Here is a 206,692-nt window from a genome sequence, read left to right as displayed (position 1 = left end):
ATAAATAATAAACAAAAGACAATTCCCGACCGACAAGGTCCATAAGCCTCTGGAAAGCCTGCGCCACGTTTTTCAAACCGAAAGACATACGCAACCATTCGAACAATCCGAACGGAGTGATCGTGGCAGTCTTCGGTACGTCTTCCGGATGCACAGGAATTTGGTGGTACCCCCGCACCAAATCAATTTTGGAAAACACCGTAGCACCTTCTAGACTAGACGAGAAGTCCTGGATGTGCGGTATGGGGTAGCGGTCGGCAGTGGTGACGGCGTTAAGACGCCGGTAATCTCCACATGGTCTCCACCCCCCAGATGCTTTGGAGACCATATGCAACGGAGAGGCCCATGGGCTGTCGGAATGACGGACAATGCCCAGGTGTTCCATTTTCAGGAATTCTTCACGCGCAACCATCAGTTTGTCCGGCGGCATTCTCCGGGCCCGAGCGAAAACGGGGGGACCCTCGGTGGGAAAAAAATGGACAACGCCGTGCTTTGCAGAGGGAGCATCAAAACGCTGAATGAGCAGCTCTGGAAACTCAGCCAGAACCGCAGCATACGGGCCGGAGGCCGCGACTACGGCCTGGACTGTCGGGCTGGGCGGGGTGGCAGGTGGTGGAGCAGCGGGCTCATCGCTGCTAGCGGAGGATCGAAGACCTTTACCTCGGACATCAGCCACTAGCGAAAAGGCCCAGAGAAAATCTGCGCCCAGGATCGCCTGACCGACTTCTGCGATGATAAACGACCATTCGTAAGTACAGGTACCGAAAGACAGAGACATTCCCCGCGTACCATACGTGCGGATGGTGCTACCGTTGACTGCGATGAGGGTAGGTCCTCTCTTACCCGATCGAGCTTTGAGATCGGTCGGCAGCACGATGCTTACTATGGCTCCTGTATCGACTAAGAACTCTGTGCCTGTGAATCGATCCACGACGTAGAGGCGGCGGTTTTGGCCAATCACAACTGCCTCTATGTACGATCGGCCGAGGCATTTCCCGAGAAAGTGTAAAGTGAGCGGCAGTTGCGGGCTTCTCCACCCCATCGCAGATGATAATAACACCAGCCGCGCTTGTGCGGCTCCTTTTTGCGGGGTTTTGGAGAAATGGCGGGAGTCGCGGCGCCATCTTGGTGTCGCGGCGGGCTGCCCGATGGAACCGAGACTCTGTTGATGCAACTGTATTTTCGCGATTTCGACGCCATGAGCGCATCGGCTTTCTCCGCGTATGCCACGGGATCCTCGAAAGAACAATCCGTGAGCATAAGCCTAACGTTTTCTGGGAGTTGCTCCCGGAATGCCTGCTCAAACATGAGGCAATCCTTGTGCCCGCCTGCCAGCGCCAACATTTTGGCCATGAGGACGGACGGCAGCCGATCTCCAAGGTCTGGCAGATGCATAAGCCTCTCGGCTCGATCGTGCCTACTAAACCCAAAGGTTCGAAGCATGATTACCTTCAGCGCTTCGTACTTGCCGTCTGCAGGAGGGGAGGTGATGAACTGCATCACACGCGCGGACGTCTCAAGCGGTAGGGCACTCACCAGGTAGTAATATTTCATCTCGTCCGCCGAGATGCTTCTCAGATGGAACTGCGCTTCAGCATGCGCAAACCAAAGGTGTGGTTGGTGCGCCCAAAACGGAGGAAGATGAACGCTGGCCGTGCTTAGCAGCGGTACGCCGGGCGGTAGCACCGGAACAGGAGCGACAGGTTCCTGCATGGTGGGTGATCAGCTAGATCACGTCGGGGTCACCAATACGGCGAGTCTGAAGACTTGTAACTTTGTCAAAGAAGTTTATTGCGGTAGCAATATTCAATTACAAAGATAACAATCGAGATCGCAGACAACCATTAATCTTAAACTATTCACATCGAAGTCCTCTTCCAACTGACTGGTTTTGGGCGCCAAAACAACCACGAGACCTTGCTGGCCAATCCGAGGGTTCGACTCTCAGGACCAATCCCTATGGTCGCTGCAGTGTGCCATCTAGTCAAATCACACCATGAGTACAATCATACACAAGTAAAGGTTTGAACGATTTTCGTGGATAATAGTCTGGGACATCATGCAAGAGTTGCAACGTTCTGGTGCCATCTTACTACTTTCAAGTCTCCAGTCTCTGAAATCAAGTCTGATCTTGGCCTCAGGAGATATGCATTTTTTTTTAATTTTAGAGATGCAGTGTGGAAACAGAGCTCTATAGCTCTATGATCGGAAATCCCAATGTAAGCTGGGTTTGTTTTTGATTGTATAAAACAAACTGCTGGAGGAAGTGAACCGGTCAGGCAGTATTTGTGAAAGAAAATGGACAGACAGTGTTTCATGTTGGGACTTATCTTCAGACTGAGGAAGCCGCACTTGCTTTTTTGCTCAAAGGTGGGGAGGTGGTTGGGGGAAACTTTTTAAATATCTCTTACCTCGACGGAGATGCCATTTTTTCCCGTATCGTATCTCCGTCCGCATTGCAGCCTAACATCGAGGAGTTGGAGGCCTTTGCTGGAGACTGACTTCGGGAGCTCCAACCATGGGACCCTGCGGACTTAACATAGTGGAGCTCGCATTGAAAAGAACAGTGCCTTAGTTTATGGAACTGTTCTTTACCCACATCTCTGGAGAACACGGATCAACAACATTTGGGGTCGGGGCCCTTCTTCAAACCGAAGGGCCTCGACCCAAAATGTCATCTATCCATGTTCTCCAGTGCTGCTGCCTGGCCTCTGAGTTACTCCAGCGTTTTGTGTATCTTTTGGTAAACCAGCATCTGCAGTTCCTTGTATTCTCCAAGGACTGATGCTCACTTGAAATCGAAACTGTTCTACAAATAAACAAATGGCTGGAAAGCAAAAAGGGAAACGAAACTGTTTTTTTTCGCTGCGACGTTTGGGTTGGGCCTTGTATCGTCTGCCCGATGGTAGAAGTTCGAACAGACTTCTATTATTCTATACATAACAATGATATATATATATAATTGGATATATATGCAATATTGTTTATATATATATATATATATATAAAATTGCAAGTGGATATCTGTAATAAAAACAGAAAACCCTGTTAAAAAAACCCTAGACAGCATCTGTAGACGAAGGACAGAAAAGATAATATGGGAGTCTCCTCTGAAAGGGGGGAAAAGGTGAGTAATAGCAGAGACACATGTGCTGGAATTTTGAGCAAAAAGCAAAGTGAGTTTGAACCAAGATTTCTTGATTGATCGATTGATTTAGCATGGAAGAACCACCGAGTTCAGGCTGGCCATCGTTCACACTATAGTTCCATGTTATCCCGAATGCAAATTGGAGGAACAACATCTCATATTTCGCTTGGGTAGCTTGCAGCCCAGTGGTATGAATATTGGTTTCTCTAACTTCAAGTAACCCCTGCATTCCCTCTCTCTCCCCTGCCCAAGTCATACCAGCTTCAAAATTGTCTTGTTGAGTGTCATTGTCTGTACTCGTTCTCACCTAACGAACAGAAGGGTCTCGACCCAAAACATCACCCATTCCTTCTCTCCCGAGATGCTGCCTGACCTGCTGAGTTACTCCAGCATTTTGTGAATAAACAGCTAACAATGGCCTGTTTTGTTTATCATGGTTACTTTTTTGCATTTCTTGCAATCATTTGTTCTATATCTCTCTACATCACCGTCTATATCTCTCGATTCCCTTTCCCCTGATTGATTCTCAGTCCGACAAAGGGTATCAACCCAAAATGTCACCTATTCCTTTTCTCCAGAGATGCTGTTTGACCCGTTGAGTTATTCCAGCTTGGAGGGGGCGCTAGTGTGCATATGATGTAATAGACGTGTTTTGCTAGAGCTCCCCTCCGATAAATCGAGATTAAGGAATAAAAGACTATTTATAGTACAACTCCCACTTTAAGTTGTGTCTACTGCTGTAATAACAGACCGACATAAAATGACAACGCAGAAGTCGTCCAGAAAGCAGCCAGCCGTCAGGAAATTTAATGAAAACCCAGCATCGTCACTGGATGAGGAGCGGCCTAGTGGTGGAGAGCCGGAGCTAATCACACTATCGGCAGAAGGAACTCCTGAAACAGCCATCATTCTTACAGCTATAAATGAAATGAGCAAGAAGATGGATGACCGATTTAATACCCTGGAGGTGTCCCTCCAAGTTACCCAAGCCACTCTGACTGAACATGGAGCACGGATATCTATGGTAGAAGATGCGAGCAGTGACCATGACACTCGACTAATTCAGTTGGAGCAGCAGTGGCTACGGCTAGAATATGCTAACAAGGCCCTCCAGGATAAAGTTATTGATCTGGAGGCGCGCTCCAGACGCCAGAACATAAAAGTGGTCGGACTACCAGAAAAGATTGAAGGCGGCCGCCCCATGGAGTTCATTGGTAACTTTATTCGGGACTTGTTGGGGGCAGAACATTTCTCGATGCCCATAGAAGTTGATAGGGCGTATAGGCTGGGAGGACAACCGGCTAACGATCTCGCGCGCCCCAGAGTCATGATAGTTAAGATCCACAGCGGCCATCAGAAAGAGCGGATAATGCGACTGTCACAACAACAATACCCGCTGAACTACAATGGGAAGCAAATTCACATTTTTCCTGATCTCCCGGCAGAGATAATGAAACAACGTCGTCTTTTCGAGGTCACGAGGAAGAAGCTCAAAGAGGCAGGCCTGCGAACCGGATATATCTACCCTGCTCGCCTCCGGGTTACCCAGGGTATCGACACGTCGATATTTAGCACCCCGGAGGAGGCCAAACTATTCGCGGATAACCTGCCGCCCAGCCCGGTGACAACGATGGGCTAATGTCGGCTAACAGACTAACACTGACTAGCTGGTCTCCAGACCAGCTGTTTCAGCCAATCTCAACGTGGGGGCATGGTCACCCTCTTGTCGAGTAAGCTTAAATCCTGAGGATACAAGCTTTTGTCCAAGTGCACTGACTCTCCCATGTCTATCCATGTTTAAGCCGCTGGCCCGGAGTGGACGGCGGGCGTCGGCTAACATGCGAACGAGTTAACTCTGAGCCATGGACATGGTCATTCACACGAAAGGTAGACGTTGGACTCAATAGATTTAACTTTAACTTTGTTTAATGTGCTTAATTCGTTTCAGGGATAGGATGATTTTACAGGATGGGTTCCTGCTAATTTTTCAAAGGGAAACGTTTTTTTTGTTGAACAGATCCGTAATTTTGTTTGTTCATCGGAGGGGATGCCGACTGAATTTGTAGTTAACTAGCTAGCGGTTTCACAATTTAGCCTTTAGCTAGCCTTTGGGCTTAACAGGCTAGATAGTTGAAGTAACCCCCGTTTACAGTATGTTAGGATATTTTCTCTCACTTTGTTTGGGAGAGTGGGGATGGGGGGAGGGAAAGTCCGAGTTTTGTGTGTGTTTTTGTGTTGGTGGTCTTCCTGTTTTTTTGTTTGAGGCAAATTATTATGTCGCTGCTTATGTAATACAATTTACACCTTCTGATGGTACCTGGGGATGATGATGTGCGTGGGAGGGTTACCATGGTGAGCTGGAATGTCCGCGGCATGGGCCACCCAATTAAACGAGCTAAGGTGTTTTCACATCTTAGGTCTTTATCTGCCGACCTTGTGTTCCTCCAAGAAACTCACATTAGAACATTGGGGCAGAGACAGTTGCGCTGCAGATGGGCAGATCAGATATTTCAATCCACATTTTCTAGCAAAGCCCGCGGGGTGGCAATTATGGTTAAGAAAAACATAGATTTCAGACATATTTCTACAGTAAGTGACCCGAATGGTCGATTTCTCATAGTAACTGGGTACCTTTACTCTGTTCATGTAACACTGCTTAACATTTATGGTCCGAATATTGATGATGCAGCTTTCTTTCGCAAAATCTTTGATAAGCTACCTGACCTTTCTAATACGAATGTGATTGTTGCAGGGGACCATAACACAATCCTTGACTGGCACCTGGATAGGTCATCAAATAAAATGTGTAGCCCTTCGAATGCATCCACGGTTTTGAAAAATCTCATCTCCTCCACCAATTTAGTTGACATTTGGAGGATACAGCATCCCACAGACAGAGATTACTCTTTTTTTTCTAAAATGCACAATTCATACTCTCGTATCGATTATTTTTTATTAGACTCGAAACTCATACCTAATGTAATAAATACCAAATATCATAACATTTTGATCTCAGATCACGCTCCAACCTCAATTATCTTTGACTTTACGCTGTCTAAACGATGTGCTAAATGGCGACTACGCCTTTCCTTGCTTAATGATGGAACTTTCTGTAAATACATGTCTGAAAAAATTACAGAATATTTGGAGACCAATGACACTTCTGATGTCTCGGACTCTACCTTGTGGGAAGCTTTCAAGGCAGTTATGAGGGGTCATATTATTTCGTATGAAGCGTCTTTAAAGAAATCCAGAGAGAGACGTCTACAAGAAATTGATTCGGAGCTTTCTCCAATGGAGACGTTGTATCGGAGCACAAACAACCCCCAAATGCTGCAAAATATGCTCAGTCTTAAATATGAGTATAACACGATTCTAACAAATCAAGTCAGTGACCAGCTACTGCGACTGAAACAGCGATATTTTGAATTAGGGGACAAACCGCATACATTGTTAGCCCGTCAGCTTAGAGGGCAACAAGCAAGTAGGGCCATACATATAATAAAATCAGGCAAGGGTGTTGCTTTAACCGATCCAAAATTAATAAATGAACGCTTTGAGGAGTATTATCAAGAGCTGTATAAATCCAAAGCTAACGGTGATATCAATGCATGGTTAAAAAAGTTGGACATACCAAAATTAGATAGTGCCTCTTGTGAGGCCTTAAACTCAGAACCCTCCTCTGTAGAAATCAAGGATGCAATTAGGTCGTTGCAAAACGGCAAGAGCCCTGGGCCAGACGGTTTTGGAGTCGAATTTTATAAGAAGTTTGCTGACCAGGTAACTCCGATTCTGCACAGGATGCTCTCCCACTCAATCGAGTTGAAAAAGCTCCCACCGTCATTGTACAATGCTAATATTTCTCTCTTATTGAAACAAGACAGGGATGAAACCAATCCCTCCTCATACCGACCAATTTCTATGCTTAATTTGGATTTCAAGATTTTTACTAAAATAATGGCGACTAGACTAAATAAGTGTATAGAATCCATTATCCATACGGATCAGACCGGGTTCATCCCCAATAGGTTCTCTTTCTTTAATGTTAGAAGAGTAATGAACATTATGTATCACAAATTCGATAGTTCTTCCAAACAAGCCATTCTGTGTTTAGACGCAGAAAAAGCTTTCGATCAGGTTGAGTGGGGATATTTACTCAGAGTGCTGGAAGAGTTTGGTCTTGGAGCCTCTTTTATTTCCTGGGTACGTCTTATATATGCTCATCCCACCGCTTCCATACTCACAAACCAGGATAGGTCACCCCCTTTTGCCCTTCAGAGGGGTACGCGACAGGGCTGCCCCCTCTCGCCGCTCCTCTTTGCGTTAGCCATTGAGCCGCTGGCAATCGGCATAAGAGGGCATGCGCTTATAAAACCGATAATACTGGGTGGGGTGGAACATAAGATTTCGCTTTATGCGGATGATATTGCCATCTTTTTATCTGACCCTGAACATTCTGTTCCTTACCTATTCCAGCTTATTAATTCCTTTGGCGAGGTCTCAGGTTACACTATAAACTGGCAGAAGAGTGAACTTATATCGATAACAGCAGAATTAGACCCTGTATTCTTAGCCAACATGCAGTTTAAAACAAATCCGGATAGTATAAAATATCTGGGCATTAAAATATCTAAAAACCCCAAGACCCTTTTTAAAATTAACTTTACCGAAAGGTTGAACAAGCTAAAGGAGAACATAGAGAAATGGAGAACGTTGCCTATTTCCTTGATTGGCCGCGTGAACGCAGTAAAGATGGTCTCCCTGCCGAGATTTCTGTATTTATTTCAGAATGTTCCTGTTTTTATCCCCAAATCCTACTTTAAGTTAATCGATTCTATCATTATGCCATTTATTTGGGGATATAAAGCACACAGGATCTCAAAAGCTTATCTTCAAAAAACGAGGGAACATGGGGGACTGGGGTTACCGTGCTTTTTATATTACTATTGGGCGGCCAATGTTAGAGTCATGGTATACTGGCAGTATGCATATGAACGGGGAGTTGGATATGACCTGCCACCTTGGCTGGCGATTGAAAAAAGCTTAACCCCAAAAACTTCTCTCCCTGCTCTCCTTTTTTCATTACCCAGATCTCTCACCTCTCTTAGAGAGGATCACTTCACTCTGTCCAATGCTCAGAGAATATGGCACCAAATTAGGAAAGCTTGTGAGCTTCCGAATACGTCAATGCACGCCCCAATCTGGCATAACCACGCTTTCCCCCCATCATTTACAGACACAGCATTCAAAGAATGGAGCTGTAAAGGGATAGTTACAATAAAAGATCTTTACATAAATAGACACTTTGCATCATTTGATCAGCTACAATCCAAGTTCTCATTGCCCAAAACTCAATTCTTCAGGTACTTACAGCTGAGAAATTATGTTCGACAAAACAATTCGCTTTTTGAGTCCCTGCCCGAAGACGACTTGTTGTCCAAAATTTTGCTGGGTCCCCCGGAAGCAAAGAACCTAATCTCATCGTTTGTAGGTATCTTTTTAAACAAACTAGATAAATCTACTTTAAAAATAAAACAAACCTGGGAAGAAGACCTTAACATTGAAATTGATGACGATGTCTGGAAGGAAGTACTGAAAAGTATAAAATCCTGTTCTATTAATTCTAGGCTACAACTGATTCAATTCAAGGTTATACACAGATTACACTACTCTAAGGTTAAGCTGCATAAAATCTTTCCTGATCTCTCACCTTTGTGTAATAGATGCAAGACCGCTGAGGGTACACTCGCTCACCACTTTTGGACTTGTCCAAAACTTCACAACTTTTGGTGTCTTTTATTTCAATGGTACTCCACTGTTTTAAACGTCACTTTAACTCCGGACCCTGAAACTGCTCTATTCGGGTATTCCACAATGCTTGAGAAGCTAGACCATAATGCTCGCACAATCTTGGTTTATGGTATGGTAATTGCCAACAGATGTATTTTGAAACTATGGAAATCAGACTCTGCTCCTCAGTTTGAGACTTGGTTAAGAGAATTAATGGGCATATTACACGTAGAGAGGTTGAGATATGAATTGTCTGGCAACCCTCAAAAGTTCTTCAACATATGGAACCCAGTGCTGCAGCATATTAAGGACAAGTAAAACTATCCCCTCAATGCCACATGCTTTTGTACCTTCTTTGAATCCAGCAGTGAAAATACTGAAATATTTGACTTGTGAAAATTACCTTGCCTCATGTTTTTGTGCTTTTGTCTTTTTTTGTTACATTGTAGTTATGTTTTTTTTGGATGTATTTTTATTTATTTATTTGTTTGTTTTTGTTTGTTTGTTTTCATGATTATGTAGGGAAGGGGAGGGATGGGGTTTACTGTTGTTGTTATATGCATTGTAATCAATTATAAAATTTAAAAAAATTAAGAGAGTTATTCCAGCTTTTTCTGTCCATCTTCGGCCAATCAACCTAGCAACCCACACATCATGGTGACGTGGGAGGAAAACAAAGCTTCTGGAGGAAACCCACATGGTCACACGGAGAACATGAAAACTGCATTGAGAGGACCCGAGGTCAGGATTGAACCTGGGTCACAGGAGGCGGGGGGTAGCAGCTCTAGCAGCAGAACCACTGTTGCTCTGAAACATTCCCACAACCCTCGTTGATAAAGGCAAGGGGACAAAATCTTCATCCCTTCACTTCAATAATCCTCTATCCCATCTGCTTCAAGGACATTTCCACCATTCAGTATTTCCTCAACAAAGTGACTCAATGACTACCGCCCAGTAGCTCTAGTATTGATCAAAACAAAGAGCTTTGAAAGATTGTTAATGCCCCACATCTGCCCCAGTCTCTCAGACAACTTGCATGCGGGTAAAATAAGTCGAAAATAACCTACTGAATAATGAAAGGTCGAGATATAGTGGATGTGGAATGGATGTTTCCAACAGGGGGAGAGTCTAGAACCAAAGGGCACAGCCCTTTGAATAAACAGACGTACCTTCAGAAAGGAGAGGAGGAATTTCTTTAGTCGGAGGCTGGTGAATCTGTGGAATTCATTGCCACAGACGGTTGTGAAGGTCAAGTCATTGAGTATGTTTAAAGCGGCAATTGACAGGTACATAGATGGGAAAGGTTTAGAGGGATAGGACCGAAGGGCACCTTGCTGTTCTGTTTTGTTCAACGTTCTATGTTTTATGTCCTATATGTGGGCCAAACGTGGGCAGGTGGGACTGGCGTAGATAGGGCACCTTGCATAGGGAAGCTGGGCTGAAGGACCTGTTTCTGTGCCGTATGACTATGTCTCTACCTATTTGATTAGAAAGGGCGTCAAAGGTTATGGGGAGAAGGCAGGAGAATGGGGCTGAGAGGGAAAAAATAGATCAGCCATGATCAAATGGCAGAATAGAATCGATGGGCCGAACGGCCTAATTATCTTCTTATGTGTTCTGGTTCTACACTGGGGACCCTCTCCCTTGCATTACATTCACCTCTGGATCACCTTAACAATAAGAACACCTGCATCAGGATGCTATTCATTGAGTACAACTCAGCATTCAGAACCATAATATCAAGTAAGCTCATCTTTTGTTTTAGAGATACAGCATGGAAACAGGCCCTTCGGTCAACCAAGTGCACACAGACCAGCGATCACTCGTGCACTAGTTCTATCTAGGAACAATTTACAGAAGCCGAATAACCTACAAACCTGCACGTCTGTGGAATGTGCGAGGAAACCGGAGCACCCTGAGAAAACCCACGCAGTCACAGGGAGAACACACAAACTCGGTACAGACAGCACCTGTAGTCAAGATCATACCAGAGTGTCCGGTGCTGTAAGGAAGCAACATCAGAAAGTTTATGATTGGTATATTGAACCACCAGACCCAGGAGCAGCTTCCTCCCCTCTGTTATCAGGCTTCTGAAAGGTCCTTCCTTCCATAAACTAAAGTACTGTCCGATTCACCTCTTCCTCAATGTTGGCAATGGGCTTTGTCTATGGAACTGATGTGCAGCAATGCTGAGAACTATATTCTGCACCCTGTATCTTTCCCTTTGCTCTACCTATTGTAGTTAAGTTTGCCTTGATTGTATTTATGTATAGTATTATCTAATTTAATTGAATAACGTTCAAAACAAAGCTTTTCACTGTACTTTGGAACACTTGGCAATAATAAATCTAAATGTAAATAAGGCAATAAAATCTGGACACACAAGAGGCTGCAGATGATGGAAATAAAATGCTCAGTTTACTTAAGAAACTCAATGGGTCAGGCAGCTTCTGTGGAGGGAAATGGACAGATGACTTTCTGTTAACTTACCTTCTACAGACAGATAGTTATTTGTATTAGCCAGCATCTGCAGTTATTAGTTTCTATCTCTGTTACTGCAGGTGTTCCTAAAAGAACCTCATAAAGCGCTGGAGTAACAGAGAGGGTTAGGCAGCGTCTCTGGAGAACACGGATAGGTAACATTTGGGGTCGGGGCCCTTCTTCAAACCGAAGGGTCTCGACCCGAAATGTCACCTATCCATGTTCTCCAATGCAGCTGCCTAGCCTCTGAGTTACTCCAGCGCTTTGTGTATCTTTGGTAAACCAGCACCTGCAGTTCCTTGTAATCGCCAAGGACTGATGCACGCTGGAAATCGAAACTGTTCTACAAATAAACAAATGGCTGGAGAGCAAAGAAGGGACACGAAACTGAGTTTTCAAGCCTCCTAGTGGAGGCTAGGACTTTATTCCTTGGAGAACAGGAGGCTAAGGGGCGATCTTATATCGGTGTATAAGATCATGAGGGGAATAGAGAGAGTAAATGCACACAGTCCTTTACCCAGAGTGGGAGGAATCAAGAACCAGAGAACATAGATTTAAGGTGAGAGGGGAAACATTTCACAGGAACCTGAGGGCTAACTTTGTCACACAATGGGTGGTGGGTATATGGAAAGATTCGCCAGAGCAGGTAGTTGAGGCAGGTACTATAACAACATTTGAAAGACATTTAGGCAAGTACATGGATTAGAAAGGTTTTGAGGGTGATGGGCCAAACGTAGGCTGGTGGGACTAAATGTAGATGGGGAATGTTGTAATTTGCCCAGCCAATTAACCTAGATACCTGTACATCTTTGGAGTGTATATCAGGCAAACAAAGATTTTCACTGTATCTCGGTGTACATGACAATAATAAATCAATACGAAATATTAATACCAAATGTTCCATCTCAGGCAACATCCTGGTTTATCTCCTCTTCACCCCCAACCTCTTGTGTGGTGATCAGAACCTGCAGATAATACAAGCTATAGCCTAACCAACATTTTAAACCTGAAGAAGGGTCTTGACCTGAAACGTCACCCATTCCTTCTCTCCAGAGATGCTGCCTGTCCCGCTAAGTTACTCCAGCTTTTTATGTCCATCAATATTTTATAAAGTTCAAATGTCAAGAATGCATGCTAACCAGTCAGCGCAAAGACAATACGTGATTACAATCGAGCCATCCACAATGTACAGATACAGGATAAAGTGAATAATATAATAATAATAATGCAGCCAGGGTGGTGTGGACCTTTGATGACATGAGCTGCCTTCTTGAGGGAGCCCTTCCTGTAGATCCCTTTGATTCTAGAAAGCCTAATACCTGGCATGGACTGGGCAATGTCCACCACTTTCTGCAGCTTCCAGCCGTAAACTTGCACGATAACATCAATGCTCTTACTTTCTATGTCCTGGTAAATAAAGGTTTTTTTTTGTATCCACTGGCAATGCATTGCTATTGTTCATTGAAGGTTTGTGCACATTACTTATAACAAAAGGCCGTCTTAACTCATTAAAGATCTGTTTTTCGATCTTCAAGGCAATGCGTGGGGGCGTGGCTGCGTTCTGCAGCTGCGGCTCACCGGCAGTCTCTGTCTTTTTTTTGTTTTTGTCTTTTGTTATCGTTTAAATGTATGTTTTGATTTATTTTTAGCTCTGTATATGTGGGGGTGGTGGGGGGGTGGGGGTGGGGGAAACCTTTTCTTCTAATCTCCTCCTCAACGGAGATGCGACCTTTATCGTGTCGTATCTCCATTTGTGCTACGGCCTAACACCGTGGAGTCGGCGGCCTCCAGCTGGGATCGACCTTGAAGACTCCGGTCGCAGGGCCTGGACTTACCATCTCGGAGGCTTCGGCCGTGGGTCCTGCAGACCGCAACATCTGGGGTTCGCAGGTCCCTGGCTGGTGACCGGCTTTCGGGAGCTCCAGCCGTAGCAGCTTCGACCACCCCGAAGCGCGAGGTTTGATCGACCCGCTCGCAGGCCCCACATCGCCCTGCGTGGCTCGGCCGCGGCACTTTCCATCGCCCGGTGGGGGCTCAGGACCTTCATCGGCCTGCTCGGCTCGGCCCTGGGACTTTCCATCGCCCGGTGGGGGCTTCAAAAGTCAGGAGCCTCGATCGCCTCGTGGCATCACGGGAGAAGGATGAGGAGGAGATAAGACTTTTCTTTGCCTTCCATCACAGTGAGGGTGTGCCTGGAGCAATCACTGTGATGGCTTTTTGTGTTAAAATTGTAATTGTGTGTCTTGTGTTTTTATTGTCTACTGCCGGACCCTGACGTGAGAGGACGATGGCGCTATTTGTTCGCCGCTTCTCCGTCAGGATAGTTCGTCTGTTTGTTTTTATGTCATGAGTTTTTGTAAAGCGTATTTGAGCACTTGGAAAATCGCTATATAAAATAAATGTTTATTATTATTATTATTATTATTGTTGAGATTGGGTTTGTGTTTCTTCAAGAGAATGTATTGCTTCTTGACGACACCCCCTCCCACCCAGCTTCGTGCCATCCCTTACTCTCAATTTCTCCATGTGCATCTGATCTGCACCCATGATGAGCCTTTTGCGTTCTGGGACATCCGAGATGTCCCAGTCTTTCAGTAAATGTGGCTTCCCGCCTACTCACCCATGTCTCCTCTGTCCCGCAGTCCTGCTTTCACAACCCCGTCCCTCCAATGATAGTGTCTTAAAACAGGCATAGTGTTCCCCTGGTCCTTTTCCATCCCAGCAGCCTCCGCATCCAACACATCACTCTCCGACATTTCCACCATCTTCAACGTGATCCCACTACGTGAAGTCGCATCTTCCCATTTCCACGCCTTCCGCTGAAGACCACTCTTTGCAACTTCTTAGTTCCTTCACTTCCTCATTCCTTCCCACCCAACCCACCCCTTACCCAGGCATTTCCCCCAGCAACCCAGAAGATCACACTTGGATCACCTGCCTGGATCGGCAACTTGAACACCCAGGAGGAAAGAAGACTGCAAAAAGTGATGAAAATTGCCCAGTCCACCACACCTCCCCACCATCGAAGAAACCTCAAAAAGGCAGCCAGCATCATCAGAGACCCACACCACCCTGGCCACACACTAATTTCACTACTGCAATCAGGAGGAAGATATACAGTAAGAGTATGAAAACTAATATTCAGAGACGGAAACAGTTTCTTCCCTACGGTCATCGGGCTATTAAACACTACAACCTCTAAATAAGCTCTGATTTACATAAGCTCCTCCACCCCGCCTCCCCCACTGTCTCCTCCCCTCCCCACCATCCCCCTTCCCACCAACACCACCCCCCTTCCCCCCACACCCCTCTCTCCTCTCCCTTTCACTCACTGCCCCCTCCCCCCCACTCTTCCCTGACCGTCACTGTCCCCCTCCCCACCACCCCTCCCACTGTCCCTCTCCCCAGTCCCACTCCCTCCGACCCCCCACTCTCTCCCTCCCCCCCATTCTCTCCTCCCCCCACACTCCCCGCCAATCTCTCCTCCACTCCCCTCTCCTCCCCCAGCCCCACTCTCCCCCAGCCCCACTCTCCCCCATCCCCCCTCTCTCCTCCAAACCTCCTCCCCACCCCGATCCCCACCCTCCCCTCCCCCACCTTCACCCCCATCCTCCCCTCCCCCATTCTCTCCTCCCGCAGCCTCTCACCCTCCCCCACCCACCCCACCTCTCTCCTCCCCCACCTTCAACCCCACGCACCCATCCACACTCGCCCCACCCCCATTCTCACTGTCCCCCTCCCCCCACCCACTGTCCCCGCTTCCCCACCCCCACTGTCCCCCTTCCCTCCCACCCCCACTCTCTTCCCCCCACCACCACCACCCCCTTCCCCCCACTCTCCTCCTCCTCCCCCCCTTTCACTCTCTGTCCCCTTCCCCCCACCCACCTTTTCCCCTTTCCCTCCCCCCACTCTTCCCTGACCCCCACTGTTCCCATTCCCCCCACCCCCACTCTCTCCCCAGTCCCACTCTCTGCTCCTCCTGCCCTCCCCTCCCCCCCAGTCTCCCCACTTCCCTGACCCCCACTGTTCCCCTTTCCCCCACCCCCACTCCCTTTTCCCCCAGCCACCCCCGCTGTCCCACTCTCTCCTCACCTACTCTCACTCTCACCCCCCTTTCCCCACCTCCCCCATTCCCCCACTCTCTCCTCCGCCCACCCTCACCCTCTCCTACCCCCACCCTTCCCTCCACCCACCCGACGTCAGATGCACAGCACTTGGAAAAAATGTGTTTAGAAATGAGTTTTAAAGTTTAAAATGACTGTAACTTAAAAGATATTCGACCAATTTAAGTAAAAACTTGTTATAAACAGTCGCGAGGACAGTGGTGATTAAGGTGGCGCTAACATTGTGGCGCTGTGGTTTACCGTTGTGAGCAAAAACACGTGTGAGCACCCATAGGAAATCCACTGAGATACTCTTGTTCAAACTATTCCCAAAGCTAATTCAATCCCATAAACATTTTTAGCACCCAATAACCATTTCTGGCACAATGAGGAATTCTTATTTTAAAAAAACAATTTATTTTAATTCAATATAAATACAGAAATAAATTCACAAATAATTTATTTATACTTAAAATTATATTACAATTCAAAAAGCATATTAATTGTGACAATGAAGAGGTTTACATGTGATACCATTGGAAGATGGTCTCAGAGATGAATGATTTTATTACAAAGTACAGAGAAACCTTTTAAATGGACAGGTAATTGGCAAATGAATCTCAGCACGGGTTAGTGCGAGATACAACATTTTCATGGGGTGGAGGAGCAAAAGGATTTAGGAGTACAAATAAAGCTAAATTACCTGGAAAATTAACCTTTTCTCTCTATAGATGCTGCCTGTTGTGAACTTTTATGATTTTCTGACAAAATGCTGGAGTAACTCAGCAGGACAGGCAATATCTCTGGAGAGAAGGAATTGGTGTTGTTTCAGGTCGAGACCCTTCAGTCTGAATGTCTCGACCTGAAACGTCACCCATGTCTTCTCTCCAGAGATGCTGCCTATCCCACTGAGTTACTCCAGCATTTTGTGTATCTTCAATTTAAACCAGCATCTGCAGTTCTTTCCAACACATTCATCATTTTCTGCTTTTGTTTCCACTGTCATTTTACTTTGCACACATTGAAATACTTGTTTTGCCAATAATAAGTCAACATATACTTCCCAAATGCAAATAATGTCGCCCCTCCACATTCATTTAGCAAAAGTAGCATAAATCGCTGAATAATGTCAGTGTACATTACTGGTTCGATTAGAGAAGATTTTAAAGGACTCCAGTAATATCACTGATATTTTCTGTGCTGTTATCAACAAGTGTTTTGCTTATTTTAATCAATTATGATCTCATTGTTTCACAACATCGTTTCCAACTGCAGATATCAGGGTGGCTCTGCACAGAATTCACTGCATTCAATAGCACGAAGTAGCCTCTCTCTCAGCAAATCTTTGCTGCTGTAATTGGGGAGTTCCAAGGTCTTGATGCATGTATATGCATGAGGATACGATAAATCTGGATCATACAAGTACTGGGGCCTACATATTCTTATTATGAATCTTCCAATCCCACCTGCTGGGATTCTCTCACTTCCTGAGAGAAAAGCTAAGAGATGGGAAAAGAACAAATATTAAAATGAAGATCAGTCAGAAATATGTAGGCCAGTTATAGTGGAATCATAAGTGGAAAAGGCTCGTTGGCCCATCGAGTCTACGCCGATATTCTACATTTTACATTCATCCAAAAATAATTAGAATTTATGTTCTCTATGCATTCTTTTCAACTTTCCCCAGATACTCCAATTCGCCTAAACGCTAGGGGTACTTTACAGTGGCCAATTCACCTACTAAACTGGAGCACCTGAAGGAAACCCGCACTGAGAACAAGCAGACCACACAGACAGCACTAGAAGTCAGATTGAAACCAGATCTTTGGCACTGTAACACAGTCGTACAACCAGGTGAGGTCATCTGCTATTGATCCTGATTTGCTCTGGCCTTTTCTCGCCTCCAGTCCCTCCTTCCCCCCAACTTCTAGCTTTCAGTCTGAAGAAGGGATCCGATCCAAATTGTAAACTATTCCTTTTCTCCAGAGATGCTGCCTGACTCGCTGAGTTACGCCAGCATTTTGTGTCCATCTCCAACTGTAATTTATTTATTTTTATATAAACATAGCACAAAAAGTAAGGAAATTTGTGTTTGGTAGATTATTTCTTTGTTGTAACAATGCTTCTTGGCAATAAATCTTATACCGTTGGAAAGCCTGTTTATTTCCCTTTTAAATGGTGCCACATTTGTAAGGAACATGCATTTGTGGGATGAGCAGCAGAGCTGAGTATGTGGGTTGCGCCCATGAAAAATCTGCCAAATCTTCTCTGCCAATGCCAAACAACTTATTCTGCCATTGACTCTTGTTCGGTGTTGTTTGGTGGATTGGATGATTGAAGTCTGAAGAAACAAGACATATTGGCAATTTAACAATTTATTCATTTAATAAACAGGAGCCTCAGTAGCGTGTGGAAGAACCATACACAGCCACAACAGCCTGGCACCTCCTCCTCATGCTGGTCACCAGCCTGGTCACACACTGTTGTGGGATGGCATCCCATTCTTCAACCAGCATTTGTCGCAAGTCAGCCAACGTGGTTGTGTTGGTCACTTTGGCACGAACAGCACGCCCAAGCTGATCCCACAAGTGTTCAATGGGGTTGAGGTCAGGACTGCTGGCAGGCCATTCCATCCTCTCCACTCCCAAATTCTGGAGGTAGTCTCTGAGAAACCCTGCTCTGTGGGGGCGAGCATTGTCATCTTGGAGGATAGAGTTCGGTCCCAGACTGTGGAGATATGGGATTGCCACTGGTTGCAGAATCTCATCTCGATATCTCTCTGCATTGAGATTGCCTCCAATGATGACAAGCCTCGTTTTTCCAGTGAGGGAGATGCCGCCCCACACCATCACACTGCCTCCACCAAAAGATGTTACTCTATCGGTGCAGCAATCAGCATAGCGTTCTCCGCGTCTTCTCCACACTTTGACCCTATGATCCAACTGCCGTAGGCAGAATCTGGACTCATCGCTGAACATAACGTTCCTCCACATGTTCAGGTTTCAGTGCACGTGTTGCCAACACCAGCGCAAACGGGCCTGACGGTGAAGGGCAGTCATGGCAGGCCTCCTGTCAGCCCTATGAGACCGGAGATCGGCTGCTTTCAGTCTGTTCCGAATTGTCTGGGCAGAGAGCCATCGGCCATATCGTCCTGCAAACCTTGACTGCAAATCTGTAGAAGACAGCCTACGGTTCCTAAGTGCTGACAGGGTGAGGAAACGGTCTTCTTCGGGTGTCGTCTTCTTGGGACGCCCACTTCGCGGCCTGTCTCTGACATCCCCCGTTATATGGAACTTGGCCTTCACTTTGGAGATGGTACTAGGGCTCACTCCAAATAATGCCGCAACTTGGTTTTGCGGAACACCAGCTTGAAGTTGCCCTATCGCACGGGCCCTATCCAGATCAGTCAAACGTGGCATGCCGATTCTTGGAGCAGACACCTACTGACCACTGTAGCAGGGCCCATGCTCACAGATGCTGCCAATCAGGTACCTGATTGTCAGCACCTGGGGGTACCAGAAGCTCAAAACAAGAGTCAATAGCAACAGCAGAATAAGCTGTTTGGCATTGGCAGAGAAGATTTGGCAAATTTTTCATGGGCGCAACCCATATACTCAGCTCTGCTGCTCATCCCACAAATGCATGTTCCTTACAAATGTGGCACCATTTAAAAGGGAAATAAACAGGCTTTTCAACGGTATAAGATTTATTGCCAAGAAGCATTGTTACAACAAAGAAATAATCTACCAAACACAAATTTCCTTACTTTTTGTGCTATGTTCATATAATAAATTTGTTGCTTATTGTACTAAAGGTTGTGAATAATCTTTATTGCTCAAATAGAGGTTGTGAGCAATAATTGTTTCTTTGAGGCTGATACCTCTTTCAGGATTGCCTCTGGGCCTCATGGAAAGTTCCAAAAGCAATCTATGAAGAACCTGAATAAACTGTGCACCCCGTGTTTGAGCTCCTCATATCTGTACACTATGGAATAACTTCATAAGTTCTAGGAGCAGAATTAGGTCGTTTGGTCCAGCAAATCGACTCCGCCATTCAATCATTGCTGATCTATCTTTCCCTCTCTATTCCATTCTCCTGCCTTCTCCCCATAACCTCTGACACCCTTACTAATCAACTTAGCTTGAGACTAACAGCTCACTGAGTACACATGATTTCTATGGTCATATGTGGTGTGCCAGGTTTGAACCTCCTTCCAGATTGCCTCACCAAATATGATCAACATTCCGTATTCCTGTTTCCATCGATACTTATCTTACTTTCTCTTAACTACTCTTTGTGGTGGCATTTTCTACACTTAGGCCACCATGAATTTGGCATCTAAAGAGCTGAAAAATGGTCGACTTGAAATACGACTGTTTCTCCTTCCATAGATTTTGCCTGATCTGAGTGCTTCCACCATTTTCTGTTGTATTTTTTCTTAAGATCTAATTTTGCTGCATAATTACAATATGTATCTAAGTTATATCTTGCTGCTGTGTTGGAATTGTTTCATGTTAACATGTTGTGCTATTAAAAGATTTGGATATATTTACCAATGAATTGCTTTTTCTCCTCTTCCAGTAGGCTCTCAAAAATTTCCCAAAAATATTGAATTATTCTGTCAGTTGGAAAATATCCAGAATACACGGCATTCTGTAGATGAAAAACAAAGATGGGATTGAGACTAGATAGTGAGATGTTTCAAATATTTAAAGAGTTTCTGTTTTCCCAAATGTAAGAATACAGTTTCATATTGAAGTAAAATGTGTACTGATAGACATATTTGGCAGTAAAAATGTGGATCTCCCTATCTGTCACAAGAAAATGGATCCTCATCAGTTGAATTTTTAAAACTACGCTGGGAGCCTGCAGACAGGCACGTTTACAATCCTTTGTGGAGATCAGGAACATGAAAAATCGTTGGTTGAAAGTGGATCCAGCAAAGCACGAAGAAATTGTGAACTCCAGCACATTTGGGAGAGTGAGGGAAGGAGCTGTGGAAAAGAAAGAGGGCCAAAACCTATCAGTACATGGCAGAGATGGTAGAGCATAGCACAGAAAAGACATAGTCTAGTTAAACAGTGAACACGAATGAGCAGATGAATGACCTGCTTATCTAACAGAGGCATACATACTCCTGCCTGATTGTGCTTTAGGAAGTTGATGAAGTGGATTAAATGGGCTAAATCAAGAAACACTCTGAAGGGTTAGAATAAAAGCTCAATGATGGTTTTGGACTATGCCCAATATTACTTCCTTACTATTACTTCCTGTAAACACAGAGGACTTGCCAGAGAAGACTGTGGAGGCCAAGTCAGTGGATATTTTTAAGGCAGATAGATTCTTGATTATTACAGGTGTCAGAGGTTATAGGGAGAATGCAGGAGAATGAGGTTAGGAGGGAAAGATAGATTAGCCATGATTGAATGAAGGAGTAGACGATGGGCCAAATGGCCTAATTCTACTCCTATCCCTTACGACGTTATTGAGGACAGGATTTGTTACAAGCATTGAATGGTAAATGTGGAATGCGAAGCATACCTTTTCCAGAAGTTCCCACTCGTAATTGGTGTTTCCATGGATAATGGCCATCAGTTCTTCTGGGAGGAATAAATCCACAATGGGCAGTGGGAAACCTCTCCTGAAACCCTCGAAAAAGGCACTGAATTGTTTCTCCACAGCAGTGTTCAACTTGTAATCCACATGGGCTTCCACAAACTGTTTCCTATTTTAAAAGAAAATAGATTTTCTTTAAAGTGAATAACTTAGGTTGGTTTGACGAAGTGCGTAATGTGTCAGACATGTTATGGAAGCCCACATTCAAGTATTGAACTCCTTTGTTATACTGCCATGGAAGAGTGGAACAAAATAAGGGAGGGATGTTGGGCCAATGCGAACAATGGAGGGAGGTGATTGGGGTCCCAGTCATAGAATTATGTGGAGCAGATGTGAAATGGATGAAAGGAGGAGGGGGTGGTTGGTGGTGGAAGAAAATGGGTAATAAGCAGTTGGAAAAAATGGGTTGTGACAACGGACTTGGGTTGATCAGAAAAATAGGGAGTAAGTTAACTGCAAAGGATAAATTCAATGTTCATGGTAACGGGGATTGTAAGCTATTCAGGTGGAATAGGAGGTGCTGTTCCTCTAGTTTGTATTTGGTCTCATCTTGGAAGTGGAGGTAGTCAAGGACAAGTCGTTTTGGGAACAGGAGGAAGAATCAAATGACTTGCAACCGAAAGCTCCTAGCACCCATGGCGACAGAGTAGGTGTTTGGTGAAACGATAGCTTTGTTCCATTCTGCTTTCCTTATCAGATTCCATGATCTGTAGCTCAATGTTGTGTCCACATCCCCTGCCAGCCTCTTTTGTAGTTGATTGCCAGTTCTTTGCCCCACCTGTTCCTGCCACTTTTTTTTATACTGCCACCACCCCTCCAGTCTCCAGGTCAGGGAGTTGTGAGGTGCCCACCCACCCTATTTTAGAGCCTGGGGTTGGGTGTGTGAGAGATTACTAGCCTAGTTCTCCATCAGTTCTGCTTATGACCTGAATAGTCTCCATTAATGAAGAACAGTTACCTGTTATGCTTTTGGACAAGTATGTTGGCACCATCAGCAATGAGTTCCTGTGCAACTATCGCACCGTCCTCTGTGCCTTTGATTACCTGCAAAATCATTCCAGAGTTACATGACAGTTTCATTGTTTTCCAGGTTTATCTGCAGCACTTAACACAATTCAAAAGCTTCACACTCATCTTTTCATAGTTATATGTTCATAGAGCATTGAAGCAGGCCCTTCAACCCAACTCATCCGTGCCCACCAAGATGCCCCGTCCAAGATAAGTCCCATTTGCCCATATTTGGCCCAAATCCCTCTGAACTCTTCCTATCCACGTACCTGTCCAAGTGTATTTTAAATGCTGTTATAGTACCTGCATCCTCTGGCAGCTTATTCCATTTACCCACCACCCACTGAGTAAACAAAATGCCCATCAGGTTCCTATTAAATCTTGCGGCTCTCACCTTAATCTTATGTCCTTTGGTTCTTGATTCCCCTACCCTGGGTAAAAGACTCTGTGCGTTCAGCCAATCTATCCCCCCTCAAGATTTTATGCACCTCTCTCTATAAGATGATCCCTCAGCATCCTACGCTCCAAGGAATGAATCCTAGCCAGACCAACCGTTTCCTACATCTCAGGCCCCCAAGGTCTTTTGTAACAAATTTAACATGAATCTGTTCAATGATGGAGCACTGAATTTCTCTTCCTGAATAGGTTTGCCTCTGGGAATCAGAAATGGTAGGTTTGTTATTTTAATCTTACCATGGCCCCTTCCTGGGCAAGAATTTATGGCAGTAACCCTACAATCCAAGTTACAGCTCACTTCTGTGAAGTACTGCAATGGAACAGGACTTCAGTAGAGGAGAGGTACACAGAAAAGATTGAAGGAAAATTATTCTTCACAAAAGTTCTACGTAGGTTAAGACCACTAGGAAGAAGCAACAGCAATCACCTCCTTCCTTACCAACAACATCGAGCACACCGAGGGCTCAAATAACCAGGGGTACTCTGAGAAGTCAGTCCTGCTGGTGGGACAGGAATGGACCCCAAGATCAAGATGAAGGAATCTGGCACACCTCTTAAGAAATGATTCTGTAAATATGACCATGTCAGGCTGTTGCTTTACCAGTCGGAGAGACAACTTTCCCAAACTAGACACCAGTTCTCAGTCATTTATGAAGAGGCTGTTTTCACATCTAAATTCAATGCCAGGGTTAATGATTGATGGTCCATTTGATTTCATTGAGATGAAGAGTTTCAATCCAAAATGTTAAGAGCCCATTTCCCTCCACAGATGCTTCTTGGCCCACTGGGTTCCTCCAGAAGTTTCTTGTACTTTATTCTAAGCTGGACAATTTCAGTGTCAATCATACTGCTGAGTGGAGTCACAAACAGGGTTAACCAGATATGGATGTCAAATTTACTCCCTATAGTACCTTCTGGGTTTCAGTACAGTCTTTCCATTATACTTAAATTTGTTAATAGTTTGAAATTAACGTGTTTGTTGGTGATATAAAAATGGAGTAAACCTACTGTAAATGTTTGGTCCAATTCTTCTTCAATGTCATCATACTCATAATCGAGGACATATTGGAGTGATCTGTAATTCAGAACAAAAATACAAACATTGAAAGCTAGTCACTGTGTTACTGGTTTTAATGCAAGACATGTACAAGATTATGGAAGCATCTTTTGTAAACTGATCATCCCTCATTGATCAGAGATTAATTGTTGAAATAGTCTGTAATCTTCATATCTTAAATTCCCATTTTTATGGACAATTCACTAATACTCTCTGTAAAATCATGGATGGGATGAATAGATTTGGAGTTTACTCACGCTCCTTCTGTTGGTGAGAATTCCTTCAGATCTTCCAGTGTTGGTTGAACATGGAGCAACTTTTTGTACAAAGCCAAAGGGAAGTGTAAGTTGGCAACATGACCATTGGATAGGGCAATTCCACAGAGAATTCCCACCAGGTGAAATACATCATCTGATCCGATTCCCTATGAATATTAAAACAATACAAAACTGTAATCGTATTGGGTCCAACACAACACTTATGTGATTGGATAGATAATCTTAGCACTAATTCATGATCAGAAGATGTGAATTCAAATCCCACCATAATGCCTCAGTAATGTACATTTTTATTAAAATAAATCTAAATTCAGATTTATTCTACACTGTTGGCATTTCATTCCCCTTGAGGAATTTAAACAGAGAACAATAACAGTATAGTTCCAGAGGATTGCTATTTTTTAAATTGCACGTATTGCAGTTTAAAATTTTTAATTTTCAGTCACAGGAAGTGGGCAAAGCTGGTAAAGATGAGACTTATTGTCTATCCCCACCTGCTATGTCTAAGAGAGGAAGCTGATGGTAAACGGGCTTGCTCAACCATCAAGTATCCTCTGTTAAAGTAGTCCTCTGGAAGAGTGACTTCCAGTCCGGTTTTGTAGATTCTGAGCTGGCTAACGAGGCCGATGTAGGAACAGCGGTCTGTTCCACAGATGGTGCAGCAGGTGGCTGGTGGATAGTATGTGAGATGGTGCACTCCATTATCCATATATTTGCTTCTAATACATAGCCTCATGGTTTTCAATATCATTCTGAAGGCTGCCGCTCCATTTTGAGCAGTCCCTCGGATTAAGAGATCCCCAAATATCAACAGGCACGATGTATTTCTTAGGCATGTACTTGAGTCTTTTCCTCTTCCATGGTAATTAAATCCCATGACAGAGCTCAAAATAGAGCAGTTGTTCAGGAATGCCCAATGTAACCCTCTGTTGGAAGGTATTATGGTGCAGAAAGAAGCAATTTCCTTCCACGTTCCAAAAACATGCAGGTCTGTAGGTTAATATGCTTCTGTAAATTGCCCCTAGTGTGTGGGATGCAAATGTTGGATAACATGGAGCTAGTGTGTGGGTGATCAATGGGCGGCGTGGACTTGGTGGGCCGAATCATGCTGTATCTCAAAAACTTCTTACCCAGTTGGGGAACCACAACAAGTCAGATTCAGAACAGTGCTCAAAAATCTTTGTATCATCCTGAAGTTCCTTGCTGAAAAGAGTCAAGAATTCTTGTGTCACCCCAGGACCATAACATGATTCATTGTTAAATGTAACCTGAAATAAAAGAATCAAGAATGATGCATTACCATTTTGAATCTTAACACTCTCCTCATTCACATTGTTCATTTTATATATATTTAAAATCCAACATAAATTCTCACATGTCCTTACTTTATTGCTAGTGACTTTGGCAAGTAGGAGTCAGGAGAAACCTAGAGTCTTTTAAGTGTATTAGATGCAAGAGTCTTTTAAATGTATCAGATGCGTAAGGAAAGAGTGGGAACCCTCAAAGACCATAAGGGGAATCTAAGGGATATGAGTGAGGTACAAAACGAATACTTCTCAACAGTATTTACTGTTGAAGGATCTAGAAGCTGATGTGTGAAGAGAGGGGGTACTGATATTCTGGAGTTTGTCCGTCTCAGGAGGGAGAGGTCTTGGAAATACTGTGTACCTTAGGGTGAATAAATCTTTAGCAACTATTCCAGGTTTTGCAGAAGAATACTTCCCAAGGTGCCACGGCCGAGGTGCCCAATCAGAAGGTTCGTCAGTCGGCGGGACCTTGCCCAAAAGCTCAGTGGTCGACAGGACAGGGAACCCGCCTGAAGGCTCGTCTGGGCCCGCACGATGGGTTGTCATCCAGTGGGACCCACCTGAAGGCTCATCAGTCAGTGGGACTGGTAACCTGTCCAAAGGCTCGTAGGACTGCGGGATCAGGAGCCCGACCAAAGGCGATGGAGGGAGATGGAGACATCAGGCGCAAGGAGTGGGCTGGTAGGAGGGGGAACCAGTAATGCCTCTAACGCCTTCAGGGTTGGCTGCAGGAGGCACCCTCGGGACACAGATGGCCGAATGAGAGGGATGTTGATTCGCGGGAACTGCTCCAGAACACCGAGAGCGTGGGCTGACCGGACTTTGCATAATGGAGCCAAAAATGGCGACGCCTGCATGTGAAATATATGCAAAAAGTACTTCACTGTGCAGTGGCATATGACAAATAAAGCACTATTGATCTATTGAGGATGCTAAGGGATGTAAGGAAGGAGATTGAGAAGATTCTTGTATCTTTGTTAGTGACGAGAGGGTTAACAGAAAACTGGAGGATAGCTAATATCCCTTTATTCAAGAAGGGCAGTCGGGATAAGCCTGGAAACTGCAGGCTGGTGAGCCCTACATCAATGGTAAGGAAGTTGTTGGAGAAGATTCTGAGACAAAGGAGGGAACTAAATAGTAGGCATCAGCATGGTTTTATAAAATGAATGTAATTCTCACATAACAGATTGAGTTATTTGAGGAGGTAACTAAGAAAAGGGATAGCTGTTGACCATAAGGAGTTAAGTAAACCTTTTGACAAAAGCCTACTTGGTAGGCTGGTCCTGAAGGTTAAACACAAGGGTCCTGAGGCATATCTGAAAAATGGATCCAAAATTGGTTTGGTGATAAAAGGCAGAGGTTAGTTCTAGATGGATATTTTTTTCTTCCCGACTGAAAATCTGTAACAATCTGCAATTCTATTTTAATGTGCTTGTGTGAACGTGACACATTGTAGGAAAAATGTGATTAAGCTAGAGTGTGCAGAAAAGATTCACAAGCATTTGGCCTGGATTGGACGGTTTGTCCTATAACAAGAGATTGGATAAACTGGGTCTGTTTTCCCTCAACCGAAGGAGACTGACAGGTGACACGATAGAGGTTTATAAAATAATGAGATTTTATCATTTTAGATAAAATGATAGGATAGATAGAATCTATTTTCTTTGGTAGAGGTGTCTAAAACTAGAGGGTGTAGGTTTGTGAGAAGGAGGAGGTTTAAAGGGAATCTGAGGGATACATTTTCACACAAAGAGTAGTTGGTCTGGAATGAGCTGCCAGAAGAGGTGGTGGAGGCAGGAACAATAACAACATTTAAGAGGCATCTAGACAGGTACTTGAATGAGCAAGGCCTAGAGGTATATGGAATTAATTAAAGCAAGTGGGATTAATACAGATAGGATTGATGTGTAGGAAAAAAAACTGCAGATGCTGGTTCAAATCGAAGGTAGACACAAAATACTGGAATAACTCAACGGGTTAGGCAGCATCTCGGGAGAGAAGGGATGGGTGACGTTTCAGCTCGACACCCTTCTTCAACTGAGATAGGACTGATGGTCAACATAGTCCTGGTGGGCAAATGAGCCTTTTTCTATGCTGTTGAACTCAATGATGTTTAGATTTTTTGACATATTTCTGAAGGGAAAACATGGGCTAATTTCATACCTGAAGTCCTGTAAAATCTGCAAGTCCATACTGAGATCTGTACCATTCTATTATGTCTTGAAGAACTGATGTTCTTGAAACAGTCACCTGTGGTCGAATAGTATTCTGAAGGAAATAAGTTCACTCATGACAAAAGGTTTGCAATTGCAGATAGTAAATGAGAGACAAAATAAACCAAGAAGCCTACCATGCAGTTATTAAAAACATTTTTGTTAAGTGAGGGAAAGACATTATTTTCCACTGCAATATTCTAATGGGACTAGCGGATGATAGAGCAGATCTCTATAAACCAGTTGGCTAAACAGGCCAATGCATGAAAAACCCTGCACCACCTAAAATGGGAGCAACAGGCAGGAGTGTGATCAGGACCGGTCCCAAGTGCCACTCAAGGCATGGGCTGCCCGTGCAGCGACATGCCAGACTGTGTCCAAGATAGGGGGGGACTTGAAGTGTGGTCAGGACTGATAGTTTAATTTAGCGATACAGCATAGAAACTGTCCCTTCGGTCCACCGAGTCCTCACCGACCATCGATCCCACACACCAACACTATACTAACACTAATTGATGTCAGCTTGAGGCCAGGAGCATGGAGCATGGCTACCTGACGGGCCGCAGCCGTGGCCTTGCCAAGATAACAGGCCTGGTTTGCTGCCACGGTAACAAGAACAAGTCCGGAGAGGGTGCTGCCGAGCCCGGCCTCTGCTCGCCCCGTGGATTGGGAATCGGAGAGGGGGTAGGAGGAGACAGTGACGGATGCTGGATAAAGAACCCGGTGAGAGGAACCGGTAGGTCTTACCTTCCTTGAGGAACAAGGACTAAAGAGGTCCAGGAGTGGAGAGGGACATCAGATGGCGGGACGACCGAAATGGAGGTGACGGCTAAAACGGGCTTTGGGGCCAGCTGCAGCTGGGACTGTAAAATGGTGCCAAAATGGCACCGCTTGCATATGGACTCAGTGAGCTGTTCTGTTCACATTGTACTGACCGGAACGATTGTGCTTATGTACGGGGATAGTTTTGCTGAATTGTATGCAAAATATGTATTTCACTGTACCTGGTAGATGTGACAATAAATGTACCATTGCAATGTACCCAGGATGGTGGGGCGGACGGTAGGGAACAAAAGTGAGGATCAATGGGAAGACGTCAGAAAACCAGGGAGGTAAAAGGGCATACACAAAGTCAGAAACGTGGTGCAGGTATTTCTTCTGGTTGGGACGATCACTTGTAATTTATACTTACGTTTTGCATTATTCGGGTTTCCAGCTTTAAATATTCAAGCTTTGTGTCGAAATTAAAGATACAAGGATAAGGAATTAATTGCCCGACGACCTGTAAAAGGCAAAATATATACATAATATTAACCTGATCATTGTACATTCGTAAAAGTTGTGCACATTATATATTTCAGGAAGGTAACAAATGCTCTCTATCTGACCTTTCTGTCCTGGGCCTCCTCCATTGTCAGAGCGCAAATTGGAGGAATAGCACCTCATATTTCGCTTGGGTAGCTTACACCCCAATGGTATGAACATTGACTTCTCTAACTTCTAATAGTCCTTGCTTTCCCTCTCTCTCCATCCCCTCCCCTTCCCAGTTCTCCCACCAGTCTTACTGTCTGACTACATTCTATCTCTGTCCTGCCCACTCCCCTGACATCAGTCTGAAGAAGGGTCTCGACCCGAAATGTCACCCATTCCTTCTCTCCAGAGATGCTGCCTGTCCCGCTGAGTTACTCCAGCATTTTGTGTCTACCTTCGATTTAAATCAGCATCTGCAGTTCTTTCCTACACATTTTGTCACATATTTAACATTATGCCATCCAATTGATGTTGTCTTCAAAACCATTTCAGTTTGTCCAAAAATGCAGTACGGTAACCCTCATTATAACGGACCATGGTGGGGGGGAGGATAGTGTCCATTATGGCCGATTATCCACTACAACCGAGTAAGGTATTATCATTGTATGTCATAAGTCAGAAGGAATACGAGTAGAATTAGGCCATTCGGTCCATCGTCTACTCCGCTATTCAATCATGGCTGATCTATCTCTCCATCCTAACCCCATTCTCCTGCCTTCTCCCCATAACCTCTGACACCTGTACAAATCAAGAATCTATCGATCTCTGCCTTAAAATATCCACTGACGACCTCCACAGCCTTCTATGGCAAAGAATTCCACAGATTCACCACCCTCTGACTAAATAAATGTCTCCTCATCTCCTTCCTAAAAGAACGTCCTTTAATTGGGAGAAGAATGAGGAGGAGATAAGACTTTTCTTTGCCTTCCATCACAGTGAGGGTGTGCCTGGAGCAATCACTGTGATGGCTGTTTGTGTTAAATTGTAATTGTGTGTCTTGTGTTTTTTATCGTCTACTGCCGGACCCTGACGTGAGAGGACGCTGGCGATATTTGTTCGCCGCTTCTCCGTCAGTTTGTCAGTTTTTATGTTTTGACTGTTTTGTAAAGCGTCTTTGAGCATTTGGAAAAGCGCTATATAAAATAAATGTTTATTATTATTATTATTATTATTTAATTCTGAAATGTGGTTGAAATAAAGAACTGCAGATGATGGGAAAGTACACAAAAGGACATAAAGTGCCAGCCTAACTCAGCCAGTCTGGCAGCATCTCTGGAGAACATGGATAGTTGACGTTGGAACTCTTCTTCGGATTGATTCAGTCTGCTGAGTTACTCCACCAATTTGTGTTGTTTCACGTTTAAGCTAGATACCGATGTCGCTGGCCAGTACCAGCGAGCCCTGCTTGACCAGCTATCACACGGTCCAGTTGAAGTGGTTGGTGTTGCGGCTCACATTGTAGCCCCTGGCAAGATGCGCTTAGTCAGCATGGAGCTCCCTGCCTCTCACCAGGTGCCACTTCTTCCTTCGCTTTGTCCACTCTCCACTCCACTGCCTCCTCCTCCCGTCGCTTGGTCCACTCTGCCGCTCCACCGCCACCTCCTCCTCCTTCTCCACCGCAGTCGCTGACATCTTCCAAGGTGGAGTATGTCAACGACTTTGGGGTAGAAGGAGGAGGAGGCAGGGGCTGAAAAAAGTGCTGTCCGATGGGGCTACAATGAGACGCAACAACAGCCATGTCAACCACACCATGCGTCCACCCGCTATAACCAAAATCTGTTATAAAGGAGTCCATTAAAATGAGGGTTTACTGTATAGAGTGGACTCAAACAAATATATGTTGAAATTCTGAAATAAATCAAAAAATGCTGGAAACACTCAGCAGTTCAGGTATCCGTGGAAAGAATAACAGGTAATATTTTAATCATTGATTTTTCGTTGACATGGACTCGATACTGATTAACTGCATTGCTTTTGAAGAGCTGGGAATTCTCTCCTGCAGGAACAACAGAAAAGCCACAAAATAAAGACAGTAGTTGGTGAGATTTAGGTTTGGACATTCGTCTCTATCTTTCCTCATGTACCGAGCTTGTTTTCTTTGTCTCAATGGGTGGCACTCTTGCCGACCCAAAAAGTAATTTGTCCATTCCCTCCACAGATGCTGCCTGACCTGCTGAGTTCCTGCAGTGCTCTATTTTTTCCCAAAATAGAGTTGCCAGTGTCACCAAATTATCTGTGCGAGGCAAGATTTGATGTCTCGTGACTGGAATGATTAACATTTTCAGAAGCAACAGGCAACAGAGATACTCTACCTTACGAAGTGCTGCAAAGTACAACCCCACCAGTTTTAACTGGTAAGGGTGAGGAGGTATTTGAAGGCCCCACATCACCTGTGAAGTAAACAAGATCTGTATCAGGTATCCAAATGTTGAATCAATTCCAAAGATATTAATTGCTTAGAGTTTAGAAATACAACCGTGAAACGGGCCCTTCCCCCCACCATGTCCATGCCGACTATCAACCTTCCATTTACACTTGTTCTATGATATCCCACTTTCTCATCCACTTCCTACACACAAGACAACTTAGAGACAGTCTGAAGAAGGGTCTTTACCCGAAACGTCACCCATTCCTTCTCTCCAGAGATTCTGCCTGTCCTCCAGCATTTTATGTCTATCTTCCTCGAATAACATGGTTTGCCAATCTTCCATCCAAGAACAACAGTGGTTATGTAACACCTTTAACACAGCAAAATGCCTCAGGCCATTTCACAGTAGTCAGACTTGTACTTCCCACTGAATAGTAGTTTACCCCTTGTTTGTATTTAATACAATTTAGGGTGACACAGTGGCACAGCTGGTAGAGCTGCCACCTCACAGTGCCAGAGACCAAAGTGCAAAAACATAAGAAAATAGGTTGACATCCAAAAGAAAGAAGTAGGGTTGAACTGTTGAAGACGAGGTGTGTCAAGGGATGAGTGTTCATTACTGTTTGAATGAATGAATGAATGAATGAATGAATGAACGAACGAATAAGTTTATTGGCCAAATATGTGCATGTACAAGGAATGTGCCTTGGTGCTCTGCTCACAAATGACAACACAAACATACAGTTAACAATTAAGAATAAAGCATAACCACTTCAAAACAATAAGGATACACCATTACGGTCTAAACATGTGGGTGAAAATAAACCAGAGCAAAAAAGAGACTACAGACTTTGGTTATTGAGTAGAACTACTACTCGTGGAAAAAAGCTGTTTTTATGTCTGGATGTGGCTGCTTTGACAGTCCGGAGTCACCTTCCAGAGGGAAGTGCTTCAAAGATTCTGTGGCCAGGGTGAGAGTGGTCAGAGATGATCTTGCCCGCTCGCTTCCTGGCCCTTGCAGTGTACAGTTCATCAATGGGGGGAAGGTTACAGTCAAAGAGAAAAATAATATAAAATATGGCCCTGAGAGAGGAAGCAATCACGACGGAAATTGGCAATCAACAGGACACAGAAGAGAACTTGTGATGCAGTCATTCAGAGGGCAAGCCGTGCAGGTTCCAAGTAACAGTGTGGTTACCTCCCATTTTAGGCAGCCCCTCAACCTCCCGTCCCTCTCCCGTTCTCCCCCAACCATGCACCCCTCTTTTCCCTCTCTCCTCGCTCCTTCCCCTTCTGTGTTATACCATGTGCTTCCTGGATACCCAATGTTTATAGTGGAGAATACACGTAGGATAGAGGAAATAGCTAAAGGTATTTGGAAACCTGTAGTTCCTCATGGCTCATCATGAGCAATGAGCAACAGTTTCAATCACTATAAAGATAAAATGAGAGAACCACTTCACGTATTTCATTCCTTACAGGAGCACAGTAACATTTGCCATTTCTACTTCTATTTTATTTTCAATATTCAAATACAAGTTAAATTAAGAGTCATGTTTAATGACTAAACTGCTATGAGTACAGATATATTAGTTTGAAGCACAGCAGATTTAAGTTAGTTGTAACCAATACTTGACAAAGACAATGGTCACACACTGTTGTAGAAACAAAGTAATGCAGATGCTGGCTGCTATTCCTTGATAATAAAGAATGAAATACATTATTTTGGAGAACATGTTTCATAATTCCATTCTTTTTTCACTTGATAATCTTAAACTATCAATGTGTAGGAAAGAACTGCAGATACTGGTTTAAATTTCACTTAAAGAGAATTAACAGTGACATTCAGCCTATATTCCATTCTGAATAAATTATGTACCTCATCTATGAATTGATCGAATTCTGTTTGAAGAATACCCGGAAACTTTGTGACAACAAATGCCTGTAAACAATAACAAAAAAGTTAGATGTGATAACAGAATTTGAGAGGCACTTGGTCAGATGCATGGGATGTGGCAGGGAATAGAGGGATACAGACCATGTACAGGTCATGGCCAGTGCAGATATGATGGGCCAATAGACAATAGGTGCAGGAGGAGGCCATTCGGCCCTTTGAGCCAGCACCCCCATTCAATGTGATCATGGCTGATCATTCTCAATCAGTACCCCGTTCCTGCCTTCTCCCCATACCCGAAGGGCCTGTTCCTTTGTTGCACTGTTCCATGATAATATTACAGAGTTGATTTACAAACTCTCTGCTTGGGCTTTATACAAGATATATGCCCAACTGCAGAGCAGGGGAAATGTGACCTTTAAAAAGAGAACAGCCTTGATTTTGATTTTATTCTTTTGACCAATAAACCAAGAAAGAATTAATTCTTCCAATGTAACATGAAGATGCTCTTCATTGTAAGTCAGATACATTAAAAATCACACCCGCTGTGCAGCAAATTGGTTTATTACATGGCATTTCTCCATATTATACAACTAGGAGTGAAACTAGACAGAAAATGAATAGGAAGGAAACAAAATTTACATTAATGGACATGGCAAAAGAACCAGAGGAATCTCGTTTTACATGGCAATTGTGAACTGGATTGTCCTATCTGAGATCATGGAAAAATCTTCCAAATAATTTTCAAAAAGGAATTGCTATTGTGCTGGGAAAATAAATACTTTCTAGACTGCTGGAGAAAAGAAAGAATTGGGACTATTGGCATTCTCAAAGAGGCAACAAACATATAATAGACTGAATGGCCTCCGGTGCTGTCAAAATTCTAACTTTCAGAAATATTGTTTTAAGCAACACTTTTTTTAATGAATAGATTGACAAACTCACAAGCTGAATATAAATGTTATTATAAATCATTGATGAATAATTTGTATTACCTTTTTAAATTCAATTTCTGCAAAAGCTCACTTTCTGTTGTTTGTTTTTTGCATTAAATGTTACATTATAAGTGACGGCATTTGGATTTTGTTTTGGGAATTTTGGCATGGTACCTCCCAACTCCACAACCTGCAGATAACTCCAGCGAACCACTTTTGTGGAATATACTTGACTTTCTTTTCCCTTTGGAAAACTCTCAATACAAAGATAGTAATAAAAAAACGGATTCTATTTTCATGTGTTGTATTTTCACCCTTTCACTGAAGAACTGATTCTATTTTCACCCTTTCACTGAAGGGTCTCGACCCAAAACATCGCCTATTTCTTTTGTCCAGAGATGCTGGACCACCCGCTGAGTTACTCCAGCGTTCTGTGTCTATCTCGAGTCTATTTTCATTTCTTTCAGCTGCAGTTGCAATGAGAAGCAGCCAGAGATGCTGGGAGATATTAGCACTTGATTTTAAACCGCACAGTGATCATTTTCAGCATAGCATTTAGGAGAAATATTTTATCACTTACCCCAAACAACTCTTTAAACATTTTCATTATAGGAATATTGAAGAGCCTCTCTACAATTCGATAATCTCTGGTAGAATTTACCTGCCAGTATATAATTAGACATCAGTTTGAAATACAAAACATAAGCAATATGAGAGGACGTTGTCGCATTTTTAAGATAAACTTACAAATTAAGTCCTAAGATAGACAAAGAGCTCGAGTCACTCAGTGGGTCAGGCAGCATTTCTGGAGAAAAACAATAGGTGAAGTTTCAGGTCGGGACCCTTGTTCAAACTCAGATCTGAAGAAGGGTTCTGATCTGAAACGTTACCTATCATTTTTGTCTGGAGATGCTGCCTGACCCGCTGAGTTACTCCAGCACTTTTGTGTCTATCTTTGATATAAAACAGCATCTGCAGTTCTTTGTTTCTACAAGTTAAGACTTGATGTTTACAAAATGATCCACCATTGATCTTGGTAAAATGTCAGAGTCCACTGTCATAGACTTATACAGACCCAAATCATTCACCATGTTTATTCGAGCTAGTCCCATTTGCCTGGATTTGGCTCATCCCTCTAAAGTAATTTCAATATTTGTAATTGTCTTCATCGAACAGCACAGCACAAGATCAAGGTCTTACGCCAACAATGTCTGCATCGAACATGACGCCAACTCTTGTCTACTTGCTCACAATCCATATCCCTTCATTCCCTGCCAATTCAAATGCAGATCCAAAACTCTCTTAAATGCCACTATCATATCTGCCTCAACCATCACCTCATGTTGTGCATTCCAGACACTCACTACCCTCTGGGTAAAAAAACTCTTCTGTTCATCTTTAAACTTTGGCCATCCCAATTTAGACATCATTCTGGTAAACCCGCTCTGCATCCTTTTCAAAAACTTCACATACATCCTGCAATGAAATGACCAGAACTGCATGTAAATACTCCAAATGATGCCTAACCAAAGTCCTATAAAGCTGCATCATGACTTCCTGACTGTGATACTCACTGCCCTGTCCTATGAAAGCAAGGATATCAGGCCTTCTTTACCACTCAATCCTACTTGTGTTGCCACTCTCAGGGAGTTATGGACATGGACCCTCAAGATCTCTCTGTATATCCATGTTGTTAAGGGTCATGCCATTGATTGTATATTTTTCTCTTACATTTGACCTCCTCAAGTACAACACCTCACATCTATTTGGATTAAAACCCTTCTGTCTCGACCCGAAACGTCACCCATTCCTTCTCTCCAGTGATGCTGCCTGTCCAGCTGAGTTGCTCCAGCATTTTGTGTCTCCCTTCGATTTAAACCAGCATCTCCAGTTCTTTCCTACACAAGCTACAGAAGTCATAGTTCTCTATCACTGTGGTAGCTCATTTTTGGGGAGGATTCTGAGGAAGATATATATGCATTTGGATAAACAGGAGCTGGTTCAGGATGGTCAGCATGGCTTTGTATGTGGGAGATCATATCTTATGAATCTGATTGAATTTTTTATAGAAGTAACCAAAAAAGTCGATGAGAGCAAAGCTATAGTCGTTGTCTATATGGACTTCAGCAAACCATTTGATAAGGTTCTGTATGGTAGGCTGCTCTGGAAAGTTAGATAACATCAGATCCAGGGAGAGCTAGCTGACTGAATAGAGAATTAGCATCATGGAAGAAAGCAGATCACAGGTAGACTTCTTATTTGAAGTATTGTTTTAGTCATCATGCTATAGGAAGGACTCAGCGGGACAGCCAGCATCTCTGGAGAGGAACAGACGATGTTTCGGGTCGAGGCCCTTCTTCAGACAGAGAGTCAGAGGAGATGTAAACCAGAGATTAGGGAGGGTAAGGTGTGCAAACAACAGATCAAAGCAGACGGAAATGTAGAATGGTTCATTGTTGGCTGAGTGGAAGGTGACAATGAGGCATACAAACAGTAACATTAATCAGGAGGACAGTGAACGTGGAGTGCTAGGGTGGGGGAGGGACAGAAAGAGGGAAAGCAAAGGTTACTTGAAGGTAGAGAAATCAATATTCATACCACTGGGTTGTAAGCTGCCCAAGTGAAATATGAGGTGCTGTTCCTCCAATTTGCATTTGGCTTCACTCTGATAGTGGCAGAGGCCCAGGGCAGAAAGGTCAATATGGGGGAGTGGGAGTTAACTTGCTTAGCAATGTTGGAGGATAATGGGCACCATTTTCGCCACAGAACATAATCCTCTGACATTTTTGCCACCTCCAACGGGATCCCACCACTGGCCACATCTTCCCATCTCCACCCCATTCTGCTTTCCGCAGAGATCGTTCCTACCGCTACTCCCTGGATAACTGTTGTAACTGTTGTAACAAAGGAAAATTTGAAGTAAATTTGGCCATAACCAGATCTCAACTTCAATGAGGTAATGGATGGAATATGTTTAATCATATTGGATAATAAATACATATTGATTAAGATAGTTGTGGACGCAGCCCATCACGCAAACCAAAGTTCCTTCCACTGGCATTATCTACACCTCATGCTGCCTCAGCAAGACCACCAGCATAATCAAGGATGAGTCTCACCCTTGTCACTCCCACTTTTCCCTTCTCCCATCAGGCAAAAGGTAAAGAAGTTTGGAAACGCATACCTCCAAATTCAGCGACAGTTTCTTCCCAGCTGTCTCGCCAACTAGAGGGAGACCCTGATCTCCCATCTACCTGATTGAAGTCCTTCAAACTATCTTTAATCTTACTTTATTTTGCACTTTTTAAAAAATGTTTTCCCCTTTATCCTGTTACTGTACACGGCTTAATTATAAACATTATGGTCCTTTTGTTAACTGGATAGCATGCAACAAAAAAGCTTTTCACTGTACCTTGGTACACGTGACATTAATAAACTAAATTAAATACTGTACAACAAGAAGAAATTTGCACCAACCTTATAAAGTATTTGTAAAATTTGTAATGAATTCTTAAGTTTAGAGATATCCTTTGAGATGTCAGTCATAGCGAGGTGAAGAAGTTGCTTGGATTCGTCATGATAAATTCTCACTAGACGCCTGAAGAAGTAGACAGGTATTGCCTTCCACCAACATTCTGATCAAGAAAGGGTGCAATAATCAAGAAAAATAAAGCACAATTGTTTGAAATTAAATCAAATAACAAAGAACCAGTAAAAAAAAAATCAAACTGAATATTGAACTTCAATACAGTGAAGTTGTGCTTTCAAAAAAAAAAATGCAAGAGGAATTTGGCAGATCAGGTTGGCTTCTGTATCTTTTGCAGAGATCTAAAAGGTCAAAGGAACCTTTTTGATACTACAAAATAAAAACGCAAGATGAGGGGAACATCTCTGGTGAAAAGTTAATAGGTAACGTTTCTTCAACCTGAAGGGTTCCAATCTTATAGGTCACCTCTTCCTTTTCTCCAGTGATGCTGCTTGACCTATTGAGTTACTCTAGCACTTTGTGTCCATCTTTCCCCAGCAGCTCCTTTCTACATAACAGCATTAATGTTTCAAGTTGTAGTCCTTTTGTCAGAAGTGGGAAAGGGTGTCAAAAAAGATGTTTTTATGTTGCAAAGATGGTAGTGAGGATGGATAGGGCTGAAGGCACACAAAGGGTGTCGCGGCCTTCAGGGCAGCCAAGACCAATAATATTCATGGGTACTTTTGTAACTTTGTCAGCGCCATGTGTATGCCAAAAAAAAACAGTTTCACTGTACTTTCACGGTACATGGGACAATATGTTGAACAATCCCTGTTCCAGGCGTACACTAGCCCTATCCCCGAACTCTATCTCCGTTATATTGACGACTGCATCGGTGCAACCTCCTGCACCCATGCAGAATTCATGGTCTTCATTAACTTCACCACCAATTTAAACCAGCATCTGCAGTTCCTTCTTACACATTGATATATCTACGAGCTGCTGTGAACCCGTTGGGTTTAAACATCTCCTGCATTGGTGTAGCACCCTTCCCACCCCCACTCCATCCCCCCATTATCAACACGCAAGGGGTTACGGTGGCGTTACGTTCCGAGAAACCCATCGGAAACCGAAAATATCGTAAGTCGAAATGCATTTAACCATCGCAAAGTCGAAATATTGCAAGTTGAAGCATCGTAAGTCGGGGAGCATCTGTATTAGATCAACGGGCCCCAACTATATTTAATATATATAGATATAGATGGAAGATCTGTCTCTGATAAACTGAAGCCAGGTTAATGGGAACAAGTTAGAGGGTGATCACGCTTCTTTGTGTGATGTTAATAGCAGGGCTATGAGACATGCCTAGCAAATCCTGCTGTATGAATGGTTTCATTATCATATTTTACCTAGCATCAACCTATCACAGATATTCTCCTTATCCTATCCATCTATCCCACAGCCTTCACTGCAACTCAAAAACACCTATTCAGCTCTGATGAAGATTCTTCAACTTGAGATAATAACTCTATTTCTCTTTTCATAGATCTTGCCAGATTTGCTGAATAATAACAGCATTTTCAATTCATATGCATGAGTCCAAGAAGTCCACTGAATGTGCACCTGGTCTATCTTGACCAAGCAAGATACTTGGACGTGGAAATAATTTATTTCATGAAAAGGGCAGTCTTTTATAATCAATGATATACTTACATATAATTATATGAGGAATGTATCACTGTTGTAACAAAGTAAAGTTGCCCTTAACCAGATTCCGTAACTCCCAATGAGGTCATGGATGGAATATGTTTTAATGATATTGGATGAAGAATACATACTGATTGAGATATCTGGAGAAAAATCCCATGTCAGTCTTTGAAAATGGGCTATAAGATCTGAGAGGTTAATGGGGGCTTAGGTTCACAACTCATCCTAAAGATGCCATTTCACCTGCTGCATTGCCTTAGTGCTGCATTAACATACCTGCCTAAATTATCTGCTCAATTCTTCAGACTGAAGATTGAAGACATTTCAACTTGATCGTTTTGATTTTCTAATGGGGTCTCCTGACACAAGACTCTCCTCTTCAGAAGTTTTAAGTCAGAAACTGAGCACCGTGCAACAATTCTTTGTTATTTGATTTAATTGTAAACAACGGAGATTTTGATAGCGTTTAAATGTTCAGAAAGAAATTCCGTACCAAGAACTTTGAAGTAACTTCCTTCGAGGGACAGAATGGCTGTGGTCAGCGATTCTGTCAGCTTGGAGCTTTTTGGCCCATCAAGTACAGCGATGAGCTCAGGCAGAACAAGGTAAACTCGCAGAGCTTCCAAACTTTCAGGAGAGCGAGGGAGTGAAGGGATCAGGTTTGTCAGGATTGCATTTGTCACCTGTAAAACAGTCCGCACCAGGAGTGGAACATCTTTTTATAATATTCAAACTCTATTCTGCACATTTAATTCAATATACAAGTTTAGTTTACTTTCGTTTATAGATACAGCATGGAAACAGGGCCCTTTGGCCCACCAAGTCCATAACGAGCAAAATCACCCGTTTACATTAGTTCTAAGTTATCCCACTTTCTCATGCACTCTCTGCACACTGAAGGCAATTTACAGGGACCAATTAACCTACGCCATACGCACGTCTTTGGGATGTGCGAGGAAACCGGAGCACCCAGAAGAAACCCATACGGTCACAGGGAGAACATGCAAACTCCACACAGACAGCACCTGAGGTCAGCATTGAACCTGGCTGTCTAGCGCTGTGAGGCAGCGGCTCTACAAGCTGCACCAAAGTGCCACCCTCTGCCCATTTGGGACATGGTAAGGCCGAGTGGAGATGACTAGATTAATTTTACCAATTAAACTTGGTGAGCATAAGTTTTCAAAACTAATTTTAAACAATCATTTTTTATCATTATTCTCCATGCACTGCATTTGTCTGATTACATATTCCAGCGTGAATTGGAGAACGTATTGTAGTTTTTGTTTTCTACACACTTTAAACAAATGCTGAGTAAATTGAACTTTTGTAATAGTTGATAGTTTGTAACGTCGCTTAGGCTTCACCCCACCATACATCAAAGCCCAACAAAGTATTGTCAATACTTTATCTATATCCTTCATTAATGACCTTGCAGTAAAAATAATTCTTATATCTCACAGATTATTTCCTTGTATAATCAGTGATTGCAGAGTTGATGTTAGTGTGTTGAAAGAGGTAGCATTATAGACGGCAGAAATACAAGGCAATACTGAGATTTCCTCAATCTTTTCTAAGTAATTGCAATATGAAAGTAAGTGAGTTTAGATTGTCATATAATGATGTTTCCACTATTGGGAGTCGAGGACTAGAGGTCTTGGCCTCAGAATTAAAGGATGTTCTTTTAGGAAGGAGATTAGGAGGAATTTCTTTAGTCAGAAGGTGAATCTGTGGAATTCTTTGCCACAGAAGCCTGTAGAGGCCAAGTCAGTGGATATTTTTAAGGCAGAGATTCTTGATTAGTACAGGTGTCAGAGGTTATGGGGAGAAGGCAGGAGAACAGGGCTAGGATGGAGAGATAGGTCAGCCATGATTGAATGGCGGAGTAGACTTGATGGGCCGAATGGACTAATTCTACTCCTATCATTTATGACCTTATGACACAACTCTCCCCAAAACATGTAAACAACCATGAATGTTAAAGCACATCTTCAACATCTGTCAATGTATATTATGTTTTATTGTGTGAGGCGTTCTCGGCATTATGGAATGTTTGGTCGATAAGATATTTGGACAGGTAAATGGATAGGAAATTTAGAGGGATATGTTAGAACACTTTTCTATGTTCTCTATGAGTCAAATGCAGGCAAATAGGAACTAACATAGATGGAGCATCTTGGCCGGCAAGAACGCGTTGGGCCGAAGGGCCCGTTTCCATGCTGTATAACTCTGTAACATTACCTGGGATAGCATTGAAGTGTCTTTTGCCAACTTCTCAAAGTTCAGTTGCACTAAGGACATATCCAGACCAGACAGCATTCTGCTTGTTTTGAAATGGTTATCCTTGCTGTTTTGAATGTATCAAGAAGAATGGTTAGTGCATTAAAGATGACTAAATTTACTGTCATTTTTAAAAGGCATTCATTTCAACACAGGGGTCTCAAAGATGACACAAATCTATATCTTGGTATGAAAAACAGCAATGTTGTGCGATGTGCTGGAGTTCACTCAAGGTGGTAAGGGGACACAGCAATATAATTGCTGCCTTACAGCACCAGAGACCTGGGCTCAACCCTGACTAAGGATGTTGTCTGTATGGAGTTTGTACTTTCTCCCTGTGACCACGTGTGTTTTCCCCGGGTGTTCTGGTTTCCTCCCACATTCCAAAGGCTTACAGGTTTGTAGGTTAATTGGCTTTGGTAAAAAAAATTGTAAACTGTCCCTAGTGCGTAGGATAGTGTAGGTGATTGCTGGTCGTCGCGGACTCGGTAAGCCGATTTCTGCCCTGTATCTGTAAAGTATCTAAAGTAAAGCATCTAAAAAGTAGAATGCAAGCTCATTGCATGCACTGAAGGTGGATATAGTAACATATGCATGTTGTACTCCAACCAAAAGTACATAAGTTGTACACAGTCAATGCATAGCTGACTTGTGGAAATGGTGCCAAAACATGGCAGTACCTGCATGTGTAAATGTGCAAAAGGTATTTCACTGTGCAGTTGCACATGTGACAAATAAAGCACGATTAAACCATTGAAGAAGCATACATCAACCCAGTTAACATGACTTCCTAAATTGTCACACTTAATACTGACAACGTCACACTGACTGAATTGGAGTCAGCTGGCAATTAATAAGGCACCACTGGACTTCATAAACATGGCTACAGTTCCACAATAAAATAATCAATGCTCAGGACCTAAGACCACCTATCCATTCAATGGCACAACTCTTGCCTGTGAAGTGCCTTGGGATCTTCAGCTTTGAACAGGTGTAGTATGTGGTTTATTCAAACATACCCAATATGCTGGAATAACTCAGAGTCAAGCAGCATCTCTGGAGAACATGGTGGTCGGGTCAGGACCCGACTTCAGACTGATTGTGGGGGCTTGGGGGAAGAAAGCTGGAAGAGAGGAGAGGCAGGACCAAGAATGACAGGTAATAGGAAGAGACAGATGAGGGGGTGGGGGGAATGATAGGCTGAGAGTGGGAAATTGTTGTTGTTGATATGTTCCAGTCCCAGGAAGTGAATTTGGAGCTAGGGATACAACTCGTGGATGTGCAGGCCCTGTCCTGTGGGATAGCTGGGCGATGGACACGACTTGTCCATTTGCAGACCGTCAGAAGAGAAGAGGAACATAGCTTGAAAATCCAATGTTTGTGGATGGATAATCACAATAACCAAACAAGTTCTTCAATTTCTTTTACCCCTTCACTGGACCTTGGTTAGTTGGAAATGAGTCACCTTAGGACAAACGAGTAAATCAAAAAACAGAGAATATAATTCCCTCTTGATCAAAAACAAACGGATTTAGTTTTGGTTAGGCCCCGTGGGTTTTCTCCGGGAGCTCCGGTTTCCTCCCGCACTCCAAAGACGTGCAGGTTTGTAGGCTAATTGGATTGGTATAATTGTAAATTGTCCCTAGTGTGTGGAGGGTAATGTTTGTGTGCGGGGATTGTTGGTCGGCGCGGACTAGATGGGCCGAAGGGCCCGTTTCCACGCTGTATCTCTAGACTAAACTGAAGTAGGATCTGCAGCAAGTCCAATTAGGATATTTTAATAGGAATTGCTAAGCAACAGCCCTTTGGTTTACCTCATGTCCAGGAAGCTTGCATTCATAATCGGTGAAGATGAAGACGCCTGAACGATTGCTCTGAGAATGAAATTAATACATATTTAATGCAGGGTGTTAAATTCACCTTATATAAACAAAACAATTACTTCCACCAGTTCGCAGACTGTTCAAATTCACAGAAACTTTACAGTAGGATATTCCATTAAAGATCGGTTTGCACAACCATTGAAGAAGAGCAAACTGGTACCATGCACTTGAAGCCTGTGCTATCTTTGGTATAAACCAGCATCTGCTGTTCCTTCCCACATATGTTTACATATCTCTCGTGGTGCTGCAAGTAAGAATGTCATTGTTCTGTTTCGGGACATATGACAATATAAATTCTTGAGTCTTGACTTGACTAATGAGTGACATTGTGAAGTCAATGTGTCCATCTGAGAGTTAGTATGGACTCAGTGCTGGTGGATGCTGGGCTGGGAGAGGACACTGACATCGGAGAGCTTTTATCCATGCTGTCAATTTGGAAGACTCTGAAACTAGCATCTTGGTCAGCATGAAAGAGTTGGGCCAAAGGGCCTGTTTCTATGCTGTATGACTCTATGACTCTAATCATCATAGCTGGTGGAAAACTGTTCAAACCACAGTGAAAATTGCTCCAGAATCTAGACCCACTCAAACCCAAGTGTTCAATCAATCATGTGCGGAACATACATGTCATTCTGAACACAGCCGAATTCCAAGATGTTGCCAACCTGCCAGCTGATGCCTGAAAGAGGGTGGGCCTGACACTCCACATCTACATTTACTCTGACCTCAATCTCAACACTTGTTCCTCAATACCATTGACTTCTCAGTATTCCAAAACTCTGACTCAGCCTTCTGGTGTACAGCGTTCCAAACATCCGCAATCTTCTAAGGAATACGTTCCTTCATTTTGAAGATGAATGCCGCCTTACTTTAAAACGATGCCCTGTGATTTTTCATTTTCCCTTTCATGCCCCTTCACAACACTCTGCGCATTAATAAAGTCACTTTTTATAAGTTCATAAGTCATAGGAGCAGAATTGGACCATTCAGCCCATCCAAACTTCTCCGGTGCTCAATCATGGCTGATCTATCTTTCCCTCTCAACCCCATATTCCAGCCTTCTCCCCGGATCATTTGACACCCTTACTGATCAAGAACCCATCAATGTCTGCTTTAAAAATACGCAAAGACTTGGCCTCCAGAGCCATCTGTGGCAATGAATTTCACAGATTCACCACCCTCTGACGAAAGAAATTCCTCATCTCCTTTCTAAAGGTACGGTTCTTTTATACTGAGGCTTTGCCCTCTGGTCCTAGACTTTCCCACTAATGGAAACATGCTCACCCCATCCACTCCATTCAGGCCTTTCAATATTCATTCATCTAAATGACGTATAGACTCAATCTGGTCAGTTTTTTCTAAATAATACGTTCACGTGACTGATGAGGGAAAAACTTAGATATGTAGATTTGGCAGCAGAAGTTAAGCAGCAAGGATAGAGAGCAAGATTACATCCGGTAGAGATGGATTGTAGAGGTTTCATACAGCGATCAACCACGTCACCATTTGGAGAACTAGGAATTCAGTCAGAGTTTGCGTCAGGCCGTAAAGGAGATGTCACAGGCAGCAGAGCAAGGTGGATTTGGTGAAGAAGAAATAGGGGCAGTTGGGGGCAGAAAGGAAATGTTTAATATGCGGTATGTGTATTTCTTTGTAAGTGTATTCTGTGTAAGTGTATCCCAGTTTTATATGCAAGGTTGATATTTGTGGTGCTACAACTGTTTATTGATGGGTCAGGATACGTGTGAGACAGGATGTGAATGTTTAGCATTCATTTGAATGAAATAATCGTCTGTAATCTCCTTTAGTTAGTAGATATTTACGTAGTTACTTATTATGATCAGAATCAGGTTACTTGGCCCATCTAATCCATACTAGTTTCCATAGGAACATTCACATCAGTCCCTTGTTTCGTTTTTATTTCCCTGCAACTTATTATTTTTTCACATGGCCATCAACGTTTCTTGAATTCTTTTGCTGCATATCTACTCCAGCGGGGTAACTTAGAGGAGCCAATTAACCCATCTGGGTTGTGAGAGAAATCTGAAGGCAACACACAAAGATGATGTGGAAGCTGCACACAGACTGCACCCGAGGTCAGGATCGAACCCAGGTCCCCGGAGTAGTTAGCTACTTAAGTAGTACATATTGGTAGCGTAGGTGGTGAGAGCAGGTATTGAGGGGGGTTGTTCTGGGACGCCAGAACTAACTGTTGAGCCATCCCGAGGTGTCGTGGGCCGAACTCAATGAAACACCAGTGAAGGGAGATGCCCACTTGATAACCCCAATGATATACAGGCATCTGCACAAACAGTTTTTACCTGTTTGTTAACATGTAGGTAGCTGATTATTGCATATGGAGTTAGTTATTGTCCTGAGCAAAAGTGTGTATGATATACAGGCATCTGCACAAACAGTTTTTACGTGTCTGTTAACATGTAGGTAGCTGATTATTGCATATAGAGTTAGTTATTGTCCTGAGCAAAAGTGTGTATATGCAGTTTAGATATTACTTTGGCTCTTGGTTGACCACTTATCCTGGTGTTATAGCACAAATTTTTGTGTTTTAATTGTAATTTTACTGTATGTGCATGAAAGGAGATCAGAATTGTGTAAAGTACTCGGCATCAACTGTGGCCTCACCTTTAACCCACTTTGAAATAAACATATCTGGCTTCAATCCAAGAGTAAAATGTAGTAATTTACCTTTCCAAGTGTTGGCTCAGAGACTGGTGAAAAGTTCTAATGACACACTTCTTGCAAATGAGAACACAAGACAGTACAGCACAGGAACATGCCCTTCAGCCCACGATGTCCGTGCTCAACATGATGCCACATTAAACTACTCTTCTCTGTGGGCACATGTGCTACTTTCCTCCATTCTCTGTATATCCATGTGCCAACCTAAAGGCCTCTTAAAAGCCACTGTCGTATCTCATTTCACCACCACCCCTGGTAGCGCGTTGCAGGCACCCACTACTGTGTAAAAAAAAACACCCCCACACATCGTCTTTGAACCTTTCCCCTCTGACCGTATAGCTATGCCCTCTAGTATTTCACATTTTCACCCCGAGAAAAAGGTCCTCACTGTCTATCTTACCAAGGCCTCTCATAATTTTATAACTTTCTATCATGTGCTATTATGAACATTAAGCTGGACTCTGGAGAAAGAAAATAGACACAAAATGCTGGAGTAATTCAGCGGGTCAGGCAGCATCTCCAGAGAAAAAGAATAGGCGAGTTTTTGGGTCAGAAACCTTCTTCAGGCCTCCTCTGTTTCTCCAGAGAAGCTGCCTGGGCTGACTCACTGAGTTACTCCAGCATTTTGTGTCTATCTTTGGTATAAACCAGCATCTGCAGTTCCTTCCTACACATTTTGTCTGCAGAAAGGAACTTACTTTTTTATTTTCTTGCACAGTTTCTTCTCCAATAAATTGTCCAGTGGCACAATTCTCTTCAAAGGAGTGAGCTGAGATTCTGCGTGAGATGATAGTAAATTCTGGAGGGAAATAAGAGCATTAAAATAACCACCATTACACGAAGAACAGCAAAAGGAAACATCAGGGTTTGACAGTAGAGACAAAGCCCCAGCACTAATCCCATTCTTCTGCCACTTTCCAACATTCCTTCAATTTCCTCTCCTGTAAGTTATTGCCGGTTCTGCCACCACCAGTCTTTAGAAACTCATGGAAAGGGAGCACTGAAAGGTGGTGCAGCAGTAAAGTTGCAACCTTACAGCGCCAGGGACCCGGGTTCGATCCTGACTACGGGTGCTGTCTGTAGGGAATTTGTACGTCCTCCCTGTGACTGCGTGGGTTTTTCCGGGTGCTCCGGTTTCCTATCACATTCCAAAGATGTGCAGGTTTGTAGGTTAATTGGCTTCAGTAAATTGTACATTATTCTTAATGTGTAGGATGGTGCTAGTGTACGGGTGATTGCTGGTCGGCGCGGACTCGGTGGGCCAAAGTGCCTGTTTCCGTGCTGTATCTCTAAAGTACAAATCGAGTCAAAACATTTTAAATATGGTTTTAAAAACGTCAGCACAATGAAATGTCACACAACTCAAATGAACTCCAATTCCCAATAGGAAATTACACCACCTCTATCCTCTCATTGTAATCCAGGTCAAACACCATATCCTGGTCCTAAAGTATAGTTGTGCTCTTACCTCTTCATCATGGCAGTCTGCAAAGCTGAGCTTTCCCCCAGCAAATATATTTCTGACGCCTCGTTTAATTGAACTGCCTGTGAAATAACATAGATACAGATTCAATGGACCACACTGTCAATTAGACTAACTCCCAACGTCCCTGTACAATCTATTCTTTGAGAGCTGTGCGCAATTCCTTCCAGTTTTCTGTGGCGTTTACAGAATGACACAGACAAGCAACTGTAGTCAGGATGGAACCCGGGTCTCTGGCGCAGGAAGGCTGTCGCCGCGCCACCAAATTGATAAGAAGCTGAGCGGCGACCTTCTCACACAAAAGGTGGAATGGTTGAGACAGATACTACTATAACAACTTTAAAAACACAATTGTACAGGTACGTGGGTGGGAAAGGTTTAAAAGGACATAGACAAAATGCAGGAAAATGGGACTAGCTTAGATGGGCATCTTAATCGGCATGGATGGACCTGTTTCCGTGTTGTATCACGATATGACTCTAAGTCCTGTTTTAATCGCTGGATGCTGCGGATTATCCACTAATCCTGAAATAGACACAAAATGCTGGAGTAACTCAGCGGGTCAGGCAACATCTCTGAGGGAAAGGAATAGGTGACGTTTCGGATCGAGACCCTTCTTCAGTCTGAGATTCAGAGGAGGAGTAAACTAGAGGTATGAAAAGGCACAACCCCAAAGCAAAAGATGGAGGTGTACGCAAGCACCGAGAAAACACACCGGGTTAAAAGGTGGCCATAGAGCCGTAGGAATCATAGAGGGGAAGCAGCGAGAGAGGGTGTTGTAGAACTCTCGTCGGAAAGAGGAGGAGAACTTCTTCAAAGTAGGCAAACCTTGAAGAAATTTTGCAGTGGAGTAGACAAAATGTGTAGGAAGGAACTGCAGACGTTTAAACCGAAGGTACAGAATGCTGGAGAAACTCAGTGGGTCAGGCAGCATCTCTGGAGAAAATGAATAAGTGATGGTTCGGGTCGAGACCCTTCTTCAGACTGAGAGTCAGGGGAGAGGAAACGTAGAGGTGTCAAGAGGTACAGTGGCCGAATGGGCTTTCTTCTGTGCCATTATGATTCTACACCTGGATTTGCAGGGAAACTGCAGATGTTGGAATCTACCCATGCAAACTTAACACTATCATTGAATGGGGAATTGTTAAATTGTGGCAAATTGACATTAGACATTGCCATTATAAAAAGAGAAAAAGCCAATGATCTCGGAAATTGAACAAAATGGCTAAATGGGCATTGTCTGCAGACAATATACATGTCTGCAGACCCTGTATATGTGAAGCCTATAATTCTACTTCAACTGAACATTAGAGATTTTGAATTGTCTGGTGATCATTTTTAATGACTGCTTTATTATCACATATTAGATGACTAAACATTATGAGCTTAATTTATCGTATTCACAAGTTAAACAGCATTGCAGTTCTAATTTTGCGCTCTGGTTTAAGGCTTTGTTGTGCTTACCATTGTCAGGTCCACAGTTGCTGGCAGTGTCCATTAGGTTGATGGGTAGAGGCACTGAATGTTCACTGGTTTGGCCATTTCGCAGCCTTACTATTTCTCCACAACCAAAGGAATAGATCGTGCCAGTGGATGAAACGAGGGCCAACGTGTGATAGCTGTTTGAAGTGGACAAACGGAGCTAATTTTAGATGCCTTTGCTAATTTTTTGACTGTTTAGTTTAGATACAGCATGGAAACAGGCTCTGAGGCCTGCCGAGCCCGCACCGACCAGCGAGCCCCACACATTAACACTATCTGACACACTAGGGACAATTTTTATATTTACCAAGCCAATTTACCTACATACCTGCACATCTTTAGAGTGTGGAGGAAACTGAAGATCTCAGAGAAAACCCACGCAGTCACGGGGAGAACGTACAAACTCCGTACAGACAGCGCTGTAAGGCAGCAACTTTACCGCTGTACCACTGTGCTGCCCGTACTATTGATAAAGACTAAACGGTCCAAAGGTCTTTTGTTCCCTAGTTATCTTGGACAGTAAGCTTGGATTAGCACCACGTCAGGAGAGAAAGAAATGTTAACTCTCTCTGATAAGTGGGAAAGCAGCAGTTAAAACTGAACAACTTTCAGCAAATTTCCACAATTTAGCAGCACAGGTTTAGGTTGTAGATTTACCTCTTTATGGGTGTAAACCAAGGCTCCACACCATAGACCCACATAGTATTAGTTTAGTTTATTATTGGCCCATGTACTGGACTTCATCTTGCACTAAACGTTATACCCTTTATCCTGGATCTGTACACTGTGGACGGATTGATTGTAATAATATATAACCTTTTCGTTGACTGGATAGCACGCACCAAAAAAAGCTTCTCACTATACTTTGGTACATGTGACAATAATAAACTAGACTAAAACTAAATAGACAATAGGTGCAGGAGTAGGCCATTCGGCCCTTTGAGCCAGCACCGCCATTCAATGTGATCATGGCTGATCATTCTCAATCAGTACCCCGTTCCTCCTTCCTCCCCATACCCCCTGACTCCGCTATCCTTAAGAGCTCTATCTAGCTCTCTCTTGAATGTATTCAGAGAATTGGCCTCCACTGTCCTCTGAGGCAGAGAATTCTACAGATTCACAACTCTCTGACTAAAAAGGTTTTTCCTCATCTCTGTTCTAAATGGCCTACCCCTTATTCTTAAACTGTGGCCCCTAGTTCTGGACTCCCCCAACATTGGGAACATGTTTCCTGCCTCTAACATGTCCAACCCCTTAATAATCTTATACGTTTCGATAAGATCCCCTCTCATCCTTCTAAATTCCAGTGTATACAAGCCTAGTCGCTCCAGTCTATCAACATATGATAGTCCCGCCATTCCGGGAATTAACCTAGTAAACCTACGCTGCACGCCCTCAATATCCTTCCTCAAATTTGGAGACCAAAACTGCACACAGTACTCCAGGTGCAGTCTCACTAGGGCCCTGTACAACTGCAGAAGGACCTCTTTGCTCCTATGCTCAACTCCTCTTGTTATGAAGGCCAACATTCCATTGGCTTTCTTCACTGCCTGCTGTACCTGCATCTTGCACTAAACATTATACCCTTTATCCTGGATCTGTACACTGTGGACGGCTTGATTGTAATAATATATAACCTTTTCGTTGACTGGATAGCACGCACCAAAAAAAGCTTCTCACTATACTTTGGTACATGTGACAATAATAAACTAGACTAAATCTAAATAATGAACTAAAGTAAACTATGTGCTTTGAGCATGAAGCGTTCATGAAATAAAGAGGCAGCAATTGTGCAGAACAGTGTACATTAAATCATGAAGATAAGAGTTAAATGAACACCATTACTACTGGTTCCTCAAGTAAAAAACAGGACATTTTCACACATTTCTCTGCATCTACACAACCCCAGTAGCCTCTTGCTTTTCCTGCTTCATGGTAACATGTCAAACAATAGAGTACTTCTTAGTGCGGTGACGAAAAACATTTTTTTAGACTTGATCAACACTTCTACAGATGATAAGATATTTGACCAAACAAACACTGTAAAATCATTATCAGCAGCTAGAGAGTTGCGCAAATATAAATCTTCCTCTGCTTGAAACACAACATGAACTGCTTAGGTTTATTATTGTCACATGCACCGAGGTACAGTGAAAAGCTGTGCTTTGCACACTATCCAATCAAATTAGACAAGACTTTACGTAAATACAATCAAGCCAAACTCAAGTACAATCGGGAGAGTGAAGGGGAAGATACAGAGTGCAGAGTATAGTTCTCAGCATTGTAGTGCATCAGTTCCAGAGACAGATTCCTGTGTCTGCATTGAGGTCGAGCAGAATTGGATTGTACCGTGGCATATGGAAGGACCGTTCAGAAGCCTCATAACAGAGGAAGAAGCTGTTCCCGAGACTGGTAGTGTGTGCTTTCAACCTTCTGCCCAACAGGAGCAGCGAGAAGAAGGAATGACCCGGGTGGGAAAAGGTTTTTGTTTATTTTGACTGTTTCCCCGAGGCAGCATGTAGCAGAAGTGGAGTCATTGGTGTAGAGTCTGGTCTGTGTGGTGGACTGGGCTACATCTCCAACTGTCTGCCACTTCTCGCGGCCTTGTGCAGAGCTGTTCCCAAACCAAGCTGGAATGCAACCTGACAGTGTGCTTTCTGTGGAGCATCTGCAAAAGTTTGTAAGAATTTGAAACTGACAGTATATTTTGCTTTATCGGGTGGCGCCATTGCTTTTTATTGGTATGACTGTATGGCAAATGAAATTCCTCGTATGTTGCAAAACATACTTGGCTAATAAAGTATGATTATGATTATTAAGATTTACAATGTATTACCAGCTCACCTCCCGCATGCGATCTGAGAAACCTTTTTTCCAAACAGTCCGCCAACCAGTCGAGGTTTGATCTCATCTCTTGTCGAGTTGTGTCCAAGCTGCCCATGCGCCCCAGCTCCAAAGGTCAAAACAAATCCATCCTAGAAAAGAAAATGTGATAACATAACAGTGTCTTCACTGAATCAAGTGAAGCCTTTGCACTTAGGTTACATTGCTCAAGAGCTCCATTTATCAAACCATTGCATGTAATAATGATTACCGAACATGACAATGGCATCTAGTAGCTAAGAATAATAACTTCATCTAGAACAGGGTGGCACAGTGACACAGCAATAGAGCTGGTCTCGCACAGCGCCAGTGATCCCGAATATGATTGCTGTCTGTGCAGAGTTTGCACGTTCTCGCTGTGATTCCGTGGACTTCCGCTGGGTGCTCCGGTTTCCCCCCACATCCCAATGCCGTGTGGGTTTGTAGATTAATTGGCCTCTGTAAATTGCCCCTAGTATGTAGGAAGCGGGTGAGAAAGTGAGATAAATTAGAAACAGTATGACTGGTTGATCGATGGTTGGGGTAGGCCCTGCAGAGGGCTGAAGGTCCTGTTTCCACGCTGTATCTCTAAACTTAATTAATCCTACCTTGAGTTAACCGACACATTTTGAAAACCTCAAAGATCAGTAATAAAATCACTATTTTCGCTCTGTGCCTGTGATAAATTCCAGCCATGCAGGGTCTACATTCTCATTGATTTAGCTTTAAGAATGCTTTTGAAACGTTGGTGAAGACTTCAGGCCAATCCCATTTGCTGTGGGTTGCGGGGTTAGCAACGTGACAGTGGTGTGGAAGGACAATTGCAATGATCTTTAATTGCAATTATTCATGATCTTGCTTTAGGTGCATTTTATAGAGCCTAAACATTTATGTATTAGGAATGCTCAGTGGACAGCTGCAGAGACCTAGGTTCAATCCTGACCTCATGTGGCTGACTGTGCAGAGTGCACATACTCCTCCTATGACTGTGTGTCTTTCCAGCGGATATTCCAGTTTCTTCCCACATCCCAATAGACATGTGGGTTGGCAAATGAATTGGCCACGGTAAGTTGTTCTAAGTGGGTAGGTGAGCAGTAGCATCGGGGGAGGAGCTGATGGGAATATGGGGCAAAAAACTGGGATTTGTGTAAATGGATGCTTGATGGTTAGTACTAACTCCGAGGGCAGAAAGGCCTGTTGATTTAGTTTAGTTTATTGTCACGTGTACCGCGATACAGTGAAAAGCTTTTGTTGTGTGCTAACAAGTCAGCAGCAAGACTATACATGATTACAATCAAGCCATCCAGAGTGAACCGATACATGATAAAGGGAATAATGTTTAGTGCAAGGTAAAGTCCTGCAAAGTCCGATTAAAGATCGTCCGAGGGTCGCCAATGAGGTAGATAGTAGCTCAGGACGGCTCTTTAGTGTTGATAGGGTGGTGCAGTTGCCTCTGACTTTCATGCAATCTTTTTTAATGACCAAAAATATCTGGCTTTGCTGAACATTGGTGGGCGGCATACTGGTGCAGCTGGTAGAGCGCCAGAGACTCAGGTTCGATCCTGACCCCAGGTGCTGTGTGGTGTTTGCATGCAACACCTTTGACTGCGTGAGTTTCCTCCAGGTGTTCCGGTTTCCTCCCACATCCCAAAGACATGCGAGTTTGCAGGTTATTTTCCCCCAGTCTGTAGGAGGTTGATGAAGAGAGCAGTCCTGAACTACTTTCTACCTCATTTGTGACCCTCGGACGATCTTTGATCGGACTTTGCTGGCTTTACCTTGCATTAAACGTTATTCCCTTATCATGTATCTGTGCACTGTGAATGGTTCGATTGTAATCATGTATTGTCTTTTCGCTGACTGGTTAGTACGCAACAAACGCTTTTCACTGTACCTCAGTGCACGCAACAATAGATTAAATTAAACTGAGAAAGTGGGATAATATAGAACATGTGTGAACGGGTGATCAATAGTTAATGTTGACTCAGTGAGCTGAAGGGCTGGTTTCCACACTGAATCTCTAAAACGAAAGTAATGAAGACTAGCAAACTGAACCAAAAGTAAAACATGATGTATTTAATCCAAGGTGTTCATCTATGTGCAAACCCATGGGATCTCCAATGTGATCTCACTTCCACAGGACTTAATCACACCTCACCCAAGAACATTAGTCAGTGGGTGGTAAATCTGTGGAATTCATTGCCACAGATTGTTGTGGAAGCCAAATCATCGGGTCTTTTTACGGCACAGATTGAGATTCTTGATTAGTAAGGGTAATCAGGGGTTATGGGGAGAAGGCAGGAGAATGGGGTTGAGAGGGAACGGTGGATCAGCCATGATTAAATGGTGGACTAGATGTGTTGGGCTGAATGGCCTCAATCTGCTCATACAACATGAACTTCCAGAGCCAATCACTTTAGAGGATACTAGTGGTTTCCCTTTGACTTCCGGAAGGATTTTTTATTAGGTCGCAACTTTAAACGCAAAGAGGAACTTTCTGTCACTTCTGTAATGCAGAGCAAACCATTAAGATTTAAAATTATTTGAGAACAAACCTTCGTCAGAACTGCAGTATGCTCCTCTCCACAAGAAATAAAGATGGTGCTCTTGCACGATAGGATTTGCACATGTTTGGGAGTAAGAGTATCTGCAAGAAGGAATGAAAGCAGTCAGCCCACATTCTTTTATTCACAAAATGCTGGAGTAACTCAGCAGGTCAGGCAGCATCTCGGGAGAGAAGGAATGGGTGACGTTTCGGGTCGAGACCCTTCTTCAGACTGATGTCAGGGGGGCGGGACAAAGGAAGGATATAGGTGGAGACAGGAAGATAGAGGGAGATCTGGGAAGGAGGAGGGGAAGGGAGGGACAGAGGAACTATCTAAAGTTTGAGAAGTCGATGTTCATACCGCTGGGCTGCAAACTGCCCAGGCGAAATATGAGGTGCTGTTCCTCCAATTTCCGGTGGGCCTCACTATGGCACTGGAGGAGGCCCATGACAGAAAGGTCAGAATGGGAATGGGAGGGGGAGTTGAAGTGCTCGGCCACCGGGAGTCAGTTTGGTTAATGCGGACCGAGCGCAGGTGTTCAGCAAAGCGATCGCCGAGCCTACGCTTGGTTTCACCGATGTAAATAAGTTGACATCTAGAGCAGCGGATGCAATAGATTCAGCCCATTCTTCTTCCTAATTGTTCTGTGATAGCCCTCTCTAATGTACTTTGACCAAATGGTAACTGACCATGAAAGTTCACAATAAAACCGATTTGAATAAATGAAAATAAAATGTTTCATCATCACTGAATACACTTGATGTTTTTGTAAACCTGTGTCCTGAAAATCTCTGAGCTCTTACAAAGGATGTTCAGGAGTGAGAAAATGCAAAACGAAGGGAGGCCCGTTGGCGATGGGAGGGGGTGTCACGTGCGACGCCAGGCAAGCAGTGGAGAGGACTGTTCAGTAAACTTTTGTAACTTTTTCACCGCCAGAAACGTGGTGACACTTATGTACTGCCCAGGTGAGGTCTGACTGCTCCAGCCAGCGGGGCAGTCAAGGGTTCTGCCCAAGTCGACTGCCCGCCACTCTTCCGGGTGCAGTGGTAGAGTTGCTACCCGGGTTCGATCCTGACTGCGGGTGCTTTCTGTATGGAGTCCCTGTGACCGCTTGGGTTTCCACCAGGTGCTCTGGTTTCCTACCACACCCCAAAGACGTGTAGGTTTGTAGGTTAATTGCAATCAGTAATAATTGTAAATTGTTCCTCGGGTGTAGGATAGTGCTAGTGATTGCTGGTCGGCGCGGACTCTTTGGGCTGAGGGGCCTGTTTCCGCACTGTTTCTCTAAAGTCTAAAGCTACGGAAAGGAAAAGAAAAGCTGATATTGTTTGGCAATGTCCTTACCCTCTGTGTCGTTGAGCCCCAGTTGTCCGTGATTATTTCTGCCCCATGCAAATACTGTCCCTGAGACAGTCAGAGCAAAGCTGTGCTCTCCTCCAGCTGTGATCTGAGCCACTGGGACCCCAGAGAAACTCCTCACAGTCTGAGGGTCGCAGGACAGGGGACCTCTTGTACCGAGGCCCAACTGGCCAAAGGTGTTCTGTCCCCAGGCAAAGACTTGGCCATCTTTCAAGAGAAGTCAAACAATGTTAAATATTACCTTTTGGGTACCAAAAAATGTAGTCTAAACATTGAGAAATGTTAATCTCACACAAGTGAATAGAGAATTAGGCAAACTATTTCTACTTCAATCTAATTTCTATAAAACATTCAGCATAAAATCTTGCTCAGAGCTTCAGACATTTTGTGAAAAATGATGAGAAAACCATTTCTCCCAGAAAACATAAGACCACACAATACACTGATCCATTAAGGTTTTCTATATGCTCCAAAATCATAGTATGAAGGACAACATTTTTAGTTTAGCTTAGTTTGTTGTCACGTGTACCGAGGTACAGTGAAAAGCTTTCTTGTGTGCTCTCCAGTCAGAAGAAAGACTGCACATGATTACAATCAAGCCATCCACAGTGTGCATTTTCAGGATGAAAGGATTACGGAATGTTGCTGTTGGAGTAGAGGTTTAAAAGAGTAGAGCGATTATAATTAATGAATGCAAACCCGCTTCTGGGACCAGCATGCCTGGCTTGGGTGCCCACTTGACAGTAGTAGTGATGGAGGATAGATTTCATCCACAAGACTTTGAAATATGACTGAGATATCCAGCAGGTTACTCACATCCAGATACAGTGACCAGTGGCTCAGAGGTGATATTCTTGCCTCCGAGTCAGTGGTTTGAGTATGGATTACTCTTCTAATTCGTACTCAAAATCCTAGCGAGTGCAGACACAACTCTGAATAATGGATTAACAAGGAAAGACACACATTGCTGGAGTAACTCAGCAGGTCAGGCAGCATCCCTGGAGAACATGGATAGGTGATGTTTCAGACCTGGACACTTCTTCAGTCCCAACCCAAAACGTCACCTATCCACATTCTCCAGTGATGTTGTCTGATCTGCTGAGTTACTCCATTATTTTATGTATTTCCTTGGTGAACTAGTATCTGTAGTTCCTTGTTTCTGCAACAATGGGTTGGCATACAATAGAAAGAAACTTGGGGTTGATGGTGGTGAATAATTCCCTCCATTACTAAAGGCAGGTGGAACCTTTTTATCCATTCAGAAGATACTGTCAACACTAAAATTGTAAAGAAGACAAAGGGAAAGTATGTCAGCTTCACTTCCAAAGTGAATAAAGACTCTCAAGTACAGTAAAGAGCTACAACAACCAGGCTGATGGTTGGGTAATGTTGTACTTCGTGGTCCGGTATCTTATACCGTTGTTATGACTCTGGAATGACCACAAGTACACGTATTTAAAGGTTTGAAAGCTGGGGCATAAATCCAGGCTCGGTTTATTTCACGGCCACCTGGAACCAGAGTGCCCGCCAATATGACGTCATTCTCATATATTCATGTTGCTATGCGGCCAAACAAAATAGTCCTTGTGATACAACAAAATAGTCCTTGCAATATCACAACAGGTAAAGTTTCTGACAAACAGCTCTTACATCATGTTGGCAGCAGCTTCAGTCCTAAATTAACCCCCAACAGTAATTTAAGGATTGAACTAAACAAAGCTTATCTGGCACAGAAGCAACGCATTAGGTCCAATAAGCTTCTTCCCTATCTAGTCTACCTGCATAGCCTTCTATTCCTTTATGCTCCACATACTTGAACAACCTTCCCCTAAATGCATCAAATATATGTTTGCCTTAACCACTCTCTATGGCACCGTTTCCACATTCCCAGCAAATCTTTCCAGCTGTTATCAGGCAACTGAATCATCCTACTTCAACCAGAGAACAGTCCTGAACTACTATCTACCACATTGGTGACCATCAGACTATCCTTGATCGGACTTTGCTGGCTTTACCATTCGCTAAACGTTTTTGCCTTATCATATATCTATACTGTAAATGGACTGATTGTAATCACGTATCGTCTTTCCACTGACTGGAAAGCACACAAAAAAAAGCTTTTCACTGTACCTCGGTACCGTGACAATAAACTAAACTGAAGCTTCTTGAATTCCCCTCTGGATTTCTTGCTGACTATCTTATACTGAAACTTATACTGAAGAAGAGTCCCGACCCAAATGTCACCTATCCATGTTCTCTAGAGATGCTGCCTGACCTGCTGATTTACTCCAGCACTTTGTATCTATTGTGTATTAACCAGCATTTGCAATTCTTTGTTTCCACACTTATACTGAAACTTCCAGTTATGCTCTTGCCCAATATTGGAAACATTCTCAATGCATCCATCCTGTCAAAAATATTTGTCCATATCTTTACATAAGAGAAAAGAGACCCTTTCCTTTTGTGTAATATACACACATCTCTGAGATCATCCTCGTAAACCTTCTCTGCATGCTCTATATCCCATTGGTATAATTGGGTGGCACTGTGGCCTAACAATTAGCTCCATTGTCATGCAGCATCCTGATCTTGAATGCTCTCAGTGTGCAGTTTGCATATTTTCACTGTGGCCACATGTGTTTGCCCTGGGTGTTCCACGCCAAAGTTAGTAGGTTAATTGCCCATTGTGCATTGCCCCTAGTGTGGGTGGGTGGCAGGACAATGGGGGAGTTGATGGGGATACAAGAGTAAAAATGGGATGAGTGCGGATGGGTGCTTGATAAGTCAGTATGGACATGGTGGGCTGAAGGGCCTGTATTGGTGCTGTATGTGTCGATGATTAACGTGGCAACTGGATTATACACGATGTTACAAGTGATATCTAAAGAAGCTCAGCATAGCTTTTTAATAACTTCCCTAGTTTTTATTTTTGTTCTTCCAGAAATAGGTCCCATCTATGCCTAATTTGCTTATCATTACTGGCACAATTTTAGTAAAATAATCATTGAAAACCTATAGAAACAAAATACTCTCTGTTACCTATCTTCTGCATCTTGGATCAGGTCATAAATTAGTTTAGTTTCCCCTCTCAACTTAAAGCTATGCCCTCTATATTTTGGCATTTCCATTTTGGGAAAAAGACTAACCATCTAACGTGTTTATGTCTCTCATAATTTCATACAATTCTATCAGCATGCCCCTCAGCTTCTGACACTACAGAGAAAACAGCCCAGGTTTGTCTAACCTCTCCTTATAGCTAATACTCTTTAATCCAGGCAACATCCTGGTTGCATCTTCTTCTGCACCTTCTCCAAAACATATCATCCTTCTTGTAAGATGTGCCATTTTAAACCCAAATTTGATTTGTTCATTCCTTTGGCAGTATGTACAGTTTAATCAGTATGTCAATATTTCTTATTAACTCACAGAGGCCATTTTATTTTATCATTTACCTTTGGAGAGCGCCAAAGAATGATTGTTTCCGCAGGTTACTTGTATTATATTACTTTCACTCAAACTCTTAACCAACCTAAACATTAAAAAAAAGAACATAATTATGTACACTCCCCACATTTATTAATACATCTGAGACTGTGCTTTAATGTATCTGTTCATATGATATTGAACAGCGCAGTAAAGCAGCAGGTAGTGCTGATGCTGTGCAGCTGCATGAGCCCAGGTTTATTCCTGACCACCAGTACTCTGTGTTGACCTTCCATATTCTCCCCGGTGCTCTGGCTAATATTCCAGCGGTGGACTATTTTCTCCAGTGCTTCGGAGTTTGAGGGGAGGCATATTAGAAGTAAATATAATTATGAGAGGCATAGGCAAGGTAGACAATCAGAACCTTTGACATCACAAATATCAAAGACTAGATGGTATGGCTTCAAGGGCAGAGAGGGAAAAGTTTTAAGGAAAGATGCGTTTTTTTTTTTAAGAGTCCAATGTGTGGCTGATGTGCGCTGCCAAAGGTTGTACTTAAAGACAGATACGATAGTGGCATTTAAGAGGCACATGGATGCAGGGAATGGAAGGATATGGTTAACATGGTGTGTAAATGAGTGATGGATGGCATGAACATGGTCGGACAAGGTATCTGTTGTGCCTTAAAACTAAACAAAACTAAGAGCTCCAACTTTGTTATGTCATAAGGAATAGGAGTAGAATTAGGCCATTAGGCCCATCAAGTCTACTCCACCATTCAATCATGGCTAATCTATCTCTCCCTCCGAACCCCATTCTCCTGTCTTTTCCCCGTAACCTATGACACCTGCACTAATCAAGAAGTGTTGGTGTGCTTTCCTTGTAAGCTCTTGGAGTATCAAGAGAGTTCACTTGAGCACAGGACTCATCGTCGGGGGGGGGGGGGGGGGGGGGGGGGGGGGGGAGAAGCGGCTCCCGGGTGAAATACCCCAGAGAGGGAGGAAGGATGTTGTTGTATCTCAAATCTTGTGGATGTGAATAGGATCATGCGAGGAATAGATAGGGTAAATGCAGAGACTTTTAACTACAGTAGGGGAATCAAAAACCAGGGGACATAGGTTTAAGGTGAGGGGGGAAAGATTTTAAAGGAAATTGAGGAATAACTTTTTTTTCTTCATAAAGAGTGGTAGGTGTATGGAACGAGCTGCCGGAAGAGGTAGTTGAAGAAGGTACTATCACAATGTTTAAGAAACATTTAGACAGGTACAAGGATAGGATAATCTTAGAGGGATATGGACTAAATGCAGGCATGTGGGACTAGTGTAGATGGGGCTTGTTGATTGGCATGCAAGTTGGGCCGAAGGGCTTGTTGATTGGCATGCAAGTTGGGCCGAAGGGCCTGTTTCCACACTATATGACTCTATGACGATCTAAAATCCTTCCATGGAAAGTTGAACATTTTAATCAAAGATTATATCTCATTAGGGTGCTGCACTGTCAACGGGTGCCGTCTGCTAGATGGAACTTGCAATCTTTAATAATCAGAATGTCCTCTAAATGTTTATTTCATTGAGAAGCAAATAAATCCAACATGTTTACATTTTTACCCCTTGCAAGTGTTGGTGACCTTTGACTCTGTTGGAGCAGATTACAACACAGCAGCATAGAGTTAACAGAAAACTTCAACTTTGTTCAGATTTGAAAGACTAAGAATAATGCAGCCTTACTGTGGTTTTGATAACGTGATCCCACTTGGATTATTTGCACGTCTCTTTGAATTGACTTGACTCTCAAAAATACTTCCCGTTTCCGAAACAAACAGAACTTGGGATGTCCCACAATCAGCAAAGTGAATCTTCTGTTCCTTGAAATAAGGGAACTGCCCTGCATGGGATGAAAACAAGTTATTAATGCTCAATGTGTAAATTGTGGTTCTGGAACTGGACTCATAATCGCACAAAGTCCTGGAGTTATAGAGAGATATACAGCATGGAAAGAGGCTCTTTGACCAACTAAATTAAATGATTCAATGATACTTTGTTGTCACATGTAGCTCAGTACAATGAAACTCTTTAACTGCATACAACCTGGTAAAATCACACAGCAGACCTCACCAAGGCAGTACACAAGAGTCGCCACGTTTCTGGCACTGGCAAAGTTACAAAAAGTTCATTGAACAGTCATAGTCATACAGTGTGGAAACAGGCCCATTGGCCCAACTTGCCCACACTGACCAACATGTCCCATCTACACTAGTCACTCCTGTCTGCATTTGGTTAATATTTGCATTTGCATTTCTCCAAATTTGAGGAAGGATATTCTTGCTATTGAGGGCGTGCAGTGTAGGTTTACTAGGTTAATTCCTGGAATGGCGGAACTGTCACATGTTGAAAGACTGGAGCGACTAGGCCCGCACACTGGAACCCAGAGGGATGAGAGGGGATCCTATCGAAACACACAAGATTATTAAGGGGTTGGACACGTCAGAGGCAGGAAACATGTTCCCAATGCCTAGACATTCAGACTGAAGAAGGATCTCGACCCGAAATGTCACCCATTCCTTCTCTCCAGAGATACTGCCTGTCCCGCTGTTACTCCAGCTTTTTGTGTCAATCTTCGATTTAAACCAGTATCAGCCGTTCCTTCCTTCACATTGAACAATCCTATCTTCCGCTCGAAGCGGTGAACATGGCTGCAGGCGGCCCCCCAGTGGGACCCCCCTTCATTCTCGGCGACCCCCTGCCCGGTCCCCCCTTCATTCCTAGCGGCCACACATCAACCATCAACCACACATTTACGCTAATCTTACATCAATCCCTTTTAAAAGATTTGCCTACATTCTCTTCAATGTCACACAGATTCTATCACGCATTTATACACCGGAGCAATGTACGGTGGCCAATTAACCCACATATGTAAAACTGGACTTCAAATCCTACCAACAAGGCAACTGAAAGGTAGCAAAACACAAGGTTTAACGGGCGGCACGGTAGCGCAGCGGTAGAGTTGCTGCTTTACAGCGAATGCAGCGCCGGAGACTCAGGTTCGATCCTGACTACGGGTGCTGTACTGTAAGGAGTTTGTACGTTCTCCCCGTGACCTGCGTGGGTTTTCTCCGAGATCTTCGGTTTCCTCCCACACTCCAAAGACGTACAGGTATGTAGGTTAATTGGCTGGGTAAATGTAAAAATTGTCCCTAGTGTGTGTAGGATAGTGTTAATCGCTATCAACAGAAACTTATCATTCCAAGGCGACAATATCCGTATTTTTAGAGATTATCCTGCTGAGGTGGTTAAGAAAAGAGCACTTTTTAATGAGAGAAGATCAATTCTGAGGAAGATCTCATCGCTCAGATTCGGAATGTTGTACCCGGCCAAACTGCGAGTCACCTACAAGCAGACAGAAACTTTTTATACTGATCACAATAAAGCATTCGAATTCGCCCGAGAGATTGAAAACTCGCTGAAGGGATGAATACCACTCCACGGCTGTAATCACTGGCAGAGAACTGATTGGGTTATAAGGCGTTATAATTTAAAGTTCCAAGACCAGTGAATAAGCTATATGACTATTAATTTTTATTAACTACTATTAATAAAAAATATTATTAATCACTACCAATAAGAAGTTCAAGTAACACTTGACTCATGTAAATTTTACTTTTAACATTTAACTAATACACCCTAGGGGGGAAAACTGGCCTATTTTGGATTAAATTTCTTTGGGCCTGTCCTGTTTATTTCCCCTTGCTTCTAAAAATATATATATATTTAAAACCGGAAAAAAAAAAAATAACTGTGTTAAAAAACGGAGCTAGTATTAATTTTTTTTTACATCTCACGGAAGTCCTTAGATTTTTTGCCACCTTAGGTTGGCTAACACTAACTGCACTAATTGTAGTTGTAGTTTTAGTTGTCTCTTCTTTTTTCCTGCACTCTTTTAACTTTTTATATATTGATTTTTTTTTTTAGATTTAACTTTTATTATTATGTCATTTTTCAGAAATTATATACTTTTGGGAGATATTTCCGGGAGGCACTCTACGCTGTACAAAAGATCATCCACCCCTCATTCAAGAAAAATGTTGTAGTCCGGGTGCCAGACCATTTGCTTTATTATAGACCATTTATCGGTTAAGATGCAAGATTCTATTAGGAAAACAGGGGTTAAAGGTATTACATTTTGTAGTTGGAATGTCAAGGGTGTTAATGAACCAATTAAAAGAGGTAAAGTACTTTCACATTTAAAATCTATTGATGCAGACATAATGTTCCTTCAGGAAACTCATCTAAAAAATGTAGCACATAATAGACTGAAAGGCAAATGGATTGATAAAGTATTTCACTCATCGTTTCCCTTTAAATCAAGAGGTGTTGCTATTTTAATTCGTAAGGGTATACCATTTATAAATACTTCCTCTATAGTCGACACTGAAGGTAGATATGTTATATTAGTGGGAGAACTATATTCTACAAAATTGATATTGGTGAATGTCTACGCACCAAATTTTGATAATCCGTTATTTTTTTAAAAAAATATTTAATACCATTCCAGAATTTGGACAATATAACTTGATAATTGGAGGAGATTTAAATTGTACATTAGATCCTTATTTGGATAGATCTTCAACTCAAAGGAAAACAAAATCCAAGTCGTGTGAATTATTAAACTCTTATATAAATAATGCAAATATAAAAGATGTTTGGAGGATTGATAATCCTTCAGGCCGAGAGTATTCATTTTATTCACCTGTGCATAAAACTTATTCAAGAATTGATTATTTCTTGGTGGACTCCAAACTTATTCCTTATACGTATAATTCAAAATATCATAATATTATTATATCCGATCATGCCCCTTTAACATTTAGGGTAAAACTCCAAGGAGTAACGGGGAAACAGACTAATTGGAGATTTAATCCGCAAATCTTAAATGAAAAAGCATGTTATGACTATCTTAAATCGCAATTTGAGATTTTTTTAACGCAAATGACCTTCCTGAAACACCTGCGTCCCTGCTTTGGGAAACATTTAAAGCGTTTGTGAGAGGATGTATTATTGCTTTTCAAGCGTCTCAAAACAAGAAGAACCGAGCTGAACAGAATGACTTGGAAAGTCAGATAAGACAGTTAGACATAACAAATGCCATCGCTCCCTCTATTGAAATACATAATAAAATTGCAGTGCTCAAATATAAGTTAAATTATATCCTTTCAGCTCATATTTTAAGGCTTTTTCAATATACTAAACAAAAACATTTTGAATTTGGAGATAAACCACAGAAATTGCTAGCACGTCAACTCCGTAAATTAGAAGATGATGCTACAATTCATAAAATTAGATCAGAAAATGGAGATTTGCTTAAACTACCTAAGGATATTAATCAGAGATTTTTGCAATTTTATCAGTCATTATATTCATCAAAAATAATAGATACTTCTGCGCAGATGCAAAAGTTTTTGCAGGAATGTAACCTTCCTGGTTTGAATGTGAGTGATAGAAATTTACTGGGCACAGAAATAACTATGAAAGACGTTGAAGAGACTATTAAATCCATGAAAAATGGGAAGACTCCTGGCCCTGATGGCTTAAATAATGAATTTTATAAAAAATTCAGTGGTTTGATCTCTCCACGTTTGCAAACTGTATATAGTCACGCCTTTAAACAACAGAGATTGCCACAAACTCTGACTGAATCAACAATAATCCTCATTCCTAAAAAAGATAAGGATTCTGAAGACCCTGGTTCGTATAGGGCGATAGCTCTTTTAAATACTGATCAGAAGATATTAGCGAAAATCTTAGCTCAGAGATTAAGTCTAGTTATAGACAAATTGATACACCCCGATCAATCAGGCTTTATAGCCAAACGATATTCATTTTTCAACTTGAGACGCTTGTTTAATATAATTTATTCAAATAGACTATTAAATGAAGATTTAGCAATCATCTCGCTAGATGCTGAAAAAGCATTTGATCAAGTAGAATGGCCCTATCTTTTCTCAGTGATGGAAAAATTTCAACTAGGTGAAAATTTTTGTGCATGGGTGAAACTTTTATATACATCCCCAACAGCTAGAATATTAACTAATCAAATGCTGTCATCTAAATTTCATTTAGCTAGGGGTTGTAGACAAGGATGTCCACTATCACCACTTTTATTTGCCCTTATTATAGAACCACTTGCTGAGAGTATTAGATCAAATTCAGATATTTATGGCTACAACACTAAACATACAACCAATAAAATTTCTTTATATGCGGATGATGTATTAATATATATTACAAAGCCAGAAATTAGCATTCCGAATTTATTAAATCTCATAACTCAATTTGGTTCATTTTCAGGTTATAGAATTAACTGGTATAAAAGTGAAATTATGCCAATAATGGAGCATAATCCGGCCATACTTCAACAATTTCCTTTCAAAATTGCCTATGAAAAGTTTAAATATCTTGGAATTTACGTGACTAGGAAATATACTTCTTTATTTAAATCAAATTTTCCTCCTTTACTTGCTAAATTACACAGAAATATCCAATTTTGGAAAACACTTCCTATATCATTAGTTGGTCGTAGTAATGCTATAAAGATGATCTTTCTTCCACAGCTACTATACTTATTTCAAGCAATTCCGATCTACCTTCCAAAAAAGTTTTTTTTTTAAATTGATTCAATTGTTACTAATTTTATTTGGGACTACAAGACTCATAGAATAAATAAAAGACACTTATGTAAGTCTAAAATTAATGGAGGAATTGCTTTACCTAACTTTTTATTTTATTATTGGGCGGTTAATATTAAAAATATAACCTGCTGGTTGGATGATTCTGATCAACAACCGGATTGGTTAAAGATGGAGAAAGAGGATTGTTTACCATTCGATATTGGTGCGATCCTCTTAGCTCCAATAAATTTAAATAAAAAAACATATGGAGGTAATCCCATTATACATAGTGTTATCCGTACCTGGAAACAATTAAAGCTTACGTTAAAATTGAGTAAATTATCTGTTTTCCTTCCTATTGCGAATAATCCTTCTTTTAAACCGTCTGTCTTAGATAGAGGCTTTGCTCAATGGAAAAGTTATGGAATCAAAAGGGTGGGAGATCTTTATCATAAGGGAACTTTTCTTTCGTTTCAGGAGTTACAGCAGAAGTACGGATTACATGTTAATAATTATTTTAGATATTTACAACTTAGAGATTATGTAAAATCACACATGCAAGAATATAAGTTTAGAGGTCCAGAAACACTTGATTCGACATTATAACTCAAATAAATTAATATCTTTTATTTACAATATTCTCCTTGACATTGACATTCCGTCATCAGAATCTTATAGACGAGCATGGGAGGACGAATTGAATCAATTTATAATGCAAGATATATGGGATGAAAGTTTACAACATATACATCAATGTTCATTGAATACTAGACATTCCTTAATACAATTTAAAATAATACATAGATTACATTATTCGAAGACGAAATTAAATAGGATTTTTCCTAGTATCTCTCCTATGTGTGATAAATGTCAATTTCAAGAAGCTAATTTAACTCATATTTTCGTAACTTGTATAAAAATGCAAAACTTCTGGTTGGAGATTTTTAAAATAGTTTCTAAAGTTATTAATAAAAAATTAGATATGGACCCAAAATTAATTATATTAGGATTATCAGAACATACTACAAATTTTACAGTAAGTCAGGTACATTTTCTTGATTACAGTCTAATAACTGCGAAAAAACTAATACTTAAATTTTGGAAAAAACCAATAACCCCCACAATTAAAATGTGGACTATGGAAATGACAGAGACCCTGCATTTGGAAAAAATAAGGTTTGCCTTAATCGACAAACCTGAGTTATTTTTAAAAATATGGTCTCCATTTATTGAATTTTTAGAAAAGTAAATGGGTTTGGCACAGGACTAAAATAAAAAAAAATTTAAATAAAAAGTTGAAACTTGAGTTGGGGGTTGGATGTACAGCTGTGGTTTTTGTCTCCCGGATCTACTCCCGTTAATTTTTATTGTTAGATCCTTTTTTTTAAATTTTTTTTTTTTTAACCCTCTTACTCTCTCTCCCCAAGTTTATAGTTTTATATTTTTATTTTTACTTTCTCTCTTCAAAAATTTAAAAATGGAAGCTATGTAAGAACTTTGTAACAAATGTGTTTTTTCTTATTTCGATTTGTACATATGCTTTTCAAAAATAAAATATTTTTTAAAAAAAAGGATAGTGTTAATGTACGGGGATCGCTGGGCGGCACGGACTTGGAGGGCCGAAAAGGCCTGTTTCCGGCTGTATATATATGATGATATGATAAGGTGCTGAAGGAACTCAGCAAGTCAAGCAACATCTGTGGAGGGAAATGACAGGCAACATTGGGTCAGAAATCTTCATCCCTGACTTGGTGAGTTGCATCCCAAGGCTTTGCAGAGATAGTGGATGCACCAGTTGGCATTTTCCATAATTCCATAGATTCTGGAATGGTTCCCACAAATTGGAGGGCAGCAAATGTAACCCCAGTATTACAGAAAGGAGCAAGTAAGAAAATAGACACAGAAATGCAGGAGTAACTCAGCGGGTCAAGCAGCATCTCTGGATAGAAGGAATGGGTGACGTTTCGGGTTTGGGTAAGAAGGGTCTCGACCCGAAACGTCACCCATTCCTTCTCTCCCGAGATGCTGCCTGACCCGCTGAGTCACTCCAGCATTTTGTGTCTACCTTCGATTTAAACCAGCATCTGCAGTTCTTTCCTATGCAAGAAACAAAATGTTGGGCTAGAGCCAGTAGTAGACACAATGTGCTGGAGTAACTCAACGGGTCAAGCAGCATCTCTGGAAAAAAGGAATAAGTGACGTTTTGGGTCGAAACCCTCTTCAGACTGAAAGTCAGCGGAGAAGGAAACTGGATGTGTGAGTTACAGAACAAATCACAGGCGGCACCAATGACTCAGGAAAGGTGGAGCCCACAATAGTACATGGTTGGCTGTGGAAGAATTGATAATGAAGGGATACGAACAATGAAAATAGCAAGATAACTCGGGTGGGGGAGGGACAGGGAGAGAGGGAATGCAAGGGATACTTGAAATTAGATAAATTAATATTCATACTATAACCAGAATCAGTAACTCTGATATAAGAGGTAGTAGGAAAAATTATGAAATTTATGATTAAGGAAGTGGGAAGATACACTTAAAAAATAATAGCAGGATAGCGCAGAGTTCATGTGGATTTCCGCCAAACACAATCAACCTGAAGAAGATTCCCCATCCGAAATATCACCTATCCATGTTCTCCAGAGATGCTGTCTGACCGCTGAATGATTCCAGCACTTTGTGCATTAACCGGCCTCTGTAGTTCTTTGCTTCCCACAGATGCTGCGTTTCCCGTTGAGGTTTTTTTCAGCGTTTTGTTTTTCAACCTTTTTATTTCAGATTTTCCAGCGTTTCCTTTTTAAATTATTATTTTGAAGCTTTATACCAATCCTCCAGAGATGCTGCCTGGCCCGCTGTTACTCCAGCACTGCGTGCCCTATTGTGCATTAATCAGCATCTGCAGGTTGACACAAAATGCTGGAGTAACTCAGCGGGGCAGGCAGCACCTCTGTCAAGAAGGAATGTGTGACGTTCCTTCCCTCCAGAGAAGCTGCCTGTCCCGCTGAGTTGCTGCAGCATTTTGTGTCTACCTTCGATTTAAACCAGCATCTGCAGTTCTTTCCTACACAATCAGCACCTGCAGTTTCTTGAAGTGTTTCAGCAATTTGCATACTCCTCACTGGATTGTCAATTCACTCTAATTTTACCATCCCATACAGTTTTATCCACCAAAACACCTCCCCTGGCTGCCGATCACAATAAAAGGCAAAGGCGGGGTTTGAGGGGAGAGTTTCGTTTTCACCGCTCAAACGGATAAAGTCGCTGTTCTCACAGCCTGCTGGTGACGCTGACACTGTGTGTGAGAAGAGAAACTGAAACTAACCAGCGATAAACAAACTAGAAACGTCAGTGCCCAGAGCACAGAGCCGGCCCTTTTCCCCAGGCACTAATACCAGTCATTACACAGATCGTTTTATTCACAAAATGCTGGAGTAACTCAGCAGGTCAGGCAGCATCTCGGGACAGAAGGGTCTGAAGAAAGGTCTCGACCCGAAACGTCACCCATTCCTTCTCTCCTGAGATGCTGCCTGACCTGCTGAGTTACTCCAGCATTCTGTGAATAAATCGATTTGTACCAGCATCTGCAGTTATTTTCTTATATTACTCAGATCGTAATCGACTCCCAAGGTGGAAGAGAAGTGGAGGGGGAATTGATTCAAGCATTATACTAATTTATACCGGGGTTTTTTGCATGAAATAAAAGCATTTTTTAAAAATCTGCAGTTCCTTATTTCTACATTAAGCGATGCTGCCTGACCCACTGAGTTACTCCGGCACTTTGTATCAAATGCATAGATTGCTGTACATCCTACATAAACGCTTTAATGACATTGTAGATTGCCTCAATATATAAAGAACTGCGTGTCCATTTGAGATACAACATCATCCTGCCTCCTGCAGCGTACAGTGGTTTTACCCGCATGTTCCCCCTTACCAGGTCGTTTTCCATCGACTTTCTTGAAAACCCTCCCGCTGGTCAGCACAAACACTGTGCAGCCGCCCCGGCAGCAAAGGTGCCGAATCTGCTCGGTGCCCAGAACATCGTCCAAGTCGGAACAGCGTTCGGGCTGCAAACCCGTCTCCCAGTTGTACAGCATCGCCCCTTCGTGTCACCGATCCGGGAAAAGTGTGAAATAAATGAGATGAAATGCCAGTGTCAGGTTATAAAGTTTCACTTTATCATCACGTGGAGTCAGGTCCCACCCCCAAACATCCCCGTCCACCAATGGCATCCCCAGGAGTCAGATAAGGGGGAATCCCCTCTCTGGGGTATTTCACCCGGGAGCCGCTTCTCACCTTCCTGACAACCAGTCCTGTCTGTGCTCAAGTGAACCCCAATGTTACTCAGCGAACTTACAAGGAAGGCAAACCCAACGCTTCTTGATTAGTGCAGAGGTTATGGGGAGAAGGCAGGAGAATGGGGTTCGGAGTAGGGGTGCCAACTTTCTCACTCCCAAATAAGGGACAAAAGGTGACATCAACGTCCCGTGCCCCACATGACCTCACCCAGCCAGCGGCCACGTGCTCCCGTTCCACCAATGGCGGCCCCTTGGGTCGCGAGGCGGGTTACTACGCAACCCCGTTAGGCGGCGCCCGGGCCTAATACGGGACAAGGGCGGTCCCATATGGGACAAACCAATTCAGCCCAATATACGGGATGTCCCGGCTAATACGGGACAGTTGGCAACCCTAGTTCGGAGGTAGAGGTTGATCAGCCATGATTGAATGGCGGAGTAGACTTGATGGGCCGAATATCATATCATATCATATCTATACAGCCGGAAACAGGCCTTTTCGGCCCTCCAAGTCCGTGCCGCCCAGCGATCCCCGCACATTAACACTATCCTACACCCACTAGGGACAATTTTTACATTTACCCAGCCAATTAACCTACATACCTGTACGTCTTTGGAGTGTGGGAGGAAACCGAAGATCTCGGAGAAAACCCACGCAGGTCACGGGGAGAATGTACAAACTCCTTACAGTGCAGCACCCGTAGTCAGGATCGAACCTGAGTCTCCGGCATTCCTTAGGACTTCCTTAGAAGGCTTAGGTAGTTTGGCATGTTCCCAGCAACTCTCACCAACTTCTACAGATGTGCCGTAGAAAACATTTTTTTCTGGATGCACCACAGCTTGGTTTGGATACAACTCCATCCAAGAGATTTCAGATAATAGTGGATGCAGCTCAGACCATCACACAAACCAACCTCCCTTCCATTGACTCAATTTATACCTCACTTTGCCTCAGCAAGGCCAGCAGCATAATCAAGAACAAGTCGAACTCCGGCCACTCCCTCTTCTCCCCTCTCCCATCAGGAAAAAGGTATAGAAGTGTGAAAACGCACACCTCCAGATTCAAGGACAGTTTCTTCCCTGCTGTTATCAGGCAACTGAACCATCCAACCACAACTAGAAAGCAGTCCTGAACTGCTACCTACCTCATTGGAGTCCCTCAATCTACCTCTGCTCGGACTTTACTGGCTTTATCTTGCACTAAATGTTATTCCCTTATCATGTATCTGTACGCTGTGAAACAAAAAAAAGCTTTTTGTTGAACTCGGTACACGTGAACTAAACTAAATTGTCCGTCTGAACAAAACTGAAAGGGAGAAACAAAGAGCCACAGATGCTGGTTTATATTAAAAAACACACAAAGTGCTGGAGTCACCCACCATCTCTGGAGAGCATGGGTGACCCCTGCATTGCCTCACTGATGCAGGTACTATCACAATATTTTAAAAACATCTAGACAGGTACATGGATAAGACAGGTTTAGAGGAATATGGGTCAAAAACGGGCAGCTAATATATATGGGACCAGTGTAGGTGGGACATGTTGGTCGGCATGGGCAGGTTGGGCCAATGGGCCTGTTTCCACAATGTACGACTATGATTCTATCTCTAATAGAGCAAAATATTAAACTTCAGTATTTCTTTTGTGAGTGTGACCTGCTCGGTAATTGTTTTGTTTCTGATTCCACCCAATGTTTTTCCCCATTCCTTTCATGCTTTTAGATTCAGTTTCCTTTCGTCGTTCTTGCTGAACTCCGCCCATAAGGATTGGAAATGGAAACCAAGCTGTCACATTGGAAAGGAAATGAGTCACAGATAAGGAACACCCTTGCCTCTGAGTCATAAGTCTTGTCAGTTCAAATCCCACTCTTGAATTCAAATTGAAATGACACCAGTGCAGTCCCGACAGAGCGCCACACACCCCGAAGGACCATCTTTTGGATAATGTTTAGGTTTAAGTTTACTATTGTCACATGCATCGGTGCAGTGATAAGCCTTTATTTGCAGCTGTACAAGTCATTGGCGAGACCACACTTGGAGTAGTTTACTATTAATTAATTTTATTATTCGCAGTGAAAAGTTTTGTTTTTTGTGCTATCCAGTCAAATCAAACCACGAGTACAATCATACACAAGTTAAGAGTTGCAATGTTCTGGTGCCATCTTACTACGTTCAAGTCCCAAGTCTCTGAAATCAAGTCTGATCTTGGTCTCCGGAGATATGCTTTTTTTTTAGACTTTAGAGATGGAGTGTGGAAAGAGTTCTATAGCTCGAAGATCGCAATGTAAGCTGGGTTTGTTTTCGGTTGCATAAAACAAATTGCTGGAAGAAGTGGACGGGTCAGGCAGTATTTGTGCAAGGAAATAGACGGACAATGTTTCATGTTGCGACCTTTTCTTCAGACTGAGGATGCAGTCTGACCCACTGAGTTCTTCCAGCACTTGGTCTTTTTCTCAAGATCTCAACATTTGCAGGTTCTTGCGTCTCCATTCCCTTTGAATACTTTGGTCTTAGCTACATGACCACCAAAAACGACTTACAGTATTCTCATAATTACAGTACAATAACCCATTTGGCCCTAATGCATTGGCCTACCCCTAAATTTGAACAGGTTATCAGCAGCTTTTAACATTCAATTGTACTTTCCCAGTTCTTACAAAAGGTTATCAACCTGAAATATGAATAATTTTATTCTCCACAGATGCTACAGATGCTGAGTATATGTACAGCATTTCATGTTTATACACCGGTGATAATTATCAATGATGATGATACTTTATTTTCACATTTACCTATGTACCTAACCACAGTGAAAATATTTGTTTTCCAGACAATCCAGTTAAATCATACTACAGATAAGCATAATCATATACAAGTACAAAGTGCAACAAATGAAGTGGAAAAGTAGACTTCACCGAGACAGAGTACAAAGAGTTGCCACGTTTCTGGCGTCATCAAAGTTTCAGAGTTCCTAAGAGCGCAGTCTTATCTTGGCCTTCAAGGCCCGTTGTCCTGGCAACACCGATCCTCTCCTCCGTCCACCGCCATCTTGAAAGCAGACCTCCGTCGCAGTCCCCCTCACCAGTTCCCGGTCTTCGGAGTTGAGTCTCGGATGACTCCAGGTGGGCTCCCAGTTGTGCGGGGGCGAGCCAGGCTTACTGTCGAAGCAGTACTGCTGCTGCTCGTTGGGTCATTCCTTTCTTTTAGTGTATTTATTCAGCATCTCTTTATGTGCCTCCATGAATTGGCAAGTCTCTGTCGCATAAAAATCCAATGGATGATCCAGCAAAACATTCCAAGGTTAGGCAGTACAACAGAGCCCACAGGCTGATACCAATGAGCCACGGCATTTTCCGATGGTACACAGCGGCTATTTTAACCACATTACCAACCATGTGAAGGCACAGCAGTCAGTGGAGCTGCCTCACAGCTCCTGGTTCGGTCCCGGCTCCAAACCTTGCATGTTCTTTCTGTGGGGTTTCCTAAGGGTGCTCCGGATTTGTCCCACACCCCGATGACGGGCTGTTAGTTTAATTGCCGATGGCAACTCATTGTAAAAGGAATCTAAGTAAGGGATGTTTCCGATGATCGGGGAGACCAGAACTAAGGGGGATAGTCTTAGAATAAGAGGGGGTTCTTTTAAAACTGAGATGAGGAGAAACTTCTTCACTCAGAGGGTGGTTAGTCTGTGGAATTCGCTGCCTCAGGGAGCTGTGGAAGCAGGAACGTTAAATAAATTTAAAACGGAAATAGATTGTTTTTTAATAGACAAGGGAATTAGGGGTTATGGTGAGTGGGCAGGGAAGTGGACATGAGCTATTGTTAGTATAAGTAAGACCTGAGTAATCTCCTGGACAAGTTTTGATCGCCTAGAGGAATTTCCCGGATTTTTCCTCCAAATTGGCCTGGGTTTTTATCCGGTTTTTCGCCTATCCCAGGAGATCACACGGTTCTTTTGGGTGGGAAGGGCGATAGTGGGAAGGGGGTTGGGGTAGGATCAGCCATGATCGTATTGAATGGCGGGCTCGAGGGGCCGGTTGGCCTACTCCTGCTCCTATTTTCTTGTGTTCTTGTGTTCAGCCTACCGAGTCCGCACCGACCCGCAATCACCCCATACGCTCACATCGTCCTACACACTAGCACAATTTACATTTGTACTGAAGCCAATTAACCTACAAACCTGTGTGAGGAAACCGAAGCACCCAGAGAAAACCAAAGCAGGTCACGGGGCTAACATGCAAACTCCGCAAAGACAGCACCCTTAGTCAGGAGCAACTCTACCGCTGCGCGACTGTGCCGTGCTGAGATAGAAAAAGCTGGGTACAGGGAAATGAGAAAGGTAATGAGACCAATGGGATTGTTCAAAGACACGACGGGCCAAAGAGCCTCCTTCTAAATGGTTGCAAAATAAACTTTCTTTCAGAGCACAGAAGGAATTACACATCAATTTGAAAATCAAGTTTGACAACACTTTGCTTTTGCTACATGAAAATAATAGAGGTTTCCAGTCTTGAAAATTTCCACTAGATTCAGGGGCAGTTTCTTCCCAGCTGTTCCTAGTGTTTGATATAAGTGCAGGCGTGGATCATTGGATAGGGTTTATTTGATAATGTTTCTTCCATGAAGAGCTGAAGTCTCTTTTGCTGATTAGCTTCATTCTCTATCAATATTTTTCTTAGATTTGATAGCTATCACCAGTTTTGTTCTCAGAGATTCTGGACTGGTGTACTCTGGAAGATGCAAGGTGTCGGAACAAGTGGTTGTCTCTGGATAATCATGTGCAGTCAACGCACATGAGGAGATCGTTATCTTCACACACTTCATTCCCATCACTGGAAGTTGGTCAGATCCGAACATAAATACTGAGAAAAGAACATTTGAAGTTATGCTACACGATTCACAAAAGTACATTCTACATATACATATATTTTGGCAGCACAGAGGTGCAGCTGGTAGACCCGCTACCTCACAGCACCCGAGACCCGCGTTTGATCCTGATCTTCGCAGAACGCACCATGGGAACTACACTCGTCCCCCTGCAGGACCTATACATCAGGAGGTGCAGATCCAGAGTAAGCAAGATTATGTGGGACCCCTGCCACCCCAGCAACGGACTGTTCCAGATGCTACGATCAGGCAAACGCCTCTGCTGTCACGCTTTGAAAATGGAGAGGATGAGACGGAGTTTCTTCCCACAGGCCATCAGAACTGTCAACTTTTATGACTCCAGAGACTAAATTTTTGTCTACACTATAGTAACTTATTAACTTTATTTATATCCTGTAACTGTAATTCTTTTTTGTGCACAATCCACAGGCATTGCCACTTTCATTTCACTGCACATCGTGTATGTGTATGTGACAAATAAATCTGACTTGACTCCTGTCTGTGAGGAGTTTGCACATTCTTTCATGCGACCGGGCGGTTTTCCCCGGGTGCTCTGGTTTCCTCCCACTTCCCAAAGGGTTGCGAGTTTGTAGGTTAACTGACTTCTGTAAATTGCCCCACATTGTTTAGAGTGGATGGGAAAGTGGGATAACGTAGAACTAGTGTGAATGGGCGATCGATGGTCAACGTGGACTTGGTGGGCCAAAGGGCCTGTTTCCATGCTGTATATTTCAATCATTCCACCAATCAATTGATCAATAATCAATCAATATTCTTACAAATCAGCATTTGAGAATGACAAGTAAGAAACAAAAAAGGTGAATGCTGCATTACAATCACTCTGTGTCTGACCATACTCCACAGGAACAGGCCCTTCGGCTCAACAAATCTGTGCTGACCCTCAAACACGTTAATCCCATTTTATTCTGCTCACACTCACAACTCCCCCCCCCCCACGCACTCGACTTCTGCCATTAGCTACATTCCAAGGACCCGACAGTCCTTTCAGGTTAGGCAGAGGTCTACCTGCACCTCCTTCAACCTCATCTACTGTATCCATTGTTCAAGGTGTGGACTCTCATACGTACGCGAGACCAAATGTAGACTGGGCGGTCGTTTCACTGAACAACTTCGCTCAGTCCGTCTGGATCTACCTGATCTCCCGGTTGCCAAGCACTTTAATTCCTCTACCCATTCCCACACAGGCCTTTCTGTCTGAAGCCTCCTCCATTGTCAAAGTGAGGCCAAACGCAAATTGGACGAACAGCATCTCCTATTTCGTTTGGCCAGCTTACAGCCCAGTGGTATGAATATTGATTTCTCTAACTTCCAAGTAACCCCTGCATTCCCTCTCTCTCCATCCCTCCCCCACCAAAATGTCGTCTTGTTGAGTCTCATTGTCTGTAGTCGTTCTCACCTAACAAACAGCTAACAATGGCCTGTTTCCTTTATCGTGGTTACTTTTTTGCATATCTTTCATTCATTCATTCCAATATCTCTCATTTCCCTTTCCCGTGACTCTCAGTCTGACAAAGGGTCTCGACCAAAAATGTTACCTAATTCTATTTCTATGTGTTCTGGTTCTACACTGGAGGTCCTCTCCCTTGCATTACATTCACCCCTGGATCACCTTAACAATAAGGACGCCTGCATCAGGATGCTATTCATTGAGTACAACTCAGCATTCAGAACCATAATATCAAGTAAGCTCATCTTTTGTTTTAGAGACACAGCATGGAAACAGGCCCTTCGGTCAACCAAGTGCACACAGACCAGCGATCACTCGTGCACTAGTTCTATCTAGGAACAATTTACAGAAGCCGAATAACCTACAAAACTGCATGTCTTTCGAATGTGCGAGGAAACCAGAGCACCCCGAGAAAACCCACACGGTCACAGGGAGAACGCACAAACTCGGCACAGATAGCACCTGTAGTCAGGATCAAACCTGGTGCAATAAGGAGGCAATTCTACCGCTGTGCCGTTCTGCCACCCTTTATCGCCCACTACTCCCACCAAGCTTCTGCACCTTGGCCTTGGGGCCTCCATCTGCAACAGACTTCTGGACCTCCAGACGTCAGTCAGTTAGAATTGGTCATAACATTTCCTCCAGCACTGGTGCTCTTCAATGTCTAGTGCTTAGTCCCCTGCTCTAGTCCCTGTACACCCATGGCTGTGCGGCCTAGTACAGCACCAACCTCATCATTACCCATGATACCACTATTGGCCTCATAGCAGAAGCATCCACGTCGCAGGGCTAGAAACTGGAAGTGTCCTGAGCTAATTCTGCTACTACCATCGTCTACCTTACGTGAGGCTTCCACTGATTGTCGCCGGAAGCTTGCGCCCTTTTCAAGACGGACGTTGACAGTGATGTAACATTTGAATGATGGACACGAAAGAAGAAGAAGCTACCACTATTGTCTGCCTGACAGAGAATAACAATGAGATGGGGTCCAGGAAATGGATCAAGAACCTTGTGGCATGATGTCTGAACAACAACCTAACCTTGAACACCTGCATGTCAAAAGAGTTGGTTATTGACCTAGGGAAGTGAGGGGGTGAACACAACTCTATTTTCATCAATAGAACTGCCACAGAGATGGTCTACAGCTATATGTTCCTATGCATCCATATCAACCTAATCTTGTCCAACCTGACACAGACTATTTGATCATTTCAGGAATTCAAAAACATTTCATTGATTATAAAGAACATCCTTAAAGGAATGCGAAATATGTTATCTTGATTGAAGTATACAGCATGGAAACTGAGTCCATGCTGAACATCAATCACCCGTTAACACTAGTTGTATGTTATCCCATTTGCACATCAATGCATAGGGGGCAACTTGGAAAGGCCAATTAACCTACAAACCCGCATAGAAACAGGCCCCTTGGTTCACGGAGTCTGCGCTGACCAACAATCACCCATACACTAGTTCTATCCTACACACTAGGGACAAGTTACAGAAGCCAATTAACCTACAAACCTGCACGTCTTTGAAATGTGGGTGGAAACCGAAGAACCCGGAGAAAACCGACGCGTCACAAGGAGAATGTACAAACTCTGGAGGAAACGTGGTCACCGGGAGTGCATGCAAACTCTACACAGACAGTGCCCAAGGTCAGAATCAAAGTTGGATCTCTAAATGCACATCTTTCTGTTTGTAAGGACAAGGTGTTGGAGATTTCACCCTAGTACAGCCAGCCTAGATTTAGTTTTTAATAATGAACCACTAAAATAATTAGTTCCACATAACCTGTTGAATTACTCTATGTAAGATCACATGTAGTTAATCTGGATTGAACAAGTGGATGAGGTGGTGGGTTGGGTCATGTTTTGAAAACCAGAAGAGCAGACAAGCCCTTCGAGTGATGTTCACAATGGAGCTTCACACCTTTTTGGAAGTAGTTGAATCCATCTTAACTCAGATATTTTCAGAGCTCAGGGAGGTACTTACAGAGGAATAGTTTCTTCTCATCCAAAGTCAGTTGATGGAAAACTTCCCAGAACATCTTGATGGTTGGGTGTAATTTGTCGTACGTTCCTACATAGGCTGTATTCTGTGTGGAAAATATCATTAATGTTTATAGATCCACACAGGGGAGAGAGATTAATGGCAAAAGCCTTCAATTTAGCAAAGTGCTGCAAACAGGCAAAGTGGGAGACTACCAAATGAAAGATTGACACTGAGCCAAGGGGTAATTTATTCAGATGTTCAATGATTTGAACAGAGGCATTAAAAACAGGAGGGCATAGGCTTAAGGTGAGAGGAAGGAGTTTTAAAAGGAATCTGAGACGCAAGTTTTTTTCCGCACAGATAGAGGTTGATATCTGGAATGTGCTGCCAGAGGAGGTGGCGGAACTACAAACTATAACGTTAGGATATGTCTATGTTGCCAGCTTTGTCGGGGCTTGTGTACAGTAACATTTATAAATTACAATGGTGATAATCCCACGAAAATATTTCAACAGGTGTAAATTGTCCTGAGATGTTCCAAGCATAATATAAAACTACAGATCTTATTAACTTTCAGTTCCTACGGTTGCAATGTTAATTTTCTTACAGTATTCAGTACCATGATTCTATAAACATCACAGATATGAATATTGATTTCTCAAACTTCAAGTAACCCGTGCATTCCCTCTCTCTCTGCCCCTCCCCTACCTGAGTCGACCTACTAGTTTCACCGTCGTCCTACTTCGTTTAATTTTTTATCCATTCGTTAGCACCTCCACGGCCAACAATGGACCATTGTGGGCTCCACCTTTCCTTGATAATCTGGCTGGCCTTTAATTGTCCTTTTGCATAACTTTCATTCATTTGCTCGTTCTACTCTTTTATATCTCTTGTCCCTCTCTCCCCTGACTCTCAGTCTGAGGAAGGGTCTCGACCCAAAAGGTCACCTATTCCTTTTCTCAAGAGTTGCTGCTTGACCCGATGAGTTACTCCAGCATTTTGTGTCTATCTTAGATGATCCACGGCATAGTATTAGTGGAAGCTCTACTGTGTTTATGGAATTAAACGATATTGAAGACCACGTTTGGTGTGTAAATTGTTCAGAGTGCATTGAGAGAGGTTTCTCTAAGCTAAATGCATTCTATCAGCATTGTTATCACAGTGCCATTCATGGGAACATGATGTGTACAAGATAGATGCCATTTTTCCCAATGCAACAATACTGAATAGCAATAAAAAAAATTCAAACCTGCTCCAGCATTTGCCAGTCATAGTCATTACTTCCGATCAACATGTCCCTCAGCTCTTGAGGCTGGAAGTGTTTAATCAATTGTTCATCCAAAATCTGATAGAATCCTCTTCTAAATTCGTCAAAGGGTTTTTTGATTGAAGTTTTGAATATGTAATTCAAGGAGGCTTCTACAAATCTCTCCCTTTGATTACAAAGATGACAACATTTCTCCTTTCGATTACAAAGATTACAAAATTTAACATGCGACGAGAATGTTCAATGCAAAGACACTTAGCAATAAAGAGCTGCATATGCTAGTTTACAAATTTAACTGAATTAAATAAATCTGGAAATAATACTAGTTTTAGCAGTGGTTGAAGCACAAAAGTGTATTGGCATAAAATTCTATCTGGTTCACTAATGTCCTGCCAGACCTATAACATGCTTGATTCTTAATTGCAACCCCCTTCCCCCCAAACCTCCCTAATTCAGAAGTGTTTCTGAATTGTGTCCACATCTAGTGAATAAGAAAATAAAGTGAAGACACAAAGTGCTGAAGCAACTCAGCGGGTCAGGCAGCATCTCTGGAGTACATGGACAGGCAACATTTTGGGTTAGCCTGAATAAGGATCCTGACCCAAAACGTCACCCATCCACGTTCTCCCGAGATGCTGCCTGTCCCGCTGAGTTGCTTCAGCACTTTGTGTCTTCACTTTATTTTCTTATTCACTAGATGTGGACACAATTCAGAACCACTTCTGAATTAGGGAGGTTGGAATTAAGAACCAAGCATGTTGTAGGTCTGACAGGCCATTAGTGAGCCAGATGGAAATTTATGTCAATGCAACTTTGTGTTTCAACCACGGCTAAGACTAGTATTAAATCCAGATTTATTTAATTCAGTTAAATTTCTCCAGTGGCATAGCAGGATTCATGCTTGTGTCTTGGAGCTCTAGCTATTGGTCACTAACCTGACCAACACACTATGGTACCAATGCAAATCCTCAATTGAGATCAGTGTAGATGAGTGGTCCTTATTGCGACCACTCCCCACGTACATGAGCCATGTAACTACAAGAAACCCCCTGCTTTTCAGAAATACCACATATTTCTGCGAGTGTCGAAGAACTCCCAGCACTATGGCGCAGTTGGTAGAGCTGATGTCTGACAGCACCAGAGACCTGGGTTCGATCCTGACCTCGGGTGTTGTCTGGGTGGAGTTTGCATGATCTCCCTGGAATTTCTTCAGGTGCTCCGGTTTCCTCCCACATCCCAGAGATATGCGGGTTTGTAGGTTAATTGTAAATGAACCCTAGTGTGTAGGGAGTCGATGAGAAAGCGAGATAACATAGAACTAGTATGAATGAGTGATCAATGGTCAGCATAGACAGGGAGGGCCGAAGGGCCGGTTTCCATGCTGTATCTTTCAGTCAATTAAATGAACTCCCAGGACTGAGGCAGACAGTAAAGTCTGTGGATTTGTCCCTCCAAAGCCTACTAAGACTAATTCATCAGATCACAAAATGGCGCAAAGCTGAATGGACAACTTTGGAAGTGGCGAGAGATGAATGACAAAAGCATTTAAGTTGGGGATCAACAAGACCCGAAATAGAGTCTTGGTGATCATGGATCTTGGTGGCTTGGAGGAAATAACAACAGTAAAGAGGGGTGAGCCAGAAAGGCTATGATGGTTTGGAAAGTAAGGCTAAAGCCAGCGTAGATAAGCAAACCAAGGGTGGATCATGTTTGGAGTTGGGTCACAGCAGTACAGTCCAGGGTGATGTTTGCTTTGAGAAGAACAATGGATGTCAGCAGGAGACATTAGGAACAGTTCGCTGCGGACAAACATGGACATGGACGAGGGTTTCAGGAGCAGATGAGCTAAGGCTTGGCATAGAGCCAGGAGATTGTCTGGAGATGGGAATGGGAATTTGTAGAGGAACTATTCACAGGGGTGGCACAGTGACAGCAGCAGAGTTCGACACAGCACTTTGGGTTTGATCTTGACTACAGATGCTGTGCGTATGAAGTTTGTATGTTCTCCCTGTGACCATGTGGGGTTTCTCTGGATGCTCCAGATTCCTCCCCCACTCCAAAGACATGTAGGTTTTGTAGGGTAATTGGCTTCTGTAAATTGCCCTGAGTGTATTAGATAGAACTAGCGTACGGGTGATCGCTGGTCAGTGTGATCTCAGTGGGCCAATGGGCCTGTTTCCACTCTGTATCTCCAAAACTAAAAACTGAAACAAAAGATCTAAGACTCTAAAAACCAGTTGACTGTTGCTTCAGTGTTGAATTATAACTCACCGGTTCTTCTTAGTCAAAGGTTGGGTTTTGCCATTTGGAATGACATCATCACACTGCTTGTCCCAGGGCAACTACAAAACAAAAGATCCTGTTACTAATTGTGTTAGCTTTTGGGATTAAGTTTACTTAATACTAATAGCAAACAGTAAGTGATTCCAAAAGTGTAAAGGAAACATTTTAAGGATGTTTAAAATTTAAGTTAGGGACAGGAACAGTACTTGAGGATATGCGTCCATAAACAATGATTAGGATGTGGCTTGATGTCATTCAGGGTGACAAAGCCTTGAGGGCTCACTGGGCAGCCACATTGGCACAGTGGTAGAGCTGCTGTCTCACAAACCCAGAGACCCGGTGCTTGTCTGTGCAGAGTTTGTTCATTCTCCCTGTGACCTGCTTGGGTTTTCTCCAAGATCTTCGGTTTCCTCCTCCATTGGTGGAGCGGGAGTGGGGGGGGGTGGAGAGAAGGACGAGTCCTGTCCCGTCCCAGTGCGGGGATGTTCAGTGCGGTGGGTAGACAGCGGCGGCACTCCCACTGATGGCCCTCGGGAGGCCAGAGCATGTTGCTGCGCCGATGCCACTGGACTCTGGGTTGCGTGGGGAAGCGCTAAGCCGGCCGGGGAGAGGAGGGGGGGGGATGGGGGAGCCCAGGGTAGGCCTAGGCCTCGACCTCTGCCAATGCCCAGCCTCACTGCCGCTGCTGCTGTTGCCTTTCCCCCTGGCCCACATCAGGCTCACGGTTACCTGCTCATGTCAAGGCCCAGGCCCTGGCTCCGGCTGCTTCCCCCGGCACCAGGCCTGGCTCTCCCACCACTACAGAGCCGTCAAACCCGCCCCCAAGAGACAAGCGCTTCATGGAGGTCCATCAGGGGTAGGCCATTTAGAACTGAGATGAGGAAAAACTTTTTCAGTCACAGAGTTGTGAATCTGTGGAATTCTCTGCCTCAGAAGGCAGTGGAGGCCAATTCTCTGAATGCATTCAAGAGAGAGCTGGATAGAGCTCTTAAGGATAGCGGAGTCAGGGGGTATGGGGAGAAGGCAAGAACGGGGTACTGATTGAGAATGATCAGCCATGATCACATTGAATGGCGGTGCTGGCTCGTAGGGCCGAATGGCCTCCTCCTGCACCTATTGTCTATTGTCTATAGCAGAAGATGGATAACGTTTCAGGTCGAGACCCTTCGGAAGGGTAGGAAAATAAAACTGCAGGTGCTGGTTTAAATCGAAGGAAGACACAAAATGCTGGAGTAACTCAGCGGGTCAGGCAGCATCTCTGGAGGGAAGGAATGGGTGAAGTTTCGGGTTGAGACCTTCTGCCTTTGGAAGGGTCTCGACCCGAAACGTCACCCATTCCATCTCACCCGAGATGCTGCCTGACCCGCTGCGTTACTCCAGCATTTTCTGTCTACTTCCGGACACTGTAGGACCAGGCGCCACCTTACGGAGGTTGCATAGCAACCCGCCTCCCGGCCGCCGCCATTGGTGGTGCGGGAGCACATGACCGCTGACTGGGTGAGGTCACGTGGGGAGCTGGCGGTGACGTCACCTCACCTTGTCCCGTATTTAAGACCCCTTTATAACATATGCTACGGGGCCCCGCACTAGCTTAATCCGGCCCTGTATACAAGTCCAGTCGCTCCATTCTTTCATCATATGACAGTCCCGCCATCCTGGGAATTAACCTCGTGAACCTATGCTGCACTCCCTCAATAGCAAGAATGTCCTTCCTCAAATTAGGAGACCAAAACTGCACACGATATTCTAGGTCTCATGAGGGCCCTGTACAACTGCAGAAGGACCTCTTTGCTCCTGTATTCATTCCTTCATCTAAATCATGAATGTATATTGTAATAGCTGCGATCCCAGCACCAAGCCTTGCGATACCCCACCAGTCACTGCCTGCCATTCTGAAAGGGACCCATTAATCCCTAGTCTTTGTGTCCAGTATGCCAAACAATTTTCTATCCCTGTCAATACCTTACCCCCAATACCATGTGCTCTAATTTTGCCCACTAATCTCCTGCGTGGGACCTTATCAAAGGCTTTTTGAAAGTCCAGGTACACTATATCCACTGGCTCTCCCTTGTCCATTTTACTTGTTACATCCTCAAAAAAATTTCAGAAGATTAGTCAAGCATGATTTCCCCTTCATAAATCCATGCTGACTTGGACCGATCCTGTTGCTGCTATCCAAATCCGCCGCTAGTACATCTGTAATAATCGACTCCAGCATCTTCCCCACCATCAGGCTAACTGGTCTATAATTCCCTGCTTTCTCTCTCCCTCCTTTCTTAAAAAGTGGGATAACATTAGCGACCCGCCAATCCACAGGTTGGCGTGAACTTCCTGGCAGAAAGGCCTGTTTCCATGCTGTGCCTTACTTAGTGTAAGTAACAGGGCGAGAGTAAGTAAGGAGGAACTATGCTCCATGGCAGATAGGTCTATAACCAGAGAACACAATTTTGCAGAATGACCAGTCAACATTAATAAAAATATGCACAATTATTATTATTATTAGTAGTGCTGGCAGAAAGGATGATTTGGAAAGTCCTCTTCTGAACATTTAGAACAGGAAAAGCATATGAAGAGGAAAGGGCAGAATTAAAGTTTCCATCAAAGAACCACCAATGATGGATAAAATGGCCTTGTTCTTAATTGTATTGTTTTATGACTGTGTTGCAAACTTTGGGAAAGGAATTCACTGGGAAGGGTATACATATTAAAAAAACACAAAGCGCTGGAGTAATTCAGCAGATCAGGCAGCATTACTGGGATTGAGATCCTTCTTCAGACTGATGAGGGGGGGGGGGGGGGGATAAAGCTGAAAACGGGTTGGAGGTGGAACCAGATCTTGGCAAGTGATAGGTGGATACCAGTGAGGGGGATTGGGAGGAGTTATTACCTAAAATTGGACAATTCAATGTACATATCCCAATTCCTACGTCTACGTCGCATCTGCGCCCTACATGAGGTGTTCCATACCAGGACTTCCGAGATGTCCTCATTCTTTAGGGAACGGGGGCTCCCCTCTTTGTAGACGAGGCCCTCACTAGGGTCTCCGCGATATCCCGCAACTCCGCTCTTGCTCCTCCACCCCCCAGTCACAACACGGACAGAGCCCCCTTGTCCTCACCTTCTACCCCTTCAGCCGTCGCATAGAGCACATAATCCTCTGACATTTTTGCCACATCCAACTGGATCCCATCACTAGCCACATCTTTCCATCCCCACCCCTTTCCCCAGAGACCGTTCCCTCCGTAACTCCCTGGTCAACTCGTTCCTTCACACCCAAACCACCCCCTCCCCAGGTACTTTCCCCTGCAACCGCAGGAGATGCAACACCTGTCCCTATACATCCACCCTCAACTCTGTCTAAGGACCACAACAGTCTAATCAGGTGAGGCAGAGGTTCACTTGCACCTCCTCAAACATCACCTACTATATTCGCTGTTCCAGGTGTGGACTCCTATATATCGGTGAGACCAAGCGCAGGCTCGGCGATCGTTTTACTGAACACCTCTGCGCAGTCCGCCTGAACCTACCTGAAATCCCAGTTGCTGGACACTTTAACTCCCCCTCCCATTCCCACACTGACCTATCTATCCTGGACCTCCTCCATTGTCAGAGTGAGGCCCAGTGCAAATTGGAGGAATAGCACCTCTTATTTGGCTTGGGTAGCGGTATGAACACTGACTTCTCGAACTTCAAGTAACCTTTGTTTTCCCTCTCTCTCCATCCCTCCCCCTTCCCAGTTCTCCAACCAGTCTTACTGTCTCCGACTACATTTTATCTCTGTTTGCTTTGTTGTTACCTTCTCCCAGCTTACAATGATCTATTCTACATTTTCCTTGATCTCCATTCCCTTTGCCCTGTTTTCACACCTTCACTCTTCCTTATCTATCTATCTCCCTCCCCCCTGACGTCAGTCAGAAGGTCTTGATCTAAAATGTCACCCATTCCTTCTCTACAGAGATGCTACCTGTCCCGTGGCGTTACTCCAGCATTTTGTGTCAATCTTCAATGTACATATCGTTGGGTTCTAAGCTTCCCAAGTGGAATACGAGGTGCTGTTCCTACAGTTTACGTGTGGCCTCACTCTGGCAATGGAGGAGCCCCAGGACAGAAAGATTGATATGGGAATGAGGAGAATTAAAATGGTTAACAGCCGGGAGATCCATCAGGCCTAGGTGGGCCGAGCGCAAGTGCTCTACGAAATGGTCTCCTAGTCTAATCTCCATCTGGCTGATACACTGGAGATATTTGTATAAAAGTATATATGTAAATATTTGTCAGAAAGGAAAAGAAAAAGTATTTGGAATGCTCAACAAGTCAGGCAGCATCTGTGGAGAGAGACGAACAAGTCAATGTTTCATATCAATGACCCTTTGTCAGATTAGATCATTGCTCTGAAACATTGTGTATTTCCCCTGACCTGCTGAATATTCTCAACACTTTCTCTTTTTGTTTGTGATTTTCAAAACCTGTACTTCTTTTAGTTTAATCTAGTTTAGAGATACAGTGCGGAAACAGGCCCTTCGGCCCACCGAGTCTGCACCGACCAGCGATCCCCACACACTAACACTATCCTGCACACCCCAGGGACAATTTACATTTTCACCTCGCCAATTAGCCTGTACATCTTTGGAGAGCATGAGAAAACCGGTGAACCCTGGAGAAAACCGGTGAACCCTGGAGAAAACCTACGGAGGACAGTCTATTGTAAGAGGAGTTGAGTATAGGAGCAAAGAGGTCCTTCTGCAGTTGTATAGGGCCCTAGTGAGACTGCACCTGGAGTACTGTGTGCAGTTTTGGTCTCCAAATTTGAGGAAGGATATTCTTGCTATTGAGGGTGTGCAGCGTAGGTTTACTAGGTTAATTCCCGGAATGGCGGGACTGTCGTATGTTGAAAGACTGGAGCGGCTAGGCTTGTATACACTGGAATTTAGAAGAATGAGAAGGGATCTTATCGAAACATATAAGATTATTAAGGGGTTGGACACGTTTGAGGTAGGAAACATGTTCCCAATGTTGGGGGAGTCCAGAACCAGGGGCCACATTTTAAGAATAAGGGGTAGGCCATTTAGAACGGAGATGAGGAAAACCTTTTTCAGTCAGAGAGTTGTAAATCTATGGAATTCACTGCCTCAGAAGGCAGTGGAGGCCAAGTCTCTGAATGCATTCAAGAGAGAGCTAGATAGAGCTCTTAAGGATAGCGGAGTCAGGGGGTATGGGGAGAAGCCAGGAACAGGGTACTGATTGAGAATGATCAGCCATGATCACATTGAATGGTGGTGCTGGCTCGAAGGGCCGAATGGCCTACTCCTGCACCCATTGTCTATTGACAGGGGAGATGGGACAAACTCCGTACAGCCAATACCCGCAGTCAGGATCAAACCCGGGTCTCTGGTGCTGTAGGGCAGCAACTCTACCGCTTCACCACCGTGCTGCCCTTTTGCTTTAAGTATTTACCTATCTAAACATCATCTATGAATTATGAACAGAGTCCTAAATTGCTTGAGTTAAAAGTACAGAGTTGCTTTCACCGTGCACCTTAAGCACTTCTTGATTATCTAGAGTATGTCAAGGGTTATGGGGAGAAGGCAGGAGAGTGGGGTTGAGAGGGAAAGATAAATTAGCCATGATTGAATAGCGGAGTAGACTCGATGGGCCAAATGGTCCACATCTGTTCCTAAGACTTATGAACTTAATGGCTGAAATAAGATTTCATTGACGTCAAATGAGCCTCATTCTTCAACCCAAACACGTGGCATTGATGTCTGCACAGCATATGGAAACAATTCTTTCACAATTGTGCATAAGCATTGTAGATCTGCTCCAATACACCATGGCTAAAATACATTATCTTTTACTCACCGTACAGCAAAGGTTAAGCTCATCAACATTGTCATAGTCCAAAATACTTTTCAGATATCTGGAAACAACCAAGAAGAGAAAGAAAAACACTTAGTAAATTCAGAGGACCTGAGCTACAGGGGCAGGAAAGGATTTTGTTCCTTGAAGCGCAGGAGGCTGCTCTTATAGAGATGCACAAAATCATGAGAGGAATAGATATGGTGAATGCACAGGGTCTATTACCCAGGGTAGGCAAATCAGCATCAAAGGAGATACGTTTAGGATGAGAGGGAAAAGATTGAATAAGAATCTGCAAGGCAAGTTTTTTCACACAGAGGGATGGTGGGTGTATAGAAAAAGCGGCCCGAGGAGATTGTTGAGGCAAATACTGTTGCACAATCTAAGACATCAGGAGAGGTACGTGAATAGGAAAGGTAGAGAAGTATATGGGCTAAACGCGGGCAATTGGAACCAGTTTAGTTGGGACATCTTGGTTGGCATGGACGAGTTGGGTCAAAGGTTCAGTTTCCCTGCTGTATGACTCGATGACTATGTTACACAAATTGGAAGTTGCAGTGGAACTGTAGAAGTGGAGTCTCGTTTAGTTCAGTTGATTATTGTCACGTGTACTGAGATACAATGGAAATATTCTTGTTGTATGCCATCCAGCAGACCTCCCAACATTTGATTTTACAAATTCAGAATTTTGATGTGCAAAATTCAGAATTTTACATCAAAATTCATAATATGGCGCGCAATGCAACTTTTCGGCAAAAAAAATATACACGCCAAATGCGCATACGTGTTGCGCTACATTCACGGTATTATTTCCAACAGTCTGTAGTTCTTGGACTACATGTACAATGTCAGGCCTATCATGACTATATCCTAATATTCTACTATTCTACTATTATAGAAAGGTTATTGAACAGAAATACTTTTTACAACAAAGAAAAAATTGTTTTGTTTTGTTTTTTCTATTTTGCTTTTTCCTTACACATCCCAATTCTCTTGGTATTTAATAAAAGAACAACGGTCATAAAATGTATGACTAAGTTATGAAGAAAGAGTTTCATTTAAAAAACTGCACATATCTAATTTAATTGAAGACATGCTTACTCCCATGGTCTTCAACAGCAAATCACAACGGTCCATGTCCCCCCCAACCCTACTCCCCCCAACCCCCACCTCCCCTACCCCTCCCCTCCACATCCACTCCCCCACTCCCCAAAATTCGGAAGGGTTGGGAGGTCTGCATCCAGTCAAAGAAAATACTATACATGTTTACAATCAAGCCGTCCACATTGTACATATACAGGATAAAGGGTACAACATTAGTGTAAGGTAAGGTCTGATACAAGATAGTTCAAAGGTCTCCAATGAGGTAGATGCGAGGTCAGGTCTTCCCTCTAGCTGGTGAGAGGGAGGTTCAGTTGCCTGATAACAGCTGGGGAAAGAAACTGTCTCTGAATCTAGAGGTGTGCATCTTCAAACTTCTGTACCCCTTGCCTGATGGGAGAGGGGAGAAGAGGGAGTGAACGGAACTCAAGTTTACAAGTGCCGGAGTAGCTCAGTGGGTCAGGCAGCATCTCTGGAGGACATGGCTGTACATTTCCTCCACTGATGCTGCGGTGATGTTGTGAGTTACTGGTTGCTGCCGAGTCACAGCCGGACGATGCTGAGGCAGTGAGCTTTAGCACAACTATAATGACTTGCGTTTGAGAAAGAGAGACAAGGATTTGGCGAGCATGCCGAGTGCGATTTCTGCTGGATTACAATTGATACTCTCAGAGTTATTTTGGGCAGGGGATGGAAGCGGACACAGTGTAGGTGATTCCTACTCACGTAAAATCTGACGTACGTTAGAGTTCACGGGACGTAACCCTTACACAAGTCAGGGAGTGCCTGTGCAAATACCCACTGATGCATGAACGTACTTGTAAGAATCAGGATTCATTTCCATTAGATTCTTCAGAGATGGCTTGACCATCATTAGCTTCATAAACATTGCGAGTGGTAAAGGGATATAAGCCACGCACTCGTTGTACACAACAAGACCACACAATATTCCAAGCAGGAAGTAGTTCTTCATGGGGACTTCGACCTAAAATGAAGATGGCAAACAGAACCAAAACACATAACAGCTGATCGCCAATGACACAACGTGGAAAATATTTGACTCTTTAAACACGTATTGGTGAGTTTGCATTTTTATAAGGCTATTCTCACGTTACAATCTTCAACCCAGTTTGCTGCTTAAAGCAAATCCAAGGTAGCACATCAAAGACATTCCAACGTAGAAAATTAACAACATTGCTGGGGTTATCCTAGAATGTGGAAGATGGGCATTGTTTGAAAGGTTTTTAGATCTAGTCTCTTTACGCTTCGGAGGTTCCATGGAGGTATTTGAGGCAGATAGCAACATAGAAAAATAGGTGCAGGAGGCCATTCGGCCTTTCGAGCCAACACCGCCATTCATTGTTATCATCACTGATCATCCACAATCAGTAACCTGTGCCCAACCTCTCCCCATATCCCTTGATTCCACTAGCAATGTTTAAGAAACATTTAGACAGATACATGGATAGGATAGGTTTAGAGGGATATGGGTCAAATGCAGGTAGGTGGGACTATTGTAGATGGGACATGTTGGTCGGCCTGGGTCGAAGGGCCTGCTTCCACGCTGTATGACTCTATTCTGCATGATGTTCAGTTTTTGACTTACAACTTCTGATGAGGTGATGTTTGTGTCAGGAGTCCCCATTAGAAAATCAGGATGATCAGGTTGCTATGCCTTCAATCTTCAGAATCTATAACTCCATGTGAAGTCATCTAATGAATGGTTTAGCGAGTGGAGCCATAGACAAAGACAATATATTTTGACAAGGTCTAGGTTTGGGCTTAAATTCAGAGATACAGCATGGAAACAGGCCCTTTGGCTCACCGAGTCCATGCCAACCAGCGATTACCCATACACTAGGGGCAATTATTTACAGAAGCCAATTAACTGACAAACCTCCATGTCGTTGGAATGTGGGAGGAACATGGAGCACCCAGAGAAAACCCACAGGGTCACAGGGAGAACGTACAAACATTGTACAGACATGGGCCTCTGACCCTGTGAGACAACAACTCTACTGCTGAGCCAGTGTTGCCCAAAGTTTCTTACTTATCCATGATTTAAGCTGATTGACAGTTTAGAAACACCACAGAAGTTATGGAGGTGTTGGCAATGTGATCTTATGGAATGTAATACGATCTTTGATGGTGCTGAGGAGAGATTGTTGGTTGTGTAAGATCTATCAGTGTGAACTGTTGCACTGTTTTACTTCATAAATTAACATACTCACCCGAGAAGGAAACCAAATAGTTCTGAAATCCTGAAAATAAATAAACATCTTTGAATCTGGCTGTATCAGCTCTTGAAAAACAAATTTGAAGAATTCCTTTCTCATAGCTCTCGGATGCACGGCAGGCTCCCCTTCAAATGTCACCTAAAGAAATGAACCAAATGCATGTGTAGAAAAATTATTACAAAGATACTTTGGTTTAGTTTTATTTTGTTTAGAGATACAGCGTGGAAACAGGCCCTTCAGTCCACCGAGTCCACGCTGACCAGCGATCACCCAGTGCACTAACAAATCCCAGACACGCTAGGGACAATTTACAATTTTTAACGAAGCCAATTAGCCTACAAACCTGTACGTCTTTGGAGGGTGGGAGGAAACTGTAGCACCCGGAGAAAACCCACACAGGTCACAGGGAGAGTGTACAAACTCCATACAGACAGAATCTCTGAAGAATCAAGGGTGTTTCACCTAAAATAAAATCTTTCCAAGGATGCTGCTTGATTTGCTTAGTAGTTTGTCAGTAGTCACCTGATAGTTTGTCTTTTACTGGCACCACAGTATTCACAGACGTTTTAAAATTAATTCAAATTCTGATGGTGGCTCTGTGACTTCATAGTTAATGATTTCTCCTTTTGATCGATTGATTGAAAGATGCAGAATGGAAACATGTCCTTCAGCCCACTGAGTCCACACCGACCATCGATCAAAAGTTATCCCACTTTCTTATCCACTCCCTACACATTAGGGGCAGTTCTACAGAAGCCAACTAACCTACAAACCCTCCTTCTGAAAAAGGGACACAACCCAAAACGTGCATGGGCTTAACGGAGCAAAATCGTGGTCTTTGCAATGTGGGAAGAAACTGGAGCACCCAAAGGAAATCCACACGGTCACACGGAGAACATGGAAACTCCACACACAGCACCCAAAGTTAGGATCAAACCCGGGTCTCTGGCGCTGTGAAGCAGCAACTCTTTGCCAACTGTGCCGCCTGTGTTTTTGTTCAGTAACATAACAATGCTAGTGGTTCAGCCAAAACAATTCATGATTCTTTGTGTATTAAATAGACTTTGTTTACCCAAAGTTCTTTATGTAGATCGGCCTTCTCCACCTTGCTCAATATTGCAAATGTATCAGCAACTAAGTTTTCGCGCTTAACCATCAATGCGAGCACGGTATCTCTGGGTGATTCTGGGTTTCCGGCCAGCATGTTGCGTTGTGTGAAGCGAATAACTTCCAAAGCTTTTATCTAAGCATCAGAGGTGGAAAAGGAGATAGACAGCACACATTATCATAACATTAAATAAAGCATTGAACATACTAATACTGAAGCTACAATCATCAATCCGTGCAATAAAGGGATTAAAAATATTAAGGGCAGGAATTGATGGTAAATGATTGAGAAGTGACGTACTTCAGGGTCAGTACTGGATCCTCCACTTTTATAAACATAATAGTGACTTAGCTCTGGACCTGCAACGCAGAAACCTATGTATGGATTGTATAGGAGGGATTAACACCATAGACACAAAAAGCTGGAGTAACTCAGTGGGTCAGGCAACATCTCTGGAGAAAAGGGAAATGTGACGTTTCAGAAGAAGGGTATTGACCCTGGTTGTTGTGAACTCGATGGGCTGAAGGGCATGTTTGCATGCTGTATCTCTAAACTAATCTAAAGTATGCCCTCTTGTCTTTAACATTTCCACCCTGGGGGAAAAAGGTTCTGACTGTCTATCCTATCTACGCCTCTCATAATTTCATCCACTTCTAGCAAGATGCCCCTCAGCCTCTGACGCTGCAGAGGAAACAATCCAAATGTGTCCAAGCCTCTCCTTGTAGTTAATATTCTCTAATCCAAGCAGGTCTGAAGAAGGGTTTCAACCTGAAACGTCACCCATTCCTTTTCCCCAAAGATGCTGTTTGACCCGCTGAGTTACTCCAGCATTCTGTGCCATTTTAAAATCGTTCGCAACAAAGCTTGCAATAAGAGGTTGGGCAGCCTTGGATTGGTCAGGGCATGGAGTACAAGAGTCAGGAAGACACGTTACAGGTTGATAGGACTTTGGTTAAGTCGCATTTGGAGTATTTTGGGCAGTTCTGGTCATCCCATTACAGGAAGGATGTGAGGCTTTGGAAAGGGAGCAAAAGTGGTTTGCCAGAATGTTGCCTGGAAGAGAGGGCATTAACTGCAATAAGTGCTTGGGCAGCCTTGGATTGTTTTTTCTGGAGCATTGGAGGCTGAGGTGAGAACTGATATACAAGTATGAGAGGCATAGACAGTTAGAATCTTATCCCCAGGGTGGAAATATCTAAGACCAGCAGACATAATTTTAAGATGAATGGGGTAAAGCTTAAAGGAGATGTGCGGGGTAAGATTTTCCACACAGATGGTGACAAGTGCCTGGAAAGCGCTGCTAAGGTTGTTAGTGAAGGCAGGTACGATAGTGGCATTTATGAGACTTTTAAGATGGGCACATGGATGTGCAGGGTATGGAAGAGTACGGGTTATGTGCAGGCAGGGAAGATTGGTTTAACTTGACATCATGTTCGGCACAGACACTGTGGGCTGAAGGGCCTATACTCTTCCATTTCCTATGTTCTATAAACTAGGGAGGAGGACAGTTGTCGGCAAGAATATACGGCTGGTTGAAAAAGTGGATGGAATTTTAATGCATTTAGATACCATATAGGATCAATAGCAAAATTCTAGACATGCAGGAACAAAGGGTTCATGTGTGTATAAATCCGTGAAACAGGCATGACAAGAGAATTATGATTAAAGCATTTAAGATCCTCTGCTACATAAATTGAGTTGAATAAACACCGAGGTGTGGATGTGAAACAGCGGGAAGATAGTGTGCAGGGCAACGAGCAAGACAATGTGCATGCACTGACGATTATTCACCAGGACAGGAAGGGGCAGTGATTAGTGCAATGTGTAGGCATTGATGGGATAGTGCGCAGGACAACAAGGAACATTGATGGGGCAGTGACTGGGGCAATAAAGACTGGGCTCCCCCAATTACCTATCTTCCTGCATGACTGCTTTAGGGAGATTGGCGAGTGCAAGGAGCAAAGGGAAGTAATTTTGTGGTGGTAAACAACATTTGTTTCTGTAATTAAATGACCCTTCACACTTCATCGGAGTATTATCAAACCAAATTTGGCACTAATATTTAGGACTGGCGGCATCATTCAGAGGGTGGTAGGTTTATGAAATGAGCTGCCAGAGAAGGAATTTAAGGAAGGAACAATAACAACATATAAAAGACAACTTGGGCAAAGACATGGAGAAGAAAGGTTTAGAAAGATATATAGACCAAATGGGACTAGCTTAGATGCACATTTTGGTCGGCATGGATGTGCTGGGCCAAACGGCCTGTTTCTGTGCGGTATAACTCTATGACTGTACCAGTGCTGGTGACCACAATCTTGGACAAAGAGACTGGTTTTGAGGAGCACCTTTGAGGAAGACAGGGAGGCAGAGAATCTTAAAATCACTTTGAAATCATAGATTTTGCCCCATACCCATCGAGTTCTTTACCTGCATCCTCATATTTGAATCTTGGTAAAGTATCCGAGTCTTGGTAGATAGATCAAGGATGAATGAATAGGGGAGAAAAAACCGTGCAATAGTGGGCTTTTCCAGGTGATTGCCATGTAAGATAAAACAAAAAGCAGAAGTGTTATTGTGATATTCGCAGGTGGCACATCCCTGCAAAATGGTAGCAAGCCATTTGGCCCATTGAAAGTGTGCTGTGAGGGAGATGCTGTCAGATGGATCTTAACAGAGAGTCCATGCCATCTCAGAAAAATCCCACCAAACCCGTTTACCTGAGTATTTCACTGTAATTGATCCCCCTCGCGTGCCTGTCAATTGCCAGCACGAGGGGCACTTGACAGTGTTTAACTGACTTGTGAACTAACATGTTTTCTGGATGTGGGAAGGAAGTGCCTGGTGGAAACCCACATGCTCCCAGGGAGAACCTGCCAACTGCACACCGACTGCACCAGAGGTCAGGATCAAACTTGAGCAGCTTCAGCAGTGAGGTTTAGGTTTAACATTGTCACGCGTACCATCAGGCAGGAGGTGCAGAAGTCTGAAGGAGCGGTCCAGGCTTCTGCGGCCTCTGCCCGTTAGTATCAGTGAGAAGAAGGCATGAGTTTGCCTCTTCTCATAAGGGCGAACATTTCAGTGTCTTAAGTTGCAGGAACAACTACTTTCCTGCAACTATTAGGTTCTTGTACTGACCCACATAGCCCTAATCCAGTCTTGAAAAGAGAACACTTTGGAACATCTCTTGCACGGCTAGAGAGTTGTGTTTTTTCTTCTAATTATGTTTGTTTTTGCATGACTTGTCTTTTTAGTCTTCTTTCGTCGAGATATTTTCTGTGTATTATATGCACATTGTGTTTTTGTGGGTTTACCCGAGTCTATGTGCCTGTTACCGCTCCAAGCAAGATTATATGCACATTGTGTTTTTGTGGGTTTACCCGAGTCTATGTGCCTGTTACCGCTCCAAGCAAGATTTTTCATTGCACCTGTACCTCAGGGTACTGGTTTGCATGACAACTAAAACATCAGAAGTAAGACCGCAGCATGGTAGTACCGCAGCACAGCGGCAGAGAAATTGCCAGCAATAACTATTAAGCAAGTACAAACTTCGGTCTTAATTCAGAAGCGAGCAGTTCAGAGGATGTTGTTCGAAACTTACCAGTGGGCCTCCTACAAATGGAAACAGGGCCTCTAGATTGATGTAGAATTTGCTTACTGGAATGCCATTTTCGGACTTGTTATTTGCCTAAGGTGAAATACAGACAAAAAAAATTTGCGACACCTGTTTTATGCTTTAGCTGATGTCTAACATGATACTTCTGCTTCATTTAGGGATGGCACAGTGGTGCAGCGGTAGATTTGCACCTTTACAGCTCCAGAAACCCACCTTCAATCCTGACTGTGGTCCTGGTGCTGTCTGTACGAGTTATTACGTTTCCTGCAGGTGCTCCAGTTTCCTCCCACTCTCCAAAAATGCTCAAGTTTGTAGGTGAATTGGCTTTGGTAAAGATTATAAATTGTCCCTAGTGTGTAGGATAGTGCTAGTGTGCGGGGGTGATCGCTGGTCGGTGCGGACTCGGTGGGCTGAAGGGCCTGTTTCCACATTGTTTCTCTAAAGTCTAAAGTTTTTCTCCATTTATGACACTTACTTTGTAAACCAACTCCAGTACGTCCAGAACCTCTTTTAGAACAATTGGACATTCTTGAAACTGGCGGTGCTGGGTTAGCAGTTGGAATTCAAGAAGTTGAACCAAGTTGGTCATCTGGACCAGTACGTTCATGATCATCTGGACCAGTATGTTCAGGTTGGACGGTTTCAGGGTCGACCAGTATTTTCCTAATGGTTAAAAAGAAAACACATAATTGGCGACTCTCAAATTAATAAGGCAGGGAACATTCACGGAATATGTATACAATAATTATTATTAGAATCGTTGACAGGAACATCCTTCTTTACCACTCCTGCAAGAGTTGAATCTAGAACTTTCAATAATTAAATACTTCTTCAGGGCATCACTGGTGGGCCAGCATTTAATACCCATTTCTTCAGGAAGAGATAGTGATCCACATCATTGACTTCTCCAATTTTAACAACCCTCCTCCCACCTCTCTTTCCTGTTCCCCCATCCCGTGCAAAACGTTACCACCACTCTTTCTTCCTCTTTCTCCCCACCGTCCCGTTTCATTGTGCAAGTCCCAAAACTGTTGAAGGTGCTTTATTTATTAAATACATTTAATAAAGTCACCAGCGAGCGCCTTCCACGTCACAAGACCATTTCCAACAGTGCTACGCCCTCTGCTGTGTATCTTGGGTTCTGTCAGGAGTTCCAATACCCATCGCTATTTCCACTGATGCACATACCATTAACACATTGTTCCCTCACCTTTGTTCCGTTACGTGCGAAACGCCAAAGATGCTCGCTAATACCGGTCAGTTACCATACTCATTGTCCTTACCTTAGCTCATTGTGGCCCTCAGAAACCGCCAGCCGGAAACCACTATTGAACACAATCACAATTATCCATTTATCCTGTTGGGCCAGATTGCGATCTAGTGTCGGTATTATTAACATATTAATTATCCTTACCCTTTGTACCCGGTTAAGTGCAGAGCCAAGAAGTCTCGACCTTTGTGTAATGTAAAGGTATAGAGTATAGGTCCGGTAATTAACATATCGATCTACCTCACCCGTGTACTTCCTTAGTAATCATCTTTTTGGTGTATAAATGCTCTGTTATACTGACTCAATTTTAGAGTTGTGATCGCAGCCTTTGACTGTGACACTCTGTCCTTGTGCAAGTAAAATAAACTCACTGCTGATGGTAAGTCCACATGTCTTATTGAAGAGTTTGACTTTGACACCATCTATAACCCACCCTCTGGCTCTATATCCTCTGCTTATACAACATCCTTTTGCCTCCTTTTCATTTCCAGCCCAAGTCCTCCCAAATGCCAATCAACACCCCCCCCCCCCCCCCCCCACCCGCACTAACCTGTTTCCACCTATCACTTGCCAGATTTTATTCCACCCCACCTCTTTTCCAGCTTTTTCCCCCTACTACAATCAGTCTGAGGAAGGATCCTGACTTGAAACGTCACCTAGACCATCCACAGATGCTGCCTGACCTGTTGAGTTGCTCCATCATTGTGTATTTTGCTCAAGATTCCAGCATTGGCAGTTTCTTGTGTCTCCTTGGACTGCTACAATTCTCGTTGGAAAAGATATTCTTTACAAAGCTATAAAGTCGCACCTGCAATGATGTAGCTACGGCAAACGATTAACTACCACAGAGAGCTGATTGATCGTTGAATTTGAGATTCAGATGGGTGGTAACACAACTGAAATCAGACTTGACTGGCAAGCAAAGCAAAGCTCATTTAGAAGATAGTCCTTGGTCACCAGAACCGAATTCTAGAAGCAGAGTCCAGTAGAAGATATCTGGTACAAATATCAATGATTGGAAAAGATCCAAAACCCAAACTTCATGAAACAAATGACTCTTCAAGAAATACTTAGGTATGTGAAGAAATCTAATAAATATGTATATGAAAAACATTTTGTACCATTTCAGATTATACGTAAATAATTTAAAATATATATATTTAAATTTTACCTTGGGTAATACATAATCATCCCTGACCTATAAAGAATTTGGCTTGATTGTATTTCTGTGCAGTATTATCTGATTTGTTTCCATAACATGCAAAGATTTTCACAGTATCTCAATACACATGACTACAATAAACCTGAACCCAAACTTAAAATCCATGCCTGCTTGTGGCAGCCAAGCGATCATAACATAATTTTTTACTACTTCGATGTGAGTTCTTCCTATTATTATGAAAAAGCATTCACCAAGCATGGGATTGTTCATTCACTAATAGGGAACGCGACCTGTGTCTAGACTGTCGTGAGATGTGAGCTGGGTCAGAAGGGTCTCGACCAGAAACATCACCTATTCCTTTTCTCACGAGATGCTGTCTGACCTGCTGAGTTACTCCAGCTTTTTATGTCTATCTGTCGTGAGCTTTACCCAACTGACGATGTGTTGTTGCAACAGTAATCCTCCTCAGTACTCCTCAGAAAGCTAATGGCTTGTTGGCCTTCATTGCGAGAGGATTTGAGTTTAGGAGCAAGGAGGTTCTACTGCAGTTGTACATGGCCCTGGTGAGACCGCACCTGTAGTATTGTGTGCAGTTTTAGTCTCCTAATTTGAGGAAGGACATTCTTGCTATTTAGGGAGTGAAGCATAGGTTCACCAGGTTAATTTCTGGGATGGCGGGACTGACATATGATGAAAGAATGAATCGACTGGGCTTATATTCACTGAAATTTAGACGGATGAGAGGGGATCTTATAGAAATATAAACTTCTCAAGGGATTGGACAGGCTAGATGCAGGACAAATGCTCCCCATGTTGGGAGAGTCCAGAACCAGGGGTCACAGTTTAAGAATAAAGGGTCGGCCTTTTAGGACTGAGATGAGGCAAAACCTTTTCACCCAGAGAGTTGTGAATCTGAGGAATTCTCTGCCACAGAAGGCAGTGGAGGCCAATTCACTGGATGTATTCAAGAGAGAGTTAGATATAGCTCTTAGGGTTAACGGAATCAAGGGATTTGGAGAGAAAACAGGAAGAGGGTACTGTGTTAATTGGCTGGGTAGATGTAAAAAATTGTCCCTAGTGGGTGTAGGATAGTGTTAATGGGGATCACTGGGCGGCACGGACTTGGAGGGCCGAAAAGGCCTGTTTCCGGCTGTATATATATGATATGATATGATATGATAAATGGCGGTGCTGGCTTGAAGGGCCAAATGGCCTACTCCTGCACCTATTTTCTATGTTTCTAGGAACAGTGATGCAGTCGTAGAGTTGCTGCCTTACAGCGTCAGCGACCCGGGTTCGATCCTGACGACAGCTTCTGCATCTGTATAGAGTTTGTACGTTCTCCCCGTGACCTGCATGTGTTTTCTCCGGGTGCTTTGGTTTCCTCCCACATTCTGAAGACGATTAGGTTTGTAGGTTAATTGGCTTCTACAAAATGACCCCAGTGTGTAGGGTAGAACTAGTATTGTACAAGGTGATCATTGGTCAGCAAAGGTTTGATAGGCCGAAGGGCCTGTTTCAAAGCTGTATCACTAGAATTGAAAAAAGGATCCGCAGGTTCGTACATTTTGACTTTCCATGGTATCTCGGTACACATGACAATAATAATAAACCTAAATCCAAACCTAAACCTGCAAACACATCTATAATTCAAGTAATGCACAGACCCAAAAAATCCAAACTGCCTGACATGAAGTCTGACTATCTTCTCTGGTCTGACGAGAACAAGCCCCATATGCAAAAATACATGTCAGGGACATTGACTTCTTGATCTCCCACAGATCACATACCACTCCAATGATCGCCATTTCTACCATTGAAGTTAGTATTGAGTTGTAAGAAGGAAAAGACCGTGACTTGTCTTATAGTCTCTGAACCCCTTTGTCAAAGCCTCTGCATTTAGATCTCAAGCTTAGCAATTCCACCTCCAATATGGTTGCTCTGTGAGGCCATGCCTCCCCTTTTATATGCTGCAACTTGCTCGGCCTATCAGTAGGTAAAAAGTTAATCTTGTCCCACTCAGCTATTTTAATGTTCTTGGAAAAGGGGACCACATTTTGTCTTCCAGTCATCTGGTACCTCACTTGTGGCCAGTGAAGGTTTAAAACTGTCAGTGGCTCAATGATCTCTTCCCATAGATGCAAGAGACTGAGAGAACATTTCTGCCCAAACAGCATCCCCACTTTATCAGACAGTTGCAGATTCCTCATTCATTTCAGGGTCAATTCAACAGAGCAGTGTTGAAATTCCTGCTTCTTATTTCTCCAGCCTGCTTCAATCTCCATAAGTAAATGCGTGCACAAGAGCCACAATTTACTAAACTCTAGACCTAACTTTAGAGATGCAGCCCAGAAACAGGCCATTTGGCCCACCGAGTCTGTGCCCACCAGCGATCACCCCATACACCAGCACTATCCTACACACTCGGGACAATTCACATTTTTTTTTACCAAAGCCAATTAACCTACAAACGTTTTGATTTTTGAGTGTGGGAGGAAACCGGAGCACCCGGAGAAAACCCAAGCAGCCAGAGGGAGAACGTATAAACTCCGTACAGCCAAAACCCAGAGTCAGGATCGAAGCCGGGTCTCTGGCACTTTAAGACAGCAACTCTACCACTGCGCCGCCTGCCGTTCTTGGCTTGGCTCTTACCCAATGTAGTTTTTGAGGCAGGTTCCAGACATGCGATAGTTTTAACAAAGCTGGCAACCAAAGTGGGGATGTTCTTCTCAAGCTGCATTATAGAGCACTCTGGTAGAATCAAGTAGATCATCAATGCTTCTTCATCTTGGCAAGACATCCCAAGGTTTTTTGCAATTAATTTTGATGCCAAGCTTGATGTTATCTGTAAAACAAATGCTTTTTGACTTTAGTTTTAGTTTTTAGTTACAGGGTGGAAAAAAGCTTTTTGGCCCACCAAGTCCACTCTGACCAGAAATCACACGTACACTAGTTCTATCCGACACACTGGGGACAATTTACAGAAGCCGATTCATCTTCAAACTCGAACGTCTTTGGGATGTGGGAGAAAACCACGTGGACACAGGGAGAACGCACAAAATCTGTACGGACAGCACCCTGGTCAGGATCGAGCCTCAGTATCTGGCTCTGTACGGCAGCAGCTCTACCGCCGTTTCCCAACCTTAACAGTCTCACTTCCCCTCTCTTTATTTCATAGAACACAGAACAGTACAATGCAGGACAGAGTCCTATAAAGTTACAACTCTCACAGACCCATCAACTCATCTTTGAATCTTTTGTCACTAACCGACAGAAAGCAACCAATTAGCCTTTGATGTGCAAAAGAGAAATGGAGTGCCGACTGAAATACAGTCAGAGGAACCTGGATCCCTTAAATCTTAGAGGCAACACTAACTGCTGCACCAATATGCCGTCCTTGGAGCTTATCGAATACATCTCCATTAATCACCATAGTTCAAAACAAATCCATCACAGGGGTGAGACAGCCTTAATGTCAACTGCCTTACAGGATACTGAGAAAGTTAAAGATACCATTAAGGCAGAGATAATTAGATTCTTGATTGGTACGGGTGTCAGGGGCTATGCAGGAGAATGGGTTTAGGGGGGTGCAATAGATCAGCCATGATCTATTGCAGGAATAGACATCATGCGCTGAATGGCCTAATTATGCTCCGATCACTTATGACCTTATAACCTTGCAAACAACCAGCATAGTTTTAGAGATACAGCATGCAGACCTCCCAGCATTTGATTTTACAAATTCATAATTTTGATATCGAAAATTCAGAATTTTACATAAAAATTCATAATATGGCGCGTAATGCAACTTTTCAGCAACAAAAAAAAGTATGCACGCCAAATGCGCATTGCACTACATTCATGTGTGAAAAACGACTATTATTTCCAACAGTCTGTAGTTCGGACTGCATGGACAAGGTCAGGCCGATCATGAGTATATTCTGCTATTTACAGAAAGGTTATCGAACAGAGATACTTTATGCAACACAAAGAAAAGATTGTTTTGTTTTGTTTTTTCTATTTTGCTTTTTCCTTTCACATCCCAATTCTCTTGGTATTGAATAAAAGAACAATGGTCATAAAATGTATGACTAAGTTATGAAGAAAGAGTTGATATATGCGACTCGACTAAACATATGGAAGTACTTGTTGAAATAAATTTGCACATTAATTGATAATCAGCCCAAAAAGTTGGTCATTGGCTTTTCTGTTGTGTTTTATATTTTAACCACGTCTTGATTAATTAATATAGTTATATAATCTTGCACTTATATTTAATATTTACCCATTACAGTTCCACCACTGATTTTCTGGCACTCTTGGTTCCAGAGCTTTGCTGTTTTATCCAGCTGGCCAAGGAAGTCGGCTATGGGGAAAGATGTGCTGGCTCCAGCTGGGCTGGAGTTCCAGAGCCCCGGCTACAGGTTGCAAATTCAACCCACCGATCGTCCCTGGAGGTCCCGATGAGGTAGAGATTGGCTGCCTTGCCCAGCCTAGGTGCCACATTTTCGGGAAGATTTCCAGGACGCCGGGGGGATTTCTCGCAGAACCCCTAGCGACCTCTAGCGGCCCGAATCGACAAATTGCAATTACCGACTGTTTTGCGGAAAAATGTGAGGCGAAATCGGAATGGCGAAAATGAAATAAGAAATCGGAAACTTTCCGCCAAATTCGGAAGGGTTGGGAGGGGTACAGCATGGAAACAGGCCCTTCAGCCCACCAAGTCGACACTGACCATTCACATTCATAGTGGTTCTACGTTATCCCACTTTCATCTCATAAGAGCATAATTGTCATGGTCATTGAGTCATACAGCATGGAAACAGGCTCAATAGACAATAGGTGCAGGACTAGGCCATTCGGCCCTTCGAGCTAGCACCGCCATTCAATGTGATCATGGCTGATCATTCACAATCAGTACCCCGTTCCTGCCTTCTCCTCATACCCCCTGGCTCCACTATCTTTAAGAGCTCTATCTAGCTCTCTCTTTGGCCCAACTTGCCTACACCGATCAACATGTCTCATCTACACTAGTCTCACCTGCTTGTGTTCGGCCGATATCCCTCTAAAGCTATCCTATCCATGTAACTGTCTAAATGTTTCTTAAATGTTGCGATAGTACCTGCCTAAACAGCCTCCTGTAGCAGCTCATTCCATACACCCATTAAATCTTTCCCCCTTCACCTTAAACCTATGTCCCCTGGTCCTTCATTCCCCTATGATTTCCTTATTCTGACGAGGGAATGGAGAGGCGACTTGTCTGAAGTGCCTGAAGAAAGGTCCCAACTAAAAATGTTGCCTGCCCATTCCCTCCACTGATGTTGCTTGACCCAGTGAGTTCCTCCAGCACTTTATGTTTTGATCATCACAAAGGATGAGTGACAAAATGTCTTTGACCTGAATGGTTAACTTTATGGCTCCATCCGGCTTAATGACTGCATTCTAATAATCTAATTCCATGTAAATTATGGCAAGAATTAAATGGTTAACACGATATGTATTTTCCATGGTTATGGATGTCCAGTTTTCATACGGTGAAATCATAACCAAGTCATCCAAATGAAATGCTGCAAATGTTTACCACATCGACAATCCAGTCCTTTTCAGTAAGCTTCTTAAATATTTCTCTGGCGGATTCCAAGTCGACATTGCACTGGTCTCCATCACTGTAAGGCAAAGATTAAAACTTACCATACATCCACAACATAATATTTTACAAGGGTCAGACAGCATCTGTGGAGAAAAGGAAAAGGTGACGTTTCGGGTGAAGACTCTTCTTGGATCTCGAGCCGAAATATCACCTACTCCTTCTCTTCAGAGATGCTGTCTGAGTTACTCCAGCATTTTGTGTCTATCTTCAGTTTAAACCAGCATCTGCAGTTCCTTCCTACACATAATATTTCGCAATACAGTTAAATTAACCACTTAGAATTCCATATCTTATATTTTAAATGTTCTCCAAACATATGGCATTATGGTAACACACAAAATTTTCTTTTTAATCTTGCTTGAATCTGGGTTTTTATCCAATAAAAAGTTGTATTTTCCTATAGTGGGACATGCAGTTAATAAACATTTTTTTTCATAAAGAAACTATGCCAGGTGGCACAGCGGGTAGTGCTGCTGCCTTCCAGTGCTAGAGACCCGGCTTCGATTCTGACCTCGGGTGTTGGTTGTCAGTGTGGAGTTTGTATGTTCTCCCTGTGGTCACATGGGTTTTCTCCGGGTGCTCCAGTTTCCTCTCACATTCCAAAGATGTGTAGGTTTATAGGTTAACTGGCTTTGTAAATCGTCCCCAGTGAGTAGAACTAATAAACCAGGGATCGTTGGTCGCATGGACTAGGTGGACCGAAGGGCCCGTTTCCACGCTGTATCTCGAAAACTGAAATTCAGAAAGGAAACTTTATCTAAAACTAAACCTACAAACACATCTGTAAATTTGCCCTTTTCGTATATGGTGTGGATGAGGAAGTGGGAATAACATAGAACTCGTCTGAATGGATGATCACTGCTCAGTGTGGACTTGGTGGGCCTAAGGGCCTGATTCTATGCTGTATCTCTAAACTAAAGTCCAAGTTCAAAACAATCTGAAAAAATAATGCAAGATCACAAGTAACTTTTGCTTACTCATCAAAAGGTTAAAGTAACATTTGGCCTTCATAGCACACTTGCATTTGTCAGTCATAACAAAACTGGTGCAAGTCCCAGTCCAGGCACTTGAAATCCACACAGGGTTTACACAAGATCGTTGTATCATGGCAGTTCTTCCGTCTCAGGCATGTGGAACATCCAGGTGTTATGCACACATCACCAAGCAATATTTTTAAACACAATCCTTCAACCATTAAAAATCAAAGTGACGTGGTCATCGGTGATTATGGGATCACTCTGTACATACACCTTCGAATACAACAGTGGCTGCTCATGATAATGGGGAATGAAACACTTTATGTAGAACAAAGAACATAGAAGAGGACAGCACAGGGACATGTCCTTCAGCCCATAATGTCCGTGGCAAACATGATGCCAATATAAACTGATTTCCTCTGCCTGCATGTGATCCATACCCCTCCATTCTCTGCACATCTACATGCCTATCTAAAAGCCTCTTTTAAGTGCCACCATTGTATTTGTCTCCACCATCACCCCTGGCAGCACGTTTCAGGCCCCCACCACTCTTTGCCTTTTACACATCACCTTTAATCTTTGCCTCCCCACCTTAAGGATGTGGCCTGTAGTCTTTGACATTTCCCCCCTGGGAAACAGCTTCTGTCCCTCAACCCTATCTCTCCCTCTCGTAACTTTATATACTTCTACTATCTGATCTCCCCTTTGACCTCTGGCGCTCCAGAGAAAACAATCCAATTTTGTCCAACCTCTCCTTGTTGGCAGAGTAGACTTGACAGGCTGAATGGCCTTATTCTGCTTCTAGAACTTATGAACCTTTAGCTAACTTATACCCCGTCATCCAGGCGGCATTCTGATAAACCTCTTCTGCACCCTCCCCAAAGCCTCCACATCCTCCCTGTTATGGGGCCACCAAAGCTCCACACAATATTCCAAACACACCCGAACCAGTCTTTTACAGCTGTAAAGTGATTTTCTAAATGTTATACTCTATGCTCCAAGCAATTAAGGTAAGTTTACCAATCGTTAGCATGACCTGAAGATCAGTATCTCATTTTCATTCCCTCTCTCTCCATCCATTCCCCTCCCTAGTTGCCGTACTAGTTTCACTGTCGTCCTGCTGAGTTGCACTGTTTGTATCCACTCGTTATCACCTGCTTCATGGATCACAATGGAACATTGTGGGCTCCACCTTTCCCTGATTATTTTTGCTGGCTTTGATTTGTCCTTCTGCATGCCTTTCATTCATTTGTTCTATGTACCTTTTTCTATCTCCCGTTTCCCTGTCCCCTGACTCACAGTCTGAAGAAAGGCCTTGACCCGAAACTTCACCTATTCCTTTTCTCTAGAGATGCTTCCTGACCTGCTGAGTTACTCCAGCTTTTTAAGACTATCTTTTTTCACACCTTGAAGTGTAACAAGACTAAAATTAAAATTCTGGATGTACTTGGCAGTATCTGTGGAGAGTGAGAGAGAATTAACTTTCCAGGATAACCACCTTCTATCGTCTGAAATATTTGCTCGTTCTTTCCCCAGAAATGCTGCCTGACCTGCTGTGTAGTTTCAGCATTCTCTATTTTTATTTTGGATTTACCACATCTGCAACTTATTGATTTTTGTTTAATAAATCCAGATTCATTAAACTGTGAAGATTTTATTCCACTCACCTTGGCTTGAGGAAGCTCCCAACGAGGCAGGACGGCGACGAAAATATCAGATCAATTTCCCTATCATAGGAAAGACAAAAAGTGTTCAATTGCTCGTTTAATATTGTGATCTCTAAACTAAGGCAAAGAAAACTCTAGCTAAGAAAAATCTAAAACTGCCCTTCCTAAAAGTGATTTTACTTCCTGTCAATTGCAATAATTTGCAAATGTTAGCAGAGACTCTGGAAGCAGGAGAAGGATTGATCTCGAGCAAAGCACAAAGTACTGGACTAGCTCAGCAGGTCAGGCAGCATCTCTGCAGGACATGGATAGATGATGTTTTGGGTTGGAACCCTTCTTCAGGCTGATCGTAATAGGGGGGAGAAAGTAGGAAAGGAGAAGTGGGTAGGACAAATCCTATGAAGTGATGGGTGGATACAGGTACGAGGAGTTGTGATCGGCAGATGGGTGGACAGAGGGTGGAGTTGAAAAGGAGACAAAAGTGTGTAAGTGTTGAGCAGCGGTAGAGTTGCTGCCTTACAGCACCTGAGACCCGGTTCGATCCTGACTACAGGTGCTCTCCAACTAAAGGATTTCCAGGAGCCTGATGGAAGAAAACTGAGGGTATTGTTTGGATTGAACTATATGAAGCCATACAGCATGGAAACAGGCCCTTCGGCCCAACTAGTCATGCTGACCATGTGCCCATCTAAGCCGGTCCCTTTCCCCACGTTTGACTCATATCCCTCTAAACGTTACTGCGTGTGCTTTCTTATTGGCAAATCAGCTCCATTAGTAATTCCAGGGTTGCGAAGTTATCACACTGGGAAAATCACAGCTGAAACGAGCTCTCCAAGCTATTTTGATCTAAAATATGTTGCCTCAAAATTTGATAGAAATAGACCAAATATTAATTTACAAATAGGTGCACGAAGAGGAAAATGTTATTAATCTATGAGGATTAATGATAAATTGAGCAGCCTTTTCAAAACCTGGGCTGTTACGTACTCAAAAGACTGAGTGGTCCTCTTCTGTGCCTTATGTATCCATTATATTATTTCTCAACAAAACAAAAGACAAGTTCTCCAGCAATTAGGCATTGAGTGACCCGCTGAAGAGAATTTACACAAGATCACAAATATTCTCAATTGTTACTTTTCACACAAAGGGAGGTGGGTCTATGCCAGAGGAGGTAGTTGAGGCAGGTACTATCCCAACGTTTAAGAGCCATTTAGACAGGAACATGGACAGGACAGGTTGAGACCAATATGAGCTAAATGCAGGCAGGTGGGAGTACTGTGGATGGCACATGTTGGTCGGTGTGGGCAAGTTGGGCCAAAGGACCTGTTTCCACACTGTCTGACTCTTGGTCCAAAAACATCTGTTGACAAAGACTTAGGACAAACCAAAAAAATATATAAACAATGCCTACTCTTCTGCATTGGTTCTTTCTTTTCCATGCCCAATGTTCATCCATCTCTCAACAATAGTTCCATCCAATGTGAGTATCTGCTCTGTCTTCTCTGTGCAGCCAAGGTCAACTTCAGGTATTGGAAGCTGAAAGAGAAAGTCAACAATTAAAGGAATCAGTCTATGAAATTGGGCATAAATGGAGAGTCGTTAAATGGATAAAAGACACAACAGCAAGCCGTTGATGATTCTTCTGAGGCTGGAAGATCTAGACCCAGGAGCTTATTCTGGAAGCACAAAACAAACTGCTGGAGGAACTCAGCGGGTCAAGCAGCAACTGTGGAAGAATAGAGATTGTCAACTTATTGGCTGTGGTCTGACAATGCGGAAGGAAAATCATGCACATAAGTAAGTGAGAGGGAAGAGTGTGGCAGAGGCTGGTAGGTGACAGGTGGAACCAGGAAGATATGATGAGGTGGGGGAGTGGAGGGGGGAGATCACAGACAGAGGCTGGTGAATTATAGGTGGAAACAGATAAGGGAGGGATGATGGGCAGATGGTCCCAGAGGAGGGAAGGGATAGGAAGCAGAGGCCAGGGGAGCAGAAATCCAGGTTGATTGGTCAATGGTTCTTTATTGTCACATGTACATATGCACAGGGAAATTCCTTTTCTGCATACAGTTCAGTAAAGTATCGCCATGCCCGAGCATAATCCCCAATAAATACAAAGTGTATAGAAATAGTCCATTGAGACTGCATGCAAGAGTCGCCAGGTTTTGGTGCCATTTTCAATGCCCAGTCCAGTCCACGCGCTCTGTCTTCTGGAGTGGTGCCTGATCCAGGCAAGCCCCAGGCTGCTGCCGGGCCTCCAGCCATCGCATTCGTCCAGATCGTCCAGCGAACCGTTGTTCCTCTCCTCGCATGGATGGGATAGGTTGGGTCAGAGCAGTAGTTCTTAACCAGGGGTTACTTTAGAGGGACATGGGCCAAATACAGGCAGGTGGGACTAATTTAAATGAAGCATTCGTCAGTTTGGGCAAATTGGGCCAAAAGGCTTATTTCCATGCAGTATGACTCTATGCTCCGGTTTCCTCCCACATCCCAAGGACGTGTGGGTTTGCAGGTTAATTGGCCTCTGTAAATTGAACCTAGTATGTTGGGATTGAATGCAATAGTGGAATAACATAGAACTTGTGTGAATGGGAGATTGATGGTTGGAATGGACTCAGTGGGCCGAAAGGTCTGTTTCCATGCTATGTCTTTCAATTAAACAAAAGATGGCAGTGATATCTAGCACAAAGCTCCAAGAACTTACATGCGTCTGAATAAAATTCATGTTTGCTCCTGCAAAGATCTTGTAAACGTTGGAATTTTGTGACTCTGTAAGAAACACAAGTTAGGTAAAACAATTATATTTGGAACTTCACACATGCATCCAATTTTTAAAAATATTTCCTTATGACATAGACGGAGTCCATTCTCCCATCCTGTCCATGCTGGCTCTTAGAGTCAAGTCAAGTCAAGTCAATTTTATTTGTATAGCACATTTAAAAATAACCCACGTTGACCAAAGTGCTGTACATCTGATTAGGTACTAAGGAAAAAAATGAAACATACAGTAGCACGCAAACAGTTCACAGCGCCTCCTCAATGAGCCTCAAACGCTAGGGAGTAGAAATAGGTTTTGAGCCTGGACTTAAAGGAGTCGATGGAGGGGGCAGTTCTGATGGGGAGAGGGATGCTGTTCCATAGTCTAGGAGCTGCAACCGCAAAAGCGCGGTCACCCCTGAGTTAAGCCTAGACCGCGGGATAGTGAGTAGCCCCAAGTCGGCCGACCTGAGGGACCTGGAGTTAGAGAGGTGGGTTAGAAGATTTTTGATGTAGGGGGGGGGAATGTCCATTTAGGGCTTTATACGTGAATAGGAGGAGCTTGAAGTTGATTCTGTGCCGTACAGGGAGCCAGTGGAGAGAGGCCAGAATCGGGGTGATGTGGTCCCTTTTACGGGTACCCGTCAGGAGTCTCGCTGCGGCGTTTTGGACCAGTTGCAGGCGGGACAGGGAAGATTGGCTGATCCCAGTGTATAGGGAGTTGCAGTAGTGTAGGCGGGAGGAAATGAAAGCGTGAATGATTTTTTCTGTGTCGTCGAATTGGAGGAAAGGTTTGATTTTAGCTATGGTACGAAGTTGGAAGAAGCTGGCTTTTACCACAGCGTTGACTTGCTTATCAAATTTTAATGCAGAGTCAAATATCATGCCGAGGTTTTTGACATGCGGTTTGACTAGGCAGGATAGGCTTCCAAGACTGCCTGTTATCGATTTGATGGAGTCGGGGGGGCCGAATAGGATGACCTCAGACTTGCTCTCATTTAATTGGAGGAGGTTCTGTGCCATCCAACATTTTATGTCCTCAAGGCAGTGTAAGAGGCTGTTTAAATTTTACTGGTTGTTGGGTTTCAGGGGGAGGTAAAGCTGAGTGTCATCGGCATAGCAGTGGAAAGAAATGCCGTGCCTTTGAATGATTTGGCCAAGGGGGAGCATGTATAGAGAGAAGAGAATGGGGCCTAGGATGGAGCCTTGTGGAACTCCGCAGGAGAGGCTAGCTGGAGCAGAGGAATAACTGCCTATGTTGATGGCGAAACTCCTATCTTTGAGGTACGAAGCGAACCAGCTCAGGGCAGTGCCATCAATGCCAACCGCGTACCGGAGACGGTCAATAAGGATGGTGTAGTCCACTGTATCGAACGCTGCGCTGAGGTCGAGAAGGAGCAGGATTGCACAGTCGCCAGTGTCGATGGCGAGAAGCAGGTCGTTGTGTACCTTCAACAAGGCAGACTCTGTGCTGTGGTGGGCTCTGAAACCTGACTGGAAACTTTCCAGGATGGTGTTTTGGTGCAGGTAGGGCACTAATTGGTTTAGAATTGCCTTTTCAAGGACTTTTGACAGGAATGGCAGTTTGGAAATGGGTCTGTAGTTGCTAGGCAAGGTGGGGTCTAGGTTAGGTTTTTTCAGTAGGGGCTGGACCACCGCGTGCTTGAAACAGGTTGGAACAGTGCCAGTGGCCAGAGAACTGTTGATAATAGAGAGGATGCTGGGACCGGCTATTGCAATGACATCCTTCAGAAGGGCAGTGGGGGCAGGATCAAGGGGGCAGGTTGCAGGTTTCATAGCGGAGACAAGCTTTGCAAGGGAGGATAGAGTGACGGGTTGGAAACAGTCCAATTTAGATGAACAGACTAGTGAGACAGCTAGGTCACGGGTGGGAGGGGAAATGTTCATTCTAATGTTCTCAACTTTTTTGAGAGTCAAGTCAAGTCAATTTTATTTGTATAGCACATTTAAAAACAACCCACGTTGACCAAAGTGCTGCACATCTGATTAGGAAAAAAAAAAGAAACATACAGTGCCAGGCAGCCAAACACAACGGCGCGGCCATCTTGAACAAAATGTTTAACTAAAGCAGAATGGTGTCCCGCGGCCGCGCCGGGCGTGATCCTATCATTCCCATCTCCCCAATTACGTTTATGTAAACTTTGTTCGCTCACGTGCCCATTAACAATCCCGATTAGAGGCAGAAAGTCACAGTCCTACAGCACGGAAACAGGGCCTTCAACCCAACATGTCCATGCTGAAAAAGTTGTCCCATCCCAGCTAGTCCCATTTGCCTGCGTTTGGCCCAAATCCTTCTAAACTTTTCCTATCCATGTACCTGTCCAAGTGCCTTTTCTCCTTCCGTTCATCAGCACTAGGTTTAATAAATTGTGCCCAGTTGACCAACAACCAACCAGTATGTACTCGTGATGTGGAGGAAGCTAGGTCAGCCGGAAGGCACCCCATGCACTCACAGAGGTCAGCATCAAACTTGTGTTGTTATCCCCTCTATCACTGTGCCATCACGAGTAAACTAATTAATCTAGAAATACATCAAGAGTTTCAACTGGAAAAAAAGAATTGCATTTTGATAGCACCTTTTAAGTCCCTTCCGCTCTGTTGTAAAAACCCCAAATAGCCAATTAAAGAGCAAACCATGTTAATTCTTACTCAACAGTAGCCTGACATTTTCAACTTTGTTGAAGGTGAGCTGAAATCAATCTGCTTTAATGAAGAAACCCACAGCATCCAATCAACAAACAGCAAGTTCCCACATATATCAACGTGAAATGACCAAATAAACTGCTTGGTCGAATCTTATTGCAGGCCATTGATAACGTTCACAATAACAAAGATTTAAAGAGATTTTTGAACAGGTACATGGATAGGAAGGATATGGGCCAGATGCAGGAAGTTGGGACCAGCTTTAATGGGTGTCTTAACCAACTAAGGCAAGGGCATGGACGAGTTTCCATGCTGCATGACACAAAGCGGAGATTGACAGATTCTTGATTAGTACAGGTGTTAAAGGTCATGGGGAGAAGGCAGGACAATGGCATTGAGAGGGGAACCAAGGAAATAACGTTTCTATAATTGCCAGTTAGACTTGAAGAACAGAAGTGATCTAATCTCACAAAATGTATTAAAATATTACAGGATGAAAACTAAATATAAAGTCAGGAGTGAGTTCCTGGAGTATGGTTACCTTGATAAACTTGGCCTCTTGATGACCCTTTCTCCGTTTTATCTCGTTTTGCAGAGCCAAAGGAAACAACAAGATCAGAGGAGGGGATGTAGGCGAGTGTGTGGAAGCTAAACAACACAAGTCAAAAAATAAGATCACCTTGTGTGTGTAATGAATCAATTTTGTTGCCTTCTACCATGGATTTAGATGGTACATTTCAATATCCAGAACATTATCTCATGCTCTACAAAATCTAGTAAATTGGTTACTGTGTTCAGAGAATAACCATATGTCACAATAATTTATACAGGCACACCACTGATTTTCCAGTACCCTTGGCTCAAGAGCCTTGCTGGATTATCCGTTTTGCCGGACCAATAGAGGTCACGGCCTCCGAGAGGAGTTGATGGTACAAGGACAGTCCACCTTGGCTGTCGGGTGGCTGAGATACCGGCCCACAAAGTCGGCCTCGGAAGTCGGCTATGGGAACGGATCTGCCGGCTCCGGCCAGACCAGAGTTCCAGAGCACCGGTCGCAGGGGGCAAATATGTCCAGCTGATCAGCGCGGAAGTCCCGATGCGATCAAGATCGGCCACCCCACATTTTAAGGGGATTTCCAAGGGGGGCTTCAAGTGCGCTCAGAATTTTCTCCGGATCAAAGGAAGTGCCACCAGTTGCTGGAAAATTGGTGGTGGACCTGTGAATCCCTGATTTGTACTTAAAGATGCATAAAAAACATGAAGCTGTCATTTGCAATGGTCCCCTTAAAAATTACAGAACTAATCGTAACAGGTTAAAAAAAACAACATTCGAGCATCAACACATAGTTGCACAAGTATTGGCTGCTGGTTTTACTGACTTTCTGAAATCTTTTTTATTTTATTTGATTGTTCACAGGATGCTGACAATGCCATCAATTATTGGTATCCTGAATTAGCCCTGAACACACACAGCAGTTCATGTCAATCGAGGTTGGTGGGCCTGGATTCACATATAAGTGGCATTGAGGAGACTTTTACGTAGGTACATGCATATGTACGAAATGGAGGGATATGGATCAAGTGCAGGCTGAGGAGATTAGTTTATCTTGGCATCATGTTTGGCACATACATTATGGGCCGAAGGGGCTGTTCCTGGGCTGCACTTTGCTATGTTCTACATAAGACAAACCAAGATGACAGATTTCCTTCTGTGACGATCATTATCAAAGCAGATGGGGTCTTAACAATCCAAAAAATTCCCATTTGCCATTATCAAGACGAGCCTTATTTATTAAAATTCCGGGTCCATTTGAATCCACCAGCATGGTGGTGCCGCGGTGGAGTTGCTGCCTTACAGTGCTTGCAGCGCTGGAGACTTGGGTTCGATCCCGACTACGGGTGCCGTCTGTACGGAGTTTTCCCCGTGGCCTGCATAGGTTTTCTCCGAGATCTTCGATTTCCTCCCACACTCCAAAGACGTACAGGTATGTAGTTAAATTGGCTTGGTAAAAGTAAAAATTGTCCCTCGTGTGTGTATATGATAGTGTTAATGTGCGGGGATCGCTGGGCGGCACGGACCTGGTGAAAGTTCTGTTTCCGCGCTGCATCTCTAAACTAAACTAAACTACCATAATGGAACACAAACTTGGCATTTGTCTCAACAGCCCCAAGGAGGTCATTAAGTTGGAAAGGGTGCAGAAAAGATGCACCAGGTTATTACTGGATCTTGATAGGTTTAGTTATAAGGGCAACTTATTGGAGAGTATTCTGAGGGATAAGATGTACAGATGCTCTCCGACTCACGATGCTTCGACTTACAATATTTTGACTTTACAATGGTGCAAACGCTGGGCAACGGCAGTGACCCATAAATCGCTTCCGGCCACGTGATCAGGTGTATTTAAATGCATTTCGACTTACGATATTTTCGGTTTACGATGGGTTTATCGTAACGTAACCCCATTGTAAGTTGAGGAACACCTGTATATACATTTAGATAGGCTGGGGCTGGTTAGGGATAGTCACAATGGTTTTGTACATGGGAGATCATGTCTTACAAATCTGATTCACATTTTCGAGTAACTAAAAAGGTTGACGAGGACAAAGCCATAAACATTGTCCATATGGACATCAGCAAACCATTTGCTCTGGAAGGGAAAATTGCATGGGACCCAGGGAGAGTTAGCCCCCTGGATAGAGAATTGGCTTCATGGAAGGAAGCAGAGGGTGATGATGGAAGATTGTTTTCCAGACTGGAGATTGTGATTAGTGGTGTGCCTTAGGGTTCAGTGCTGAGTCCATTGCAGTTTGTGGTTTATATCAAAGATTTGGTTGAGAATGTACAAGGGATGATTAGGAAGTTTGCAGATGACACTAACGTGGGTGGTATTGTAGGCAGAGTTATCAAAAATTACAGAAGAATCTTGATTGGCTGGGCAAGTGGACAGAGGAATAGGTAATGGGGTTTAATGCAGATAAGTGCGAGGTGTTTCATTTAGGGAAATCAAAGCAGGGCAGGACCTTCACAGTGAATGTCAGGGCCATGGGGAGTGCTGCAGAGCAGAGGGATCTAGGAATGCAGGTACATAGTGTCCTGAAGATGGCACAATAGGCAGATCAAGAAGGCTTTTGATACATTGTCCTTCTTTAGTCAGGATACTAAGTAGAGAAGTTGGAATGTGATAGAAACATAGAAAATAGGTGCAGGAGGAGGCCATTCGGCCCTTCGAGCCAGTACCGCCATTCATTGTGATCGTGGCTGATCGTCCACAATCAGTAACCTGTGCCCAACTTCTCCCCATATTCCTTGATTCCACTAGCCCCCAGAGCTCTATCTAACTCTCTCTTAAATTCATCCATTGATTTGGCCTCCACTGCCCTCTGTGGCAGAGAATTCCACAAATTCACAACTCTCTGGGTGAAAAAGTTCCTTCTCACCTCAGTTTTAAATGGCCTCCCCTTTATTCTAAGACTGTGGCCCTTGGTTCTGGACTCCCCCAACATTGGGAACATTTTTCCTGCATCTAGCTTGTCCAGTCCTTTTATAATTTTATATGTCTTTATAAGATCCCCTCTCATCCTTCTAAACTCCAGTGAATGCAAGCCTAGTTTTTTCAATCTTTCCTCATGGCAGTCCCGCCAGCCCAGGGGTCGATCTCGTGAACCTACGCTGCACTGTCTCAATTACAAGGATGTCCTTCCGCAAATTAGGAGACCAAAACTGTACACAATACTCCAGATGTGGTCTTACCAGGGCCCTACACAACTGCAGAAGAACCTCTTTACTCCTATATTGAAATCCTCTTGTTATGAAGGCCAACATGCCTTTAGCTTTCTTCACTGCCTGCTGCACCTGCACGCCAACCTCACTGCCTGCTGTACCTGCACGCCAACCTCACTGCCTGCTGCACCTGCACGCTAACTTCACTGCCTGTTGCACCTGCACGCTAACTTCACTGCCTGCTGCACCTGCACGCTAACTTCACTGCCTGCTGCACCTGCACGCTAACTTCACTGCCTGCTGCACCTGCACGCCAACTTCACTGCCTGCTTCAGGTGAAGCCACATTTGGAGTTTTGTGTTCAGTTTTCATCACCTTCCTCAAGGAAGGGTGTTGTTAAGCTGGAAAGAGTGCAGAGAGATTTATGAGGATGTTGCCATGACTTAAGTGCCAGAGCTTTTAGGGGAGGGGTCAGACAGCCTAGGACTTTGTTCTCTGGAACGCTGGAGGCTGAGGGGCGATCTTATAGAACTGTCAAAAATCATGAGGGGAAAAGATTGGGTGATCACACAATCTTTTACCCAGTGTAGGGGAATCAAGAACCAGAGGACATATGCTTAAGGTGAGACAGAAATTATTTGAAAGGAACCTGAGGGGCAACTTATGCACACAGATGGTATTGGGTATATGGAACAAGCTGCAAGAGGAGGTAGTTGAGGCAGATTAATATAACAACATTTAAAAGACATTTGAACAGGTGCATGGACAGAAAAGGTTTTGAGGGATGCACGGGGAAAACACGGGCAGGTGGGACTGGCATAGATGGGGCAACTTGTTTGGCACAGGCACATTGGGCTGAATGGTCAGTTTCTATGCTGTATGACTCTGGTACAGCATAGAAACAGCCCTTTGATCCACAATGTCTGTGCCGAACATAATGCCAGGTTAAACTAATCTCCTCTGCCTGCACGTGATCAGTACAATTCCATTTCCTATATTCCATGGTCAACAACTAATTATCCCTCTATCTCCAGCGACTAAAAGCAAATTGTCCCCTCCATTGGCGAGTTGCATCCTGTGTTGATGAGGTGTGTAGCTCATCAGAATCGGCTGCAATCAATCGTAAGCTTTGAGGAAATGGACAGGCTGGCCGCATGTCAAACACTGATGCCACTCACCTTCCACAGGCTATCTGGGAAACCTTGCCCTTGACTTGCTTCACCTTTTGAAAGGTCCCATTCCCGTCTCCACAAGTGAATACATCTCCATCCTGTAAAGGGGAGGGTTGGGGGATGCACAATAATAAAATTAAAGCAGCCATCAAGGGAGTGAAATCTGCACACAAAATCACCGAGTCATTAAATCATACAGCATGGAAACAGGCCCTTTGGCCCAACTTGAATGAAAGAAAGAAAGAATGGATGAATGAATAAATGATACTTTATTGTCACATGTGCTGAGGTACAGTGAAATTCTTTGCTTTGCATACAATACACAAGTGTGCAGGAAAGAAAACTGCAGAAGCTGGTTTAAATTGAAGGCAGACACAAAATGTTGGAATAACTCAGTGGGTCAGGCAGCATCTCAGGAGGTGCTGTTCCTCCAATTTCCGCTGGGCCTCATTCTGGCAATGGAGGAGGCCCAGGACAGAAAGGTCAGATTGGGAATGGGAGGGGGAGTTGAAGTGCTGAGCCACCGGGAGATCAGGTTGGTTGAGACGGACTAGCAGAAGTATTCAGCGAAATGATCGCCGAGCCTGCGCTTGGTCTCGCTGACTACATCCTCTTTGTTCCCCCCCCCCCCCCCCCCCCCCCCCCATCCCCTGACATCAGTCTGAAGAGTCCTAGACCTTATTTTCTTTCTGAATTCTTTTCTTTCTGAAGTCATTTGTAATTCCTTCCTTAAAATGAGGTGGATGGAATCTAATTAAGCCGTGTGGTGGGGAGAGTTGTGAAAGGTTACTGCGGGCAGGGGCGTGTTATGGAGTTGATGTTACAATCACATCAATGAAGATTTTATTAAACAGTGGACACAGAAGGAACTGCAGATGCTGCAAACTTGAGTCAAAACTGGAGTGCTGGAGGAGCTCAGTGAGTCAAACAGCATCTGTGTAGGGCAATGGGCAGACAACGTTACTGGTCGGGACCCTTCTTCAGATCTTAAACGGTGGAGCAGCTTAAATAGCTGAGTGGCCAGAGGTCGACCTCTGTTGCTCCTAATCTGTGTGTTGTTACACAAGAACAAAGAGGGGCCCGGTAGGGTAGTTGTGCGCTGAGAACAAAGTGGGACCATCTGGACTATAATGAATACTATTGTATCTTTGTCGGTGCCCTATACGTGGCAGCTCTTTGCATACTTTGTATATTGTACGCAAAACAAAGAATTTTACTGTACCTCGTGTATATTTGACAATGAAGTATCATTGAATTTCACTTCTAAACTCTGATTAGTCAGCTGCTATGGAGTGGATCACAATAATAACCCAAAGCATACCTTAGTTACAACAACAGAATGTTTGTTGCCACAGGAGATATAGTTAACATTGAGCTTCTTCAGTTGTTGCACAAGGCAAGGGTCGTGCCTATCTGTTGAAAAAAACCTGCATCAGCAACGGAGATATAGTTTAGTTTAGTTTATTGTCACGTGTACCGAGGTACAGTGGAAAGCTATTGTTGCGTGCCAACCAGTCAGCGGAAAGACTATACAATTACAATCGAGCCATCCACAGTGTACAGATATAGGATAAAGGGAATAACGTGAATTCCGTTTAGTGCAAGATAAAGCCAGTAAAGATAGTCTGAGGGTCTCCAATGAGGCAGATGGTAGCTTAGAACTGTGCTCTAGTTGTTGGTAGGATGGCTCAGATGCCTGATAACAGCTGGGAAGTAACTGTTCCTAAATCCGGTGGTGTGTGTTTTCACACATCTATACCTGATGCCTGAGGGGAGAGGCAGTGAGGGAATGGGAGTGGCTGGGTGAGACTCATCCTTGATTGTGCTGGTGGCCTTGCTGAGGCAGCATAATGTGTAAATGGAGCCAATGGAAGGAATACAAGGGTCTACGGATGCAGGTTTACAAAGAAAGACACAAAGTGCTGGAGTAACTCAGCAGGTCAGGCAGCATCTCTGGAGAACATGGATAGGTGACGTTTAAGATCGGTCTTGACCCGAAATGTTACCTGATCATGTTCTCCGGAGATGCTGCCTGAACCGTTAAGTTACTCCAGCACTTTGTGTCTTTTTCAGCACTGAAGATGTTGCATCTTGAGATGGGGGAAATTCTTATCAATATGCTTCACTCTCAAGTGTCATTTCACCATGAACCACCAGAAGACAAGAGAACCGAGGAAGGACATTTTAAGGATTGAATTTACTAATTTGGATACAATTTTACCAAGTCTTTTCGCAAATGCAACCAGCTCCGGCAGTTGTGTTTTGCTGGCAATCAGAAGATTTTTGAGACAGAAACCTTGTTTCTACTATTATACATTAGCAATTACAATGTTCCTTTAACTGGTACAAATAGGGATTATGTCATTCATAAGCTGTGAAGTGTGTAAAATCTTACAAAATTGGGTGCAAATACTGACAACCAACAGAACAAGGAAGGAAGGATCAATTTGTCAGGGATTCCTCCTTGACTGAGTGGAGACAGAAGCACTGAAGATAAATGTAGCAAGTGAACAGCGGATGAAGCAAACAATCAAGGGGATCCAAAGATGTCCTGGATTTCTCGTGCCAGGCTGTTCAAGATGGGACTTGACTGGTGCAGGATCTGGTGCCTCAGTCAAACTCCAAATAATCCTCTATCCAACTATTCAGAAATCCTAACCATTTCACATCCGATTCACCAGATAATGGAACCGAGAACAAAAAAACATTGCAGGAGTCTGTAAACCATGACTTTCAAGGCTCATGAACAGCTTCTTCCCAACAACCGCCAGGCTCTTGAACACTACAAAAACACGTTTGTCGGTTAATTGGGCTCTGTAAATTGCCCCTAGTGTGGAGGGAATGGATGAGAATGATTTGGACGAGGAGATTGAAGTCTTCGGTGGCCAAGTTTGCGGATGATACGAAAATAGGTGGAAGTGCAGGTGGCGTCAAAAAAGCAGGGACTCTGCAGAAGAACCTTGGACAGGTTGGGAGAGTGGGCAGAGAAGTGGCGGGTGGAATATAGTGCAGCAATGTGTGGAGTCATGCATTTTGGTAGTAGGAAAAAAGGCGTATACTATTTTATAAATGGGGCGAGAATCCAGAAATTGGAGGTGCAAAGGGACTTGGGAGTGCTGGTGCAGGATTCTCAAAAAGGTAATCTGCAAGTCGAATGAGTCGCAAAGAAAGCAAACTCAATGCTAGCATTTATTTCAAGATGGCTTGTATACAAAAACATGGATGTAATGTTGAGGCTCGAAAAGGCGCTGGTAAAGCCTCATTTGGAATATTGTGGGCAATTTTGGGCACAATATCTGAGGAAAGATGTGCTGGCTCTGGAGAGGGTCCAGAGGAGATTTACAAAAATGATCCCAGGATTGAGAAGATTAACCAATGATGAGCATTTGTCAGCACTGGGCCTGTACTCGCTGGAGTTTAGAAGAATGAGGGGGGAACTACCTCATTGACACATACAGAATAGTGAAAGGCTATTCCGAGTGGATGTGGAGAGGATGTTTCCACTAGTGGGAGAGTCTAGGACTAGAGGTCATAGCCTCAGAATTAAAGGAAGTTTTTTTAGGAAGGAGATGAGGAGAAATTTCTTTAGTCAGAGGGTGGTGAATCTGTGGAATTCTTTGCCACAGAAGGCTGTAGAGGCTGTCAGTGGATATTTTTACGGCAGAGATAGATAGATTTTTGATTACTACAGGTGTCAGAGGTTATGGAGAGAAGGCACGAGAAAGGGGTTAGGAGGGAGAGATAGATTGAATGGTGGAGTAGACTTGATCGGCTGAATGGCTTAATTCTACTCCTATCACTTATGACATGAACATATAAGAAAGTGGGATAAAATAAAACTAGTGTGAATGGGCTGTCTTTGGTTGCACTAAGGAATCTCGGGTATTTTTGCATGTATTGGGTTTATTAATTTATTAACTTGTTTTTGTTTATTATATGTTATCTATGAGTATTGTATTTACAGGTCTGTTATGCTGCTGCAAGTAAGAATTTAATTATTCCACTGTTGGTACATATGATAATTAAACACGCTTTATTCTTTTAGAATTTGATTATACTTTTAACTATTTAATTATTCCACTGTTTGTACATTGAGTCATAGAGTGATACAGTGTGGAAACAGGCCCTTTGGCCCAACTTGCCCACGCCAGCCAACATGTTCCAGCTACACTAGTCCCACCTGCCTGCACTTGGTCCATATCCCTCCAAACCTGTCCTATTTATGTACCTGTCTAATCTACCATCTAATGTACCATCTAACTGCTTTTAAAATGTTTGGATAGTCCCTACTTCAATTACCTCCTCTGGCAGCTCATTCCATACACCCACCACCCTTTGTGTGAAAAAGATGCCCCTTAGATTCCTAATAAATCTTTTCCCCTTCACCTTAAACCAATGTCCTCTGGTCCTCGATTCACCTACTCTGGGCAAGAGACTCTGTGCATCTACATATGACAATTAAACACTTTTTACTCTCCCCATACTGACATCGGTGGGTAAAGCCGCTCCAATGTGTTCTTACCTGCTGTGTCTTTGAGCCCCAGCTGTCCACGGTCATTTCTCCCCCATGCGTAGACTGCCCCCGATAGAGAGAGGGCAAAGCTGTGACTTTCCCCTGCAGTTATCTGGGCCACCGGGATCCCACGCAGACAACTCACGCTCTGTGGATCGGGCTGCTTCTTCAAGCTTGTTTTAATTCCCAGCTGCCCATAAGTGTTCTGTCCCCAGGAATAGACTGTACAATCTAAAGTGATCAAAACAAAGCTTTCATTTGGAAATTCCAACAACAGACGTGGTAAGGAACATTTGGTTAAATACTTGGTTGTATGACGAGATTGACGTTACCTTGGGAGAGAGCCAGGGAGTGGTAATGGCCGCATCTAATCTGCACAATAGGAACTTCAAGTTGGTTCATCTTCCTGCAGGTAAATGACAAATATTTTTCCAAATCTCCGATAAGGTGCAGTGCATGTGCATGAGAGTTTCAATCACTTAAGGTTGATGGAAGAATTACTCGTTACTGTACACCTGAAGATCACGAAAGCTGAGGTTTGTGGGAACAAGATAAGGGAGTCCCCGTGCATCTCATCAAAAATCATCTACTGCATCCGGTGTTCCCGATGTGGCCTCCTGTACCTCGCTCGGCAGGACCAAGGGTAGACTCAGCAACTGCTTCGCTGAACACTCGCGCTCAGTCCGCCAAGGCCTACTGGCTCCATCAGCTGCCAACCATTTTAACTCCCCTTCCCATTCCCATCCTGATCTTTCTGGGCCTCCTCCATTGCCAGATAGTGGTCACACCCTAACTGGAAGAACAGCACCTCAAATTCCACTTGGGTAGCTTACAATCCAACGATGTGAACATTGAATTCTCCAATTTTAGGTAACGTCTAACAAACCCCCTGCCCCCTCCTCTCTCCTCCACACTCACTCCTTTCTACCCACTACTCCCCCGTGACCCACCTGGACTTGCACCTATTTCTCCCCTTTTTCCCCTCCAACAACATTCTTCACAGTTTGCAACTCTTCAACCAGTCTATCTCACACCTTTTGATTTAATCTCTGGCCTTTGTTCCAACTATCTGCTTATCGACCGCCTTCCCACCCACCCCCCCCCCCCCCCCCCCCTCACCTGTGCTCAAACATTACCTGCTACGTTTCGTCCTAACTCCCCTCTCTCTCTCAGCTTTCTTTCCCCCCTCTATAATCAATCAGAAGAAGGGTTCCGACCTGAATCATCACCTATTCATGGCTCTGCAGAAATGCTGCCTGGTCTGCTGAGTTACTCCAGCACATTCTGTCTTCTTACGATAAAGGGGATGTAGATGGTTTTACAAGAGGAAGCAGTCTGCACTTACTCCTGTCCTGACTGTTTAACATTAACAAGCTGAGGCTTGCTATGATCAGAAGAAGCATCCATAGCTCCTATGCTACAACTTTCTTGTAAATTCCACAGATCTGCAGTGACTACCTGCAGAAAACAACAGGAGTCACTTAGCTGAACTTTTACTATTCTGTTCTTTTCACCATGTACAGCCTGCATCAGTGACCGGAAAGATGGACCCCCAATGCTCTGCTTCGTACCTTCTCATACCTCTAGTGTCCCCCTCCCCAATACTTACTCTAATGAAACATCACCTATTCCTTTTCTCCAGAGATGCTGCCTGACCCGGTGAGTTACTCCAGCATTTTGTGTCTATTTTCGGTGTGATCCAGCATCTGCAGTTCCTTCTTAGACAAAGGTTGATATCCCTCTTATCACTTAAGGGATATGGGCCAAACGTGGATAGTTGGGACCAGTGTGTATGGGGCATCTTGATCGGCATGGGCAAGTTGTGCTGAAGGGTCTGTAACCATGCTGTATGACTCCATGACTAATAATATATCAGCAATATCATTTAGTGCTGGAATGCACAGACTTGGAGTCATAGAGTGATACAGTGTGGAAACAGGCCCAGAAATAAGTTCATAAGTTATAAGAGCAGCATAAGGCCATTCAGCCCATCAAGTCTGCTCCGCCATTCAATCATGGCTGATCTATCTTTCCCTCTCATCCCCATTCTCCCGCCTTCACCCCATAACTCCTAACACCCGTACTAATCAGTTTTGAGTTTAATAATATTACGGCGTGGAGGTGTCTGTGTGTCGGGATGCTCATGACCTGGGTATGGCGGGTATAATGCAGGAGATATTTAGTTGGGGCCATGTGACAACACACATCAGGCATCTAGCCATCTAGTGTTTGCTTAGCAGTGAGCGTGTGGCATTCACGTTGCCTCTCGGACTAGACTCAATACCTTGGTTGATGAACAAAGTTTGGGCACTCCCCTCTGCCGAGCTGACCATCGCTTCCAGCTCCCCAGGCAAAGACGGATCCATCTTCACAAAGAGCCAGTGTATGGTGCCATCCACAGGCCACCTGGACAACTGTCCGTGTATTTAGAGCCTCCACTTGCCCTGTAAAATAAACGGCGGAGATATGTCACGTGCGTGCATTATTCACAATGAAAATTACATTGGCCACAGAACTAATAACCAAATAAATCAAACTGACATCATTTCTTGTGGTCCCGATGTGACTGGGAATGTGATAGTTCCAAACTTCTCAAGTGCTGGAGTAACTCAGCGGGTCAGGTCGCATCTGGAGAGAACATGGATCGGTGACGTTTCGGGTCGGAACCCATCTTCAGGCCAGTGTTAGCTGTGACGTACTTGGTGGTACTCTCCGAGTCAGAAAATTTATGATTGGTATATTGAAAGATACAGCATGGAAACAGGCCATTCAGCCCAGAGTCCTCGCCGATCATCGATCATCCACTCACGCTAGCTCTGTTATCCCATTTTCACGTCCACACCTAACAGCCCACGTACTGCACATTAGGTGCAATTTACAGAGGCCAATTAACCTACAAACACGCATGGCTTTGGGATGTGGGTGGAAACCGGAGCACACAGGAAACCCAAGCGGTCACAGGGAGAACATGCAAACTCCGTACAGACAACACCCGAGGTCAGGATCGAACCCGGGTTTCTGGCACTGTGAGGTTGTGCCACTGTTGTTGATGACTCCAGAAACTTAACTAATTCTATATTACTTGCTTCCATTGCCCCCAACGACACGCCGATCCACTGATAGAGGAGGGACAAGAGACTGAAGAAAGGTATCGACCCGAAATGTCACCCATTCCTTCCATCCAGAGATGCTGCTTGTCCCATTGAGTTACTCCAGCATTTTGTGTCTATCGTAAGCACAATTGACTGCTGTGCTGGGATCTAGATCAACAAGCAATCTGAAATCAGTCCTAAATCAGGGTTTACACCCGAAATGGCGACCAGTCCTTTCCACCCACTGATGCTGCTTGACCCACTCAGATCCTCAAGCAGATTGTCAATCCACTTAAAGAGTTGATTTATTTAATGTTAATTTCAAATATAAACTTTATTCAGAATAAAAAATATATACAAAATAAAAAACTGCAAAAAGACCTTTTTGTTTTGTACAATTTCATGAATTCTTGCATTTCCTTTTCTTACCTTTAAAACTCCGGAACAGCTACTTTCCCTCTACTATCGGACTTCTGAATGGTCAATTCAATGATGCTTTACCGTTACATGTATCTCGGTACAGTGAAATGTTTGTTTTGCATACAACACGGTAAAATCATACAGCAGTATTACTATATACTATATTATACACTAGATAGTATATATTAATATATATATTATATAGTGTATAATATAGTACTATAGTACATAGTAATCTATATACTAAAACGCTCATTTGTTTGTTTGTTTGTTTGTTTGTTCTGTTCCTGCACTATAGCCAAAACGGTATATGATAGCGCGACAATTTTAGGCCCACCTTACTCACTGCCGTCCCTTTGGTGCTAATGGAAGAAGTTTCATTGAAATCGGTGTAATATTTTTAAAGTTATTCACATTTTAAAGTTTAAATCTATCTCCTAAGGAGGGAGGGGGAGGGAGGAATAGAGAGGATAAGTGGGGTTGAGGGGGAGGGGCGAGGGAGGGTACTGCACCAATGCAGGAGAGGTTTGGGCCCAACGGGTCCACTTGGTCTATCGGGGAAACCAGAACTAGGGGGCATAGTCTTAGAATAAGAGGGGGCTCTTTTAAAACTGAGATGAGGAGGAACTTCTTCACTCAGAGGGTGGTTAGTCTGTGGAATTCGCTGCCTCAGGGAGCTGTGGAAGCAGGAACGTTAAATAAATTTAAAACAGAAATAGATTGTTTTTTAATAGACAAGGGAATTAGGGGGTTCAAACTCCACACAGACAGCACTAGAGGTGAAGATCAAACCTGGGTCTCCGGCGCTGTGAGGCAGCAGCTCTACCGCTGCACCATTGTGCCCTCCTTTGAGTTGAGTGGGCACAAAAATGTGTGGGAATACAGGGCCAAACATAAAAGTGTTGGAGGAAGTTGGTGGGTCAGGCAGTATCTGTCCATTTCCCACCACAGATGCTGCTGGACCCACTGAGTTCCTCTAGAACTTTGTTTTTCTCAAGATATAATTTGATGCCTCAATTGACTCTATCTACACTTCACGCAGTCTTGAAAAAACTGCCAACATAATCAAAGACTGATCCCACCTTGCTCTTTCCTTCTCAACACTCCAGTTGGCCAGAGGGTACAGAAGCTTGAAAGCGCGCACCACCAGACCCATCAGCAGCTTCTTCCCCTCTGTTATCAGGCTTCTGAAAGGTCCTTCCATAAACTAGGGTACTGCCTGATTCACCTCTTCCCCATTGTTGGCAAGGGGCTTAGTCTATGGAACTGATGTACTACAATGCTGAGTCAAACTCTGCACTCTGTATCTTTCCCTTTGTGGCTCGACCTATTGTACTTAAGTTTGCCTTGATTGTATTTATGTATAGTATTATCTGATTTAATTGAATAACGTTCAAAACAAAGCTTTTCACTGTACTTAGGGAACACTTGGCAATAATAAATCTAAATGTAAATAAGGCAATAAAATCTGGACACACGAGGCTGCAGTTGATGGAAATAAAATGCTCAGTTTACTTAAGAAACTCAGCGGGTCAGGCAGCTTCTGTGGAGGGAAATGGACAGTCGACTTTCCGTTAACTTCCCTTCCTCAGACAGATAGTATTAGCCAGCATCTGCAGTTATTTGTTTCTATCTCTGTTACTGCAGAGGTTCCTAAAAGAAACTCATAAAGCATTGGAGTAACAGAGAGGGTTAGGCAACGTCTCTGGAGAACACGGATAGGTAACATTTGGGGTCCGGGCCCTTCTTCAAACCGAAGGGTCTCGACCCGAAATGTCACCTATCCATGTTCTCCAGTGCAGCTGCCTAGCCTCTGAGTTACTCCAGCGCTTTGTGTATCTTTGGTGAACCAACATCTGCAGTTCCTTGTAATCTCCAAGGACTGATGCTCGCTGGAAATCGAAACTGTTCTACAAATAAACAAATGGCTGGAAAGCAAAGAAGGGGAAACGAAACTGAGTTTTTTTTCGCTGCGTCGTTCGGATTGGGCAGAGCGGAGAGGGGCGGTCTGTGCAGTTAAAGTGAACGAACGGTATTTAATTATCAATATGCAGTACTTTATCTTGCATTAAATTGTCATCGATTTCTACTTGGAGCTCTCTTCTTGAAAATATGTTGAATATATATAATTATATTTTTACATAAACAATTATATGTATTAATATATAATTGGATACATATTCAATATTGTTTATATATGTATATTAAGTTGCGAGTGGAAATCTGTAATAAAAACAGAAAACCCTGTTAAAATAACCCTAGCCAGCATCTGTAGACGAAGAACAGATAATATAATATGTGAGTATAAGAAAATAACTGCAGATGTTGGTACAAATCGATTTATTCACAAAATGCTGGAGTAACTGTCTCCTCTGAACTGGGGGAAAGGAGGGCAATAGCAGAGAAATATGCTGGAAACTTGAGCAAAAAGCAAAGTGCGTTTGAACCGAAACTTCTTGATTGATCGATTGATTTAGCATGGAAGAACCACCGAGTGAGTCCACGCTGCCCATCGGTCACCCCGTTCACACTATAGTTCCAAGTTATCCAACTTTCTCATCCACTCCTACACACTGGGGGCAATTTATAGAAGGGCCAACAAAATCTCCGTCTGGAGAAGGGTCCCGACCTGAACAGGTGTGAGTTTAACTTGAGAAAAACAATCTTCGTGCAAACAGAATGAGGTCCAGGACTGGAAACGCAAGGAACTGCAGATGCTGGAATCTTGATCAAAACACCACAACAAAAAAAAGTGCTGGAGGAACTCAGCGGGTCAGGCAGCGTCTGTGGAGGGAAATGGACAGCCAGCGTTTCGCGTCGGGACCCTTCTTCGGACGCAAATGCTGGAGTAACTCAGCAGGTCGGGCAGCATCTCGGGAGAGAAGGAATGGGTGACGTTTCGGGTCGAGACCCTTCTTCAGTCCCCACCCGCTCACCTGCATCCACCTGTGGCTGCCAGGCGTTGTCCCACCGCCCCTTCCCTCTTCTCCCACACGACAATACGCCTGACCAGATACACCCTCCAGAGATGCTGCCCGACCACCCGACCCACCCACTCCAGCGGCTTTGGAGAGTTGTGAGCATCTGCTGGATGTGAAATGATTGAAACTCCAGGAAGATGCCAGGGTCTCTCGCCCTCTCCCTCCCTCTCCCTCCCTCTCCCTCTCTCTCTCCCTCTCTCCCTCTCCCTCTCTCTCTCCCACTGGGAATGAGGGTCAGGGGCAATGCTTACTTACCCAAGGGAGACTCTCCCGCTTTCCTCCCGAGCTGCCCGCTCTCGTTCTCTCCGCAGGTGTGCACCGTGCCGTCGGTCAGGAGAAACACCCAGTGTCCGTCCCCGCACCAAACCTCCTTCACCGGTCGGTCCCGGAGACATTGCAGCTCGTCGGGCTGAGAGATGCCTCGGTCACCCCCGCTGCCCAGCAGTGCTTCCCCAACAGATCCACCCTCACCCCAGCACAGCATCCTCCTCGCCTCTCTCACGCTCACTCCCGCCGTCTTACTTCTCCCCATCTCTCTCTCCCCGCCTCTGGGCAACGCACCAGTGTCACGACCAGAAGTATCGGACTTTGCACCTCCCATCGCTCCACCTCTAACGCCCTCCGGCGCCTCCCTCATCCCTCCTCCCCCCTCCCCCCCGTGCCCGCTGACGTCAATCACCCAACTGTCTGAAGAAGGGTCTCGACCCTTGATATACTTGCTATTGAGGGCGTGCAGCTTAGGTTTACTAGGTTAATTCCCGGAATGGCGGGACTGTCATATGTTGAAAGGCTGGAGCGACTAGGCTTGTATAAACTGGAATTTAGAAGGATGAGAGGGGATCTTATCGAAACGTATAAGATTTTTTGGACACGTTAGAGGCAGGAAACATGTTCCCAATGTTGGGGGAGTCCAGAACAAGGGGCCACAGTTTAAGAATAAGGGGTAGGCCATTTAGAACTGAGATGAGGAAAATCTTTTTCAGTCAGAGAGTTGTGAATCTGCGGAATTCTCTGCCTCAGAGGGCAGTGGAGGCCAATTCTCTGAATGCATTCAAGAGAGAGCTAGAATGCATTCAAGAGAGAGCTAGCTCTTAAGGATAGCGGAGTCAGGGGGTATGGAGAGAAGGCAGGAACGGGGTACTGATTGAGAATGATCAGCCATGATCACATTGAATGGCGGTGCTGGCTCGAAGGGCCGAATGGCCTCCTCCTGCACCAATTGTCTATTGACCCGAAACGTCGCCCATTCCTTCTCCCGAGATGCTGCCTGACCTGCTGAGTTACTCCAGCATTTTGTGAATAAATATCTTCGATTTGTACCAGCATCTGCAGTTATTTTCTTATATACCCACTGATTCCACCCATCCCTCGTCCTGCTCCTTCTGCCCATCAACTCTCTCACTCCTTTAAAAAAATAAACTCGTCCTGCACATCTCCTTTAAACTTCCTCCCTCTCAGCTTAAGTATTTGACATTTCCACTCTGGGAAAAGGACTCAGACAATCTACTCTATCTTTTAGTTTTAGTTTAGAGATACTGCATAGAAAGAGATACTGCATAACCAACAATCGTTCTATCCGACACAGTTGGGACAATTTACAGAATCTAATTAACCTACAAACCTGCACGTCTTTGAGATGTGGGGGAAACCTTTGCACCACCACGGGGAGATCGTATAAACTATGTACAGATAGCACCCGTAGTCAGGACCGAACCCGGGTCTCTGGCGCTGTTAGGTAGCAGCAGTCTGTCCAGCCTCTTCTCACACTCTAATTCAGCTGAACCTCCTTTAGTTTAGTTTGGAGATGCAGCGTGAAAACAGGCCCTTCGGCCCATTGAATCCGCACTGTGAGGCAGCAACTGTTCTGCTGCGCCAACCAATCGTCCAGACTCTGTCATATATGCGACAGGAGTTGCCTATGGGGCTGGATGGATAGTTGTTGAGCTGATGTGTCCTTTCTGCTCCTTGTGCAAGACCTCTCTATGTATCTTGTGGCTGCTCATGTAGCAACCACAAGGGATATGTGGTCAAAATGGTGACATGGTACAGAAAGATAATCAGTGTGAAAAGGCCAGATATTTAGCATTCAAACTTGCCTCTCCAATGTGTTGTGTTATGTGTGCATGTGAGGGTAGTCTGTGAGTGAGTGGGAATTGTAGACCTTTCAGTTATCTGGGCCATGTGCCATTAGATACTCCACTATCTTCTCCCATCTCTGATTCCAATTCCATTCATTGTGACATCTCAGTTCCATTAATTTGCCTGACTCTGAATTCACCAGATCACCTCTGTTCAAAGATCAAGTCAGACCTAAATGATATTGAGAATTATCCCATCAATGACCTGGCCGGAGTTCAGCAAGAATGATGAAAGGAAACTGAAACTGAAAGCATGAAAGGAATGGAGAAAAACATTAGGTGGAATCAGATACAGAACTCAATTACAAAGCAGGTCACACTCAAAAGAGGAAATACTGAAGTTTAATATTTTGCTCAGACAAAACATTTGTCCAGTAGTTTCACAAGCAGACCAGGTTTTATGAAAGGAAAACTGACCATCAATGCTGAAAGAAATAAGAAATTAATAGGGTGAGAACGCAGCTCTCTGAAATATTAAAACTCACCTCTTTTTATATCTGTTGATATATTTGAATATATACAAACTATTTGTACAATGTTTGAATATATACAAACTCCAAAGACGTACAGGTATGTAGGTTAATTGGCTGGGTAAATGTAAAATGTAAATGTAAAATGTAAATGTAAAAAAAAAAATTGTCCCTAGTGGGTGTAGGATAGTGTTAATGTACGGGGATCGCTGGGCGGCACGGACTTGGAGGGCCGAAAAGGCCTGTTTCCGGCTGTATATATATGATGATGATGATATTAAAATGTTATTCATCAGTATTACCGAGCTTTACTTAATTGAGCTTTAATATTAATTATGCAAGCATCATAAAAATTGTTTTATTTCCCATCTGTCAGAATGAAAACAAAAGTACACAAAGCATTATAGTTAAAGGTTATTATCTCTAGAGCAAAATATTAAACTTCAGTATTTCCTCTTTTGAATGTGACCTGCTCTGTAATTGAGTTCTGTATCTGATTCCACCTAATGTTTTTCTCCATTCCTTTCATGCTTCAGTTTCAGTTTCCTTTCATCATTCTTGCTGAACTCCAGCCATAAGGATTGGAAATGGAAACCAAGCTGTCACATTGGAAAGGAAATGATTTACAGATGAGGCACAGAGTCACACCCTTGCCTGTGGGTCACAAGTCTGTCAGTTCAAATCCCACTCTTGAACTCAAATTGAACTAACACCAATGCAGTGTCGACAGAGCGCCACACAGCCAGAAAGACCATCTTTTGGATAATGTTTAGGTTTAAGTTTATTATTGTCACATGCATCAATGTACAGTGTTTGCTTTTGTTTGCCTTTGTTTGCAGCTGTACGTCATTGGTGAGACCAAACTTGGAGTAGTTTACTTTAAATCAATTTATTTTATTATTGGAACGTGTACCAAAGTAAAGTGAAAAGCTTTGTTTGGTGTTTTGGCAAGTCTGAAGACTTGTAATTTTGTCCAAGAAGTTTATTGAGATAGCAATATTCAATTACAAAGATAACAATCGAGATCGTAGACAACCATTAATCTTAAACTATTCACATCGAAGTCCTCTTCCAACTGACTGGTTTTGGGCGCCAAAACAACCACGTGACCTTGCTGGCCAATCCGAGGGTTTGACTCTCAGGACCAATCCCTATGGTCGCTACATGACCCCCCCCCCCCAGAACCCGAGGCACGGTATCTAGCAGGGAGCCGGATTTCGCGACCAGAACGAGTAAGGAGAGGGGCTGCAGGAACTACAGGGGTAGGAGGGCCAGGGCTGGAGGCTATTGCAGGAGGACGGCCCCGTCGAGGGGGTTGATAGGACAGGACGGTCCTGGTCCAAGTGGGCAGGTTTGAGCCTGGATACAGAGACGAGCTCCCTCCTGCCCCCAACATCTAAGGTGAAAGTGAACGTTCCTTGACGCAACACGCGGAACGGTCCCTCATAGACCCTCTGCAACGGGGAACGATGGGCATCCCTAAGCAGAAACACAAATTCACAGTCCTTCAAGGCTGGCGGTTCATGCACCATGGAACACCCGTGGCGTGAAGTAGGAACCGGAGCTAGGGAACCCACTCTCGCCCGGAGTGATGCTAAAACCGACGGAACCGAGGGCTGCTGTGCAGAGGAATCCGGAAGGAAATCACCAGGCACTCTGAGTGGCGAGCCATATACCAATTCCGCAGACAAAGTCCCTAGATCGTGCTTAGGAGCAGTACGGATGCCCAGAAGGTCCCAGGGCAGCTGATCCACCCAATCAGGACCGTCCAGCCGCGCACTGAGGGCCGACTTAAGGTGGCGGTGAAACCGCTCCACGAGCCCATTAGCCTGTGCGTGATACGCTGTGGTCTGCTGCAACCTGGAACCATACAGCTCAGCTAGCGTAGCCCAAAGGGCAGAGGTGAACTGGGAACCCCGGTCGGTGGTGATGACTGGCGGAACACGAAACGGGCCACCCAATGCAGGGCCAGGGCCCGGGCACAAGAGGCGGCGGAGGTGTCGGACAATGGGAAGGCCTCAGGCCAACGGGTAAACCGGTCAACCACCGTGAGTAGGTGAGTGTAGCCCCTAGAGGAAGGTAAAGGACCAACTAAATCCACATGAACGTGGAAAAAACGGACCTCAGGAACCACAAACTCCTGTACAGGAGGTTGGACATGCCGGTGACCTTTGGAGGTCTGGCAGGGAACACAGGATCGGGCCCAAGCGGCTACTTGCTTCCGCAGGCCATGCCAAACAAATCTAGCGGCTACTAAGGCTGAGGTGGAGCGAATAGACGGGTGCGCCAGCCCATGAGTGACATCAAACACCCGACGCTGAAGGGCGGCCGGCAAAACCGGCCTGGGGCGGGAGAGTGAAATATCACACCAGACTTTTGTTCCCGAGGGCCCACAAGCCAATTGGGCCAACTTTAACCCCGAAGTGGTGGAGTGATATGCTGAGGCAGTGTCTGCCATGCGCTGTGCCTCCGCAAGCTCCTGAAAATCAACCTCGCACTCCACCGCCGAAATTGGGGGAACGGCTGGCCTGGACAGGGCATCAGCAACGGCATTAAGCTTACCAGCGACGTGGCGAACATCCATGGTAAACTCTGAGATGGAAGTCAGGTGTCGCTGCTGGCGGGCCGACCATGGGTCAGACACTTTAGAAAAAGCGAAAGTCAGCGGTTTATGATCTGTAAAGGCCACGAATGGACGGCCTTCTAAAAAATACCGAAAGTGGCGGACAGCTAAATAGAGGGCCAGAAGCTCCCGGTCAAAAGCGCTATATTTCAGCTCAGCCTGATTAAGCTGTCGGCTGAAAAACGCCAAGGGCTGCCAACTGCCGCCAACATGCTGTTCCAAGACCCCTCCCACCTCCACATCTGACGCATCGACCGTCAGGGCCGTGGGGGCGGAGGTGCTCGGGTGGACGAGCATGGTGGCGTCTGCCAGAGCCATTTTAGCTGCTTCGAAGGCCGTCTCGGCTGCAGCGGACCACTCTAACTCGACAGGTTTACCCGCAAGACATTGGAAGAGCGGGCGCATGATCCGTGCTGCTGCAGGCACGAACCTGTGGTAGAAATTCACCATCCCTATAAACTCCTGCAACCCCTTTACCGTGGTGGGCCGTGGAAAGGCACGATCTGCCTCCACTTTTTCCGGCAAATGAGTGGCACCGGCTGAGGTGATCCGGTGACCTAGGAAATCAATAGAGGAAAGACCAAATTGACACTTTGAGGGGTGAATGATTAGCCCGTGATCTTGAAGCCGCGGGAACACAGCCCGTAAATGGACCAGATGTTCTTGCACCGAGCGACTGGCGACCAGGATATCATCCAAATATATAAAAACAAAAGACAATTCCCGACCGACATGGTCCATAAGCCTCTGGAACGCCTGCGCCACGTTTTTCAAACCGAAAGACATACGCAACCATTCGAACAATCCGAAGGGAGTGATTGTGGCGGTCTTCGGTACGTGTTCCGGATGCACAGGAATTTGGTGGTACCCCCGCACCAAATCAATTTTGGAAAACACCGTAGCACCTTCTAGACTAGACGAGAAGTCCTGGATGTGCGGTATGGGGTAGCGGTCGGCAGTGGTGACGGCGTTAAGACGCCGGTAATCTCCACATGGTCTCCACCCCCCAGATGCTTTGGAGGCCATATGCAAAGGAGAGGCCCATGGGCTGTCGGAACGACAGACAATGCCCAGGTGTTCCATTTTCAGGAATTCTTCACGCGCAACCATCAGTTTGTACGGCGGCATTCTCCGGGCCCGAGCGAAAATGGGGGGACCCTCCCTCGGTGGGAAAAAAATAGACAACGCCGTGCTTTGCAGAGGGAGCATCAAAACGCTGAATGAGCAGCTCTGGAAACTCAGCCAGAACCGCAGCATACGGGCCGGAGGCCGCGAATACGGCCTGGACTGTCGGGCTGGGTGGGGTGGCAGGTGGTGGAGCAGCGGGCTCATCTCTGCTCGAAGACCTTTACCTCGGACATCGGCCACTAGCGAAAAGGCCCAGAGAAAATCTGCGCCCAGGATCGCCTAACCGACTTCTGCGATGATAAACGACCATTCGTAAGTACAGGTACCGAAAGACAGAGACATTCCCCGCGTACCATACGTGCGGATGGTGCTACCGTTGACTGCGATGAGGGTAGGTCCTCTCTTACCCGATTGAGCTTCGAGATCGGTCGGCGGCACGATGCTTACTATGGCTCCCGTATCGACTAAGAAATCTGTGCCTGTGAATCGATCCACGATGTAGAGGCGGCGGTTTTGGCCAATCGCAACTGCCTCTATGTACGATCGGCTGAGGCATTTCCCGAGAAAGTGTAAGGTGAGCGGCAGTTGCGGGCTTCTCCACCCCATCGCAGATGATAATAACACCAGCCGCGCTTGTGCGGCTCCTTTTTGCGGGGTTTTGGAGAAATGGCGGGAGTCGCGGCGCCATCTTGGTGTCGCGGCGGGCTGCCCGATGGAACCGAGACTGTTGATGGAACTGTATTTTCGCGATTACGACACCATGAGCGCATCGGCTTTCTCCGCGTATGCCACGGGATCCTCGAAAAAACAATCCGTGAGCGTAAGCCTAACGTTTTCTGGGAGTTGCTCCCGGAATGCCTGCTCAAACATGAGGCAATCCTTGTGCCCGCCTGCCAGCGCCAACATTTTGGCCATGAGGACGGACGGCAGCCGATCTCCGAGGTCTGGCAGATGCATAAGCCTCTCGGCTCGATCGTGCCTACTAAACCCGAAGGTTCGAAGCATGATTACCTTCAGCGCTTCGTACTTGCCGTCTGCAGGAGGGGAGGTGATGAACTGCATCACCCGCGCGGACGTCTCAGGCGGTAGGGCACTCACCAGGTAGTAATATTTCGTCTCGTCCGCCGAGATGCCTCTCAGATGGAACTGCGCTTCAGCATGCGCAAACCAAAGGTGTGGTTGGTGCGCCCAAAACGGAGGAAGATGAACGCTGGCCGCGCTTAGCTGCGGTACGCCGGGCGGTAGCACCGGAACAGGAGCGACAGGTTCCTGCATGGTGGGTGATCAGCTAGATCACGTCGGGGTCACCAATATGGCGAGTCTGAAGACTTGTAACTTTGTCAAAGAAGTTTATTGCGGTAGCAATATTCAATTACAAAGATAACAATCGAGATCGCAGACAACCATTAATCTTAAACTATTCACATCGAACCTCTTCCAACTGACTGGTTTTGGGCACCAAAAAAACCATGAGACCTTGCTGGCCAATCCGAGGGTTTGCGACTCAGGACCAATCCCTATGGTTGCTGCAGTGTGCTATCTAGTCAAATCACACCATGAGTACAATCATACACAAGTAAAGGTTTGAACGATTTTCGTGGATAATAGTCTGGGACATCATGCAAGAGTTGCAACGTTCTGGTGCCATCTTACTACTTTCAAGTCTCCAGTCTCTGAAATCAAGTCTGATCTTGGCCTCAGGAGATATGCATTTTTTTTAGATTTTAGAGATGCAGTGTGGAAACAGAGCTCTATAGCTCTATGATCGGAAATCTCAATGCAAGCTGGGTTTGTTTTCGATTGTATAAAACAAACTGCTGGAGGAAGTGAACCGGTCAGGCAGTATTTGTGAAAGAAAATGGACAGACAGTGTTTCATGTTGGGACTTATCTTCAGACTGAGGAAGCCGCACTTGCTTTTTTGCTCAAAGGTGGGGGAAACTTTTTAAATATCTCTTACCTCGACGGAGATGCCATTTTTTCCCGTATCGTATCTCCGTCCGCATTGCAGCCTAACATCGAGGAGTTGGAGGCCTTTGCTGGAGATTGACTTCGGGAGCTCCAACCATGGGACCCTGCGGACTTAACATAGTGGAGCTCGCATTGAAAAGAACAGTGCCTTAGTTTATGGAACTGTTCTTTACCCACATCTCTGGAGAACACGGATCAACAACATTTGGGGTCGGGGCCCTTCTTCAAACCGAATGGCCTGGACCCAAAATGTCATCTATCCATGTTCTCCAGTGCTCCTGCCTGGCCTCTGAGTTACTCCAGCGTTTTGTGTATCTTTTGGTAAACCAGCATCTGCAGTTCCTTGTATTCTCCAAGGACTGATGCTCGCTTGAAATCGAAACTGTTCTACAAATAAACAAATGGCTGGAAAGCAAAGAAGGGAAACAAAACTGTTTTTTTTCGCTGCGACGTTTGGGTTGGGCAGAGCGGAGAGGGGTGGGTCGGTACAGTTAAAGTGAACAAATGGTATTTAATGATCAATATGCAGTACTTTATCTTGCATTATATTGTCATTGATTTCTACCTGGAGCTCTCTTCTTGGAAAGATGTTGAATAAATATAATTATATATTTACATATATAATTATACGATACAATACAATAAAATACAATATATCTTTATTGTCATTGTACAGGGGTACAACGAGATTGGGAATGCGCCTCCCATATGATGCAATAAATCATTAGCTAGTCAGTATTAATTTAAACAACCCAATGAAACAAATTAGAAGAGTTTTTAAACAGAATAAAGTGCAAGTATATCTGTGCCGGTTCACTGTGCGATGTGACGATCCGGCTCAGCAGGACCGGTTCATAGCAGCTATGGCCCTGGGGGTGAAGCTGTTCCTGAGTCTGGAGGTGCGGGCGTAGAAGGCCTTGTATCGTCTGCCCGATGGTAGAAGTTCGAACAGACTTCCATTATTTTATACATAACAATTATATATAATTTATATATATATAAATGGATATATATGCAATTTTGTTTATATCTTAATATACTAAAACTCAGAAGAGTATATATGTTTGTAACAGTGATTTTGGCTGATTTCGGCAAAACGGTGAACCGTAGCACCACAATTTTTGCACCGCCTAATCCCTTCCCTTCAATAATCCTCTACCCCATCTGCTTCAAGGACATTTCCACCATTCAGTCTCCAAGAAAAATAAAGTGACTCAATGACTACCGCCCAGTAGCTCTAGTATTGATCAAAACAAAGAGCTTTGAAAGATTGTTAATGCCCCACATCTGCCCCAGTCTCTCAGACAACTTACATGCATTTAAAATAAGTCAAAAATAACCTACTGAATAATGAAAGGTCGAGATATAGTGGATGTGGAATAGGTGTTTCCAACAGGGGGAGAGTCTAGAACCAAAGGGCACAGCCCTTTGAATAAACAGACGTACCTTCAGAAAGGAGAGGAGGAATTTCTTTAGTCAGAGGCTGGTGAATCTGTGGAATTCATTGCCACAGACGGTTGTGAAGGTCAAGTCATTGAGTATTTTTAAAGCGGCAATTGACAGGTACATAGATGGGAAAGGTTTAGAGGGATAGGACCGAAGGGCACCTTGCTGTTCTGTATTGTTCAACGTTCTATGTTTTATGTCCTATATGTGGGCCAAATGTGGGCAGGTGGGACTGGCGTAGATAGGGCACCTTGGTTGCATGGGGAAGCTGGGCTGAAGGACCTGTTTCCGTGCCGTATGACTATGACTCTACCTATTTGATTAGAAAGGGCATCAAAGGTTATGGGGAGAAGGCAGGAGAATGGGGCTGAGAGGGAAAAAATAGATAAGCCATGATCAAATGGCAGAATAGAATCGATGGGCCGAATGGCCTAATTCTCTTCTTATGTGTTCTTGTTCTACACTGGAGACCCTCTCCCTTGCATTACATTCACCTCTGGATCACCATAACAATAAGAACACCTGTATCAGGATGCTATTCATTGAGTACAACTCAGCATTCAGAACCATAATATCAAGTAAGCTCATCATTTGTTTTAGAGATACAGCATGGAAACAGGCCCTTCGGTCAACCAAGTGCACACAGACCAGCGATCACTCGTGCACTAGTTCTATCTAGGAACAATTTACAGAAGCTGATTAACCTACAAACCTGCACGTCTTTGGAATGTGCGAGGAAACCGGTGCACCCTGAGAAAACCCACGCAGTCACAGGGAGAACACACAAACTCGGTACAGACAGCACCTGTAGTCAAGATCACACCAGAGTGTCCGGTGCTGTAAGGAAGCAACATCAGAAAGTTTATGATTGGTATATTGAACCACCAGACCCAGGAGCAGCTTCCTCCCCTCTGTTATCAGGCTTCTGAAAGGTCCTTCCTTCCATAAACTAAAGTACTGTCCGATTCACCTCTTCCTCAATGTTGGCAATGGGCTTTGTCTATGGAACTGATGTGCAGCAATGCTGAGAACTATATTCTGCACTCTGTATCTTTCCCTTTGCTCTACCTATTGTAGTTAAGTTTGCCTTGATTGTATTTATGTATAGTATTATCTGATTTAATTGAATAATGTTCAAAACAAAGCTTTTCACTGTACTTAGGGAACACTTGGCAATAATAAATCTAAATGTAAATAAGGCAATAAAATCTGGACACACGAGGCTGCAGTTGATGAAAATAAAATGCTCAGTTTACTTAAGAAACTCAGCGGGTCAGGCAGCTTCTGTGGAGGGAAATGGACAGACGACTTTCCGTTAACTTACCTTCTTCAGACAGATAGTATTAGCCAGCATCTGCAGTTATTTGTTTCTATCTCTGTTACTTCAGAGGTTCCTAAAAGAAACTCATAAAGCATTGGAGTAACAGAGAGGGTTAGGCAGCGTCTCTGGAGAACACGGATAGGTAATGTTTGGGGTCCGGGCCCTTCTTCAAACCGAAGGGTCTCGACCCGAAATGTCACCTATCCATGTTCTCCAGTGCAGCTGCCTAGCCTCTGAGTTACTCCAGCGCTTTGTGTATCTTTGGTGAACCAGCATCTGCAGTTCCTTGTATTCTCCAAGGACTGATGCTCGCTGGAAATCGAAACTGTTCCACAAATAAACAAATGGCTGGAGAGCAAAGAAGGGACACAAAACTGAGTTTTTTTTCTCTGTGTAGTTCGGGTTCGGCAGAGCGGAGAGGGGTGGTCGGTGCAGTTAAAGTGAACGAACGGTATTTAATTATCAATGTGCAGTACTTATCTTGCAATTAAATTGTCATTGATTTCTACCTGGAGCTCTCTTCTTGGAAAGATGTTGAATATTCATATATATATTTACATATATAATTATATATATATATATATATATATATATATATGTTTAAAAAATTGATATATATTCAATAATGTTTATATATATATATATTAAATTGCAAGTGGAAATCTGTAATAAAAACAGAAAACGCTGTTAAAAAAACCCCAGACAGCATCTGTCGATGAAGAACAGAAAATATAATATGGGAGCCCCCTCTGAACTGGGGGATAGGAGAATAATAGCAGAGACACAGCGACTGCATATGCAGGAAACTTGAGCAAAAAGCAAAGTGCGTTTGAACCGAGACTTTTTGATTGATCAATTGATTAAAATGGAAGAACCACCGAGGCCACATTGGCCATCGATCACCCCGTTCACACTATAGTTCCATATAATCCCACTTTCACATCCACTCCCTACACACTGGGAACAATTTACAGAGGGTAAATTAACCTACAAAATCTCCGTCTGAAGAAGGGTCCCGATGTACGGAAAGCATTATAGTTAGAGGTTACCCAAACTTATCCAAAGTTGTATAATCAAGTACCAGAAATGGACAAGGCGTGTTAAAAACTGGATGGTTAAGAAGGCTTTCGGAACATTGGCCATCATCAGTCAGGGTATTGAGCATAGAAGTTGTTAAGTAATGTTACAGTTGTACAAAATATTACATTTGCACAAGATGTTGGTGAGGCCGGATTTGGAGAAGTGTTCAGTTTTGGTCACCCTGCTGAGGAAGGATGTTGTTAAGCTGGAAAGAGTGCAGATCAGATTTATGAGGGATGTTGCTTTGGAAATGTGGGGCTGAGCTAGAGGGAAAGGGTGGGGAGGCTAGGACTTTATTCCTTGGAGAACAGGAGGCTAAGGGGCGATCTTATATAGGTGTATGAGATCATAAGGGGAATAGAGAGAGTAAATGCACACAGTCCTTTACCCAGAGTGGGAGGAATCAAGAACCAGAGAACATAGATTTAAGGTGAGAGGGGAAACATTTCACAGGAACCTGAGGGCTAACTTTGTCACACAATGGGTGGTGGGTATATGGAAAGATTCGCCAGAGCAGGTAGTTGAGGCAGGTACTATAACAACATTTGAAAGACATTTAGGCAAGTACATGGATTAGAAAGGTTTTGAGGGTGATGGGCCAAACGTAGGCTGGTGGGACTAAATGTAGATGGGGAATGTTGTAATTTGCCCAGCCAATTAACCTAGATACCTGTACGTCTTTGGAGTGTATATCAGGCAAACAAAGATTTTCACTGTATCTCGGTGTACATGACAATAATAAATCAATACGAAATATTAATACCAAATGTTCCATCTCAGGCAACATCCTGGTTTATCTCCTCTTCACCCCCAACCTCTTGTGTGGTGATCAGAACCTGCAAATAATACAAGCTATAGCCTAACCAACATTTTAAACCTGAAGAAGGGTCTTGACCTGAAACGTCACCCATTCCTTCTCTCCAGAGATGCTGCCTATCCCGCTAAGTTACTCCAGCTTTTTATGTCCATCAATATTTTATAAAGTTCAAATGTCAAGAATGCATGCTAACCAGTCAGCGCAAAGACAATACATGATTACAATCGAGCCATCCACAGTGTACAGATACAGGATAAAGTGAATAATATAATAATAATAATGCAGCCAGGGTGGTGTGGACCTTTGATGACATGAGCTGCCTTCTTGAGGGAGCACTTCCTGTAGATCCCTTTGATTCTAGAAAGCCTAATACCTGGCATGGACTGGGCAATGTCCACCACTTTCTGCAGCCTCCAGCCGTAAACTTGCACGATAACATCAATGCTCTTACTTTCGACTTCCTGGTTAATGAAGGTTTTTTTTTTGTCTCCACTGGCAATGCATTGCTATTGTTCATTGAAGGTTTGTGCACATTACTTATAACAAAAGGCCGCCTTAACTCATTGAAGATCTGTTTTTCGATCTTCAAGGCAATGCGTTGCTATTGTTGAGATTGGGTTTGTGTTTCTTCAAGAGAATGTATTGCTTCTTGACGACACCCCTTCCCACCCAGCCTCGTGCCATCCCTTACTCTCAATTTCTCCATCTCCATCTGATCTGCACCCATGATGAGCCTTTTGCGTTCTGGGACATCCGAGATGTCCCCGTCTTTCAGTAAATGTGGCTTTCCGCCTACTGTTGTGGATAGATCACTCACCCGTGTCTCCTCTGCCCCCCCGTCCTGCTTTTACAACCCCGTCCCTCCAATGATAGTGTCTTAAAACAGGCATAGTGTTCCCCTGGTCCTTTTCCATCCCACCAGCCTCCGCATCCAACACATCACTCCGACATTTCCACCATCTTTAACGTGATCCCACTACGAGTCGCATCTTCCCATTTCCATGCCTTCCGCTGAAGACCACTCTTTGCAACTTCTTAGTTCCCTCATTTCCTCATTCCTTCCCACCCAACCCACCCCTTACCCAGGCATTTCCCCCAGCAACCCAGAAGATCACACCTGGATCACCTGCCTGGATCGGCAACTTGAACACCCAGGAGGAAAGAAGACTGCAAAAAGTGATGAAAATTGCCCAGTCCATCAAAGGTTTTGACCTCCCCACCATCAAAGAAACCTAAAAAATGCAGCCAACATCATCAGAGACCCACACCACCCTGGCCACACACTAATTTCACTACTGCCATCGGGAAGAAGATATACAGTAAGAGTCTGAAAACTAATATTTAGAGTCGGGAACAGTTTGTTCCCTACGGTCATCGGGCTATTTAACACTACAACCTCTAAATAAGCTCTGATCTATATTGGTTTCGTGTTTTTGCACTAGAAACATAGAAACATAGAAAATAGGTGCAGGAGGAGGCCATTCGGCCCTTCGAGCCAGCATCGCCATTCATTGTGATCATGGCTGATCGTCCCCAATCAATAACCCGTGCCTGCCTTCTCCCCATATCCCTTGATTCCACGAGCCCCTAGAGCTCTATCTAACTCTCTCTTAAATCCATCCAGTGATTTGGCTTCCACTGCCCTCTGTGGCAAAGAATTCCATACATACATACATATACTGTTTACGTATACACACACGCATATATATATACACGTGTATATACATATATAGAGATATATACACACACAAACATATATATGTAAATACTGTATATATATATATATATAGCTATACACATGCACGCAGACACACCCACATATATATATATATATATATACTAGACTGAGGTGGACCCGTTGGGTCCAAATCTCTCCTGCGGGCCTCTCCTGGGGCAAGCCTCCCCCTACTGAAGATCCTGCTGACTGACGAAGCCCGTTGCTGGGCGGAAAGTGTCCCCTGGGCCCGTGTGCGGGCGAGAGGGGACAGGGAAGGGGAGAGGGAGCCACTCACCTCGGCTCCGTGCAGCCAGCGCTGCAGCCAAAGTGAGCTGTGGCCCCAAAGCCTCTCCTGCATTGGTCTAGCACCCTCCCTTTCCCCACTCCCCCTCCCCTCCCCTCCCCCCACTCCCCCCTCCCCTCCTCCAATTCCCCTCCCCTCCCCCTCCCCTCCCTTAAACCATCTTAGGTAAGTATTAGATCAACGGGCCCCAACTGCGCAGACGCGGACCCGTTGTATTCTGCACACGTGTGGATCTGACGGCCATCTTATGTAAGTGTGGTGGCCGTCTTACATAAGTATCAGATCAACGGGCCCCAACTGCGCAGGCACGGACCCGTTGTGTTCTGCGCACACGTGGATCCGGCGCCCATCTTACGTAAGTATCATATCAATTCTTTAATCTAAACGTTTTAAAAAAAATCTAAATTCCCGTCACTCTGGCGGGTGCCGCCATCGGCGGTGATCGTGGGCTCCGCCTCCCTCATTGGCCGTCAGTCGGGTGGGTCCCATTGTGACGTCACACGCTGAACATAGCAAACAATCGGTTTAATAAGGTAATTTTTAAATTTAAAAATCTCTCTAACTTTAAAAATATGAGAGCAATTTGAATGAAACCTGGATGAAAGTGTCCCCAGGACAAAGGTGAGTAAGGTGGTCCTAAAATTGTCGAGCTAAATGGGTAAAAACCACACACATAAACAAACGAAAAAACAAAATGCGTACAAGAAACGTACAAGAAATGCACAAACGGGAAACCCTCAAACAGGACAAACAAGATGAGAGTATATATATGTATGTGCACTGAACATTTTTAAAACATTTATTATGTTGTTTACAGAGTACTACAGGTGTATGTCTATTGTTGTGCTGCTGTAAGAATTTAATTGTTCTGTTTGGGTCATCTGACAATAAATAACTCTTGACTCTTGAGATGTAACACCTGTCCCTACACCTCCTCTCTCACTTCCATGCAAGTCCCTAGCAGCCCATCCAGGTGAGACAAGAGGTTCCAACCTTATCTAATGCATTTGGTATCCCAGATGTGACCTCCTTTACATTGGCGAGACCAAGCTCAGACTAAGTGACTATTTTGCTGAATTCTGTTTGCCAAGGTCTGATGGATCTCCCAGTTGCGATCATTTTAACTGCTCTTCCTATTCCAGTGATGACCTTGTGGAGATAAGGAACGCAGAGCCAGATCTCCACAACCTTTCTGTCCTTGGCCTCCTCCAATGCCAGAGCGAGGTCTCATATAGACTTGAAGAACAGCACCTCATATTCCACGGGTAGCTTGCAATTGAATTCTCTGATGTCGTCATACCCCCCACTAAACCCTCCTCTCTTTCCCTTGCCCCACCCATTCCTTTCTCTTCCTCCATACTTTCCTCCTCCATTTCCAAGTTCCCTATTACTTTATATCCTCTACTCCCAGTCCCATTTCACTCTTGAGACTCCTCCTCTTCGTTCACTCCTCCTCTTTGTTCACTCCTCCCCTTCGTTCCTTACCTGACATCCTTTTGTCCCCTTTTCACCTCTAGCGTTTGGAATTTACTCCACCCATCTGCAATCACCCCTCACCTGTAACCACCTATCACTCTCCAACCTTTTCCCCAGCTCACCTCGCCTTTCCAGCTTTCTCCCCACAATCTGAAGGACCACATGCAAAACCTTGTCTGTCCATTCCCTCCACAGATGCTGCCGTTCCCGCTGAGTTCCTCCAGCCTCCAGCACTTTGCGTTTTGTTCAAGATCCCAGCATCTGTAGTTACTTGTGTCTCCGAAGCATTGCTTCTGCTCATTCAGGATGAATGTATGTCCAACACTTTGTGTCTTTTGTTTTGTAAAACAGCATCTGCAGTTCCTTGTAACAAAGAACTAAAACAAAGAACTGCAGATGTTGGTTTCCAAAAGAAGAGACACAAAGACGAGTCTCACCCCAGACATCTTCTCCCTTCTTCCACCAGGCAAGAGGTATAGAAGTGTGAAAACACACACCTCCAGATTTGGGAACAGTTTCTGTTGTCAGGTAACTGAACCATCCCATCAACAACTAGAGAACAGTCCTGAGCTACAATCTACCATCAAACTATATTTGATCGGACTTTTATCTTATATATCGGACCCATTATCATATATCCGTACACTGTGGATGGCTCGATTGTAATCGTGTAAAGTCTTTCCGCTAACTGGTTAGCACGCAACAAAAGCTTTTCACTGTACCTCGGTACATATGACAATAAACTAAACTCAAACGTCCAGCACTTTGTGTTTTTTTTGTAAAACTGCATCTCCACTTCCTTGTTGAAACAAAGATGCTGGTTTCCCAAAAAAGACCCAAAGTGCTGGAGTAACTCAGCGGGTCAGGCGGCATCCCTGGAGAACATGGATAGTTGACGTTTCGGGTGGGCATCCTTCCTCGCAGTTCCTTGTCACGCTGAGTCACTCCAGCACTTTGTGTCTTTTATTTAAAATAAAACACTTGTGAAAAGCTGTCACGCTGTGCAAACAGAGAGGATGAGACGGAGTAGTTTCTTCCCACAGGCCATCTGTTACCTCTCATATCACCAGGGACTCATTTAATCTACTGTATTAATTTATTTTTTCTGTTCAAATTTTTTTTTCTATTCTGTTTTATAGTTTTAGCACAACCCGCAGGCGTTGCCACTTTCATTTCACTGCACATCTTGTATATATATGTATGTGACAAATAAAGTTGACTTGACTTCTTCACTGTGGTGAGTGGATGCGGCTCCAAAACCACTCGCAACTGCATGCATGAGGGGCATGCAGACCAACAGATGCAACAAATGCATGAGGGGCATGCAGCCCAACAGATGCAACAAATGCATGAGGGACGTGCAGCCTAATAGCCCAACAGCGGCGGGTGGTGCATTATCAACAAGACAAGAAGACAAGGCTGCTTCTGCGATCGAAGGTGGGCGTGAATGCATGGGGGTTTTTGCACATCCTCGGAAGTTGCACGGCCCTTTTAAGAGAGTGCATCGCTCCAGCTTGCGTTTTTGGGTGGATGCCCATTTAAAGGTCTACGTCCTCTCTTACATCCGCGTTGCCTGGGCGCCGTGCAGCGAGCGCTGGCTGCAATTGGCGCAATGGGTTGCCTGTCAGGCCACCAACCTGGAAGGGAAAAGCTGCCCGGGACGGACAGGACCGGACTGGACCGTCCGGAGGGTGAAGGCGGCTGACGGGCTGACGTTTACCCTGTGGGGAGAGAGGGAGGGGGGATCAAAGGCGGCGGCGGTGGTGGCTCCCCCTCCATCGGTGTTCAACGGGGGGGTTCCCCTCCCTGAACAAGCGCAGTGTTTGCAAACGCCCCCGGGCTCCCAACAACCCGCCAGCGAGCAAGCAGCAACATTCAGCAGGTAACTTTGTAGCAATGCACTTCCTCCTCTGCTCCCTCCCTTCCCTTCCCTTCCCCTACCAGCTGCTCCCAGCTTGTCAGACAGGGAGTGCACCTTTTGTGTGGACTGCCGTGATATTGTGTGGAACAACAGACAACAACGTATTCTGCTGGTTCATTCTGCAAAACATTCAGCCCAGCCTCCCCCCCCCCGGAGCCCCTATCTCATGGAAGGTCATGAGTGTGAACGCTCCCGGAGTGGCACAAGATCATCCAGTCGGGAGGACACAGGTTGCGACTGCCAATGCATTGCATTGCGGAGAGAGTAATGAAGGGGGGACTGCCGAGGCTGCTCTACACTGAAGGCAGACACAAAATGCTGGTGTAACTCAGCTGGTCAGGCAGCATCCATCTCTGGGTCGGAGTGTGGGGTGACGTTTCAAGTCGAGACCCTTCAGACTTGAGAGTCAGGGGAGAAGTAATGTGAGAAAACGAGAGATCAAAGGGAACCAATTTCAAGGGAATTTTTTTAGAAAAGCTAATTGTTAGCTAGGAGAAGGAGACAACGAAGGAAACAGAGATACAATTTAATCAGGAGGGCAGTCAGACTGGTTGGAGAACCGGGATGGGGGAGAGAGGGAAAGCAAGTGTTACTTGAAGTTAGAGAAGTCAATATTCATACCACTGGGTTGTAAGCTGCCCGAGTGAAATATGAGGTGCTGCTGCCCAAGTGAAATATTGGGCAAGAGATGTGGCTGGTGGTGGGTGGGTTCCTGTTGGAGCTGGCGAAAATGACACCTCCAACAGGTTCTCACCACTAGCCACATCTCCACCCCTCTCCGCAGAGACCGTTCCCTTCGCAGCTCCCTGGTTAATTCATCCCTTTCCACCCAAACCACTCCTTCCCCAGGTACTTTCCCCTGTAACCGCAGGAGATGCAACACCTGTTCCTCGACACCTCATCCCTCGACTCCATCCAAGGACCCAGACAGTCCTTTCAGGTGAACAGAGGTTCACTTGCACCTCCTCCAACCTCCAGCACAGCCAAAGTCTGTTCCAAGATTATTGGACTCCCTGTCTGAGCCCTCTCTCTCCACCCTATGCGACCAGCAGATGCTAAGGTCAACTGGCAGGATTTTACAGGACCCCTCATGCGTCCCGTTGTCTGCGTTTGAGTGGCTCCCCTCAGGACGGCGGCTTCGCTGCCCAGGCTGTAGGACACAGAGGAGAAGGGCAACCTTTGTCCCCAAGGCTGGTCAGCTCCTCAACTCCCAACCACCTCTGTCCTGCTGCTCATCCCGCTAATCCCCTCCCTCCCCCACCTCCCCCAATAGTTTTTGTACTACTCTACGTGCCTTTGTAAATTGCCCCACGGGGACAAATAAAGTGTTTTTGAACTTGAACTTTGAACTTGAATCTACTGTATCCGCTGTTCTAGGTGTGGACTCCTATAGCGCAGGCTCGGCGATCATTTCGCTGACACCTCCCGCTCAGTCTGCCTAAACCTACATGATCTCCCGGTTGCTAAACACTTTAACCCTCCCTGCCATTCCCATGCTGATCTTTCTGTCCTCCACTGTCAGAGTGAGGCCCAATGCAAATTAGAGGACCAACGCCTTGTTTTTCGCTTGGGCAGCTTACAACCCAGCGGTATGAATTTTAACTTCTCTAACTTCAAGTAACCCTTGCTTTCCCTCTCTATCCATCCCTCCCCCATCCCAGTTCTCTGACCAGTCTGACTGTCTTCCTGATTAAATGTTATCTTTGTATGCTTCGTTGTCACCTTCCCCGAGTTAACATTTTCCTTGAACTGCATCCCCTTTGATGTCTCGTTTTCACTCCTTGCCCTTCCATATCTCTGTCTTCTACTCCCCTGACTCTCGGTCTGAAGAAAGGTATCTACCCAAAACGCCACCCATTCCTTCTATTCGGAGATGCTGCCAGTCCTGCTGAGTTCTGTACTGAGTTCTGAGTGAAGTCCAATGTACTAAAAGTCTTCGTGACCACTATCTCCTTTGACCAGAAAGCCCTGCTTCCATACTGCATAACTTTGACTTAATGTTGGCCTGTATTTCCAGAATATATGAGAGCAACATTAAAAAGACATACTACTATTATAAGGAGCCCTGGTAGGCCCAATCTTGAGGTATTTTTGACTGTTACGTTCTACGGTGGGGGTGTGGCAAACATTCACCAGATTGGTTTCAGAGCTCTGTCAGACGCAGAAGAACTGGAGAGGATTTACCTGTTTTGAGTGGAGAAATACGAGGTGACCTCATTGGACATTGTTAGCGGGCTCGTCAGGGTAGAAAGAATGATGAGCATTTGAGGGCACTGAGCCAGTACTTGCTAGCATTCAGAAGGATGAGAGGGGACTTCATTGAAATTTACAGAATAGTAAAAGGCCTGAATGGCGTGAATGTGGAGAGGATGCTTCCACTAGTGGGAGAGTCTAGGACCCGAGGCCATAGCCTTAGAATAAAAGGACGTGCCTTTAGAAAGGAGATAAGAACAAATTTCTTTAGTCAGAGGTTGGTGAATATGTGGAATTAATTGCCATAGATGGCTGTGGAGGCCGTCAATGGATATTATTAAGGCAGAGATTGTTAGATTCTTGATTAGTAAGGATGTCAGGGGTTAAGGGGAGAAGGCAGGAGAATGGGGTGGAGAGGGAAAGATAGATCAGTCATGATTGAATGGTGGAGTAGACTTGAAGGGCCGAATGGCCTAATTCTGCTCCAAGAACTTATGAACATGAGAAATGGGGAGGGTGTTTTCCTCGCTTTGAGAAGTTTAGAACCAGCGGTCATGGTGGCAAAATACAGACTATTTAACGGGGAAACATTGCTTCAACTGTGGTGTGCAGTTGGAATTCTCTTCCCCTGGGAGCATGTGGAGGCTCAATCATTGTATTCAAAACTGATTCATGGACTTCGCCATATATAAAAAATAATTAGATATGGGAATAGTGAAGAAAACTGGTGATGAGATAAAAGAGAAACCCTGGTCTCCATGAAAATAGTTTGAGTTTAGTTTATTGTCACGCATGCTGAGGTACAGGTGAAAGCTTTTGCTGCATGCTAATCAGTCAGTGGAAAGACAATACATGATTACAATCGAGCCATTCACAGTGTACAGATACAGGATAAATGGTATGATTTAAAGTGTGTTTAGTAGAAGGTAAAGTTCAGTAAGTCTGAGCAAAGATAGTCCGAGGGTCTCCAATTAGGTAAATAGTAGCTCAGGACTACTCTCTAGTTGTTGGTAGGATGGTGCAGTAGCCTGATAGCAGCTGGGAAGAAACTGCCCCTGAATATGGAGGTGTGCATTTTCACACTTCTGCACCTTTTGCTTAATGGGAGAGGGTGTGAGGGAAAGGGTATGGCCGGGGTGCAACTCATCTTTGATTATGCTGGTGGCCTTGGCTTGGCAGTGTGAGATGTAAATGGAGTCAATGGAAGGGAGATTGGTTTGTGCAATGGTCTGGGCTGCGTCCACAATTCTCTTGCTGTCTTGCATGGAGCCGTTCCCAAACCATGCTGTGATGCATCCGGATAAAATACTTTCTATGCTGCATCTGTAGAAGGTACAAAGCACTGGAGAAACTTAGCAGGTCAGGAGAACATGGGCAGGTGACATTTCAAGTCAGACTGAAGAAGGGTGCCGACTTGAAACGTCACCTTTACCATGTTCTCCAGAGATGCTGCCTGCTGGTACTCCAGCACTTTCTGCCCTTTTTTGTAAACCAGATCTTGTTTCCACATGATCTCCTTGAATGTTGGAGCAAGTCAAGTGGATATTATTGCCATAAGTACTGTGAGGTACAGATACAATGAAAATCTTGCTTGCATCAGCATCGCAGGCACATAAACTGATAACACACAAACATAAATTATACATAATTTACTCATAAATTTTACATGAATGAGACTGTGCTAAAAACAAGACATTAGTGTAAAATACAATTAGAAAACAAGTCCAAGGTTGTGCAAGAGGTCCAGTCAAGTCAATTTTATTTGTATAGCACATTTAAAAACAACCCACGTTGACCAAAGTGCTGCACATCTGATTAGGAAAAAAAAAAAGAAACATACAGGCAGCCAAACACAACGGCGTGGCCATCTTGAACAAAATGTTTAACTAAAGCAGAATGGTGTCCCGCGGCCGCGCCGCACCGGGCGATGGAAGGCCCCGCGGCCGAACCGCACCGGGCGCTGTTCAGTCCCGCGGCCGAGCCGCGCATTTGGCAAGGTAGGATTAGGGTTTGTAGGTTAATTGACCTCAGTAAATTGCCCCAAGTGTATAGGGAATGAGAAAGTGGGATAACATATAACTAGTGTGAATGGGTGATTGATGGTGGGCCAGTTTCCATGCTGCATCTCTAAAATTGAAACAAAACAAACCTGAAACAGAGCCAAGAAACTGTTATGCAGGTCGGCTCAATAACCCGATGATTGTTCCTGAGCCAAGTGGTGTGGGACATAAGGACTTCGGTTCCTTCTGTCCAAAGCTAGCAGAGAGAAGAGAGCAGGGCCCAGATGATGGGGATCATAGAGTCATACAGCGTGGAAACAGGCCCTTCAGCCTAAATTGCCCATGCTGACCAACATGCTCATCTACTCTCGTTCCACCTGCCTGCTTTTGGCTCATATCCCTCTGAACCTGTCCTATCCAAGTAGCTGTCTGAATGTTTCTGAAATGTTGCTATAGTACCTGCCTCAACTATCTCCTCCGGCAGCTTGTTCCGTACACCCACCACCTTTTGAGTTAAAAAAAAGTTACCCCTCGGGTTCCCATTAAATTTTTCGCCCCTCACCTTAAACCTATGTCCTCTGATCGCTGATGACTGATGCTGATCATAATGATAGATGATGAATCATAATTACATCACAGTGCAGGTCAAGGGCTGATTGGGCTTACTCCTGTTTCTTAAATTCTTATATCCTGAAGTTTTGAGGTAACATGTAAAAACACGTCTCATTGCATTGTCCTGTGTCACATATTGGGTAATGCAGGTTTTGACCAGAATAGTATTGTTAACAAAAATTGAGGTAAACATCTGATATCTGTCAGGACTGTAGCAGCAAATACAGGATAGATTTGCCTGAGGTATGCTGTACACCAGCTAGGAACAAGTGACAGATCCTCCGAGCCTCGCCCATATTTTTACATGTTCCTTCACGTGAAGTGAGTGTTGCTGGAAGGGCCAGTGTGTGTTTTGGTTAGGCTTAGAACATAGAATACAGAACAGTACAGCACAGGAACAGGCCCTTCAGACATCAGTGTCTGTGTCGGACACGATACCAAGTTAAACTAATCTTCTCTGCCTGCATTTGATCCATACCCCTCCATTCCTTGCATATCCATGTGTCTATCTAAAAGCCTCTTAAATTCCATCATTGTATCTGCCTCCACCACCACCCGTAGCAGTTCGTACCAGGCACCCACCACCCTCTGTGTGTAAAAAAAAAAAAACGTCCCGCACATCTCCTTTAAACGTTGTCCCCCTTTGACTTTGAAGCTATGGGGCAGCATGGTGGCGCAGCGGCAGAGTTGCTGCCTTGCAGTGCCAGAGACCCGGGTTTGATCCTGACTACGGGTGCTATCTGTATGGAGTTTGTATGTTCTCCCCGTGACCGCGTGGGTTTTCTTCTTTTGCTCTGGTTTCCTCCCACGCTCAAGTCGTACAGGTTTGTAGGTTAATTGGCTTCGGTCAAGATTGTAAATTGGCCCTATCGTGCAGGATAGTGCTAGTGTACGGGGTGATCGCTGGTCGACACAAACTCGGTGGGCGAGGGGGCTGTTTCCGTGTTATATCCCTAAACTAAACTAAACTATGCGCTCTAGTCTTTAACATTTCCACCCTGGGGGGAAAAGGTTCTGACTGTCTATCCTATCAACGCCTCTCATAGTTTCATCCACTTCTCTCAAGATGCCCCTCAGCCTCTCATGCTTCAAAGGATACAATCCAAATGTGTCCAAGCCTCTCCTTGTAGCTAATACTCTCTAATGCAGGCAGGTCTGAAGAAGGGTCTCGACCCGAAACGTCACCTATTCCTTTTCTCCAGCATTGCTGTCTGACCCGCTGAGTTACTCCAGCTTTTTGTGTCTATCTTCAGCATTCTGCACCCTCTCCGTGCAGTAAGTGGCTGATAAGAGTCAACTACATCATAGTGTGCCTGTCTTCACCTAAAGGCTAGATGCAAAGAAGTATGGCGAGTTCCATCCTTAAGGGTCAGTGGTGAACTGGATGTGACTTCACAGCAGCTGGCGGTGTCACAGTCGCCATTGTTGACGCTAGCTTTTTAATCCAGATTTATTTAATTGAATTTGACTTCCCTGGGTGGCATGGTGGCAATTGAATGCTAACTGTCCAGTTCAGTTGCAGACACACTCCTGCTCCCTATTACATTATTTTTTGCCTTACCGCTTGAAGTTGTGTTTAATTCATAAGTTCATAAGATACAGGAACAGTATTAGGCCATTCGGCCCATCGAGTGTGCTCCACCATTCATTCATGGCTGATATATTTTTCCCTCTCAATCCCCACTCTCCTGCCTTCTCCCCATAACTTTTGATGCCCGTTACTAATCAAGAATCTGTCAATCTCCACTTCAAAATTACCCAATGACTTGCCACCCTCTTGCTAAAAAACTCCTCCTCATCTCCATTCTAAAGGTACGTCCTTTTATTCTGAAGCTGTGCCCTCTATCCTAGACTCCCACTGGTGGAAGAGACTCAGTTAACACATCACCATTTGTCATGCAACTTCTTGGGGTGAGAGTGAGCCACTGGCTGAGTTAGACTTGCATTCATATAGCGCCGGGATATTTAGTTTAGTATAGAGATATAACATGGAAGCGGGCCCATTGAGTCCACGCTGACCATCAATCACCCATAGAGCTCTTAAGGATAGCGGAGTCAGGGGGTATGGGGAGAAGGCAGGAACGGGGTACTGATTGAGAATGATCAGCCATGATCACATTGAATGGCGGTGCTGGCTCGAAGGGCCGAATGGCCTCCTCCTGCACTTATTGTCTATTGTCTATTCACACTAGTTCAATGTTATCCTTCTTTCCCATCCACACCCTACATATTAGGGGCAATTTACAGAGATCAATTAACCTACAAACCCAAATGTTTTACTTTAGGATGTCCCAAAGTACCTTTTGAAGTATATTCATGTTGTAATGGATGAAACCCAATGGTTAATAATTTGGACATGGGAAGCTCTCCTAAATAGCAATGTGATGTTGACCAGATTGTGTACATGTTCTGAAAGATGGTTGGAGGGATCAGCAATGGCCAAAGCTGTGGGAAAAGCTGATTGGTAAAGTTTAGAATATTTTAAAGGTACAGCAGAAGAACAGGCCCTTCAACCATCCGAGTCCACGCTGACCATTGATCTTTCGTTCACAGTCGTTCTGTGTTATTTTACTTTCTCATCCACTCACTAAGCACTCAGGGCAATTTACCGAGACCATTTAACCTACAAAACTGCACGTCTTTGGGATGTGGGAGAAAACTGCAGCATCTGGAGGAAATCCATGTGGTCACAGGGAGAACGTATAAACTCCACTCGGATAGCACCTGAGGTCAGGATCGAACCAGGAGTCTCTGGCACTGTGAGGCAGCAGCTCTACCAGCTGCGCCACTGTGCTGCTCAAAGTGCCAAGGGATCTTTTTTGTACTCTTCAGACAGCTTGCCGAGACTTATCTGAGTGTTTTACCTGGAGGATGCATCCCCAGCACTGCACTGCAGGTTACACCCACACCTTCCTGAATCAAGATGCAAGTGTGTGACTCACTGGAGCACAGCTGACACACAATCTGAACAGAAAACACACAAAGTGTCTTCACATGGAGGGTGGTGGGTATAAGGAACGAGCTGCCAGACAAGGTAGTTCAGGCAAGCGCTACAACAACATTTAAAAAACATTTGGATTGAAGGGTTTTGACCTGAAACGTCACACATTCCGTCTCTCCAGAGATGCTGCCTGTCCAGCACTTTGTGTCTTGTCTTTGGTTTAAACCATCACCTGCAGTTGCTTCGTATACGTTTGGATTGGCAGATGGATGGGAAGGGTTTAGTGGGATATAAGACCAAGTGTACCTGTTGGCCCAAACCTCTCCTGCATTGGTGCAGCACCCTCTTTCCCACCCTCCCCCCTCCCCTCTCCCCCCCCCCAACTCCCCCCTCCCCTCTCCTTTCCCCCCTCCCCACCTCCCCTCTCCTCCCCCCCCCTCTCCTCCTCCCCCTCCCCACCTCCTGGCCCAGGTGGCCGCCATTGGTGGAATGGCGGAGGAGAGAGTCCTGTCCCGGTGCGGGGATGTTCAGTGCGGTGGGCAGACGGCGGCGGCGGCGGCTCTCCCACTGTTGCTGCGCCAATGCCGCTGGACTATGGGCGGCGTGGGGAAGGCGCTGAGCTGTCCGGAGAGAGGATGGGGGACATGAGAGCCGAGGGCAGGCCCAGCGCCAGGCCCAGGCCTCAGCCTCCAGCAACGCCCGGCCTCTCAGCCGCTGCTGCTGTTGCTGCCGCCTTTCCTCTTTGCCCGCCTCAGGCTCGCGGTTACCCGGTCACGTCCAGGCCCAGGCTCCAGCTGCTTGCCCCGGCACCAGGCCTGGCTCTCCCGCCGCTATGGTGCCGGCAAACCCGCCCCCAAGAGACAGGCGGCCGAGCCCTGCTCGTACCCGAGATCAACGGGTCCCAACTGCGCAGGCGCGGACGCGTTTGTTCTGCGCATGCACGGATGTGGTGGCCATCCTACGTAAATACCAGATCAATGTGGCCCCAACTGCGCATGCACGTATTTTTAAACTTTAAAATGCGAATAACTTAAAAAATATAACACGAATTTGAATGAAACTTCATCCATAGCACCACAGGGCGATGGTGAGTAAGGTGGGGCCTAAAATTGTCACGCTATTGTGTACCGTTTTGGCTGTAGTTCAGGAACAAACAAACAAACCAGAGTTTTAGTATATAGATTGGCCAAATGCGGGCGAGTCAGACTAGTGTAGATGGAACCTCTTTGTCGGCATGGGCGAGTTGGGCCCGATAGGACCTGTTTAGTTTAGAGATACAGCATGGAAACTGGCCTTTTGGCCCACTGAGTCTGCACTGACCAGTGATCACCCATACACTAGTTCTATCCTAGACCCTAGGGACAATTTATAGAAGGAGATTAACTTACAAACCTGCACGCCTTTGGGATGTGTGAGGAAACCGGAGCACCCAGGGAAAACCCACACGGTCACAGTGAGAACGTACAAACCCCATACAGACAGCAACTGTAGTCAGCATCGAGCTCAGGTCTCTAGCACTGTAAGACCACATGTCTACTGCTGCACTACAGTTTCCATCCTGTGAGTAATTCAGCTGGGTCAGGCAGCATCTCTGGAGATGATGTCCTCCAGAGGTGTTATCTGACCTGCTGAGTTACTCCAGCACTTTGTCTCATTTTTGGTAAACCTGCATCTGCAGTTCCTTGTGCTAATGCAATCTGACCAGAATGCTCTCTAATTTGTGGAAATAGCCCAGATCATTGAATCAGGTACACATTCTGTTTAATACAAAGAAGATATTTTAAAATAATTTTTAAGGTTTGCCAATAACACCTCCCCACCTCTCCCCAATCCCACTACACCAGTTTAGTTGCCTCAGTATCATGGTGACACCCACTGAGAGCCTGCAGTGCTTTGTCGTAGCTTCTGTAAAGAGGTGTCTTCCAGACAAGAGCTGGCTTTATGACCTTTAGCTTCTTTTCTATGGGTGGCTGCATCCATAATTACTAAATTAATCCATGCTGTGCTGATCCTGATTCTCACTCCCTATTCCCCCTGAATCTGTATATTCTCTGACTGGAGTGCTGGAGTATCTCAGCAGGTCAGGCAGCATCCCTGAACAACATGGATAGTTGATGTTTTTTGTCAGGACCCATCTTCAGACTCAATGCAAAGAGGGATCCCGACCTCAAACGTCACCGACCCATGTACTCTAGGAATGCTGCTTGACTTACTGAGTTTCTCCAGCTCTTTGTGTCTATTGTGTTCCGCATTTTGGAGTTTGCACGTTCTTCCTGTGATTGCGTGGGTCACGTCTGGGTGCTCCGGCTTCCACCCACATCCCAAAGACATATGGATTTTTAGGTTAATCAGCCCCTGTAAATTTCCCCTAGTGTGTAGGAAGAGGTTGTAAAAGTAGATAATGTAGAAAAAAAGAGACATAGTGCTGGAGTAACTGGTGTCAACGGGTGATTGATGGTTGGCATGGACTCAGTAGGCTGAGGCCTATTTCTATGCAGTATCTGTAAAACTAAAATTAGGAATTGTTTCTAGGAAAGGAAGATCATGGATCTAACTGGCAAACCACCTTGCCACATTTTGCATTGTTGGTGGTTAGCTACACACCTTGGTGTGAAGTTGTGGCAAGTAAGAATTTAATTTCTTCATATCCGGTACATATGACAAATAACCATTCTTGAACTCTTGAAGTTCAGAGATACAGTATGGAAACAGGCCCTTTGGCTCCTGGAATCCGCGCCCACCAGTGATCACCAGTACACTAGTTCTATCCTACACACTTGGGACAATTTACAACAATGCCAACCAATTAACCTTACAAGCCTGCATGTCTTTGGAGAGTGGGAGAAAACCGGAGCACCAGGAGAAAAAACAGCCGTACAGACAGCCCCGTAGTCAGGATCGAACCCGTGTCTCTCGTGATGAAAGGCAGCAATTCTATCGCTGCACCACTGTACCGCCTTAATGTAATCTCTCTGGTTCATACAGGGTTGGTTTTCAATGAAAGACAGTACGTGGAATTGTGCCCAGCCTTAGTTTAAATTTGATTCCAAAACTCATTACAAATACAGTACATGTACGTCTAACTTTCCTCTTCCTTTTTCTCTACATTGCAGGAGTATTGCTTAAGAAAACCCCATGGCGTCCAAAGTCCAGTTGCTGTGTTGGGGCCATGCCAATTTGGGGCAGCTTGGTTTGGGTGAGGGGCATGAAAACATAGTGGTCCACCCCAGGATCTCCTCGTTCTTCAGCAGCAAAGCCGTGCGGGAGGTGGCCTGTGGACGATACCACACGGCTTTTGTTCTGCAGGATGGAAGCGTCTACACATGTGGCTCCAACATCTGGGGACAGCTGGGCCACGACAAGTCCGGATACATTCCAGGTAAGGACGGTTACAAAGTTACTGTTGTATATGACGTTGGTGAGGCCACATTTGGAGCATTGTGTTCAGTTTTGGTCACCCTGTTATAGGAAGAATGTTGTCAAGCTGGAAAGAGTGCAGTGAACATTTATGAGGATGTTGCCAGGACTTGAGAGCCACGGCTATAGGGTTGGGCAGGTTAAGACTTTATTCCTTGGAGCGCAGGAGGATGAGGGGTGATCTTATAGAGGCATGGAAGATCATGAGGGGAATAGATGAGAGTCCTTTACTCAGGGTAGGGGAATCAAGATCCAGGGGACATAGTTTTAAGGTGAGAGGGAGAAGATTTAATGGGAACTTGAGAGGCAACTTTTTCACTCAGAGGGTGGTAGGTGTATGGAACAAGTTGCCGGAGGAGGTAGTTGAGGCAGGTACGAAAACAACATTTAAAAGACACTTGGACAGGTACATGAATAGGGAAGGTTTAGAGGGTTATGGGCCAAATGGGGACAAATGAGACTAGCTTGGATGGGTCATGTTGGTCAGCATGGGTGATTTAGGCCAAAGGAGAGAGAGAGCTAGATAGAGCTCTTAAAGATAGTGGAGTCAGGGGGTATGGGGAGAAGGCAGGAATGGGGTACTGATTGTGAATGATCAGCCATGATCACATTGGATGGCCTACTCCTGCGTCTATTGTCTATTGACCTGTTTCCATGTTGTACGATTCTATGACTCTCTCTTTCTCTGCAAACTACAGCACCCACATACATTCACTGGTTGTATCTCTACTTCATGCCCCAGTTTGGAAGATTAGGGAATGAAGGCATTAACGTTACACGGTGCAACCGTACCAGTGTATAGAAGATGACGAGAGGCTTAGATATAGTCAGACGCAAAGTGTGGAGTAACTCAGCAGGTCACGCAGCATCTCTGGAGAACATGGATAGGTGACATTTTGGGTCGGGGCCCTTTTTCAGACTGATTGTGATGGGGGAGGGGGAAGAAAACTGAAAGAGAGGACAGGCAGGACAAAGCCTGGCGGGTAATAGCCTGATCCATGTGACGGGGGGGGGGGGGTTGATAGGCAGATGATTGACAAAGACCAGAGGTGAAAAGACAGAAGGTGTGACACAAAAGGATTGAAGAATTGCGAGTTGTGAATTTTAGATTTAGATTTTTAGATTTTTTAGATTTAGAGATACAGCGCGGAAACAGGCCCTTCGGCCCACCGAGTCCGCACCACCCAGCGATCCCCGCACACTAACACTATCCTACACACACTAGGAACAATTTTTACATTTACCCAGTCAATTAACCTACATACCTGTACGTCTTTGGAGCTAGAGGAAGGAATGTAGGTGGAAGGGGAGAAATAGATGCAACTCCGGGTGGGGGGGGGGGGGAACATAGGGGAGAGTTGGGTGGAAATATGGGGGGTATGGTTTGGGGTAAGAAGGGAGGTGGTGGTGGCGGTGGGGAGGGTGGTGCATGGTATGAGATATTGTTCCTCAAGTTTGGTGGCATTCCAGCAAAGGTGGAGGCCCAGCACATAAAGGTCAGCGTGGGAATGGAAAAAGGAGATGGTGCTTTGCAACCAGGAAATCCAGTCGGCCTTGGCGCCAAGTCTAAGCTGGCTCTCGTCAATGTACATCAGGAACACCAAATGCAGTAGTCTTTGTGTCTTTTTTTGTAAACCAGCATCTGAAGTTCCTTGCATCTAGATCGTCAAGAGTCTTTTTCCCAGGGTGGGAAATGTGAAGGGTTCAACAGATCCTCACTGATGTTGACAATCTTGACACTTTCTTCATTGTTTATTAGAGCAGGTCACGGCGCTGGACGCCCAGACGATAATCCATACCGCTTGTGGAGAGGCCCACACTGTGGCTCTCAATGACCAGGGCCAGGTCTTCGCATGGGGAGCGGGAAAAGATGGTCAGCTCGGGATTGATTCCACTGAAGAGATGATCAGGATACCGAGGTAAAGCACAACGTCCTCGGGACGGCTTTCCCACTGGAATTTTACAAACTTTAGAACCTTCCTGTAACTGGAGAGAAACAGCATGGAAGCAGGCCCTTCTGCCCACCGGGTCCAAGCTGAGCATCGATCGACTGGGCACACGGGTTCCAGTTATCCCACTTTCTCATCCACTCCCGACACATTAGTGGCAATTTATAGAGGTCAATTAACCTACAAACCAGCATGTCTTTGGGATGTGGGAGGAAACCGGAGCACCCAGAGGGAACCCACATGCTCACAGGGAGAACATGCAAACTCCGCACAGAGAGCACCCGAGGTGTTGTGAGGCAGCAGCACTACCACCTGTGCCCTTGACCCGTGGCGCGTTCAACGCTGTAGTATTGTCATGTATGGGGATGTCAGTGTTGCTGATCACGTCAGTATTTTTTTACCCATCTGTAATTGTCCCCAGAGTGGGTCTCCTCCCACTGTATGGTTTACAGGAGAGTTCCAGGGTCTAGAACCACGGAACGTGAAGGGACAGTGAGATATTTTCCAGGCAGAGCGACCTGTAAGGAAACCTAGAGGTCCCATGCACCTGGTGTCTCTTCATTCTGGTTTGGGGAGATGCTGTTAGAAAGAAGCTTTGGTGAGTTGCTAAAGCTCTGCCTCACAGAAAAGCCTTCAGAAAGGAGATGATGAGGAATTTCTTTAGTCAGTGGTTGGCGAATCTGAAATTCAGTGCTACCGAGGCTGTGGAGGCCAAGTCTATGGATATTTTTAATGCGGAGATTGACGATTCAGATCTCCTAAGATGGCGCCCGCCCCAGGCGACTCTTTGTGCGCTGGTCACAGTGGTAGATCTGCAATCACGCATTACAATCGCTCCACTCTTTTATATCTCTACTCCTACAGCAACTCACGTTATCCCTTTGTTATGTATCTGTACACTGTGCATGGATTGATTGTAATTATGTATTGTCCTACCACTGACTGGTTAGATTTTCACTGTGCCTGATAATAAAGTTAATTATTTAGTATGGGTGTCAGGGGTTATGGGAAGAGGGCAGGAAAGGGTCTCGATCCGAAACGTCACCGATTCTTTCTCTCCAGAGATGCTGCCTGTCCCGCTGAGTTACCTTCGTGTGTTTTGTGTTTACCTTCGATTTAAACCAGCATCTGCAGTTCTTTGCTACACCATTCAGATAATAATCTACCTTCCTGATCTTGCCACCAAAATGGATAATCTCACATTTATCCACATTGTACTGCATCTGCCATGCTTCTGCCCACTCACCCAACCTATCCAAGTCACCCTGCAGCCTCATAGCATCCTCCTCGCAGCTCATACTGACTGCCACCCAGCATTGTGTCATCCGCAAACTTAGAGATGTTACATTTAATTCCACCATCTAAATCGTTAATATATATTGTAAACACCTGGGGTCCCCAGCACCGAGCCTTGCGGCATCTCACTAGTCACGGCCTGCCATTCTTAAAAGCACCCGTTAATTCCTATTCTTTGATTCCTGCCTGCCAACCAGTTCTTTATCCATGTCAATACCCTAACCCTAACACCATGTGCTCTAATTTTGCACACCAATCTCTTGTGCGGGACCTTGTCAAAGGCTTTTTGAAAGTCCAGATACACCACATCCACTGGCTCTCCCTTATTCATTCTACTTGTTACATTTCCTGGCTCTTGAGTGAACAAGTAACACAAGTTCACTTCTTTCACTTATTAAAATTATTCTTATGAGATACAGGAGGATCACAGCTTTGGAAGAGCAGATACAGAGTGGACTGGAGATAGTGGAATTCCGTGTTTAACAGGATGCGTTTGGAAAAAAACAAGGAAATGCAGATGCTAGTTTACACAAAAGGACACAAAGTTCTGGAGTAACTCAGTGGGTCAGATAGCATCTCTGGAGAACATGGACAGGTGACTTTTGGGTCGGGACCCTTCTTCAGACTGATTGTGGGGGAAGAAAGGTGGCAAATGGAGGCGCAGGATAAAGGTAATAGGTAGACACAGGTGATGGAGGGGGGGGGCTCTGATAGGTGGATGATTGGAACAAAGGCTAGAGATGAAAATAGAGGGTGTGAGACAGGATTGGAGATTTGCAAATTGTGAAGCCAGAGGAGGGAATAGAGGAGGAAGGGGGAAATAGCTGGGAGTCAAGGTGGGGCGCAGGGAAGGGGATGGGTGGGTAGGGAAAAAGGGAAGGATGGGCAGGGGGGGGGGGGGGGGAATGGGTGGAGCTTACCTAATATTGGAGAATTCAATGTTCATACTGTTGGGTTGCAAGCTACTCAAGGTAAATATGAAGTGTTGTCCCTCCAGCTTGCATGCGACTTCACAGGCAATGGAGGAGGCCCAGGACAAAAAACGTCAACGTGGGAAAGGGAAGGGGGGCATAAAATTGTTGACAACTGGGAGATCCATTAGGCCATGGGGGACCTGATGTACTCCATGACAACAATATGTTATGTTCGTTTCACTCCAATTTTTGTTTGAGTACCTGGGCAAATTTGCGATATTTTGTTCACTCCCTCTTTCACCTTCTGACCTGAGTTTTGGTCTTGCAGGTTGGTCCGGACACTGAGTGGAAACGTTGTCATACAGGTCACCTGTGGAAGCTGGCACTGCATGGCTCTTACCAAAGGTATCACTAATTCATAATCTGAACATGTTTAGAAATACAGCATGGAAATGGGTCCCTCGTGCCGCCGAGTACACGCCGACCAGCGATTCCCATTCACTAACACTAGAGACAATTTACAATTTTTACCAAAGATAATTAACCTACGTCTAGGGAGTGTGGGAGCAAACCGGAGCACCCGGAGAAAACCCACACTGTTATGGATAGTCCGTACAGACAGTCCCCGTAATGAGGATCGAACCCGGGACTCTGGTGCTGTAAGGCAGCAACTCTACCGCTGTGCCACCATGCCGCCCCAACATGTTGCCCCTGCCTTATCACTGAACTACTACAGTCTCTGTGGCTGTCGTAGTTCAGTGATAAGGCAGGGGCACCCCTAACCCACCCGCCACCAGATTTGAGTGATGTAGAGGGATGGGCATGAAGTGATGGGACTTGTACATTTAACACCACCAGCTGCATTAGACACCGCAGTTTTATTTATGCATGATTAGACAGACTTGGTAATAAGGGTGCAATCCTTATTCTGATGCGTCAGTGGTTCAGGTGGAAAGTATGGCCAGCGGTTCTTCACAGAAGCTTTTTGTAAACTCTATATTGTGCTGTGCTGCCGCCATCTTGGTGTGCTCAGCATATTTGGTGTCAGCTCTGCTGTTTGATGAACACCTTCCTGTTTCTGTTGAAGTTAATGGAAGATGACTTTAGACAATCTCTCCCATTTACTAAAGGAAAAATAATTCACCATTTGTACATCTCCTAAAAGAAACAGTTCACGGAGATCGAGTACCTTCAATTTGGGTGATGTGGTTTGGTTGGAATTGCATTTTATGCCTTAATTTTGTCCGTCGAGATAAGGAAAGTACGGGTTAGTACTTTCCTCATCTTGATTAGTGCAGGTGTCAGGGGTTATGGGGAGAGGGCAAGAGAATGGGGTTAGAAGGGAGAGATTGATCAGCCATGATTGAATGGTGGAGTAGACTTGATGGTGCAAATGGCCTAATTCTGTTCCTATCCCTAATGAACTTATGATGTTATGACATGACCTTATGAAGGAAGCATCATTTAATTTTAATTTAATTACCCCCCCCCCCCCCCCCAGTCTTGTGGCTTATGTTGCTTCATAACCTCTGGTTAACACACAAAGAAGCTCCATGGAGTTGCTGAATTAGTGTTTTTTTCTTTTGCAGACAGTCGCCTGTTTTCCTGGGGCCAGAACTCCCATGGACAGCTGGGTCTGGGGAAGGGCATTTCCTCCCAGTCCAGTCCGCAGTGTGTGAACTCTCTCTCCGGGATTCCGCTGGCTCAGATCACCACTGGAGGAACGCACAGCTTCACTCTGTCACTCTCGGGCGCTGTGTTTGCCTGGGGCAGGAACAACTGTGGTCAGCTTGGACTCAGCGACGACAAAGGTAGACGATGAACAAGGGCTCGCGCACGCTCGGGTGCATGAAAAAGATTAGGGTTAGGGTCAGTCTGAAGAAGGGTCTCGACCCGAAAGGTCGCCCATTCCTTCTCTCCAGAGATGCTGCCTGTCCCACTGAGATTAGTTTAGTTTAGAGATACAGCGCGGAACCAGGCCCTTCAGCCCACCGGGTCTGCACCGACCAGCGATCCAACCATATTAGCACTATCCTACACACACTACGGATAATTTTTACATTTACCAAGTTAATTAATATGCGGGGATTCAAGGCAGTTGATTCAAGGCAGCTTGGCCCGTCTACATGAGATCTGACTGTCAAGAAGAGCCTCTCCAGTCCACCAAACCTGACCGCTTCTTCCCCCTCCCCCAACCCCCCTCACTCCTGATGTCTGGAGTATAAAATCCGACACACCCAATCTCTCCATTTTCAAACTAGGGAAAAAAAGCAGATTAAAAGGGGAGTAGAAACCACTGGAAAATTCCTCTCCATACTTCTCAGATAATCAAAACCAGAGCAAGGATTACATTGTATAGTTGTTGCCTCACAGCGCCAGAAACCCTTATTAGATCCTGACTGTTCGGAGTTTGCACGTTCTCCCTGTGACTGTAGGTTTTCTCCGGGTGCTTCGGTTTCCTCTCACACTCCAAAGACATACAGGTTTGCATATTAATTGGCTTTGGTAAAGTTGTAAATTGTCCCTAGTGTGTAGGATAGTGCCAGTGTACGGGGTGATTGCTGGTTGGCATTGATTGGGTGGGCCAAAGAGCCTGTTTCCACGCTGTATCTCAAGTCTAAAGCTTTTGTATTTCTATCAGTGAGGGGTTGTGCACAGTTTTGGGAGCCGCTGCTGATGGTCCCCTTTTGTCTTTGTAGATCGAGGTGTCCCCAATCACGTGAAGTTCCTGAGGAGCCAGAAAATAGTGTACATTAGTTGTGGCGAAGCGCACACAGCTGCTCTAACCAAGGTAATCATATTTCAAAAATCAAGAGTGTTTGTCATTTCCGATCACAGAACAATGAAATTCTTACTTGCAGCGGCATAACAGGCCTGTAAACATACCAGACATAGATAATATATGATTGGAAATTGTCTGTAAACACAATAGACATAGATAATATGTGATGAACTAAAATGAATAACTGTAATATTAGTGCAAAGAAAAAAACAGAAGTCTTTGGTGTAATGGAAGACTGACCATAAGTTCATAGTTGAGTTTAATGTTGTGCAGTGTTCAAGAGCCTGACAGTTGTTGGGAAGAAACGGAGGAGTTGCCGCCTTACAGCACCAGAGACCTGGGTTCAACCCTGACTACGGGTGCTGTCTGTATGGAGTTTGTACATTCTCCCTGGGTTTTCTCCGGGTGCTCCGGTTTCCTTCCACACTTCTTTTTTAAATTTATTTTATTATATTTTTATTTTTGAAAAGCATATGTACAAATAGAAATAAAAGACAAATTTGTTACAAAGTTCTTACATAGCTTCAATTTTTAAATTTTTAAAGAGAGAAAATAAAAAATAAAGAAGAAAGAAAAAAAAACGATAAACTATTGGAAAGAGAGAATAAGAAAATTTAAAAAAAGGTATAACTATAAAAATTAAAGGTAGTAGATCCGGGAGACAATAACCACAGTTGTACATCCAACCCTAAACTCAAGTTTCAACTTTTAATTTTAAATTTTTATTTTAGTCCTGTGCCAAACCCATTTACTTTTCTAAAAATTCAATAAATGGAGACCATATTTAAAAAAATAACTCAGGTTTGTCAATTAAGGCAAATCTTATTTTTTCCAAATGCAGGGTCTCTGTCATTTCCGTAGTCCACATTTTAATTGTGGGGGTTATTGGTTTTTTTCCAAAATTTAAGTATTAATTTTTTCGCAGTTATTAAACTGTAATCAAGAAAATGTACCTGACTTGTTGTAAAGTTTGTAGTATGTTCTGATAATCCTAATATAATTAATTTTGGATCCATATCCAATTGCTTGTTGATAACTTTAGAAACTATTTAAAAAATCTCCAACCAGAAATTTTGCATTTTTATGCAAGTTACGAAAATATGAGTTAAATTAGCTTCTTGAAATTGACATTTATCACAAATAGGAGAGATACTAGGAAAAATCCTATTTAATTTCGTCTTCGAATAATGTAATCTATGTATTATTTTAAATTGTATTAAGGAATGTCTAGTATTTAATGAACATTGGTGTATATGTTGTAAACTTTCATCCCATATATCTTGCATTATGAGTTGATTCAATTCGTCCTCCCATGCTCGTCTATATGATTCTGATGACGGAATGTCAGTATCTAGGAGAGTATTATAAATAAAGGATATTAATTTATTTGAATTATAATGTCGATTCGGGCATACATCAAGAGTTTCTGGACCTCTAAACTTATATTCTTGCATGTGTACTTTTACATAATCTCTAAGTTGTAAATATCTAAAATAATTATTAACATGTAATCCATACTTCTGCTGTAAATCCTGAAAAGAAAGAAAAGTTCCCTTATGATAAAGATCTCCCACCCTTTTAATTCCATAACTTTTCCATTGAGCAAATCCTCTATCTAAGACAGACGGTTTAAAAGAAGGGTTATTCGCAATAGGGAGGAAAGCAGATAATTTACTCAGTTTTAAAGTAAGATTTAATTGTTTCTAGGTACGGATAACACTGTGTATAATGGGATTACCTCCATATGTTTTTTTATTTAAATTTAAATTTATTGGAGCTAAGAGGATCGCACCAATATCAAATTCTCCATCTTTAACCAATCCGGTTGTTGATCAGTGACATCCAACCAGCAGGTTATATTTTTAATATTAACCGCCCAATAATAAAATAAGAAGTTAGGTAAGGCAATTCCTCCATTAGTTGTAGACTTACATAGATGTCTTTTATTTATTCTATGAGTCTTGTAGTCCCAAATAAAATTAGTAATAATTGAATCAATTGGAAGATAGATCGGAATTGCTTGAAATAAGTATAGTAGCTGTGGGAGAAAGATCATCTTTATAGCATTACTACGACCAACTAATGATATAGGAAGTGTTTTCCAAAATTGGATATTTCTGTGTAATTTAGTGAGTAAAGGAGGAAAATTTAATTTAAATAAAGAAGTATATTTCCTAGTCACGTAAATTCCAAGATATTTAAACTTTTCATAGGCAATTTTAAAAGGAAATTGTTGAAGTATGGCCGGATTGTGCTCAATTATTGGCATAATTTCACTTTTGTACCAGTTAATTCTATAACCTGAAAATGAACCAAATTGAGTTATGAGATTTAATAAATTCGGAATGCTAATTTCTGGCTTTGTAATGTATATTAATACATCATCCGCATATAAAGAAATTTTATTGGTTGTATGTTTAGTGTTATAGCCATGAATATCTGAATTTGATCTAATACTCTCAGCAAGTGGTTCTATAATAAGGGCAAATAGAAGCGGGGATAGTGGGCATCCTTGTCTACAACCCCTAGATAAATGAAATTTGGATGACAGCATTTGATTAGTTAATATTCTAGCTGTTGGGGATGTATATAAAAGTTTCACCCATGAACAAAAATTTTCACCTAATTGAAATTTTTCCATCACTGAGAAAAGATAGGGCCATTCTACTTCAAAGACGTGCATGAGTGTAGGTTAATTGACTTCTGTAAATTGTAAATTGTCCCTAGTGTGTAGGATAGTGTTAATGTACGGGGTACATTATCTGATTGCTGGTCGGCTCGGGCTCGGTGGGCCAAAGGGCCTATTCCTGTACTGTACCACTAAAGTCTAAAGAAATGTAAATGTGGGCAGGGTGATGTGGTTCTTTAATGATACTAGCTTTGCTTTTCAGGCAGCACCTCCTATAAATCACTTTGATATTGGGTTTCTTACCAGTAGCTTGCAAATTCTGTTTTTGGTTTGAGAAAATAATTGAAGGTATTTTGCCTTCTCCCAGTAATTAAATGATCAGAATTTAAGCACCGTCAAGCATAAGTTGCCTGAGGCGAACTTATTGGAAAAAGTATTCCCGTCAACCCACAATTTAGTCTGTTGGGTTTGTCCTCCTTTTCACAAGATGGTGGCTGATGTGATTGTCAGCTCAACTTTGCATTTATGCCCACCCTCGTTAATCTTTCACCCCTTGCTTCTCAAGATCCAGGTTATCCCTGCTTTTTACATTGCTTTAATTTCAGCCGCTCGTAAAATAATCATATATTGTATCAGAATCCTCTTTATCAAATGTTACTGCCAAAAAGCAAAGCTGTTGGAGAAAGTGACCGGGTTAGGCAGCATCACTTTGGACTTAAGATTTTAGAGATACAGCATGGAAACAGGGCCTTGGTCTAAAAGGCCTGTTCCTGGCCTGTATTTTTCTGCCCTGACCAGCGATCACTGGCACTATCCTACACACTAGGGACAATTTACAATTTTTACCGAAGAACGCACAAACTCCGTACAGACAGCACCTGTAGTCAGGATCGAACTGGGGTCTCTGGTGCTGTGAGGCAGCAACTCTACCACTGGGCCACCGAGCCGCCCTAAGTGGAGGTAAAGGGATGTATGACGTTCATCACCTAATATGACGTTTACCTGACTAATATGAGTTAGATTTAGCTCTTAGGGCTATGGGATATGGTGAAAAACCAGGAACGGGGTACTGATTTCAGATGATTTCAGATGATTTGCCATGATCATATTGAATGGCGGTGCTGGCTCAAAGGGCCGAATGGTCCACTCCTGCACCTATTTTTCTATATATTTTTTCAATTTTTAGACAGAGACCCCTGCGATCAGGAATGTTCTCAGTGCTTTGGAGAGGGAGCGGAAGAGGTTCTCTAGATTGCTGTGTGGATTAGGGGGTATTCGCAATGATAGGTTGGACAGACTTGGATTGTTGTCTCTGGATTGTGGGAAGTAGAGGGGAGACCTGATAGAAGCATATGAGAAGTATGAGGCATAGTTAGAATGGACAGTCAGAACCTTTTTCCCAGCATGGAAATGTCAAAGACTAGAGGGCATGGCTTTAAGATGAGAGGGCGAAGTTTAAAGGAGATAAACTGCAGTTGATATCTTAGGTGGGGAGTGCCTGGAACGTGCTGCCAGGGGTGGTCGGGGACACAGATACGAGAGTGGCGTTTCAGAGGCTTGAAGATAAGCGCATGGACATGCAGGGTTTGGAGGGACATGGATCATGTGTGGCAGAGGAGATTAGTTTATCATGGTGGCACAGACTCTGGGCTGAAGAGCCTGTTCTGGCCTGTACTTTTCGAAGTTCTATAAAACATGCAGAACTGTGGTATCACAGCCGGGAGGTGGGTGTTTGCTTGGGCAGCTTGCAACCCAGCGGTATGACTTTTGATTTCTCTGATTTCATGCAACCCTTGCGCTCCCTCTCTCTTTGCCCCTCCCTCACCCTAGTTATCCTGCCAGTCCCACTGTAGGCATCCCTTTGTTACTACCTCTTCCACAGCCAACAATGGACCATTGTGGGCTCCCTTTTTCCTTGGTCATCGGTGTCAGCTCTGATTTGTTCTGAACGTTTTCATACCTCTAGTTTCCTTTTGCCCTGACTCTCAGTCTGAAGAAGAGTTTCGACCCGAAACGTCACCCATTCCTTTTCTCCAGAGATGCTGCATGGCCCGCCGAGTTACTCCAGCATTTTTTTTGTGTCTGCCTTTGGTGTAAACCAGCATCTGCAGTTCCTCCCTCCACATCAGCTGGTTGCAGGTTCTCCGGCTGCCGTGGATTGCGGAGGGGGTGAGGGTGCTCCCCTTGTCTTGCTGTGTGGACATCTCATACTGTGCGCTGTGCATCCTCTCCCCAGAACGGAGGCGTGTTTACGTTCGGGGCTGGACTGTGCGGACAGCTGGGCCACAACTTCAGAAACAATGAGGTCAATCCCCGCAGGGTCCTGGAGCTGATGGGAAGCGAAGTCTCCCAAATAAGCTGCGGCAGGTAAGTGAGCTGCAGTTGGAGACACGGCTGGTGGCATCCACGTGACCCTGAATCTGGTGCCAACAGGTTCACAGTGAGTTGGTGTTGACAAGTCTGAGCTGATTGTGCAAATATGAATGGAGCTCTAATCAGTCATAGGTTGATAAGTCGTAGGAGCAGAATTAGGCCATTTGGCCCATCAAGTCTACTCATCCATTCATTCATGGCTGATCTATCTTTCCCTCTCAACCCTAATCTCCTGCCTTCTCAAGGGCCTGTTTCCGCTCTATCTCGGAACTAAAGTAAAGTGGAAACATCCTCTCCACATCTATCTAGGCCTTTCACCATTTGGTAAGTTTCAATGAGGTCCCTCTTCATTCTTCCATCCAGTCTATCTAAGGAGCTGGAAGATTTCAGGCCTGATGCCTAGCATGTTGGTTAAATGCCTGATACAGGTAGATACGGATGTAATGTGTTTCCATAACACTAATTGAATGTAATGTGACTGATGAATTAGAAGAGCAGCATCTGTGTTATGCAGGTCGAATTGGTCATAATACAATTTTGACAGGGAGAGAACCACAATAATTGTTTTGCTAATTAATAAGCAGGGAAATCTTGGGGGATAAAAAAAACAATTTCCATGCAACTTCCCTGCAGTAATCAGACACCTCCCTGTGGGCTCTCATTGAAATTGACAAGCAGTTGCTTCCATGATTCGTGTGCATTGAAGCTCTATTAAGCAATGTGACATAATGCATTTGAAAATCCTGAGGGAAAAAAAATTGTCATTGCGAATCTGAAGCTCTCCAGAGAGAGAGTGAAATTTGTTCCTGGAAATCATGAGGTTGCTAGACCTGGCTCATACAGCCTTGGATTTAGAACGTTAATTAATGTTCAGTGTGTCGATGGGATTTGGGAGATGAGGCAGAAAGAGGATTTAGCAAGCGAATTCCAAACAAGAGAACATCACAAAATTGATCAAGGATCCTAGCAACCATGTTTTCTTTAAACTTTATAGATGCACTGAGTACATGCCGACTACCAATCCCCATACACTAGAACTATCCTACACACTAGGGACAATTTTCAGACACCAATTAAGCTGTTAACCTGCACTTCTTTGGGATGTGGGAGGAAACCGGAGCACCTGGAGAAAACCCACACGGTTATAGGGACAACGTGCAAACTCCATGCAGACAGCACCTGTGGTCGGGATCGAACCTGGGGCTCTGGCTGTGAGGCAGCAACTCTACCACTGTGCCGTCCTTCCATTCACAAGTGTAACTTGGAATCGCTTCCCAAAATGACTGTTACTGGAAACAGAGCAAAAATTCCTAATATTCTTTAATTATGGATTCAAAGGAGTGAGGGTGAAGTTTGAGAGATGCAGTCAAGTACTGATTAGATTAGGAGGGCTGAGTGGATGTCTCCTGTCCCTGGTTACTTTCCAAAACAACCTCGAAGAGCGAACGAGTCATTCCTAGCCTGGACAGACACAAAATGCTGGAGTAACTCAGTGGGTCAGGCAGCATCTCTGGAGGAAAGGAATAGGTGACGTTTCGGGTCGGAACCCCTTTTCAGACTTCAACCAATCACTCGACCAAAACTCCTCCGCCCCTCTGACCCCGACCCCCATTCTTGTCACCATCCCTATAGTTCAGGCCTTCAACTTCATGTTCAAAGGTGCAATATTGTGTCTGGGTAGACGATACACCTCTATCAGATCACCCCTCAGCCTCCTGGACCTCAAGGAAGTGGGAAGGCTTTAGTTATAATGTAGAAGCAAGGAACGAGAGGACACAAAGTGCTGGAGTAACTCAGCGAGCCAGGCAACATCTCAGGAGAACATGGATAGCTCAACCAAGAATCTACCAAGACGGAGGCAGTTGTTTAGAACAAATTGCAGAAATTATTGATTGAAATTCTGTTCTATTACATGTCACATGAAACTCAACAATAAATATATGTGTCTTGCTTTTGTTTCCAGGCAGCACACAGTTGCCTTTGTCCCTTCCTCTGGAATGGTCTATGCTTTTGGACGTGGCAACAGAGGCCAGCTGGGGTCTGGACACATGGTTAACGCTCAGGTCCCATACAGAGTGGCTGGAAACTGGGTAACTCACAAGCATAAGGTACACCCCACTGGTAAGTACAAACCAGCAAGCCTGCCTCTCTAAGATGGTGTTCTGTTTGAGCGCAGTCTGTGCCCAAACAGTGAGTCTGATTCATTTTTGGCCTAATTTTAGTAAGATCCATTTCTCCTTTTAGTCATCACTTCAGATTTTAGTTTGCGGATGCAGCGCGGAAATGGGCCCTTCGGCCCACCGAGTACGCGGGTCACCGAGCAGCGATCCCCATACACTAAATCTTACACACTAGGGACAATTTACAGTTTGCGGAAGCCAATTAACCCTACAAACCTGCACGTCTTTGGAGTGTGGGAGGAAACTGATGCACCCTGAGAAAATCCATGCAGTCAAAGGGTTCAAAGGTCTGTTTATTGTCATGTACACCAATTAAGGTACAGTGAAACTCGAATTACCATACAGCCATACTAAAAAAAAAGCAACATGACACACAACTACATAAAAGTTAAGATAAACATCCACCACAGTGGATTCCCCATATTCCTTACTGTGATGGAAGGCAATGAAGTCCAGTCCTCTTCCTCTTTATTCTCCTGCAGTCGGGACAGTTGAACCATCTGTCGGGGCGGTCGAGGCTCCTGCGATCGGGACGGTCGAAGCTCCTGCGGCTTGGAGCTCCCGAAGTCAGTCTCTAACCTGGGACCGCGAGCTCCACGATGTTAAGTCCGCAGGCTCCCGTGGTTAGAGCTCCCAAAGTCGATCCCCAACAGAGATCGCCAGCTCCACGATGTTAAGTCCCGCAGGCTCCCCCGTTGGAGTTCCCAAAGACGGTCTCCAGCTGAGGCTGCCAACTCCATGATGTTAGACCGCAGTGTGGACGGAGATACGATACGGGGAAAAAATCGCATCTCCGTCGAGGTACGAGATTAGAAAAAAAATCCCCCCTCCTACCCTCACCCCCCCCACATAAAACAAGCCAAAGAACAGTAAAACGTACATTTAACACATACTAAAAAACAACAAAGAAGGAAGGGACGAGACAGACTATATGCGAGGCAGCCATTGCAGGCCACATGTAGAACATACAAATTCCATGCAGTCAGCACCCATGGTTGGGATCGATCCTGGATCTCTGGTGCTGCAAGGCAGCAACTCTCCCAACGCGCCACTGTGCCGCCCTAAAACTTGAGTGTTTGGTTTAAGTGTTTTGCTGCACGAGTGTTTGGTTTCAGTCACTAAACCATGGTGTTGTAGGCATCTTCCAGTACAGTTCCTTCACTTGAAATTACTGCTAAGTTTCAGCCCAAGGAGGAAAGGTCATGGGGAAGGGATGAGTATGTTGGACATGGGACTCAATAGACAATAGACTCACTTGCCGTGGGAACGAGAGCATTAGAATAAGGGTCTCTCACCACCTAAACGGTTGCCTCTGTGAAGAGATGATTGTAGGGAAGAGTGTCTTGTTAAGTGAGAAGACTTTTGGAGATGGGAGACGTTCAACAAGGGGGAGGGTGGGGGGGGGGGGTGTGGAATTGTTGGAAATGGCAATTCCTCAGCAACTGAAGAAAGGATTGAATGTAAGATTTACTGTGGAACCTTGCTCTGCACTAATTACTTCACTGTTCATCACTGCTTAAAACTGTGGACACAGTGCTGGACTAACTCGGCCGGTCAGGCAGCAACTCCAGACGTTTCCGGTGGTGACTCTTCTTCAGACATTTCTTAGAAATGTCCCCATTTAGCTGTGCAGTGTGTTGGGTTGACTGAATCACTGAGTCATAGTCATAAAGCATGGAAACAGGTCCCTCGGCCTAATGCATCCATGCTGATCAGTGCACCATTTCAGCTAGTCCCATTTGCCCAGTATTCATCTAAACCTTTCCTATCCATGTACTTGTGTAAGCTTTAAAATGCTGTTGTGGTACCTGCCTCAATTATTTCCTCTGGCACCTTGTCCCATCAACCCACGACACTCTCAGTGAAAAAAAATGACCCCTCAGGTTCCTGTTAATTCTTTCTCCTCACCTTAAACCTTTGTCCTCCGGTCCTTGATTTCCCTACCCTGGGTTAAAGACTCTGTGCATTCACCCTATTAAGTCCCCTCATTATTTTATACACCTGTATAAGATCGCCCTTTAGTCTTTCGCACTCCAAGGAATAAAGTCCGAACTTGCCCAACCTCTCCCTATAGTTCAGACCTTTGACTTAATGTGGAAAGATGCATTATTCTGTTTAGTTTAGTGATACAGCGTGGAAACAGCCCCTCTGGCCCACTGAGTCCACGCTGACCAACACGTCCACTAATTCTATCCTACACACTGGGGACAATTTGCAGAAGCGAATTAACCAACAAACCTGCATGTCTTTGGAATATGGGAAGAAACCAGAGTAGCCGGAGAAAACCCACGCAGACACAGGGAGAATGTATAATCTCCGTACAGACAGCACCTGTAGTCAGGGTCGAACCCGGGTCTCTGGCGCTGTAAAGCAGCAACTCTACCGCTGCGCCACCCATTGTCTTGTCCAAGATGCAATCCCATGTCAATTTTAACACGTGTGCAGTAAGTAATTAGAACTACTGACTCTTCAACTGGCAAATGATGCCTGATTCTTCTTCTAAGAAAGGACCTAGTCTTTTGCCAAGATTAATCTCCTCCATTCAGTACAGGGTAGAAACAAACCAAATAAAGGAATAGTTTAGCTCTGGTGTGCAGTCTGAAGATGGGTCCCGACCCGAAACTTCACCAATCCATGTTCTCTGGAAAAGCTAACTGACCCATTGAGTTGGTCCAGAACTTTGTGTCTTTTTCTGTAAACCAACATCTACAGTTCCTTGTGCCTCCATTTTATTGCTCCTTCTGATGTACTCTTGGCTTTCAAAGCGTCCCATAAGTATGGCAAATGGATCTTTTGCAGCTCTAGATGTGCCCTGTTGGTGGGTGGCATTTGTGAGTGCGAGGATTAAACTCAGGGTACTAGACACCGAGTGCTGGTGAAACTCAGTGGGTCAGGACCCTGAAGAAGGGTCCCGACCCGAAACATCACCCATCATCCATTTTTCTGCTGAGATGCTGCCTGACTCGCTGAGTTACTCCAGCACTTTGGGTCTATCTTCGGTGTAAACCAGTACCTGCACGAGCATCCTTCCGACACAAAGTCAACAAACTATTGGCGCCAGTAATTGAAGGAATGTGTGTGTGTGTGTGTGTGTGTGTGTGTGTGTGTGTGTGTGTGTGTGTGTGTGTGTGTGTGTGTGTGTGTGTGTGTGTGTGTGTGTGTGTGTGTGTGTGTGTGTGTGTGTGTGTGTGTGTGTGTGTGTGTGTGTGCGCGCGCGCGTGTGTGCGTGCGTGCGTGCTACCGCCATTATTGTCTACTGAGACTTGCTTTGTTCTTCCGGCAGACCAGTTGAGTTACCGCGTGCTGAAACAGGTCTCTTGCGGAGGCGATCAGAGCTTTGCCCTCTTCTTCCATCAAGAGGTGAGGCTGGACCCGGGGAAGGCATCCTCTGGCAACGCATCCTCTGGCAACGCATCATCCGCGTTGCTACTCCGTGATGTAAAATCCAGGGTGCTGGCGGGGAACGTGGGAGCACGGTGAATAAAAGTCGCAGTCAGTGATCCACATCAAAGTCCCCTTGACCAGAGCGTTAGACGGCACCGGGCCACTGGTGTTTAGTAGGATGAGGGGGGGGCGGCCTCATTCAAACTTACCGAATCGTGAAACACCAACAGGTTTTAATTTGCCTGATTTATTCCTGGGATCTCGCTGTGCACAGATTGCTCGCCTTCATCGATTAGAGCATTGAGTATAAGAATCAGGCAGTCATAATGCAGCTCGAGAAGACTTTGGTTAGCTTGCATCTGGAGTATTGTATGCAGTGCTGGGTGCCCCATTACAGGAAGGATGTGGAGGCTTTGGTGGGAGTGCAAAAGAGGTTTAGCATAATGTTCCCTGGATTAGAGGGTATCAGCAAAAAGGAGAGGTTGGCCAAATCTGGATTGTTTTATCAGGAACGCTGGAGATTGAGGAGAGACCTGATAATAGCATCGAAAATTATGAGAGGAATAGATAGTCGGAACCTTTTCCCCAGGGTGGAAATGTCAAAGACTTGAGGGCACAGCTTCAAGGTAAGAGGGGTGATGTTTGAATGAGTTGTGTGCAAGAAGTTATTTTACACGGAGTGTGGTGGGTGCTTGGGACACGCTACCAGAGGTACATTAGCAGCATTTGAGGCTTTTAGAAAGGCACATGGATATGCAGAGAATGGAAGAATATGGATCACGTGCAGGCAGAGGAGCTTATTATCCAGTTTTCATTCAGGTAAAGTATTGTGTTAGATGTGAAATGTTTCAGGCTATCTTTATGCAAGATAAACCTGTGTCCTATTTGTCTATTTGCCGAGCTGTGCCACAAGGGGAGTTATTCGGGGGAGTGTGCTGGGTGATGGGGAGTTTGTGTGACGTGACCCACTCCACCCCTCGCCCTGCCCAGTAGTTAAGATGGGATCATGGACATGGGGAATATTTATCATATCATATCATATCATATATATACAGCCGGAAACAGGCCTTTTTCGGCCCTCCAAGTCCGTGCCGCCCAGCGATCCCCGCACATTAACACTATCCTACACCCACTAGGGACAATTTTTACATTTTTACATTTACCCAGCCAATTAACCTACATACCTGTACGTCTTTGGAGTGTGGGAGGAAACCGAAGATCTCGGAGAAAACCCACGCAGGTCACGGGGAGAACGTACAAACTCCTTACAGTGCAGCACCCGTAGTCAGGATCGAACCTGAGTCTCCGGCGCTGCATTCGCTGTAAAGCAGCAACTCTACCGCTGCGCTACCGTGCAACATGATTGTAAGCACATGAACCTCCAAAAGCTGAAAATCTCAATCCCCCTCATATTTAACTTGCAAAATGAATCCTGGACCTTATGACGAATAGGCCACCTTGAGCCTACGTTCTTTGCTTCTTGATTCCCCTATGCTGGGGAAAAAAACTGTGCATTTAGACTATCTATTCCCCTCATGATTTTATAGACATCTATAAGATCATCCCTCATCCTCCTGCGCCTCAAGGAAAAATTCCAAGGCTGCCCAACCTCTCCCTCTTGCCAACACCCTCAAGTACTGGCGAAGATACGATGGGATACGATGGAACTTTATTTATCCCAGGAGGGAAATGGATCTGCCAACAGTCATAAAAAACACAAAACACACGAAACATGAGAACGATTTGATCTTTGTTAAAACTCTTTATTTTGCCTTATTGTCCTCTGTTAGATAACAAATACATTCACAATTGAGCAGCAGGAAGTTTCTGCCCCATTCAGCGTGCCAGTCATTCCAACCATCTTGCACTTCACCCCGACTGTGACATGCTGCATGACACATGCACTGTAAAGGACCTTGCAGAGGCCAATGACATGGCACTAAAATTTGTGTAGGAAAATAACTGCAGATGCTGGTACAAATCGAAGGTATCACAAAATGCTTGGAGTAACTCAGCAGGTCAGGCAGCATCTCAGGAGAGAAGGAATGGGTGACGTTTTGGGTCGAGACCCTTCTTCAGTGAGATGCTGCCTGACCTGCTGAGTTACTCCAGCATTATTATGGCACTAAAATTTGCTCGCTATTGGCAAACAGCTGTGCGATGCCAGGAATAAATAAAATTCCAAACCTCTGCTTAACGTGCTGTATGTGTCCTTCACAGAACTCGCAAGTCCCTGATGATTTCCGCTGCATGGATCCTGTAAGACGGGTCAGGATCATTAACAACAGCAATAACAAGTGGCTGCTCAGCCTTTCAGGGAAGGATGTGCTGAAGTAAGTTATGGACCCATCTTTGATTACCATTGACAAGTACCCTTTAGACTTTACTTTGGACTTCAGACTTTAGAGATACAGCACAGAAGCAGGCTGTTCGGCCCACCGATGTCCACGTCAACCAGCGATCATCCCGTACACTAGCACAATCCTACATATTAGGGACAGTTTACAATCTTTACTGAAACAAATTGACCTGCAAGACTTTGGAAATGGGAGCACCCGGAGGAAACCCACGTGGTAAGGGGAAAAACGTACAAACTCCGTATAGACAGCACCCATAGTCAGTATAAGAAAATAACTGCAGATGCTGCAATATTCCGCACTTTTGTGAAAAATTAGTTACATGCATTAACACGATCCTTACCCACTACCCTACAACCTGTCAAAAATTCATATTTAAATTCAACCGATAAGTTGGTCAAATAACATATGGATTTTTCAAATGTGAATATCTCATGACACATTTGTGGATTAGCAGTATATTGCACCAAACCCCTTCAATTTTACATCATTCAAAAATGAACTTCATAAACAAGGATAACATTTTTTATTTCTGTCATTCATGGTAAGATTTACATCATTTTGTGTGCGAGATATACAGGGTTGCACTGTTTCACATATCAGCTAACCAATGAAAAGATCAGGTCCTGATTTATACCAGCTCTTCACCTTCCCCCCCTTGTCAGAAGAAGGGTCCCAACCTGAAACATCACCCATCCTTTTTTTCCCAGAGATGCTGCCTGACCCGGTGATTTACACCAACACTGTGTCTATTTGAATTGGATTCGTGCTTCTGTACCACGCCAGGCAGCATTGTTCATTTTAGTGGCTGTCAAGGGGTTTTAACTAATCAATTCGCCAATTCAAATTTTCTTGGCTCCAAGTATATAAAGATAAATGTCTTTTCATTTATATTATGGATACAGTAGAGTTCTATTGTTTGCAAATGCCTAATCTCTGCTTCCAGATGAGGGACGAATAAAGGAATGTATTATTATTATTACGACTTTTTAAAATAAAACAAAAAGAGATACAGCTTGTGGAGGTGAAATTAAAATTAACAGAGAAAGCAAAGAAGAACAGTTCATTAAATATGATCAATTGCCCTGATACAGACAGAGTGGTTCTCTAGTGCAAATATTCAATCAGGAACATCCAAAGTTTAAAGATCACGAAGCAGCAACTCTTCAAGAAATAGTTATAAATGTCACCTATCAACTTATGCAAGAAGTTGAACAAAAATAATTGTTTGCAAACATTTTATAAACGAAGAAATCGCAGAGAGTTGTGAACACTGCCCAGTCTAGCACACAGAATCTGCTTACTAAAATGGCGCTGAAATTTACCCATGACCTACTACGGTTTTTAGAGTCGAGTGGTCTATCTTGCTCTTCTGGTATCTTTGCTTCAAATAGTCCTTGCTTACCTTCTCCATTCCCTCCCCCTTCCCAGTTCTCCCACCAGTCTTACTGTCTCCGACTATATTCTATTTCTGTCCCGCCCACACCCTGACATCAGTCTGAATAAGGGTCTTGAGCTGAAACGTCACCCATTCCTCTCCAGAGATGCTGCTGGTCCCACTGAGTTGCTCCAGTATTTTGTATCAACCTTCTTCTCTTTGATTGAATGTTTATAATTATTCTCCCTTCGATCTCCCATGGCAACTAACAATCTCCTGAGGAATCTTACCCTGTGTCGTTTTAATCCTCCCCCTTGTGTGTTATTCATTATCAGCCTTGTTCCCCTGACACAAACAGACCGAGCTGCTGTTTATCTGAGAATTGTCTCGCACACTAATTGTCGCGCACCCTGTTACATCAATGATAAGGTGCTTTGGATATTATTCTCCGTTGCTTAACGTTCTGTCCTTCATTTACTTGCTTTGAGCATCACCCTTCACATTTGAGTCATGTATTTACGCACGTTGGTTGTGGGCAGCACAGTGGTGCAGCTGGTGGAGCTGCTGCCTCGGCTCCCAGAGACCCAAGTTCAATCCTGACCTCGGGTGCTGTGTCTATGTGAAGTTTGCATGCTCTCCCTGTGACTGTGCGGGTTTCATCCTTGCACCTCGGTTTCTTCCCACATTCCAAAGACCTGTGGGTTTGCAGGTTAATTGACTGTCAATTGCCTTGGTGTGAAAATGGAATAACATGGAACTAGTGTGGACGTTCGATGATCGGTGTGGACTCGGGGGGTCGAAGGGCACGTTTCCATGTTGTACCTCTAAACTAAACTAAACATTTGGAGTAGGAAGGAAATGCAGATGCTGGTTTACACCAAAGATAGACACAAAATGCTGGAGTAACTCAACGGGACAGGCAGCATCTCTGGAGAGAAGGAATAGGTGACTTTTCGAGTTGAGACTCTCCAAACAATTGTTGGTGCTTTCAGCAAAGCAAACGAGAGTATTGAGCTTATACTCAACATCCACAAAACAACGATCCCTCACCAATGTGTCCCTGCAGTACTACGCTCGCCTGCAACAAAATCCAGTGGGGAAATTTCAGGCTTTCAGACTTTAGACTTTAGAGATACAGCGCAGAAACAGGCCCTTCAGCCCCCTGAGTCCACGTGACGACCCATGATCTCCGTACTCTATCACTATCCTACACACTAGGGACAATTTACAATTTTACCGAAGCCAATTAACCTACAAACCCCTCTTTGGAATGTGGGAGGAAATAGGAGCTCCCAGAGAAATCCCACGCGGTCACGGGGAGAACGTACAAACTCCATACAGACGGCACCTGTAGTCAGGATTGAACCCTAGTCTCTGGCGCTGTAAGGCAGCAACTCTACCACTGTGCCATTGTGCTGCTCTGTGACATGAATATGAACTACTTTCTAAATCCTAGGGGATGTCTCTCAGCTAAGGTAGACATTGGTGATGAAATGTTGGAAATCTGAAATAGAAGCAGAAAATACTGTAAAAGGAGAAACTGAGTTAATGTTTCAGGTTGCAAGGTCTCAAGTGGTTCTTTGATCTGAAGCAATAATTCAAATTCTCTCTCCCCCGATGCTGCCTGACCTGCTGAGTGTTTCAAGCATTGTCTATTTTTACTCCATTATATCCAAGTTCAGGGTGGGTTTATAATTTAGTTGAACATAGAATTCCATTCAACGCTGAATTAAAGGCAGGCCAGTGGCCAGATTTCATTATGTATATTCAACCGATTTACCTGCGATTTTTATATTTCCCTTTTCCACCTTTTTATTTTGCAGTGAATTGAACGTGATCTTTTCTTCACCTGGGTGTTTGAATGGCAGTTTTCTTAACCATCAGTAAGTACAGTTACTTTTAATGTGAGTAGTAAACCGGGCTTACTTTTATATCAAGGCTGTCACAGTCTCTGGTTATTCCAAAGGGCTTTACAAGTACAGAACTCCCGGAGTTCCAGAGTCCCGGCCACGGGCTGCAAATTTGACCCACCGATTGGCCACAGAAGTCCCGATGAGGTCGAGATCGGCCGCCTCACCAGGCCGAGGCGCCACATTTTCAGGGGGACTTCGGGGAGGATTTCAAGTGTGCTCTCGTAATTGTGTCTGGATTAAAGGAGGTGCTGGACTGCCGGTTGCTGGAAAATCGGGGGTGGACATGTACTTCTGAAATGTAGTCACAACTGCAACATGGGGAAATGTGGTTTGCCCACTGATTTTTGTAGCTGCTAAGTGTCCGATAATGCCTATTTGTCAGTTATTCCATCTGAGTATGGTAAAGCAATCTTGCAATTGTGCTGCAGTGTGATCACAACCCCATAGGGTTGCTTTCATATCGAGCCTGTCACAGCCTCTGGGTGTTCCAAAGGGTTTTACAAGTAAAGGGCTACTACCGATTTTCGATGAACTCCTTGAGTTAACTCCCTGAGCATACCACCCGATGCAATACTCTTTACCATGGACGTGGAAAGCCTGTACACAAACATAGAGACAGACAGGGGGATAGAGGCGGTCAAAAACATCCTGCAGAGAAAACACTATCCCCCTATCTCATTGTAACTTTGTCGGCACCAAAACATGGCGACTCTTGTGTACTGCCTAGGTGAGGTCTGCTACATGCTTTTACCGGCTTGTATGCAAAACAAAGCATTTCACTGTAGCTCGAAACATGTGACAATTGATTATCATTCATTGAATAATTTCAGATTGAGATCTGGAATGAACAAACTCCGTGTATTAATGATGTAAATATTAACTATTGTCAAATTATTTGCTGCCGTGTCTATAAATAATCGGAACCCAAACTATTGGATTTATTTAATGAGAGTAAAGCAACGATTGCAACAGAATGGATCGGTGCATGTGTAAAATATACATGTTTTTGCTGCAGGAATGATGAGCATTTCAACACCAGTCCTCGGAACCCAGGCATTGACTTGAATGCAATCCGGTTCTTTTTTGAGAACATGGTGAAGTCTCCATATTGCAAGTTACTCCAGCAGGTAGTAAACTGTTAACATTGCATTGCAAGGCTTCGAGCTCACTCGCTTTGCTATGCTTTGCTTCTGGTCGAGGGGAGTGGGCAAGTTACCCTTTTACACTTGGGATTGTCTCAGGGCTGATGTGTGAACTTTACTTTAGGCAAACCTACTTGCAGGACTTGACTTAAGTGTTTAGACATTAGAGATGCAGAGCTGAAACAGGCTCTTCGGCCCACTGAGTCTGCGCTGGCCAGCGATCACCCCATACACTGACACAATCCTACACACGAGGGACAATTGTACAACTTCCCAAAGCCTTCCTGGCCACAGACTTGGTGAGTGAAGCTTTAAACATAGCGCTACAGGCCACAGCGCTATCAGCTATGGACTGTTCATGCAAAACTCATATTGCATGCTGTGAGGCAGCAACTCTACCACTGTGCCGCCCATAGTCCCAAATCATAGATCTGCAGTAAATGGGTTGAACCTCACCTATTTTTGATTGTTGGCAAGGTTTTTAATGCTTAAAAAAAGATTATTGTGTTAAAAGGTTTACACTAAAAATTAACAATGAAAATTGATATAATTTATAGGGTTATTTAAATTCCATTTAGTTTGAGTTTTAGTTCAGTTATTTTGTTTTAGAGATACAGCGGGGAAACAGGCCCTTCGGCCCACCGAGTCCATGACGACCATCTATCACCCGTTCACGCTGTTCCATGTTTTCCCACTTTCCCATCCGCTCCCTTCACATTGGGGGCATTTTTTTTTACAGTGGCCAATTAACCTACAAACCCGCAGTCCTTTAGGATGTGGGCGGAAACCGGATCACCTGGAGGAAACCCACATGGTCACAGGGAGAATGTGCAAACTCCACACAGACAGCTGTGAAGTCCGGTATCAAACGGGGTCCCTGATGCTTTAGGGCAGCAGCTCTACCAGCTGCGCCACTGTGTTGCCCATCGGGTGAAAAAAAACACACGTTCTTCATTTTCTCCCTGATCTTTGGGTTGATTGAGACGATTCCCAGTTGGTGTAAGGCAGCAGATGCTCTGCTCTGCTAATCATCAAGGCCTTTCTTCCATCACATCACCATTCTCCTGCTCTACCCACTGATCTCTGGGATTATTAATATCTAGAAATTGAGTCAGAGGGTTATAATCATACACCGCAGAAACATGCCTTTTGGCCCAAGTCGTCCCTGTCCAAATATTTTTTAAATGCTATTGCAGGTACCTGTCTCAACTACCTACTCTGGCAGCTCGTTCTATACACCCACCACGCTCTGAAGAGATTTCCCCTCGGGTTCCTATTAAATCTGTTGAGTCTTTTACCCACATTGGGGATCGAGATGCAGAAGACATGGGTCTAATGTGAGGGGGGGAAAAAGATTTTAGAGGAACCTGTGGGGCAACCTTTTTTACACAAAGGGTGGTAGGTGCATGGAACGAGATGCTGGAGGAGATATTTGAGGCAGGTACTATCAAAAGGGACATCTGGACAGGTACATGGATAGGATAGGTTTAGAGGGATATGGGCCAAATGCAGGCAGGTGGAACTAGTGTAAGTAAGGCATGTTGGTTGGTGTGGAGAAGTTAGGCCGAAGGACCTGTTTCCAGGCTGTTTGAATCTATGATTATGAGTCACAAAGTTCATTCAAAACTGTGTCTCTGTGGGCTCTCTAGGGCAGAGACTTCCAAAGATCTGGCTCTCTCAAAGTAAAGTAACTCCCCATCTCAGTCTGTGGTGATACCCCCTTTATTCTGCTGCTGTGGCGTTTGGACTTGTGCTCCTCAGCTGAACCTCACCAATGCAACCCCATTGACGTCCCTCTGGGGCTTCTTTCCCTTTTGCAGGTGTCTGTGACGGTGGAGAATCGCCTCCTCTCCCAGTTGCCGACTTCGCCTCCTGACGTTGAGGCTATGAGAGCCTTCTTGATATTACCAGCATTTCCTCTTTTCCAAGACTCCAAGAGTTATTTGACCTTTGCACTTCCTTTTGCCGCCGCCATTCTCCACCTGGACGCCAACCCAAGCAAAGTGCTGGGTAGGTATTGAGCATGTCTGGAGATGATTGTGTCACTCAGCTTGGCAAGGGGCCATTCGGCCCACCAAATCCTTACTAACCATAAAGAGCAACTTACCCTTCATTTAGTTTAGTGTAGAGATATCGCGTGGAAACGGGCCCTTTGGCCCAACGATTTTGCGCTGACCAGCAATCACACTATGATATAGAGCGCTATGATATCCCAGTTTTGCATCCTGCACCCTAGAGGCAATTTACAGAAGCCAATTAACCTACAAACCAATACATCTTTGGAGTGTGGGAAGAAAACCCACGCGGTCACAGGGAGAATAGACAATAGACAATAGGTGCAGGAGTAGGCCATTCAGCCCTTCGAGCCAGCACCGCCATTCAATGCGATCATGGTTGATCACTCTCAATCAGTACCCCGTTCCTGCCTTCTCCCCATACCCCCTCACTCCGCTATCCTTAAGAGCTCTATTCAGCTCTCTCTTGAAAGCATCCAACGAACTGGCCTCCACTGCCTTCTGAGGCAGAGAATTCCACACCTTCACCACTCTCTGACTGAAAAAGTTCTTCCTCATCTCCGTTCTAAATGGCCTACCTCTTATTCTTAAACTGTGGCCCCTTGTTCTGGACTCCCCCAACATTGGGAACATGTTTCCTGCCTCTAATGTGTCCAATCCCCTAATTAGCTTATATGTGCAAACTCCAAACAGAGAGCGCTCATAGTATCACTGGCAGTAAAGAATAGGTGATGTTTTGGAGTAAGGGAGCAATTTAAAAAAAAGCAGACTTGAAATCGGAGGGACTGAGAGGAATAGTGGATGAGGGGCCAGTGAGAGAGAGTAGGGATGGGTGCTACAGTGGATGATGCTAACTCTACCAGATCACACTGCAGTTTCCTGATATTATGTGAACAAACTCATGGATAAACAGGAGTGTCTTCTCTTCTTTTCTTCTTCCAGATAACTGGTGGTGTTGGGTGGGCGCAAACTACTTTGGCCGATTGGTGGAGCTCTATAAAGATGCAGTTGTGTACCTGCTGACCAGAATGAGAACGGTGCTGTTGGCTCCTGTATTTAGCCATTACATCAAGGATGCTCTTCAAGTTTTGGAAAAGCTACACAAGGTACCTATTAGGATTGGTTGATGCGCGGCACAGTGGCGCAATGGTAGAGTTGCTGCCTTTCAGCGCCAGAGGTCCGGGATTGATCCCGCCTGCAGGTGCTGTCTGTTCAGAATTTGTACGTTCTCCCTGTGACCATGTGCATTTTCTCCGGGTGCTCCAGTTTCCTCCCACACTCCAAAGACGTACTTAATTGGCAAGTTGTAAAATTGTCTCTCGTGTGTGTAGGTAAGTGTAGTTAGGTAGGATCGCTGTTCGGCGCGGACTGAAGGGCCTGTTTCCGCACTGTATTTCAATCTCTGTATCTCTATGACAGAAATGTATTGTCACCTCGACGTCACCTATCCATGTTCTCCAGAGATGCTGCCTGACCCGCTGAGTTACTCCAATGGGTTGTGTTTTTTTGTTGTTGTAAACCAGCATTTAGTTCCTTGTTGCTATGTACTAAAGTGCAGCTGGGTCTGAATAAAGGCATTTGGACCTGACTGGAGTGTGGGACTCTGTTGGCTTTGGAAGGGTGTCTCGGTCACCTGCTCAGGGAAGCAGATGAAAATAATAGCCAGAGGCCCAAGGAACTGCAGATGCGGGAATCTTCAGTAAAACCCTAAGTGCTGGAGTAACTTAGCGGATCAAGCAGCAACTGCGGAAGAAATCGATAGGAGACAATAGACTATAGGTGCAGGAGTAGGCCATTCGGCCCTTCGAGCCAGCACCACCATTCAATGTGATCATGGCTGATCATTCTCAATCAGTACCCCGTTCCTTCCTTCTCCCCATACCCCTTACTCCGCTATCCTGAAGAGCTCTATCTAGCTCTCTCTTGAAAGCATTCAGAGAACTGGCCTCCACTGCCTTCTGAGGCAGAGAATTCCACAGACGTTTTGGGTTGGGACATTTCAGCAGAAAATAATAACCAATCGGCTGCAAATTCAGGTGATCTCAATGGCCTAGCAGCTTGGGTGTGTTGGGTTAAAATTGTTACTTTTTGGATTTCAATTTTGGGTTAACTACAAACTGCACATCACTCCTGGTAGTTGCTAACTCCTTGCATGAGTGTTGTAGCACTCCTTGTATGAACCAAGGTAGGAGTTTGATCCTGTGATTTTTTTAAACCTGGAAACAAGAGTGCCACCACTGAACTAATCTTTCCTTCCTTATCATGGCACAGGTGAATACAATCGCTAACCATGTTGACTATAACCTGTTTTACATCCATGAACTCAACAACTTGGTCAACATTGAATCTGATTATCTTTACTGGGCGTCCCAACATGCTGGAGTGGTAAGTGCACCCCTTCAAATCTGTTACCGTTTTGTAAATTGGAGCGGCCTCTTAATTCTCTTCTCCACTTCTCTGTAATTAACATGTGTTTTTATTTTGCAGAAACTACAACCGGCGATTGCAGAGGTAGGCAACACCTTTTAAATTATTTTTTTAAATGTTGGTCAATTTAGTTGAATTGATAGGGTCAAATTACCCTATCACATCAAGGGTGGCACAGTGGCACAGCGGTAGAGTTGCTGCTTCACAGTCCCTGAGACCCATGTTTGATCCTGACTGCGGGCGCTGTCTGTGCGGGGTTTGCACGTTCTCCCTGTGACCGGGTGGGTTTCCTTCGGGTGCTCCGGTTTTCTCCCACATTCCAAAGACTTGTTGGTGAATTGGCTTCAGTAAATTCTCCCTAGTGTGCAGGATAGAACTAGTGTATGGGTGATCACATGTCGGCGCGGACTCGATGGGCCGAGGGGCCTGGTTGCATGCTGTATCTCTAAACTAAGCAGGCCTCCCACATTCCAAAGATGTGGTTTGTAGGCTAATTGGCTTCTGTAAATTGCCCCTAGTATGTGGGATGCGATGCTGGGATAACGTAGAACTAGTGTACGTGTGAGCATTGGTCGGTGCGGACGCGGTGGGCCAAAGGGCCTGTTTCCTCGCTGTATCTCAAAACGAAACATCCCCAGGTTGTGGCAGTGTATTTGCAGTACAACAGACTTGCACAGGTAAGCTTGGGAAGAGCAAGATCCCATGTGAATGCCCAATCTTTGTTCAGTGGTTAGTCCGAGTGAGAGGTTCTTGTTAATTTTCACTGCTTTAAGTAATGTGGATCTCACTGGCATATTATAGGAAAGATGTTGTCAATCTTGAAAAGGTTCAGAGAACATTTACCAAGATGTTCCCAGGGCTCAACGGACTGAGCTATGGGGAGAGGTTGAGCAGGTTCGGGCTTTATTCCTTGGAACTCAGGAGGATGAGGGGTGATCTCCTAGAAGTGTACAAAATCATGAGAGGAATAGATTGGGTAAACACAGTCTTTTGCCCAGAGTAGTGGAATCGAGAACCAGACGACATAGGTTTCTAGGTGAGGGGGGAAAGATTTAATGGGAACCTGTGGAGTAATTTTTTTTGTACAAAGGGTGGTGGGTATGTGGAATGAGCTGTTGGGGGAGGTAGTTGAGGCAGGTACTATGTGAATTATAATTCTAAATGGAGAGTGGCACCACTGAACCAAAGCTGAGACTCGTGTTCCTCTGATTCTCAGGACAGTTACATGTGTTATTTGTAGGGTTGCTGTTTTGTCTTAAGATGTGTTACCTGATCTGTTCCAGGTCCCTGTTGCTTTCTGCACCTACCCCTTTGTTTTGAACGCCCAGGCAAAAACAAAGATGTTACAGACTGATGCTTCTTTACAGATGCAGGTACGTTGTATGGAGATTAATGCTATAATGTAATGGGATGTTGCATCCAGGTACAAAATGCCACTACCAACCTACTGTCACAGACCTGTAAACCATTGCAAGCCTTCAGCTCTGTTTTTGCTCAGTTGGGGGATGGTGCAGGGATGCAGTTAGTAGAACTACTGCCTCACAGGTCGAGTCACCCTGGTTCAATCCTGGCCTCTGGTGCTATCTGTGTGGAGTTTGCACGTTTTCCCTCTGGATGCTCTGGTTTCCTCCCACATCCCAAAGATGTTCAGTTTGATAGGTTAATAGACCATTGCAAATAGCCCCTTGTGTAGTTGGTGACAGAATTAATGGGAATGTGGGGGGGAAGCGGATAAAGGGAGGGAGAATTAGTGAGGGAATCGGATTACTCCATGTGCAACCAGGGACTTGATGGGCCAAATGGCCTCCTGTGACAAATTGGTTTATTGCTTCGCGTCCAAATGGCTGGCTCTTTTCATGATGCCTTTTACCAGCCAGAAATATCTTCACCAACAAATCACAAAGTGCTGGAGGAACTCAATGGATCAGGCAGCATCTGAGGAGGGAGTGGATGGGCGATGTTTTGGGTCGGGACTCTTATCTTCGTCAAACACTTGCTTGGTTGCCATATCATTTTTAATTCCATTTCTTCCACAGCCTGTAACTCGCTCAGGCATGTTGAGCCAGCACAATACACATTTCAGTATAAAACCCATTCCAACAGAAACTTTTAATTTATCATTAAAATAATTTAATGTAGAATCAAGGAACTGCAGATGCTGCTTTACAAACAGTGCTGGAGTAACTCAGCAGGTCAGGCAGCATCGCTGGAGGACATGGATGATCGTCAGGTGTACAGAGAAAAACTTTGTTTGACATGCAATCCAAACAGATCAGATAATATTATAAATAGATCCAATCAGTTCAAGCTAAAGTACCACAGATAGAGCAAAGTGAAAGAAACAGAGTGCAGAATTACAGTTCTCAGCATTGTAGCATAAGAAAATAACTGCAGATGCTGGTACAAATCGAAGGTATTTATTCACAAAATGCTGGAGTAACTCAGCAGGTCAGGCAGCACTTCAGGAGAGAAGGAATGGGCGACGTTTCGGGTCGAGACCCTTCTTCAGAACACATTGTGGCAATCAATTCCTTAGATAAAGCCTAATGTCGTCAATGTGCTAGAGGTGAATCGAACAGTATCCTAGTTCTATGTTATCCCTCTTTCTCATCCACTCCCTACACATTAGGGGCAATACACAGAGGTCAATTTACCAACAAACCTGTACTTCTTTGGGATGTGTGAGGAAACCTGAGCACCTGGATGAAACCCATGCGATCACAGGAAGAATGTACAAACTCCACAGGGACAGCACACGTAGTCAGGATCGAACCCGCTGTAAGCCAGCAACTCTATAACTGTGTCACTGTGCCCCCCCCCCCCCCCTGCATGTTGCAAGGGTCTCTGCCTCTAACAACTTCACTCTGTGTCCCAGATTCCAACCACACTCTTCAAATTCCAGAACCTGATCCTTGAAATTGTATACCAAGAGGTGGCATCGGCTCTCTAAACCTGGAATCTGAGATGGAGACACAATGAACTGCAGATGCTGGAATAGAAACATTGAAACATAGAAAATAGGTGCAGGAGTAGGCCATTCGGCACTTCGAGCCTGCACCGCCATTTAATATGATCATGGTTGATCATCCAACTCAGTATCCCGTACCTGCCTTCTCTCCATACCCCCTGATCCCTTTAGCCACAAGGGCCACATCTAACTCCCTCTTAAATATAGCCAATGAACTGGCCTCAACTACCTTCTGTGGCAGAGAATTCCACAGATTCACCACTCTCTGTGTGAAAAAATATATTATCCTGAGCAAAGCAATAAAGTGCTGGAGTACCTTCTGCAGGGATGCTGCCTGACCTGCTGAGTTACTCCAGTCTTGCTCTGGCATCTGAGATGGTGGCTGATGCATTAGGAAAGTGTGACAGGTCTCCTGGAGTTTATAAGAATGCAAGGTGATGACTTAATTGATGGGTATAAGATCTAGTCCAGGAATGTGTGGAGAGGATGTTTCCTCTATGGGAGATTCTAGAATTGGAAATCATTGTTTAAAAAATAAGGGGTCAACTATTTAGAACCCAGATGAACACAGATACTGTATCCTCTCATGATCTGACAGAGGTGTATACAATCATGAGAGGAATAGATAGGGTAAATGCACATTCTTCTACCCAGAGTAGAAGAATCAAGAAGCAGGGGACATAGGTTAAGGTGAGAGGCGTCTGTTTTAATAGGAACCTAAGGGGCATCTATTTCGCACAGAGTGGTGGGTATATGGAATGATCTACCAGAGGAGGTACTTGAGGCAGGTGTTCTAACAACATTTAATAGTTATTTGGACTGGTACATGGATAGGATGGTTTAGAGGGATGTGGGTTAAACTTGCCCTCACTTTCTGGTTCTTGATCCTCCACAAAAACTCTCAACATCGGTGCCCCGCGAGGATGTGTAATCACCCCCTTGCTCTATCCCGTGTATGTTCGCTATTTTGCGTCCAAATTTTGCTTTAACTCCATTTATAAATTTGCAGAGGATGCCACCAGAGCAAAATAGCGATAGAAAACTTTGTAACAGGGTGTCAAGACACCACCCTCTCCATGTCAGCAAGACACCAGGGCCAGTTATTGACTTCAGAAAGCGAGGTGGCGTAAATCAGCATCAATGATGGTGAACTGGGGATAGTCCAAGATCTTCAAGTTCCTAGATCTAAATATCGCCAACAACCTGGCCTGGATCAGCCACATAGATGCTACAACCACGAATACACAGCAATGCCACCTCTTCCACAGGAGACCAAGGAGGCTCAGCATGTCTCCTTTCCAACTTCTTCAATCTTACTATACACACACACACAATATCATACTTAACCACAAGAGTGTAAGAATAGTAGATTGCACTGAGGCAGTACACAGGAATTGCCATGATTCCGGCATCATTTTGCATAGTTCAAATTTCAAAAACCCTTAAAATTAGTCTTAACTTGGCCTTTACGAGTCATTGTTGGATATAAATGTGAAGAATGGGAATGTTTCAATGAATATGTCAGAAAGCAATGTAGAATGCGATAGGATGTTGATAAAAGCAATGTAGAATGCGATAGGATGTTGTAAGCTGGAAAGAGTGTGGAGTAGGTTTACGAGGATGTTGTCAGGACTCGAGGGCCTGTCCTATAGGGAGATTGGGCAGACTAGGAGTTTATTCCTTGGAGCACAGGAGGCTGAGTGGTGATCTTATAGAGATATAATAAAATCATGTGGAGAATAGATAGGGTGAATGTACAGAGGAGGATAATCAAGAACGAGAGGACATACGTTTAAGGTGAGAGGGGAAAGAATTAACAGGAGCCTGAGGAGCCACCTTTTCATACAGAACATAGTTGAGGTGGGTACTATGACATTTAAAAGGCATTTGGTCAAGCACTTGGATAAGACAGGTTTAGAGGGTTATGGACCAAACGCAGGCAGGTGGGACTAGATCATCTTGGTCGTTGTGGGCAAGTTGGTCCGAAGGTCCTGTTTCCGTGCTCTATGACTCTATGACTCCAATGGCAAATACGAGTGTTGGTGTGGGTTACATTAGAGGAAAAAATTGAATTTAGTTCAGTTTATTATTGTCATGTGTACCGAGCTTCAATAAAACGCTTTTGTTTGCATGCTATCCAGTCAAAGAAAAGCCCATACATGAATACAATCGTGCGCTCCAAGGAATAAAGTCCTAGTCTGCCCAATGTCTCCTCATCCTGACAGCATCCTCGTAAATCTTCTCTGCACTCATTTCAGCTTATCAACATCTTACCTAGAGCTTTCCACATTGCTCTCTGATGTACCCATTTCAACATTGCCATTCCTCACATTCATATCCAACAATGGGCCTTCATGGCCAACCAGAGAGCGGTCCTGAGCTACTGTCCATCTCATCGGGAACCCCTGCATATCTTTGATCAGACGTTACTGGCTTTACCTTGCACTAAACGTTATTCCCTTATGTATGTGTACACTGCGGATGGCTCAATTGTAATCATGTATTGCCTTTCCGCTGGTTGGTTAGCACGCAACAAAAGCTTTTCACTGTACCTCAGTACACGTGACAATAAACTAAACTGAAAGAGAAACTAGGGAGGAAGGGTCATGAGGTGCTTTAGAAAACCTGTGGAGCGTTCAGGCGGTCCATGGCAAGGATGCTAACTGTGCCTCTTGTTACAGGTAGCCGTGAACAGGACCAGTCTGGAGAATATCTTCATGATGCTCACACTGGGGCCATTCCGCACCACCAGCCCCTTCCTTGTCCTGCACGTTCAGCGGGCCAACCTCGTCAGCGACACACTGAGAGAGCTCAGCATTCATTCAGATGTGGATTTGAAAAAGCCTTTGAAGGTAAGAGGATTACTGCTGCAGGCACAGTAAAGGGTCAGATTACTGTGCCTTACATTATTTTTGAAGCAGTCAGGAGTGGCAGCTATGTGATTTACTAGTTCCTTTGTGTCCTGTCGGCAGCTTTATTCATTGGCCTTGTAATTGTTGGCGAGGCCACACTTGGAGTATTGTGTTCAGTTTTGGTCACGCTGCTGTGAAGGGCAGGAAAGAGTGCAGGGGATGTTGCCAGGACTCAAGGGACTGAATTGTAAGGAGAGGTTGGGCAGGCTGGGACTTTATTCCCTGGAGCCCAGGAGGCTGAGCGGGTGATCTTATAGAGGTGTATAAAATCATGAGGGGAATAGATAGGGTGAATGCACAGAGTCTTTTTTCCCAGGATTGGGGAATCAAGAACCAGAGGACATGGGTGCAAGGTGAGAAGGGAAATATTTAATATGAACCTGAGGGGCAACTTTTTCACACAGCACAGCATGGCATGAGCATGGAACAATATGCAAGAGGAAGTGTTTGAGGCAGATACTATTAGATTCAGTATGTTTATGTTGGAGATAAATAAATATTTGTAAGATCAGGAACAGAAGGCAATAAGGAAGTGGTGCAATGATGGGGAGGGGAGTGAATGACTAGAACTAACGAAATATACAACAGGGACTATCGCAATAATTAAGAAACATTTAGACAGGTGCATGGACAGGACAGGTTTAGAGGATATGGGCCAAACACAGGCAGGTGGGACTAGTGTAGATGGGACACGATGGTCAGTGTGAGCAAGGTGGGTCGAAGGATCTGTTTTGATACTGTATGTTTCTATTGACTCTCTAATATCTCTGATAGGGTGAGCCCAAATGTGTTACTGTGCTAGTTATAGAGAATTATCAAGTTATACAGCCAGAAAACAGACCTTATTGCCCAACTTGTTCTTGATGACCAAGTGGTCATTCTGGACTGGTCCCACTTGCCCTCCAAACTCTTCCTATCCATATATTTGTCCACATATCCACTTCTATAACTTCTTCTGGCAGCTCGTTCCAGACACAAACATCCGTCTGAGTGAAAGAGTTGCCCCCGCGGTCCCTCTCAAAACTCCTCACTCACCTTAAGCCTGTGCCCTCTGGTTTTAGAATCCTCTCCCCTGGGACAAATTCACGTAGTCACAGGGAGAACGTAAAAACTCCGAACAGACAGCACCCGTAGTCAGGATTGAACCCGGGTCTCTGGCACAGTGAGGCAACAACTCCACCAATATGCCACCCTCTTAGTTCAGTCCAGTACTGAGGTACAGCGAAAAGTTTTTTTGTTGCGTGCTAACCAGTCACCAGAAAGACAATACATGATAACAATCAATCCATTAACAGTGTATAGATGATAAGGGAATAAAGTTTAGGTCCTAGATCTCCCTGTTCCACTACATTCTCCAGGGCTCAGCCATTTACTGTTGGAAGCAGATTCTGCTTCTTTGCCTTCTTTGTCATGTGCTGCTAGTAGCAGGTTGCACTAATGGAGAGACAAAAACTCAGCCAAACCCACTGACGGATGATGGGCAGAAATGGCCAGAACTGTTACAGACGGGAAGAAAGAGCCAATTACCCAGTGTTGGAGATTACAATATCGAGACCTGCAGAAGATAAGATGCTATAAGAAAATAACTGCAGATGCTGGTACAAATCGATTTATTCACAAAATGCTGGAGTAACTCAGCAGGTCAGGCAGCATCTCGGGAGAGAAGGAATGGGTGACGTTTCGGGTCGAGACCCTTCTGAAGGGTCTCGACCCGAAACGTCACCCATTCCTTCTCTCCCGAGATGCTGCCTGACCTGCTGAGTTACTCCAGCATTTTGAAGATAAGATGCTGTTCCTTTTACTTGCACTGAGGCTCCGTGTGACAGTGTGGGAGGCCACAGCCAGAAAAGTCAGGGTGGGAGGGTGTAAAAGTAAAATTTTCTCTGTAACTTTTGCCTTCACTGGGCAGCACGGTGGCACGGCAGTGGAGTTGCTGCCTCACAGCACCAGAGACCCGAGTTCGATCCCGACTACGGGTGCTCTCCGTACGGAGTTTGCAAGTTCTCCCTGTTGGTTTTCTCCCGGTGCTCCAGTTTCTTCCCACACTCAAGATGTGCAGGCTTGTAGGTTAATTTGCTTCTGTAAATTGTCCCTAGTGTGTAGGATGGAACAGGTGTACGGATGATTGTTGGGCGGCATGGACCAAAGGGCCTGTTTCCTCGCTGTATCTCTATAAACTAAAACTACAGATCCTTAGAGATTTACACTTTAGAGATATAGCGCGGAAGCAGGTCTTTTGGCGCACTGAGTCCACGCCGACCAGCGATCACTCTGTACACTAACCCACACACTAGGGACAATTTAACAATTTTTACCGAAGCCAATTAACCTACAAAGTTGTATGCTTTTGGAATGTGGGAGGAAACCGAAACAACCGGAGAAAACCCATGCGGTCACAGTGAGAACGTACAAACTCCGTACAGACAGCACCCATAGTCAGGATCCAAACTGGGTCACTAGTGCTGTACGGCAGCAACTCTACCGCTGCGCCACCGTGCCACATCATCTCTGTGCGGTAGATGGGAGGAAGAGGGAACGTGGCCTGGATCTGATTCTGCTGACTTGTTGCTGGTGCAGGTGGTGTTCCTGGGCGAGGAAGCGGTGGACGATGGAGGGGTGACCAAGGAATTCTTCCTGTTGCTCCTCAAGGAATTGCTGGATCCCAAGTATGGCATGTTCACCTACTACGAGCAGTCCAGACTCCTGTGGTTCTCAGAAAAAGTGAGTGCCGTCTCTCCTCCCCTGCCTTCTAGGTCAGCTGATGCTGTGCAAAACAACCTTGGGTCTTCTCTCAACATTGTGAACCCCGGCAATGCTTGAACATGTGCAGGCCCTTCAGCCCATCAAATTCACTCTGCCATTCTACCACAAACCTATTCTGCCACTGACGGACACAATATTCTGGAGTACCTCAACGGGTCTGGCAGCATTCCTGGAGAGTATGGATAGGACATGTTTTGGGTTGCAACCCTTCTTCACACTGCCCTGAAGAAGGGTCACTCTGAAGAAGTGTCCTGACTCTAAAGGTCACCTGTCCATGTTCTCCAGCGATGCTGCCTGTCCCACTGAGTTACTCCAGCATTTTGTGTCTTCCCTTGGCAAACTTGGCTTTGTCTTCAGTTCCTTGTTTCTACATTTTTCTATTCAGCCATTCATTGAATTCACTGATCCTGATTGATCTGTGCCTTGATTCCATTTACCAGCTTTAACTCTTTATCCCTCAGCATCCTTTCTCAATAAAACCTGTCATAGAATTTGCGAAGAAAGCCAGTGTATGTGTGATCGCTAGCCGGTGTGGGCTCAGTGTTTTCATGCTGTACCTCGAAACCTCCGGATGCTAGTCTTGTAAGTTTGCCTCTGCCGGACCTCTGATTTCTTTGCCTGACCTTATCCTCCTCTCCTGTCCCAAATCCCAGACGTTCGTGGAGTTAAACTGGTTCCACCTGATCGGGATCCTGTGCGGCTTGGCCATCTACAATTTCACAGTGGTGGACCTTCACTTCCCTCTGGTGCTGTACAAAAAACTGCTGGATGTCCCACCTTCCCTGGAGGACATGAAAGAGCTCTCCCCCACAGAGGGCAGGTGAGTGTCCTGTTTAATTCTCGCACGTCTGACCCATACTATGGCTACGAGGCAGGGAGAGAATTTACACCTTCGATACAGTTTGTAATCTTTTTTCACTCGAACATAAAAATGGAATTAGTTCAGTTTGGTTCCGTGTATTATTGTCACGTGTGCCGAGGCAGAGTGAAAAGCTTTTTTTGTTGCGTTGTATCCAGTCAGTCATACAGCACTTCAGCCCAACTTGTCCATGCCGACCAAGATGCCATTTGCCTGCATTTGGTACATATCCATCTAAACATTTCCTATCCATCCAGGGCGGCACGGTAGCGCAGCGGTAGAGTTGCTGCTTTACAGCGAATGCAGCGCCGGAGACTCAGGTTCGATCCTGACTACGGGTGCTGCACTGTAAGGAGTTTGTACGTTCTCCCCGTGACCTGCGTGGGTTTTCTCCGAGATCTTCGGTTTCCTCCCACACTCCAAAGACGTACAGGTATGTAGGTTAATTGGCTGGGTAAATGTAAAAATTGTCCCTAGTGGGTGTAGGATAGTGTTAATGTACGGGGATCGCTGGGCGGCACGGACTTGGTGGGCCGGAAAGGCCTGTTTCCGGCTGTATATATATGATGATGATGATGATGTACCTGTCCCCATTTTGTAATGATGTTATTGTAGAATTGGACATAATTTTAAAACAAATATTTAATGAAATAAAATGTTGCTTCAACATCTGTTTTTTGATGTTTGACAAAGCCACCAGAAGATTTTTGCCTATCAATACCACCAGTGATGTAAAGTTGACGCAGGTGATTTGGGTACTTTCAAGGGAAGCATTTTCAGGTACCATGTTGGTATATGTCAGATACAGACTGTCCTCAGGTAATGAATTTGTTCTGTTTTTACAGATGTTTTTGTTAAGTTGATTTTGTCAGGAAGTACACAACATTCAACATGGTAGCGATGGTTCCACAATGTTGAATGAATGACATCAAAAGCACAGAAGACAGATAACAAAGAACAATTATTAAAAATGGGGGGAAGAGAGGAAACTAGTTCTGCCATTTTGTAGGCATAGATGTGTGTACTTGCACCCGATTTTTGAATGTAATAATATGGGAGATACAAGGAACCGCTGATGCTGATTTACAAAAAAGAGATACAAAGTCCTGGAGTAACTCAGTAGGGGAGAACATTTGCATTAACAAGGAACTGCAGATGTTGGTTTATAACAAAGATAGACACAAAGTGCTGGAGTAACTCTGAGTACACTTGACAAGGATCGATAGGTTTTTTGGATTGACAGAATCAAGAGAAGTGGGGCTGAGGTAAAAGATCAGCCACAGGTTTATTAAATGGTGGATTATGCACAATGAGTGAATACTGTTTTCTTCTTCCTATTTCGTAGTTTCTAGTTCTGAATTAGTCAATGTCCACCTGCATATCCTGAGACAAGGTAATCCATGTGATTACAGCATGGGGACTGAAATGTTGTAGCAAAACATCCAACTTTAAAGATATTTCACTCCAAGTTCTCTCTGCCTTCTGTTTGCTTGACCTGAGCACCATAAGTTACAGTCGCAGAGTTTACATGGAGTAGAGTTTGCTGCTTTACTGCCAGAGACCCGGGTGTCTGTACAGAGTTTGTTTATTCTCCCGGTGACCATGTAGTTTTTGTCCTGTTTCCTCCTATATTCCAAAAACGTGCTGGTTTGTAGGTTAATTAGCTTCTGTTAATTGTCTCTAATGTGTAGGATAGAACTAGTGTACGGTGATTGCTGGTTGGCATGAACTCAGTGGGCCGAAGTGCTTGATTGCACGCTGTATCGCTAAACTAAACGAATAATTTTCACAAATCAACTCAGTGTCGTCTTCCGGACTTTGCTTTCAGGAGCTTGCAAGAACTGTTGGATTACCCTGGCGATGATGTTGAAGATACCTTCTGTCTTACGTTTGCGGTAAGGGCTGTTTACCTGAACAACTTGCCTTGAGTTGAACTGTGGGATTGTAACTGGGGGTTGCATGCTTTAACTTGCCATGTCATTGCCCTCCAAAGCAGGTCCTATTGGCTTTAAATTGCCTGTGGGATTGCAGATGTAACCCATTGAGCAGTACTGACTCTTTGTAGAGCAACCGCACGATGGCACAGCTGGTAGAGCCGCTGCCTCGCTCGCCGGAGACCAATCTCAGAGGTCAATCTTGACTTTGGGTGCTGTCTGTGTGGAGTTTGCACATTTGTATGGTTAGGAACAGCTCCATCCAAGACCGTAAGAAATTGCAGAGAATTGTGGATGCAGCCCATACCATCACACAAACCAATCTCTCTTCTATTGACTCCATCTGCACTTCACGCTGCCTCAGCAAGACCACCAGCATAATCAAGGACCAGTCGCACCCCAGACACTCTCTCTTCTCCCCTTTCCCATTGGGCAAGAGATACTGGTGTGAAAACTCACACCACCACATTCAGGGACAGCTTCTTCCCAGCTGTTATCAGGCAACTGAACCATCCTATCACCTAGTAGAGAGATAGGGGTCACAAACAGATTCGCCCCAATATCTTGCAAAGGCGGGGAGCAGGCGAGGATGTCCTGCTATGCTTTTGTTATTCTTTCCTCTAGTTTTTAATTCTTTTTCACATTGAAACGGTCAGATTCTTCGAGAAAACTATGGTGTGTCGGAGCTGCAGGAATTGGTCTCTGGCGGTAAGAACCTAACCGTGAAGAAGGAGAACAGGTGAGTCTGCTTCTGTCTTCATCGAGTTCTGTCGGAGGCAAGAGCTTATATTTTTTGGGGTAAAATAGCACGCCTCCATCAATAATCAAAATCTGAAAAGGGAAATGACACTGTCCAAACAGATCAGATAATACCACGCATAAAAGCACAGTGACGCACTGGTAGAGTTGCTGCCTCACAGCGCCAGAGTCCCGGGTTCAATCCGGACTACAGGTGCTGTCTGCATGGAGTTTGTACATTCTCCCTGTGACTGCGTGGGTTTTCTCCGGGTGCTCCAGTTTCCTCCCACACTCCAAAGACGTGCAGGTTTGTAGGTTAATTGGCTTTGGTAAATATTGTAAATTGTCCCTGTGGAACTGATGCGCTACAATGCTGCAAATTATATTCTGCACTCTGTACCTTCCCCTTTGCTCTGTCCATTGTAGTTCAGTTTGACTTGATTGTGTCTAGGTATGGTGTTATCTGGATCTGTTTGGATAACAAGCAAAACAAAGCTTTTCACTGTACCTTAGTACACGTGACAATAATAAACCTGAACCTTATGATGGGGCTTAATCGCAGTGATACAGAATACTTGTTTCCACTTGTTGGAGCATCTGAAAATAAGGCCAGAAAAGCAAAATAGTTACCAATATATATATATATATATATATATATATATATGCTGATTGTTTCCAGCATATTTTGTTTATGTTTATATATATAAATATAAACATAAACATATATATATATATATATATATAAACATAAACAAAATATGCTGGAAACAATCAGTAGGTCAGGTTGCGTCTGTGGCTCGGTGGAACATGTTTATGTGCCAGAAAATTGTTCAAGATTCACTCAGTCACACAGCAAGGAGACAGGCCCGTCGGTTCAATGTACCCATCTATGCTCATTCCAATTGCCTGGGTTTGGACCATATCCCTCTAAACATTCCTATCCATGTACCCTTCCAAAAATTGTTATTGCATTTGCCTCAACCACTTCCTCTGGCAGTTCGTTCCATCACTCTCTGAGTGGAAAAAAGCTGCCCCTCACATTCCTATTGAATCTTTCCCCTCATAAACCGATGCCCTCTAGTTCTTGATTCCCCAATCCTAGGAAAAAGACAACATGCATTCACCCTATCTAAGCCCCTCATGATTTTACAAAAGACCCATACCTATGTAAGATCACCCCTCAGTCTCCTATGCTCCAAGTAATAAAGCCCGAGGCTGACCGACCACTCACTGTATCTCAGGCCCTCAAGTCTTGGTAATCTCTTCATAAACCCTCTCTGCACTCATTTCAGCTTAATGACATCTTTAGTTTAGCACGGTGACCAAAACTGAACACAATACTCCAAATGCAGCCTCACCAACATCAACGTCTTCTACAACAGCAACATAACATCACAGCTTCTATACTCAATTCCTTTGCTGATGAGAGCCAGCCTTCTTCACCACCTTGGAGATTTGTAGGTTAATTAGGTTCTGTAAATTGGCCCTCACATGAAGGATGCAAAAGTGGGATAACATGGAACCAGTGCGAATAAGTGATTAATAGTCGGCGTGGACTCGATGGGTTGAATGGCCTGTTTCCATGTTGTATTTCTAAAAAAAGTTTTTAATTTGGAAAAAAACCCCGCTGTCTTTTTCTCTACCAGAATGTTTCAAAAGTACTTCATAGCTGTAAAGTGCTGAAGTCACAGAAGGCATAATGTGAATGCATGTTCTTCCTCCTCCAATGGTGCCACGCTGTTTAAATGCAGTGATAGTCTAGATGAACCTTGTCAAGTCTTGAAGTGTGATTCAGACCCTCGGCTTTCTAATTCTGATGAGAGAGTGCTACCCTCTGAGCCAACCCCAGTTGTCTTTGATCTGAAAAACAACTTTCAGGGGGGTAGAAAGCTGGAAGAGAGGTGGGGACAGGGCAAAACCTGCCAAGTAATGTGGAGACAGGTGAAGGGGTTTTTTGATAGGCAGATGGTTGGACAAAGGCCAAAGATGAGAAGATAAAAGGTGTGAGATAAAAAAGGAAGAGATGAGAATTGTGAAGGCAGAGAAAGGTATATAGGTGGAAGAGGCGAGGAAGGAGAGAACTCAGTATGAGTCCAGGTTGGGCAGAGGAAAGAGTGGGGTGGGGAGGGGGGGGGGGGAAGATACTTTAGGTAACCAGTTGCTTAAAATTGGTTTGTACCCAAATGGAATATGAGGTGCTTCTCCTCCAGTTTAAAAAAATTAGATATCGCCTCTTTTGTGGTTAGATATAGCCTCGTCTAAAATAATAAGGACAATCATTAAAAGATACGGCAGTCTGACCTTTTGAACATTCTTTAATCAGACTTTATCGGACTTTATCTTGCACTAAACATTGTACCCTTTATCCTTTATCTGTGCACTGTAGACCACTTGATTGTTAACATGTATCATCTTTTTGACTGGATAGCACGCAAATAAAAGCTCTTCACTGTACATTGGTACATGTGACAATAATAAACTAAACAATTCTACGATGAGATGCAGAAGATCCTATTAGAGGTCTTAAATTTATCCCCTTCATACATAACGTTGTGGGTAGACTTCACCTTAGTCGAGGATGTTTATCGACTGAGTCGATCATTTGCCATGCTTCTCTTTTAATCCTCTTGGCCACTTCTCCTTTTGGTCCTCAGGAAGGAATTTGTTCAAGCCTACGTGAACTACATCTTCAACACTTCCATCCACGAGCTCTTCTCGGCTTTCTCCACCGGTTTCCTAAAGGTCTGCGGAGGGAAGGTACTTCAGCTCTTTCAGCCCAGTGAACTGATGGCCATGGTGGTTGGAAACACAAGCTACAATTGGAAGGAGCTGGAGATGGTAAGAACCCTCAATGACCACAGAGAATAGCTCCCATTGCTGCCCCCTTTCCTGCACTAAACCTTAGTCAAAAGCAGAAGGAGGGAAAGCAGAGATTAGGTTTTATTAGAAGGAAGCTCATGCTGGGAATGCAAAAGTTATTATTGGGCCCAGCGATGGCTAGGTCTCGTGAGAAATATAATCATGGGTCAAAGATGAGCTCTAAGGAAGTCCTCTCTTTCAAAATGGCTTGCATGAGCTGGATCCAACTTGTTCTGAGAAACACGCAGAAACTCTGTCCCTTTACATAGAACGTGGTAGATGAACACAACCTCAGTCCAAACAGATCAGGCAGGGTAAAGTCGCCAGCAAAGCCTCAAGTGAAACAGAGCGGGACGAGGCAGCCATTTTACAACCAAACCAAGTGCTGGAGGAGTTCAACAGGTCAGGCAGCATCTGTGGAGAGAATTGGGAAATGTGCAGGGAAATTCTTCTGTCTGAAGATGGGTGTCAACCCGAAACATTGTCTGTCTATTTCCCATCACAGATGCTGCCTGACCTGCTGAGTTCCTCCAGCATTTTGTATTTTGCTGAAAATGTCTTCATCTGAAGTCTCCTGTGCAGCCATTCTGCAGACAGATTACCAACCTCTAGGGGAGAAAGAAAATTGAACAAAAAATCCACAGACTGCATCGCTGAAAAGTTAAAAGCGGTTTTATATAAACAGCCCAATTGGGCTAATTCTGTTTTGGTCTTCAGCTTCCAGGGTGGTATTAATCAGCCGACCACTAGATGGTGATGATGAGCTTTGTCAGCTGCAGAGCTTTGCTACAGTAAAATATATCAACCAGAAGTGACTCTGTAGCCAATTGGGAGAAAGGCACACCAGATAACCCGAGCATCTTGCTACCTACTTTAATATGTGATGCACTCATGTACCTGTGTGTGTGAATTATATATGTGTGTGTGTTTCTATGTAAGTGCATATGTTTCTCTGTCGGCGTGCATGTGTTTGCAAGGTGTACAGTTTTCTCATGCAATATTTTGTTTTATTTAATTTTTTTAAACTAGAGTACGATATACAAAGCCGATTACCATCCTGCACATCCGACTATTAAAACATTTTGGGAAGTTTTCCACGAGTTTCCATTGGAAAAAAAGAAGCTTTTCTTGTGTAAGTCTGGATCTTCTGATATACATCTGATCTTGTTCAAAGTTTGTTCAACATCTCGCTATATTACTGGCCTGGTGATTGGTGGAGGTTTAGGAAGCTGGAAATTTCTTTCCACTCTGAAACATACTTTTCCTGTCCACTTAGTCCCTTCTGGCATGCCTATTTATTCCAGCATCTTAGGAACCCTCACATCGACAGCGCCTAAGGTCAGTATCGAACACGGGTTTCTGGGAGCTGTGAGGCAGTGTCACTACCAGCTGGGCCGCTGTGTTGCCCAATCTGCTGATGTACTTTGGGAGGCCCTTTGCGATTGTTGTTTCCGATCGATTCTAACCTGAACCTTTGTCTTTCTCTCCCTTTCCGCCCCGTAGTGTTCCTGACCGGCAGTGATCGCATTCCCATTTACGGCATGTCAAGCATTCGGATGACCATACAGCCGACGGCAGGAGGGGACCGCTATCTCCCGGTGGCTCACACCTGCTACAACCTTCTCGATCTCCCCAAGTACCAGACTAAAGCAAAACTCTGCACCAAACTCACACAGGCTATAGACCACTATGAAGGGTTTAGCTTGGTATGAGATGAACTCTTTTATTTTCCTTTTCAGTACAAGGGTATATATCGATCCAAACAGCACTTTATTATTATCAAAGACTATTTTGCAAAGTTCAGTCTCGTCCCTTCCTGTTTTAAAAGATTCTTTTTATAATGTCATAATTTGGCAGTAAGTCCAAACCATCGGGTACATTTTAAACACATCATTTTCCACTATATTTTCAGCATTAAGTTCACCTGAATTGTTATCAGTTTTATGAATGAGGAGAATTGATTACAGGTTTGGCTTGACAGTCTTTGCAGGTTTTAATGACGCTCCCTTGCCTTGCTGGAATCTCTATGGCAACACAACCAAAGAATAGCCTAGAATGTGGATGGCACTTGCTTGCTTGTAATGGGCTCTCAATCCTTGTTACAAATCATGAGTACAATTGGTATGGGTAGCAATACAGGCGTCTAGGCCCCTGCCTGAAAATCAGCGCTGATTAGGACCTTTGTGAATGGATTTAAATGCATGTTTGGGGTCCTCAACAATATTGGGTTTTCTTGGAGAGGGGAGGGATCGAGGCTAATGTGAGCAATCATAGAGGCTACGGGAACAGCTGTCAACGACTTCTCGTAAGGGTGGCATGGTGGTGCAGCGGTAGAGTTGCTGCTTCGCAGAAACAGAGACACGGGTTCGATCCTGACCCTGGGTGCTGTCTGTACGGAGTTTGTACATTCTCCCCGTGACCGCATGGGTTTGCTCTGGGTGCTCTGGTTTCACAAGTTATATGAGTAGAATTAGGCCATTTGGCCCATCGAGTCTACTCCGCCATTCAATCATGGCTGATCTTTGCCTCCTAATCCCATTTCCCATTTTCTGATCCCATTTTCTAATCCCATTCCTCCCACACTCCAAAGACGTGCAGGTTTGCAGGTTAATTGGCTTTGGTAAAATTGTAAATTGTTCCTCATGTGTAGGATAGCGCTAATGTAAGGGTTAATCGCTGGTCGACGTGGACTTGGTGGGCCTGATTCCGCGCTGTTTCTCTCAAGTCTACCACTCTTGGTTAAAGAGTGGCTTATCTGGAGGTGGAGGAAGAGTGATCTGCTCTCAGTCTCTCGCCTACTGTCCCACTCTGAACCCTCCCACACCCCTCCCCATCACCAACATTCACCTTCGCATCCCTGAGCTCAACCTCCCCACTCCATTGTCAACATTCGGCTTCTGCCTGGAACGCCTCAGGTGAGCACGGCTCCCTTGAACCTGATCCCTGCCCCGATATTGAGACAACCTTTGTCTCACCTGCTTAGTTTGGAGGAACATAGTACAGTACAGCACAGGAACAGCCCCTTTGGCACACAGTGTGTGTGCCAAACCTGATGCCTAGCTGAATTGATCTCATCTACCCTGTACATGATCCATATCCCTCTATTCCCCGCACTTCCATGTGATGTGCCTATCTAAAGGCCACTTAAATGCCACTATCGTATCTGTCTCCACCCCTGGCAGTGCATTCCAGGCCTCCATCCCTCTATGTAACAAAAATAACTTGGCCCGTCCATCTCCATTAAAGTTCCCCCTTGCCTAGTAGCTGTGCTGTGGGTATGTTGGGGTAACCATAGGGTGCATGCTGCTTTCATTGTAGATGCACAAAATCTGAAATTGGGTATTGGTGGTTTTGGAAATGGGGTAATGTGCATGCACAGCCTCTCACCTCTGTACCACACCCAGTCCCAGGGCACAGAGCAATAAAGAAGAGAGGCAGCCCTCTGCTACCCATCAGTCATAGGAGCAAAATTACGCCAATCGGCCTATCGAGTCTACTTTGTCGTTCAATTGTGGCAGATCTATCTTTACCTCCCAATCCCATTTTCCTGCCTTCTCGCATAACCCTCGCTAATCAAAAATCTGTCCACCTCCACCTTAAAAATACCCAATGTTTCCCCATAAACCTTTGACTCCCTTCCCAGTCAAGACACTGTCAATCTTTGCTTTAAATATGCCAAATGGCTTGGCCTCCACAGCAATGAATTCCACAGATTCACCATTGTCCGGCTAAATAAATTCCTCTTATTCACAAAATGCTGGAGTAACTCAGCAGGTCAGGCAGCATCTCGGGAGAGAAGATTCCTTCTCTCCCGAGATGCTGCCTGACCTGCTGAGTTACTCCAGCATTTTGTGAATAAATCGATTTGTACCTGCATCTGTAGTTATTTTCTTATACTAAATAAATTCCTCCTTGTCTCCTTTCTAAAGATATGTCCTTTTATCCTGAGGCAATGCTCTTTGGTCCTAGACTCTCCCACTAATGGAAGCATCCTCTCCACATTTACTCTATCCAGGCCTTTCACTGTTCAGTAAGTTTCAGAGGTCCCCCCTCATCCTTCTAAACTCCAGTGCGCACAGGCCCAGTGCCATCAAACGCACATCGTACGTTGACCAGAGATCACTTCCATGCCCCATGCTCTGCACTGTCCATCAAGGGATTAATAGCCGTTGCATTTAGAGTGCAGCCTTCAGCTAAGCGTGTGGAATACTTAATTGTAAAGGGAATATACCTGAATGTGATCTGAACATTATAAGCTACCTTTACTGTGTTGATGGTGTAACAGATGCTTATTTGCTGGTCACCATCCAACTGCTACATTAACAGCATGTGGGGAACTCTTTATCCTGTTATAAAATGAGATGGCATCTGATTACGATCTCACTGAATGCTTTGCAAAGTTTGGTCAGTGTTGGTTGCAGATCTTCTGGCTTGAGAGGACCTGCTCATAAATGTCACCTTTCTCCAAACCTCACGGCCAGAGCGGTTTAGCGTTCCTTTCCACTTTCTCTGACTTTCCACAAGATAAAGCTAATGATTTAAATCTGGCTGTCTATGTATCCTTTTTTTTGTTTTAATGACGCTGGACTTTTTAAAGGATAAATAAAGCCAAAAGGTTTGTTGCTTGGTTTTTTATATACTTTTCACCGGTTGTAGTTTTATTTTCCTGGGAGGTGTTTCACTGACGAGTAATGGTGCACAAATACCAATCTAGCCAGGGAACATGCAGAGAGTGATTCTGTTCCCAGTATAAAGTCATCAGTTCATAAGTTATAGAGCAGAATTAGGCCATTTGGCCCATCAAGTCTACTCCCCCATTCAATCATGTCATAAGGGCGGCACGGTAGCGCAGCGGTAGAGTTGCTGCTTTACAGCGAATGCAGCGCCGGAGACTCAGGTTCGATCCTGACTACGGGTGCTGCACTGTATGGAGTTTGTACGTTCTCCCCGTGACCTGCGTGGGTTTTCTCCGAGATCTTCGGTTTCCTCCCACACTCCAAAGACGTACAGGTATGTAGGTTAATTGGCTGGGTAAATGTAAAAATTGTCCCTAGTGTGTGTAGGATAGTGTTAATGTACGGGGATCGCTGGGCGGCACGGACTTGGTGGGCCGAAAAGGACTGTTTCCGGCTGTATGTGTATGGTATGGTATGGTAAGTGACAGGCCGAATGGCCTCATTCTTCTCCTATCAAGTCCACTTCGCCATTCAATCAGGACTGATCTATCTCTCCCTCTTAACCCCATTCTCCTGCCTTCTCCCCATAACCCCTGACACCCATACTAATCAAGAATCTATCTCTGCCTTAAAAATATCTCATGACTTGGCCTCCACAGCCTTCTGTGGCAAAGAATTCCAGATTCATCACCC

The 206,692-nt window shown here is 44.4% G+C and overlaps 3 protein-coding genes across 5 annotated transcripts; 1 reads left to right on the top strand and 2 right to left on the bottom strand.

Annotated features, from left to right (window-relative positions):
- Positions 1–15,945: 15,945 nt before the first annotated feature.
- Positions 15,946–69,936, bottom strand: LOC144595808 (putative E3 ubiquitin-protein ligase HERC3). Of its 2 annotated transcripts, XM_078403494.1 has the most exons (25): positions 69,754–69,936; positions 60,881–61,037; positions 59,183–59,259; positions 55,716–55,937; positions 54,381–54,472; positions 51,808–51,938; positions 48,946–49,100; positions 47,467–47,543; positions 46,697–46,797; positions 43,230–43,289; positions 41,377–41,482; positions 39,632–39,821; positions 37,443–37,600; positions 34,546–34,626; positions 33,016–33,078; positions 31,081–31,158; positions 28,650–28,739; positions 27,408–27,512; positions 25,068–25,205; positions 23,917–24,083; positions 23,611–23,677; positions 22,097–22,182; positions 21,064–21,247; positions 20,076–20,175; positions 15,946–17,021 (listed from the first exon to the last, which is right to left on the bottom strand). In XM_078403494.1, the coding sequence occupies exons 1-25, from the start codon at positions 69,914–69,916 to the stop codon at positions 16,801–16,803; spliced, it is 3,069 nt and encodes a 1,022-aa protein (XP_078259620.1). In that variant the 5' UTR covers positions 69,917–69,936; the 3' UTR covers positions 15,946–16,800. The 2 variants fall into 2 exon arrangements, with proteins under 2 accessions (XP_078259620.1, XP_078259631.1); XM_078403505.1 differs by lacking the exons at positions 33,016–33,078; positions 34,546–34,626.
- Positions 69,937–72,153: 2,217 nt separating this feature from the next.
- Positions 72,154–128,514, bottom strand: LOC144595816 (putative E3 ubiquitin-protein ligase HERC4). 2 transcript variants are annotated; one of them, XM_078403519.1, is made up of 23 exons: positions 128,233–128,514; positions 123,769–123,928; positions 121,817–121,890; positions 121,494–121,715; positions 118,293–118,384; positions 116,978–117,069; positions 112,620–112,726; positions 109,362–109,426; positions 108,069–108,193; positions 106,658–106,717; positions 103,945–104,029; positions 101,016–101,208; positions 96,407–96,594; positions 95,917–96,003; positions 94,746–94,841; positions 92,280–92,450; positions 91,202–91,345; positions 89,789–89,955; positions 87,873–87,930; positions 82,002–82,072; positions 79,713–79,896; positions 78,464–78,566; positions 72,154–74,975 (listed from the first exon to the last, which is right to left on the bottom strand). In XM_078403519.1, exons 1-23 carry the CDS (start codon positions 128,507–128,509, stop codon positions 74,767–74,769), a joined length of 3,030 nt encoding a protein of 1,009 aa, XP_078259645.1. In that variant the 5' UTR covers positions 128,510–128,514; the 3' UTR covers positions 72,154–74,766. The 2 variants fall into 2 exon arrangements, with proteins under 2 accessions (XP_078259645.1, XP_078259653.1); XM_078403527.1 differs by lacking the exon at positions 128,233–128,514 and adding an exon at positions 125,006–125,098.
- Positions 128,515–146,132: 17,618 nt separating this feature from the next.
- On the top strand, positions 146,133–205,092 carry LOC144595776 (putative E3 ubiquitin-protein ligase HERC3). Its single transcript, XM_078403413.1, has 25 exons — positions 146,133–146,349; positions 157,248–157,513; positions 159,311–159,470; positions 162,039–162,115; positions 163,300–163,521; positions 164,410–164,501; positions 169,358–169,488; positions 171,458–171,615; positions 174,958–175,034; positions 177,279–177,391; positions 180,617–180,676; positions 181,722–181,833; positions 183,669–183,858; positions 184,806–184,969; positions 186,135–186,248; positions 186,351–186,374; positions 187,574–187,663; positions 191,940–192,110; positions 194,748–194,891; positions 195,587–195,753; positions 197,621–197,687; positions 198,383–198,465; positions 201,119–201,302; positions 202,353–202,455; positions 202,827–205,092. The coding sequence occupies exons 2-25, from the start codon at positions 157,270–157,272 to the stop codon at positions 203,033–203,035; spliced, it is 3,156 nt and encodes a 1,051-aa protein (XP_078259539.1). The 5' UTR covers positions 146,133–146,349; positions 157,248–157,269; the 3' UTR covers positions 203,036–205,092.
- The last annotated feature ends 1,600 nt before the right edge of the window (positions 205,093–206,692 follow it).

This window comes from Rhinoraja longicauda, chromosome 1 (genome assembly GCF_053455715.1).
Source record: "Rhinoraja longicauda isolate Sanriku21f chromosome 1, sRhiLon1.1, whole genome shotgun sequence".
NCBI lineage: Eukaryota > Metazoa > Chordata > Chondrichthyes > Rajiformes > Arhynchobatidae > Rhinoraja > Rhinoraja longicauda.
The sequence above is the reverse complement of the archived record's forward strand: the minus strand, read 5'-3'. Positions and strand labels throughout refer to the sequence as shown.

Coding starts and splice junctions, on each gene's coding strand:
- LOC144595816 (XM_078403519.1), bottom strand. CDS start 128,509: ATGGGGAGAAGTAAGACGGCGGGAGTGAGCGTGAGAGAGGCGAGGAGG. Junction 123,929..128,232: donor AGCGGGAGAGTCTCCCTTGG/GTAAGTAAGCAT, acceptor TTTATTTTACAG/GGCAAGTGGAGGCTCTAAAT. Junction 121,716..121,816: donor CTCCCTGGCTCTCTCCCAAG/GTAACGTCAATC, acceptor TGATCACTTTAG/ATTGTACAGTCTATTCCTGG.
- LOC144595776 (XM_078403413.1), top strand. CDS start 157,270: ATGGCGTCCAAAGTCCAGTTGCTGTGTTGGGGCCATGCCAATTTGGGG. Junction 169,489..171,457: donor TCCCAAATAAGCTGCGGCAG/GTAAGTGAGCTG, acceptor TTTTGTTTCCAG/GCAGCACACAGTTGCCTTTG. Junction 181,834..183,668: donor ATTGCAAGTTACTCCAGCAG/GTAGTAAACTGT, acceptor TCCCTTTTGCAG/GTGTCTGTGACGGTGGAGAA.
- LOC144595808 (XM_078403494.1), bottom strand. CDS start 69,916: ATGCTGTACAACTGGGAGACGGGTTTGCAGCCCGAACGCTGTTCCGAC. Junction 25,206..27,407: donor CAGATTTTACAGGACTTCAG/GTATGAAATTAG, acceptor CTTTTATTTCAG/GTTACATTTAACAATGAATC. Junction 21,248..22,096: donor CTTGTCCAAAAGCATAACAG/GTAACTGTTCTT, acceptor CTTTTAAAATAG/GAAACAGTTTGTGGAAGCCC.